Source organism: Bubalus bubalis, chromosome 18, assembly GCF_019923935.1.
Source record: "Bubalus bubalis isolate 160015118507 breed Murrah chromosome 18, NDDB_SH_1, whole genome shotgun sequence".
In the NCBI taxonomy this organism is placed as follows: domain Eukaryota; kingdom Metazoa; phylum Chordata; class Mammalia; order Artiodactyla; family Bovidae; genus Bubalus; species Bubalus bubalis.
This window is the reverse complement of record NC_059174.1, coordinates 53,366,927-53,645,613: the sequence shown is the minus strand read 5'-3', so window position 1 is coordinate 53,645,613 and position 278,687 is coordinate 53,366,927. Positions and strand designations below refer to the sequence as shown.

Here is a 278,687-nt window from a genome sequence, read left to right as displayed (position 1 = left end):
AGTGTACTTAATTCCATTGAATTGTACATTTGAAAATGACTTAAAAATAAAAAATGAGTAAAATGTTTAAAAATTAATAATGTAATATACCCAAAGAGACTGAATTGTACACTTTTTAAAAAAAAAAAAAGTATGTATTTGGCTGCATCAAGTCTTAGCTGTGGCATTGGGGATCTAGTTCCCTGATCAGGGATTGAACTCTGGCCTCTTGCATTGGGAGTGCAGAATCTTAGCCACTGGACCACCAGGGAAGTCCCTGAATTGTACACTTTAAATAAGTGAATTGCATAGTGTGTGAATATCTCTGTGAAGCCGTTTTTTAAAAAGGAAGTGGTCAACTTCCACTATCTGTTTCTTGGGACGCTTGTTCTTAACCCCAGCTTCCATGCTAGTAGAAGCCAAAACAGCCTATGGAGAAGTCGTACATGGAAAGGGACAAAAGCTTCTGACCCTCGTCCAGGCCGACAGCTCCAGCCAACAACCAGCACCATCTTTCTGGCAATGTGAGTGCGCCATCTTGGAAGGAGATCCTCTGGCAGAAAATCACCCCAGAGGGAGCAGAGAGAAGCTATTCTTGCCAAGCTCTACCCAAAGTACTGAGCTGTAAATACTCAGCTCTAAGGACTGTGAATTCCCTGGCTGTCTAGTGGTTAAGACTCAGCAGCTTGCAGTGCCAGGTAATGAGTTCAATTCCTGGTCCAGGAACTAAGAACCAGAAAGCCCTTTGGTACAAGTTTGCTGACACTTGCTACAGAGCATTAGAAAACCTGAATATTCTCCCCACTCAATTCTCTCCCTTCTTACACTCTCCCATATTGCCCAACCCCATTTCCTTTCTCTTTCTAACTCTAGTTCTTTTTCTCTGCTGAAAGTGGTATAAAAATAAATAGAAACTTTGAGAAGTGCTGTCAAGGGAAAGAAGAAGCAGCAACAATAGTGTCTAATTTAGTGTGGGAGTCAGGAAAGAGTATTCTGAGAATGCAAACTCACTCTCCATCTTTCTGAATTTAGTCTCTCTGATGTGTCCATTCATTTACATTTCCCTGGGGACATCTTCAATGCCTGCTTCCCTGGTGGCTCAGATGGTTAAAGAATCTACCTGCAGTGTTGGAGACCCAGGTTTGATTGCTGGGTGGGGAAGATGTCCTGGAGAAGGGCATGGCAACCCACTCCAGTATTCTTGCCTGGAGAATCCCATGGACAGAGGAGCCTGGAGGGCTACGGTCCATGGGGTTGCAAAGAGTAGGACACGACTGAGAGACTGACACTAAGCCGCTAACTCCTCAGTGCCCAGCCCCATGCTAGGCAATAGATAACCTGTAGGGGGAGTGTTTTGTACTGTGGGCTTAGGGAACATCTCTTAGAGGAAGTGATAACCAAGCAGACAGGAGACAAAGGAAGAGAAGTCAGGTGACTAAGCCATGGTGACCCCAGGGGACAAAGCATCAATCGAGAGGCAAAATAATGTTTTGTTTTATTTTTAACTGAGGTATAATTGACATGGGAGAAGGCAATGGCACCCCACTCCAGTACTGTTGCCTGGAAAATCCCATAGATGGAGGATCCTGGAAGGCTGCAATCCATGGGGTCGCTAAGAGTTGGACACGACTGAGCGACTTGACTTTCACTTTCCACTTACATGCATTGGAGAAGGAAATGGCAGCCCATTCCAGTGTTCTTGCCTGGAGAATCCCAGGGACGGGGGAGCCTGGTGGGCTGCCGTCTGTGGGGTCGCACAGAGTCGGACACAACTGAAGCGACTTAGTAGTAGTAGTATAATTGACATACAACATTGGATTAGTTTAAAGTGTATACTTTTTTTAAAGCCTGGAAATCTATTTGTTAATTGTAATATGTGATCATTGTGTGTGCTTAGTCGCTAGTACAGGGATTGAACCCAGGAGAACTCCGCATCGCAGGCGGAGACTCTTTAAGACTGAGTATATTCCATTGTGAGCACATACCACATTTTGCTTATCCATTCATCCATCAATAGACATTTGGTTTGTTTCTACCGTTTCGACTATAGTGAATAATGCAGCTGTGAACACTGGCATACAAATATCTCTTTGAGACACAGTTTTCATTTCTCTTGGGTAGATACCCATGGGGCAATTTGCTTTTTAGCAACACCTCATCAAAACAGCTGCCCAAACTGTGACAGAGTAACTTAAAGGGGGAGGAGAGTGGTTATTCAATACATCAGGCTCCTGGGTTTAAGGATTACATAATTACCTCCACCCAGATGACTGCTCACCATTCACCAAGGCAGTGGTTCTCAATCCCACCTGTACATTAGGATTGTCTAGAGAGCTTTTTAGCGAAGACAGTGCCCAAACCCCACCTTCAGAGACGGCTTAATTGGTTCAGGGTGGAGCTGAGACCTTGGGATTCTTACCAAATGCTCCCCAGATGATTCTAAAAGGCAGTCAGTGTGGAGAATTGTGGAACAAAGGTCTGTGTCTTGTTTCATTCTGGTCTGAATTCTTTTCCTCCTCTTCCTGTTAGAACCATGTAACTCTTATGGAGTATTTAAAAGACATGGGGGGGGGGGGCAGGTATGTGTATGGCTGAGTCTCTTCACTGTTCACCCAAAGCTATCACAGCATTGTTAATCGGCCATACCCCAATACAAAATAAAGTTTTTTAAAACTTAAATTAAAAAAAAAGTAGATAAAGGACATGGGGAAGGGGTGGAATTCCCTGGCCGTCCCGTGGTTAGGACTCTGCACTTCCACTGCAGGGGGGCACAAATTCAATCCCTGGCTAGGGAAGATCCCACATGCCTGGTGGTTCAGCCATAAATAAATAAAAGACAACAGATGGAGAGATAAATTAGGAGTTTGGGGTTAACACATACATGCTACTGAATATAAACTAGATAATCAACAAGGACTCCCTGTATAGTACAGGGAAGTATACTCAGTATCTTGTAATAATCTGTAGAAGAAAAGATTCTGAAGAATATGTAGGACCGAATCACTTTGCTGTACACCTGAAACTGACACAGCATTGTTAGCCAACTATACTTCAATTTTAAAAAATGACATCAGATTAAGCTCTGGGTATCTCTCATGGGTCTGTACATCTTTTAATCACACTCTCTAAGCCATCTGTAGACACAGTTTCTGCTGTTTAGAGTAGAAACTATGAGAGTCAAAGGATAAGTGGAGTCTTTAAAACAAATATGTTTTAATAAAAGTGTACTATAATAAGGGGCTTCCCAGGGGGCGCAGTGGTAAAGAATCCTATCCTATTTCCAAGTAAGCTCACATTCATAGGTAGTAGGGATTGAGATTTGAACATACCTTCTTGGAGACACAATTTGACCCGTAACACTTTGTACAGATGTAAATTCATCAGTCTGTATCACGTAATGTATGTACTGTATTATATTATGTGCACGCATGCTCACCTGCTCAATCGTGTCTGACTCTTTGTGACCCCATGGACTGTAACCTGCCAGGCTTCTCTGTCCGTGGGGTTCTCCAGGCAAGAATACCGGAATGGGTTGCCATTTCCTTCTTCAGGAGATCTTCCCGACCCAGAAGTCAAACCTGAGACTCTTGCGTCTCCAGCATCGGCAAACAGATTCTTTACCACAGTGTGTGTGTTAATCCAAAGCTCCTAATATAGCCCTCCTCGCCATTCCCTTTTGGTAACCATAAATTTGTTTTCTATGTGTGTATCTCTTTTTGTTCTGTAAATTAGTTCATTTGTATCACTTTTTACGTACACATAAACTATTTATTTCAGATTCTTTTCCCGTACAGGTTATTACAAAACGATGAGCATAGGTCTTCTGCTATATGGTAAATCCTTGTTGGTTATCTGGCCATGAGATTATAATTGTTTAATTTGGATGATGTATACATGACTTTCACATTATTCTTCCCTCTATTTTTGTGTATCTTTGAATTTTTCCAAAATAAAACTGTGGGTTTTTTCTTTTTTTAAACCTTGTTTTAAGTTCTAAATTCAAAGCTATTGCACTCTGCTGTGTTACTATTTTCCAATCAAAGGGGAAAATACCAAAGACAGGATCAAATAACCTCTGTGGGGAAAATGCCAAAGACAGGATCAAATAACCTCTGCGCAGGAAAGACGTTTAGAAGTCATGGAATGACTGGGCAGCAAAAGGCTATATCAAGTATTTTTGGATAAGCCTTTGGAAATAAACACTTTTGCTGAGTTGCCTTGTGTTATTAAAGTGAACAAAGAATCCATCTGCAATGCAGGACACCTGGGTTCGGTCCCTGGGTAGGGAAGATCCCTTGGAGGAGGGCATGGCAACCCATTCCAGTATCCTTGCCTGGAGAATCCCATGGACAGAAGAGCCTGGCGGGCTACAGTCCATGGGGTCGCAAAGATTCAGACAGGACTGAGTGACTAAACTCACACACACACATGGATCATAGGAAAATAAAGGAATCAAACTCTTTTTTAAAATTTATTGATTTTTGGTGGCACTATGTCTTCATTGCTCCATGCGGACTTTCTCCAGTTGAGGTGAGCAAGATCTCTTATCCTCTGTACCACCAGGAGAGTCTAAGTGAAACTTTTCTGAGTTGCAAAAACAGACCTAGAGCTTTGAATGATTTGTTAATATATTGATCTTGAAATTGACCTTAAAGATCCAGGGCATGTACTTATTTGCATTTGGTTAGGGAGTGTCCTGAGTGAAATTTTACTCATCTGAAATTCATATAACATAAAATATTTTGGACTGCCAAGGAATACCCAAATTAACCATTTTAAAGAGACCAATTTGGTGTGGGAGGGATAAATTGAAGGTTTGGGACTGAACATATATACACCACTATATTTAAAATAGAAAATCAACAAAGATCTATTATGTAGCACAAGGAATTCTGCTAAATACTCTGTAATAACCTAATTGGAAAAAGAATTTGAAAAAAATTTAAAATGTATATGTATAACTGAATATGACCAACCTAGATAGCATATTCAAAAGCAGAGACATTACTTTGCCAACAAAGGTCTGTCTAGTCAAGGCTATGGTTTTTCCTGTGGTCATGTATGGATGTGAGAGTTGGACTGTGAAGAAGGCTGAGCACCGAAAAATTGATGCTTTTGAAGTGTGGTGTTGGAGAAGACTCTTGAGAGTCCCTTGGACTGCAAGGAGATCCAACCAGTCCATTCTGAAGGAGATCAGCCCTGGGATTTCTTTGGAAGGAATGATGCTAAACGTGAAACTCCAATACTTTGGCCACCTCATGCGAAGAGTTGACTCATTGGAAAAGACTCTGATGCTGGGAGGGATTGGGGCAGGAGGAGAAGGGGACGCCAGAGGATGAGATGGCTGGATGGCATCACTGACTCGATGGACGTGAGTCTGGGTGAACTCTGGGAGTTGGTGATGGACAGGGAGGCCTGGAGTGCTGCGATTCAGGGGGTTGCAAAGAGTCCGACATGACTGAGCAACTGAACTGAACTGAACTGATAACTGAATAACTTTGTTGTATATCTGAAACCAACACAACATTGTAAATCAGCTATAGTTTAATCTAAAATACAAATTAAAAAAATAAATAAAGTGACCAATTCAGTGACATTTAGTACAGCCACCGCTGGAAACCACTTCTATTGAATTCCAAAACACTTCTCTTATTCCAAAAGTATTGGCATGCGTTTATCTCCAAGAGTCTACCATGACTTTGCTATGTACAAAATTGCTAAAGAACTGGAAAAGTTCAGCATGACAGCTTAAAATAACTTAGCATAAACAGTTTTTCCCATTATTCACAAACTAATGTTGCAGAATATTCTATCATCCCCACCTCTACCTTCTAAATCTGGTAACAGCCCCCTCATTATTGTGATGCCTCAAAAGTCCACGAAAATTTCCAAAACGTCCCCATGGGAGCAATATTGTCCCCTTGAGAACCAATTAACAAGCAAAAATAATTTCCCTCCATAATTTCCAAAATGTCCTCTAGGGGGCGACATCCTCTCCTTCAGTTCAGGTCAGTCGCTCAGTCGTGTAGGACTCTTGCGACCCCATGGACTGCAGCCAGGCTTCCCTGTCCATCACCAACTCCCGGAGTTTACTCAAAGTCATGTCCATTGTGTCCCATCTCATTCTCTGTTGTCCCCTTCTCCTCCCGTTTTCAATCTTTCCAAGCATCAGTGTCTTTTCCAATGAGTCGGCTCTTCGCATCAGGTGGCCAAAGTACTGGAGTTTCAGGTTCATCATCAGTCCTTCTAATGAATATTCAGGACTGATTTCCTTTAGGATTGACTGGTTTGATCTCCTTGCAGTCCAAGGGACTCTCAAGAGTCTTCTCCAACACCACAATTCAAAAGCATCAATTCTTTGGCACTCAGCTTTCTTTATAGTCCGATCCTCACATCAATACATGACTACTAGAAAAACCATAGCCTCGACTAGATGGACCTTTGTTGGTAAAGTAATATCTCTGCCTTTTAGTGTGCTGTCTCGGTTGGTCATAGCTTGGTCCAAGGAGCAAATATCTTTTAATTTCATTAAAAGGTGGCTGCAGTCACTATCTGCAGTGATTTTGGAGCCCAAAAAAATAAAGTCTGTTACTGTTTCCACTGTTTCCCCATCTATTTGCCATGAAGTGATGGCAACCGGATGCCATGGTCTTAGTTTTCTGAATGTTGAGTTTTAAGCCAACTTTTTCAGTCTTGTCTTTCACTTTCATCAAGAGGCTCTTTAATTCTTCTTCACTTTCTGCCATAAGGGCATACAGGCCCCTCCCTACCTGAAGGCAGAGAGGCAGGCTTGGCCAGCCAGAGCTGGAAGGCAAGGGGCTGCTACAATCTCAGCCCCAGAGGGGGCATCATCTCCTTAAGAACTAGTTAGACACAGGCTCACTTCATAAAATGAACTTCTTTACCTCCAGCCTTCCCAATAAATCCAAGATCAGATTAGCAAGAAAGAATGTGGGAATAATGATTGGGTTGGCAGTCAGTAGGATCCAATACACCATAATGTCTCTCTTTGACCAATAGTCTCCTTTCTTCCCCAGGGTTTCCAGAAGTTGAAGCTGGAATTGCATCCACACTCTGTGATGTCTCCTCTCTACAGGACTGCTCACCCGTGGCACAAAGAACCCACCCTAAAGCCATCCCAGGAACTAGAAAAATCACATCCTTTTCCAGAATTATGATTTTCCAAGAATAACTGGTGGCTCATTCAGTAATGAATCCACTTGCAATGCAGGAGACCCAGTTCAAGCCCTAGGTCAGGAAGATGCCCTGGAGAAGGAAATGGCAACCCACTCCAGTATTCTTGCCTGGGAAACCCCATGGACAGAGGAACCTGGTGGGCTACAGTCCATGGGGTTGCAAAGAATCGGACACAACTGAGCAACTAAACCACCAACACCAAATGGACAATGAAACAGGTGCTATGGATTCATTGATTATAGATTTATGCACATTATAGAAGGTTCTGTCTCAGGAAAATACGGGCACCTGCCTGGTCAAAGATGTTTTGGCGATCCAGAAGAAGAGATGTGTTGGAATGGATTCTTTTTTTTTTTTTTTTTTGTCCCCCCAAAAAGGGAAAGCTGCTAAAATTTGTATTTCTTCCCACCCCTACTACCAGAGAGCCAAAATGTTTGGGGGCCCTCTAGGAGTTTTGGCAGCAATTTGTATCATGTTTGGGAGACATCATCAAAGGAAATCCTAGGGCTTCTGGGCCCCATGCAAGAGGTGGTTCTCTAGATGCTCCAAGATATAGTGCGTTGTTCAGTCTCTCAGTCTTGTCTGACACTTTGTGACCCCATGGACTGCAGCACACCATGCTTCCCTTCCTTCACTGTCCCCTAGAGTTTGCTCAAACTCATGTCCATTGAGTTGGTGATGCCATAAGGGAGTGGGAAATTTCCCTTTTCACCCTTCTTGAATTCTTATGGCTAGATTCGTAATAAAATTGACATAAGACAGATTAACAGGAGAAAAAGAACTGAAACCTAAGAAGTGGCCAAAACAGGCAGTAGACAAAACTTGTCTCTTTTAGTGGGTTTCCCTGGTGGCTTAGTGGTAAAGAATCCGCCTGCCAATGCAGGAGACACAGGTTTGAGCCCTGATCTGGGAGGATCCCACGTGCCATAGAGCAACTAAGCCCATGCACCCCAACTATTGAGCCTGTGCTCTAGAGCCTGAGAGCTGCAACTGCTGAGCCGGTGCGCCCTAGAGCCTGTGCTCCACAACAAGAGAAGTTATAGCAATGAAAAGCCAGCTCACTACAACCAAAAGAAGCCTCCAGTCAGTTAAACTTGAGAGAAGCCCAAGCAGCAACAAAGACCCAGCACAGTCAAAAATAAATAAATTTTTTTTGTAAAAAACATATTTCTTGTAGGAAAAAAAGACACAATAATTTGGTGAGAAATTGACAAGATAAACTTAGATTTGAGTGCTTTCTTAGTAAGGAATTTAAACAAAGTTTGGTTTTGGGTAGTAAGTTAGAAAAAAAAAGTTTTTATATATATTTTTATAACTGTTTTGGCCACACCATTTTAAGATTTTTTTTTTTTGATGTGGACCATTTTTAAAGTCTTTATTGAATTTGTTACAATATTGCTTCTATTTTTGGTTTTGGTTTTTTAGCTCTGAGGCGTGTGCGATCTTTGCTTCCTGACCAGGGACCAATCCCTCATCACCTACTTACTATGCCCAATCTCCTTTGTGCCTTTATATGTACTTCTGGGATATATACTTGGGGGTTGTCAATAAAAAAATGAATTGATCAATCTAGGAAAGAAATGGAAAATTTTATTTGAGTCACATGGAGGATTATAACCTCAGAAAGTTCTGAGACTGTTCCACCTGTTAGAGGCCAAAGCACGGTTATTTAGGTTTTTGAGACAGAGGACTATACATTAAATGATGTAGAAAGTTTGCACAATTCAAATCTGGGGTACAGAGTGGTGGGTCACGTGGTCCCTTACAAAATCAAGAAGATGTTATCTTTTAAAGAGTTGTCTTTTGATGCTGAGAGAATGTTTCTCTTTACGGTTGAGCAGGTCTTTCTGTGGGCCGGGGGAGGTTTGGTCGACTTCTAATGCAGATACACAAAGCACAGTACAGGGGAGAGTTTAAATAGGTTTAAATTTTTCTGATCTTGCAATTAAACATGAATTTTAACTCAGGGGTTAGAACTGCTGTATTTTGGTGTAGGAGTACGTTCCTACACCAAATCAACTAGTCTGTATTTGATAACTGCTGGGCAATGCCAAAGAATGCTCAAACTACCGCACAATTGCAGTCATCTCACACGCTAGTAAAGTAATGCTCAAAATTCTCCAAGCCAGGCTTCAGCAATACGTGAACCGTGAACTTCCTGATGTTCAAGCTGGTTTTAGAAAAGGCAGAAGAACCAGAGATCAAATTGCCAACATGCACTGGATCATGGAAAAAGCAAGAGAGTTCCAGAAAAACATCTATTTCTGCTTTATTGACTATGCCAAAGCCTTTGACTGTGTGGATCACAATAAACTGTGGAAAATTCTGAAAGAGATGGGAATACCAGACCACCTGATCTGCCTCTTGAGAAATTTGTATGCAGGTCAGGAAGCAACAGTTAGAACTGGACATGGAACAACAGACTGATTCCAAATAGGAAAAGGAGTTCGTCCAGGCTGTATATTGTCACCCTGTTTATTTAACTTATATGCAGAGTACATCATGAGAAACGCTGGACTGGAAGAAACACAAGCTGGAATCAAGATTGCCGGGAGAAATATCAATAACCTCAGATATGCAGATGACACCACCCTTATGGCAGAAAGTGAAGAGGAACTCAAAAGCCTCTTGATGAAAGTGAAGGTGGAGAGTGAAAAAGTTGGCTTAAAGCTCAACATTCAGAAAACGAAGATCGTGGCATCTGGTCCCACCACTTCATGGGAAATAGATGGGGAAACAGTGGAAACAGTGTCAGACTTTGTTTTTCTGGGCTCCAAAATCACTACAGATGGTGACTGCAGCCATGAAATTAAAAGACGCTTACTCCTTGGAAGGAAAATTATGACCAACCTAGATAGCATATTGAAAAGCAGAGACATTACTTTGCCAACAAAGGTCTGTCTAGTCAAGGCTATGGTTTTTCCTGTGGTCATGTATGGATGTGAGAGTTGGACTGTGAAGCAGGCTGAGTGCTGAAGAATTGATGCTTTTGAAGTGTGGTGCTGGAGAAGACTCTTGAGAGTCCCTGGGACTGCAAGGAGATCCAACCAGTCCATTCTGAAGGAGATCAGCCCTGGGATTTCTTTGGAAGGAATGATGCTAAACGTGAAACTCCAGTACTTTGGCCATCTCATGCAAAGAGTTGACTCACTGGAAAAGACTCTGATACTGGGAGCGATTGGGGGCAGGAGGAGAAGAGGACGCCAGAGGATGAGATGGCTGGATGGCATCACTGACTCAATGGACGTGAGTCTGGGTGAACTCTGGGAGTTGGTGATGGACAGGGAGGCCTGGAGTGCTGCGATTCATGGGGTCGCAAAGAGTCGGATACGACTCAGTGACTGATCTGATCTGGGCTAGTTTTTAAAGTGCCTCGAGGGAACGCCTGTGTTTCTACTCTACTAGAAACAGGATTCTCTGTCCTCTACTATCTCCTGGAGTTCGGTCAAACTCAAGTCCATTGAGTTGGTGATGCTATTTAACCATCTCATCCTTTGCCATGATCTTCCAAACCCCACAGGCTAGGGATTTTTAGGAAGGTGTCGCTACGTAGGAGTGTGTGTGTTTGTGCGTGTATGTGCTCAGTCGCTAAGTTGTGTCTGACTCTTTGCAACCCCATGGACTGTTGCCCACCAGGCTCCTCTGTCCATGGGATTTTTCTAGGCAAGAATACTGGAGTGGGTTACCCTTTCCTACTCTAGGGGATCTTCCCTACCTGGGGATGGAAACCGAGTCTTCTGCATTGGCAGGTGAATTCTTTACTACCAAGCCACTTGGGAAGCCCCACTATGTAGGTATAATTGGTTAAATAATTGGCCATTGGTGATTAAGTTAATCTCCAGCCCCTATTCCTTCTTCTAGGGATTGGGGAATGGAGTAAAAAGTGCAATCTCCTGATTGGTTCCCCTGACAACTAGCGTGGTGGCTTTCCAAAAGTCACTTTATTAACATAAACTATGGGAAATAGATGGGGAAACACTGGAAACAGTGTCAGACTTTATTTTTTTGGGCTCCAAAATCACTGCAGATGGTGACTGCAGCCATGAAATTAAAAGACACTTACTCCTTGGAAGAAAAGTTATGACCAACCTAGATAGCATATTCAAAAGCAGAGACATTACTTTGCCAACAAAGGTCCGTCTAGTCAAGGCTATGGTTTTTCCTGTGGTCATGTATGGATGTGAGAGTTGGATTGTGAAGAAAGCTGAGCACCGAAGAATTGATGCTTTTGAAGTGTGGTGTTGGAGAAGACTCTTGAGAGTCCCTTGGACTGCAAGGAGATCCAACCAGTCCATTCTGAAGGAGATCAGCCCTGGGATTTCTTTGGAAGGAATGATGCTAAAGCTGAAACTCCAGTACTTTGGCCACCTCATGCGAAGTGTTGACTCATTGGAAAAGACTGATGCTGGGAGGGATTGGGGGCAGGAGGAGAAGGGGACGACAGAGGATGAGATGGCTGGATGGCATCACTGACTCGATGGACGTGAGTCTGAGTGAACTCTGGGAGTTGATTTTGGACAGGGAGGCCTGGAGTGCTGCGATTCAGGGGGTTGCAAAGAGTGGGACACGACTGAGCGACTGAACTCAATTGACTGAAGGTGTGATTAAAAGGGGCTTGTGTGAACCTTTATCTATAACTCTTATCACTTTGGACATTCCTAGGGTTTTAGGAGCTCAGTGCAAGGTACTAGGACAAAAACCAGATATGTATTTCTTGATATAAATCACAATATAGATGGTTAGACAATTCACAGTCCTATCAGCAGTTCCTGTGGCTCCACATTTGCACCAATACCTGGTTTAGTCACACACCACAATACTACACAGAAATGAGAATGAATGAACTTCAACAAAGGTCCATCTAGTCAAGGCTACAGTTTTTCCAGTAGTCATGTAAGGATGTTGTGACAGTTGGACCATAAAGAAGGCTGAACACGGAAGAATTGATGCTTTTGAACTGTGGTGTTGGAGAAGACTCTTGAGAATCCCTTGGACTGCAAGGAGATCCAACCAGAGGAGATCAGTCCTGGGTGTTCATTGGTAGGACTGATGTTGAAGCTGAAACTTCAATACTTTGGCCACCTGATGCAGAGAGCTGACTCATTTGAAAAGACCCTGATGTTGGGAAAGATTGAGGGCAGGAGAAGGGGACGACAGAGGATAAGATGGTTGGATGGCATCACCGACTCAATGGACATGGGTTTGGGTCGACTCTGGGAGTTGGTGATGGACAGGGAGGCCTGGCATGCTGCGGTTCATGGGGTCGCAGAGTTGGACATGACTGAGCGACTGAACTGAACTGACTGAACTTCAACTGCGTTTGTGTACTAAGTTGCTTCAGCCGTCTCCTGTTCTTTGCAATCCTATGGACTGTAGCCTACCAGGCTCCTCTGTCCTTTGGATTCTCCAGGCAAGAATACTGGAGTGGGTAACCATTCCCTTCTCCAGGGGATCTTCCTGACCCAGGGATAGAACCCACATCTCTGATATCTCCTGCATTGGCAGGCAGGTTCTTTACCACTAGTGCCACGTGGGACGCCCGGTTGTAACATACCAGTAAGCTAAATGACACACCCACAGGTGCTATGACAGTTCCAAAGCTGACTATAAAAGTTAAAAAGTGGGCATCTTGGGATTTCCCTGGTGGTCCAATAGTTAAAGACCTTGTTTCTAGCACAGGGGGCCCAGATTTGATCCCTGGTCAGGGACCTAAACTCCCACATGCTTCTCAGTTCAGTTTAGTTCAGTTCAGTCGCTCAGTCGTGTCCGACTCTTTGTGACCCCATGAATCGCAGCACGCCGGGCCTCCCTGTCCATCACCAACTCCCAGAGTTCACCCAGACTCACGTCCATCGAGTCAGTGATGCCATCCAGCCATCTCATCCTCTGTCGTCCCCTTCTCCTCCTGCCCCCAATCCCTCCCAGCATCAGTCTTTTCCAATGAGTCAACGCTTCGCATGAGATGGCCAAAGTACTGGAGTTTCAGCTTTAGTGTCATTCCTCCCAAAGAAATTCCAGGGCTGATCTCCTTTAGAATGGACTGGTTGGATCTCCTTGCAGTCCAAGGGACTCTCAGGAGTCTTCTCCAACACCACACTTCAAAAGCTTCAATCCTTCAGTGCTCAGCCTTCTTCACAGTCCAACTCTCACATCCATACATGACCACAGGAAAAACCATAGCCTTGACTAGACAGACCTTTGTTGGCAAAGTAATGTCTCTGCTTTTCAATATGCTATCTAGGTTCTTCTCAGCACAGCCCAAAAATAGAAAACAAAAGCAAGATAAAGAAAAAAGTGGGCACCTTCCCTAAAACAGTAGGAATACTCCTCTCATTCATTAGCCTACGAAATTACCCACCCCTGTAAAAACTGACAACTCCCTACCCTGGTGCTGGTGTCACCTTCTGAGATGGCCCACACTCTGTAGAGTGTGTTTCTATCAAAATCCACTTTTTCCTATCACTTTTTCTCTCACTGAATTCTTTCTGCAATGAGACATCAAGAACATGAGCTTTATCAAGTTCTGAGACCAGGTGAGTGATCTCAGTTAAAAGACCATGGGTACAAGTTTGAATCTGAGTTACATGCCTTCATAAAGACCCACTTCCGTATTTTTCCTTTCCATTCTCTCAGCCCTGATCTAACTCTCCATGTGTTAAACAAAATTTTTTGGACAACTTAGTCATGAGCACGTGCCAATATTTTATTACAATCATGCATGCAAGGGAAAAAGTTCTCTTGAAGGCCAATTGAAACATTTTCTCTTGTAGGAGCATTTTTTATAGAAGAGAATTGTTAAGTAACCTTCTTAGACTACCGATTAGATCCAGGAAGAAAAGATGATCTGGTTAAAGATCAGCAGATTCTTGGCTGGCAGTCAGCTGACTTTTAACTGGGTGGGCCACTGATTTCCCAGAAGTTTCATTCCAACAAAACTCAATAGAAAATGGCTTAATCCTGTCACTTTATCAGGAATGCTAATTTCTCCCCTGAAAGGGAAAGTGAAATCGTTCAGTCATGTCCCACTCTTTGCGACCCCATGGACTGTAGCCTACAGGGCTCCTCCGTCCATGGGATTTTCCGGCAGAGGTACTGGGGTGGGTTGCCATTTCCTTCTCCAGAGGATCTTCCTGACTCAGTGATCAAACCCAGGTCCACCTGCATTGCAGGCAGACGCTTTACCCTCTGAGCCACTAGAGACTGCAAATTACCCTCCTGAAGATCTTGTGGCCCAGACCTGGTTTGCAATATTTTAAAATTTTATAGTAAGATTAATATAGCAGGCGATCTGGCAGCCTCTGCCTCCAGATTCTCTCTTAATGCCACAAGGCTTTTCTTGTTCTTGGAATCTAACTGGTCCTTGCTTTGTCGGATTCTGAAAGAATCTATTTCCTCTGCCTAGAATTATCTCTTCTTGTCTCAGCTCAAACAACCTTGTCCGCCAATACAACAAGAGTCTTCATTTACTCTTTAACTTCCAGTTTCTTTCGCCTGTGGCATTATCGGCTTCTAAGCTCTATTAAGAACAAACTATGTTCCATTCACCCATCACAGGACTTCGACCTGTACAAGGTGCTCATAATAGCATCCAACGAAGCTCCTCTCTTGTAAATAGCACTGAAGAGAATTTTTGCAGGGGAGCAATGGAATGACAGCTGTGATTAAAAATTTGGTATGCTCCCTACGGCTAATCCTATAACCACGAGCCAATTAGCTAGATACTGAGGTTCAGTCTACATCCATCAAAGGGGCATAAGGGTAGCTCCCCTTATAAGAGTTGTGAGGGTCAAAAGATTTTACGTTTTTATACTGTTGGAACCCGCTCAGCATTCCCAAGTCTAGCTTTTGAGATCTTCTACCTACTAAGCTCAAGGTTCTTACATTCTCCCAAAGAATGACTAAGACCCGCCCTCCCGCACCGCCCAAGAATAACATTAGCGACAGAGGCCTCTAATGACGTCATCTCCGGGCCTGTTCAGCTTCATCCTCCGGAAACCTACAACTCCAGGCACCCGATCTCCAGCTTTCGGTTATTATTTTCTCTCCGTATCCCGAATTCCTTCTCTCCCATTCTCCCATCTAAGGCTTTCGACTCTTCCCGCCTCCCTTAAACCTAGCAATTTTAGGTTCTTCTCGCTTGCTCTCGGGCGAATTCCTCAAAGTCTTTACTCTCGTCATTAATCGCTTCACCAGCCCCACACTTCAGCTCTTTCGGTCTATAAACCTTATTACCGCCGCCGGGCATCACTCGGTTCTTTCCGCCCCCTGCCACTCACCCTCGACACTGCCTTCGGTTCTTTCCGGATCACCTCAGTTTCTTGTTATTTCCCAGTCCCGATTCGCTTCGGCTATTTCCGGCACCGAGGGTCTTCCCATTCTTTCCCTAGCCCCACCCCCATCGACAACTTCGGCTCTTCCCGCCTCTCGCGAATTTCAGCTCAGGTCCTTCCGGCTTTTTCCGCCTTGCCTCGGCCTTACTCTCTCCCTTCGGCTCTTTCCGCTGCTCATCGGAAGAGCTGTCTCTGCCTCTCTCCTCCACGTGACATGGCCTCCGCCTCCCAGTTCCCCCTCCCACCTCGCGTTTCCTCCCGCCTCAGTCTCCTGGCTCGTCCAGGCCGGGCCGCCATTTTGTGTGAATTTCTGACAGCGGCGGGGGCCGGGCAGCTGGGGCACCTAGGCGGGCTGACAGACAGACAGTCGGCCCGTCTCTGCGGCCCGTTTCCTCTCCTTAAAACCTTTTTTTTTTTTTTTAACCGCCCTCGCTCGCTCTCCTCTTCTCCCCTTTCCCCTCGCTTGCTCCATCGCGCGCGGCCCGCGCTAATTACACCGAACCACCCACCAGTGTCCGTGTCCCCCGGGTCTCCCACCCCCGGGCCCGCGGGGGTGCGTGTGTGTGTGTGTGTCGGGGCGCCTCTCGCCCCGATGAGGGCCCCGCGCCCATGAGCGAGTGACCCCGCGGCGGGCTGCGGAGTAAGCAGGCGGCGAGCGGCCCGCGGAGGCCTAGGCCGCACGGCCTACGCGGAGGTCGGCGCAGAGGTGATTCCGAAATTGAAAAAATATATACCCATTCCGATCAGGAGCCCTCAAGAGCTGAAGTGTGCCCCTCCCGCTACGCCCAAGCAGTCCTTTTTCGTGCATTAACATCCCCTCCCCCCCCCAAAGGAACTATGGAGGCCGCGCCCGGGACCCCCCCGCCGCCGCCATCAGAGTCGCCGCCGCCGCCATCGCCACCACCGCCATCAACGCCTTCGCCTCCTCTGTGTTCCCCCGACGCCTGCCTGGCTACCCCGCACCTCCTCCACCGCCTCCCGCTCCCTGACGACAGGTCAGGCCCCCGGCCCGGCTGGGGCGGCGTCCCCGGGGGGAGGTAGAGGAGGAGGAGGAGGAGGAAGGGGGGCGGCGGCCATGTTGGGCCGGGCCGCGGAGGAGGAGGAGGAGGAGGAGGAGGAGGAGAAGAAGGAAGGGCGGGGTCGGTGGGTGTCTCTCGCTCGCTCGCTCTTTCTCGCTTGCTTTCTCTCCTGGCCTCATGCGTTTCCCCCCCCTCGCGGCGCTCGCCCGCTCTCCCTCGCTCTCGCTCTGTCTTTTTTGGGCGCCATGCTGAGGGGAAGGTGAGGAGGCGCCCCCCGGACCCCCTGCGCCCGCCCTGGGGAGGGGGCGCCGGGGGGGTGCTTCGGAAGCCCACGGGGGTCCTGGCTGCCCCTGCGCCCGGAGCTGGCAGCCACGGGCCCGCCTGCCTGTCGCCTGGCTTCGGGGAAGGGAATGGGGGAGGGGCTCCCGGACCCTTTGGGGGGATCTGGAGCAAGAGCCCCGCTCTTAGGGAGTTGGCGGGGTCTCCCAGCCCCCGGCAGTATCCTTTCTCCTGGGGGAGGTGTGCCCTGCCCTACTTGGAGAGGTACCCTAGCTTTCGTGGGAGACAGAAAGTGGGGGTTCGTTCATTTCTTTCTCCATCCTAATGGGGGGGTCCTTTTGGTTGGGGCTCTTTCACACTTTTTGGCGGGAGTTGTTGCCTAGCTATTCCCTAGGGGGGCAAAAATTGCGGGGGGGGGTGTGATCCTTTGCCCCTTTGGAAGCCCCTGCCTCTTTTGGGGGCGAAGACCCTTCCCCAAGCTATTTTTAAAGGGAGGGGTCCTTCTGCTTTTCGTAGGTAGGTGATGGCGTTTATTGGCGCGCGGGGTTGGGGGGGTAAGCTGTTGAGGTTTGGTTTCCCTGCCTGGTAGAGGAGAGGAAGTTGGTCCCCTCTTTCTCATGGGGTTCCCTCCCTTTTCGGGCTATCACGGGGCGCCATCCCTTCCGGGAGGAAAAAAAAAAAACGAGGTTTCCTTGTGCTTTGCCAAGTGGTGAAAGGGAGCGCCCCCCTCCCCAGTATTAAGTGCGAAATGGGCTCGCCCCATGCCCTTCTTTGGAGGGTGATAAAGGGGCCAGCCCGGCGCGTTTCAGCGCGAGGTTGGGGCCCCATTTCCCCTGCGCCAGCAGAAGGTTGGGGTGCGGGGTTCGCCCACTCTTCCCTGGTAGGGCAGAGGAAGAGGTGGCTATAGAGAGCGGATTTGGAAATGGTAGCAGGGTTTCAGCCGACTGGAGAGTCTCGGAGGGAGTGGGGGTGGGGAGGGGAAGAGGGCGCTGGACAGATGGCTGCCTGGTTGCAGCCCGGGGCTGGGGATTCGCAGAGGACCCTCCCTTAGACTGGGGTCTTAGCTAGGGCTTTCCCCCGCCAGGCACCACGGCCCCTTCTCCCCACTCCCACCTCCCCTTTTCCCTTTCTCCTTCACAGACCATACTTTGCCTTTTAAAAGAAATGCCACCCACATTCAGAGACACAAGTGCAGCAGTTTGGTGAGCTTTTTACAAATTTTTTTTTTTATTTTATTCTGTTTTGTTCTAATTAAATGTATCGTCCTGGGAATCGCAGCCCATCGCAGCCTGACTCCAGTTCAAGGAAATAAACAGATTAGCAAAGGTCTGTTCGCTAAGCCCACGTTGGGTTTCCGGGCCCCCTCTTGGGGCAGGTGCTTTACTCAAAGGTGCTTACACGCTTTATTCGACCTCTAAGGAGTTCTCTTATGTCAGAAGTGTATGTCTTACAATGGGTTGGGCTGGTAAGTAGCCTCTTTTATTGAGTAATTCAATTATCTCCCTCTTTTTGTCCCTTTCCTGCCTGCCTTCCTCCTCGCCTTTAGACCAAAGTGATGCTTGAGTGAGTGAATTTATATGTTCAAATCGGGATTCTAACCCTGTTGAGCCCTTTTAGACTTGCACATCCTTTCGATGTTTAGTTTTTTAAATTTGATGTACACAGTTTTCTCAAAAAAAAAAAAAAAAAGGTGCATTACTGTAACATGTCAAAAACCTGCCTAAGAGGCCCATATGTTTCCAAGCCCTTGATCTCCCTCTTGCCATTTCAGTCCATTGCTTTGTCTCCAGCTTCATGTTTGAAGAAAGTGGATACTTCACATCCGTTTGTAGGAGACAAAGTTACTGAATTTGGTTTATGATACTTGTGTTCAAGTTAATGTTCTCCCTCCCCTTTTCCCAACCGACCCAAAAGATTGTGGTTCAAGTAGATCCTAGTTTCTCATATCTCTTATGGTGATGGACGTTTAAATTAAGCAAGTCATTTGTAAAGTACTGTTTAAGCACCAAATCTGTAACGTGTGTCAAGCTTCAGTCTCCTCTCCCCATCTCCACTGTTCTTTGTTCGAAAGCACATGCCTGACCGTGAAAAGTTGATGCAAACGTGTTACACGCCCAGCCATGGTGGAGAGAACACTTCCTCCAGCCCCCAGTCCCCTCTCTCCTACATGTACAAAGAAAAAGCAACAGAAATGACTTGCATAACCAAACACTCCTTCTGATATGTTTTACAAGCATAAGTTCTGTTAAAAGACAAAACACGGTGAAGTTCCATTTTCCCTCTTGCCCACTTTTGGTCCCTGACATACTACTCTGTTAGAGAAAACTTTTTAACACACAGCCCTCTTCCCCTCCCAAAGATCCTGTTTCCTTTTTTCCGTTCTTAGGGGAAAAAGTTGACTGACGTTTAGATGAGGAAACACGTAAGCTGCAGTTCAGTGGGCCACTTGTTTTGTTCTTTCTTTCGGTATGTTCACAACTAAAGTGCCGTGCCGATCTTAGGTATGTAAAAGCCTTTGTGGGAGGAAGAAAAGTCCACACAGTCCAGTATTCCTGCAAAAAAATGTCTGAAGCACAAACTGAACACACTTTCTAGTGCATAGGGTCAGCTGAAAATGAGCATTTATTTGAAGTTTCCCATTTGTGAAATTCCTCCTCCAGGAGTCAAGAGCAGAAACTGGATGCTAATAGATGACCCTACCAAGTGTCAAGGGCTACTCAAGTGTAGAAGGATGCTTTTTTTTAAATTTTACTTTTAAAATGAAATGTGAAGGAAATTGGATTTCTTTTTTAAGTGAAATTTTTTAGTGGTCATTAATGTTAAAATCGCCTCAAACAGTGTGAAACGCTCAGGCACATCAACACAAGGGTTTGTTGTTTTTTCCTTCTCAAAGAAATCCTATCAAATCCAAGAAGCCCCAGTCATTATGTCAAACTGTATCTCAGTAGTCTTCGTTTTTGAAATGTCACAGTACTACCTTTTCCCCCCAAACTGATGTACCAGTGTTAAAATTCAAATTAATGGATGTTGCAAAAAAGAAAAAAAAAAGGGTGTCACTCGGAATCTCTGATTTAACAGCAGCTCTTACACACTTGTAATCTTTAAAATTTTTATATTCTCTGGGGGAGAGGTTTAATCTGAAAGCAAATAAAAAATCTCCCAGTAGAAACAAAAATCATCTGTGACCATGGAAACATGGTTATTCTGGTCATAAACTCCTTTATTTTTTTTTTTTAACTCCTCTCAAATTTGCTCTTCAAAAGAAAAAAAAATGTGATTCCCCAAAAGGGCTTTCTAATTCACCTTCTACAACTGTCTCCCAGATAAGGTTTCAATTTGCTCTGAAGGTTTACATTTTTGAGTCTCAGACAAGCCAGAATTTTTTGAAAGTAGAGCTTGCTGTTTTAGAAAACCACCACTCTGAGTTATCCTCAGCCAGGAAGGCTGATCCCAAGGGGACCTTGTTCTGCACCTGCAGAAATGAAGGCTTTCCCAGCTGTTGACTGGCAGGTTAGAGATGGATGTTGATTGACTTTGGATGTTCCCATCCTGGTGAATGTGGAGAGTTTCCTATCGGGCTTGTTGAATAAGGCCTCCACCTCCACTCTTCTCTTTGATCTTTTCCCTTCCCTGATGGGAGAAAATTGGGTGTCTCAGGGTTGCCTTACTTGTTCACTTATGTTACGTTTTTGTGGTTGTCAGGTCCCTAGAACATCCCATCGTGTAGGCCAGATCCAGTTACAGTAAATAGCCTCTGTGGTGAAAATTGCTAATGAAACTATTACCACGCCTCTGTGGGTAGCTGCAGGTCAGACCATATTCCAGAGAATCTAGTTTTGGTCCCTGTGGACCATATCTTCTAGGACCAGAGCAGCTGATTGTAACCCAGCCTAAGGGGTTAGAAGAAAATAATTCAGCACAAACTGAAGTGGCTGTGTCTGAGCACAGTGCTCACCTGTTCCTTGGTAACGTAACTACTGACACAGTAGGAAGGGAAAAGGAAAAAAGGATGATTTCTGAGATTTCTGGCAGTTGGTATTTAATAAGCTGATTGAAAGACCTGTAGGAGCAGTCTGCTCACTGGTGGAGAGAATCCTGTTACATGGCTTGAGGTCCGTTTCAGAGTCAAAACCCCGTGAAAAGAGTGGAAAAGGCTTGGCTGTTTGGGTGGCATATAAGGTTAATTGGGGTAAGTTAAGGTGAAACTGGAAGTTGGGTGTCATGGATTTGACCTTCCAGATTTATGGGCCAGGTCTTTGCTGCAGACCGTTTACTTTTGTTAGTTCACGAAGATGTGGTGCTGAAGACATTGTGCAAAGCTTTTACCTTGCTTTAGTAACAGTGTGAGGTTACAAGGGCAGTTTTTTTTAATACATTTCTGACGCTGAATCAGTTGATGAGCTTTTGGATTGGTGTAGATGTAGTTAGGTCCCGTATTGGAATCGTTTTCAGTAGTATGTCGGCTCTCTGCTCAGAGTGTAGTTTGCGTCTGCTGTCCAAATGGCTGTAGGTTGAGGATCTTTCTCGTTTTTGTTACTTCTCATCTGTGTGAACTGGTGACTCAGCTCGCTGTTTGTAAGGCAAGTGGTGACATCTTCTGAACATTGGAGGTGGCGACAGGATGTGAAGGAACAGCGTGGGTTTGGAGACGGATAAGCTTGTGTGCAGTGGGCACTGAGGATAGTGCCCTCCCCTCAGGGGCATTGTGGTCAGATGGGCATATGTAGGACACCCACACAATGCCTGGCATTCAGAGAATCTTGGCTTCTTTATCTTCCTGCTGTCCCTGCTAGAGAAGAACTCTAAATAGAATATACCCTCTGGTGTGTAAACAGAAGTAGAGTAACGTCTGTGTCTTTGAAGGAAGTCAGTTTCTTACCTCTTAGGTTTCTTTATGGTCAGCTCATTAAAATTGCAAGGAGCCCATTAGGGTTGCACCCGGGTGGGAGCAATCTTAAAAAGCATTTCTTACTTGCTCAGTGTCATTATTATAAGATGCTAAAACAGACATGGGCTTCTCTGGTGACTTAGACAGTAAGGAATCTGCCTGCTACGCAAGAGATCTAGGTTTGATCCCTGGGTCAGGAAGATCCCCTGGAGAAGGGAATGGCTTCTCACCCCAGTATTCTTGAATTGAGCTCATACTGGCTACTTCCCCCTATTCATCTTTTGCAGTTCAGGTCTGAGTTAAGGCTACAACTTTGGCCAGCCTCCTGAGAGCAAGGGATCGAGAGGGCTCTGGCAGCTCACCCACTGCTAACTAGTCACATGCCCCTAAGCAAGTCCTTCACCCTCACCAGAGTCTCTGAGAAAAACAGGCAAGGCCTGCCCCAGCTCCAAGGTTCTCCCACCCCGGTGGGAGATTTGGCCGAGTCAGTTCAGGCTCTATTCATTTATCAGCCAGGCTTGTCCCGTGCTTTTCTTGGAGCAGAACAGTGTTCACTCGCAGTGTTCAAGGAGTCCGTCTCTCCTCAGGACTTTATTTAGAGTTGGGCAAAGGTTGACACTGCCTTTTTAGCAGGCCTCATGTTACCTTCTCGTGTCTGCCCTGCCTTCTGTGGCTTCTGGCCACGGTGAACCATGGCTGCTGCGACTGCAGCTCCTGGTACCGGCTGCAGAGTGGATGCCTTGGGAATGAATTGTCAGGTTAGGCTAAATGGCTAGATCCCAGGCAGAGCCATTAGAGAAACCTTGGCTCGGCAGCTAGCTGAATTTCAAGCTGGATCCTTTGTCCCTGTTGAGGGGTCCCAGAAACCCGACTCCGGAGCCATGAAGCTCCGTGGAGCCTGGATGCTGCCTACTCCCTCCACACCAGGCTGGCCCTGTTCTGGTGGAGACGGTGGGAAGTGGGGGCTGGCGGTGGCCGTGGGAGTCAGGCAGTCTGATTATACCTTGCAAATTGCTCAACTCCTAAGGCAGTTTCCTGGCCTTCCCAAAGGTTTGAGGATACCTCTTGGGCATTGTTATGTGAAGGTCAAAGGTTACCTGCCCCTGCCTGCTGAGTGCCTCTCCTACTTCAACCTTATGCTGAGAAACCGAAACACAGATGAAGCAGGCTTTTTCAAGGTCAGAGAGCTGTTGGGTGTGGAGGCAGTTAGAACCTGGGCAGCCTATACCGAGACCTGAGCTCTGTGCCCAGAGGCCAACCTGGACCTGGTACAGTATTTTTCAAACTGCAGCAGGCAGGCTTTAGTGGAATATGAAGTTCATTTATTGATTTGCCTCCTGTATTTGAGGGAAAAAAAATAAAGAGGATAGAAGAAGCAGAGTACTGCGAAGGTTAAATGTGGTTTTGTGCAAGTTTGTTGAGTTTTGTTGAAGCGTTCCTTTATCTCCGTGGTGGCTGCTTTTGCACTAAACAGCGGAGTAATTGGGACGTAGACTGTATGACTTGCAAAGCCTGAAGCGTTTACTCCTTTGCTCTGTAAGAAAAAGTTTGCTGGCCTCTGCACTGGTTGTGGGCCTAGTGCCTGGAGGGCTTGCACATCAGCCACTGTTGCTTATTTTTGAGTGGGGGTGGGGAGTGAGAAGGAACTTTAAAGTTGTTGAGGGAGTCCTCTGTACTCCTGCCCCTCTCTGACTTGCTGAGGGTTCCATCACTGCTGTGTTCCATACCCCGGCTTTTGAACCTTTTGAAGCAAAGGGATTTTCATTCATTAGGAGTAACTGGAGCCCTCTTGAAATCCAGCGTGAACGCGGATGGCAGCTAACCCATCCCTGCCGTGGCCCGACCCAAGGGAGCCTGGGCCCAGGCGCAAGTGTCATTTGGCTGAACGTCCGCTGCAGGTGGCTTGGATTATTGCCTTCTGCATTTTCCTAACAGACACTAGGGCTTAGGTTTCCTTGGGATTCCAGGCCCTGCCGTCGCTCAGGACACCAGAGCAGTCCCCCGGAAGCACAGCCTTTCCGCAGCCGAGGCGGGGCCCTGGCTGCAGCCCCGAGGCGACTGACTGGCAGCTGCTGTTATCTGCTGGGTTGATGTAGCAGTCACCTAGGGGCTCCTGTCCTTTACCCTCTGGCCTCTCTGGAAGCCCTCACCAAACACCTTGGTGAATGAGTTTGCAATCAGAGGTCACCCCTCAGTGACCTGTTGATTACAGAGTTTTAAGTGATCCAGGTTGCTTCCTGGGAAATAGTCCAATGACTGTGCTGATGAAATTGACAGAGGGTGTGGATGGCTGAGATGGATGCCTGTTTGTGTGGACGGAATCCCAAGCACCCACCCCATCTATACCTGGCCCTGTTCTGAGCCCTTGGAAACCCAGGGATGACTATTAGTCTCTTCTCTGCCCTCTCAGAGCCCACAGTTGACCAGAAGTTAACAAATAATTGTAAGCAGAGAATTGTGTATATGAACAAGAAATCTGGGCATCCTAAGCCAGATCTCTTGTAAGAGGAAAATATTAATATGTTGTCTTGGCTAAATGGAATCAAATTGATTCCTTTGAAAAAAATTATCAACAAGAAGTCTTAGTTCACAGGTATTGTGATTCAGCTTTCCTTTCTGGAATAACAGGAATCGGCTCTCTCTGGATGACAGCCAGCATCTTTCCAGCTTTAAGCAATCCAAAGCGTGGTTGGCCTGAGAAGGTGGCTAGAAAGAAGCATATTTCAGAGGTTCATCTGACAGGAAAAACTTGAATCAGAGAGATGCTTTTATCAAGAAGACTGTTTTCAGAGCGAGTGGGAGTAGGAGAATAGCTATTCAAGCCAAGAAAAGGATACTTTTGACTCAGATGCTTCCAGGAGGCTGGGTTTTTGCTTGCTCAGCTTGTTTTCAGCTCTAAAGCAATGTTCTGCTTCAGAGGTTTGTGGATGCCACACACTTGAGGATGAAGCAGTCCTTCTAGAGGACTTTGGAGTTTTCTTTCCTTGGATTAATGTTGCTTTCTGCCCCTGTTGGGATAAATCCTGTTTTTTTGCTAAGATTTCTTGGACCTTTCTGAGTACCTCTTATTCCCTAAACTATCCAGATTCTTTGGGTCATATTTTTGAATGTCCCAGTTCCGTTTGTTTGATGTGGGATGGCCTGGGGGGATGGGCTTATAGTGTCTTTTCATGTTGATAGATTTACTCCTGAGCCTGTATTTTGGGCCAGGTTGATGCTAAATCCTTGATTTACATAGTTTCGGGGGATTCTTCCCAGGAAGATGTATTAATACGTCCATCTCAGAGGTTCCTTTACTGCCTTCGCTTTGCAATTGAAACAGGGCAGAGTGTTGAAGGAGCTTGTTTGGTGTCTTAGGGCCTCCCTTTGGCATTTTTTGCAGTACTATTTGATTTGATCTGTTTTCTGCACCTATGTGTTATTTTTTTCCAACTCAAGTTTAAACTTCAGGGTGGCAGTTGTTTGGTTAGTTGGTCTGTATAGTAAATTACTCTCTTTTGGATAATTTCTAATTGTCTCAAGGGTTGAGGTTAAGAGCTGGCCATGGAGTCAGAAAGTCCTGAACTTGGATTCCCATTCTGCTTCTTCCTGCTGTGACCCTGTGGGCATATTTCTTCCCATCTCTGAGCCTCAGTTTACTTGTCTGTAAAATGGGGATACTGAGTCACTACTGCATATGTTTGTTCATGGGTTTCGGTGACAGGTTGCAGAGCTCAGCAGTGTGGTACTTGGCATGGAAATCACTGCTGCAGGATGTTAGTCATGAATAGTTCCTATGGCTCTTGGACTTTATGAGGCCCTGGGGTGCCCAGGGAGGTTTTGTAGTTGGGGAAACCACCGCCCAGAGGTGAGGGCTGATGGAGGCCCTCCCTTGAACTCCAGCTCTTTGCTGGGGGGAAAGAACGTCTTGAGGACCTTGATGAGCTCTGTTCACTTGACTGAGAGGTTGTCCTCACCCAGGGCATCTTTTTTAATCTGTTCATGTTTTCTTAGGGACATTTTCTAACAAACCAGTATTTAAGAGACAAGGAAATAATATCATAGACTGCCATGTACCTGTCACCAGTTTCAACAATTCTAAACATCATTTTGCCAGTTTTGGTTCATCTCACTACCTTCCCCGTCCCCCTTGAGTATTTTGAAGCACATCCCAGGTTTCATCTCATTTCACCCATACATTCTTCAGTATGAATCTTTAACTTAATTTTTTTTTTTAACATAACTACAAAACTTTAACCATGCCTAACAAAATTAACAGTAATTACGTAGTATCTCAGATACCCAGTCTGGACTCAAGAGTTCTCCAGTTTCCCCCACGTTGACTTGTTGGTGTGTTTCTGGCAGGGTCCTAGCACTGGGCAGGCTGTCTCACTTCTGTTGAGAAGTGAGGGGTTCAGGGTGTGGCTCGGGTTTCTCATCTCCCAGGGCTGGTTGGTGCTTCTGCTTGGGTGGGGTCTGTGATGTGGCCCTGTTGCCATGGAAATGCTGTGACATCACAGAGCCAGTTATGACCACTCCTGAGAATGTTGAGGGCCAGGCAAACCCAGTGCTTATTTGCTCCTGATTTGTGGTTGATGAACCTAGGTAGTAAGGACACTGAAAAACACGTGCAAGACCCAGAGGTTTATTTCCAGAATTTCCAGCCTCTGAAAATGCCTCAGTGAGGCTCCCCTCCCTGTAGCTGCTTCACCATGGCCTAAATCGAGGGAAGGTCTCTGGGGGCCTTCCTCAGGCAGGCGCCCTGAGTCAGTTTTGTAAAGGAAAAAGGCTCCATGCCTTTGCTCTTAGTAACCGACTGTCCCCCCGGGTCAGACTTGGGGATCCCGGACATCTGCATTTAGGCCTGTCGTTAAACATTTGAAGAGGCGGAGCCTCCTCGTAATTTTTGTAATTTTGTCCCTAGTTAATGGGTCATTCAGAGCCTACCCAGGCACTTTGTTGAGAGTTTGGGCAGTTAATGATCATGACCCTGACCTTCACATTAACCTAGCCGCCTCTTGTCAAGGGCTCTCATGATCTTCAGGTAATAGCCACTGCTCCCATGGGTTTTCATCTTTATTGTTCTGTGCCCGTCTCTTCCCCTGCCCCTCTCTCTCATAAATCAGGTCAATGCATAAACCCAGGCCCCTCTAAGCTTGCATCCAGCTTTCTCATCTAGAGGATGTCCGTGTTTCCAAACCTCATTTCTGTCGGGGACCTTTGTTCCCTTTTCCCGGGACTCAGCGCTGCCTCTTCCTCCTGGTCCTCCACTTGGTTACTTTGTTGGACCCCCAGATGAGAGCTGAGGAAGGGGAGGTGTCGACCTGTCCGTGTCATCGTCAGAGGATGGCGCATGCGTAGACATGCGCAGACCAAAGAAAGCAGGAGCTTGCTGGCCAGTGCTGTCCCTGAGGGGAGTTGGCTGTGGCTTCTGCAGAGAGAAAGTGCTTTCATATAAGGATTGGCAACTGTTTAGGATAGTTAGTCCCCATGGAGGTGCTCCTGCTGTGGTTCTTAATACCAATCGTTACTATGTGTCTAGTACTTACTCTTTGCCTGCCGGAGAGGGACATCAGGGGTTTCATACATGTTATCTCGTTTAATCCTCACAACCCCCTGAGGGGGGTGCTACACTTACTCCATTCTGCAGGTGAGAAAACCAAGGCTCAGATTCCATACCAGAGCACACTCTAGGGAAGACTCAGAGCTGGCCAAGTTACTTGATCTGCAGAAGGAAGCAGGATGCCCACTCTGTAGACTGGCGGGGGTGGGGGGGTGGGGGGGGGTGAGGCCAGCCTCCTTGGAAGCGTGAGGTTTCTTTACTGTTTTTGCCAAGCCCATGATGTGTGGTGAACCTGTGGAGTTGGCCTGGTAGGCATTCCTTAGAATGGGCACCCAGATCTCTTCTTTGACCCAAAAAGAGGAATTGGCCATCACCAGCTCTGCAAGGGGAAACCTAAATGTCCTGGATGCTCAGTCCAAGAGGCACCAGGCAGAACTGACCCTACGTGGGGATTTGGCCTGTTTTCCCCCCGGTGCCCATCCCAAGTTGGTCTCCCAGTGTGGTTGATTGCTGGTCCCCAGTGGCTCTGGCGGGCTGGCCGTTGTGCAGCCGTCCCAGCGTGTTGCCAGCCCAGGCCCTGGAAATCAAGCAGCCGCTGCCCAGGCCGATGCTTCAGGCTTTCTCCTGCGTGCTTGTCTCAAGAGGGTTTGGCACGTCTAGATTGAAATGATTAGCGCAGTGGGGCTCCCCCCACTCTGCTTGGGGGATTATGTCACAGTCTATTAAGCATGCTCCCTCGGTATTTAATGCCACTCTGACACGGATTTTGCTGGCAGTCTGTTAAGTGGCACCACTTAAACCGCGTTGCTGTTTTGTGGAGGCAGCCCTTGTGCGTGTCAGTGGCCCACAGAATTTCTGCCTCCATCCCAGTTGGTTTGATCCCCCCCCCTCTTTTTTTCCCTTCTGGTATAGAAGAAAATAGGCCCTGTATTCATGCAGGACATTTAGCTGGGAATCTCAGTGTTATCCAGGGCACCCCCTCAGGTGACCAGAGATGAGCCCAGTCCTTGGAAAAGCTGGAGAGCACAGTGTGGCCAGAGAGTGGAGAGAAAGAGTAGTGGGCAGTCAGGTGTCTGCATTCATTTCCACACCTCCTCTAGTATCCTGTTCCCCCTTCAGAAATGACCAGGAAATTTTTTTTTTTAATGTTATTTGTTTTGCATCAGCTCCCAGGGAACAGAGTTTCAAGTATTTACTCCCCAGTTTGTAAAAAGTTGTAGATCTGCCTGGGGCTGTTAATAGAGATGATACGGAGAAGCTGTCTTTGGCGAAAAGAAGTCTTTGTAGAGTGGATTTGAATGCTGGAATTCCCGGCCTTGGATAAAGCCTGTGGAATGAAAAGGCATTATTGTGGAGTCTCTCTTGAAGGTGGTTGAAGCTCTTGGAGTTGCTGGGCTGGTCTTTGCCCCCCGGCGAGTGTGAGGTGTGTGTGACAGCGGGATGCAGGTGGAGGTCTCAGCTGACCCCGGGCAGGACTTGGCGCCCGCTGTGCCTGGGCGTCCTTGTCCACGAGCGTAGGGGTGGAGGAGTATCTGCAGGGGCCAGCCCCTCCGGCTCAGCTGCTGGTCCTGTATCCCAGAGGGCTCAGCTCCCCTGCCCTATGGACTTGGCTTCTTGTCATTTGTACCTTTTCCTGCAAGGGCAGCATAGAACTGGGCTTGCTGAGACCCAGCACAGAGAAGATGCTCAGCGTGCGTGGCGTCGGAGGAGGCGGTCAGGGAGTTGCTCCTGCTTCCCTTTCTATCCTCACCAAACAAGGGAAGAGTGGGGAGCTAAGAACCAGTTTCTGACTTTTTCCATGTCACTTGTCTGTCTGGCCTCAACACGCCCTTTCACCTGCCATCCCTTCGGTTTGTTCCTTCGGTTTGAAAACGAGAGGGTTGACGATGTCCCACCGTCCCTTGCGCTCTGACAGGCCTTTCCTGGCTCCAGGAGGGCCTTTTGCTCTTTGCGACCTTTGACTTCTCATCCAGGCTTCTGGGCCCCCAGACAGTTCCCTGTCTTCCCAGGTTCCCTCCCTCCTGCCCTGTGGTTCTGGGTGCTTATTTAACTTTTCCCTTTCCTGACTAAAGTGTGGAGAGTGGTGCTTTTGCTTTCCTTTTAGCTTTTCTTCACAGAGCACCAACCCCTTCCTCTCCAGTCTGTCTGTGGGCCTTCCCTAGTCCCGTAGCGTCTGTCTGTCTAGTCCTGTCTGTCCCTGTTCTTTTCTGCTGAGGTTTGGTGACCTGGCCCGCCCAGCCAAGTTCTCAGCAGGGATGGGTTTGCTCTCTCCGTGTCCTGCAGGACTCCAGGTCTCTGCGGGAAGTTTGCCATGCCCCTGAATAACAGCTTCCCCCTCAGCTCAGAGCTCGCCAGAACCAGTTTCCCCAGTCAGGTGGCGCCTTTCCTGTGGGTGAGGCCATTCCAGCAGAGTCGCCTCTTCCCAGGAGAGCTTTGCTCCCATGGAGCAACTCTCGTGTGGGCCACACCCAAGCCAGGAGGTGGCTCACTTGTCAGGAATGCGGCCTTCTCCAGCCTTGACTCTTCCTGCACGGCTGGCCCAGGACCGCCGGGCGGGTTCCGGGGTCACCTCACTCTATTGTTGAAACATCAATAGGAATTTTTTGGTTCTGCATTCTGTGTTTGAGAACTACCTTCAGTCTCTGCTGACGGAGTAACTGTTGGCCTGGACCACTTGGGTTTTAAGCCGCCCCGACTCCTTTGAATTGAGAGTGAGAATTAATGGGAGGGTCCCCTTGATGGGTGGTGAGGCGGGCAGCACAGAGGTGCCCAAAGGGAGCCTTGCGTGTGAAAAAGCCCTGGAGGATCCTGAGAGGTCAGCCGTTGTTTCTCCACAAAGCCCCTTAGAACCTTTGAGGCTCCAGGGGCTGAGCCCCCTTGATGAGCTTGTTCCCACACTGAGCTGGTCCCTTCTGAACACCAGGGGCCTTTTCTGCCGAGATTAGTTCCTTTTGGGGTTAGCCTTTTAGGTCCTGGGCCTGTCATGCTACTCTTTTTTATCTTTTCATTCTCTCTGTGGGTCTTAGTTAATGGAGTATTATGTGCTCTCACACATACTTGGCAATAGTCATGCATGATGAACTTCGAGAGATTTGGACTTTTTTTTACACTTGTTTATTTTTTTTAAACCAGCTTCTGCATTTGTGAGAACTGTGTCTGTGGGTTTGGCTCCAAAAACTGGATTCTTTTTTCAGCTGCTCCTTTTCTTAACCTGATTTATCCCTTCACCCCCCCACCCCACCCCATAGATATTTAGATGTTCAGAAAGTCCTGTCGGCAGCATCTGTCCCAAGCGGAGGGTTGTTTCTTAAAGTGCTGGAGATTGGGGTGACATGTAGGGGATTCAACAGAAAGTCGTAGGACAGGGAGCCGGGGGCTGCTGTGGGTAAGGCGAGCCAGGTGGGAAACAAGGGGCCAGCGGCAGGCTGGGGGGCCCTTCTGTGGGCACTGCTGCCCCTGTCATGCGGGGACCCCAGGGAGGGGTCTGGGACCCTCTCCCCTGCCGCCCAGCTCTTCACCTCTGGCCCAGAGCCGAGCAGCCGATGGAGCAGGGCAGGCCTGAGACCCAGGGACCCAAGCCTGTTCTCCACGGGGCCCCCGTCCTCCGCCTCAACAGACAGTAGAGAACGGCGTCGGGGCGGGGGGCTACGGGGTGGGGCAGGAGGCAGGCCTCGTGCCCTCAGTCCTGGGCCCTGCTGGCCCACAGACCCCGGGCCCTCCTCAGACCCTGTGCTCACTCAGCCATGGGGTTGGTTCGCAGGGAAGATGGTGAGTTGGAAGAAGGCGAGCTGGAAGATGACGGAGCTGAGGAGACGCAGGACACCTCTGGAGGCCCCGAGAGGAGCCGGAAGGAGAAGGGGGAGAAGCACCACAGTGACTCGGACGAGGAGAAGTCTCACCGGAGGCTGAAGCGGAAGCGCAAGAAAGAGCGGGAGAAGGAGAAGAGGAGGTCCAAGAAGAGGAGGAAATCCAAGCATAAAGTAGGTGTCGGACGGTGCGCTGGGCCTGCTGGCGCCCAGCCTGGCCTAGTGCCCCGGGGCCCAAGCTCAGCTCGTCAGGCCAGAGGGCACTCTTAATCAGGCTGGTTTTCCTTTCCCCAAACTGTTTAAAGACCTTTTTTGAAGAGTGGTAGCTCATGCTCCATTGCTGCTAGATGCCCCTAGGTGAGGCCTTCCACGCGCAGCCTGGCTGGCACCCTGTAGCGGCCGGGCACGTGGCTTGCCCGCCGCCGCCGGAGCCCTGACCTTCTGCCCTGTCTCTGTAGCGCCACGCTTCCTCCAGCGATGACTTCTCGGACTTCTCCGACGACTCGGACTTCAGCCCCAGCGAGAAGGGGCACCGCAAATACCGAGAGTACAGCCCCCCCTACGCGCCGGTGAGTGCCCGCTGCCCCAGGGCCTGAGCTGGAGTCATGAGATCACCCACATTTCCTGAGCACCGGTGCTGTGCTGGGCACTCTTGCGTGGCCCTGTACACGGGTTTTAATTCCGCAGGATTAGGTGTTGGTTTTATCCCCCGCTTTCTAGGTGAGGACACTGAGACTTCGAGCACTTCAGCCAGGCTGAGGCTCCCGGGGCAGGAGCCAGGTTGAGTCCAGTCGGTGCTTCTCTAGGCCACCTCTGCAGTGGCCTTGGCAGGACTCATCGTGTCTGTCCCCTGTCCCTGAGAAAGATGTTGATTTGTCCCTGTCAGAGCTGACTTTAACTATTCTGAAATGACCTTTTGTAGAAAATGGGCAAGAGAGTGAAATGGTTATGGGAATAAATCACCTCAGATGTTGTGGGGTCTGAAGTTATATAGCACTGAGCTTAAGCATAAATTTAAATTATTTGCCCAGTTTGTGTATTGTTTTCCCCTGGCAAAACCAGTAAGAGATGAATCAGCATAGATATTTAAGGTTTTTATTGAAAAAAAAAAATTTAAATTCTTAAAAGTATCCGGTGTTCAGCATCACCCATCATAGCAGATATTGTAGATATTCGAACTGATGTTAATCTACTCACGTAGGTTCAGACTTTAAACTTGAGGGCGGCAGGGAATCCAGGGAACACCACAAGCTTTGATTGGGAACTAGGGGTTAAGGCATTTTTAAGATCCACTTTTAGAGCCGTTTTAGTTTTTAAAATTTTGCTGAATATGGTTGATTTACAGTGTGTTAATTTCTGCTGTGCAGCAGAGTGACTCAGTTACACACATATTAGATTCTTTTCGTATTCTTTTCCCTTATGGTTTGTCACAGGATGTTGAATAGAGTTTCCTGTGTTATACAGTAGGACCTTGTTGTTCTTAGAGCGGTTTTAGGTTTAGAGAAAATTGAGGAGTTGGCCAGTCCCCTCCCCTCCCCACCCCACCCGCCTCCCCTGGTTTTCATGTCTTAGATCAGCGTGGAGTTGGCCAGTCCCCTCGCCTCCCCTGGTTTTCATGTCTTAGATCAGCGTGGAGTTGGCCAGTCCCCTCCCCTCCCCACCCCACCCACCTCCCCTGGTTTTCATGTCTTAGATCAGCGTGGAGTTGGCCAGTCCCCTCCCCTTCCCACCCCACCCGCCTCCCCTGGTTTTCATGTCTTAGATCAGCGTGGTCCATTTGTCGTAATTGTTTAGCCACCACTGGGGTATCCTGTTACGTAGTCACCGTAGACTGTCATAAAGTAGTTTGAATGCCCTTGAAGTCCCTCTCTGCAGGCCCCTCACACTCACCAGTCTTTTTACTGTTGCTGTAGTTTTGCCAGTTCCAGAAAGTCATGTAATTGGACTCGTATGCAGCTTTTCCAGATTGACTTCTTTCACTTCACAGGATGCCTTTATGGTCCTTCCGTGTCTTTTCATTGTTGGATACTCCACTGGAGTTGGATACTCCATCTGAATGTACCACAGTTTGCTTACCTGTTTTACCTACTTAAGGACACCTTGGTGGCCTCCATTTGTGCTATGTTTTTAAACTTCATCCAGTATCTGTTGGAACTAGCACAGTCGGAAAGCATCATTTTAAATGGTTTTCTAGCCTGGGCCCCAAAAGTCAAAGTGAAAGTCGCTCAGCTGTGTTTGACTCTGTGACCACATGGACTATACCCTGCCAGGCTCCTCTGTCCATGGAATTCTCCAGGCAAGAATACTGGAGTGGGTAGCCATTCCCTTCTCCAGGGGATCTTCCCAACCCAGGGATCGAATCCAGGTCTCCTGCATTGCTGGCAGATTCTTTACCAACTGAGCTACCAGGGAAGTCACTAGTTTGGGTCCCAAGCAGTCATTAATTGAATTCCAAGGTCCCAGGAGATTTCTGACTAGAGAGTGTCCCTCTTGCCTAGCAAGCCCCCTCCCCAAATGAGATTATTCTAGATCCCTGGGAAATACGCCCTTCTTTTCCCACTCGTTCTTCACGGGTCATGGGGCCTCTGTTTCTCAGCTGTCTTTACAAATGTGGCTCTTTCTGAAGAGCAGAGGCACCTGGGCCCACAGCCCAGCTCTCATTCAGGTGGAAGCCAGGACCCAGCGTGGCTCGGGGTTGGCCTCACCCCAGGGCCAGCAGGGACGCCCACACAGACATGCCAGTTTGGGGGACAGTGGGGGTCTTGGCGGTCCGAACCGGAGGCCCCGGGACTCATGTCCTCTCCCCGTCAGTCCCACCAGCAGTACCCTCCGTCTCACACCACGCCCCTGCCCAAGAAGTCCTACTCCAAGATGGACAGCAAAGGCTACGGCATGTATGACGACTATGAGAACGAGCAGTACGGGGAGTATGAGGGGGACGAGGAGGAGGACATGGGCAAGGACGACTACGACGACTTCACCAAAGAGCTGAACCAGTACCGGCGCGCCAAGGAGGGCAGCAGCCGGGGCCGAGGTGAGACCTGCCGCTTCCCCTGGCCTGCTGGGCTGGACCCCGTGCCGCGCAGCCTCAGGTCTGGGACCAGAGGAGGACTGTTGTTCAGGGCTGAGATGAGCATAGCTGGGGCTGGGCGGGGAGCTGCCCGCGAGCACCAGAGACGGGCTCTGCCCCCAGAGTAGAGGGTCTGTGCTGAGGCTGTGGCTGGGAGGGAGCCAGGCCGGCATGAGGCAAGGAGAGGGCTCTTGTGGCTCAGGTTGCTTTTGGAGGGGGGCCTCCCCTCCCAGGGATCGAACCCAGGCCTGGCAGTGAAAGTGCTGAGTGCTAACCAACTACTGGACCCCTGGGGAATCCTCTGAAGCGTTGTTCTTTAAATTCATTTCCTGGTCAGTTCTGAAGAGATGGACAGCTTTTCACACAGCTTGGGAGGGTCACGGGCTGACGCCTGTCTCCCGTCACCTGACAAGGTGTGACTGCAGCCCACGGGACTGCCACACCTCTGAACCTTGAACTGTGGCAGTTAGGAGGATGGGGGAGGGCCGCGCACCAGAGACACAGCCTGACCTCTCAGAACCATCTGCCAGTCATATTTCCCAGCCCCAGAGGGCTTCTAGAACTTTCCAGTTCAGCGGTTCTTAGCGCTGCTTGTTTAAGTGGCTGGTCATTCAGCAGTCTTTCTTGCACTTCTTTGTAGATAGGCCCCGTTCTTTGGGGAGATGCTGAACTGGCCTGTCCAACAGAAATACAGTGCAAGCCACTGTTGAATTACAAATTTTCTAGTGGTCACATTAAAAACATAAAGCATACGAAATAATTTTAAGAACACATTTTATGATGCTTATATATTCTAAATCTTATTTCAACATGTAATCAAAATAGATGTGATTTTTTTATAAATATATATTATCTCTCTCTTGCTCTCTTTTAACTAAGTCTTTGAAATTCACTGTGCACTTTATAGTTCCAGCATTTTCTTTTTTTCTTTCATTTAAAACCGTAAACATTTCCTGAAAATCACTTCACGCAGGAGAGGGCAGGAGGTGTTGTGTCACAGCCTCGTAGTTTGGTCAGCCCCGTGTTGGGTGCTCGGTGGCCCCATGTGCCTGGTGCCCTCGTGTGGGAAAGTGCAGCAGTCAGGGTCGTGTGGGGAGCGTGCAGCAGCTGTGTGTCCATGGCGCTGAGCCAGCCCTGTCCAGAGGCCCAGGGACTGTGTCAGCCCAGAGCAGCTGGGAAGGCTTCTTGGAGGAGGAGGAGGAGGAAGTGATTGACCTCGGGCGGACGGGGGTTGACGTCTCCCTTGCTCACTGTCTCATCATCATGCAGGCAGCCGGGGCCGAGGCAGGGGCTACCGAGGCCGAGGCAGCCGCGGAGGCTCTCGAGGCCGAGGCATGGGCAGGGGTAGCCGAGGCAGGGGCAGAGGCTCCGTGGGAGGAGACCACCCGGAGGACGAAGAGGACTTCTACGAGGAGGAGATGGACGTAAGGCTTTCTCCAGCTCGGGGGCGGGGGGAGCGTGGCTGGTGGGCGCAGGCTGTGTTGAAGGCGGTCCCTGAGACTGCTGGGAAGAAGGCATCAGATGGCAGGTTTCTTTCTGTGTTTCCAAATGTTCCTTTGTTGTTTGAATAGAGAGAACCTTCCTGAGGTTCAGAACTGAAAAGGTTCCCAGGGCTGAGCTGTCAGAACATCCTCAGCCGCTCCTTTCTCTTGGCGCCTCCATTCCCCGTCCCTGAAGAAAGGGTTCCCCAGGGTGCTTTCGAAGCCTTTGTAGTCATCTGTTTACTCACCCCCTGCACACACAGGAGAGCTGCCATACTCACGTTCTGTCCCTGCCCGAGGTCTGGCCACGCTGCTGCTTGTTCCAGCTGCACCGCTGTCCCCTGGGAGCTGGGAGTGACAGGGGCTGGGAGTCCTGAGCGTACAGACCTCAGGGAAAGGACTAGGACCCAGACGCTGCCCAGGCTGGGGTGGGTGAAGAGGGGTGCAGGTGGGAGTCCCGGGGCCGCTCACTGGCCCTTCCCCAGCCTGGTGGTGTCCCAAGCGTACAAAAAGGCCGAAGGAGGTGGCATATATAGTTCAGGACACGGTTCCCTGTTCCCCGAATGATGCGTCCTTGCTTTCCTCCTCTCGGGCTCCAGTATGGAGAGAGTGAGGAGCCGATGGGAGACGAGGACTACGATGACTACTCCAAGGAGCTGAGCCAGTACCGCCGGTCCAAGGACGGCCGAGGGCGAGGTGGGCAGGCGCCCCGAGGGGTGAGGCGGCAGGGAGGGCAGGGGCTCCCGCGGCAGCTGCAGGACTCAGGTCCTGGGCAGAGGCTGCGGACGGACGCCGTCTCTCTCCTCTGCAGGGTTAAGTCGAGGCCGCGGCCGGGGTTCCCGAGGTCGAGGGAAAGGGATGGGCCGGGGCCGCGGTCGAGGAGGCAGCCGAGGTGGGATGAACAAGGGCGGGATGAACGACGACGAAGACTTCTATGACGACGACATGGGCGTAAGTTGGCCCTCCGTCCCCTTGTGATGCTCTTACTCAAGGCTCCTTCTTGAAATTTTTTTTTCTTTAAATGAGTTGTCTTCTGAGGCTGATCCCAACCCCTTGCTCCCATCAGCCGTTCCCAGGGGGGAGCCTCTCAGCACTAATCAGCTCTCCTGGGTGATGCTCTTCGGGGGAGACCCTCTGTTTTTAAAGCCACATCTTTGTAGCACCTGCAGTCACCTGCTCTCTGAGTTCTCCAGGAAGGCGCTGCCTCGGAGCAGATGTGTTCCTGCTGGTGTGTGGCATGTGCATCCTCAGCTCCGAGCAGCGGGGCTCTAACCCACCCACCTGGGCCCTGGATGGAACTGACTGGTCGGTGCCCCTGTCAGCCCTGCCAGTCAGCCCCTCTCACCCTCGGAGTCCACTCCACCTGGCCTGCACAGGCCCCTCCCCGCCCTTCCTTTTAATTCTCCTTTCCATTCCCACTCTGTGTTCCCAACAGGATGGTGGCGGGAGCTACCGGAGGAGTGACCACGACAAGCCCCACCAGCAGTCTGACAAGAAAGGCAAAGTCATCTGCAAATACTTCGTGGAAGGGCGGTGCACGTGGGTAAGGGCAGTCCCAGGGCCAGGGTGCCTGGAGCCGGGACACATGGGCCTCTCGGTCTCCTTTCATTCTGGAGGCCACACTCTCTGGGGCAGTGTTTGGGTGGGCTTGGAGTGGTTGAGAGATGCCTCGGGGGCCTGGAAATGATTCAAGAGCCAGGACGAGACTGGTGACACATATGTGTTATTTTGGTTGGGGGGATTTTTTGGCCAAAATTTTCACCCAATCCATGGAACCTCAAATGTTGGACCTGTTGGACCTGTCGCTAATGCAAAGGTGTAACATAGCCTGGTTGAGTTAGTGAACTTTAATGTTGGAGAGGGAGTCATCAAGGCAGAAGAGTGGGAGTGGGAAGGGATCAGGCCCTCCTCGACCTTCACAGCAGAATGTTACACCAAGAGATGTGCCAGTGACCTCAGGGTCCTGAAGGAAACAAGTATAATCCAGTGTCAGTTCAGCCAGCCAACTTTTTATTCAAATTCAGTCAGTGGGCAGATACTGGCCAACATGTTCCCAGGGAATACTGTATCTATGTATCTGTCAGGAAAAAAATGTTACTATGTTTTAAGCAAAGGTTTGTGTATGTGCGTGTGTGCATGCATAAAGTTTTCCTTGTTAAGAGTTGCAATTCATACTATTTTTAGAAACTTGAAATACATACAAACAAAAATGAATAGCTATTAGGAAGAGAAAGAGGGAGCAGGTATTCAACAGTTTCTTTCTTCTGTTCACCTGGATGTTGTTTTGTGTGGATTGTATGGTTTGCAAATAGCCGAAAGCTCAACTCCACTGGCTGAAACCCATAGACATTTTGTCTCTCAGAACAGAGTGTGGGAATTCCCAGGCCGTCCAGCCCTAACAGGACTCTGTGCCTCCACTGCAGCAGGCACGGGTTTGATGCCTGCTTGGGGAACTGAGATCCTGTGTGCCATGTCATGTGACCAAAAAATAAAAAGATCAAAGAGTCTGGGAGTGGGCACTACAGGGCAGGTACAGTGACCAGTGGCACCGTGGGAGACCCAGGTTCCTTCCTAGCTTTCACGCTGGCGTCGTCAAGCATGTGGCTTGCGTCCTCGTGGTTGCTTAGTGCTTGCTGTGCCATCACCACATCTAAGGGCTGGGAGGAAGAAAACTGTGTGAAGGAATTGTTGGGAAAAAAAATACCTTGGCAGTATTGTCTTCCTTGGGACTTTTATGTACATCTCATTGGGCAGAACTGCATAGGAAGCTGGGAAATAAGAGTATTTTTAACTGAGCACAAACCAACTTGGGGTTCTGTTAGGAAGAAAGAAGAGTGAAACTGAATACTGGCTGTTATACAGCAAGCAGAAAGCAGTAAGTGGGTAAGACAGGGGAAGGCAGGAAGAGGGTTTAGAAGCAGTGAAGGCAGCAGAATGGAGCAGGTGGGGGTGGGGGTAGCTGAGGACAAGGGGGAGGGGGCAGGGGCAGGAGAAAGGGGCACACACTTCGGCAGAAGTTTCAAGCTGGTGGGAAACTGCATTTATGGGTCGGAATAAATGCCAGGGGCTGTGTGGAGGGGACTGTTCATTTTTGTCATCGGTCCCTCTGTGCTTCCCCAGTGACAGAGCAGTACTTCCTTGGCGCACAGCTTACCTTTGACTGGTTCTTTTCCAGGGAGACCACTGTAATTTTAGCCACGACATCGAGCTACCAAAGAAGCGAGAACTGTGCAAGTTTTACATCACTGGGTTTTGTGCCAGAGCCGAGAACTGCCCCTACATGCATGATATCCTTTGGTGCCCACCTTCGAGTGCATGGTGGGTGTAGACCTTTTCTCCTTACTGGTGTTAACAGCTGGCCTTCATCACACTCCTGCTTTGTGCACCAATGAGGTGCCGAGAGCCCTCTGCCCGTCTCCATCTCTTTCAGCCCTCACCTTTGCCCTGCAACAGGTCTGCTCTAGCCATTCTGCAGATGAGTAAACTGAGGCGCGCATGTTATATGTTCCCCATACATATACAGTTGGCCCTTGAGCGGTGTGGGTTTGAACTCTGCAGGTCCACTCATACATGGAGTGTTTTTGGTAGGGTCTGCAGTTGGTTGGATCTTAAGACACAAAAATCTGAGTATAATTTATATATAATCTATCCTCCATACTCTTGGTACAGATGGAAAACCGAGGGTGTGGAGGACAGATTATAAATTATACTCCTATATTTGACTGGGCAGAAGGTTGGTGCCCCAACCCCCATGTCATTCAAGGGTCAAGTATATTCTCGAGACCGTGCCATTGCCCGCTGTCTTTCTGAGACTTTTCCAAATGGCTGTGTATCCGTGGGCAGATTATTGAACTTTCACCCTCTTCCTGTTGAGTGAGGATCTGAGGACAGGGCCTCAAGGCCTGCGTGGTGGAGCGGGCTGCACTCCAGATGGGCATCTCATCTTGACTCAGTTGCCAACCTGCTGTGCACAGCTGAACCAGTCACTGCACCTCTCTGGGCTTCAGTTTCCTCCTCTCTGAAACAGAGGGGCTTGGTTTCTGTCCTGGGGTGGGTTTCATGAGGTGAGGCATTCGCCTTAACTTGCCATGTACGTGATTTCCCGTGTAAGCTGTACCACACGACGGGGAACTGTATCAACGGCGACGACTGCATGTTCTCTCACGACCCCCTGACCGAGGAGACCCGAGAGCTCTTGGACAAGGTAATGCCTGGGCTGACGGGGACTGGGACAGCCAGGGGCTTGGCCTCCGTGCGGGACCAGGATGCCAGCTGCGTTGATCTGGAGCTGGGACGAGTTCAGGAGGGAGTGGGGACCGTATGCTCTGCAGGGAGGATGGGGGTGGTCACGTGTGTGTCTTCTGTCTGCCTGGGGCGGTGTTCACTGGGGAGTGGCTCCCTGAAAGGAATGTGGCCTGGTGTGTCTCCAAACATACCTTGTGATTTCCTAGCTGGCCTTCCAAGAGCCCAGGGAGCACGGAGAAGAAGTGAGGCTTCGGATGGCTTCTGTTTCGATGGAAAAGTCAGATGTTTTTTTCCAAGTCTTTTATGTAGTAGAAAAAGTACAGGGCATTGGGAGCTCTGAGGGCAGGGGACCCCCTCCAATGAGGTATCAGGGCTTCCTGATCAGCCAGAGGACGCCTGAAACTCATTCTCATGTCCTTTGTCTCCCTGGGGAGTCAGACTGAGGACTTTGGGGGCCCCGGTTCCTGTCCTTGGTTTCCTGACATCTATCATAGGATGATGGGTTTCCCTGGTGCTCAGCTGGTAAAGAATCCACCTGCAATGCGAGAGACCTGGGTTCAATCCCTGGGTTGGGAAGCTCCCCTGGAGAAGGAAACAGCTACCCACTCCAGTACTCTGGCCGGGAGAATCCCATGGACCGTAGGTTGCAAAGAGTAGAATCGACTTGCACTTCACTTTGTCATCGGGTGAATGGGTGTGAGTAGGGTGATTGGGTGTAAGAGAATGTGTCCTCCCAGGTGAAGGCTTTCCCACCTTCTGTCTGGTTCCCAGAAGGTTTGAGGAGATGGGCTATTTTTTGATAATGGGAAGAATCAGTGCCTTAGCCAGCTTCGAAGAATCCACCCATTGGTGACTTCACTGTTGAAATGGGGCCCAGGGCTGCCTGAGGGGCTGAGGGGAAGCCCTGAGCAAGCAGAGCAAGAGGACGTCTACTCCTCCCTGGGAGAGCGTCAGGGAGAAAGAAGGTCCTTGTCTTTGGCGCACCTTTTGGCCTGTGAGCCTAGGAATAGGGTTTTGTAACTGGTAGCTGTCTAGAATCTGTGAGTCCTCAGGGGAAGGAGTGGGAAAAGTAATGCTGGCTTCATTTCTCATTTGAAGAACTGAGTCATCTCTGACTGAGGGCTGCCCCCTCCTGGAGGTTCAGAGTTTGCGCTCTAGACCAATGCTGTCCAAGAAGAACACAGCAGAGCTACATACAAATTTTTCTAGTAGCCATGTTAGAAAACAGTAAAAAGTAACAGATGATATTTATGTTACCAGTGTATTTTTAATCCAGTATATCCATGTCCAGAGTACCATTTCAGCAAGTAATAAACATATGAAAAAAAAATTGCGATATTTTGTATTTTTTTTTTTAATATATATACTAAGTCTAAGGAATCTGGTGCTTATTTTTTACTTATAGCCCCATTTCAAGCACCTGGTAGCCACACGTGACCAGTGACCACCATATTGGACAGCACAGCTCGAGACACTCGAATGAAAACCCAAAGCAAATCAGGGTGGCACATTTCCATTTCTGGCCATAAACATTCTGAGAGCATCAGTACCGTGCCCTGCCTCAAGTCAAATCTCAGTAGGTTAACAGTGAATGTTGACCCCACAACTGGAGCATAGTCCCCGCTCACCACAATTAGAGAAAGCCCCATGTAGCAGTGACAACCCAGTGCAGCCAAAATGGATAATTTTTTTTTTTTCTTAATGAGTGTTGAACCTGGAAAAACCATTCCAGAATCGAATTTTGGTGGTCAGAAAGTAAAACTTCAACCTTTACGACGGGCCCAGGGTAATAACCCTGATAAAGGCGGGAGGTCAGCCGTCTCCTCTCCTGGACAGAGTTGTAGCCCAACCCCCAGGGGTGCGACCTGAGGCTCCTGGGCCACCCCTGGGGCCAGGCTGTGGTGCCACTGAGGCTGGGGCCTTCACCACCCTCTCCTCTGTGTTCTCTCTCCCTCCCTTCTCTGCAGCCTTGTTTTCTTACATCTCAGTGACATTTCTGTCTGTCCAGATACATCAGCGTCCAGCTGTGCACTCCAGGTTTGAGACACGCCTGCCTTTGGGGCTGTTGGTGATGGTTCTGTGAGAGCGAGTGGCAAGAATTCTTCCACCTGAGATCCCTTGACTGGCATTATTTTGCCCCATTTGTTTTATCAGTTGCTCTTCTTTGTTCCTTGAGCCGCTTGAAAGTAAGCGGCACGCTACGGTTCTTATATTAAACCTTTCCGGTATTGATTTACACACACGCTTTCATAGTCAGGTTTGTCAAGGTATAGTTTGTATCCAGCTTAAAAAAAAAACCTTTTCTTTGAGTTTTGATGGATACAGAGTCATGTGACTACCTCACAGTCTAGCTAGAGAAAAGTCACTTTCACCCTCAGGACTCACCCTTTTGTAGTCAGCACCTCTCCCATCTCCAGCCCCTGGTAACCGCGGATCCGTTTACTGTCCCTGTAGTTTTGGCTTTCCAAGGGAGTCATAGAAATAGATGTATATGGGATGCAGCTTCTAAATGTGTGCGTGGTTTTGAATCTGGCTTTTCATCCACGTTGTTGCAAGTATTGGTGGTTCATCGCTGTTAGTTCCTGAGTACTACCCCACTCTGTGGATGATGGGAGACACTGTTTATCTAGTCACCAGTTGAACGTTTGATTTGTTTCTAGTTTGGGGCAGAAGCTTAGAATTTTTGACAGACACGAGCTTATTCCTTTGGCCTGAAGAAATGGCCACATTATTGCCCCACACATGTGTGTGTGTGTGCCGGTGTGGCAGTCCTTTTCCACTGACAGCACGCCTCTGAACTTTGGGAACCCGAGGATCGTTCAGAATCAGTCCTGGCGGTGGGAGTGGGTTGTGGTGCCCAGGCAGGGCCTGGTGGTCTGGTATGAGGGCCTCTTTGCTGCACAGAGGCCCAGGAGTCTAGATGTACCGAGGGACAGCCTGCATGGTTTGGGTTCAGGGTTTTTCACAGGGAGGGACAGCATCTCTTATGTGTCAGTGTCCGGGGCTCCAATGTGGTTCAGCGCCTGCCCTCAGGCTGCACTCGGGACCCAGGGCGGGTGGTGGGGACAGGGGTGAGTGCAAGGGGCTGTCTGTGTCCCCAGGTGGAGTCCAGCAGGGTGTTGTGGGGTCTGCACGAGGGGTGAGGGGGGGAAGTCCTGTAGTGGAAGCCACGGCGAGGTAAGACTCCATCCCCAGCACAGGATGGGCACAGAAGCCCCAACTGCAGAGCGCAGTGGGGAAGCTAAAGGCACGGGGCCCCAGGAGGTGAGCATGGGAAAGGGGCCCACCACGCTGGGGATCAGCAGTACCTTCAGGAGGCTGTCCTGGGGGCCAGCACTGCAGTTCATTTAGTTGTTGAGTCCACTGTGTGGCCCTGTGTGCTGAGTACCGCGCTCCAGGCCGGGGGCAGCAGTGAAAAGATCTCCATGGCCTCGGTCCCCAGCAGAGTGTTCCTGCTGAGTGCTGGTGTTCTGGGCTGAGTGGTGAGGAGACACGCAACCTAGTCTTGGGGGCGAGGGGAGTGTGGCACATTCAGTGGCTGGCGGTGGTATCCCTCCCCGGGTCGAGAGGAAGCTCATCAAGTTTGTACCTGTTAAATGAAGCGTAACCTGGTTAGGTTTTGCCCACACCTGAGGGCACCGAGTTGCCCCTGGAGGATCTGGCAGCGCAGGGCCTAGCGGCACGTAAGCACAGGCCGCCCTGCCTGAGTGGGGAGGGGGCTGGGGCAGGGTCCTGTTTAGAGGTGCCGGGGCCCAGGCTCGAGGCCCCATTTGCACACTGGCCTTCCAAGAGACGCAGGCAGATCCGCGGTGTCAACTTCGGCACAGGATCCCAATCCGTGGGATGTTCCACTTGAATCCAGACTTTGAAACTGTCCCTCTGCCCTGTAATAGGCCTTAGGTGGATCCTGGGGGTCTTGCCCTTGTGGAATTGGTAGTCATCAGGCCAGGAATAAAGAGATGCAACTACATGTAAAATCTTTTTTTTTTTTTAATCTTAACAAAGCTTGGATAGTGCTTTGGAGGGATCTGATGGTGTTCCCATAGTGAATACAGGAGACCAGGCCTGTCACTCTGAACTGACCTTTTAATAAGAGACCTCAGCAATTGGGGGGCATGGAGCCATACATGGAGGGAAAAATGAATGCCCAGACAGAGGCCCGGTCCAGTGAGGGCCCTGTTGCGGGGGGAAATGCTTAGCTGTCCGCGGGGCTGAAACACAGTGTTGGGTACTTAGGCAGGAGGAGTCCGCGCACCGCGAAGCCCTCCATAGACACCAGCCCTGCTATCTGGCCCTGCGGGTCCTCGTAAGTGCTGGCGGTTTGATTGCAAGTGTGGTGAGGCGGTTAAAATCCAAACAGAACCATGAGCTATTAGCTGTGAAATAGATGACACAGCTGCACCGTGGGTGAACCTGGAAAACGTCACGATGCTCAGTGGAAGAAGCCAGCCACAAAAGGCCACATATTATAGGGCTTCGTCTATAAGAAATGTCCAGAATAGGCAAATACATAGACAGACAGGAGGTGGGTGGTTGCCAGGAGCTGGGGGAGGGGAAGTGGGGCGTGGCCTCTCGATGGGAGCGATGACTTCATGGGGGAGCGGCCTCTTGATGGGCGTGGCGTCTTCTGAAAAGGGAGTGGGGAGTGGCCGCTTGACAGGCGTGGCGTCTTCTGAGGGAGTGGCCGGTTGGTTGGCGTGGCATCTTCTGAGGGGAGAGTGGTAAGTGGCCGCTTGACAACATGGCGTCTTCTATGGGCGTGGTTTCTTGACGGGCGTGGCATCTTCTGTGGGAGTGGCCTCTTGACGGGCGTGGCATCTTCTGTGGGAGTGGCCTCTTGATGGGTGTGGCATCTTCTGGGGGTGTGGCCGCTTGGTGGGCGTGGTGTCTTCTGAGGCGGGGAGTGGGGGTGGCGTTTTCTCTGAGGTGACAGATCTTGATAATTGTGGCGATTGTACAACATTGAGAATGTTCTTGATGTCTGAATTGTCGACCTGGAAATGGTGAAATAGTGCATGGTATGTTGCATATATTTTACGGCAGAATAAGAATGGCTGCCCTATCAGCCGGTCACCGGGAGTGGATGCGTAGGTGGTACGGGGGCGATGATTTCTGTTCCCGAGAGGTTTCGGGGTTGGTGGCCTTATGCTATAAGGGTCTCGGGGGGCTGAAGCACTTTGCTTGGAGAATTCAGGTCTCACCTGAATTCTCACCCTGGAGGGGAGCATTACCACCTGCCCCTCCCCATCGTGACTCGCAGATGGCTTTGTTTTTCTCGCCTGCAGATGCTGGCGGACGATGCGGAGGCGGGCGCCGAGGATGAGAAGGAGGTGGAGGAGCTGAAGAAGCAGGGCATCAACCCCCTGCCCAAGCCGCCCCCCGGCGTGGGCCTCCTGCCCACCCCGCCCCGCCCGCCTGGCCCCCCGGCCCCCACATCTCCGAATGGCCGGCCCATGCAGGGTGGCCCCCCGCCCCCACCCCCACCCCCGCCCCCGCCCCCCGGACCCCCTCAGATGCCCCTGCCAGCGCACGAGCCGCTGTCCCCACAGCAGCTGCAGCAGCAGCAGGACATGTACAATAAGAAGATCCCCTCCTTGTTTGAGATCGTGGTGCGGCCCACAGGGCAGCTGGCTGAGAAGCTGGGCGTTAGGTGAGTGCCCAGCTGGCCAGCATGTGGTATCTCTGGAGCCTTCAGAGCCTGGTCAGAGCCCTCCTCAGGCTGCAGCTCCCGCCTTTCTCTGCAGCCTCTCTTACAGGCACCATTGTCTCCTTCCAGGTTCCCTGGACCCGGAGGACCCCCTGGGCCAATGGGCCCTGGGCCCAACATGGGACCCCCAGGGCCGATGGGGGGCCCGATGCATCCTGACATGCACCCCGACATGCACCCCGATATGCACCCTGACATGCACCCCGACATGCACCCAGATATGCCGATGGGCCCTGGCATGAACCCTGGCCCACCCATGGGCCCCGGCGGCCCTCCTATGATGCCCTACGGTCCCGGAGACTCCCCGCATTCTGGAATGATGCCCCCCATCCCACCAGCCCAGAACTTCTATGAAAACTTCTACCAGCAGCAGGAGGGCATGGAGATGGAGCCGGGACTCATTGGGGACGCAGGTATGCGGGGCTCAGGGTGGGGGCCGACTGGGGCCTGCACAATGGAATGTAGTCAGGAATATTGGGGTTTCCTTCCTTGGTCTGAGTCTTTGAAAACATAAATCCAACTCCATCTCTGTTCCATAAGTGGCTGAACCTTTTCAGTGATGTAGGATTCACCACCCTGTTGAGTCTGGGCGGGGTGTTATCATCACTATAACTTAGTTTCTTGTAAGTTTGCTGGGTGTGTGTGGACTGGGAGTGTGGGAAGTTAGGGGGTGGATGCCAAATGGTGTACACTTTATGGCTGAGGTGCCCTCCGCCAGTGGCCTGCTTCTGGTGGTTCTTGGCTTGGAGCTCCCTTTCGACTGTGCTCGTTCTATTGCCACACTGACCGTCTTCCTTCCTCCTTTCCTTCCTTTCTTGCTAAAATGAGAACACGTGTTGTTAACAACCTAAATGTCCGGCTGTCAGGGTGCTTGGATGACAGTGCTGCTTGACAGGAGACGGTGTGTAGCCTCTAGGAGGATGGGAGGTGTCCAGGGGGCCAGGCATGCTTCCAGGCCTGGGGTCAGAGCAGGCCTGGACTGCGTTTCAGTGGCGAGAAGCAGACAGGAAACATGTCAATAAGCGTGCCACTCATGTTGGCGTCGGTCATTGCTGGAAGTAAAGCGGGGTGACGGGTGACGGGTGGAGGTGGGCTGGGGGCGGCTGTCCTCTGGTGCGACACCGCCTGTCCGAGGCGTAAGTGAGAAGCAAATGGGAGAGGGATGTGAAGCGGGAGGAAGGCTTGGCTTGGGGGGAGCTGCAGCAGGTAGAGGTTCCAGCCAGTCACCTTGTTGGTGGACTCCCCAGGTGTTCGTGTGGCTTGGGACAGGACAGGGGAAAGAATCACACGAGACTCTGTGGGCCATGGTGAGGTGTGCTCGGCGGAAGAAGGATGGGGATAGCAGAGGAACACGGGGGCCATGGGTGCTTATAGCAGCTGGAGGGGAATCTGGGAAGCTTGCAGGCTGCCCTGGAGTCACCCTGGGCAGAGGTGAGGCGAGGGGCACCCAGGGTGACTGGGAGTCAGCAGGGCTGGGTGTGGAAGCACCATGAGGCCAAGGGGCCAAGGCGGCAGGGTCAGGTGGGGATGCCTGTGGGGGGCAGAGTCTATGGGCAGGTGCCCACGCTGTCCCTGGGGCTGGAGATGCTGCAGAGAGCCAGGTTGGGAGGAAGGAGGGCAGCACTTGCGCTTTGGCTGCCGAAAGCACGAAGTGCCCATTTAACACCACGTGGAGTCAACGACGGGCATCAGGGACCTGACCAGGCTGGAGGTCGGGGTAGAGTTTACGCTGGCGTCTAGTATGTGGAGACATAAAAACAGGTGTGTGGGCAGGGCTCCAGGACAGTGACACGCTCTCACATGAGAAAAGCAGGTGACCCTGACCGGAGGGGTCTCCTCCCCCTTTAAACAATGGATGTGAGATGCATGAAGGTCCAGGTGGGGAAGCAAAAAGTCTGTCCAGCTGGTGATATCTCTGGAGTAATTGGCTCAAATGCCCATATTGTGAAATCTACCCTTTTTGTGCCGTTCAGTTGCCTTTGATAGTATTCAGCGTTGTAAAACCATCAGCTGCAGGGGGGCCTGGGTGAGACTGTTGTTTAAGGAGTGAGGCTGTGGCCCAGAGCAGCCTGGCACACCGAGTTCCCATGTTCTGAAGTTCAGAGGCTGGAAGAAAGTGGCTTTTCCTGTTTTGCTTTATACGATTACATAGGAAGTATTTCGGAGAAGGCAATGGCACCCGACTCCAGTACTCTTGCCTGGAAACTCCCATGGGCAGAGGAGCCTGGTAGGCTGCAGTCCACGGGGTCGTGAAGAGTCGGACACGACTGAGCGACTTCACTTTCACTTTTCACTTTCCTGCATTGGAGAAGGCAATGGCAACCCACTCCAGTGTTCTTGCCTGGAGAATCCCAGGGACGGGGGAGCCTGGTGGGCTGCCGTCTTTGGGGTCACACAGAGTCGGACTCGACTGAAGCGACTTAGCAGCAGCAGCAGCAGGAAGTGTTTATCTTTCTAAAAAGATTTAAGTGTTTGACTCCTGGAACCTTAGCTTAAATTACGGACTCCCTTTCTTGGTAGAGCTGGCCGCATTTCAGCTGCTCAGTAGGGGCGCTGCACGCAAGGTGCAGATCGGGGCTATTTCATCATTGCAGAATGACCTGTGGGCAGTGCTCACTGGACTCTGTCTCCAACACACACACACACACACACAGTCTCTAGGCGCTTCGTCACAGACCTCCACATGCTGTTCCCCTCATCCTCGGCTCTATCCTTAGCATTTGCGAAGGGAGGCAGCTAGTGCCGGACGCTGCCCACCCTTCAGGAGAGATGGCAAGCCCTTCCGCCTGGTGCTTCCTAGATGCTGTGCTGGAGAAACACCCCCACCCATCCCATTCCCTTAAACATAGCAGCTGCCCAGAAACATTTGTGGAAGGAGAAGGAATCGCCCGGCAGCCTCTGGGTGGACTTGTAGCCATAGCAACGTTTTGGTGTATTTTTTTCTTTTCTTTATGGGTCTTTGTTTACTGTGATTGAACTCATATTATGAGCTTACTGTGAGATTGAGTGTTTTTCTTTATTTATTTAGAGACGATAAGATTAATGCTCATCAAAAGTATTTAAAACAGATGGGAAATATGTGGAGTAAAAAAGTGAACGATGCCTCAACCCCCTCCCCCAATCTCATTCCCGCCCCCCCCCCCCGCTCTCATTCCCAGAGGGCCTGTTCTCCGTCTGTCTTTTCAAAGCCTTTTCTTTGCGTTTTATAAACATTCATATGCCGTTCCGTCCTGTTCTCACCTCATGAGCATTTGCCCACGTCACTAAACCTCACCGTGAATCCCATTCTCAGTGGCTCCGTCCTAGTTGGGACCTCCCCCTCCCCCTTTGGCTGCTCCGTCCCCTACTGCTAGGGCCCCTCCCCAGAAGGGTAGGAGGGCGTGGGCTGTGCATTCTCACCCATCGCCATCAGGGGTGGTTTTCCAGCTGAGGGCACGGGTGGGTCGGAGTTGGTGCCGCACGGCCCTTCCCGACATGAACGCTCGGTTCTTCCCTGCCACAGAGGACTACGGGCACTACGAAGAGCTGCCGGGGGAGCCTGGGGAGCACCTCTTCCCCGAGCACCCTCTGGAGCCAGACAGCTTCTCTGAGGGAGGGCCCCCAGGCCGGCCGAAGCCGGGCGCCGGTGTCCCCGACTTCCTGCCCTCGGCCCAGAGGGCCCTGTACCTGAGGATCCAGCAGAAGCAGCAGGAGGAGGAGAGAGCGAGGAGGCTGGCTGAGAGCAGCAAGCAGGACCGGGAGAATGAGGAAGGCACGTGTCCTCCCCCGGGGCAGGGCTCTCCCCGATGGGCGCGGGCCGTGGCCACCCTGTGGGGAGCTGTGGGGCGTGCCTAGGTCCGGGGTCTGCATCAGTTAGGAGCCTGTGGCTGGGAGGACTCCTGCGGAGAAGGGCGAGACCCTGGTCCCGTGGAGGAGGGCAGTGGGCTGGTCCCTGGAGGAGACCGCACCCTCTCGGAGGAGGCTGGAGGGAGACGCTCAGCCCCTGCTCCCCAGACTGTGTCCTTGGGAAGCCCCGAGATGAAAGCCAGTCACTGACCAGACCAGTAACAGTCCCCGCCTCAGCTGTTGAGTCTTGTGGGGCCAAGTGGTGCCCTGGTGGCATCTGCCTTGGGGGGAATGGGGCAGACAGAAAAGGCATCTGGAGCGTGCAGCCAGGAGCCGGGGAGCAAGTGAGGCAGTGAGAATGGGACAGTCCCCTCCCCGGGGTCTCCAACTGCACCTGCCGAGGAGGCTGGACATGGGCCAGCTTCTGCGTCTGCTCACCTGGCCCCGCCTCTTAACAGCTGGTGACTGCCTGCCCTGGGATGCGGGAGCACTGTGAGGGGTCTGGGAGCCCAAGCTCACTGAGAGCCCAGGCGGCGGCTGCTGCTCACGGGCACTCAAAGCAGGGTCTGCCGTGGCAGGGTCTGAGTCTGCCCAGGTGAGAAGGCAGCGCCGGAGCCTGGGGCTCAGGAGTCTGAGCTCAGGCCTGGCTTTGTCCCCGATCTCGGGGTGCTGTGTCGGTGCCTCTGTTTTCTCATCTGTCCAATGGGCGTGGTGACAACGCTGTATCCTGGGTGGTTGTGGCAAATAAGGCAAAGTCCTTAGCTCGGTGCCGATACACAGGGAAGGGTCCGTCCACAATAGGCAGAGACCTGCCAGGCTCCGTGCTTGGCCTGAGCTCCCTGGCTCTTCATGCCATTCTGTGGTGATGGGGAGGGTGAGCAGCAGGTGTTTTAAGCGAGAGAAATAGAGGTTCTGAGAGATAAGAGGTGGGGAGCAGGCTACTGTGGGATCCAAGAGGGCTGGCGGCAGGTATGGTGGCCACTCACCGTCTCCCTGCGCCTGTGTCTCGCTCGCAGGTGACACTGGAAACTGGTACTCAAGCGACGAGGATGAAGGTGGGAGCAGCGTCACCTCCATCCTGAAGACGCTGAGGCAGCAGACGTCCAGCCGGCCCCAGGCTTCTGTTGGAGAGCTGAGCGGCAGTGGGCTGGGGGACCCCCGCCTCCAGAAGGGACACCCCACGGGAGGCCGACTGGCCGACCCCCGCCTCAGCCGGGACCCCAGGCTCTCTCGCCATGCCGAGGCTTCCAGTGGGTCAGGCCCAGGTGACACTGGACCCTCTGACCCGCGACTGGCTCGCTCCCTACCCAGCTCCAAGCCCGACGGCGGCTTGCATTCCAGCCCTGCCGGTCCCGGGGGCTCCAAGGGGTCTGGGCCATCCCCGGCGGAAGAAGAAGAAGGGGAGCGAGCCCTGCGGGAGAAGGCCGTCAACATTCCCCTGGAGCCGCTCCCTGGGCACCCGCTGCGGGACCCGCGGTCACAGCTGCAGCAGTTCAGCCACATCAAGAAGGACGTGACCCTGAGCCGGCCCAGCTTCGCCCGCACTGTGCTCTGGAGCCCTGAGGACCTGATCCCGCTGCCCCTGCCCAAGCAGGAGGCGGCGCCCCCCGTGCCTGCCGCCCTGCAGTCCCTGCCGGCGCTGGATCCCAGGCTACACCGCGCCGCCGCCTCGGGGCCCCCCAACTCCCGGCAGCGCGCGGGCAACTCTGCAGATGCTGGTGCGGCCGGCTCCAGCCTGCCTGACTTTGAGCTCCTCTCGCGCATCCTCAAGACTGTCAACGTCACCGGCCCCTTGGCCACCCCTGGCTCCGGCGACAAGCCCAGTGACCCCCGAGTGCGGAAGACGCCCACCGACCCCCGGCTGCAGAAACCCACAGACTCCTCCACTGCCTCCTCCCGGGCAGCCAAACCTGGCCCCGCCGAGGTGCCCTCTCCAACTGCCAGCCCCAGCGGGGAGTCCTCCCCTCCAGCCACCGCCCCCTACGACCCCCGTGTGCTGGCAGCTGGCGGCCTGGGCCAGGGCGGCGGGGGCGGCCAGAGCAGCGTGCTGAGCGGCATCAGCCTCTACGACCCCAGGACTCCCAACGCCGGGGGCAAAGCCGCGGAGCCGACCGCCGACGCGGGCGCCCAGCCCAAGGGCCCTGAAGGCAACGGCAGGAGCTCTGCTGCTGCCAAGGCCAAGGAGCCCCCATTTGTCCGCAAGTCCGCCCTGGAACAGCCCGAGTCCGGGAAGCCCGGGGCCGACGGGGCCACAGCCACGGACAGATACAACAGTTACAACCGGCCCCGGCCCAAGGCCGCCGCGGCCCCCGCTGCCGCTGTGGGTGCCCCATCAGCAGAGGGCAGCCTGCCCCAGCCCGGCGTGCACAACCTGCCCGTGCCCACCCTCTTCGGGACCGTGAAACCGGCACCCAAGACGGGCTCCGGAAGCCCATTTGCTGGCAACAGCCCAGCCCAAGAGGGTGAGCAGGACGCTGGGTCCCTGAAAGATGTGTTTAAAGGCTTCGACCCCACCGCCTCCCCTTTCTGCCAGTAGTGTTAAGCCGGAGTCCGGCGCTCCCTGCACCCCACCCTTCCCAGGGCAATATTTAAGGGCAGCGACCAGAGTTGGGGCTTGGGGGGAGGGGGGAGGGGGTTTGGGTGTTCTTTCTTTTCTTTCTTCCTATTCTGTTTTCTTTTTTCCTCTCTCTATCTTGTTTTTTTTTAAGTAGTATCTTCTTTAAAACATATGAATTGTATATAACCATCTTTAACTTCTGGTCAGTGCTGCGGGGCTGCTAGGTGCCCTCCAACAAAACCTCCACGTGCATGTGAGCAGTCGCGAGTCCCCTGGGCCTCAGCCCAGCTGGCACTCCGCCTGGCCTGGCCGGGCCCGATTTTCAGGGACTCCCTTAAAGGCTGGGGCCCCAGTCTGGTGGCTGGGGGTCTGGTGGGTTTTCTGGGCAAAGTTGGGCCCCTCCTCCTGCTGCCCCCCCCCACCCCACCCCCCAGGACGAAGGGAGCAGCAGGCGTCGAGAAGGCACGAAGTGTTGCATGAGCAAGAAGAGCTGGAGCCGAGACGGCGGGCAGGCCCCGCGGGGAAGCAGGTCTAGGCATTTCTGCGTCTCCTCTGCAGCGTGCAGGCCATGATGACCCGCTTCAGGGGCCAGTGGAAGCGAGGAAGTATCAAGAAAGAAGAGCCTTTGGAAGCTGCCTGGGCCAGGAGAAACAAAGTCCTTTCCCACTGCTGTCTCGTCTGGATTCACCCGCAGGGCCCCCCTGCCCCCGCCCCCCTCTGTCCAGAGTTCACCCGTGAACCCACGCCCGCCAGCCTGCGGCAGAAGACTCCGGGGTGAGAGATGGACCTGGAGTCGGCAGGGCTGGTGCGGGGCGGCGGCCCCGCAGACCGCGTGCTCTCCGTCAGTATTAGCCCCTGTCTTGTGGCCATACCTTTCTCCCCGCATGCCAGGCTCTGTCCTGGGCCCTGGAAGGCAGAGTCATGTGCCCAGTGTGCCGGCCCCGGCCCCTCTGGGGACAGCTCAAGGATCCGTGCGTGGCTGTGCCACCATGCTCCCGACGGAGGGAGCCGGGGTGGTGGTTGGCAAAGCATCGCCCTCTCTCCACACCTCCTCATAGTGTACCTTGAGGGCCCGTGGTTTTGGTGTGTTTGGTTTTCTTCCAAGCCAAAGGGGGCATGGGTTCAGAGGCATGTGCAGTGTTGGCGTTATGGCCACGTCCAGGAAGTGGGTGAGGACACGGTGGGAAGCTGGCCAGGGCCAGGAGGGTGACCGGACCCCAGCTGTGAGCGGGGCAAGGACCCCACAGCCCACGACCTGCTCTTCTCATCTATCCGGCTGAGCCGGGAAGGGAGCCTAAAGGGCTGCCCTGGGCTCCCCACTGCCCCCAGGACCCTGGCTGAGCTCCTGTCCTGTCCACAGAGCCCAGAAGAGGCCCACGCCGTGACCTGGGGAGCTGGACACGGCCTGTGTTCCCACACATGCCCGCCCACTCCTGCCTCGCTCCTCATCCTGCCATCTCGGCCACCTCGCTTAAGAGCGCTGACTTCCTGCTAATAATGAGGAAGCCTGGTGTCCCAGCCAGCCAGAGGGTTGCCCCTCCCACCTCCCTGGGGTGGGAGGTTAAAGAAGGTCCCACACCCCCTCCCCAGAAAAGGAACAGTCGTAGAGTCTGGTACCAGAAGCAAGGGCTGGGGAGGCACCCCCACAGGGTCAGAGCGCCATGATCAGGGGGGTTTGGTTTGTCTTTGTGTCTTTTTCTGTTTTTTTTTTTTTTTTTTAACAATCATTAATGAGATTTTTCTTCAGCCACCAGTGTTGGCCTCAAAGCAGAGGGCTGCAGCCCCTGGTGTTTGTAATATAAGAAAGAATACGCAGTGTGGCTGTGGTTGGGTGTTGGGTTGTTTGGTTTTTTTTTCCCCTCCTTTGAGAATTTTCTTTTGTAGAAGCGAAATGAAATACTTTTTTAAAACTGAAATCTGTGGATGAAATAGAAGCTGGAACCCTCCTCTTGGAACATTCAGCCTAAGAACCTCATGGGACTATGAATTCACCCAAAATTTTCATTTGCCATCAGGCCGAGCTTTTAAAGAAAAAAAATAAATTGTTCTCTAACCAGGATTGTAACAAAAGTGTAAATACTATTTCAGAGTTGAAAGTTGACGGTGCAAATATGTATATAACGTACTGTATTTTTACAATGATCGTCGCATGACTCTATTCCGCCCCCTTTTTGTACTCCATATCTGTCTTCCAGAAACACCACCTGTCCTTTCTCCTGTGGTCTCTTAATCCAATAATTGTATTACTGCCATTAAAGGATGCAGTTATTTTAAAAAAAAAAACAACTAATCTACGGATCTTGTCTCTCTCTGCTGCCCCCAGCACCCTTTGCCCCAGAGATGACAAGGGGGTGGGGGGCGCAGCCTTGCAACCAGGGTCTGTCCTCAGCGGCCAGACAGCCTCCGCTTCCCCCGGCTCCAGCTCTGGACACCGGCGACCCACGCGGATCACAGAAGAGGCCAGGGCTGACCTCAGGACCATGGGGCTGGCTTAAACAGGGGTCCTGACTGCTGTAGATTGAACATTTGTGTCGCCTCAAAATTCCCCTGTGGAAATCTGTTTGCCCAAGACAACAGGGTTTGGAGGTGGGGCCTTTGGGAGGTCAGGAGGATGAAGCCTTTGTGAAAGTTATTAGTGCCATTTTAAAGAAACGCCACAGAGTATCCTCACCCCTTCCATTGTGTGAAGGTGCGGCGTGAAGACAGCCATCCGGCAAGAGGGTGTTCGCCCAATACTGAGTCTGCTGCCACTTGACCTTGGACTTCCAGCCTCCACAGCTGTGGGTTTTAGTGGACTCACAGATTCCCCTCTTGCTAACCTGGGGTCATGCTCTGCGAGGGAGAGACGGGAGCAGGTCTTGGCCTGGAGGGTAGCCACGTCTTCTCGGGACTTAATTTGGTTTCTGTGTTTTGATGGGCCTCTCTCAGTTTTCCATGACTGCCATATAAATTATACAAGCCAAGTGGTTTAAATCAGAAACAGTGAAATAAAAAAAAAAAAAAACGAACTTGATACCTTACAGTGCTGGGAGTCAGAAATGTGACATGAGTCTCACTCAGCTAAAATCAAACTTGTGGGGCTTCCTGGAGGCTCAGTGGTAAAGACTCTGCTTGTCAACCCAGGAGATACCAGTTCCATCCCCAATCCAGGAAAATCCCACATGCCAAAGAGCAGCTAAGCCCATGCACCACAAATTATTAAGACTGTGCTTTAGAGCCCAGGAGTTGCAACTACTGAAGTCCAAGTGCCCTAGAGCCCCAGAACCTGTGCTCCACCACGAGAAAGGCCACTGCAATGAGAAGCCATGCACCGAAACTAGAGAGGAGTCCCTGCTCGCTGCAACTAGAGAAAAGCCTATACAGCAATGAAGAACCAGCACAGCCAAAAATAAATAAATCTGGGGTCCGATATTTGGAGTGTTTCTAATTCATCCACATTGAGTATGGCCGATTTCACCTGTAACTCAGGACTCCCCCTCAGCTACCTTCGACAGGCAGGAACCCATCATCCCAGGTAAGAGGGTTGGCAGGGCGGGTCCAGGCTTGGTAAAGTCCAGGTGAACTCTGAATTCACCCAGGTTCAGCCCCTCTTCCACACTGCTGGTCTGGGACGGCAGCACCCTTTGTGATGGCAAGACGGCTAGAGGGGCTTCCAGCCTTTACCTCCTCATGCAGCCAAGCAGAGAAGCAGAAAAGAACCTTCCCGTGTATCTATGAGCCAGGTTCACAATTGAGAAAGGAGTATGACAAAGCTGTATACTGATTGTCACCTCACTTATTTAAGTTACATGCAGAGCACATCATGCGAAATGCAGGGCAGGATGAATCACAAGCTGGACTCGATTTCCAGGAGATGTATATACAACCGCAGAAGGCAGATTTTACCACTCTCATGGCAGACAGCAAAGGAACTAAAGAGCCTCTTGATGAAGGTGGAAGAGGAGAAGTGAAAAAGCTGGCTTAAAACTCGACGAAAAGCAAAGATTGTGGCATCCAGTCCCATCACTTCATGACTAATAGATGGGGAAAAAGTGGAAAAAGTGACAGATGTTATTTTCTTGGGCTCCAAAATCACTACAGGTGGTGACTGCAGCCATGAAATTAAAAGACACTTACTCCTTGGAAGGAAAGCTATGACCAACCTAGACAGTGTATTAAAAAGCAGAGACATCACTTTGCTGACAAAGGTCCATCTAGTCAAACCTATGGTTTTTCCAGTAGTCATGTGTGGCTGTGAGAGTTGGACTATAAAGAAGGCTGTGTGCTGAAGAATTGATGCGTTCAAATTGTGATGCTAAAGGAGCCTCTTGAGTGTCCCTTAGACTGCAAGGTAATCAAACCAGTCAATCCTAAAGGAAATCAACCCAGAGTATTCAATGGAAGGACCGATGCTGAAGCTGAAGTTCCAGTATTTTGGCCACCTAATTCAAAGAGTTGACTCATTGGAAAAGACTCTGATGCTGGTAAGGGTTGAGGGCAGGAGGCGAGGGGGGCGGCAGAGGATGAGATAGTTGGATGGCATCATCGAATCACTGGACATGACTTTGAGCAAACTCCAGGAGATGGTGAAGGAGCGGGAAGTGGGATGTGCTGCAGTCCATGGGGTCGCAAAGAGCTGGACACGACTTACCGAGTGAGCAACAAGGGGCAAGGAACTGCTTCCCAGAAGCCCCTCAGGCTTCTGCCCAGTCACTTTGGCAGGCTCAGATTGTGTGCTCCTCCCTACCTTGGTCCACAGCAAGAGGGCAACAGAGGTCTCACGTCTGGTTCTTACACGTCAAAGATCCAGCATCCTTGGCCAAGCACGTGGCTACTTGGAAGGTGAACATGCTCGTGGGGCTCGTGCAGGGGGAAGACGGTGCAGGAGTTGTTGGAAGCCGCAGTGGTGATACAGGCATCATTCGTCTTTAACGCGTGGACCTTCTCCAGACCAGATCCTGTGGTCGGCACCAGGCTCTAACAGGGATGACCCATTGGCTGGAATGAAGTCTGCAAAGAGAAGGCAGATGGCACCTGGGGCTTGGAAGGTTAGCAGGCCCTGGAGAGCCTTGAAGGCTGTGTTCCAGATATGGGCAGAGAAGAGCTTGTATTCAAGTTTCTGTTTAGTTGCTCAGTCGTGTCCAACTTTTTGCAACCCCATGGACTGCAGCCCACCAGGCTCCTCTGCCCATGGGATTTCCCAAACAAGAATACTGGAGTGGGTAGCTGTTCCCTTCTCCAGGAGATCTTTCCAACCCAGAGATCGAACCCAGGTCCCTTGCATTGCAGGCAGATTCTTTACTGCTGAGCCAACCAGGTCTCCCAGGTGACTCCCAGGTCTCAGTGGCTCATCCACAGGTCAGCAGGGGGCTCTGCTCGTCACAGTCACCCAGGGACCCACATTGGCTGAAGCACCACCCCTGGGAAAACTTGGCAATGGTGGGGGAAGTGGAGAAGAACCCACCAGCTCTAAAGTGCTTCTTCCCCACAGTCAAGGACTTCAGTTCTGCTGTTTCCTTAGCTAAGCAAGTCTGGAAGCCAGCCTCACTTCAAGGGCATCAGTCAGTTCAGTTCAGTTGCTCTATCGTGTCCGACTCTTTGCGACCCCATGGACTGCAACACACCAGGCTTCCCTGTACATCACCAACTCCCGGAGCTTGCTCCAACTCATATCCATCCTGTTGGTGATGCCATCTAACCATCTCATCCTCTGCCTTCCCCTTCTCCTGTTTTCAATCTTTCCCAGGATCAGGGTCTTTTCCAATGAGTCAGTTCTTCGCATCAAGTGGCCAAAGTACTGGAGTTTCAGCTTCAGCATCACTCCTTCCAATGAATATTCAGGACTGATTTCCTTTAGGATTGACTGGTTTGATCCCCTTGCTGTCCAAGGGACACTCAAGAGTCTTCTCCAACACCACAGTTCAAAAGCATCAGTTCTTTGGTGCTCAGCTTTCTTTATGGTCCAACTCTCACATCCATACATGACTACTGGAAAAACCACAGCTTTGACTAGACAGACCTTTGTCAGCAAAGTAATGTCTCTGCTTTTTAATATGCTGTCTAGGTTGGTCATAGCTTTTCTGCCAAGGAGCAAGCGTCTTTTAATTTCATGGCTGCAGTTACCATCTGCAGTGATTTTTGGAGCCCAAGAAAATAAAGTCTGACACTGTTCCCAGTTTCCCCATCTATTTGCCGTGAAGTGATGGGACCATAATCTTAGTTTTCTGAATGTTGAGTTTTAAGGCAGCTTTTTCAAGGGCATCAGGAGGTGCATTTCCACTGTGTGTCCAGTAGGCGGCGAGTTGGAACTACTTGGAGACCCAGCACGCCTGTTTTCCACGTCAGCCCCAGCCCTCCAGCCCAAGTGCTCCCGGGCGTCCCTCATTGTTTGCAGGTGCCGTGCCACGGGCTACATCGCCAACTGCTGAGGTGTGGTGGCCTGGATCCCTCGCTGCAGGGAGCGTCGTTGTCTTAAAATGTGAGTTGCTGCGTCTGGAAATACGCCACCGGTTTGCGTGGAGGCCGCGCCTCTACTGCCTGCTCCAACCAATGAGTGAGCTGACAGGGGTGGAGGGTGGGATCCAGGGAATGAGGGTTGGTTGGGCGGAGAGAGGGAGAAAACTGGCATCTCATCTAAAGATCCTAATCCTATTGGATCAGGGCCCCACTTTATGGCTTTATTGAACCTTAATTACTTCCTTAAAAGTTAGGGCTTCAGCATATCAATATTTGGAAGACAATTCAGTTCATAGCACGCATTGTATCCCTTCTAGCATATCTCCAGTAGCTCAGTGAAAGGCAAAAACTTTCACATTCTTTATTTCTTCTGGTGGTTACTCTATTTCTCTCAAGATACGTCAACTTTAGGTACTTCTTGTCAACTTCCTCCTCCCTTCCCTCCCCCTTACTTTCAGGCTGCTCTTCGAATTTCAAATACCATGACATCTCATTCTCCGAGTCTTATTCTCTCAACCAGCACTGCCCCCTAGAATGTTCCACAGTGGTGAAAATGCTCTCTCTCCATGTAGTCCAATATGGCAGCCACTGGGCACATGTGGCCACTGAGCACTGAAACTGTGGCCAGTGAAACTGGGGCGCTAAATTTTCTTTTTTGGTTTATATAAGTTAAGTTTGGGGCTTTCCTGGTGGCTCAGTGGTAAAGAATCCACCTGCAATGCAGGAGACTCCAGTATTCTTGCCTGGAGAATTCCATGGACAGAGGAGCCTGGCAGGCTGCAGTCTGTGGGGTCACAAAAAGTCAGACACGACTGAGTGACTAACACATGCACACAGAACACGTGAGTCAGTGTTGGCTCTGTGCTGGGTGGCTTTGCATGCATTGAAAAATTTTCACAGCTCCATGAAGTTGGTCTTATTATGTTCCCATTTCACAGATAAGGAAACTGAGGCCCGGGAAGACTAAGCAACTTGTCCTAGATGGATAGCTGCTGCTGCTGCTACTAATAAGTCACTTCAGTCGTGTCCGACTCTGTGTGACCCCATAGACGGCAGCCCACCAGGCTCCCCCGTCCCTGGGATTCTCCAGGCAAGAACACTGGAGTGGGTTGTCATTTCCTTCTCCAGTGCATGAAAGTGAAAAGTGAAAGTGAAGTCACTCAGTCTTGTCCGACCCTCAGTGACCCCATGGACTGCAGCCCACCAGGCTCCTCCATCCATGGGATTTTCCAGGCAAGAGTACTGGAGTGGGAGATCAATAGCTACTGAGTGGCAAAGTCAGGCTCCAAATACAGACAGTCTAGCTCCAGAGTCATCTTGGGGAGAGAGCAGCTCCAAGGAAGAGATGCCAGGGTCATCAGAGAAATCCAGAGCAATGCTCTTCCTTTCCTCTTCATCAGTATCTGATCAGGAAAACTGAAACCACTCCAGGCATTTAAGCTAGGGGAAATATAATTAGGGAATTGGACACCAGGAGGCTGGAAAGGCTGGAGGGTAAAAGAGGCATAATCAGGTTACCACTGATTAGTAGCTGCAGGAAGCTGCTAGAATTCCTAGGGTCGGCGTTACAAGAAAATGATGGGGTAGGGAGTTCCCTGGCAGTCAAGTGGTTGGGACTCCATGCTCTCACTGCAGAGGGCCTGGGTTCAATCCCTGATCAAGGAACTAAGATCCTGTACTGTGGTGTCACCTAGAGACTGCCACTGCTCTGTTGCCAAAGTAGGAACCAGGCTGGACCCCTGAAGTCTCAGCTTGGCAGCTCTCTCTCAGGGCACTGCCAAAAGCAAGGGGGGAAAAGACTTCTGGGTGTGTGTGTGTGTGTGTGTGTGCCAAGTCACTTCAGTCACGTCCGTCTCCGTGTGACCCCACGGACTATAGCCCACCAGGCTCCTCTGTCCATGGAATTCTCCAGGCAAGAATACTGGAGTGGATTGTCCCATTACCTCCTCCAGTTTTTATTTTTTACTGCCTTCCAACTGCCAGAAACCAATAGGAAATCAGCTGGCCAAGAGACAGAGAAATCGTTTGCAGGCTTCTAGCCCCAGATGCAGAGAGGAAGGCATAGGAGCGAGCGTGGGTCTAAGACACACCGACTGTCTTCCTCATGTCCTGGGGCTGTCTTTGAGGGGCGCTGTGAAGACTTCTGCTGTGTGGGCTGCCACTCTTGCAGGGGACCCAGCCCTCACTTTGTTGTGTCCTCAGAGTCACAACCCAACTATCGAGGAGGCTCAGCAGTAAAGAGGAGATAGGACAAGCTGGTAGAGGAGAGGGGGAGATGACTCCTTCTCCCTAAGCCCTGCTTAACCCTCCCTTTCTTCCCGGCAGGTCCCAGGAATTATCAGAGCGGGCTCTGCGTCTTCCCTGGAAGGAACTCTACTTCACTCTTCCTGACACAGCTCACTTTATCCAGTCTTCTGTCTGTGCTCATACACCTCATGGAGACCTGATGTGTCTTCATGTAGGGCCTTGTTAAGACAAATAGCCAGTGCTCCATGCCAGCGGGCATCTAAGTGCCAAAAGCACAGACCATATGTTGTGGGAGGTGAGCCCCAAAGGAAAGCCTGGAGAGGGAGTGAGTGGAGGCATGGGTGTCCCGGAAGGACACAGCTCTCTGATCTCCCGGCAGGTGTACAGGACATAGGATTGCCTTGTACAGTCATGCAGGTTTCTCACTGAACAAGGACATCACAAGTAAAGGGGGCTCATTTACATGGAAATCATAGGTTTGTAAACTAATGACCATTTTCTAGCAAGTGGCAGAAAAGGTCTCTTGTTCTAACCAAATTAATGTAGCAGGACAATTTCTCAGGTGAGTGGAGATTCCCCCAGTGGCTCAGTGGTAAAGAATCCCCTTTCCAATGCAAGAGACACAGGTGACTTGAGTTCAATCCCTGAGTTGGGAATATCCCTGGAGAAGGAAACGGCAACCCACTCCAGTATTCTCGCCTGGAGAATCCCATGGACAGAGGAGCCTGGTGGGCTACAGTCCAAGGGGTTGCAAGGAGTCGGACATGACTGATCAACTGAGCGTGAGCATGGACACAGTAAAGGAGAGTCTTGATCCTTGGTGGGTTGGAGGCCAAGGAAGTGGGAGGGAAAGGAAGGGACTGTGTGAGGGAACCCCCAAGAATCCCAGAGGAAGACACCAAGGTGGAGGGAGGGGCAGTTTGCTGGCGTAGACATGAGGTCAGAAAGGGGAGTTGCTTCCAGCAGAAAGATGGATGTACAACTCAGCGGGGTCTGAGAGGCAGGGAGAACAGAGGTCCCATCCAGAGCCTTCAAACCCCTCCATCTCGTCTCCTCACATCTCTTACTCCAACAGCTGCTTCTCCAGAAGTGGACGGAAGGTCAGTGTCCACCCAGGGGCATCCAGGTTTGGAGAGGCATAGGACACTGAAGCTGTAGGGAACGGAAGAGCTCTGGGGACACTGGGAAGGGCCCAGCTGCTCCTGTGGCTTGGCCTGCTCTGACAGTTCTGCTTTCAGAATGACGTTTCTTGGGACACAGGTGAAGGTCCTCAACAGGCACAAACTTCCAGTTAGAAGATGAATGCATTCTGGGGACCCAATGCGTGGTGAGTCCGGGTAACAGCGCTGTATCGTACACCTGAAGATTGCTAGGACGGTAGATTTTTTCTTTTAATATCTACTTATTTGGCTGCACCAGGTCTTAGTTGTGGCACGCAGCATCTTTGATTTTTGTTGTGGCATGCGGGATCTTTAGTTTTGGCATGTGGGATCTAGTTCCCTGACCAGAGATTGAACCTCGGGCCCTTCTGCATTGGGAGTGAGGAATCTTAGCCACTGGACCACCAGGGGAGTCCCAGGACAGTAGATCTTAAATGGTCTCACCACACGTTAAAAAAAAACAGTGGTACCCATGTGAAGTGAAGGAGGTGTTCAGTTCAGTTCAGTTCAGTTGAGTCGCTCAGTCGTGTCCGACTCTTTGCGACCCCATGAATCGCAGCACGCCAGGCCTCCCTGTCCATCACCAACTCCCGGAGTTCACTCAGACTCACGTCCATCAAGTCGGTGATGCCATCCAGCCATCTTATCCTCTGTCGTCCCCTTCTCCTCCTGCCCCCAATCCCTCCCAGCATCAGAGTCTTTTCCAATGAGACAACTCTAGCTAACCTTATAATGAGGTACTCACTTCTTAATATATATTGCATATCAAATCATCACTTTGTGCATCTTAAACACAAACATATACTCTAATTATATCTCAATAAAGCTGGGGAAAAGAAACCCAAATGACACTTCTGCCCTTCCACTCAGCCACCCCAGCTTACAAAAGCAATCTTCACGGTAAAATCTTTTGAAAAATCCCCCCAAAATGGGAAGAAGAAAATAAGTATTATCCAGAATCTCATAGGGGCTTTCCTGGCAGTCCAGTGGTTAAGACGCTGCACTTCCACTGCAGGGGGAATGGGGTTTGATCCCTGGTTGGGGAGCTAAGATCCTCCATGGCCAAAAGATAGGGGAAAAAAAAAAAAAAAAGATTACCCAGAATCTCATAAACCAAGTTATTCGGATTGTCACAGGGAGACCTGATCCTTCATGTAGAAAACCCTCACAACCCACCACCTCCTCTTCTCTGGGTTCATCTCTTCACTTTCTGGAATACATCCTTGAAGTTATTTTTACAAGGAAGAGAATACCTAGGTGTGGGAGGATATAATGTGGAGAGGTGCATTTAGTCAAGAAGAATACTATATACAAGCAGTAACCAATCAGGAAATTAACAGAAAAATCAGATAAGCTTCCCAAGAGCAATTAAAAAACCAGGAAGTAGCCAAATGAAGAATGCCAGAGAACTTCATGGAGATGTCAAATAAAAACAACTCTGGACTGAGATAACTTTATTCAAAAAGCCCACTTGCAGTAAGGAGAATGCTCTGAGCTCAGAAATATGCAAGCTTCTCAGAATCAAACAGAAAAAGTCTTTACTTGTCTATGGTAAGAGGGGTTCCCCATAAAGGGGAAGTTGCTTAGTTGAGGAAAAGTAACCACCGTGGTTGGCAAAACACTCAGGAAGTGTGTCTTCTATGGGTCAGCGGTTCTCAGGAGAAGCTGACAAGGGGGCCCGTCCCACTTTTCAGTCCTCAGGAGGCGAGGGAAACTATATTTGAGGGCGAGTGGGGAGAAGAGAAGCCAGACTTAAGCTTGCTCAGAGCAAAACAGAGGGTGAGGAATGAGCCATGAACACCTCGTTGGACAAAATATTGAAATCTTGTTCAAGGACGACCTGAATAAATGGCTGATCTATGGGCTTCACAATATGCCGTTGTAATCCACCTCCATGTTCTGAAATGGCCTGCCACCAAAGCTGATTCTTTACCTCTTGTTTATCTCTTTGGTTCATTGAATTCACTATTGTGTCCAGAGATGTTGGAACAGTCCCTGACGTCTAATCAGTTCTTGATACAAATATATTCTTTTAAAACAAATTTTAGGGCTTCCCTGGTAGCTCGGGGGTAAAGAATCCACCTGCCAAGGCAGGGGACATGGGTTTGATCCCACATGCTGCGGAGCAACTAAGACCAGGAGCCACAACTACTGAGCCTGTGCTCTAGAGCCTGGGAGCTACAACTGCTGAGCCCACGTGCCCTAAGTTTGTGCTCAGCAACAAGAGAAGCCACCACAATGAGAAGCTTGAGCACCACAACTCAAGAAAAAGCCCGAGGAGCAGCAAAGACCCGGCACAGCCAAAAATAAATAAGTACAATTATTTTATTAAAAAATTTTAAGAGAATTCCTGGTGGTCCACTGGTTAGGACTCTGCCGAGGAGGGCCCAGGTTCAATCCCTGGTCCAGGAACTAAATTCCTATAAGCCAAGTGATGCAGCAAAAAGAAAAAAAAAAAAATTTATATATATATTTTTTAATGGAGCTATAATTGACATAGAATACTGTATGAGATTGTATTGTAACTATGATAATTTGACACACAATGATCTGTACATACAATTACACATTGCAGTATGATTACTACTGCTATCTTGGAGCACCTCCATCGCATTACGTAATTATCATTTCTTGTGGTGAATAAAAATATTAATATATTCACTGTAAAAGGCCACCATTGCCTGGTCCCACCCTCCAATCCACAGGTCCTGGTGGTGTGGCTCCAGAGTGCGGCTGGAGCATTAATGTTTGTCTTAACAAAGTTCCTGGATGATTCGTATTAGAACCACTGATCTAATCACAAGTGCAGAGGCCACTGGCCAGCTCTGTCTCTTTAAAAACGATTTGTTTTCTCTGCTCTGACCCTTTCTGGTATTTAATTTTTCCCCCTCTCACAATCTGCCTAAACCATCTCACCAGCCAAGAATGTGAATAATGTGTTTCAAATATTTTCAGTTCCCATTTAAGCCCATTTAATGCTTGTTCACTGCCAGCAGTCAGACTATCTTTTAGACTATCAGCCTATTTGAACTCCCTCCCCAAGTTTAACCCCCAATCTGCCTCTCCCTCCATAAAATCCAAGCTCTTCCCAGTGGGAGATGAAGGAGCAGAGGGCAAGAGGGGCCTGGCCCAGCAGGTCGTGTAGTCATGGTTTTGGTAGGAGGGCAATGGAAAGCTGTGGAAGGTCTTCCCCTTCATGGGAGGGTTTAAGCTGGGAGAGACATCACTAGATGCTCATTTAAAACATCTGAGGAATTTCCGGGTGGTCTAGCGGTTAAGACTCCCTGCTTCCAATGCAGCAGGCATGAGTTCAGTCCCTGATTGGGGAACTAAGATCCCACATGTGTGATGAGGGAAAAAAAAAGGAATCCTACAGAAGTGAGTTAACTGGGTCGTTCAGGCTCGGGGTCTCCCATGACCTTGGGCTGGGGCCGGGATCACCCAAAGATTTGATAGGGGCTGGAGGGTTCACTTCCAATTAAGTTCACTCGTGTGGCTGGCATGCTGTTGCTGAATGTTTGCAGGGAGCCTCAGTTCCTCTCCACGTGAGCCTCTCCGCAAAGCTGCTTGAGTATCCTCGAAATGCAGTAGCTGGTTTCCCACAGAAAAGGTGATTGGAGAGAACAAGGTGGAAGTCATAAAGGACCTAAAAGATCCAGTCTTGAAGTCACACTGTTACTTCCACAGCATTCAACTGGTCACACAGACCAGCCCTGATTTGATGTGGGGAGTGACTGTATACAAAATGTGAAGATCACTGGGGTCATCTATTCTTTTAAATTTACTTGGCTGCAAGAGGTCCTAATTGTGGCAGGTGGGATCTCAACCTAAGTTGAGGGATCGAACCTACGTCCCCTGCATTGCAACGCGGATTCTTAACCACTAGATCCCCACGGAGGTACTGTGTGTTTCTTTTCAGTAGATGCACTTTGTAACCTGCATCTTGTGTTCAAAATAAATAATATTTTTAAATTAAAAAAATTATGCCATGGGAAAATATTCAGTGCCACTGGTCAGTGTTCATTATTGACTGTTACATGAAAAAAATTAAGTTGTCTAACGGCAATCTTTTACACCCGTCTAGAAAAAAGACGGGATAGGAATACAACAAAATATTACCAGTAACCGCTCATTGGTGGGATCGGTGATGAGTTTTACTTTCTCCTTTGGAGTCTTCGAGATTTTGCAAACGTTCTACATTAAGTACCACGAGTTTTGATTTTTTGACCGTTAGAATTGTTATTAATAAAAACTACAAGTCCCGAAAGACATTGCGCCTCCAGCTTCTGAAGACAGGCCTTCCCTCGATGCAATGAACGCTGGGATTCGCAGTCCATCCCCGAAGCAAGGTGGGACGCACAATACCGGCACAGATGACAGAGGAGGGATCACCACCATTTCGACCAGTGGACAGTGCGCACTGGTCCTGAGTGGCGCGCGGATAACCAATAGATAGGCGGCTAAGCCTGAGTGACGTGTACTTCAGCCTACGGGCGGCCCATGGGGCGGGGCGGGGCTCGGCGGCCGTAGTGCGAACCATGGGAGGCGGCTGGTGGTGGGCTCGAGCCGCCCGCCTTGCCCGACTCCGCTTCCGGGGGGCGCTGCTGCCGCCTCCGCGGCCCCGGAGCGGGGGCGCCCGGGGGTCCTTTGCCCCTGGCCATGGCCCCCGCGCTGGGGCTTCGCCGCCGCCCGTGTCCGAGCTGGACCGCGCAGACGCCTGGCTCCTCCGGAAGGCGCATGAGACAGGTCTGGGGCTGGAGCTGGGGTCAGCCTGGATGGGAGAAGGGGTTCCGCCTAGCCAACCTGCCCGCGCGCACGAGTGGAGGATGGGGGTGGGATTTCTGCTGGAAACGGGGCCCGAGCTTAGAAGGGAGAAGGGCTTCCGTGTAAGCGAAGGGAAGCGGCTGGCAGTAGGAGCGCAGTCTGTGCGCACAGAAGGGCTTGCGGATGGGACGGTGGGTCTGGTTTATGGGTTGCAGTAGGAATTGGAGAGGTTGGTCGGGCCAGGACAGGGAGCCTTATCCAACTGCGCTGTCTAGATGGGAGAGGCTTCCAAAGAGGGCTACGGGCGGGGGAGTTGAATGCAAGAGGGGGCCTGGTTGGAGGGGCCAGTTCGGGTTAGGGGACCACTCTGCATAAGGCGGGAGCGTAGAGCCCCACAGAAGAGGAGGGAAGTTCCGGATTGGAAGAGGGAACAACCAATAGAAGAAAACCTCTCTACTGATTGGAGGGCGTGGTGCTCTTGGCTTAGGGGGCGGGGCTTCACGTGGGCCTTGGAGGTCCTGATTGGAGAGGAGGTCAAGATACAGGATGGGACAGGGGTTGGGGGGATTGTAACCCGACCAGTCCCGCTAGTGGCATACCAGGGACTTGAATGGATGTGAATGACATCGAGGAGGAGCATACCCACTAGCAGTGAGGTTTCAGAAAGCTGAAGGGGAGGCTGGAGAGAGGCCTGGGAAAGAGGGCGGGTAACAATTTGTTGGGATCTGAGAAAGAAGTGGGGCGGGGCGAGCCCATGGGGGTATCACGTGTGGCAACGACGTTGACCCACAAGACCTCTTGGGATCTTCCTGTCCTGATTTGTTGTTCAGTCCCTCAGTCATATCTGACTCTTTGCGACCCCATGGGACTGCCAGCGGGCCAGGCTTCCCTGTCCTTCATCATCTCGCCAAGCTTGCTCAAACTCATGTCCGTTGAGTCGGTGATACCATCCAACCATCTCATCCTCTGTTACCCCCTTCTCTTCCTGCCCTCAATGTTTTCCAGAATCAGGTCCTCAGATTCAGGTTCTGCAATTTTGATCCTAGATCCTCCTCAACTCATGTCTTGCATCTTTGGTGTTGCAAAGTTTGGGGTGGGAGGGACTCAGAGATGGAGACGTGAGAGGGTTTGGGGCAGATAGACTTTGGTAGGTGGGCCGTCCAGACAAGGTGGGGATTTAGGGCCACACAGGGTGGTCGGATGAAGAGGCACCCCTCGGTTGGACTATCCAGACTGGGGGGTTGAGGGCAGGGTTTGGGCTGACGCGGACTTTTCTGCCCTGCCGCCACCCCCAGCCTTCCTCTCGTGGTTCCGCAATGGCCTCCTGGCATCGGGCATCGGGGTCATCTCCTTCATGCAGAGCGACATGGGCCGGGAGGCTGCCTACGGTGAGTGTAGACCCCCTGCACCCCGCAAGTTAGACTCTGTCCTGCCCCACCCAGTCACCCCCCCATAGTAAATGAACCCCTCCTGCTTCCCCCACTAGAAGTGCGTCCTTCATTTGTGAGTGTCCTCCTTCTCCCCACCTCATCCCTACCTCATGGGCACCGGACCCACCAGATGGGGTGGCTCAGGGCAGGGCTGTGGGTCCGTGCCCTTTCCAATCTGACTTCTCAGCAAAGATGTGGATCCCTGTCTCAGCCCCTCATGCTGCCCCCACTCCCATCTTATCTTTGCTCTCAGACAGGCCTCCCCGCTCCAAGCCCTAGCCACCCCTTCTGATTCTCTCTCATGTCCCCAACCTTGGCTCTGTACTATCCCTCACCCTGCCCTTGAGTGCGCCCCATCCCCTTTCTAATGCCACCTCGGGGCCCCAACCCGCCTGGGTCCCCAGGATCGGGCTCTCTGACCCCGGTCCCCCTCTCTGTCCCACAGGCTTCTTCCTGCTGGGCGGCCTATGCGTGGTATGGGGCGGCGCCTCCTATGTGGTGGGCCTGGCGGCGCTGCGGGGGCCCATGCAGCTCTCGGTGGGGGGCGCGGCTGCGGGCGTGGGGGCCGTGCTGGCCGCCGGCCTGCTCTGGGCTTGTGCTGTCGGCCTCTACATGGGCCAGCTGGAGCTGGATGTAGAACTGGTACCCGAGGATGACGGAACCGCCACGGCCGAAGGGCCTGATGAGGCAGGCCGGCCTCCACCTGAGTGAGCCATGGGGAAACGGCCGGGCGCTGGCCAGCCTGGCCCGGAGGACCGGGAGATTAAAACCTGACCCTTCCCGCATTCCAGATTCCGAGTGGTGGTTTCTTTGGTGGGGATGCTGAGCCAAGGGGGAGGGGAGGGGAGGGGCAAGGGGGACACGTGGAGATAATTAAAGAGGAAGGAGAGAAGAGGAGCTCCGTGGCCACAGAGCGGGAGCAGGTGTTTAATTCACGGGGGCCGAGAGCCCAGCCCCCTGTCCCCTTGGGGTCCCCACCCGTCCTCCCTGTCCGGCCACGTGGAGGGCTGTCCGAGTCCTCAGTCCCCCTTCCGCTGCACCCTGGTGCCCAGGGCCCCCGGGTAGGGCAGGCCCAGGGCGGGGTAGAAGGCCTCTGGGAGGGCGGGGCCCGGGCCCAGCCTCTGCAGGTGTGGGTACGCCAGGCCCAGCTCGGCAGGGCCGTAGCGGATGGTGCCTGGTGTGCACAGGCCCCGCAGGACTGGGGGCAGGAAGCCGGTGTGCATGAGGGAAGGCGGGGGGTCCCCAGGAGGCGCCAGGCCCCACGGCCCCACCAAGTCCTGCTTCAGGGCCCCTGCCCGGATAACGGACGTGAACTCGGGCCTCGTTGGGGCCAGATGGCCCGACGGCTCCTCATCCTCACTGTCTTCTGGGTCTTCTTTCTCCCCGGGGGCGGGCTCCACTTTGATGGGTTTGCCCCGGGGCTGGGGGGCCTCGTCCTCCTCCGGGGGGGCGGCCTGCTTTCCTTCCACTGGAGGCTCTGGCTCTGCAAGAGGAAGATTTGGAAGGGTGCTGTCCTACTCATCCCCAGCCCTCAGCCTTCCCATCTGTAGAATGGGGCCATGCTCCATGGTCCTCTGCTGGGGCGGTTTTGTCCCTTCAGGGACAGTTGGCCAAGTCTGGAGGCATTTTTGGTCGTCACAACTGGGGAGGAGGATGCGCCTGGATCCGAGGGGGTGGATGTCAGGGATGCAGCCAAATACCGTACAGTGTGGCAGGCTGGCCCCCACCACAGAGTGTGACCAGGCCCCAGAGGTCAGAGGCTCCGGTCTAGACCCAGGCCATCCAACGGGACTTCCTGTGAGGATGAACGTGTTCCATATCTGCACTGGCCGCCTATGGCTACTGAGCTCTTCAAATGTGGGGAGTACGACTAAGGAAATGGAACTGAAACTATTTATGATTATTCTGTGCCACACCGTATGGCCTGTGGGGTTCACCAAGCGAGTATTAAACCCAGGCTCATGGCAGTGAGAGCTGAGAGTCCTAACTCCTGGATCTCCAGGGAACTCCTGAGTTTGAACTGTACTTTTATTGTAAATAGCCTCCACACTGGACAGCACAGGTCCCAGAGGCTGTTTAGGGCCTCCCAGGGGCTGGGCTGGGAGGTGGGTCTCACCTGTGGGCTCTGGCTCCGGGCTGGACACGTCCTCACGGGCCACACTGGCTGGAAGCTGGAAGGCATCCAGAGGTGTCTGCTCCCCCTCAGCTTGGCTGGGACAAGACATGAAATTGGGAGCTAGGGGCCCAGGCCACCCAGCCTCTGGGGAAGGGAGCCTTCCTCCTGCCCACCAGTCTTTTGAGTAGACTTCCTCTCCCCCTCTGACAGCAGGCACCTCCCCCCACTGCAGTGACTGGGGACAACCCCCCCCCACCCTAGGCACTTAGGCCTCATCATTGGATCCCAGACTCCAAGTTCGTGTCTAGACCAGCTTGGCCCTGTCTCCTGAGGCCAAACCTCTGCAGGATGTCACCCTAAGTATCCCCTTGGGCACCGCATGCTCATCTGACCTCAGCATCCTCCTTCCAAACCTGCTGCTCCTCCCAGAGACCCAGGCCCAGGCCCCGCAAAGCCAGAGATGGCCTGGTGGCTGCCACCCCCTTCACCCGTGCTGCATGGCATCTCCCTGTCCCTAGGCTCCCAGCCCGTCTTGTCCCACAGACAGACCTCCATCTTTATGGCAGCCAGAGGGTCCTTTCACAAAGCCGATTTGACTGTGACTGCCTCCAGCTCTAAACCCTCTCACAGCTCCCCAGTGCCCCACCACCATCCTCAGCTTCGTTTCTGGGGACTCTACTCCAGCCCAAAGCGCTCGCTCCCTTTGGTTCCTCAGCTGGGTCAGCCAGGACTCTGAGCTTTGTCTGTGCTCGGCCCGGAATGTCCTCCCCACCTCTAGTTTCTTTCCATCAGTTGTTCTGGCCCTCTCCTGGATATTGCCTGCCATGGCCCCCCAGTGCCCCAGAATCCACCTAGCCCTGAGGCCACTTGGCATCTGTGTTTCTCCCTAGAAGAGACCATCACTTCTTCTCTGCCTCCTGCAAGGAAGGTCTCTTCTCCTCCAGGCCTTTACTCTCACTGGACTCCATTCCCCTTCATGTTTTTACCACCTCACCCCCCTAGACTTGTCTAGCAACCCTCCCTGAGAGCTCCCACCCAAAGGTGGGAAGAGCTGGCAGAATCTTCTGGAAGGAGTTCTGAGCTCCTCATGGGGAGAGGGGGCGGGCAACCCTCACCTGAGCACATAGCTGACCCAGAGCACATGGCGCTCTCCAGGGCTCTTCCCACTCACAGCCACGGTGGCCACGGACTGCAGCCACACGAAGCCCCCGGCACGCTGCAGCCAACGGTAGTAACCGGTCATCACCTGGCCCTTGTCCAGCACTGGGCCCAGCCCAGGGACCAGGAGAGACCGGAAGGGATGGGGTGGGGTGGGAAGGACAGAGAGAGACAGGTGGACAGGGAGACAGGGGCAGAGAGGGGGCGGGTGATAGGGAAACAGGAAGGGTGAGATGGTGGGGAAAAGAGAAAGGCAGAGCACGGAGAGGGAGACAGAAAGAACCCAAGTCAGAAAGACTGAGAGGGAATCTGGCATCGAGGCCCCTGGAGTTTGAAGGCTGGGTCAGAGAGACCCCAGTCCCCATAAATCCCACCCCCCGCCCAATTCCTGAGACTTTGCTCAGGGACGACTCCCTTGCTGCTCGTCCTGTGATGAGCTGGCAGCAGGAGAGACCATGGTCAGCCTCAAAGAAGGACTTCCAGGAGCAGGGTGGTGGGGTGCTCAGGTCTAGGGTGAGGGGTTCTCACGGTCCAGGTGGCTTTGGCGGATCCTGGTTGCATCCTGTCCATGGACAAACTGGTAGCAGCTGCGGCCCACTAGCTCCGAGGGCCCCAGGTCCATGTGGTCACTGACCCTGAGGGCAGGGACCAACAGAGAGGTGGGGAGAAGGGGTCCGCGACCATGGGATAGGGAGAAGGGGGCAGGGTTGGTTCCGGAGTCACTCAACGCCCAAACCCTGGCTCTGGAGTACTCTGGGCTTCAGTTTTTCTCCCTTAAAATGGGGCGGGAAAATATTTAAAATACTAGTGTCCCCTTCTAGGGCGGCTATGGGCATTTGAGCAGATGGCATTCGTGGGTGTGGGGTGGCCCCGGGCACTCCGGAGACCCCTGAATTGTGGAAACGATTTCGCTATTTATTGATAATCCCCCCCCCCCCCACCTGTCTTGTGCGGGAAACAAAGTGGATAAGAGATGAGAGACCAGTGAGGCAGAAAGAAAGAGGATCAAGAACAGCTGAGCTCTGCAGGAGGGTTCCGTGAACGGAGGACCTGGCCTGGGAACAGGACACGGCCCCGCCTCCATCCCAGAAGCCCCGCCCCAAGGCCTCGCGTCGTCCCCGTAGGCCCCACCTCCATCCCCGTAGGCCCCGCCCCATCCCATAGGCCCCACCCCATCCCCGCAGGTCCCGCCTTCACTCCTCTTCTAGGCGGTCCTCCGCCGCTTTCTCGCCTCCCGCGTCTCCCCAGGGCCGCAGCCTCCTGACCCCTGGCCTCTTTGACTCCCCGCCCACCTCCCTCTCCCGTGCGCCCCCATCGGCCCACCTCTGACCCCAACCCCGGTACCTGCTCTCACAAGCAAGGATGGTGAGACCCAGGCTGAGGCGGAAGACAATCATGTGTCCGTGCAGCGGCAGCTCAGCCAGTGGAGCTGGCGGCAACGTGTGGCCGAGGGCCACGAGGCCCAGGGCACGGGCCCGAAGGCGGCCGGTCACGTGGATGACCTGTGTCGGAGGCGGGGGCAAGGCGGGGCCCTTGGCCGCGGGGACCACAACCTGGCCTCAGAGCCTGGCTCTGACCGTCGTCCCCAGCCCCTGGGGCCCCCGGGAAATAGCTGGCAGGAACACAGGGTTGGGGAGGGGACACGGGAGACAGACGCTGGGCTCGGAGAGCTCACACCCACCTTGTATCCCGAGGCCTTGACATGCAGCCCTCTCTTGGTGAGGGTGGATTTCATGCGGATGAAGAAGGAGCGCTCCTGGACCCGGGAGGACCGGGATACCTCGGTGGGGCTGGCCTCTGGGGCGGAAGGAAGGTTATGGGGTCCGGAGGCGGACACACACAGGCTTCCCCCGCCCTCTGCAGACAGAGGGTCATGACCACAATCACTCTGACACACCTGATGGTTCTACAAGCCTGCTGACACCTTATAGTAAGCTCCCCTCCTTCTCACCAGCACCTCTTTCTAAAGCTCAGATCTGACCCTATACCTCTGCTCTGAACCTGCCATGGCTCCCTAGTACCCTTGGGAGAAAGCCCAGCTCCTCACCATGGCCTAAGACTGGCAAGCACTGCCTTCTAATGACATCATTTCTAGCCACAACCTCCAGATCTCAGTTCAGACATCTCCGCCTCCAGGAAGTCCTCCCTGACCCCCAGGCTGGGTCAGCTGCCCCTCTGGGGTCTCTCCTACCCCAGCCCTGCCCACTCTGGGCCATCACTGCCTGGGGACAGTTCAGTCTCCTCCACTGGACTGTGAGCCTCGGGAGGGTGGGGCTGGGGCTCTAGCCACCGCTGTGTCTCCAGCCCTACACAACAAAGGGCTGAGCACAGAGTGGGGGCTCCGGCTATCGGAATAAATAAGCCTCACAAATACAGATTATTCTATAAACCCCGTGAAGCAGTCTTATAAATAGGCTTACACCCAAATAACCCTGTCTGGGTCTCAAACTCAGGTGTAAATATAATCACGCTTGCCAACAAGTCCCACACGTGTCACAAACATCTCCCAAGCTTGCAAACACTGCTGATAGTTCACGGGATTTTCCTTTAAAGCAAACCCCATACAAGAAAAGCCTATTTATGAGAAAGACAACCTCAGTTCCCCAATATCCTAGAGCTAAAAGGAACTTGCAGTGTAGTTTCCAACACCCTCCCTACCCAACACGGAGTGGAATTTTCCACTGGAGAGAAGGGTTAGAAGCGCAGACCCTGAAGTCAGACAAACCTGGGCCAGAGTCCAGCTCAACCACTTACATCTGTGTGACCTGGGACACTTAACCTCTCTGTGCCCAGGTTCCTCCTTGGTAACATGGAGATCATCAGTTTCTGCTTCGTGAGTTTGTGGTTGGGATTTAATAAAATTATGTCCTTAAGGGCAGGGCACGTGTAAATGTCCAATAAGCATGCGTTGTAAATAATAATAACCCACAGGCACCCGCCTCCACTCCGCAGTCAGAGGGGGTCTTTCTAAAGCTCCAGTCTTGGGGATTCAGGCATCTTTAGGGAGCTTAGGTAATTTTAGGGAGCCATGTCTCACTCCTTCAATTTAGATTCTGACTCATTCTACAAAAACTTGCTTTGCCACAACTCTTAACAAGAGTGTTTTTGTTTAAAGAAGACACATTTGGAGACATTGTACCCAGTGTCCCTCAGGCTTCTTTTTTTGGGGGGCCCTGGGAATTACCGATCTCAGGCGTATCCGTAAGCGAAGAGGAAGATGAGGAGGAGGAGGAAGAGGAGGGGACGGAAGGCGGGGTTGGGGGTCCGGGGGTCGGGGCCCGCAGCCCCAGTTGCTCCAGCACCTCGGAGTGGTCCCCAGGATGGATGTAGTCGAAGACGCTGCTGCCCGTCAGCTCCACCTGCCGGCGAAGGAGGGGGCGTGCAGGGGACCGGTGAGGGGAGCGCCGTCTCTAGCCCGCCTTATAAGCAGGTGTGTCTCATGCCGGTCTTGTGTTTTCATTAGAAAAATAAAAATTACTTAAACTTTGTAAAAGGAGAATATAAACTTAGGCTCTTCCCGTGCCCTCTCACTTCAAACCCAGAGATTATTAAGGATTTTCTGCCCCTACCTCCGGTATGAAGAAGCTGGGGGGAGGGGACTTCCCCTGTTGTCCAGTAGCTAAGACTGCGCTCCCAATGCGGGGACCCAGATTCATTCCCTGGTCAGGGAACTAGAGCCCACGTGCCACGACTAAGACCCAGTGCAACCAAATAAAATAAAAGAAGCTGAACGGGGGTGTCATAGCCTCTGTTTACCCAGTTCCTGCTTACTCACTCTCACCCCCATACAGCAAACAACTGCGCCCTGAAATGACTCACAGGATGTCCCAGCAGAAATGGAAATCAGGACACAAGCAGTGGAATGGCTGTCAAACTCTTTAAAGTGTTAGAACCTTTTAATTAGATTTTTACATTCAGTTCAACCCGCAGATTTCTCGCAGCGGTCCCCTCATCTCCACGCGGTCCCCGAGCCGGCAGCCATCTTCTCCCTGTGTGCTCCTCCCCAGAGTCCTCCCTGGCTTTCTTCCCCTCAGTCCTCGCACACATACCCTTCTATAAGGTACTCCTCGGACCATGGCCCTCCTCTGCTCAGAAACCTCCCATGCTCCCACTGCCCCTGGGTTTGGGGGTCCCATGCTTCCCTCTATTCTAATTAAGCACCCCCCACACCACACACACACGTTTCCAGCCTTCCCTCCACTCTTATCCTTCCCTTCCTCTTGTCCATATTCCCCGTTCAAGGTCTTCCTCTTCCAGGAACCTCCCTCCAACAACTCACTGAAGAGCTGCTCACAAAAGCCAAAAACCAATGCACTGAATTTTCTAAATTTGCCATTTGTCAAAATCTCCGTAAAAATGCTAAAAGTTGGCAGCAATTTGCATTGATTGGATTGGCAAGACCTGAGATGCCACAAGGAGCCAGGACTCCGGGGATGGGGCTTTGGGTTTCTCTTTGCCCTCCTTTCCCTCTCAGACACCAGCTTCAGGAGCTGGAGCAGAAACAGTGGGTTGAAATCAAGGCAAAATGCAAACCAGTCAACTCAGATGCCCCCCAAAATCCTCCAAGCTGGCAAAACCCGAGTCCTCCCAATACGAATGGCTGGAATCCTTTACAAGTGTCAAGAATAGGGCTTCCCTCATGGCTCAGTGGTAAAGAATCTGCCTGCCAATGCAGGAGACTCAGGTTCGATCCCTGGTCCAAGAAGATCCCACATGCTGCAGAACAGGTAAGCCTGTACATCACAATGTGTGCTATTCACCACAGGTTCACCACAACTATTGAGCCCAGGCTCTACAGCCTGAGGATCACAACAACTGAGCTCCACACGCCCTAGACCCTCTGCTCCACCACAAGGGAAGCAACTGCCATGAGAAGCCCGAGCAGCACGGCTAGAGTAAGCCCCGCTCTCCACAGCCAGAGGAAAGCCCAGACATGAAGACCTAGCACGGCCAAAAACAAATAAGTAAATAAAGTTATTTGTTAAAAGTGTTAAGAAGAAACACGTTTTGATAAATATCAGTACATTTGGTGACCACTCACAGGCAAACTTACCTTTCTGCTGATTTGCTTTCTTCAAATTGATTTATTACTTTAAAAACCCTCCTCTGCATTTGGTGTCATGTTTTGTCCCAAGGAACACACTTTGGGACCCTAGGAGCCCATCCTTTTTTTTTCATGCTGGTTTGGTGAGGCCAGGAGAGAGGAGGGCGGGCAAGGGAGACGGCAGCTGAGCCGGGCCAGGCAGCCTGCTGCGGGCCCCTTACCTGTGAGAGACCCAGATAAATGGAGACTGTCTCTGAGATGTAGAGGAACTTCCCTTCCTGGTTCAAGGCAAACACGAAGCCGTCCAGGGACTAGAGTGGGGAGAGAGGTGGGGGGGGGCGTGGGGAGAGGAGGACACGGCATCTATAAGAGGTTCTGAAATCTGGATCTCTGCTTGCGATGGGTTAATCCGGGGTAAAGAGTTTCAGTGGCCCTAGGGAGGAGGAGGAAGAAAGGGGAGCCCCAGCAGCCTGCCTCCCAGTTCTGGGGCTCCCCCCAGGCTGAGGCTGGAGAGAAGAGTGCCTTTCTCCCAAGTCCGCCACCAGGTGGCAGCAAGGAGCAGCAGTCTGGGGTGGGGCCTCACCTGCAGGATGTGTCCGCCCAGGTGCTGCTCAAAGACTTCGGAGACCAGCGCCACGGGACCCCTGCGGCCTGGGGCTGGGAGGAGAGTGAGGTGTAAGGCTAGAGTCTGCTGGTTTGACCCCTGACCTCTGGGAAGACCCCCAGGGAAGCAGGCTACATATTTCCCTCTCTCATCCCCAGTCGTGAGGCACTGGGGGGCCTTGTCAGGGAGAGACCCAGGGTGTGAGAAGGGACATTCTGAGACACACAGAGACAGAGAGACACCAGGAGATACAGAAAGGGATTCACTCATTCATCCATTCAGTCCTCCAGCAAATGCCCTGAGCATCTGCCCTTCACTGGGCAGTACTAGAGACAGAGTGGGTGGTGACCAGGACACCCACCCCTGCCCTCGCAGGGTACCCAAGTCAGGGCAGACATCAGTGAGCAGGAAACTAACAAATACAGAACTATCATTTGTGACCAGTGCTAGGGAGAACTGAATAGGTGGCATGAAATAAAGAAAAATGGGGTAGGGCCTGTTGAAGGAGGGGCCTTTGAGCTCAGACCTGAAGGATGAGAATGCAGCAGAAAGGAACCAGAGAAAAAGAGACAGAGAGATAGGGACATAGAGAGACACTGAGAGCCAAAGATACAAATATATGGACAGAGGTACAAAGGAATAGAGAAAGAGATAAGGACGTTAAAACTCAACAACAAAAGAATGAGGAGTCCAGTTAAAAAATGGGCCAAGTCAGGAAATGCAAACAGGGGCTCTGTATCAATCTAGAGGGGTGGGATGGGAAGGGAGATGGGAGGGAGGTTCAAAAGGGAGGGGATATATGTACACCTATGGCTGATTCATGTTGAGGTTTGACAGAAAACAACAAAATTCCGTAAAGCAATTATCCTTTAATAATAAAAATAAAATTTAAAAAATGGGCCAAAGAGGAATTCCCTGGTAGTCCAGTGGTTTGGACTCAGTGCTTTCACTGCTGAGGGTCTGGGTTTGATGCCTGGTCAGGGAACTAAGATCCTGCAAGCTGCACAGCACAGCCAAAATCAAAATCGGGCAAAGGATTTGAATAGACAGTCATCCAAAGACGATACACAAACGGCCGATAAGCACATGAAAAGATGTTAAACATCATTAGTCATTAGCAAAATGCAAATGAAAACCATAATGAGAGATCATTTCACACCCACTAGGATGGCTAGAATTTAAAAAAAGAAAAAGAAAAGAAGTGTTGGCGAGGATGTGGAGAAATCGGAAGCCCTGTGTGTTGCTGGTGGGAATGGGAAACGATACAGCCAGTCTGGAAAAATAGTTTGGCGATTCCTCAATAAGTTAAATATAGAATTACTATTTGTTGTTTAGTTGCTCAGTCGTTTCAGTCTTTTGCGACCCCGGACTGTAGCCCTCCAGGCTCCTCTGTTCATGGGAGTTCCCAGGCAAGAATATTGGAGCGGGTTGCCCTTTTCTTCCCCAAAGAATGACCGTATAACCCAGCGATTGCACTCCTAGGTACATATCCCAAAGAACGGAAAACAGGTGCTCTAACAAATACTTGGACGTGAATGTTCATAGCAGCATTATTCCTAATAGCCAAAAGGTGGAAACAGCGCAAATGTCTACTAATTGCTGAATGAATAAGTAAAACGTGCTAAATTCACACAGTGGAATGTCATTTGGCCATAAAAACAAATGGAGTCCCGATCCACGCTGTAACAGAAAGCAACTTTGAGAACCATTATGCTGAGTGAAAGCAACCAAACACATGAGGCTACATAGTGTAGGATTCCATTTATATGAAACACCCAGCACAGGCAAATCCAGGGACAAGAAGCAGATTAGTGGTCGCCAGGGGCTGGAGGAAGGGGCGGGAGAAGCTGGGAGAAACTGTGAAACCGCACAGGGCTTTAGGAGAGTGATGAGCATGAATCAGATAGACGCGCTGGCTGCACGCTGTACAATGGTGAATGTCATGTTACATACATTTTACCCCAATAAAATTTTTAAAAAGAGAGATAGAGCGATATATAGACACAGAAATTGAGATAGAGATAGACAAAGACAGAGAGACGTGATGAGATGGAAGGACAGGGACTTCCCCTGAGGTCTGGTGGATAAGACTTCCCATGTCCAATGCAGGCAGCATGGGTGTGATCCTTTGTTGGGGAGCTAGGATCCCGCAGGCCACCATCAGTACAGAACATTTTAAAAATAAAAATAAAGAGACGGAGGGACGGAGGGAAAGAAATGCACAGAGAGACATACGGGGAAAGTGGCAGGAAGATACAGATGGTGAAGGAGACGGAGGCAGAGACACAGGCCGTCCATCCCCCCAACAGTCAAGAGCAGAGGGCTCCAGACATCCAGGCTGGACCTTGCAGAGAACGACTCCCCAAGGGGCCTGTGCCCAGATCGGGGAGTCAGTGGCCTCGAGGGTCCCCAAGCACCCGGCTCCTGTTGGCCTGAGGATCCAGGTCTGGGGTCATCACTGTCGCTCCCTGGCTGTGTGCCCAGGGACCAGTGCCTTCACTTCTCTGGGCCTCAGTTTCTTCCTCTGTCAAATGGGTTTGCTAAGAGGACTGGCTGATCCGTTAGGGGATGTTGAGCATTCGTTCCGCCTAGGAAACAGAGAGGGCCTACCAGGGGCGGGCACGCAGCAGGTGCTCCTGAAACAACCTGGGATCAGTATTAATAGCCTGATTACTATTGTGATTTCCAGACCATCAAAACACCAGGCGGCGAAACGCCGCCCCCCTCACCCCCAATCAGGACGCAGCCCCCAAACTCCACCCCAGCTTGGCCACGCCTCCTCCCTCCAGGAGCGACCCCGACACCCTCACGGCTGTTCACACCCTTTTCCCACCGCCCGCACCCCCCGCCCCCGCCCGGAGTTCCAGGGACAATAACTGAGGGGTGGTGGTGGTGATGGGGACCCCTCCCCCGAGATGCAGCAGGAACCAGCCGGGTGACAGGCGGGAACAATGCTGGCTGCTAATTGTCGCAATTTTCCCCTGTCATTTTTGCTAATTCCTTCATTTTCCCTCTCACAGGATCAGCCCAGGTCAGACTGAACGGCTGCAATTAACAGCGTTAATGGGCACGTCGGGTTGGGGGTGCGTGTAATGGGGAGGGCTCAGCCACTCGCTCTTCCCCTATCCTGTCCCCTGGGTCTCTCCCCATCCCTGACTGAGGCGTCTTTGAGGGGTCTTATGGCTCCTAGCCCCATCCCGCCCCAAGCACACCGACTCCCCGCTTCCTTCTCCGCCCCCCTCCCCGTCTCTCCCAGAAATGCCTCAACCCCTGTCCCTCCCAGATCTGCTCCTTGTTCACGTCCAAACCCCAGCCATCATTCACTCTTTCAACAAACATTTGCTGCGTTTCCTATCAAGTCAGCCTCCCCAGGAATAAAACTGCCCCAGTTGTCATCTTCCCTCCAAACCAGAGGGGGCGCTGAGGGGCTGAGGGGAGAAGCTAAGGCCTCACCCAGGGGTCCCGCCCCCACCGCCCATCCTCAACTGTTCTGAGGGCTTTGCTGTCCTAGACTAGTGGGGATGAAGGGCTGGGACTTCAGGAACTTGTAGCAGTCTGGGAGAAGGAGCCCCCCTGCCTTCATCAGAGTGCCTTGCTCCCTGGAAGCAAGCCTGAGGGGCTGGAGCAGGTGCATTTCTGCCTGTACTTTCCTTGGCTGCATCTGTGAAATGGGTCTAGGGCTGGAGCTGGGTGGGCTCATGCATGCACACGGCACAGCCAGCTGCTGCTGCTGCTCACTCAGTCGTGTCCCACTCTTGACCTCATGGACTGTAGTCTGCCAGGCTCCTCTGTCCATGGGATTTTCCCAGAAAGAATACTGGAGTGTGTTGCCATTTGCTTCTTCAAGGGATCTTCCCAATCCAGGGATCGAACTCGTGTCTCTTGTGTCTCCTGTATTAGCAGGTAGATTCTTCACCGCTGCACCACATGGGAAGCCCCCACCCAGCTCCATAGCTGCCCAGCAAATATTTAGTGATCCCTCACTGTGTGCGGGGTCTATTCTAGGCTCAGCAAACAAGGTGTTGTAGGGGAGAAACACAATAAACAAGAGAAGGGACTCCCTGGTGGGCCAGTAACTAAGACCCTGAGCTCCCAATGCAGGGGGCCTGGGTTCTATCCCTGGTCAAGGAACTAGATCCCACATGCTGCAGCTAAAAACTGGCACAGCCAAATAAATTAACAAATATTTTTAAAAATTAAATAAAAAAGAAGAGAAATAAGAAATATGTAATAGCAGGTAACAATAAGTACTATGTAAAGAAAAAAGACAGGAAAGGGAGAAAGGGAGACAGGAAGTGCTGGGAGCAGGGGGTTGTTATTTTTTGTTTATTTGGCTTCATCGGGTCTTAGTTGTGGCATGTGGGCTTTTTATTGCAGCATGTGGGATCTAGTTCCTTGACCAGGGATTGAACCCAGGGCCCCTACAATGGGAGTGCAGACTCTTAGCCACTGGACCACTAAGGAAGTCCCTTTTATTTTTAATAGTGTGGTTGGGGAAAGCCTGACTGAAAAGCCCACATTCTAAGGGAATGCGGGTTCCTGGTGGAAGCATAGCAGGTGCAAAGGCCCTGGGGTGGGAGCAGGCTTCTCTGAACAGCAAGGCGGCCAACGTAGGGCAAGGGCTTGAAGTCATTAGAGAGGTAGAAAGGTGACATTAGGGAGGTAGAGGGCAGGGGACCAGGTTTGTAGCCCACCTCCCGGGGCAGGAACTTTGTCCTGTTCTCTGCGATGTCCCCAGGCCCTAGAACACTGCCTGGCACAGTTGAATCAGTGACAGTGAATGACTGATAGGAGATCAAAGCTGTCTTCTCTTCAGACTCAGAGCCCCTAGGCTAGACTTCAACATTAGTGATCCCATTTTACAGATGGTAGTGTGAGGCCCAGAGAGAGGCCAAGCCCAGCAACCCAGAACCCATCCCTGGAGACCCACACATATGCCAAATATGGTGATAGAGAAGGTGGGTGTCAGAGCCAGGCTACTTGAGTTTGAATTTCATCTGGGTCCCTTGTTGGCTGTGTGACCTTGGGCAAAGAGCATCACCTCTCTGGGTCTCAGTTTTCCAGTTCTATAAAATAGGGATCAAAACACTGCCTCCCTCTGAAGATTTCTGAGAGAATTAAGCAAGTGAATTTGGATTCAGTGCTCAACCCAGTGTCTGCGGCGTATATTATTACTAGTATTTTTGAGGAGAACGTGGGAGTCCCCCCTCCTTTAGAGAGCCTACATTGTGCTTTTCTCTGGCAACTAAGTCACTGGCCTCAGTTTCCCCATCTGAACTGTTGAAGCAGGTTCTTGGCCTCTTGCTGAAGACCCCGGGAGAACAGATGCCCCCATTTCTTAATTTTGGGGGGAGTCCACGCAGCTCCTCCCCGGCACACTGTCCTGCCCCACCTTCCCACCTACAGGCAAGGGGGTTGCTAAGGTCGGTGGTCTGCCCCCTCGAATGACCCATCCCGGCAAGCGGGGAGGGGGGAGTCCGGACGCCGGCGGGGCTCTCAGCGTCTCCCCCTCCCTTTCTCTCCCCGGGGCTTGGGGACAATAGACAAGATGTTTATCCCCCGCCGGCGCACATGTTGTTCGCGGTAATGACAGTAATCAGCGGCGCTAATGCCGCATTCTCTCCGCGCCAGTCAATTCGCCTAATTACCGCCTGGGAAGCCGGATTATTTAAATTTAAATGGTGATTTATTGCGAACTTAATCAATGCTATTTTCTCTCCCCACCCCCCCCCCCCAGACCAGGGCAGGAGGGGAATTGGAGCCCCTCCAACCCCACCCTAAGGACAATCCATCTTGGGGGGGGGGCGCAGTTGCCTAGGGTGCCCTGTCCCTGTTACCTGAGACCTCTGAAGAACACGATTCGCACACTTCTAGTAGTAAGAGTAAAGCAATAAAACATAAAATAGAAGTAATAACAATAAAGTAACACTCTGTGTAATGAAGTCTGAATAATAATGAAAGTAGATATCTATCTATATATATCTGTTTTACATGTTCTATATTTTAACATATTATAGATTGCATTTCCTTATCATGTCTTGGGGAGTAGGATGTCAGCCTGTCCAGGGCAGGGACTTTTATCCCGTTTGTTTCCGGCTGGGTCCAGAGGGCTCAGAACAGTAGCAGGCACACAGCAGATGCTCAATAAACCTGGAGGTACCCATTGATAAAGGCTTCCCTGGTGGCTCAGCGGTAAAAAAAAAAAAAAAAAAAATCCGCCTGCCAATGTAGGAGACGCGGTTCGATCTCTGTCTGGGTCGGGAATAGCCCCTGGAGAAGGAAATGGCAACCCACTCCAGTATTCTTGCCTGGAGAATTCTATGGACAGAGGGAGCCTGGTGGGCTACAGTCCATGGGGTCGCAAAGAGTCAGACGCGACTGAGCGACTAAACACCAGCCACTGATAACAGTAAGTGCTACACACTGGCTGTTTACTCTGAACCAGGTGTGTTTACGGTCTTTATTACCTGGTAGACCTTTTTCTCTTCTCAGCCCTGGGGAGGGGAGGAGCTTCATCATGATTTCCATTTCACAAATGAGGCACAGAGAGGTGAGGCGACCTGCCCGGGGGTCACAATGCTGGGAAATGGCCAAGCGGGGACAGGGACCTCTGTCTTACTGAAGCTCGCCATCTTACCTGCCGTGTTATCCCGTCCCCCTCCCGCATCCCAGGCTGGGAATACAGACGCCAGAGTCCTTGTGTTCCCCCTGGGGTCCCTCCGGTCTGAGTGTGGGGTGTTTCTTGCTCATTAGCGGATGGGAGGCCCGGGCTGGGTCCTCTCTGTCCCACTCATGCAGCTGCGGGTCTCCTTTGTGAGAATCATGAATCATTTCCTCTAACAAAAATAATAGCCCTTACTAGTGGCATGACCCCTGGTATGGCCAGGGCAGAATTCATGAAACCGTCCCTATCTGGTGAGCCCATTTTACAGATGAATAAACTGAGGCCTGGACAGCAGAAGCCGTCTGATAGCAACACACAAAAGGTCTGACTCCAAGTTCTGTACTCCTTTCCTTTAGGGTGGAGGAACCTGGCCACAGCTAGCACGCAGCTCAGACCCGGAGTCCCCTCTCCTGGGGGAGAGCGCCAGGACCCCGCCCCCGCGCATGCGCACTCACCTAGGCCCGCCGGCGGCCCCGAAGACCGCAGCCCCCAGGGCGGCGCCCCGAGCGCGGCAAAGCGGCGCAGGCGGAGGTAGGTGACGCTGAGGCGCACGATGGACGCCTTGTCCAGCTGGCTGGAGATGGCTCCGGGCAGAGGGAGTAGCTTGGCCAGCTCGAAGAACTCCAGGTTCTCCTTTCCGCGCCGCGAACGCGCAGCGTTACGGGACTTCTCCTTGCGCTGCGCCTGCAGGCTGGGCGGGCGGCGCGGAGGGAGCGTCAGCCGGGCCCGGGGACTCCGGGATCGGGGGCGGGGGCCTCGAGAACGGGGGGAACGGGATGTTGGAAGTGGGTTCAACACTCTGGAGGTCGGGACAGAGCCTGAGAGTAACTGCTCTGCCCAGCCGTGGGACAGGACTTGGGGGTGTAAATGCTGGGGGAGAGGAGGAAGGAGAGGGAAACGGTAAGAATGTTGGGTAGGAGTCCCGAAAAAGGGGGCTAGGAACAGAACGCCCAGTGTGCGGTGAGTTGCAGAACCTTGGTAGAGCAACTCCGGGTGAGAAAGTCTAGCCCGAGGGGGCGGGGCGGAAGGTGAGTGTGAATTCTCTTCGGATCCCGCCTTGGGGCGGGGCCACGGCCCGAGGGGCGGGGCGAAGGTGAATGTGAATCCTTGTCGGATCCCGCCTTGGGGCGGGGCCACGGCCCGAGGGGCAGGGCTTTGCTCACCAGGGTCCCGGCGGGGCCTTGACCACGAACCCCGGCAGAAAGTCCCAAGGGACGCTGCCGCCGCGACCTCCCCCGCCACCGCTGGGGTAGGGGGCCGCCATCTCCGCGGGGACCCGCTCAGGCGGGCTCAGAGCGGCCTGCAGGATTCGAGAGCCGCGTCTCCTGCAGCGGGAAGGAGCGGGAGGCAATGCTCAGCGCCGAGGGGGCTCGTGGGACACCTGGTAGGCAAACCAAGGTCCGCGGGGTGGGGTGCAGGGTCCCGGCGAGGAGCTGCCGCGGGAGGCGGCCTCAGTTTCTCACCCGGAGGCCAGGCTACACAGCCCGCAGCTCTCACCGTGCTGGGCTCCGGGCGAAGCTCACTCAGGGTGAGGACGTGCCCCGCCGCCGCCTCCCCCGCGCCGCCCGCCAGCGCGCCCGCCTCACGCCCGCGCCGGGCCGGCTCCCGCATACCAATAGGCGCACGCGGCGCGCATACGGATCCGACCGGCCCGCGCGCTGCGTGCCAAGCATGCCCAAGCCGGGCGTGGGGCGGGCGCCTCGCCGGGGCCCAGGCGAGACCGGCTCCAGCCCCCAGAGCCCTCTACCCCGGGGACCTGCTCCCACCATAAGCCCATCCCGGGAGTCTGGTTTTCGCATCTGCGGTACGCCTATTTCCCAGGCTCGGTTAAAGAGATAGGGGCGGGGGGGGGGCGCAGAAACTAGGGACCCCACCCGATGCTCTCCCCAGGGACCACTTCTCAACCCCTGGGGGTGATGCCACGTGTCTGGGCCGCCAAATCTCCGCAACCACAACTTCCTCCCTGAAGACCCCCGATGCAGCGGCCAGCTCCTCAGCCCCAGGTAGCCCTCAGGATGGATCCAGAATTCTGAGCCCAGGTGTCCTGATATTCAGATTCCCCAGAACCGGAAACATGTTCAATTAGGTCTTCATTCCTCCAGGGCTAGGCATTCAGGGTCCAGCCCCGCTCCCCACATCCACGCCACCCCCAAGCCTCCCCAGCCAGGTCCCCCAATGCCCTAGATCTTGGCGTTCAGATCCCCTAGCCCCCTATTTCTCCAGGACCCAATCTCCGTGCGCCCCTACTCTTAGCCCCGGGAGACAGGCATTCCGATGCCCTAGCCCCTAGGACACTGGAGTCCGGGTCCCCTTCACCTCCAGGACTCAGGAGTTCCTGTCCTCTCATACCTGCCCCCTGGCATCCCCTACCTGCAAGACCCACCGCCTCGTTACCTGACCGCGAGGGCAGGCTCCGGACGCGGCGTGGGGCCGGCCGGTCAGCGCAGAGGAGCGGCCCCATAGACCCCGGGGCGGGCCGGGCTCGGCGGGGGGCGAGGGCTGTGGCACTAGGCTTTCCGCGCCCGCCGAGGCCTCGCAGACTTGGATGCGTGGAGACAGCGCCGGCGGGCGGGGGCGGGGCCTGCTGGAGCCCCGCCCACGGAGTCTCCGCCCTTCGGTCCTGCCCCGCGTCAGCCACTCTGATCTTTTCCGAGGTTGTTGTTCAGTGGCTCCGTCGTGTCCGACTGTTTGCGACCCCATGGACCGCAGCACGCCAGGCCTCCCTGTCCCTCACCATCTCCTGGAGTTTGCTCAAACTCATGTCCATTGAGTCGATGAGGCCATCCAACCATCTGGTCTTCTGTCTTCCTCTTCAGCCTTCAATCTTTCCCAGCATCAGACTCTTTTCCAATGAGTCGGCTCTTCGCATCAGGTGGCCAAAGTATTGGAGCTTCAGCCTCAGCCTCAGTCCCTCCAATGAATATTCAGGTAGGGGGTTCCAAGCAAGGGAGTCCTGGGCTGCTCAGATGTCTGAGCCCCCTTAGCCCACCAGAATGGGAACCTCGAAGTCGGCTTCCCCACCCCAAGAGGGGAACACCGGAGTCCAGGCTCTATCTCTATATACCCCACTGGAAGGAACTATCACCCCATTTTCCCTAAAAGTACTCAGCATCCAGCAGCTCCTCAGGACAAGGAGGGCACCCTGCACCCATCTCCTGTAGGGGTGGAGACCCAGACGTCAACGTCCCCTCTAGGGACACAAATCCAGGTGTTAGAGACCCTTTTCCAGGAGAGAACTTAAGAATGTCAGCGAGGCCATCTGGACAAGAAGGGGACCTTGGGCTCAACAACCGTCCCCCCCCCACCCCCCACCTTATAAGACCAGGATTTGGCATCTAGATCTCCCAGGGACTGGGACACAGGTGTCTGAGGAACTTGAGATCAGGATCCTGGGGTCTTAGTTCCACCACTGCTCCCACGGGAACCTTAACTTTGGAGCTTCCCATTAGACCATAAATGGGAACTAAGAGCTTATAGTACCTCCCGTAGAGATCTGGAGACCCAGGTGACTGAGCCAGTTCTTTTCCACTCTGGTAGAAAATACAAAACCTCTCCCTCCCAAGCCCCTTCAGCAGCCTGGCGTGAGGGTTTCCAGGCGCTTAAGTGCTCCTAGGAGGCTTCCCAGGTGACTCAGTGGTAAAGAACCCGCCTGCCAATGCAGAAGACATGAGAGACGCAGGTTCAATCCTGGGGTTGGGAAGATCCTCTAGAGGAGAGTATGGCAACCCACTGCAGTATTCTTGCCTGGAGGATCCCATGGACAGAGGAGCCTGGCGGGCTGCAGTCCATGTGGTCGAGAAGAGTGGACACAACTGAACATGTGAGCATGAAGTACTCCTAGGAGACCACAGTGCAACTAACGAAGCTGGGCCGGGAGTCTCAGGAGAGGCGGGTGGGCAGGGCTGGCAGAGAGCTAGGGTCTTCCTCAGGTTGGACGGAGGAACCAAGGTACACCTCTGCACCCTCATGTGCACGGGCTGATAGGGACACTCTGTTTTTAAAAAATTATTTTTAATATTCCTTTAAAGAAGGCTGAGCACCAAAGAGTTAATGCTTTCGAACTGTGGTGCTACAGAAGACTCTTGAGAGTCCTTTGGACTGCAAGGGGATCAAACCAGTGAATCCTAAAGGAGATCAACCTTGAATAAGGTTGATCAATCTTGAATATTCACTGCAAGAACTGATGCTGAAGCTCCAATACTTTGGCCACCTGATGTAAAGAGCCAACTCATTGGAAAAGACCCTGATGCTGGGAAAGATTGAAGGCAGGAGGAGAAGGGGACGACAGAGAATGAGATGGTTGGATGGCATCATCAGCTCAAGGGACATGAATCTGGGCAAACTCCGAGAGATGGTGAAAGACGGGGAAGCCTGGCATGCTGCAGTCCTTGAAGTTGCAGAGTCAGACACGACTGAGTGCCTGGACAACTGAACAATACAAAATTTATTTATTTGTCTGTGCTGGGTCTTCATTGCTGCCCGCAGGCTTTCTCTAGTTGTGCTGAGCAGGGGCTACTCTCTCTCTAGTTGCAGTACACGGGCTTTTTGCGGTGGGTGGCTTCCCTTGTTGTGGAGCACGGGCTCTAGAGCACAGGCTCAGTAGTTGTGGGGCACAGGATTAGTTGCTCCAAGATATGTGGGAGGTGCTATAATCCCTTAGCACTCATTTATGGGCTAATGGGAAACTCTGATGTCGGGGTTCCAATTGAAGCAGTGGTGGAGCTAAGACGCCAGGATCCTGGTCACTGAAGTTCCTTGGATACCTGTATCCCAGTCCTTGGGAGGTCTGGATGTTCAATCAGGATAACCACACTGAACAATTTGAGAGCTAATCTTTTATGTGTGACATGGGCACTCGTTCCTGAGACCATTTCAGGGGGTCTATGAGGTCAAATTTTCATACCGAGACATTTTCTGCCTTTCCGCTTCCTTCTCCCATGCGTGTCCAGTGGTGGGGGAGGTTTCCAGAGGCTCCCTGGTCTGTGATATCACAGCAGACCCCAGGCATAGGCAACAGGAGTGTCCAGCTGTCTTCTGTGAGGCTGGACTTCAAGGAGCTTTGCAAAAGTGTAAAATAATGACACTCCTTTCACTAAAATTTTTCTTTTTTTTTGGTAAAATTTTTCTTAACATAGGTTATTTATGTTAGCCTGTAATGCATTTATTATTGCTATTTAAAAATGCCTTTTGAATCCTTTTCAAAATTTCCAGTTTTATTCTGATATGACTTATGAAACGGAAATAAAAGCTCTTTGGTCTTCCCTAAAAATGTAAGTGAAGTGAAGTGAAGTGAAGTTGCTCAGTGGTGTCCAACTCTTTGCGACCCCATGGACTGTAGCCTACCAGGCTTCTTAGTCCATAGGATTTTCCAGGCAAGAGTACTGGAGTGGGTTGCCATTTCCTTCTCCAAGAATGTAAAGAGACCAAAAAGTCTGAAAACTGCTGAGTTAAGCCACTTAAAGCTGAGAATGTGTTACTGAGTCGCTTCAGTCCTTTCTGACTCTTTGCAACCCAGGGACTGTAGCCCACCAGGTTCCTCTGTCCATGGGATCCTCCAGGCAAGAATACTGGAGTGGGTTGCTATGCTCTCCTCCTGCAAAGGATCTTCCCAACCCAAAAATTGAACCCGCATCTCTAATGTCTCCTGTATTGGCAGGCTGGTTCTTTACCACTAGCGTCACCTGGGAAGCCCCCAAACGGAGAATAGAGCCAGGCATTAAATCTGCAAGATATGACATGCCCATCCAAAGACACATTCACCCTCATGTGCCCTTGACTCCACTCAGAGTGACTGATAAACACAAACACCATTTGGGGTCTCAGTTTTCCCATCTGTGAAATGGGTGGGCTGTTTTGTGATGTCCATGCCCTTCGGCAGCTCTGGTCATAGAGCTGGGAAGAAACAGGATCTCTTCTGGGACAGAGTATGCATCAGGTGGGACCCTGGGGGGAGACAGCTGGGACCCTCTAACTGGGAACCGAGACAGCTTTCATAAAAGACTTTTTTTTTTTGAAGCAGTCAGGGGTCAGAGACTTTTCTGTGAATCTTCCAGGGTTTATTTTTTCATTTAAAAAATATTTATATTTATTTATTTGACTGAATGCAGTCCTAGTTGCTGCAAGCAGGATCTTCATGGCCATGTGTGGGCGTGGAGTGCAGGCATGTGGGATCTTAGTTCCCTGACCAGGGATCAAATCCATGTCCCCTGCATTGCAAGGTGAATTCTTAACCACTGTACCACCAAGAAAGTCCCTGAAAGGACTCTTGACAAAGGTTTGGGGAAAATCTAGGGCCGCTGTGCCACCCCCAGGGCAGGCAAAGCAGTGAGCCATGACCACCTGGGGCCTGTTAGAGAATCTAGAGACAGTGGCAGTTGAGACCCTCTTGGTCTCATCCCTGACACATCCTGCCCTAGCTTCTCAGTCTCCCAGCCACATTCAGTTCTTCTTGGCCTTCCTCAGCTTAGGAGATGTTTCTCACCAAAACATGGAGACCTCTTCTGGGGTGGAAGAGATGGGAAAGAATAGTATGTGTCCTTGAGAGGTGGTGAGGTCCCCGTAATCAGGGGAAATCAAGGAGAGGAGTGAGGGCCTGTGTGCCACAACTACTGAAGCCCGCACGCCTAGAGCCTGTGCTCCTCAACAAGAGAGGCTGTCGTGATGAGAAGCCCACGCACCATGATGAGGAGTATACCCCCGCTCACCACAGTTAGAGAAAGTTTGCATGCGGCAACGAAGCCCCAGTGCAGCCAAGAAACTAATAATAAATAAGTAAGTCTTAAAAAAAAAAAAAAGAGGCGCAAGGATTTTGGTAGGCTGTAAGAGCACGGGTGTGTGCATGTTTGTGTGTTTGGAGGGTTCCAGTGACTTCTCCTTAATCTCACTCTTCTCTACTAAGACAGCAGAGTTTTAGGAAGGGGACTCAATGGGCTCATTGTAATTCTGATGCGACTTGTGTGACCTTGAGCAGTTTCCTTCACCTCTCTGTGTCTCACTCCCCTCATCTGTAAGATGGGGAGAGTATAACAATACTCCCCAAATAAAGGAACTGCTCCCCGACATCCACAGGCATCCCCCATTTCACCTTTGTGAAAGAAATAAGTACTAGAGGGAACACAGAAAGAACCTCTTTTTTAAAAGTCTGAACACAGGCACAATACACAATCTATTACTTAGAGATGTGAGCCTGGGTGATGCAAGAATGATGAATAATAGATAACAAATCAAGAGAATGGTTAACCTGAGATTGAGGAGAGAGGTTGAGCCTGAGGGTGGAGGAGGAAGATGCTGTGGCCTGGAGAGGCGGGGGCCGAGGGGCAGCAGCAGAAGTCTTACTGTGGCTGGTGGGTACCCAGGTGACCACTTAATTATCGTTATTGTATACACTTGGCAGGTTGCTTTGTGTAGTCTTTTGTTTGTATGATCTAGTTCATAATATAAAATGATAGGAAATGGGGAAGGGAGGTGGTGTGGTTTGAACTGTGCTCCCCAATCCCCCCCCAACCCCCGCACAAAGCCAAATGACTCTGCAGTAGTAAAGATACTGTAAACAATGTTAAAAGATGAGTACCAGGATGGACAAAAAATTGAGATGATGGATTGACATACATCATAAATAAAGAGCTCCTACCAATCAATAAGAAAAAAGGCAGATGACCCAATACAGAGAACTCAATGGGGAAAATGGTCAAGATGCACAAAGGCAAACCACAAAAGAAATGTGTCTGACACATAAACATATGGGAAAGTGCTCAACTGTGATGATAATCAAGAAATTGAAATAAAAAACGCAACAAGCTGTCCTTTGCCTGTAGACAGACTTGAAAAACCAAAATAGTGGTGGTGGGACTTCCCTGATCATCCAGTAGTTAGGACTCAGCCCTTCAAATGTAGGGGCCCCAGGTTCAATCCCTGGTAAGGGTACTATGATCCCACATGCCCAGTACCACATAGCCAGAATATTAAAACGTAAATAAAAAAATAAATAAAACCACTGTAGGTCTCCAGATTTAGTGAAAATGTGAGGAAATGGGTCCTTTTATAAAAAAACGGCCAACTTGGTAAAGGGAGATTTAATTTGCATCTTATAGATTTAAGAATTATTTAATTTTAAACCGTGTTTACATTCAATGAGAATATTATATAAATAAACATGATGCAGTTCTTCGATCCTAAAAATTTTATGAATACCCACTGTGTGCCAGGGGCTGGGAGACATCAGTGAACAAAACAAACAAGGTCCTTATGTGTGCATGTGGGGGGCAAGCAAGTAAACAAGCACATAAAAAAGACGATTTCTGCTCATACTGAGAGCTGTGAAAGAAAGAAAAGAGTGAGGCAAGAGAAATAAAACTACCGGAGAGTGGTTATGGTGGCAGGAAGCCCTCTCAGGGGAAGTGACATTTGCTGAGGTATGTATGAGATGTATCTACGGGAAGAGTGCTCCAGGCAGGAGGAATGGCAAGTGCGAAGGCCCTGCCGTGGGATGGAGGAACTAGGGAGGAAAAGAAGAGCCTGAGTGTGTCTGGCAGGGAGTGGGCGGGGCCAGCTGCAGTGGGCGGGGCCTTGCGGGGAGGAGTTTGGCTTCCACGGGGCTTAGAGGGTGTTAGGTCGGGGAGGGGCCTGATCTGACTTTTTGTTTTTGGCGGCACCACAGGGCATGTACTCCCACCAGGAATCGACACCACGCACCCTGCAGTGGGAGCGTTGGGGAGTCTCAACCACTGGACCACCAAGGAAAGTGTTGAAAGTGAAAGTGTTAGTCGCGTCTGACTCTTTGTGAGCCCACGGACTGTAGCCCACCAGGCTCCTCTGTCCATGGCATTCTCCAGACAAGGATACTGGAGTGGGTTGCCATTTCTGTCTCCAGGAGATCTTCCCGACCCAGGGATCAAACCCAGGTCTCCTGCATTGCAGAGATATTCTTTACCATCTGAGCCACCGGGGAAGTTCCTCTAATACCTATTTCTGAAATTTGGACTGCTGGATGGAGAAGGAATTGTAAGGTGTGAAAGCAGAAGCCTGGAGCCCAGCTTAGGAAGCAACTGGAAAAGTTAGAGATGAGGTGATGGTGGTCCAACCAGGAGGCACAGGGGGTGAGGGAAAGTGGTGGGATTCTGGAGATATTTCAAAGGCCGGGCTGAGGGATTGGCTGGCGACCAGATGTGAGGGTGACAGAAAGGGAGGAGGAGTCCGAAAATGCAGAGGTTTTGGCTCCAGGGCCTGGAGGATGGAGCTGCCCTTGAACCAGATGAGGCAGAAATGGCTGGGGGAGCAGGTGCTGGGTCTAAACTCCCGGGGGGTTGGCATTTGTCCAGGAGATGGGTGAAACCCTGTCCTTGAGACCTCCTGGGACACACCTGTGACTCGTGGAGTTGCTAACATACCCCAGGCGTTCACTTTCTGAGTCCTTCGACATGTCTAATCTTCATCTTTTCTGCTTTGACTTCTGCACTTCACAAACTTACTGTAGGAGTCCCTGGACCAGGCCCTGTTCAAGGCCAGGGCTCCAATAGTCAGGTTCTCAAGGAGCTGATTCCTCTGACCACCAGGGAGTGCTAGTGGGGCACCGCACCCCCAAAGAATGTAATGTATTCCTTGAACAGACAGTTTTGTACTGAGTTCTGAGAGTAAAACTCTTCATTCAAAGCACATGCAGTGAACGATGAAGGGTCATTTGAGACCTGGGCAGCCCAACCTGGCCCCAGAGTTGTCTTGTTTTTGATTTTGAGCCAGCTGGCCAGCAAACATGTTTTGAGCACCTCCTGGGTGCCAGAAGCTCCAAGGATCTAGCAGGGAAGAAACAGGCAGAGATTCTTGTCACTGGAGCTCACATCCAGGTGGGATGTCACAATAGATAAAACAAGAAAATATACACATCAGATGGAGCTAAATGCCGGAAAGAAATAAAGCAAAGGTATGTGCTACAGAAGGAAATGGCAACCCACTCCAGTGTTCTTGCCTGGAGAATCCCAGGGATGGGGGAGCCTGGTGGGCTGCCGTCTATGGGGTCACACAGAGTCGGACACGACTGAGGCGACTTAGCAGCAGCAGTGTGTGTTAGCTACTCAGTCGTGTCCGATTCTTTTCGATTTCATGGACTGTAGCCTGCCAGGTTCCTCTGTCCACAGAATTCTCCAGGCAAGAATACTGAAGTGGGTAGCCATTCCCTTCTGCAGGGGATCTTCCTGTCCCAAGGATCAAACCTGGTTCTCCTGCACTGCAGTCTGATTCTTTACCCTCTGAGCTACCAGGGAAGCCCCAGGTAGCCTAGTAGACTACTGACAATTAATGGGAAGAATAAAGGAAGTGGGGAGGATTTCCCTGGTGGTCCACTGGCTAAGACTCCGGGCTTCCAATGCAGGGGGCCTGGGTTCGATCCCTGGTCAGGGAACTAGATCCCACATGTCACAATGAAAGGTCCCACATGCCACAACAAGGATTGAAGGTCCCGAGTGCCACAGCTAAGACCTGTTGTCATCAAATAAATTTTTAAAAATTTTCTTTTTAAAGTGGGGAATGAAAACACCACCCACCAACAGGATAAATGACTCCACATTAAATGTCACCCGGCCTGACACTTGGGTGTTCTCCTGGTTGCCTCCCATCTTCCAGTCCCCTCTTGTCCCCTTCAGGCCACGCAAGATGTCAGGGAAAGACTCTAGCCTCACAGAGGACATCCAGGCCTGACTGTCACCTGTCTATAGGTGCCGAAAGAAGACAGCAAGCCTCCGGGAACAGGGAGAGATGCTCGTTACAGCACGGCTCACAGCGGGAGGGTCAGCATCGCTGGGCTGGTCCCCTGTTCCCCCAAGTGACACCGGGTGAGACCATGGTCCTAGGTGGAGGCTACCGAACTAAATGAACAGCAAGCAGCAAACTAACCGGTATGCCCCCTGAGGGGGGCGGCCAGAGCCGGGACTGGTGAGCCTGTGGTCCTGCCCACCAGGGAGGGAGGTGTGGGAATGCTCACGGAGGTGGGCTGACTGCTCTTCCTGTCCAAGGGCTGCTCCTGCCAGAGACAAAGGGACTCCTCCCCACGACTGACCCTGCAGAGGGGGACTTAGCAAGAAGCCGAGCATCGGCTGTGGAGGCAGCAGGTGAAGGCAGGGCAGGGACAGGACAGCGCTGCAATCATTTTTGGCTGCACCAGGCAACATGTGGGACCTTACTTAGTTCTCTGACTAGGGATCGAACCCCTGCCCCACTCCCTGCAGGAGAAACGTGGAGTCTTAACCACTGAACTGCCAGGGAAGTCCCTCCAATTATTCAACATGCTCCCTCCTTGCTGTGCCTGACTTCCCCATCGCCCACTTGGCTAACTTTATTCCAGCCCCAAGCTGCCCTTCAAGTTCATACCATAATACCAATGACCGCAATGATAATAATAGGATCACGGGAAAGAGTTGTAGGGGGTTGAATATTGCCCCTTCTACGGCCCCAAGAGATATATGTCCGTGTCCTAACCCTGGGACTTGTGAATGTGACCTTACTTGGTGAAAGAGTCTTTGCAGGAGTAATTAAGGGCTCTGAGATGAGATCATCCTGGATTATTTGGACAGGTCCTAACTCCACTGACAAGTGTCTTTATAAGAGACAGAAGAGGAGGGAATTCCCTGGTGGTCCAGTGGTTTGGACTCCCTTGCTTTTCGTTGCCGAAGGCTGGCTTGGGTTCGATTCCTGGTTCAGGAACTAAGATCCTGAAAGCCACCATGCAGCCAAAAAAAGAAAAAAAAAAAATGACAGAAGAGGTGATGCACAGGAAAAATACAAGTACACAGGGAGAAAGAAGAGGAGGCCCTGTGAAGACAGAGGCCGAGACTGGAGGGATGCCAAGGAACATCTAAACGCTGGAAAACGAGAGGAACAGCTCTTCTCTAGAGACTTCAGAGGAGCAGGGCCCTGCTGACACCCTGATCTGGGTCTTCCGGCCAGTAGAACCGTGAAAGAATAAATTTCTGTTGCCAGCCCGTCTGCAGCCATTTGTTACAGCAGCCAGAAAAAGAGCCATGGGCTTTGGGGTTCAAACCCTGGCTCCCACTTACTAGCTTGTGCTGTTGGACATCCCTTTCATGCCTCAGTCTCCTCATCTGGAACGTGGGGATGATGCTAATACCTGCTTCATAGAATTTTCATGTGAAAATTGAGTTGGTACATGAAAGATTATTTAAAAAGGGCATGATACTTTGTTAAGTATCCAAAAATGGTTAGCTTTTTTTTTTCCTACACTGCAGGGCTTGCAGGATCTTAGTTCCCCGGTCAGGGATTGAACCCTGGTCCCCTGAAGTGAAAGCAAGGAGTCCTAACCACTGCACCATCAGGGAAGTCCCTGTAAGTGTTTATTAATTGCTTTGTCTTGCTGACATTTATGGCAACTGCGTGCTCTTTAATCCCCACCTTGGAGGCAGTGTTCCTGTGAGCGGTATCTCTGGAATCCCCAGTTGCTTCTCCCTCTTCCTCAGCTCCTGCAAATCGGACCCAGTGGCTCCCCCACTGACCTCAGGACAAACTTGGAGCATATCACCTCACCCCATGAGACTGTGTGGCCTGGCCCCCTGAGGGAATAAATGGAGGGATGGTTGGGTGAAATGCCAGGAAGAGTAGCTCACCCCTGAATCTCAGCCTGCTCCCGAGACACCTCCAGCCCCGTTCTCAGTTCAGTTCAGTCGGTCGTGTCTCACCCTCCTTTGAATAACGTCACCCCCTCGGCTTCCAACACTTCCCAGGCCAGACCACGGCTGGGCAGGGCGGCGCTCTGCTGACCCCTGGTGGCCGCAAGGAGTAACACTCCGCTTTCCCACTTCCGGGCGGTTGGCTTGGAGCTAGCGAGCGCCTAGTACGTGCTCCGTGCTGGCTGCAGCTTCTGGAACAGACGCTGTTTAGACTTTGTGTCAGCCCTGGAGTCCTCTCATCTCCAGGGGCAATCTTGAGCAGACTGTGCCATCTAGTCACCCTGACTTTTTAAGATATTCGGATCTCTTTCCACTTTCACTGTCTCATTCACCATCACTTTCGTCCCCACTCCAGGCTGTCTTACCGATTTCTCCTTTTGACTCAGGCTTCACAGTACTGTTACTGAATCTGCTTCTTTTTGCCTTAAGAAAGGGTTTTATTTTTGGCCGCACTGCCTGCGGAACTTTCCTAAAGAGGGATTGACCCTATGCCTCCTGCATTAGAAGGGCAGAATCTTAACCACTGGACTACCAGGTAAGTCCTTTTTTTTTTTTTTTACTTAAAATTTTGGTCATCATGGATTTTGGGAGGCTGACTTTGATTTTTAAAACATGAATTGAAATATTTTTTTATCTTGATCTCTCATTTCTTGTCCCTTTAGGTTTTGTATCTGAGGCAAACGCGTGACTCATCTCTTCCTGGTTTCTTGATGTCACGTCCCCAGGGAGGTCTTCCCGGCCATCTCAAATAACAGCTCTGCTCCCCCAAATTCACATCCTCCTTAATATCTTATCCGTGCCTGACATTAAGGCATACATTCATTTCTTGGACTGTTTTCTGTGTCTGTTCCACTAGGGGTCAGATCCCAGCTTTGTCCTTGGGGGACTGGCACGGAGTAAACGCTCAGGAAACGTGTGTTAAATGGGTGAATACAACGTAAAGGAGTAACACAGGTAAACGCTGTTGAAGAGGAGAACGCTTTTTTCTTTGAAAGCAAAGGAGTTCATCTTGGTCTGGGTGGGGGAGGGGTGACTTTCCCAAGGAAGAGTCCAGGGAACTGAAATCTAAAGGTTACGGAGGAAGTTAGCAAGGAAGGGTGCACAGTATGTCTAGAGGGAATAGCACCTGTGGTAGGCAAGCCCCTGAGGCGTCAGAAGGCTGGCCTGCAGCCTGCAGGGGGAGCCTCCCTGAGCTTTCGGTGAGGGCCCTCCCAGGACCTGCTGGAGAGTTGGCTTCTGACGGTGCTGGGGAGCCCCAGGTGTCAAGAGAAGGGTGGCAGGGACAGATATGTTTTGAAAAGCTCACTCTGGCTGCCACAGAGAGATGGAAGGGAGGGGGTTAAGCTGGAGGCTGGGAGACCAGTGAGGAGGTCAAGGAGGGGGCTGGTGAGATTCAACCAGGATGGCGGCAGGAAATGAGGAGGCAAGTGGTAGGGGTGAGAGCCACGTGGAAGGTGAAACAGAACTTGGGGCGGCTTGATGGGAGAGAGTAATACCCTGGGGAGGGCTCCAGGGTCTCTGGCTTGTGGGGGGAGCGGGGGCGGGGATGGATAGGTTTGGAGAAAGGGATTGGGAGTCTGGCTGTGGTTATGCACCGCAGAGTCAGCAAGCAGAGTGTCGCAGGCAAGTGGGCAGGAATGTGGTTCTCAGAGCAGAGATTTGCACTGCAGTTGGCTGAGCACCAAAGAATTGATGCTTTTAAACTGTGGTGTTGGAGAAGACTCTTGAGAGTCCCTTGGACTGCAAGGAGATTAAACCGGTCCATCATAAAGGAAATCAGTCCTGAATATTCATTGGAAGGACTGATGCCAAAGCTGAAGCTCCAATACGTTGGCCACCTGATGCGAAGAGCCAACTCATAGGAAAAGACCCTGATGTTGGCAAAGATTGAAGGCAGAAGGGGATGACAGAGGATGAGATGGTTGGATGGCATCACTGACTCGATGGACATGAGTTTGAGCAAGCTCCAGGAGATGGTGAAGGACAGGGAGGCCTGGTGTGTTGCAGTCCATGGGGTTACAGAGTTGGACACGACTGACCACCACCACCACGTGGGAGAGGCTGGCTTAGAGAGACCAAGGGCAAGGCTTCCCAGGTGGCACCAGTGGTAAAGAATCTGCCTGCCAATGCAGGAGACATGGGTTCTGTCCCTCGGTTTGGAACATACTGTGGAGGAGGAAATGGCAACCCACTCCAGTATTCTTGCCTGAAAAATCCCATGGACAGAGACTGGCAGGCTACATATAGTCCATCGGGTCACAGAGTCAGACACGACTGAGTGCGCACAAGCATAAGCAAAGGCAAGGTTGAAACTGACCATTGAGTTCTGCAGACGGAAGTCGTGTCATGTTCGAGGCACCTGCTCGATGCTGAGGCATATGGGGAAGCCACAGGCCCTGCCCCCCAAAGCTCTCCACTTTGGGTGGATGGTGGCTTCGAGGTGTTAAATATGCGAGTACATGGCACTTGAACATCAAAACCTAGAGACAAAGACGGGCTTATGACGTCAGTGCACATATTGAGTACTAACTGTATACTGTAGAAACTTTTTCTTTTTTTAAAGCAAATGCTGGGACCATGCTTCCACTGCAGGGGACACAGGTTCGATCCCCAGTGGGGGAGCTAAAATCTCGCCTGCTGTCTGGTGTGGCCAAAAAAACAAAGAACAAATGTTGAAGACTTTCTGGGAGTCACATAAATCGCCATAGCAAGTCAGTAGTTGTTGGGTCCATCAGTGGGTACAAAAGGGCCTGGGAAGAACTTGTAGAGGAGACTGGCTTTGAAGGACAGGTGAGGATGTGATGGGCAGCGCTGAGATTTGGGGGCGTGAGGTACAGAAGGCATTTCAGGCAGAGGAAACAGTGCAAACGAAGCCTTGGAAGTCAGAAGCAACCAAGTGCATTGGGAGAATGGGAATGACTCAGACAGAAGCTGGAGTCTGGAGAACACGGTGAGGAGGGTGGGCTGGGGCCAGAGGGAGGGGCCCCTGGCTGGCCTGTGCTCAGGTGCCTGCTGGCTCCTGCTGACTGGCAGCGTGGGGCCGGAGCACTGGGGCAGGAGCTGTGATCCAGGACCGTGCCTGCCTCAGGCAGGGGAGGAGAGAGGCATCGCTCAGGGTGACTAGTCCCCACTATTGCCATAGGTAAAGCAAAGCCAGGTCTTCTGGGATAACTTCTTGGTTTAAAGACTGAGGGCTGGGAGGCCATTAAGGAGTGGGAGTGTCCATCAGAGGCCAGGGGAGCCAGAATTAGGACCTGGGCCAGAACGGACGTGGTGGCTGAAGTGGTGGCATCTGGGAGGTGACCGAGGGGGCCGTGGAGGACGGGGCAAGGAGGGGACAGCATGGGGCAGAGCGAGCCTGAGTGGCTGAGGCATCTCTGAGGCACAGTCCTAAGAGGTTAACTTCCCTTGGTCACCTGGGAGTAAACCCTGGATCCCATCCCAGAGCCACCGGCGTGGCCTCGACTCAGAGAGGGAAAGGCATCTGCTGCAGACGCTGGTGCCTGGCCTGCTGGGCGCCCCCGTAGCCACAGGACTCTGTGGGTGGTGCTTGGCCTGATGACCTAGAATAAACTGTGGGAGCAACCAGGGGCAAGAAGACCTGGGGAAGGCAGATCCCTGAGCTTGCGCTCAAGTTGTGTCCAGCTCTTTATGAGCCCACAGATTGGGGCCCACCAGGCTCTTCTGTCCATGGATTCTCCTGGCAAGAATACTAGAGTAGGCTGCCATTCCCTCCTCCACGGAATCTTCACGACTCAGGGAAGGCGAGCTCTTTACCGCTGTGCCATGAGGGAAGCCTGGATCACTCTGCTGGAAAGGCAAGGCAAGGAGGCCAGAGCTGGCAGGGGCTCCTGGTGGCGGTCCTGGGGGTGGAGGGGGAAGGTGCCTGAAGCTCACATGGGCCTTGGCTCTGCTAGAGATGCCTTCTCCCCGGGGCGCTGGGGGAACCCTCTTGCCCCGAGGTCCAGAGGCCCCCGCGCTCCTCCTGATGGGCTGAGGCTGCAGCCAGTGTCCCCACGGGGCCTGCCTGGTGGGCGTGCGCCCAGGGGCCGGGGAAGGGGCCGCCTTCATCTCTCTCAGGTTTGGTTTTTTACAAGATTGATTTATTAACTATGATACATATCACGTAAGGCCTTTTCAGTTTTGTACACCATTCCCATTGAGACAAGTACAATACTTTGTAGCAAATACATGATTTTAAGAAACAAAGCCAGATGGAGAACACCTCAGTTGGAGATGCTCAGCCTCTGTTGACGGCTGACCATGCACTAATCAGGTTGGAGCCTCAAAAAACCCACGATGTGTTTAAAAAAAAAAGTCTGGAAATTAAGCAAACATTCCTAACGCCAACTAGAGGATGTCCTGGTTAAAGCCCCTAAAATACAGAGAAATAATTGTTATACTTTCTTTACATACAGTTCTCCACTTTTGCTGCGAAACAGAATTTGGGGCATACAGCCAGACTACTAACACATTTCAATACCATTAATGTTCCCCTCCCCACCCTCAAGAAACTCAAAATATTTGTTAATCCAACATATATAAAGATCATTTAACATGTGAAAATACAAGTACCAGAAAAATAAGCTGGCAGCAGCACTATTCCAAATTTTCAAACAAGTTTTATTCCCATACAATTCAGACTTTTTTTTTTAATGTACACAGGGAACATGATTCTTCTTAATGCAAACAATAATTTACGCCCTGTCTCGACTACACTGAGGTGTAACATCACTGCTGTTGGAGCTGGCCGAGGCAGGCTCTTGGGCAGGAGGCGCGGGCAGTCACCTCGGAGCCTCGAGGAGTCCGCAGCCAGCAGCCGGTGGAAAGACGGCTCTGGGAGATGACAGGACACGGTGCAGGCCCCTCCCCGCCCCAGGCCTTCTGCCATGGGACCACCAGCAGACGTGACCTAGGTTTCCAGCACACACGGGTCGTCCTTTTACCTAAGCATGAACGCGTGGCTTGAACCTGCCAAGCAACAGGAGGGCAAGACCTGCGTCCACCGTCTGCGGGAGCTGGAGGCCCTGGGGGTGAGTGCCATGGCTGTCCCCAGCGGCCAGCCCAAGTCCCTGGAGCCTCCTCCTCCTGGGAAGGCAGCCACTGGCCGAGCAGAAGAGAGCCGACACCTGAGACAGCCCCCAGGCGTGTGGATCTCCTTGCAGGAGGGGACGGGGGAGGGCGTGGGTGGAGGCGAGCTCGGGTCACAAGTGCTGCAGCGACCTGGCTTGACCTCCCGGCCTGGGGACAGGCAGCCCGCCAGGGCCGCCCCCTCCACAGGCAACTGAGGCATAGGGACGAGCCGAGGCGTGCTCTCCAGCCCCTTCTGGCCAGCGTGCTGGTCCGAGGAGGTCACCCTCTGCCCACCCTGGCCAAGATACAGCCTACTAGAAGAACCTCACCTGCAGCACGCGTTCAGCCTGGAGGAAAACCGGGGAATCAGCATTTTAGCATTCCTCCTTGAAAGGTCAAGTGTTGGGAAGAACTCACAGAATGCAGGGACGAATGCACTGTGATAACCACATGCGACACAGCCAAGAACTGACGGCAAACTCACAAGCCGCGGCCCAACCCTGGGTCACGTCCTTCTGTGAAGCCGCCCTCCAGAGCCAGCCGAACACTCAGTCAGGGTTGTTTACTTCTGGCCTCGGGGTCTGCACCTTCAGGATCTAAAGAACACTGGACGGGGAAGAGCTTCCAGGCGCCCCCACTGTTTCCCTGCGGGGCAGCGAACAAGTCCTGTAACTCCACCAACAGGCTTTCCCATTTTGGCCAAGGCTAATTAACATCCGCCCCTCCCTCAATTCCTAGAGTTGTGGTGCCACTCACATGAGAATGACCTGAGAGAGAACTTTCTAGAGCTTAGCACACTAGATAAATGGGTGGGGTGGGCAGAGTTCCAGTTAAGGTCGGCCTGCCCCCGGACACACCCACTCTCCTTCATGGGTCCCCCTCCGAGTGCCCATTTGGTCCAAATACCAACCACTCCCTGCCCCCCAACTAGCACTGCCGCTGGTGGGAATGCCAACTCGCAACGATCGAGAAATGTCCTCCAAGCCCAAGCCAGCCTGAGAAGCAGAAAATGAGAAGTTACCAAAGCAAACAGAGAGGAACCCCTGGAACTACCTGTTCAATTGTGGCTCTCTGGGGAACGAGCCACCAGTCCCCACCTGCGCTTAAAGCCCTGGCAGGATTCTGGGTGCAGGCCTGAGGGGCCCCTGCAGCCGCCCAGGCTGGCTAGCAGGGGGCGCTGTGGGACCAGAGGCAACCCCGTGGAGCCGTGGAAGCCTGGTCTCCACTACTCCCACAAGGGTTAAGGGTGCAAAGCACAGGTGTCCACCCTTACTGTGCCCTTTCTTCTTCCAGAAAAGTCACCTACCACTTAGAGAACTGCAGTCTCAGGGAGGGGGTGGTGTGGGAAGGCAGGACAGTTGGGGGTTTGTGAAGTTCCTGGTGCGGAGCCAAGGTTGCAGGTGGTGGTGTGGTCCAGGGTGCCAACACAGAGGTGGCAGCGTAGACTGGGCCGTGGGAGGGAAGCAGGCCTCTTCTGCTTTAGCTGACACACGGGACAGTGGTCCCAGGCCACTCTCAAGGCTTCCCTTCCACCCCCACCCAATACCTTGACGGGCTGCCTGGGAATAAGCGAGCATGACCTAGGAAAAGGCTGAGATTAGTCAATGGAGTAACGTGGACACCTGCCTGGGACTCAGCACTGGGGCAGCTGCAGGGCTAGAGAAGCAGGAGTCTGCTGACCTCAAGTCAAAACTAAGCAACGTCCCCCTCCAGCCAAGCCCCGAGCGAGAAAGCATCAGACACAGATCTGCCAGGAAGAGAAGATCTGGCATCCAACATTTACATAAGACGTTCATGTACCTTAGGTTTTCTGACTTGTGTCCTTAAGGAGGCGGTAAAACGCACAGGGGACATGTAGTTTTTCCAAGCACCTTATTTTGCCGTACAAGAACTAGAGACAGTGCGACATCCAGCTTATCCAGAGGAAGAGTCGGTGAGCACAGGGCCTGGCCCGCCCTCCAACAGCCAGTGGGAAGTGTCTGGGGCCAGGGGTGGCCAAGACTGTTCTGAGGCATCTCTCACTTTGTCAGGCGCCCTCGAACATACCACAGGTGCTGCTTCTTAAAGTGCAAAGAGACCCCCGGAGGACTGTGCGGCGGGCGGGCCTCCACCCTGCGCCCCCATGCCCAGGGTACCTTAGTCAGGCTTCTCCACTGTGGAGGCATGGCCCAGCCACAGGATGGGGGCAGCCGTATCTGTAGCAGCCTTAGCAGGGTCGCTGTTTTTGGGTGGGTTGGGGCAAAGGGGGGCACGATAAGGAAGCTTCTCCCAGGGGCCAGTGGAAAGGCCAGGAAGGGCGGGGGAGGCCATGGAGGATGGTGATGGGCAGGCACGCCGCCTCGTCCTGACTGACCGCCTCTGTACTGGCAGCTCCTCTGGGCGCTGACGGCCGGGGAGCAGGAAGGCCGGCCCTGCCTGCACCGGCAGCCGTCACACCCCCGGAGTCCCCTGACACGGCTCACTTCCCATGGACAGCCCTGCTGGCCCAGGAGGAAAATGATTCTACTTCAACACCAAACACACGGAACCAACCCCCACGTGCCTGCAGGCACCTCCCGCCACCCCACCCCCTCCTCGCGCACGCAGGGCAGTGTCCCCGCAGCACCGCAGGGCTCCAAGGCAGACAGGTGCCGGGCGGGCCCCCAGCTCTTTCTGCCAAGGGGCTCGAGCTGTACACCTGGGGCGGGGGAGGGGGGTCTAGTGACAGGACATAAGTGGGACCCCAACAGGCTCTCAGGCTGCCACCCCTGGGCACCCTGGTCTTGCTGTCACAGACAGGTTGCCCTCCACTGTGTGCCTCTTGGCAGAGGTGGGGAGAGAGCTTCATCTTGAGGTCTGTAGTTTTCTTCCTTTTTAAAAATTATTGGGGGAGGGATGTCTTTCCATTTTTCTTCCAGTGTTCCTTTGTTTTAAAGAGAATGGACCCCCGAAGCCTGTGAAGTGGGGCGGGGTGCATGGGGGCGGATGCTGCCCACGCTCCCTGGTCCAGGCGGAGCGGCCCTCCCTGTCCTGACCTGCCGGGCCAACGCCCTCAGATGGGACTGTACCTTAGGGTGGCAGAGCCAGCCTACATGTTCCCAAGGAGGCTGCCGGGCAGGCCGCACCCCCCAAGGGTGGGGAGCGCTGAGCGCAGCAGAGGGACATGTCCTCGTGAGGGGCTGCTGGCCCTGCCCTGGGGCAGCCGGACCTCAGGATCTTCTCCTCTCGGCCGGCGCCAGGCTCTGCCCAGCGGGCGGCGGCCCTGAGGCTGGTGTGCACAGATGGTGGGGAGGGTCCAGGGAGTAGTGAGGGTGTGGAGGGCCCCTGCCTGCCTCGTTCAGTCCACAAAAGGGTTCATGCCACAGGGCAGGGCTCCCGCCACGGCCTGCGGCCAACCTCAGGTCTGCAGTGCTGGGCTCAGGGCACCGGCCAGCCCAGCCTGCGCCTTCTGTTGACGGCTGCTAGTGCTGCGGGCTGGAGAAGGAGAGAGGAGAGGGGACCCTCCCCGCCCTGCCCCGCCCAGCAGGCCTGGTTCTGTTCAAGGCCCAGTGCCACCCCGTCAAGAGAGAAGACCTCGTCTCCTTCAGCCCGAGGCCTCGGGGGCTCACAGCGTGTGTTCAGCTTGAAGTTGGGAGGGGAGCAGCGGCTGCATTGGGGACTGGGGGGTGGGTGGAGGCGACTGGGGCGGCGATGGCTGACTTGTGACGGGCGTGGAGGTGAGGAAGGGCACGGTGGAGGCCAGGGCAGAGGGGGAGCTGGGCGTGGCACCAGGGGGCTCGCTGATGGGCCGGTTGTGGAAGAAGAAGGGGCACTGCTGGATGAAGAGCTCGATGATTGTCTGGTAGGTGCGCGTGGCTGTGAGGGCGTCCATGGTGCTGAAGTCCGGCCTCATCAGGGTGGGCCAGAAGCAGATGGACAGGTTCTCACTGGTCATGAGGTTCACCTTGTTGTTGTGGCTGACTCTGTGGGTGACACCAGACTGGAGGTCAGAGCTCCGGCGCGGGACTGGTCGAGGCTCCCGCCACCTGTGCTCTCGGTCTCCGCCTCCCCAGCTGCTCTCCTGCCTCCACCCCCGCCCTGCAAGCTGAGAACGGAAGAGGCCCCAGGCCTGGGACTCGAGGCCCGAGCTCCCCTGGCCCCATCCTCTGAGGCCCCCGAAGTGGGGGACACTGCTCTGGCTGTGCGGAAAGGCAGCCTATCTGTCCCACAGCAGGGTTCACGTAACAACACCCTGTCGGGAGAGGAACAGGTCTGGCTGGAAAACAACCCTACTCTGTGGGAGTAAAGGTGGGAACGGACCATAGCCACGTGCTTCCCTGGCTCCCGTTCACTTTTTCCCACAGGACACCTGTCTGGGCCCAGCACGTGGTCACACCGGTCAGGGAGCATGGATCCTGGAGAGTGAGCTTCGGGTGGGCTGGGGGCCGTACAGACCTCTCTCAGACGGAAGCAGGACAGAGCCTGAGGAGGAGGAGCCAGCACCCAACAAGCTGAGGACAGAGCCCCGCTCAGCTTCCTCTCGCAGCCGACTGGCCCTGATTGGACGGTTTCCAAGGAGGGGAAGACAAACAGCAAGCCCTGCAACGTACTTGTTCAGGTGAGAGATGACGTATTTGAAGACTTCATGGTTCTCTTTTGGAAACTTCTTGAGTACCTCCTTAAGGGCGTGTAACTTCTGCTCCCGGTCATTGATTTCTGAGGAAAGAGAAAACCAAGACCAAGGCTGGTGGGCCTGGGGCTCAGACTAGCTGCTGGTCCTGGGCAGTGGGGAAGGGCAGTGCTGCCTGCTCTGAAGACAGCCCAACCCCATCCTCGCCCCACAAGCCGTGCCCCAGGCGGGCACACCTGGCAGTGGCATGGGGCCAGCGCCAGCCCACCTCCGCGCCCCAGGCCCCTGCTCCTGAAGGGGGACACTGTACGCCCTGAGCTTCCTGGCCCCCACCATCCAGAGACTCTTCCATGAAGGGCATCATTCTTTGCTCATCTGGTTGCCCCTGGAGACGGGCATCCTGATGCAGAGCGCCTGCTGCCTCCTGAGCAGACGGGTGGGCGCCGCCGCCTACCCGCACCAACAGTCTCGGGAAGGGGGGAGTCACGAGACCAGGGCTCTGTCCTTTCCCTCGAGCCAGGGACCCTCCGCGCATCTGCCCTTTGGAAGAGCTGGTGGCAACGGTGGGGAATTCTTACAGAGTTTATCAAAAAGACTACGTGTCCCCTAGTGTCCTGAGACAGGGAAAAGCTGGCCCAAATGAAATGCTTCATTCAAGCCAGGCCTGCTTCAGCAAGTCCTCACGATCCTAGGAGGCTGGGGCTCTTATCACCTCGCTTCCAGAATAAGGAATCTGAGGCTCAGAGAGGTGGCAGCAATCAGCCTTTCGGTCTGGGAATCAGACCCTGCCCAAATGGCTGCAGAGTCTGGGTGGGGACCACCGTGCTTCCCGGGGTCCTGGCGCCCCCTTCCTGAGTGGACCTGGCCTAGCAAGACGAGAATGGTCTGGGGCCAACCGGGTCAAGATCTGAGTGTGGCCACTTGTTGGAGCTAAGGCTCATCTCTAGGACCCCAGGGCTCGTGAAGATCACAGGAGGACCCCGTGAAGAGATGGTGCAGGTGGGTGGGGGGACAAGGCGTTCATTAACAAATATAGTGGCGCCCAACTGCTTTGGGGCACAGGCTCCTGTGGGTGGATGAACGCTCCGGATCCTCTTCCACAGATAAACCGTGTACAGGGCTGCCTACATCCCTGGAGCTTCCCAGACTCTCCAAACCCATTTGCTCTTCAGGAAGCCTGTTAAGGACTCCGGTAGAAAGTGACATGCCCCAGAGGGTCACTGTCTAGGCAAGCGGGTATGAGGAGCCTCAAGCTAGACTAGGAAGGACAGACGGAACATCAGCGGTGGCGCGAGCAGCAGGGGGAAGGGTCATGCGGTCTGGGCCCTGTCTGCGACACCAGCCAGCTGTGAGACTCGGGGACATGACTCTGAGTGGCCGTCTCCTCGTCTCTAAGAGGCTCAGGACAGCTCCTCCTTCACTTGGCGACACCACACCCTGCAATGCAGCGCTCACAGCCAGACACACACTCAGCACCTGGGAGCAAGGCTGGGACTCAGGGAGCCAGTGGGAGAGGGGCTGCACAGACGGCCAGGACAGCCACTGAGAGCAGGAAACAGGCAAATGTTTAGACTTGAGTGTGGCTTGATAAAAACAGTGGGTAACCTAAAGCCCACAGGAACTAATTATGTGCTGCCATTATCAGCTTCATTTCTCTGAACCCAAGATTTATTTTAAGGGTTCAACGTCAAGGGCACACGTTTTTTGTCTGGCCTTGAGTTTCAAAATCCTTCACTGTTAAGTTTCAATAAAAAGGAAAGAAGTAAACTGCTCAGGGTCGGAGCGGGGCTGGGAGGATGAACAACTGTCCCGAGAACACGAGAAGTGTGCGGATGGCGCGGAGGCTCACTTAATAAACCGACTGTGCCCTCTTCCATATGCGAGCTTGGCACAGGCCTCTCCTAGGTGCTTGCACGACACACACACAGCTGTGTTTGTTTTAATCAAGCACTTGAGCAGCAGCACCTTCATGTAAGAGCCCGGCCTCACCCGTCCTTCCGGCTGGAAGCAGGAAACGGGGCTGATAATGTCACTGCCTGCCCAGGATGTCCCCTCTCCTTCCTATCCACTGGGCAACAGGACGGCCGCCCCTTCTTTCTCTTCCTTGCAGGGGTGGGGGAAGTGGATATCACAGCGCCTGCTCAGATGGAAATTCGAGGACCACCCTCAGGCATGCCAGCCTCCCTCCGCCTCCTGGCGCAGTGCCTCAGCAAGGTGCCTAAGCAGGACCCAGGCTGCACACCCTGGGAGCGTGGAGGGAGACAGACCGTCTTGCTCTCCCCGCTGGCCGCGCGGGGCAGGTGCTCTGAGAGCTGGGGAGCACTGAGACCCTGGCAGGAGGTGGGGAGGACGGCAAGGGGAGCAAGGGGGGCCTCCCAGAGCAGGGCCGGGCCCTGTGTCTGCCCCGCGGAACATGGCCCCCTTGAGGACAGCCTTCTGACCTGTCCTGACTTGCTTTCCGCGTGCAAGCAAAGCCCAGCAGTGCTGGGCACCCACTGTGGGCTCCACCTGGCAGTCTTTTCACAGCACCAGCGGCGTGTCGCCCGAGGGCTGGAATGTCGGTGGGGCAATGTTCCACGGGTGCTCTCTGGGCAGCCCCCACCCGAGGGGAGGTGGCGCCGGTGTGCCCCACACACCGCCTAAGCCTGCTCAAGGGGGAGGGGGGCACCCAGTTCTGTCTCCAAGTTCAGCACCCCTGCTCTGATCAGCTGCCTGCCCCCAGGCTCGGAGCCCCCGCCAACCTCAACAATCCTCTTTGAGAGGGGTGAGGGGCTCTGCAGGGCTCAGGCCTCCTCAGCTAACACATCGTAGTTCTGAAATTAGGTGTCTGTCAACTGAGACGGCATCAGGAGAGGCGTTCTGAGGTCAGCTGAATCAAGACAAAGTCTGGACAGAGACCAGGCAATGCGGAACTCAGGCCCCAATAACTCAGGAGGAGGAGGAGGGCAGAGCCAGGGGCCACACCCTTCGAGGTGTACAGACAAACCCAGGCTCCAAGAAATAAGAACAGTAGGTCCAAGGTCGCACGAACTGGTGTCGGGGGCCCAATCCCAGACACCATTGGCGCCTTGGCCGTGCCACCCCACTGCCACCTCTGGCTGTCAGCCAGGCTCCTGGTTGGAATCTCAGCTCAGTCCTCGAGGAAAACCCCCAATGGATTCTGACCACCTGGCACGTCCACACCATCAAGAAGGCAAACCACCGGCTTGGGACCCCCTCCGTGACACAAGCTGGCACCCGTGGCACCAAACCACTCAGGCCGAACTCTCACTCTGCTGGGCCCAGAATGGAAGCGTCAGGGTGCCCTTCTCCTGGAGGTTGACCCTGCCTGTCCAATAACCTGTCCACTGGTCTCTGACCCATCAGAAGAGGGCAGGGCACACGTGTCTGCCTGCTGCTGCCCGTCCCTGCCCCACACAGGGCCTGGCACACACTGGGGGTGAGAGTGCCCCAGGCTCTTAAGCCGCTATCTGCACAGACAAGCGGAAGCAGGACCCCGGCGTCAGCACGACCACAAGGCTGCACGTGAACACCGGCCCGACGAGCAGCCAGGCTGACCCGTCCAGCGACCGTGCAAGGCCGGTGTTTATGCATCTCCAGCCCTCAGCTGTCCGTCTGCAGCTGGAAAGAGTGAGACGGCACGCCGGCATCCGGAACCCTCTGGGGTCGTATATTTTGAGCATCTCTTTTTCATTTCCCTTGGTGGACTCTTAGTTCCCTGAGCAGGGATCACACCAGGGCCCTTGGCAGAGAAGGCGTGGAGTCCTAACCACTGGACCGCTAGAGAGCCCTTGTCCCTTGGACAATTGATGAAGAATACTGGTCTCTGTAGACTATAATGTGCACACAGAACTCACAAGTTATGCGGGATAATGAGGCTCGGAGGGCAAGGATCCTTAAGCTCAGAGCCTCTTGGCCTGAGACCGAGTCAGCACGAGGGTCTCTGCCAGCACAGAAGACAGAAGCCAGGGGTGTGGGGGTGGTCGTGAGATGAAAAGCAGACTGTGGGGCAGGAATAAATGATACCGTTTCTTGAAGGCTGGGCTGAACTGTGAGGATGAGATAGAACGGAGAATTCAAGGCCCCTCTCGCTGCCTCCTGAAATCTTGGTCCTCTCTGAAGCCAAGCTCAGCGGCCATCTCTTCCACTATGACCCAATTCCTTCCTCCCTCCTCTCTGCGCTTTCTGCCCTTCCAACTTGGCTTGCTTCTCGCCGTCTGGCAGAGAACTTAAATGAGCACTGGGGAGGCAGGAAAAATGTCTTGGCACAGAAGGTCACACCCGGCTTGCCACTCCCTGGCAGTGCGGGCTGTGGCTGCTAGTCACTTCTCAATCTCCCACATGGCATCTTGTATGTGGCAGGAAGATAACTGGTGAATAATTATAAAAGTCTCGTATTTGTAGCCACAATTCCAGTGATATTCACACTGCTGTGAAATTCTGGAGTGCACACAACAATGTGATAGTGACCCTGATATTTGCTGTGACAGGATCTGAAACCATCTCTAAGCCCTGAACGCACACGGACACGACAGCGCTGAGGCAGGAAGTGGAAAGAGCTGGTCAAGTTGATGTTGCCATGGATACCCAGCCAGGCTGAGCCGAGCTACTCTGGGGGCTGAGAATCTTTGTTCCCGCGTGTCCCTCACCACGATCTCTAGCACTGCCCCGTTGGTGTTAAGCTCTGATACACACAGCCCCACTGCTCACTCAACTCTGGCTGTGAGGTGCCATGTCAGTGAGAGACGCTCCTCTCCACCAGGTTCAAGATAACCGAGCTCCCGCTGACTAGTGTGAGGCACAGGAAACACACAATGGGAAGAGGAAGCGGAAAATCTCCACCCTCTTCCAGGCTGCAGGAGCAGCAAGCAGCGCCCTTCCTCAGAGTGGATGCCGGCGGAAGCTGCTGGAGGAAGGCAGCTGATTCCCCATCAGTGACACCTTCCTCTCCTGCCCCCTGCGACCCTCCAAAAACAAAAAGATGCCATGTCAGCAATTCCCGCACAAACAATGGAATTCTTTCTGCAGGGTGCTAGGATGCCACGAGCCTCTAGATGGCGCCAAGTCAAGACAAACGCTGCTGGCAACCTCCAGGCGCCCGGCAAGCTGGGTGCCAGCCTACACCTTCTCTTCCTACCTGCGGTCCAGGGAGGCTTGGCTGAGGGGCAAAGAAAGCTGGCTCTGGACAGAGGCCTCCCATGCACCTCACATCTGAACCAGCCTGGAGCCTGCTAGAGAAGTGAGTGCTGGGAGGACCTCCATCTCTGGAAGGCAAAACCAGGGCAGAAGCTGGCACTTGTCCCCACGCCCTAACTCATCTGGGAGACCCAGCCCCTGTGCTGAGTAGGCAGATGGGCGAGCAGGCCAGGGGACACCGTGACTGTTCTGCCAGGGCTTCTGCCCATCCCTGTGGGCCTGGGTAAGATGGTGGCTGTGGAGCACCTCAAGCAGCTAAGAATGGTGTGCGTAAACGACGACGAGACTGTGGAAACAAACAGCACGGGAAAGGCGGATCACAGCACAGAGACTCTGGGGCCCTCAGCCCTGCAGCAGCCAGATTCTGACAGGGACCCTCCCACCGTTCAGGGCTGGGCTTCTTTCAGCACCTGTATTTCCCAAAGCCGCCAAGAGTCTACGACCATGACTTGGAGCCCTGCACATCTGTGGCCTCCCCTCAGTTTTTGTCCACCCCATCAGCTTTGTGAGTAGACCGTGTGTGCTTAGAGCTCCGTCTTTGGAGTCGGGCATCGGCAGGGTAAGACTAAGGCCCTGGGGTCTGAGGGACACAGTTCCCTCCTGCAGCTGCACAGCAGCAGCTGCCTCTGGCTTAAAAAGTCTAGAATTGTCAGTCTGTGAAAAACTGAGAGGTCAGGCCCCGTGCAGCACCACATGAAGTCCAGGGAAGGACGCCCAAGGGCAGGGTTCCCACAGTGGGAGAGGCCCCCAGAGAGGAGCAGGCCAGGGCAGAGAAGAGTCCCTGGAGCGGGCAGGACCACTGAAAGCAGAGGCGCTCCTCTGCAGCCCCGAGAGTCCACTGCAGCTGTCCCCGTCCCTCCAGAGGCTCTCTGGCCCAGACCACGTGTGCACTTCCTTTCAGGAGAGCTGGGAGGAGCTAGAGTCAGGAGGGAGAGGCCAGTGCAGCCTTCCACCGAACAGGTCCGTGGCTCAGCCGTGCCTCCAGGCCTCTCCGAGTCTCGCTTCATACATGCAGGCAGGGATGGCAACCTAGGACACTCAGAGCCAGGAAGGTCCACTGCAAACAGGCAAAGGAGCGAGGCTCTGCCCTAAGTCTGGCATAAAAACCAGGCTCTCAACCATGGCGCTTAGGGGCAGCCTGCAATTTTCCTGACAGAACGAAGCACCTCTGGTCGACAAGGCCGGGGTCTAATTTGTGAGCCCCTCGGGTGTCATCTTGCTAGTTCTCTTTCCTATGTCCTTCAGTCTCAGTTCCAAGAGCAGGAGCGTCAGCTCCCTGAGGGCAGGACCCGTTCTCGTGTTGCTGCACCGCCACCCCCTGCCCCTGCCATTTGCCCAACAGAGTCAGCCTGGGGCGCCGCCAGGGGCCCACGAGCCAGGCGGGCTGCTGGTACTCACTGTGGGCCTCCACCAGGTCGATCTGCATGTTGTACGGGACCAGGGGGTCAGGCAGTTCTGAGAAAAAGCTCTTCATGGCCCCCGCCACGGTGTTCACCGTGAAGTCCTTCTCTGCCAAATCCAGGTTGTGATCTGAAAGGAAGTTGGGAGAGTGAGGCCAGGCCAATCGAGGCTGTGCCAAAGCAAGGAACACTTGGCACTGGGAACAAGCAAGAGAAACCTGGAGAACCAGGGGTGCTGCCGGGGGCTGGCCTGGAGCCTGGGCAGGGACTCAGGGGCATCACAGACTGGACAGAAGGTGGCACCCCTGGTACTGCTAAAAAAAAAAAAAAAAAAAAAGTTCTGAGACTCACAGACACGCTGACACCCAACCTGCCCAGATCAGCCTCTGAGCAGAGGAGCTGCGCCTCCATTCTGCGGCCGAAGCCCCCTCATCTGCCCTGGACATGCTGCTGCCTTTCCCCACACCCCCCACTCGGGGAGACGGGAGGAGGCCATGTCACTTTTCCTGGAAGGTTACAGAAATGGTACCAGCAACCCTGACTGCTGTCTCCACTCTGCTCCTTGTGGTGGTCAGGCAACCAGACTCACTTTCCTCCTGCTGGTCCTGTCCAGTTTATGATACCACCAACTCCTGTCTCTAATTTTTCTTTCCATACTTAACTACATTTCTGATTTGTAACAAATCATCTACCAATAGATCTCAACTGTTTCCGCTTGGGAGTATACCCTGGGCTGCAGATCCTGGCATATACACAAGTGTCTAACCTAGTGTGGGTCTGCCCTCATCCTGACCTTGTGCTTCCGATCCTTCGAGACTCACACGTTTCCCTTCCTGCTGCCAGCTAGTGGAGACTGTGGAGCTGGGTGCTGGGGGTGGGGGTGGTGTCTGCTCCCACCACGCACTGGGTAGTGGCTTGGGCCTGCAGGTTTGCACAGGCCGCTGGGCTGGATCTCCTGAGGCCCAGTCACATGCTAAGTCGGACCCCACTTTGATCTTCTGCTTACCTTCCTTTTTGGCCAGTGGCATCTGTCAAGTTTTACTCTTTGGCTCCTTTGCGTCTGACACTGGTGGGTGTGACCTCTCATCCCAGTGTGTGTAGCCCTAACTGAACTGCGTTAGGGTGGAAAGATGTGGCCATGTGGCCCTCGGCCTCTCAGATCTGACCTAGCTTAGCAGACAGAGCGTTCAGCTTGGGGAGCCCCGGGCCCAAGGCTCAGCACGTCACAAGATGCTCCCCCTTGCTTTTTTCTCTCCTGCAGGACTCTGAGAGGAGCGCAGTTATGGTTGAGAGGCCCTGCCAACACAGGACTGTCATCTCAACCCAAACTTGAGTCATGTGCCGCCATGACCTCTGCACGGCCCAGCCCGAGGGAAGCGAGGCCTGGTCTCGGCGCATGAGGCCCGTGCCGGGGCTGCGACAGTGCCTGTGGACGGTGGCGAGGGCAGCAGCCTGGCTGAAGCAGGTTTGCGGGGTGGATGCTTCTGTTTGCTGACGGGGGCCAAACACTCTCTCTTCCTCAGCCACCTAGCCAGAACCCTTGGCTTTGGGGCTGTGTGGCAGGAGCACCCCAGGGGGCTCCACCGGCAGTGGCATCTGCCTTGAATGGCTGTGGCCTTACCTTGATCAAACTGTCTCTGCAGACTCTCCATCTCTGACTTGTTCCCGCTGACCCGGTAGATACCTTCAGTGCTCAGCCCTGGGGAGAGACAGGCAGCAGCCTTAGGAGCACCAAGTGGAGAGCAGAGCAGGAGGGGGATGGGCTCGAGGGGAGAAGCAGGGGTCCATGAGGCCCCCCTGGCGCGAGGGCCCTCGTCTTGCCTCGGTGCCTCAGCCCACTCCTGCCCTTTTTCTTTCTCACTTTCAAGTTTACAAATACTTGTTTTTTTGTAAAAACTAAAATAATACAGAAACACATCAGACAAAGGTAACATCTGCCCACATTTTGATATATACCTTGGAATTTTAATAAAACGGAGATAATACTATGTTTTAACCCACCCTTTGCACTTACAAACTATATTGTGAACCTAACCATTAAATATTCTTTTATAACATAATTTTCTTACTTTGTGAATTTTCTATTCATGTTTTTGTTCACTTTCAAACGGAGTGGTTCTCCTCATTTTGTACTTAATATTAAGGAACTATGTTAATGTTATATAGCTTTACATTGTTTCCCTTTCATTATCTGTCTTCTAATTTTGTGTATTGAATTTTCTTTGATGTACACAATTCAAAAATGTTAGGTTTTCAAGACCAATCTGCTTCTTTATGATGTCTTCATTTGTTTTTATGGTTAGAGTGGGTTTTTCTGTTCCTTCTGGAACTTACTTGGTGCACAGTGTTAGGTAAGAGAAAAAAAAAAGGATCAGTAAAATTCAACTAAACAACAATGTAGGAGGAGATAAAGCTCCAAGGGAGAGCGGCCCCCTCCACCCTCTGCATAGGAAGCGCTGTGCAGCTTGCAGCGGACTCCAGGCGCTGTCGGTCAACCCGGCTCTCCCTCTCTCCAGGGAGGAAAGTCCACTCTGCACCCCTGAGACCGTGGTCTAAAGGACAATGGTCAAACCAGGCTGGGGTCCTTTCTGGAGCTCATGGCTTTGAGCGACCCTGACGAGCTGGCGGGGCACTGTGGAAGCATCCTAGAGCCAGGGCGGCACGCCAGCGGGCAGTACAGAGCAGACCAGGCCTCGAAGTCAGTTATCGCTGTGACTGATGCTGCTGGAGAGGCACCCGCTGGGCAAGATGAAAGCAGTCAGTCAGTTTCTGGGGCCCTAGATTGGTGGCAGGTGAACTCTGAAGATCATCGAAACAAAAGTCATCATTCCTTGGCCTAAAAGCTGTTAACTGCACATGGGCCCTTTCACCCCAGAGACAAGGGCATTAACGGACCAGCCTCAAGGACACCCTACCGTGCAACGACTTGCTACCAAGCAGCCGCATCACTGCACGCCCCTCTCTGAGAGTTAACATTTCCGGTGTGGTTGCCGTGCTGTGCACTGGGCTACATGCTCCCTGCACCCACCACCCATGTAATGATGGTGCCATCGAATCCTCAACCCTTTATCGTGGGAGCTACTGGATGAAGAGAGAACACAGGTGAGGGAAGTGGGGTTCGGAAAGGGGAAGTCCTGGCCCTAAACTGCACAGCTGGTAAGAGGTGGCAGTATGGTCTCAGTCCAGGGGCCCCACACTTTTCAGAAGGGGCTTGCCGTTTAAACCCCATCAGGCTGGTGTCCAGACCACAGCCCCCTCTGCCCCCACCCCTGGAGAAACACCACATCTCCGTGAAGCCCACAGGCCCTCAGTATTCTGGGCAGCTTTTGAGATGGTCCATGCCCTCCAGAAGTCAGAGGTCAGAGGTCAGCATGGCCCCTGCTCAGCATCCACAGTTAGTAATTCTACAGTAATTCTCTTTCCTCGGGGACTTTTCTACACTATTCTCAGATACTTAAACTTACTACCTATTGCACATCTCAGGTAATACATGTCACATGCTTCAACATGAAATCATCCACATTTTGAGAAGCCCTGGGTATGTGTCAACAGATTCAAATCTTCACCCTCCAGGTTGACAAGAAATCACTATACTTTTCCCTTTATCTGAATATCAGCCCCTCTCGAATACAAAGAAAACAACGGTACAAACGCGGGAGCCTCAAAAGTCCTGATGGACATGTCCACAGTGCCTGCGCCCCAGCGTGGAGAGGGGCTCTCTGAACGGCAGAGATAAGATCCTGACAGCCTCAGTCCACTTGCAATCTCTGGCAACCTGCGCACAGGAATCCTCGGCGCTGTCTCCTAATGGCCAGCTGCCTGGTATCACAGGGCTGGAAACACACTGCAAATTAGCCACTGGAGACCATCCGAGGGGCAGGCCCGCTGCAAGGCCACTGGATGGGTGATCAGAAAGATGGGAGCACCCGAAGCACGAGGCCAGCTCCTCAGCACCAGCTAGTCACCACCTTAGTATCTCCCGTCATCTGGACGTGTGCTTCTGTTACGAAACCCCCTTTAAAACAGCAATTCTGCCACTGACCTATACAACCACATGGCATAATTGAGGAAAGGTATCATTTGCTTGGCCAGAACAATTGTTCGCACCTATTCATTAGACATCAATAAAATAAAAACAGAAACCTTAGAGCAGATGGCCAACTGCCAGTGAAACAGGGCAAGCGACACGGGTCAGTGCCTGGAGGCTGGGTAGAGTGAGGCAGCTCACCGGGGACCCAAGGCCAGAGCAGGAGGAGGGCTAGGGCCTGGAGCAGACCCCCACAGAGATGCTGGATCCCGAGCAGGGTGCACCCGGGACCCAGAGACCCACTCAGAGACGCTCCGGGGCTGGCTCCGGCTCACGCCTGCTGGCAGAGAGCAGTGCCTCCTTGCCACAGGTCTGGTCCGTGGCCAGAGGTCCAACTCAGAAAGCTTCAGCCATAAGCTATGAGGCATCTCTACATACCAGGCATCTCCAAAGACCCAGTGTCTTGGGAACACGCCCTGCTTCCTTCTTCTTTTTTAACTGAGCTCCACTGGTTTCTTGGGGAATCTTTTAATCTTGTATGATTAAAACAAGAGAAAGTTCGGAACCACCGAGGTTGCTGTCTTCAAAAATCTAACAATTTCTATGAAGAACAGTCTTGCTCTAATGACTCTGAAGAACAGAGCTATGACTAGAATGGGAATGACAGGAAGGCAAACAGTCTCTCAACACATAATCTTAGCTACAGCTGCCATTCACTATGAAGGGCCAGAGCTTTTGAACTCCCTCATTGGACAGCCATCTGTTTGGGATGCTGCCTTTTTTTTAGAAAGATTAATACCTGGTCTAAGAAGACAGTCAATAATGACCGACCATTTACTCGTGCTTACTATATGTGAGGCACATAATGCCGAGTCCTTACCGTGCACTTCTACATGGGTTCTCACAACATCCCCTTCAGAGAGACTATTACTAATCTCATTTTACAGATGGCAATGCAGAGGCTAAGAGGTAAAGTCATACTCGCAAGGTTAGAGAGCTAGTGAATTGCAATCTGAAGCCCACCTGCTTCTGGAGCCTGAGTTCTTTTACTGCGGTGTTTTAAATCACGCACTTTCAAACTTGAGCATGCAGCAGAATCAGGGCTCGTTATAACCTAGATTACAAGGCTGCTGTACCTCTAGGGTTTTGGATTCTGTTGGTTGCGGGCAGGACCCAAGAATCTGCACTGCTGACATGTTCCCAGGTGATGCTGCTGCTGCTGCTGGTCAGGGAATCGTGCTCTAAGGACCCCTGTCACTCTAGAAGATGGGACAGGTCTCCAAGTCCCCCCGACTCTTAAAAAAAATCTATGATTCAAGAATATTTGGTTGGGGGGGGATACACAAGGAAAAATAAATACCAGAGACTTTAGGAATGAAGCATTTCCAAAAAGTATTAAAATTAGCGCCTTTTATTCGTAAGCAAGGTTTTTACACATTATTTAAACCATGGCCACGTGTGATTTTTCAAAAGAGTATTAAAAAAGTAAAGAAAAAAAAAGCAAAGAGGCCTTATTTTTTTCTTTCAATATTTACTGAGCACCCAATCTGGCAGATGAGCTCCTTTACAGAGCTGCAAGCCGTGGTCCTCCTCAAAAGTATTTCACTGACAAAAGGCTAGTTCAGTTCAGTCACTCAGTCGTGTCCGACTCTTTGTGACCCCGTGGACTGCTGCACACCAGGCTTCCCTGTCCATCACCAACTCCTGGATCCTACACAAACTCATGTCCGAGTCGGTGATGCCACACAACCTTCCAGAGGACCCACCAATGGCAGCCACGAGGTGTTCCCCACGGGCTAAAAACTGGCCTCTTCCACTCCTGACCTCCCCGTCCCAGTGGCTGAGGTGCCTGTGGCACGTGGCACACTAGGGGCACCAGGAAAGTGGACAAGGGACTTGCAAGAGCTTGGAGATGGCAGGGAGATTCCACCGTCTGCTCTGGTATGTGTCCCATTTTCTGAAATGGGCAAACAACTCTTCATTCCTGGATCCCAAGTACTTCTGCTCAGCACCGGCGCTCTGGGCCTCAGTCTTGCCATACTCCGCCCGGGCCAGGCTTTCAGCCCTGCTCACACACCCCAGGACTCAGTTCCTCCTGAGTTTCCTTTCTAGCAACAAATCAATACTTCCTCCAAGACAAACTCTGAGTTGTTTATTTTTCACTTTCTATATTTAGATATAAAACTCAGCACTTTAGTCCTTAAAAAAAAAAAAATTAATCGGTGTTGCCAATGCTCTAAAATACCCCACAGCAGACAGGCTTTAACTACTAGAGGACAAGTCGACTTTTAAGGAAATGCGGCTAATAGACCATTCTCCTTTTCTTCCACGTGTCCAAGAGGTAAGCCTCTGGCAGGCTACATTTCAAGGCCAGAGGGCTGCTGAGAACTCAGGGAGAGAAAGGAACCCTCCTTGAGCATCAAGTCCAAATTGTCTTGAAGAGGGCTGACCTCTCTAACAAGAGTAAGAAGCCCCCACTCTGGGTCAAATGCCAACAGCATCTCTACACAGCCTATCTCCTTTTGAGGCTCCCGCTGCAGCACCCCCACCACGATGGAGGGTGAAAGGGCTGCAGTGAGGCTGAGCATCTAGGTTGGAAGCCACTTACTAGCGGTGAGACCCTGGGTGACTATGCTTCCATCACCTTCTCTGAACCATACAGGTAAGTGTAATGAAGTCTTGGCACAGGGCTAAGGGAGGAGCTATGGTCCTAACGACCTAAGTGGAAAAGCAAGCTGGCAAGTGGCGGACACCTGAGTTGTGCCATCGGGGAGATCCCAGATGCCGACTCTTAACTCCTGCTCCTCTATGACAAATTAACCTCACCTTCGGAGACTACTGCAAGGAATAAATAAGATAACTTATTTAAAGCCCACTGTATAATGCTTGCTTTTTTTTTCCCTTTACGTTTTAACAAGCTGCAACAGCAGCACCTGTCTGTAGGCATGGCCTGCTCTAAGGACCCAGCTGGCAGACAAATAATAAAAACACGCATTGACTTCTTTTTTACTTCAAATATTTTTCGTTTAAATATTTAAACAGAATTTTTTTAATAGCACAAAGTTACACGTAGTTTCACTATATATTACAATTGTTTTTTAGTAGAGAAATTAAGATTTTTAGTTGAAGTTTCAATGTCTAGTATTTTTTATTAATCATCTGTTTTATACACAGTAGTTGTATGCATGTCAGTCCCCATCTCCCAGTTCATCTCAGTCGCTCCTCCCCCTTGGTATCCATACATTTGTTCTTTACATCTGTGTCTCTGTTTCTACTGTGCAAATAGGTTCATCCGTACCATTTTTCTAGATTCAATATATGCATTAATACATGACATTTGTTTTTGTCTTCCTGGTTTACTTCATTCTATGTAACAGTCTCTATGCATATGATCTCAGTTTTGATCCTGGCTCTCTCATAGCTGCTGGGTGACTGGGAAAAACCATTCGACCTCTCTAAGCCTCGGGTTCCTCATCAAAAATGGGGCTGTTTACAAATGACTATGCTTCACGGCAAATAGATGGGGAACCAGTGGAAACAGTGTCACATTTTATTTTTCTGGGCTCCAAAATCACTGCATATGGTGATTGCAGTCATGAAAGTAAAAGACGCTTATTCCTTGGAAGGAAAGTTATGACCAACCTAGATAGCATATTGAAAAGCAGAGACATTACTTTGTCAACAAAGGTCTGTCTAGTCAAGGCTATGGTTTTTCCAGTGGTCATGTATGGATGTGCGAGTTGGACTGTGAAGAAGGCTGAGCGCCGAAGAATTGATGCTTTTGAATTGTGGTGTTGGAGAAGACTCGAGAGTCCCTTGGACTGCAAGGAGATCCAACCAGTCCATTCTGAAGGATATCAGTCCTGGGTGTTCTTTGGAAGGACTGATGCTAAAGCTGAAACGCCAGTCCTTTGGCCACCTCATGAGAAGAGTTGACTCATTGGAAAAGACCCTGATGCTGAGAGGGATTGGGGGCAGGAGGAGAAGGGGATGACAGAGGATGAGATGGCTGGATGGCATCACAGACTCGATGGACCTGAGTTTGGGTGAACTCTGGGAGTTGGTGATGGACAGGGAGGCCTGGCGTGCTGCGATTCATGGGGTCATGAAGAGTCGGACACGAATGAGCGACTGAACTGAACTGAACTGAGATGTTGTGCATACTCAGTACACGTATGAAGAGCAAGTAATACAAATGGCTGGCATGCTGAAATAATGATGATGATAATAAAACAATATTTTTGCTGAGGGCTTACTATGTGCCAGGCACTTTCTTCAGCTCTTCACTAGAATCATCACGGTGAATCCACCCAGTAATTCTTTGAGGTAAATAGTATTATTTTTATCCCCATTTTACAGAGAGCAGAGAGCAGCTCAGAGAGGCCAAGTCCAAGGCCAGAGAGCTGGGTGTGTGGAGGGCGTCAGCTCCGCGCTGGCTCACTCCGTCTTGGCTGACTGTGCATTTAAATCCTGGGCTCCTCCCTCCCATGTTAACTCCCTAGTCCCTTATCCTTTAAATACCACATGTTGGCTTTATCCTGTAAGGGCTAGAAGGTTTTTCTGTTCCTCCCTTGTTTACTCCCGCTCATTCGTCTCCTCACTCACACCCACTCAGTGCTCTCATCTGTCAGCTGGAGAAGCAGGGAGAGCCAGAGAAGAAGCGCTGCCTCCTCTCTGCCCGATAGCAGTGTCCGCGCTTTCTTCCTACGATGAAGTTCTACTATTGATCACAGCAGAGCAGCCCCACGAGGTCCCCTGCTGCCTTCCTGTCTTGGATGTGCCTGGAATGATTCTCTGGCTCTTCTATTCCTTGAACACTAACGTCACTCTGGCCCCTCCAGTGCCCCTTTGTTAGCTGCCTTCCCTGGGTAATTCCCTCGTCAATCAAGATCTGTTTCTGGCAACGCCACCCCTCCTTTTTCCCCAACAGAATGCCACTAGCACTCTGTTATGACAGCCTGACCGGGTGTCAGCCCCACAACCGGGCACTGTGGCGTTATCAATTTCCAACGCCGTCGTATGTACACACAGCCGTGTCATTAATCTCGAGGCTGAGGAAGAAGGGAGAGAAGAGACCTGGAGGGGAAAAGATGAAAATATCACACCAGGTCTGGGGCATCATATGGCTCTAGCATCTGGCTGATCCTTTGTAAGCTGCCGGGCACTTACTGCCAGTCACTGTGAGGGAGGGCTTCTGGGCCCTGCTCTGAGCCCGCCAAGGGGCTCGGCCCCTGAGTTTCAAGAAGATGCACACCCCAATAGATGTGTTTCAGAAAACTACCGTGACGGGGTCAGCCTTAGGCCAGCCCAGAGTGGATACTGCTGGTTCTGGGCAGCCTAGGATGGAGGGGGAGAGGAATGTGACCTAAAATTGAGGGGAGCAGAGTAGACTCTGCAAGGCAGCTGCCGATATTCGAAGCCAGGAGCAGCTGGGAGCCCCAACTAAGAACGTGAGCCTCCTTCAGGCTGCAAGTGTGGCTCCGCCAGCACACTCAAGCCCAGTGGCGCGCGGGACGGCGTGTGACTCGGAGGCGAGCTAGTGCCACCACAGTGCAGAGCTGGGCTGAGGGTGAGGTGGGGGTCCTCACCGACTGAACACCGAGCTACCAGCAAAGAAACAGTTGCACTAACATACAGGCACACACAACACACCGCCACCACCACCCGCTCCCTGCAAACAGTGCCAGCGTCCACGCCACAGCAGGGCCCCGGCAGACTCCTCGCAAGCACCAACGAGGGCACAGGTGAACTTCTTTCGGGTTCCTGATTCTCACCAAGTCATGAAAGGTTCAAAGATGGCACCCATCACAGCCCAGCGGCCCTCCTTAGGTTAGAAGCCTATAACACTGGCAGAAAATCTGATCGCGGCCGCCGCCCTCCTACAATCCCTGCACTCTGTGTCCAGGATACAATACAAGGCTGTCCACACGCGGCCTGGGGGGCCCGCACCACACCTGACTCTGCTGCCCCCCCCAACTCCAATCATGCTGGCCTTTCAAGGCCTCCTAGTGTGATCCCCACCAACTGCCTTGGAGACTTCCTCACTTCTGCCTCCACTTTTTTGACTGGCTAAACCCTGTTCCCTCAGAGGCCTCCCCTGACCCCCAGATTAAATCAGTTAGGAGAATAAAACTGCTTATATTTATGCAACACACATACTAGGCCAGGCCCAGTGATCAGCATTTCACACGCATGATCTCCGCAACCCTCACGGTGGCCGTGTGGGCTCAGAGCCCGGGTCTAACCACTGCACCCACTACCCGAATACTTTCTCTATGCAGCACTGGGTACAACCTGAAAGTCACTGGACAGCTGTGTACATACAATGTACACAGTGCTGAAAGTCAGCCCCCTGAGGGGAGAAGGGGCATGTTTTTCAGTTACCCTTCTATGTACCTGGACTCGGCACAGGAACTCGTGCCTGGAGAAGGCATTCGGTAACTATCCAAAGAAAGGAGGGAAGGAGGGATACATGCCTGATAATAAAAGCTCAGTTTCTCTGGCTGAACAGAGGGAGGAAGTGGACTGAAGTTGTTTGTTCTCGACCAGACTCAAGCTTCAAGGCATCCTGGCAGGCCCTCATTGCTCATGGAATACAGGAAAGAGAAAGTCTGAGGCCTGGCCAGCACGGAGAAGGTGCGTCATAAACCAGGGCGCCCAGCTCCTGCCTGCCTTTGTGGACGGGCCCTCCTGCCTCTACCACTGCCTAGAGAAGCTGAGGGGCTGAGTGATTCCCGCGCTCTCCAGTGTAAGCCGTCGGCTGTTCTGGGTGTGGTCTCCCCATCTGGCCGCTCACTTTTACAGATCAGGTCAGTAGCATGGCTTTGGCTGGGACGCCCACAAGAGGGCTGCACCTCTTCCTGGAAGCTAGACAGAACCCCCCGCCCCCCGCCACGCACACACGCGCACCACTAGAGGGAGAAGGGGGAGCGAGAGAGCAGGTGCTGCTCCCAGGGCCGCCCTCGGCACGACCTGCTGGCACACAAGGCCTCGACTCGTCCCGTCGCCTCTTGGTGCAGGGCAGAGGGGCCTGTCCACCGAGGCGCAGCGCTGAATGGAGGGAAAGGCTGGTGGGAACAGCCAGGCAAGGCAGGCCTGCTGGAACTGTCTTGGGGAGCTGGGCTTCCACCCAGATCAATTCTGTCTTGGATGGAAGGGCAGGACTACTCTGTGAAACAGGCTTTGCTTCTCTTTGGCTGCTTGGCTCCCCAGGCAGCTTGCCAGGGCATGCTGTTCCGATCAGGGCACTGGGTCCCGAGGAAATCCGCAAGCACCGCCGAGTCACAGCCACGTGAACTCTGCTTATCTGGAAGAGCCCAAAGTGGAGCTGACTGCCTGCCTTTACGGCAAGGAGGCATTTTTGGAATGCAAATGACTTGTGTTTAACTTATAAGCAAGGAGAAAACAGGAGGGTGGTGAGACATGGGCACATGGGAAATAGTCAAAAAAGGTGGAGAAAGCTTTGTTTTAAAACTATCTGGATAATGAGAAAGCAGCTAGCTAACAAACCCGGAATTATCGGGGGAGGGAAGGGATTAAGTAACACAGAACCCCCATAAAATCACAGCCTATGAAACCACATACCTCATATTTTAGCACTTTATCATCGATTCAAAGCAGCATAAATATGGCAATTACTCACATAAAGCCTGCTGGTGTGTTCAAGCTGTAACTGCACCTATTAAACTGTTACAGCGATAGATGGGAGGCTCTCTACTGAGATTAGCTGCCTTTTCTCCAAGACAGAATTACAGAGATCCAGGCTGACTGCAGGGAAATAACTAGATTGAACAGCTCTAGACCCGCCAATTCTCTTCCACGAGAGCTGGAGAAAGTGTCTATGATAAATATGGAGGGAAATATGGAGGCTTTTTTAGGGCAGCTGTTTCCCAAGTGGGAAGGAACTTGGTAAAATGTGAATCTGTTTGGTCTGATGCTATAAAGCTCACAGCTTTACCCGCCCGAGCACAGACGGAAGGGCTGGAACGTGGGTCCTTTCCACTGACGGCTCTGGGTGGCCTCTGCCCAGAGGCCTCCAGGGTTTCTGTTTCCTCTCTTCTGTGAGACGAACACTGTCCTCTAAGTCACAGGAGAAAACCTGAGACAGTAAGGTGCCCTAGGGAGACAAAGAGCAGAGTGCTCCCCACCCAGACAAGAGGCGCTGGCCCGGGGCTGGCTCCTCCTCCTGCTCCTTCCCAGCCTGAGGTCACTGGCCAGGCCAGCCCTCAGCGTCCACAGAGGGCAGAGGAAACCCACCGGCAAGGTCTTAAACACAGGAACCCTGTGGGGAGGCGAGGGCAGCGGCGGTGTGGTATAAAACGAAATGCAACTTCCCTGGTGGTACAGTGGGTAAGAATCTGTCTGCCAGTGCAGAGAACACAGTTCAATTCCTGGTCTTGGAAGATCCCACATGCTGCGGAGCAACTAAGCCCGAGTGCCTAGAGCCTGTGCTCCGCAACTGAGCATTGCAACAAAGAGCAGCCCCTGCTCACCGCAGCCAGAGAAAGTGGAGCAAAAAGCAACAAAGACCCAGTGCAGCCCGAGAAACCCCACGAGAAGCACCTATTTGGTCTCTGTCCCCGGTTCCTGATAAAGAGCTCCTAAAACCCTTGGAATTTCCTGACAGGAGTGTTTTCTGCTCTCCATAACAAGCCCCTTGTTACCTGAAACCTGAGTTTATCATAATGAGGTGACTTTTGAGGGGGGGAACCTATATGGCTTCAGGATGGGGGCTAGTCACCAGAAAGACCAAACCTTGATTATAAGAGTTAGAACTTTCAGCCCCACCTCCCACCTCCAGCAGGGTACAGGGGCTGGAGATTGAACTCAATCACCAAAGGTCAATAAGGAATCAATCATGCCTATGTAACGGAACCTCTACATAAACCCTAAGCAGGGTTTGGAGAGCTTCCAGGCTGGTGAACACACCGAGGTGCTGGGGGGTGGCATGCCCACGCACAACAACTCTGCAAGGAAGCAATCTGCATCTTCATCTCACCGCCGCGGAAACGGAGACTCTGGGAGTGAAGGAAGGCGCTCAGGGCCGCACCTGCCCCGGGCCCACAGGTGCCGCTTTGGCCCCTCTCTGTGCACGGCTCTGTGCCAAAGGCCAGGGCTAAATAAAGACCATTTCCCAATTAGATTAAGCAACCTGGGAGTTCCCCAACAGCTGTAGGAAATCAGCTCCAGTAAGAGTTTGGCCTTTTGTCCTGCTGTCTCCTGTCAGGGCAGCACTGTAAGCTGCTCTGAGTTAGCTATAAAGCTGAAAATATATGCCCAGTACTTATCTCAAACACTTAGCAGCCATTTTCTGTTTACTGTTTGGTGGGGTTTTGGAGGCAGCTCCAGGGAAGCCCAGGTGGTGTCTTCTGAGGGACTGTGCTCCACCCAGGCAAATGCTCCCTGACACAGGCGTCTGGGCCTAGCGGGCACAGGGGGGACAGATGAGTGCTACGCCATCTTCCTGAGGGGACAGGCAAATCTGGGGGAGTTATTAAACTCTAGTACCCAGGAGGGTTGTCTACTTTCAATCCATAATATGGAGGTGAAACGCTGAAAACGTGATCACTCACCTAGAGCCAGACATCCTGGAATGTGAGGTCAAGTGGGCCTCAGGAAGCATCACTACGAACAAACTAGTTGAGGTGATGGAATTCCAACTGAGCCATTTCAAATTCTAAAAGATGATGCTGTGAAAGTGCTGCAATCAATATGCCAGCAAACTTGGAAAACTCAGCAGTGGCCACAGGACTGGAAAAGGTAAGTGTTCACTCCAATCCCAAGGAAAAGCAATGCCAAAGAATGCTCAAGCTACCTCACAACTGCACTCATCTCACACACTAGCAAAGTGATGCTTAAAATTCTCCAAGCCAGGCTTCAACAGTACATGAACTGTGAACTTCCAGATGTTCAAGCTGGGTTTAGAAAAGGCAGAGGAACCAAAGATCAAATTGCCAACATCCGTTGGATCATCAAAAAAGCAAGAGTGTTCCAGAAAAGCATCTACTTCTGCTTTATTGACTACGCCAAAGCCTTTGACTGTGTGGATCACAACAAACTGTGGAAAATTCTTAAACAGATGGGAATACCAGACCACCTAACCTGCCTCTTGAGAAATCTGTATGCAGGTCAAGAAGCAACAGTTAGAACTGGACATGGAACAACAGACTGGTTCCAAATCATGAAAAGAGGATGTCGAGGCTGTATACTGTCACCCTGCTGTTTAACTTATATGCAGAGTACATCATGAGAAATGCTGGACTGGATGAAGCACAAGCTGGAATCAAGACTGCCAGGAGAAATATCAATAACCTCAGATATGCAGATGACACCACCCTTATGGCAGAGAGTGAAGAAGAACTAAAGAGCCTCTTGATGAAAGTGAAAGAGGACAGTGAGAAAGTTGGCTTAAAACTCAACATGCAGAAAACAAAGATCATGACATCTGGTCCCATCACTTCATGGGAAATAGATGGGGAAACAGTGGCTGACTATTTTTTTGGGCTCCAAAATCACTGCAGATGGTGACTGCAGCCATGAAATTAAAAGATGCTTACTCCTTGGAAGAAAAGTTATGACCAACCTAGACAGCATATTAAAAAGCAGTGACATTACTTTGCCAACAAAGGTCCGTCTAGTCAAGGCTATGGTTGTTCTAGTGGTCATGTATGGATGTGAGAGTTGGACTACAGAGAAAGCTGAGTGCAGAAGAATTGGTGCTTTTGAACAGTGGTGTTGGAGAAGACTCTTGAGAGTCCCTTGGACTCCGAGGAGATCCAACCAGTCCATCCTAAAGGAAATCAGTCCTGAATATTCATTGGAAGGACTGATGCTAAAGCTGAAACTCCAATCCTTTGGCCACCTGATGCGAACAACTGACTCATTTGAAAAGACCCTGATGCAGGGAAAGATTGAAGGTGGGAGAAGGGGAAGACAGAGGATGATACGGTTGGATGACAACACCGACTCAATGGACGTGAGTTCGAGCAAGCGCTGGGAGTTGGTGATGGACAGAGAGGCCTGGTGCGCTGCAGTCAAAAGGGTGGCAAAGAGTGGGACACGACTGAGCAACTGAACTGAACTGAATATACTATGGCTGCTACGGAGGTATTCCACTGGGCTGCACAGCCTTTAACCTTTTGGGAGGAGGAGACGCCTCTCACTTTGATCACTTGATGAAGACTGTAGCTTATGGCCCAGCCCCACTGCACATGCACACACACACGTACAATCTCTACACTGAATTTCAGGGGTTCACAGACCTCCAAGAAGCCTACCCATAGTCTCCAGGTTATGTACCTCTAAGTAAAAATAAACCTGCACAGTCGTTCAGGTCATAGATTCCAGGGGTTTGAGAATCTGCTCTCCCCCAAGCTCCCTGCTCCAACTGTCTCTCAGACAACAAATGCTTAAGCAAACTCCAAAGATGGCTCCTGTGGCAGCAGCAAAACCTTATGCGTTTTGTTTCACCTGGGCAAAGAAAAAGAGCAGTGCAAAAAGCAGAAGTGTAGACACACTCACCAGTGAGAAATCTTTAAGGATCAAGCCTCAAGAATTCATCTTGTATCTATTGATTATTTCGTTATCTCCCCTAATCTAATCTATCACAGGACAAAAGATGTCACTTATTCCTTCAATAGACACCAGGTGCCACAGTACATCAGGTGCTATGCCAGGTGATGGCAAAGAAGAGACAGTCTCTGCTCTTGAGGTCCTCGGTGGAGAGCTGTGAAAACGACGTGAGCTGGTCTTGATCACTTCAGTGCTGCTCACCCTTTAAGTCCTAACAGGTCTACTTCCCCACCCTCTGATCTCAGCGTTGCAGGAAAGACGGTGACAAGCACGACGCAGAGTCGTGACAGCAGGCTGCGCGCCGGCGGCAGAGACCGACTGCTCTGCCAGCAGCCACACCGCCCTCCCTGGGGCAGCTGCGAGGGTGGGCATTCAGGGGAGGACTCCTGACAATGGAGGTAACCTCAGAAGCCTAACCCAACCCAACCCAAGAGGACGTGTAGCAAAGAGATCTAACAATGGCGTGAGCACATCTTTTTCAGAGGGCAAGGAGAGCAAATGGATTGCTTTTTTTGAGGCTGACAACACCCCACAGACAATTCATTCAGCTGTTAGTTAGGACAGGATGGTCAAGCTCTCTGTCCTGTCTTTCTTTACACCCTTGAAGGGAGTCTTCCCTAACCATCTGCCTGTTGCTGCTCAGATTAGCCTGGATGTAAATGTTCACTTAGTCATGGAGCCTCCGAGGCTGTCTCCGCCCTTGCTCCAGGTGGTTGGACACCACCTCCCAGAGAGCATCAGGGAGAAGAGACATCACCAGGGAATGGGAGTCTTTGTCAGAGCAGGTCTCTTCTCTAAGAACCTCTGAGTTCAGACAGACTGCAGGGGACTGAAAAATTTTAAGCACCAAATCACCTGGGATAAAACATCTATCCACCCAGCCTCCATTTATTACAATCAGCATTATTATTATAACAGCTTTTTTTGGGCGGGGGTAGGGGGGGACATGCCACATGGCTTGCAGGATCTTAAATTTCCTGGCCAGGGACCTGGTCACGGCAGTGAAAGCACTGAGCACTGAGCACTGGGCCGCCAGGGAGTTCCTACAACAAGCTTTACTGAATTATAATTCACACACCACATGCCGCCCACTGAAAGTATACAATTCAATGATTGTTTGTAAATTTTACAGAACTGTGTAACCATTATCCACAATCATTTTTAGAACATTTTCATCAACCCCAAAAGAAACTTCAGATTCTCCCACCTGTAAGCCCCTGGCAACCACTAATCTACTTTCTGTCTCTGTACATCTGTCTACCCTGGACATTTCATATAAATTGGATCCTAAAATATTTGGTATTTCGTGACTGGCTTCTTTCACGCAAGTATACTGTTTTCAAAGGTCATCCCTGTTGTAATACGCATAGGTACATCAGTCTTTTTTATGGTGGAATAACATTCTACTGTACGGACAGACCATAGTTTGTTTACCCACTCACCTGCTGGGCATTTGGGCTGTTACCACTCTCTTTGCCTATAATGAATAAAGCTGTGTCTCCACGTTATTATGGTTATTACTGCTGCTGTTATTACTATTCTGGCCACACTTGTGCGGCACGCAGGATTCCAGTTCCCAGACCAGAGACTGAACCCATGCCTCCTGCGTTGGGAGCATGGAGTCTTAACTGCTGGACTTCTAGGCTAGTCCCTTACTTTTGAACTCTAAATTCTAGTCATTTACACACATGTCCCCCAACTCAGGAAAGGTGCCCCTGAATCTTCATGGCGAGCTGCACCCTTGGGACACCATGTCTCCCACCAGCCCTGGCTGCTGGCGCACACCTCCGTTCCCTTGGAGCCCCTCTGTTTAAACATCCCACCTGAGGAGTTTCACAGGTTCCCGGACTGTTAGCAATACACGTCTACCCTTCACGCTAAGGGCGCAGGGAAACTAGTTCCCACTGAGAGGCTGCCACTGTGCACAAGACCTTACTATTTTATGCATCTTTTTATTTCTCCCTTTCTTTAGACACAATCCCATGTTTCCACTGAATGGCACTTTTGAGGAAAGAGGTCTTCTGAATGTCTCAACACTATTCATGCATTCAGAATCATTTATGAGAGCCCTGTGTCCTTGGTTTGGAGGATACAATGATGAAGACCCAGTCCACTGCCTCAAGGAACTTAGGCTCAATTGAGAAAGGAGGACAGTCAGGGTCCAGTGTGGACGTGCTCACAGAGCACTGCAGAGCACGGGGTGCTGGGCACTGGCTCAGAGGACAGGCCAGAGAAGGACTCCAGAGGGGACTCTTGGAAGCCACCAGCAAGTAAAGGCACTGCAGGTGAGAAACAGCACACCAGCTGAGGGCTGTTCCAACCTGTGCGGCTGAAGTTTATCACTGGGGATGAAAATGGCAAGAGGTGAGGCTAGATACCAGATTCTGCTGGCAATGGTATTCCATTTTACCCTGAAGGTAATGGAGAGCCACTGTAGAACTTGAGACAAGGGAGGTGGCGTGATCCCATTCATTTTAGGAAGATATTCGCAGCAGTGTGGATAAAGGGCTGAGCAGACCTGAGACCAGGAGAAAGCCCAATTACCAAGAGGCTATGATCATAAACCAGGAAGAGAATGAGACTAATAGCAGCAGCAGCAGCAGCAGAGGCCGGATTCAAGACCATTTAAGTGGGGACAACAACAGGGTCGATTGATTAGGCTGAGTGATGTGGGAGGTTACAAGGGAACGACCTCTCAGAGTTCCTGCAAATTCTTCAGATGAAAACCTCTGAACCCTGCCTTCCCACTGATGAGAACAAGGGCTAATAAACCTTCTCAGGGGCATCAAAATATTTTTTTCCCAATAAAATTTTAAACTGCACCTTACGAGTGAAGGACCCAGAAGTCCTAGTGGCCTGCCCTCTGGTTTCCACACAGAAGCACATCCTTAGAATCCCAGGGAACCAGGACAGCGCGTCTGAAAACCCCGGGCCAAGCCTGAACGCTGAGCCTGATGTTCAAAGCTTCTAGGCAACACAGCTATGCGGCCAATGGCACCTTCCCCCTCTACACCTGAATCTCCTTCAGGCCACCGTCCCTACCCGGAAGGTTCTTTCCCATCCTTTCTTTGTTACAGAATCCAACTTTCTTTCAGGCCAAGCCCCCAGCCTTGACACTAACAAGCCAGCTCAAGGGATTTTCTTCCAACCCGGACTCCACCTAAAGCTTAAGCATCACAGACTTGAGGCAAACTCATACCTTGAACATGAGTTCGATTCCTGGGTTGGGAAGATCCCCTGGAGAAGGAAACGGCACCCCACTGCAGTACTCTTGCCTGGAAAATGCCATGGACTGAGGAGCCCAGTAGGCTACAGTCCATGGGGTCGCAAAGAGTCAGACACGACCTAGCGACTTCACTTTCACGCCTTAAACTATTAACTATTAATTTCCTTTTCCATGTAGCTGTTTTCGATGGGACTTGGCCTCAGGCTCAGGATCTCCTCAGCACTGAAATTACTCATTCGGCCCAGATACAGGCTGACAAACTAATTTATTACACTCAAATCACCTCATCAACCTTAGAAAGTGAAGACAAACAAATACAAAGACTATGAGTAAAATGAAGAGAAAAAATACAGAGATATCATGATCTTGGATTCAAAGAGCATTTACTAGACAAAGATGTTCAACTGCATATCAAACATAAACCAAATTAAAATCTCAATGGAATGGCTAAATACACTAAAGAAAATTATTTCAAAAAATCACTTAAGACACTTTGCCAAAAGAAAAAAAAAACAGCAAAACTAACTTTAAAAGATCCAATAGAAAAATACCACATAGAGGCTGGTTGGAAGGTTGCCCTGTAGACCCTGGTGGTTGTCAGGCATGCAGAAGAAGCCAGGCACTGGGGCTGGAGAAAAATGGAAGCTTTGCCGCCAATGACTTTCTTTACTGAGACCCCCGTGAGGGCAACATCAACTGTCTTATAATCTCTGAACCTGCAGCACCTAAGGGGGAACTGGCACATAAAAAGTCTTTTAATTTTTAGGACAGTGTGAGGCTACAGAATATTCTGGTAAAGAGCTGAAAATGATGAATTCTACCAGTTATTAGAACACATGATAAAATAAGAATTTAGGACACACGATTCTGGTATAAAAACAAGAAAGTGAAATCTGTAAAAAACAAACAAACAAAAACTTAGAAAAGAACCAATTTTTAGGATTTCACAGTTGATAAAGTAACTGTCACAAGGTATAGGGGGAGGATTAAAAGGTAGTACTACGATAACCGAATAAAAATTTAGCTCAATGCTTCAGATTGGAACAGGCTACCAAAGACTTACCAGGACTACGCATTTCTGCAAAAAGTTTCTGAGTCTTTTAAAGTCTCACCTTGGGCTCATGTTGCTTATGCCTGCCTATTCATTCCTTTCAAAGAATTCACATATTGAATAAATATGGGTAAAATCTTCTTCCACTAAACTCCAACAAGCCATGTCAACTCTTGTGCTGAATGGAAACTGCCCTGACAGTCATATATTACCCTAAATCCAGAGGGTCAGTTAAGTCAGACAGAACTTGAAAATAATTCTGGCACACTTCTTCAACAGAGATTGACCGATGGTGCAAAGGAAGACAAAGAAAGATGCCACCCGTGCAAGTTCGCAAAATAAATTAGCAATTGAATCTTCTATTTATAGTAATCTCATCTCTGATGATATGACACACAGCAGCATCTGGGCAACAGGGTATCAGAGCAACAAATCACTATTTGAAATCACACCACCTGGGTGACAGTACACTAAATTCCATGTACAGTGGGGACAGAAAAATCACCAACACCGTCATATCCTTTCAGAAAGTAACAATCCAGGAAGACAAGGTAAAGATGTGAAAAGTGTAATCAAATTAAAGACACTACAAGATAAGCTATAAGGCAGATCTGAGGACAGTGACTGCAGCCATTAAATTAAAAGACGCCTGCTCCTTGGAAGAAAAGCTATGACGAACCTAGACAGCGTATTAAAAAGCAGAGACATTACTTTGCTGCCAAAGGTCCATACGGTCAAAGCTATGGTTTTTTCAGTAGTCATGTATGGATGTGAGCTGGACCACAAAGAAGGCTGAGCGCCAAAAATCGATGCTTTTGAACTGTGGTGTTGGAGAAGACTCTCGAGAGTCCCTTGGACTGCAAGGAGAGTAAACCAGTCAACCCTAAAGGAAACCAACCCTAAATATTCATTGGAAGGATTGACACTGAAGCGCCAATCCTTTGGGCACCTGATGCAAAGAGCCAACTCACCGGAAAAGACCCTGACGCAAGGAAAGATTGAAGGCAGGAGGGAAAGGGGATGGCAGAGGATGAGACGGTTGGATGGCATCACCAACTGAATGGACATGAGTTTGAGCAAACTCCGGGAGATGATGAAGGACAGGGAAGCCTGGCGTGCTGCAGTCCATGGGGTCACAAAGAGTCAGACACGACTGGGCGAGTGAGTAACAACAAATGAGGTGCAACACGGAGCCTGCGAGGCGGAGCACACAGACAACACCGGCAGAGAAGCCCGCAAGAGGGGGAGGGAGGCCAGCAGGACTCAGGATGACCAGTCAGTGAGGAGGCGTGATTCAAACTTCATCTCTGGTAACAGACTGACCTGCTGAGGCCAGAGTGGAGGAGGGCAGAGGGTGAAGGCAAACAAAAGGGCTGAAAGCAACGAGGTGGGCTAGAGGCCTGGAGTGAGGTCCCATGTGGGAATTTTCTACTGAGAGTGCCCACTTACAGAAGGCCCCCTCTGGTTTAAAATCAGGGCTTTTCAATTTGGCATCTCTTCAGTTTCATACCCAGAATGTCTTCCTGCAGCTCTGTATTTACCAGTGCCTCTTTAGAATAGATCAGGAACTGTCTTTAACACTTCCTCCATGTGTCACGGATGTTTAAGATTTAAGAGGCGGCCAGTCTGGACTTCGCTAAAGTTTGCACAAATCTCTTGGTATTGTCAGGACGTGGCCTAGACCATGATAAGGCTGTCTTATATTAGGAGGGCTGTGTAATTCAGCCACTATTTCTAACCCATGATCGAACGGGACGCCGACACAGAGGTACTGCCAGCACTAGCAAAGCCAGCAGGTGTGCTCACGCCAGCAAACGCTCAGAATGCATCTTAATCTCCGATCACTGTCTCGACCACAAGGAAAATTTCTGACCACAGGAAATGCTTGAATAACCAGCTATGCTTTGACTCACAGAAGGTTTCCAGATACAATCTCCATAGCAAAATAAAGGACTCCTGGATGCTGAAAATCACCCATCCTGGGAGTCACACGGCATGCAAACAATTCCTTGGAATCCACCACGCTCCTAAAGCAGGCCAGGAAGGATAATACAGAAATCTGTTTCCTTTTTACTCTGAACAAACAATTTTACTGAAAAAGATACAACTATCCGAAATAGGGACTGGCCCGAAAACAACCAAAAATAAGCAGTGGAAAGGGCAGAGTAGGATGCAGTGAGAGGCCTCAAGGAACAGATTAGGACGCAGGGAGAGGCGTCAAGGAAAAGAAATGAGGGGCCGGCGGGAGGACAGAGAACTACAGACCTTCTGAGCTTATCGACTGGGTGTGTGAGGCCTGCGCTAGGGTTTTCCCAAACAAAGCGATGTCAGCTGTAAGACGAGGAGCTCCCATCTGACACCTCCACTGGCTCTCAGGCACGCCATTACGCCTCAAGGGCCTGGAGGGGAGACGCTGTCACACATTCACAGCCTTCCTGAGCGCCAGCAGCATCACTAGTCCAATCCTGGCAAGACAGGCTGGGCTCCGGCTTCCAGGGAGAAGCTCTCAGAAGCCTCGGCTGCAGCTGGCAGGAGAGGCAGGAAACTCTTCAACTCTTGGGGTCTCTTTGGTTTATAAAACCAAAGAGTTGGGCCAGATGCCTAAAAAACCAAAAAACTCTCATTTATACATTAAAACTCTCATAATACACATTTGAAAATTTATAGAGAACTGTACAATGATAAATGTAAATGATAAAATGATTTTAAAAAAAATCATCTTGTTCAACTCCCTACAATGTTGGTGAAGTTCATGAACGTGTGGAACAGCATCCAGACCAAGACACAGAGCACTTCCAGTCTTCCAGAAGCCCCCTCATCGTCTCTATTCCTCACCAAGGATAACCACTGTGCTGCCTTACAAGAGCATAGGTAAGTTTCTCCTGTTTTTCTTCTTTGTATAAACAGAATCATAGAGTATGTATTCTTTTGTCTCTGGCGTCTTCTATTCCATATGCTCATGAAATTCACCAATATTGAGGAGAGCTGAATAAGATGATTTTTAAGGCATCTTGCAATTCTAATGTATTACCATTTTAAAGACACTGTGCTGCCCTTACACACTGAACAGTATTTTGGCAATACCCATCAAAACATAACACGTCCACTTAGCGGACGTTTTACTAAGTGTATTTCTCCTTCAAATGTATTTGTACACCTGTATGTGTCTGAATACACCTGCCTATAGACAGACATCCACTGCAGTGCTGTTTATAATAAAAGACTAGAAACAATGTCCCTCAACAGCAAATAAATTATGATACATCCACGCCAAGAAATCCTATGCAGTGAAAGGGAGAATAAGGAGGAAGCAGAAGTGGAAGAGGAAAAGTAAGTCATAGCAGTAATTTATACTCACCAATATGGGAAAATGTGCCCAATATATTTTTCAGGTGGAAAAAAATAAGTTACGGAACAGCACGTTGTGTGCTGCTGCAACTGTGTATACACACATTGTGCATGGGATGTTTGTTAAGTGTGTGTGTGTGTGTGTGTGTGTGCACAAAACAACTCTCTGCAAGACGACCTCTCAAACTCCTAATAGCAGGTAACTATGAGGAGTGAGAGGCAACTTTAACTTTTCCATTTCAAACAGTTTCTATACAGTTTAGTTTTTTAAAGTAATATACATGTGTTGTTTGGAGAAGGCAATGGCACCCCACTCCAGTGCTCTTGCCTGGAGAATCCCATGGATGGAGGAGCCTGGTAGGCTGCCATCCATGGGGTCGCTGAGGGTCAGACACGACTGAGCGACTTCACTTTCACTTTTCACTTTCCTGCATTGGAGAAGGAAATGGCCACCCACTCCAGTGTTCTTGCCTGGAGAATCCCAGGGACGGGGGGAGCCTGGTGGGCCACCGTCTATGGGGTCTCATAGAGTCGGACACGACTGAAGCAACTTAGCAGCAGCAGCAGCAGCACATGTGTTGTTTAACTTCTTTTCATACAATATAGCAATTACATACCGAAGTAAATAGATAAAAAGCCTTATTTTTCAGCACTACCCCTATTGAAAATCTCTCTCCTCACCTAGAGCTGTCTGGGAGGAACTCCTGAAACCGCTGCTATTTTCAGTTTCACATCAAGTCACAAGCATATACACATAGGTTCACTCTACCTGATCATGAGATCATACTGCACACTCTATTTTGCAACTTGCTTTTCCCACCTTACAATCAATCTTGGACACACAATCCCATACTGGTTAGATAAACCTCATCTTTTTAACATCTGCCTAGAGCTCCCCTGTACAGATGCGTTATTCTATTAACAGACATCCTTGTACACATCTTTGAGGACACATGCAACCATTTCCACAGGACAAATTCCCAGGAGGGCCCATGACTGGGATAAAGAAAGTAACAGTTCTAAAATTTTAACAGATGGTGCCAAATTATCTTTTTAAAAGGTTATGACTATTTATATTCCCACCAACAGCACACAAGTACACCAAATTCTAAACATTCTTCCTTTGATTATATTTTTAACAAGGAGTACCTATCTTAAAACAAGAACAACAAGTGCCATAATAAAAAGGAAAAGAAACCTTTAGGTTTAGGATCTAGCAAAAAAAAAAAAAAAAAAAATAAGTCTTAAGTGTAACCTGTTTTAAAAGCTGGTCTCCCACCTGCCAGATTTACTTAGAAGGCCAAAGAAAGCACCTGACTTACTGCTACGCATATATCCCCACCCACAAAGAATGCTGGCCCTGGACATTATGATCAGAAGCCATCAGGCCACCACACTTGCTGGCTGCTGAGGTCCATGCGACAATCAGACAAGAGAAGTACTGTTTGTGTTGCCATGAATTGTGTTTCTCTGCCCTGTCAAGACTTCCTTTTAAAATGATTTGGGTTTTGGCTCCCTGCTTCTAGGAAATGCCAAATGTTGTTAAGGGCTAGCATTTCAAAGCACAGACAACCAGGGCTGTTATGCTAGTTATAGGAAGGTAGGCAGATTTTTAAGTCAGCAAGGCCATCATCATACACAGGCTGGTCTAACAAGCCTTCCATTTAAAAGTTGGGGATACTCGGGTCTTAAGATATAAATAATGAAGATTAAGAGCTTGAGTTCTGGAGTTAGATAGATCTACATTTGAGCTGAATCTGCTACTTATAAGTTTAAGCTACTTTTAGGCAAATGACTTAATTTTTCTCAATACTAGCGCATCATTGCAATAGGAAACTAATAGCCTCTGCCTCATAAGAGTGCGTGGGGATTAAGTAAGACCATGCAGAAGAGAAAAGAGCTCAGAACTTTTCCTCTGTAAAACCACTCAGGAAGTTCTCTGCAGAGCTGGGCACAGACATTCCGATCCACTGGGATGCTAAAAGAAAAATGCACAAACACCAGGAATTCTAAACGGAATACTTGCCAACTCTGCTGACAACCGACAGGCAGCACGGGCGTCCTCATGCTTCTCCCGTGCCCCGCTCTCCTTTCCTGGGAGCAAGGAAGAGTAAGCTCCTTTGCTCTACTGTGGTTGGGTAAGGCCACGTGACCAGTTCTGACCAATGACTTCTGAGCACAAGTGAGGTGAGGCTGAAACATTTAATTGCTAGAATCAATCTCTCCAGAAGTTTCTTTCCCTTTGCACCTAGCATCATTCAAGAGGGTGCCTGCTCCATCGGCTGGGTCCTTGAGTGATGACAAGGCAAAGCACAGGAGCCAGAAAAAACATTATGAATGGGGGGGTGGGAATCTTTGCTCTTTTAAGGCATTGAAATTTTAATCTGGCCACATCTGAATGATATATTATGGCCAGCGGAAAAGAAAAATGTAGCTAAAGAAATTACAGTAATAATTAAGGTTGGGGTGAAAAATAAAATCTATTCTCTAGAAAGGATCTTTCTTTATGTAGATTAAAGAATGAAAACCTGTGAAATTCTCCATTGACCTAAGGAAGCCACGGGGGTCTGTGCAGCTCTTATCCACAGACTCACAAAAAGCTTCCTGTTTCGGTGATCGACTGGTCTGCATTTACTCCTGCCCCACACACTGTCGGATCATACAGGAGACATATCCTTCTTAAGTTTCCTGGCAGAGTGATAAACACACACACACACACACGGATAACTGTGGACAGAGACCTAACTGAAATGCTAATAAAATCAGAGGGAGACAGAAATGGGCAATGGAGAGAAGGCAGGAAAGGGTCTAAACACATCCCTCTCTCTAAACCCTCAAGCGGCTCCCTGAACAAGATCAGATTACCTTTAAGTGACAGAAGCGGCCACTTCCCTACCAATGCTAGTGGAAGTTCTCATCAGTAAGCAAAAACTAAGGACTGTAAAAAAATGAGTTTTTCAGAATGCTAAATTTACTAAAGTTAGAAGACTATACTTGGTTTTCAAATGGCAGAATAGAGACTTGACCCCTTTCTCCACTAAAGAACCACACAAAAGCAACTAGAAGAATGAGAAACAGAAATAGCACGTCTTTGACAAAACTAGAGACTCTGTGACCCCAAACCCCAATACACGAGTAAGAACCATCAAATGCTGTGAAGGTCAAATAAGGGTGTGGGAAACCGATGAGAGAGGACGCTTGTTGTTACAGATGTCGGACAAAGCGGGCAAGTCCTTTTCTAAAAAGTAAACGCTTCTTTCTAAGGCGGGCAAGACCAGCAAGCCATTGTTTCTAACAGTGGGAACTAGCTCAGGGATTGGTGACTGAGGCTTCCTCAGACCCAGTCCAGCACGAAGAATCACACACACAAGTCAAACCTCCAGGAAGCAGTCTGTCAGGGGGTAGGGTGACAAGAGTGAGACTGCCTGGGGCATTACAACTGCCATTTCCAGACGTCTGAGGGCAAGAAAGGCTGGTAGGATATTCAAGAAAACCCCCTGCTAGGCTAGCCCCTTCCCAAAGGAATTTTCTACAGATGGCTAGACTGGAAGGAATCACCCCATTCAAGGATGGAGGACAATTTTATAAAAGGATCTAGCACATACTGAACCATTTCAAAAATGGTTGATGGTAAACTTTGTTATGCATATTTTAATCACAATTTTAAAAAAAGGAACCAGCACAAGACTACTAGCAAAAATCAAACAAAACAAGAAAACTCGCAATAAAAAACAACTGCAAAGAACATTCATCCAAAAATGCTGCCATTAGTAAATAAAAACATATTCCCATGAAATAAAAGACAGAGAAACAATGCCATCTCCTCTGTGAAACAATGTGTAAAGCAGAGATATACTTAGAAAAGATATGAGACAACAAAAAGTAGATAAAACATTTAAGGACAGAGCTAGGGAAGTAGGAGAGAAAAATAAATCTTTTTCCATTATAGAAACCAAAATCACACGAAAAAGGAAGGACACTGCTGAAAAAGCTAGAAGGGATGCACAGAAGTCAGGACGGCTTCAATTTACAGATTAAAGTGGCTCACTCTGTTCCAGGAAAAACTGACTTAATTCAATTAACAAGATATGTCCTGGTAAAGTTATTAAACTTAAAAAAAAGAGTGTGAAGAAAGGCAATCTTCAAGGCACTGAGGCGAAACACAGGCTGACTTCAGACTGCTCCGCCACAGAGCCCACACTAGAAGATAGCAAAGCACGCCTAGAAAGGCCTCGAGGAAAGAAAGGCTAACCCCATTTTATACACAGCAAGACTTCCATTTAAATATAAAGACAATAAACATCTCTCAATGTTCAAGAGGAAAAACAAATCTCTACAGAATAACCGCATTTATGCACACTAATGTAAAAACTAGCAATCAGCAGCACATTTAAAAATAATACTCTATAATCAAGGCATCTGTTTTTACTCTCACTTCTGACACCAAACGTGTGTGGGTTTTTTCTCACACCGACTAATTCTCCAGCTCTCCGGAGACCAGCTGGATGTCCAAAACAACTGAGTTCTGACACTAACTATGTCTGGAGTCAGGGCAGATTGCCAGGTTAAGGGTTCAGTCCCACAGGACCAGCCCCCACTTTGGGCACCAGTCACAAGTCCCGGGCCTCCTGTACTTCTGGCCGACAGACTGCAAGTCAGGAGTTCCCATGATCCCCTTTTCAGGTTTGATAACTTGCCAAAACAGCTGGCAAATTCAAGAACATATTTTTGCTTAATAATATAGCTGGTTTATTACGAAGGATACAAGGAGTCCCAGGTGGCACCAATGGTAAAGAACTCGCCTGCCAATGCGGGAGACGGAAGAGATGTCAGTTTGATCCCTGGGTCAGGAAGGTCCCTGGAGTAGGACACGGCAACCCACTCCAGTATTCTTGCTTAGAGAATCCCATGGTCAGAGGAACCTGGTGGGCTACAGTTTGGGTGGCAAAGAGTTGGACACCACTGAAGTGACAGCATGTAAGGACATGAAGGAAACAACTGAGCAGCGGGCAAGTGGGAAAGATGCACAAGGCAAGGTGTGGGGAAAGAGGCACGGAGCCTCTATGCCCTCTCTGAGCACCCTCCCAACACCTCAACCAGAAAGCTCTTTGAACTGCATCATTTAGGGGTTTTTATAGAGGCTTCATTACATAGGTATGACGGCTTAAAGCACTGGCCACTGGTGAGTGAACTCAGTCTCCAGCCACTTGCCTCTCCCCAGAGGTTGGCGGGGGTGGTGGGGCTAAAACTTCCAACCTTCTAATCATGCCTTGGTCTTTCCGGTGACCAGTCCCATCCTGAAGCTCTCTAGGGGCCCTAAGTCACCAGTCATTTCATTAGCCGATAAAAGACACTCACCTGTCCAGAGATCCTGTAAGTCAGAACCTGAGAACAAAGACCAAATAATCTATTTCCCAGTATATCACACCAAGTATGATTCATTCTAGGACTGCTGGAGTGGGTCAACAGTAGAAAATTATTAATGTATTCCCAAATAGATCAAAAGTGAAAAATTATGACTGCATCTTTATAAAAACTAAAAATAAACAAAAACTCTTAGTGAAAAAGGATGGATGGTAAGTTTTTTGGGGAAAAAAAAAAGATTATTTCATCCCAAAGGCAACAAGGAAGAAGGCAAGAATATCCACTATTACTAACTGGCATTATGTGATATTGTCCTGGAGGTACTATTGGCCAATATAATTAGTTCAAAAGGGGGTAAAATCAGAGGAATAAACATGAGGAAAAGAAGTCAAATGATAATTATTTACAAGTGCTATTACTTATTTGCCTAAAAAAAAACCCAGGAAGTTCTATATCTTGACTGTGGTGAGCATACAAAACTATACACATTCATCAAAATTCATTGGGTGTAAACTTAAAATTGGTGAGTTTTATTATATGTAAATTATATCTCAATAAACTCGAACAAATCATTTGAAACACCATTAAGAGCAATAAAATATTCAGTAAAGAGTCTGAATACAAAGTTAATATGCAGAAATCAAAAGTCTTTATCTATATAAACACACATATTAGTCCCTTTTTATACGTGTGCTCCCCCGCAAGAAAAGTCAAGAGCTACATGAAGTTTAAAATACTACTGAGAGACAAAAAAACAACCATCATAAAAATAACATCATAAACATGTCAACAGTTAATGTATGATTTAATATGATCCCAGCAGGATTACAAAAGGGTTATTTTAAAAATTAAACAGATTCTGAAGTACATACAGAAAATTAAACAAGCAAAAAAAGCCAAGATAATTCCAAAGTGGCTACCTAGAAAACTCAGACACTAAAACAGTATAGCTCTGGGACAAAATGCATGTCTAGCTAGCTAGATCGGTGAGAAGAAAGGGTTCAAAAAGATACTCCAGGACTAGAATTCAGTAGTGTGTATGTAATATATACAAGTGGCTTTCAAATCAGTAGAAGACAGAAGATGCAATAAATAATGCTGTCACACGTGAAATAACGCTGCATCCTCCACAAAACACATTTCAGATAAAACCATAAAACAGTAGGGAAAAGCTACGGTGGACTGAAGCCAAAGCTGGCTGGCACCCCTGTCACCCCAGCACGCTGAGGGCAACAGCACCAGTCCACCAAATCAGAGTCTGGGCGCTGCGGCAGGAGCAGCCGCGACTAAACCGACCGCCTCTTAGCAGACACGGCTGAGCGGCTGGACTGGACTGGAAAAGCTGTCAGACCGAAGTTGTGGTGAGTCTGCTCCCTACCTTTGGAAGGCACAGCTGCCAATCATCTCTAACTTTTATGGCATTATCAGACGGTCCACCTCACATGGCTGCTGTAAAGATGAGATGAGATATGGCACCCAGCACATGCCTCTTCAAGAGGAACAGAAGGTCTTATTGCTACCCTTCAAATTGAGACCAACATGCCTCAAGGCAAGATAGTTGCCAAGTTTCATCATTTAAAACCATTTCTGTGTTTCTCTTCTTTGATCTTCCATCACACCGTGCAGCACAGGTAAGGCAGATACTACCTCCATTCTGCACCAGAGAAATGAAGGGAGAGAGAGAAGAGAGGACTCCAGCCTGGCTCTGGGGGCTCGTGGTCTTGAACGTGGGCGTACCCCTCATTTCCTAACTCATGTTCTGTTCATTGTCTTCTGGATTCCTGAAGATGCTCACCAAACACCCTCATGGCCTGAATGAGTGAGCAGCAGATCCGGAACCTGAGTCAGATGTTCTGATGCCCGCCATCTGTCACCTGTCATCATACCAAAATGGCCACCATGCCCGACTTCAGAAATCTGAAGTAATTGAGAAAGCCTACTTGGATGAATAAAACACCTAAGCTACAAATTAATAGTTTAAGTCAGACTTTGGGGCGGGGTGGGGGGGAAGATGAAGGATGGTACCATCTGAACAGCAGTATTAGAAGGCCTGTTTCCAGAATAACCAAAAGTCATCTGTGATTAGTATGTTGAGAGCTATAAGAAAGTACTTCTCAAATGCTCAGATGTAGTTGGTTAAATCCAAGAAAATGTTTGAATATATCAAAATAAGTGTTTTCATCAGCGCCTGCATTTAACAGATGAGGCAACTAGGGCTGGGCCTGGGGAAGTAACCCGCCCCAGACCACAGATCCAGCAAGGTGGCAGGACCAAGCCTGGCATCCAAGTGGGCAGACTCCAGGGGGTTGTTCTTAACCACTCTGCTGTGTTCTCTCTCCTGTTAAACGAGGATTATAAGTGGATGGCAGCATTAAGGCTCATTTATACTTTCTTCTTTAGATCCTTCGAGGATAAAATTATGACAGTAATAAAGCAATTTCCATTTTGTAAAAAGGACAACCGTTTTTTCCCTAAATGGTTTAAGGGGTTCCCCGATAATCTTGCTTATATTATTTAAATGCTGTGTCAGTCCTTCCCTTCAAAGATCACGCAAAAGATAGGGCTTCCTTACCCCGAACACAGGAAATATGAAATAGTGATGTTCAGATTAGGAAGATATTGTCAGCCTTACATAACTGCCGCCAAGAAGGCTGTTAAAGGTTAGCTGTGTGCGGGGAAAGGACAACTCTTCACAATAAGGATGGAGGGAAATGATGCTGATGAAGAGCCTAGGACTGGGCCTCCTCAATGTTAACTACCCTCATCACAACTGCTGTTAAAACAGCCACTACCACATGCCCTCCCTCGGCCCATTTTCACGTCTGCCACACGAGGCCACCTCACCACTAACACCCACACTTTCTGTACTGCCCCACAATCCTTCCCCCACCAGCTGTTACCACACAGATGGGGGCAGCTTAGAACTGAGGGGCTTCTTAGAACCCAAATCCTTATAATCAATTCAATTCAGATTGGCTGTTTTCACTTTGTTTTTCTTCCCGTAGTCTCAGACATTAAAACAACCACAACAACTACATGACCTACATTTTTCAAAGCTCAGAAGAATTCTGAATTTACTCAGATTTGGGGGTCCTTCACCCCCTTCATGGGTGATGAAGGAACACACGCTTTTCACAGAAAGCCCAGGATAGGAAGTGAAATACCTCATTACAGATTAAGTTTCCACAAAAACACTCTCTGGCTGCCACAACCCAAACGCCGGCTCCTGACAAGCGCAAAAGAAGAAAGAGTCTTGTCGTGGTTTTTGAAACACAAAACCGAAATACTGTAGGTGCAGCTAGCAGAAGCTACACGCTATGAATGTCTCGTTTCAAACAAACTGCAGCTCACCTGAAAAGATAGATTGTGTGAGTTTGTTTTTAAACTGCTGGGAGGCCACCGAATTTAAATAGACAAAGGAGTCCAGCCAAGAGGGAAAGAATGCAAACTGGGGTGAAATCACAAGGCCTTGTACCATCTCTGTTTGAAGAAGTGGATTCAATTGTCTGATACCCAAGTAATCTTACATTTCAAACAAACAAACCACCTGAGCACCTGATTCAACACAAAAGAGTGAACTGATCTTTTTAGACCAGGATTCTCAAGTGATGCTCTTCCATGTCTTCTTCCACCAGCTTTAGTCCTCCTGACTTTCTGTGGCCTCAGTTCCCACTCCTACTGACCCAATTGCTCTGCTCTGGTCAAGTGAACACAAAGATCCCTGCCCGTGGTCTCTGGAGAGCTAGGCCCCAAGGGGAGGCATAAATGAAGAAAGCCAGCCCTTAAGGACCTCAGGGGCCGTGACATCTGCATCAATCACCCTGCCACCTCTGGTCTTCTGCTTAGGCTACCACGACAAAATGTCTCAGCCTAGACAGTGCAAGACCAAGGTGCTGGCCAACCTGGTTTCTGGTGAGAGATCTCTCAAGCCTCCTCTTGTAAGGACACGAATCCTCTTAGGCCAGGGCCCCACCCAATGACTTCAATTAACCTCGATACAGGGAAAACCAGCCGTAGCAGAGGCATGTCTAGAGAGGGAAGCTTAAGAAAGACCGGGGATCTGTCATGTGGGAGGGGAGACAACATATGAGGCGGCAGAAACAGTGATGAGGGGAGGCCTGGAGGCATGGAATCGCACAGCAGGAAGAGAGATGAGGCTGGAATGGCCTGCCAGAACCAGCAAGTGACCCGTCTGCACACCATTTCTGACATTCTTCCAGTTCTGGCCTTAATCCAAGCTCCCTGCCCCGGCCCCCTCTACATGTTGAATTACATACACACCTCCACCCTTTCAGGTCTAAAGGTTTAGATGAACCCATCAGCATTATGAGAGACTGGGCACATATGCAGAGAAAGGAAGCCCAGAATGGAGGAAGATTTGCAGAAAGGCAGGTAGATCAACTGCAACTTTTTAAGATCAAGTGCTTTTAAGTCTTCAAGGGTCAGAACTGTTCTCCACACAGTACCCAAGGTTGTTTTATTAAACAAAGGCCAATTACTGTGCCTTCACTTAAAACCCTCCAATGGCTTCTTACCTCACTCAGAATAAAAGCCAAGGTCCTTAACCAGAAATGCTTCAGTCTCGGGAATTTTATACTTGATGTTCTGTCTGGAAGGTTCTTCCCTGGGTAACTGCATGTCTCCTTTCCTCACTGACTTCAGGCTCTCATCAAAAGGCACTCTCACCCAGCCCCCCTATCTAAAATTTTAATACTCACCCCAGACATTTCACATACCACTCTCCTGCTTCATTTTTTTCCTCTCAAGCACTAGTCACGAAGATTCTTTATATTTTGTCAGTCACTGTCTCCCCCACCAGAATGCACTGCATGTTGCACGAGGGCAAGGATCTCCTATCTCTTTTGCCCAATACTGTATCATCAGCATCTTCAACAGCACACTGCACACAGTACAGACGGTGCTCGGTATCAACGTGCTGAACGAACGAGAAAGGACAGGATCCTCACGCACTCCAGGCCTCTGGCTCTCTGGAACCAGGCAGAGCAATAAATGCACAGAGTTATCTAATGGGTGAGGTAATACAGAGCTGAAGACAGCTCTGCAGAAAAAAAGATCCCCAAGTACACGTAACAGACGTCCTGACTGTAAGGGGTGAACACTTACAGAGGGATTAAAAACCCATCCGAGAAACGACTGAAGGCCAAGCAAGAAGTCACTACTGAAAATTTCTCCACAAAATGACAAGGTCTCCCCTTTTGTTTAGGTTGTGCCAGGCCAAGTGCCTTACACACATGATCTCATTCAGTCCTTATGACCCTAATAAGGTGCATTAGCTGCATTTGACGGAGGAAGCACAGAGCTCAGAGATGTGAAGCGGTTTATTAACTAAGAAATGCAGCTGAGCTGGGCTTGCGAACCAGGTGTGACCAGTTCCAAAGTCCATGCTTGACCTGCTTGGCTCGTAAGCCCTTTGAAACTCAGAAAGGGGAGTGAATCAAGGGGCTGCTCTTCCTGGAGCGAGAGGCCTGGGCTGGACCCGGAACTGAGGTACCTCTGCAGCGGGGAGGGGAACAAAGCCCGGTGAAGGAGAGGGTTTGGCAAGCTGAGAGGCCCAGTGGGAGCAAAGACACACTGCAGCGTCAGAACTAAGAGCAGCAGCAACAAAAGCTATCTGACCACGTACAGCCTGCCAGGGACTGTTGTAAGGTTTTTTAACATACTGAATGGCCTCAGTGATTCAAAGTAATATCATTATCTTCATCTTACAGTCAAGGAAACTGAGTCACAGAGAGGTTAAACACTAGTTCACAAGCAGCAAAACAGAGATTTGGACCCAGGCAGCCCGGCTCCAGGTTCATACTGTACAGATTAGTCAGCCGCAAGAACAAAGGGGGGGAAAGGCCATCAAAGCATGCGCACCATGCACGTGCACATGCGCACAGTCCCCACAGGCACGTGGCGAAGTTGTCCGGCTTCTCCATGGCCCGCCCCCCAGTTACTAGTAACAGTTGCAATCTGTCCTCTCCCCAGCTCCACCCCCTGCCTTCATCTGCCCTGATGCGCTTGTTGCCAGGCTGTTTCCCAAAGGCCTCTGATCTAATGGCAAGCATTTCTCCCCAAAGATGCTCCCCTCAATTAGTGGTGAAATTTAAATCTGCCATGCAGACAGCACTCTGCTCATTTACCCAGGCAAACGAGCTCAATAAGGAGGAAGGTCACAGCTCTAAGTATTTGTCAAAGAGCATTTTACAGAGGGCTTCCATTTGCACAGAGGAGCCATGGACCACCTCTGACCTGCGAACAAAGCAGACAAGCTGATCTCCAGTCCCGGCTGCAGGGCTCCACGCTCACCCCCAGAGACCCTGGGGGAAGAGCCTCGCTTTCAGACTCTGCCTCACCCTTCCCCCCCTCACAAACTGCCCTCGGGGTTGAACCTTTCATCTCAGAGTCTCACTGGAAGGTGTCAACAAGAACACCTACTTATCTGTGCCACAAATGGCTAAAACTGAATCTGAGCAGTGCCCTGTGATGGCCTGTCAAGTAAAACCCACGGGGTTATCAGGATCTGGGCTAACCACAGTCTCAACTCAGAACCACAAGGAGAGCCCCAGCAAAGAGCTACACCACAAGGCACTGGAAGAATTCAAGATTCTTCCAGCCAGGCACACTCTGCAATAGGAGTGCTCTAGCTGCTAAAGCGATGTATGACACAGCTTTGTGTACCCACACCCACCCCTGCCAGAACTAACCCCTACCCCTTAGAAGATGGGAAACACAAAGCCATAAATAGGCAGCAGAGATCCCCTTACGGCTGTAGCTCTCAGCCTCATTGACTTATTGCCTCGTCAAGAACTGATATGTGTGCTTCAAGACAGATTTTAAACCAACGTGTTCAACATGCTAAAAGTAACGATTAAAAATGCCTCACCCCTCGGGATACAACTGCAGTACATGAGTGTACATACATGCACCAAATTTCACAGACAAGAATGTTCACAGCAGCACTATTCATAACAGCCCCAACTGGCAAGTGCCCAGATATCCATGGAGACCAGAATGAATAAATCAGCGGATGAGTCACATGATGGAACAGTATACAGCAATGAGAATGAGTGAGTCACGCAGTCATGAGTGAGTTTACAGATCCACCCACAGATAAATCGCAGACATGATGCTGAGTCAAAGAAGCTAGGCCACAGCGATGCATCTGGGATGAGGCCATCAGTAAAGTATAAAAGCAGGCAGAACGACTCTGTAACCGTCAGAAGCCAGGGTAGTGGTGACCCTGCTAAGTTTTGGAGGGAGTTGGTCATCTTCAGTACTGGGCACTGGTTATACGGGTGTATGCAGTTAGTGGGTATTCACTGAGCTGCACTTAGCATGAGTGCCCTTCTCTTAATGGGTACTATACCGCGCTGTTTGTTGCTGTTCAGTTGCTAAGTTGTATCCAACTCTTTGCAACCCCATGGACTGCCGCATGCCAGGCTTCCCTGTCCTTCACTATCTCCTCGAGTTTGCTCAAGCTCATGTCCATTGAGTCAGTGATATATACTTTAATGAAAAGTTTTTAAAAAACTGCTTATGGGGAATTCCCTGGTGGTTCGGTGATTAGGCCTCCATGCTGCTACTGCAGAGGGCAAGGGTTCAATCCCTGGTTTGGGAACTAAGATCCCACAAGTCTATGTGGCTAGTAAATAAATAAACAACTAAATAAAAACACTTGATTCTGCCACCTCCTCCTTTCCCATTAAAAAAAAAATTACAAATTAAAAACAAAAAAGAAAAAAACCACAACTGCATATAGCCACTGTCTAACCTCATCCATTACTGTTTTGGGGAAGTGTACTGTTGGGCTTTCCACAACCACAGGAACTCAGTAACAGGAGCCACAAAATGATGGCCAGCATGGACTGAGTACCGCGGACCAGGCACTACGCTAAGAACATCACAAACAGGAGTTCATTTCATTCTAAAAAATTCCCTTTCAAAGAGCTATTATTTTTACTCCCAATTTGAAGGAACTGGAATGAGGCTTAGACAGCTTAAGGTCAGCTACTGCTTGGGAAAGTCAGGACACCAGAGGTGACTCAAAAGCTCACGGACTTAACACTTGGCTACCTGAATGGGAAAGGGGTTCACTTTATAAACACAGAACTGCACTATGCCCCCATTTTTCTTTGTCATGACACTAACCTTTTTATTGAGTCCAGGCCAACTGTCTTGTAAAATGTATCACACTCAGATTTTGTCTGATTATTTCCTCATGTTAAGATTCAGACCAAGTGTTTCTGGCAAGGAGGCGTACGATGTTAGGATGAACTGCTACTGGGGGTGCCAGCCCTGACCACCTTTTGATTAAGTGGTAACCCCCCACATCTCTCCATTATAAAGGTACATTTTTCCTTCACAATTAGTAATGCATTGGGTGGTATTTTGAGACCATGCAAACATCAAGTTCCCTCTGTACTTTTTCTCAGTGATTAACCATTGAAGCATAATTTATATATAATAAATTGTATACATTAAAAGTGTACAGCTTAAGGGACTTCCCTGGTGGTACAGTGGCTAAGAATCTGCCTTCTGATGCAGGGGACACGGGTTCGATCCCTGGTTGGAGAACTAAGATTCCACGTGTGATAGGGCAACTAGACCCACACCACAGCTAGAGAGCCCGTGTGCTGCAATGAAGCGCCACAACCAGGACCCGATGCAGCCCAAAGCATACAGTTTGCTAATTCTGAAATTCACATACGTGAGTAAAATCAGCACCACAATCCAGATACGCAACGGTTCCGTCACCCCCAGGTTTCCCATGGCCCTTGGCAATCAGTTGTTCTTGTCACCCCCAGCTCCCAGGCAACCACGGATCCGCCTCCTGTCACTATAGATTAGCGTGCATTTTCCAGAGCCGTATAGAAATGGAACCATAATCTGTCATCTTTGGTCCGGCTTCCATCCCTCTCAGCATATAATGATCCTGAGGCCTGACAGTGTAGCCGGGTGTGGCAGTAATTCATCCCTTTTGGCCTTCGAGTAGTATTCCAGGGGAGGATGAACCGGTTTGTTCATCCGCCTGAACGGCAGCGGTGAGGGTTCGAGCTGCTCCCTGGCGTCACTTGGTCCTGTCAGTGTGTTCGTCTCCAGTGACTTTAAAACCCAATCATGTTCCTTGCCTGAATTAATTATTCATTCGTGTAATTATGCCTGTCTCCTCCACCCCTGGATATCATAAGGGCAACTTTAGTTCAACACAGTGCCTAGCATTAATTAATATAGTAATGGATTAATCCAATAAATATCTGCTGACTGAAGGGAATCTGCCATCCTCCACCACCACCACCACCACCACCACAAGATGGTAAGCTAAATATTTTTAAACCTATTAATGAATTATCAGGACATTTCTGTCTTTCTACAACCACTTGGGACTGTATCTGGATTTTTCCACTCCATCAGAAATGTCAAGCTTGACTATCAAGGAGTGCCCCTGGAAGTCAGACAGGAAAAAACCCTCTTGCATTACACAGCCTGCTACGTGCAGGAACTGAAACCCCAACGCAGGGTAGTGTGGCTCAATGCCAGAACTTCCCACAAAGAGCTTTTAAAAATAAATGTGAATTTCAGGGGCAATGTTGTGCCCAGGCAGGTGCTGCCTTTAAAGGCAGAGTCCCAGTGCTCTTACCAGATTTGGGGTAGGACTCCTCCCAGAGAGCAGGGGAAGAGAATATAAATGCTGCCGCCTTCTCTCCAGCCAAGCTAACCCTGCACTTTATTGACACTGAGGTCCTCCCTGCAATGATAAAACACCGTGCTGGCCCCTGACTGCACTTCCCAAGAGTCACCTTCCCTCATCTGGGTTCTTACAGCAAGAAAACAATCTCGAGTGAGATGAGATCACAGATGCCAAGTGCCCAGTACAGCACCTGGATCACGGCAAGCACTCAATGAATAAATGTGTCAGGAATAGAAGACGGGGAAGAGTTAACACGATGGCAGACCATCTTTGGCATTCTTATTTTACACAGCTGCAGGCTTCCTTGACTACATGGAGTTTCCCACTCCATACAGATCAAAAGAAATTAAGATGCACTAACCATACCAAGGCCTACCAATTATTTACATGGTTCAGTCTGAATACATTATAATTCAAGATGCAAAAGAGGGAGGGGCCTTCTGCCCAAATCAAACTGCTTCTCCCTCAGAACAATTCTTCTTCTCAGCTGCCTGTGGAACTTGCTACAGGTGCTGGACTGCTCACCTCTCAGTAAGCAAAGCGATGAAGAAAAGGACTGCTGGATGCCAAGAACTTTTTGCCACTGTCACCCTGTCCCCTTCTCCCACTGCCAAAAGAAAAAGACTAAAAGTCACAGACAGGGCAAGAAGATTTGATCTTACACATTATTCAAAGAACTCATTCCTAGAGAATGCTATTTTCAGTGAAACGGCCGACACATGAGGCTGAGGGCCTGGGGAGTCCGTGCCGCAGAGCACGGATGAGCAGGCACGCGGCTCTCAGTCTGCAGCGCACTAGCCCATCCGGGACAGGGAGGGGTGACCCCTGGAAGCTCCCTCGGGAAGCATCTGTGCTGTGCGACGGGGCTGTTTCCCCCAACTTGGGGAAGGGAGCCTTGACTCAAAACTGGCCCAGAGACTCGGGATTTAAAACCTCAGTTTTGTGACCACCGTGAGATATAAAGACAGCATCCTTATCCTCAGAAACTAGTCTCAGGATGGTGAGCAGGCTCTCCAAGTGAGTTCTCACCCCAACTCCTGGGAGATAAACTGTCCAGAAGTGAATATTCCCACTCCCTGCCCGGTACAGAGACCTGAGGTCAGCTGGGCCGACGCACCCCTGTACCGAGAAGTCACACTGCTATGGAAGGGAAGCGGGGACCCCACAGCCCTGACCAATTTCTCACATGGGTGAAAACTGGAAGAAAAAGTTCCCTACAAAAAAAAAAAAAAAGCCAGAAACAAAGTCAGTCCGACCCGCAGCTAGCGCCTCTGCCCACTGCCGGGCGGAGCCCAGAAAGGCTGCAGGAGGAGGCGCCTTTCCCAGCCCTCTATGCGACCAGAGCCGGGAGACAGAGCCTAACATCCCACGAGCATGGGCAGCACAGGGGCTGGCCCTGGGCTAAAGGCACCTGCAGGTCGATCTGAACACTCTTCTACCCGCTGGCCCTTTCTTGAACACGTTCCAATTTTAGAAAATATGGAACAAAGATAAATGAACTGGTCAGAAAGCTCAGGAAAAAAAACAGGTGCAAACCAGGACCAATCTCCACCCACATTACGAGCTGACCTAAGGATACGGAGGAGGCGCTCCAACAGAACCCTGGGAACGCAGGGGCAGCACACCTGGAGGCGAGAAGGCAGCAGCCCTTTCTTCCTGGTTCACATCTAGCAAGAGCAGCCAATTTTCTCACACAGTGCGGGATCGCGGCCCAGCAGTCCCAGGAAGATGGAACTGGCTGCAAAGCTCCTCTCCCCATATTCCCAGGGACCCGCGTGGGCCCAACTCTTGCCACCCTTTCTCAGGTCAAAGGTTAAAACACAGTCAGCTTGGAGATGAAATCTTAAAAGATGATGCACAAGAAACACAGTGTTAAAACAAAAAACAAGCTGTGGCACAGCAATGTGACCTCATGCTTTTAAACATTTTGGGGGACAGTATTAGCAGAAAATATAATCCAACTATTAATGCAGATTACTTCTGGAGAGCTGGGATTATAAGGGACTTTCTGTTACATACCTACACAGTATCTATGTTTATAATAATTTTTTTATAGTGAGCAAGTGTATTACTCTCATAATACTTTTTTTTTTTTTTAAATTTTGGCTGTGCTACACAGCTTGCAGGATCTTAGTTCCCTGACCAGGGAATGAACCCAAGCCCCCTGCCTTGGAAGTGTAGAATCTTAACCATTGAACCGCCAGGGAAGACCCAAAAAAACTACTGTTAAGGTGAAGTGGTCCCAACTCATAACGTTCACACCAGTTCCTCCAGTGCAGACCAGAGACTGAACCCATGCCTCCTGCGTTGGGAGCATGGAGTCTTAACTGCTGGACTTCTAGGCTAGTCCCTTACTTTTGAACTCTAAATTCTAGTCATTTACACACATGTCCCCCAACTCAGGAAAGGTGCCCCTGAATCTTCATGGCGAGCTGCACCCTTGGGACACCATGTCTCCCACCAGCCCTGGCTGCTGGCGCACACCTCCGTTCCCTCGGAGCCCTTCTGTTTAAACATCCCACCTGAGAAGTGCCTGGGTTCCCACTGTCACACTGGCTGCGAAGCAGCAAGCGAGTAGCAACAGAGACTCGGGTACGGAAGGCCGCCCTGTGGCTGGCGGAACACCAGCTCCCAGGCACTGCCCCTGAAAGTCACGATGCAGTATTTTATTTGCCTGGATGAGCACAGTGTCGAGACACAGGAGATGGACACAGAAACGGGACACAATGATGTCTGACTCTGAACCGCACGGGCCAGCCTGACAAACAAGCTTCATCTGGAATATCATCTGAATCGGCTGCAAGTGACTGCCTGGACTCCCATGTGGAAATGGGGTCGTATGGTAATAATATCTACCATGAGTAAGGCAGGGTGGGGGGGTGGTCAGGTGGCAGCACAGACCTCCCCTAAGAAAGTGCAAATTTAAGACTTACAGACATGGCTGCCAGGGGGAAGGATGGAGGAAGGGAAAGTTAGGGAGTTTGGGATGGACATTTACATAGTGCTGTATTTAAAATGGATAACCAACAAGGATCTACTGTACAGCACAGGGAACTCTGCTCCATGTTATATGGCAGCCTGGATGGGAGGGGAGTTTGTGGGAGAATGGATACATGTGCTATGTATGGCTGAGTCCCTTTGCTGTCCGGTTGAAGCTATCACAACATTGGTAATTAGCTATACTCTAATATAAAACAAAAAGTTAAAAAGAAAAAGTATAAGTTCAGTATAAATCAGTCCAAGCTGGGGGAAAAACCTGATCCATAATTTATTCATTCACCAAAATGTAAGCGAGTCCCTGCGCCCACTTTACAGCTGCGCCCTGTCCAGGGAGGGAGGGCAGTGCTGCTGCCCGCCACCCTGTCTGTGGTCTGGCCCTCGGCTCACGCAGGAGCCACGTGACGATGAGGCGGCGGCCCGTGGTGTCAGAAGGGGGCCGAGGACGCCGGAGAAGCACAGACAGCACACCACAGAAGGGGGCAGTCCACATGACAACTGTCTAGACTCTTCAGAAAGAGTCAGCATTAAAAAAGGAAGGCAGCGAGAACTGTTCTCAACTGGAAGGGACTAAGGAGGCAATCGCTAAATGCACTGTGAATACTGATAGGATTCTAGTACAAAGATTTCAGCTCTAAGAGGCAGTTTTAAGTTAACTGAGTACATCTGAGTCAACACAGACAGCGTAAGAAATGCTCTTGAATTAATGCTAATATTCTTAAAGAAGTCTAAGCGCCAAAGAAGTGATGCTTTTGAACTGTGGTATTGGAGAAGACTCTTGAGTCCCCTGGATTGCAAGGAAATCAAACCAGTCAATCCTAAAGAAAATCAATCCTGAATACTCATTGGAAGGACTAACGCTGAAGCTGAAGCTCCAATACTTTGGCCACCTGATGAGAAGAGCTCATTCATTGGAAAAGACCCTGATGCTGGGAAAGACTGAAGGCAGGAAGAGAAGGGGATGACAGAGGACGAGATGGTTGGATGGCATCACCGACTTGATGGACATGAGTTTGAGCAAGCTCTGGGAGTTGGTGACGGAGAGGGAAGCCTGGCGTGCTGCAGTCCATGGGGTCACAGAGTTGGACATGACTGACTGAACAATTCTTAAAATTGATAATATTATTGCAGTTATGGGGGAAAAAGTTCTTAAGCTTAGGGATATATCCTGAGATTTTCTGGGAGCAAAGTGACATGGTGTCTGCAGCTCACTTTCAAATGGCTTAACAACACACAAATTGTGGGGAGAAAGGGTAAAAGTGGCAAAATGGTAACCACTGGTGAATACTGGGAGATTACTGTACTATTCTTTCCATGGATTTTACCATTTTCAAATTTAAAAGTTAGGGAGAAAAGAGAAGAGTCATAACTTGGTACAGCTGACCAGCAACAGGAAGACCAAACACACTCCAGGTGAAGCTGAGCATGGCGAGCAGCCCGCACCGAGCACTCCCGTGGGCCGGCGCCACACACGCTGCCTGATGCACAAGGCCGCCTGAGCCCCGGCAGCCAGGGGGCCAGTCCCGCCATCACCTTCAGGTTAGAGATGAGTGGGCGGCAGAGCAGAGGTCTAAACGCGGTCTAACTGAAGATATGAAGCGATGTATCACTCTTCCCAAATGCCTCTCCTAGCGAATCTGTTTTAAGTACATCAGGAGAAAACGCTACAGGGGCCGGACAATAAAGGAATGGCTGAATTATCAGTGATAACAGCCATTTAACGGAACACTGTACAGCAATTAAAAGTCGTATTGTCACAGGGTGTTTAATGACAGGGGAACATGCTCACAAAACAATGTCTGGTTTAAAAAACAATGGATCTCAAAAAATGGTCCTTTGATATAACTCTTAGTTACTGAGTCCTTTTTTCTGCAGGAAAACAGGAGTAGGTAGGCTGGTAAACTCAGGCTGGTAGACTCTTTAGCGTCATCTGAGTTACACTACACAGTTTTTGGGAACTATAATACCACATAACCTGAATTATGTAAAATAAAAAACCTATACACATGCACACGTGATTCCCTGCTAGCTCAGCTGGTAAAGAATCCGCCTGCAATGTGGGAGGCCCTGGTTCAATTCCTGAGTTGGGAAGATCTCCTGGAGAAGGGATAGGCTACCCATTCCAGTATTCTTGGGCTTCTCTGGTAGCTGAGACGATAAAGAATTCGCCTGCGATGTGGGAGACCTGGGTTTGATCCCTGGGTTGAGACGATCCCCTGGACAGGGGCATGGCAACCCACTCCAACATTCTTGCCTGGAGAATCGACATGGACAGAGGAGCCTGGAGAGCTACAGGCCACAGGTCACAAAGAGTCAGAGACGCCTGAGAGACTAAGCACACACACCCGTGCGGAGAAACAAGACTATATGGTAATACATCAAAACACCTGCAGTGGTTTTCATTAAATGGAAGATCAATGAATCTTCAAATTCTTTTTCAGTTTCTGCCTTCTGTTGAATTTTTACAACAAACACGCTTAAATTTTAGGAAGTCAAAAACAAGTTCTTTTAGGAAACCGAGTACTCAAAAGACATCTGCTTCCAACACACATTAAGCTCACAGATACATCTAGATTTTTTCTTGAAATTCTATAAAAATAGAAATTAATGCCAATGAAGGGAAGCATGTGACTAGAATTTAAGGGGAGAAGGTAAGAAAGAAGAAAACAATGAAATTACGGTATTCTAGGCTGAAAACCAATCACTCCATCAACAACTAATGGACATTGTGTGCCGGGCTCTCGGGGTCCAGAGGAACAGAGAATCCTGTTCTCAGGACTGAAATATGCTGAGAAAAGCTACCAGGGAGGTTACACTCCAAGGGCTACTGGGGGTGGAAGAGTCTTGAGGAATGAGGACAAGTTCCAGAGGCAAGGAGGAATGTGGGACACATTTCAAACCACACAAAAGACATACGCAGGGCAGAGAAATGCAAAGAAATTCTGCTCTGGCCATACCCTTATAATACACTGTGTATTCTTGTAAAACAATTTTAAAATCAATGCCTGCAGTGGTATAAAACAAAGAAGGGGGAGGGAGGGAGGGAAAGAGGAAAGGACTGAGGGAAGAAGGCAGGCAGACAACCACGGCAGGACTGTGTACAGGAGGGAGGAGTCGGCATCTGGGAGGCAATGAGGAAGCAAGAAGAGGTTTACAGGAGGGGGACTGTCACAGAACTGGGATGGGCCGAGGAGGGTGATGGTGGGGCAGGAGAAATGAAGTGGAGGAGACAAAGCCAAGAGGTGACGGAGGGGGAGCGACATACTTGGGAACTGATGCAATGAGTCCGAGAGGACACTGAAGTTCCAAGCTCTGGGGTGTCAGGGTGAGCAATGGGGCATCTAATGGAGCTTTAAGAGAAGCAGAGGCTCAGTGGGGGCTGCTGGTGACCTGGGGGCAGGGCCGAAGAGGTCACACCTGAAAGGACTCTCGGGTAAGAAAGAGTACTGATGGTGGATGGAAGAAAAGCTAAGCCCAGTCTAAGAGTCGGGAGAAGCAAGATGGGAATGACAGATCAAGCCCACTGAGGTGCTGAGCTAGGGGGTGCTACCCTAGCAGATGACTACAAGCGTTTGTTGCTACCACAGGCGAGCCAGTCAAGGAGCCCAGTCCTAAGAGGCTCCCCTGAAAAGGGAAGCTCACCCTGACAGGAGAATCCTAACCAATAAGAGAAGAAGGAATTAGAGCGATCGTTGTCTCAGGGAAGAAGCATCAATGGACGCTAAAACCATGTGCATGTGTTAATCGCTCAGTCATGTCTGACTCTTTGCGACCCCATGGACTGCAGAGGACCCCAGGCTCCTCTGTCCACAGGATTCTCCAGGCGAGAATATTGGAGTGCATTGCCATGCCCTCCTCCAGAGGATCTTCCTGACTCAGGGACTGAACCCGGGTCTCCTGCATTGGCAGGCGGATTCTTTACCATCTGAGCCACCAAGAAAGGTGAAAACAGGAGGAGAAAACAGTCTCAAAGCATCTCCCTGCTGCTGCTGCTGCTGCTAAGTCGCTTCAGCCGTGTCCGACTCTGTGCGACCCCATAGACGGCAGCCCACCAGGCTTCCCTGTCCCTGGGATTCTCCAGGCAAGAACACTGGAGTGGGTTGCCATTTCCTTCTCCAATGCATGAAAGTGAAAACTGAAAGTGAAGTCGCTCAGTCGTGTCCAACTCTAGCGACCCCATGGACTGCAGCCTACCAGGCTCCTCCGTCCATGGGATTTTCCAGGCAGGAGTACTGGAGTGGGGTGCCATTGCCTTCTCCGAAGCATCTCCCTACAAAGTACTTATTCAGGTAACAGGAGAAAGAGTAGCGTTACAGTGGAGAAGCTCAGCAGATACCACCACCTTAACCAAGGGATCAAAGAGAAGATCTCCAGTGACGGGACACGCTGACAGCACAGGCCACTTGGTATGAGGCCCCGAGAGGGACACAGCCTCGCTTCTCTGATGTTTCTTCCAAAAGGGCAACCATGAACCTAATCATAAGGAAACATCCAAAAAAAAAAAAAATCCAAGTTGAGGAAGCTCCTCCAAATGACCGATCTGTGTTTTTTAAAATCATCAAGACCATGAAACAGAGAAGGCAATGGCACCCCACTCCAGTACTCTTGCCTAGAAAATCCCATAGACAGAGAAGCCTGGTGGGCTGCAGTCCATGGGGTCGCTGAGGGTCGGGCATGACTGAGCGACTTCACTTTCACGCATTAGAGAAGGAAATGGCAACCCACTCCAGTGTTCTTGCCAGGAGAATCCCAGGGATGGGGGAGCCTGGTGGGCTGCCGTCTATGGGGTCGCACCGAGTTGGACACGACTGAAGTGACTTAGTTGTAGTAGTAGTAGTAAGACCATGAAAAACAGATCAACTGAACTGTTCTAGATTAAAGAAGACTAAAGAGACTCCATAATTAAATGTACCATGTGGTCTGAGATTAGCTTTTGGACCAAAAAACGTTTTATCTTTTGCTATTAAAGAATGTTAATGTGGCAACTAATGAAATGAAACATTTATAGATTAGATAGGTTAGTACTGGGTATTACTGTCATAGTTTTGATAACTGTAGTACATAAAGAGAATGCTTTTAGGAAACACCCACTGAAGTGTTTAGTGTAAAGGTGTATCATGTCTGTAGCTTTCAACCATTTCAGGAAAAAGATACACAGACATGCAGGGCAGGGACCTATGATACAGGCAGTGTGGTAAAATGTTAACATTTAAGGAACCTGGAATTGTAACTTTCAAACTTCTTACAGCTTAAATTTTGGTAACTTCCTTATAAATCTGAAATTACTTCAAATAAAGTCAGGGAACAACCCCTCTAAATGATACAAACTACCTCTCTCAAGTGTTGGGTCAACAAGGAAAGGCTTGAATTACCCAAACCTGCTTCCTGCACACGTCCTCCTGCCTAAGGCAGACGTGCAGGAAGAAGCTGATGTAAAACCAAGGTCAAGAAGAGAGACCCTGACAAAAGGCTCTGGGTACAGAAGGACGAAACTGCAGATCTGTCATAATTATGCAAGGTCAATCCTGGGGTGACTGAGGAAACCCTGGTAACAACTCAAAGTCTACAGAGCACTTAATTTGAAATCCAGTTCCCCTGATTTGGCACAACCTGAGTAAATATTAACACCATCGTTCAGCTTAACATGCTACTGAAATTATCCATAGGCTGTCCATACCACAATACTTAATATCATTACAGGTAATATCGAAATTAGAAAGAACACATAGGGAGATAATAATCCCTACCTTGGTTTCAAATTAGTATAAGCCTATAATATTCTTGAGCTCAACTCCTAAAGCTCGAGAATCCAGATAACCATGTACCCACTATACTTCCTCCTCAAAGCTCATCAGCTTTCATAGTATCCAGGAGAAAATCAAGGGAAACAAGGAAGCTCCAGGGGTTACAAAAGAAATGCCAAGGATGGGAGCTCCCTGGAGGTCCAATGGTTAGGGCTCTGTGCTTTCACTGCTGGGGACCGTGTTCAATCCCTGGTCAGGGAACTAAGATCTCATAAGTCATGCCACATGGCCAAAAAGAAAAAAAAAGTGTGTGGGGGGAGGAAGGGAGAAACGCCAAGGAGACACGTTATGTTAGAGGAGCTCTAAATGAACAAAATAAATGTTTTTTAACACAGGTAAAATTTTATCACTTCAAGAGCAACGCAGAAAATCTTAAGACAGCCAGCATTTGTGATAACACCAAGGTGTCAATGGAATTGGAAATGCAGCTGCTTGATAAGATGGTATCTAAGGACTCATTTTTTTACTTCCGGAAAAAAACTCTATGAATATATGAATTTCAGGCACCTGACTGATAGCCAACTACACATTCCTTTTGTTCAACCAAAATGTGTTAGTATTTGTGTCCAGAACAGCGTCGAGGTCACTGATAAATGAGCCCCTTTCCCTGCTGAGAGACCTAGAGGGACAGACAGGCCGCACGCCATGACAGGGGGCACAGAGAGGGTATTCTAACCAGCTTCAACGGCGGTCCTGACGCCACGGCCGCTCTCCTCCCATGCACCCAAAGACCTCACAGCTACACGAAGACGGAGGAGCCACAAGTCCGACAGCTGTCGGGATTACTCAGCACCTTCTCAGAAAGCGTCTCTCGGAAACGAGACATGATTCCAGAATCTCCAGATGGCTTACCCTCTAGAAAGCAGCCTGCAGACAGTGAAAACTGTAGCTTCTCTGAGGTGACACTTACCTGTGGCTTCAATGTACTCGATACATCGCTCGATAAACACAGGAATCGGCTTCTCCGGAGTCACCACGGTTGTCAAGGGCACCCCAAAATAGTTACTCTCCCAGGTTGCCTTTGTGATCGATGGCCGGGGTTTGGGCTTTGGTTTCTGTCCAGGGAAGAGGGGAAAAAACACACAAAAGCAAAGTGAGTCTCAACACACAACCCAAACACCAGTAAGGCTTCCAGAGGGGAACTCACAGTGGTACGGAAACGGTTAGAAGTAAGACTTCAAGCGAGATAAAGAGACTCACCTATTCATCTCATTCCTCCAAGTATCACACAAGACGCTGGCAAGCCGCCAGGTAGTCACACCTTGAGTGCAAAACTGCATTATCAGAACAAAGGTGTTTATAAGAAGCAGGCCGTGTTTATTTAATAACAATGAGAGGACTGGCCAACATCCTTTATCAGGCGTGCAATGGAGTAAACAGGAAATATTCCAAACATTCCACACAGATAATAGATACTATACACTCAAAAGATGGCTAAAATCTTTTTAAAAGATTAAAAAGTGGAATTGAAAACTATTAATTTCCTCCTTCCAGACAAGAGCACATACATTCTGCTGCAAGTTCCCAGGAAGAACCCGCTCTGATGCATCCATCTGGGGTTACCTACCAATGGCTTCTGCACTGGGAGAGGGTAAAACCAACTAATCAGATATGACGAATAAGATAACTCTTCGTTCCTTTCTAGAAGTCACCTCCCTCGTGTAGGAGGAGTAGCAGAAGCAGCGACAGCTACTGGAGAGCTTACTATGTACCAAGGAAGTTCTGGATACCGTTGCTCTTCAACCTTACGGCACTGCATTTTGCCAAGGAAAATGTCTCACAGACACAGCGCATAACTAACAGTGCGAGGATTCAAACTCAGGAGGCTGTCTGCAGTCTGTGCTCACAAACGTTACTGAGGTATTTTGCTCCAAAATTATTCAAACCTTTTACTTTGAAGATCACACGAGGAAAAAATAAATGTTCTAGACCAATGCTCAGTTTTCTAAAGCTACAGAAATCCACCTGAAATTTTGGCCTGTTGTTAAGTGGCTGCTGCTATCTCCCTGTAGAGACTGCCTGAGGCAATCAGGCCCTGACTTCACACTTTTTATCAAAGAAGTATGGAAAAGAAAGTGACTTACAATTTATCTTCACATGAAATAATTTAACCAACCTAGCCTCTCTCCAGCATCTTCTACTTACATGAAGTACAACATAACATAAAGGATTTAAGCTTCCAAATCTAACAGAATTTGGGTTTGAATCCCAAGTGACAGGTTCTATGTGGTCAAGTTGCTTAGCACCCGGGGGCCAGTACCCTCCTCACAAGGTGGTCCTGAGGGTGACGTGATATGATGCACTGGAAGTGGCTCGGTGCCCAGAGGACACAGTCGCCCAAGAGTGTGAGCTGTTACTGAAAGAGAAGGACTGAGCATTTTCCATCATTACAAAAGGCAGCAACCGGACAACAAGGAGTCAACTGAGGCTCTCTCTTAAGGCCGCAGCATTTAAACTATAAGCTGCAGAATGTGACACACCAGGAAGACCTCTGGATTTAAGTGGCATTCTTTCGGCCAACCCCAATCAGGCAGAACCTGCCAGTCAAAACTACCATAACAATACCATTGTTCTTTAGTAAAACCTTGAGGCTTCCAAATAAACTGTTGTTATGGAATGGAAAAAAAAAAAAAAACAACTTTAAGAGAGCTGCCAGGAAGCTATTTCTAATCACTGCACCGCCTCTGAGCACAGCTCTAGTAAACGGACAGTGAATGTCGACGGCACACTTCCTCCACCCTCTCAATGCTCCAGCTCGTGAGGTGTGTTCTCACAGTTGAAGTTAGCTAAGAAATTTAACTTCCATCACCTGAACACTTACTAAGTACCAGACTCTGGCTTAAATTCTTTATATGTATATTTCATTCCAGATTCACAATAGATCTGTGGGTATAGGTGTTTAAAACTCCACTTCACAGATGAAGAAGCTGAATCCCAGAAAAATTCAGTTATTTGCCCCAGTCAGTTCTGACTACAAAACCTGCACTCTTAACCACTGTGGTTCATTGCCTTCCCCGGAAAGTTCTTGGGATATGGAGAACACACAGATGATTAAATAAATGACTGAGGGTACACTGACAATCTGAACTTCTAAAGGTAATAAAGTCTCACATAAAATATACCAGGGATGTTTAAGATGCTCAAAGAAAGAATGGGGCATGATGACAGCTATTTCAAACAGCTACCAGGACTATTTCATGGAAAGAGAGCAGACTATCTTGTACAGTCATGTTGGGAGAGATGAGACAAAGACAAAGAGGCAATTCTGGCCAGAGGAATTTAAAAAACAAACAACCCCCCTGCCCCAGCTGTTTAAAAAGGACAGGACTGCTCTGTCAATGTTCAAAGCAGAGGCCGCAACCGACCGGCAACACTCACTGTTGAGGAGACCCTGCCGTCAGATGGAAGGCTAGAGCTGCTCATACCCTCTCACCTCAGAGTCTAATGAGATCTAATCAAGCTCAGTGCTCAGCTTACAAATGGAGCGTGAGCTCTGGCCACAGCGTCAGCTCCCCTTGTTGAATGACCCGGATGTTCACTCTCATTCTAAGATTTAAACAAACTCTGCTTTACAGAACGCCAAAACAGTCCCTTGAAATAACTGAAGGCTCTCTAGGGTGTCACAAAATCAGGCAGGGATTCTTGCGCAACTAATTCCAAACCTTCTGAGGAAGGAAATCAAGACTGCGGTCCAGGCCAAGAGTCGGGCAGGACCGTTGCTATGGCAGGCAACACCGCAGGCATCTGAAGGGTTACTGGGCACATGTCGAGATGGAAATGCCATTCTTCTGAGTGGCCTGCCAGATGTCTCAGTCCCAGGTCAGACATGTGTCACTCATTAGGGCGTCGGCAGAGTGCTCTCAGCAGCAGGTCCTTGGAGAGAAGAAAATAACGCCATCCCAACAGCTATCTTCCTCTGGGCTCGCTCATTAGTGGGCTGGACTGAAAAAAGCAGCCAGCTAGAGGAAACCAAGCCCTGAGAATAAGCTACACATCTGCGTGTCTAAGTTTAGAGTCTGACTGGGTGCAAAATGGAAAAATAAGAGGAATTTATCAGGAGTGGCCGTGTGTTAGACACTCTGTGTTAGGTGCTCTGCACTTATCTGAAAGCTTACAACCACCCTTCAAGGTAAGGGTTATTAGCCCCTTTCTACAGATGTGAAATCAGAGGCTCAGAGAGCAGCCGCATTGAGACAGCCAGGGTTCAGAGGCCAGTGACCTGCGAACGTCAAAGCCGCCTGTCCTGTCTCCTTCGTGACCTAGCTCCATGATGAAACGCCACGGATATAAACAAGGGACTGGGTCAGCTCAAAACCTCTTCACTTTGTCCTATGGACAAGCACTTTTTGAATAAATAACACAGTCCATTGTTCTTCATTTCACAGTTTCCTTAAAAAAACCTGTGAAGTTTTTTTTTTTAAAGGAAAAAACGTTTTTCCTTAAGTTACCTTAATGCCTGATTCTTAGGCCTGATACTAACCAAGTAGCAAAGAAAGAAATAAACCAACAGTTTCTGCCAGTGTCGCAGTGGGGAGAAACAGTGGTTGGAATCTGCCCCCGGCTTCTGGCCTTTCCGAAGCAAGAGCATAAAGGGGAAACTCCTGCTTATGGGACACTAAGCCCAGCCCACAGCTCCTCCAAGTTCACAGGGCAAGAAGATTAGAATGCCCGCCACACAGCAAGGAAAAGCCAAGAGAAGGGGCCTTCTATCTGTCTGTACGATGCTAGGTTCTAGAGCCACGTGCGCAGCTGACACTTGAATAAAAACCGTGTCCAATGAAGTGCAAGGCCAGTGTTTCTTCATAGCTTTTCAGTTTAGCTAAGATGAGGACCCTCTCCGTGGGCAGAATATTTTTCTTCTTCTTCTGACATCGTGCTGCTCTTCCTAGGATGTGAGGAACTGAGGTTCAGAGCGTCTTGTTCATACTGACAGGACTGCATCACAGACTCCCTTTCAAGAAACACATGAGGGAATCAATTCCCTGCGTCACCCTGTGGGCACCGGACAAGGAACAGGCACCCATATGCACACAGGGCCGGCTTCCTAACGGGCTAAGTTCCCAGTACACAGGAATCCACGCGATTCTCCTTTTCTCAAAGAAACTTATTTAGTTTCTCTTCAGCTGTGCTGGGCCTTCGCTGCTGCACTGGGGCTCTCTGGCTGCGGGCACAGGGGCTGCCCTTCGTTGCGGTGCACGATCTCCTCTCACTGTAGCGGCCTCTCGTGCTGCAGAGCACGGGCTCAGCAGCTGCGGCGCGTGGTTTAGTTGCTCCACAGCACGTGGTATCTTCCCAGACGAGGGATCAAGCCCGTGTCTCCTGCACTGGCAGGCAGATTCTTATCCACTGCACCACCAGGGAAGCCCCTGTCTTTCCTTCTAAATGAATTATACCCAACGTCACTAGCAGCACAGCTAACACTAAGACCAAAGTCCTCTCTCACCCTCGATGAATTTATAATCTAATTGGTATCAGAGAAGATATGTATCCCGAGCAAGCAGAGGTGCAGGAACAGCTATGTAGTGATCCGAAACTGTCAACTTCAAATATTCTCTCCTGGTCTCCATAAATACCCTTGCTGCTGCTGCTGCTGCTAAGTCGTTTCAGTCGTGTCCGACTCTGTGCGACCCCAGAGACGGCAGCCCAACAGGCTTCCCCATCCCTGGGATTCTCCAGGCAAGAATATTGGAGTGGGCTGCCATTTCCTTCTCCAATAAATATCCTTATCCATGTCAAATTACTCATCCAGATTTTAAGGTCAGAAAATATGGTCACTGGAGTTGTAACACCTAACACAGCCTTCTAAATGCTTGGTAACCTACCTAAGAAAGTAAATAAAAAACAGAATCCAGCCTGTGTTTTTTATTTTTGAGGAGGAATGTCATATACAGAACATAGCCTGGAACGGGGACAGTGTCCTCTGAATGGAGCAATTCTCCCCCTTGAGAGTGAAAGTGATACAATAAGCAAAGCCCGAGAGGATCACCCATATGGTTTGCCAAGCTGTACAATGGCCCACCCTGAACTGACAGTAAAGCGGGCAAATCTTAGAAAAACCTAGAGATGCTGTAAACTACATTACTCCAGGTTTTCCCAAGTGTTCTCTTGCATTCCATATCCAACATTACAGCTTTCTGACTGGTGATGATTCTTGCATATTTCCAACACAGCTTCCAAAGGACTTTTTCAATTAAGTTATTCGTTCATGCCCCAAATGTATTTTTGGCTCTGCTGCTCCCGCTTCTGGCTCTGAAAAAAATCTAAGCCCAAGTTTAACAGAAAACCCAAGGATGGAATTGTTCTTACTGGCAAACCCTATTATGAAAGCCCAAATGCTTAGCCTTGTCTCCTTCAAACTTGGAGCACCTTCACTTAGGGATGAACCACAGAGCAGCATGAAGTCTCCCAGCAGCCCCAGCCCTCCCTCTTGCAAGATGGGGAAGGAAAGAAAGGCACGCCATCCCCTCAAAGGCCCCAGACAAACTTATAGACCATAGCTTTTTGCTCTACATGGGCATGCCCCAGACAAACTTATAGACCATAGCTTTTTGCTCTACATGGGCATGAATCTGGGTCAATCCCTGCTGAATGGCCAATGCAACAGGAGGCTAAGCAGAGAGGAGGGTCCACTAGTTTCAGGAAATGTTCATAAACATTCCTGCCCACTTCACCACTCACTGAATCTAGACTTTTCAGAGTTGTGGGGCTCAGTTTTTACCTGCTAGCCTCCTCTCAAATACTGGATAAAAAGTATTTAGAAGGCCTTTCGCTATGGAAGTAGAGGTGATTCCCTGCCTCGAGCTGAAACAACCTGAATCTCTACAAAGATGTATCAGTATCGCTAGGCAGTAGAGGAGAACAAGTTGGCTCAGTGAAAATCAGAGCAATCTTCTGTTCTTTGAAAAATAGATTGAGGTTTCCTATTGTCATTTTTTTTTTTTTTTTTAAAGAACAGGTGTGCTAAGCTAAAGCAGATAGTTAAAGATAGCCTATTTTTGTCACCAAAAACAAACTACAGCAGTTCTTTGGGCTTAAAATAAACGGAGAACCGAGTGACACCAGTTCAAAACAATTTCTCAAAGTTCCAGTTGCTATTTCAGCGTCTCCATGCCTTTTTTGTCCTCTATTCAAGCAGACACTGAAGCTAGAAACAAACCATCATGCTGTTCTTAGGGGGCAGTGTGGGGAAATAGATGTTTCTAGATAATAACCAGAGTCCTTTGTCTGAAATGAACAAGTTGACTGGGCTGACTGAGTGCTCCAAGTGTGTGCCTGGCTACTGAATATTACCATCTTTCTCGGAGGCTGGACTCTAAAAACCCACAGAAAACAGAAGTCAGAAGACTGGGGTTCCCAAATCTCAACTCCTCCACTTAGTAACCATACTAACTTGGGGGCACCAAATGAGCCTCAGTGTCCTCATCTCTAACACCTGGATTTTAAAAAAATCACTTCCTTAAGACTGGCAAGAGAAACAGATGATGAAGACGTACCCCAATGTTCACCGCAGCACTGTTTATAATAGCCAGGACATGGAAGCAACCTAGATGTCCATCAGCAGATGAATGGATAAGAAAGCTGTGGTACATATACACAATGGAGTATTACTCAGCCATTAAAAAGAATACACTGGAATCAGTTCTAATGAGGTGGATGAAACTGGAGCCTATTATACAGAGTGAAGTAAGCCAGAAAGAAAAACACCAATACAGTATACTAACGCATATATATGGAATTTAGAAAGATGGTAACAATAACCGTGTATACGAGACAGCAAAAGAGACACTGATGTATAGAACAGTCTTTTGGACTCTGTGGGAGAGGGAGAGGGTGGGATGATTTGGGGGAATGGCAATGAAACATGTATAATATCATATATGAAATGCGTCGCCAGTCCAGGTTCAATGCATGATACTGAATGCTTGGGGCTGGTGCACTGGGACTACCCAGAGGGATGGTATGGGGAGGGAGGAGGGAGGAGGGTTCAGGATGGGGAACACAGGTATACCTGTGGCAGATTCATGTTGATATATGGCAAAACCAATACAATATTGTAAAGTTAAAAAATAAAATAAAATTAAACAAACGAACAAAAAATTGGTGTGAGAATGCCTGGCACTGGGCCTGGCACACAGGCGGTGTCCAGCGAGTGTGGGGAAGTGCCTGCAGAGCCTGTCACAGGGATCCACAGCCTCTGATATTCTGCCTGCTTCTCCCTCACTCTCTGCACATGCCACGTTTTCTCAGCTCCAAGTCCCACACCTTTTTCTCAAAACTTTACCCCAAGAAGCCTCCATGTTCACTGACTTCTGCCTGCTTTACCCCTTAAATCTCAGTTTTAGGACTCCCCAGGTGGTCCAGTGGTTAAGAATCTGCCTGCCAGTGCAGGGGACACAGGTTTGATCCCCGGTCCGCGAAGATTCCCCATGCCTGGGAGCCACTAAGCCTGTGCAACACAGCTACTGAGCCCACGCACCTGGAGCCTGTGCTCCGCAACAAGAGAAGCCACCACCACGAGAAGCCCACACACCACAATGAAGAGGAGCCCCCTCTTGCTGCAACTAGAAAAAGCCCTGCATGCGCCAAGCAAGACCCAGTATAGCCAAAAATAAATTATAAAAAAAAAAAGTCTCAGCTTTATGTATCGTTTCCTCAGGGAGCTTTCCTGGATAGCTTACCCTAGTTGAGGGTAAAACTCCTTGCTATACAATTCCTTAGCACCCTGTACCTTCACTCTGGGCCACATTCAAAATGTATGTAAACACATGGATAAAAATCTATCTTTCTGTGTTATGGTAAACTAGATGAACACAAGCACAACTACCACCCGTGTGATACTCAGCACAATGCCAGGCATATAAGTGCTCAGGGAACGCCCATGCATGGAGCTGAATGTTTCTTTCCTAAAAGAATGAATGGACGTGTGCTTTGGAGCAAGTGTGCAAGAGTGCTAAGTCGCTTCAGTCATGTCCAACTCTTTGCAACCCTGTGGACTACAGCCCATCAGGCCCCTCTGTCCATGGAATTCTCTAGGCAAGAATACTGGAGTGGGTTGCTATGCCCTTCTCCAGGGGATCTTCCTGACCCAGCAATCAAATCTGCATCGCTTATATCTCATGCATTGGCAGGTGGGTTTTTTTTTTACCACTAGCGGCATCTGGGAGGCCCTTTGAGCAAGAGCATTTCTTTTCAAAGAAAAAATTCTTTCAGGAATCAGAAAATCCAAGGTCCAGTCGGCATCCCAACACCATTTTTAAGATCAAGGTATTCATCTGGCCTTAGAGAGCTCAGATAGGGCCAGCCTCTTCTGGGGCGCACACTGGGAGTCCTTCCCGGGTAGGTTACAAAGAGCTCATGTTTCACACCATTCAGCCTGTCAAAATGCAGCATCCCTCCCGGTAAGGGAGCAGTCCAACTCCCCAGCTGGTTTTTATTCACACTAGAAACTTTAACTCCGTTCTAGGCCTCACAAAATGAGAGCTGTGTCCACACAAAGCCACAACAACCAGCCAATTCACTGAATCCGATGAAATAAGCCAATTCACCGGGGGGGACACAAACTGTCAAACTGGTTACTTGGTGCCTTATAGACCAAACAATGCGTGATTGAATTGGTTTGCTTTTCAATAGGTTGTCTTGTCATGTGGTAGCTAGAGTGACTCAAAGATTTTCTTTATGATTCTGTTTTGTCTATTTTTTTTAAACACAAAATAAGAGCACACCAGATAGAAGGGTAAACAGCCAATAACGTCTTCTCTTTAAATCCGTGGTCAAGCACACTGAATTCAGCAATGTGAGCTTGCCCAAACAGTACATTTTGTGGACCAAGGCGCTCCAGCCTGTTTTTTGGCTTTAAAATAAGACCCTGCTGCTCCTGATCTCATCTTTGCAAACGCACGGTGCTGGGAGACAGAGACCATGTGCAACGACAACTCTCTACGGACAAAGCATCTATTCATGGACCCCACTGAAGTGCAATCGTAGATTTTCAATTTCATTCAGCTGAGTGCGGAAGGCTCCCACTATGAGGGTGGGTTGCTAAATGGTTCAGCTGGGAAAAGGACCCGGAATGAGAGTGAGCTTCACAGTCTGCACTTTCATTATTAGAAACGAAAGCCATTCCCTGAACTCCAACTCCAGTTTTACAGTGAAGAGCTAATCCAGCATATCAGCCAAGGGCACTGAGCAATTTTTCTTTCTCCACATGACACAGGTACCCGGAGCATAGCTTTTTTGGCTGTTGTTAGGCTTGTTGCTAGGTAAGGGGCTGAGAAAGCAGCTAAGTGACATACAGGGTTAAAACTTACAGAAAAGGGAGGGACAGTGTTGGGTCCCTAAAGCTCTCAGCTAGACCAGACCAGTGTTCTCCTGCCCTTGAATTCAACATGCGCATTTTCACCGTTAAGTCTTTCCTTTCCTCACAGAACTTCTTCAATTCTACTCCTTCTTCAAGGTCAAGGTAAATAACAACGACGGACGCTCACCCAGCACGCGGCTCGCTGCTTTACATGCGGTCTCCTTCCATTTCTCGCACTATGAGACAAGAGCTGCCGCACTGGCTCCTCTTGCTGAAGGGACGCGGACGGTGAATCTCGTCCCCAAAGGCTCAGCAGGACGAGGAGGAGCTGCAGGCACTGGCGTCTGAGGTGGGGCCCCCGGCGCCCCATCACCGCACACTCCACGACCTTAACCAGCCCCAGCACAGGATGCCTGCTCCCTCGCCCTCCGAGGCAGACCACCTATTTTCAGAAGCTGTGCGCGTCTCGCTGCCTCCCAGGGGTGCTGCGGCGTGGGTGAGAGCGACCTGTGCCATTTCCCCAGTGGTGTCTGGCGAGCGGGAGGGACTAAGTGTGTTGTTTCCCACTACCACCTGGCTCTCCCCTCACTTCAAATAAATACTGTACTGCTTTGTCATGCCAATAAAAGTCAGAGACCAGATGCCCCCGTGTAGGGGGATTTGGCACTCTCTGCCCCACGCGATCTTGCTTTTCCAGTAGAACAAGTGTCAGTCTGACTCCTTAACAACAGCAGATTTTAATAGAAGGTTTGTGTCCATCAGGAACAGAATCAAGACTCCACTTCTCTCTGCATTAGGATGACAAAGCAGCGAGGCTCCTTTTAAGGCACCATTTTCCAAGGCAGGAAAAGACATTTTCACCTTTTACTCACTCTTTCCAAAGGATACTCCTAAATGACTTCTGGCACGCTATTGCTCTGGGGCCAGAGGTAATCGTTTCTGTTTGACTTGAAGAGGTGGGGCCCAGATAACCAGGAGGGACGGGAAGCTGGTCACTCCTTGCACGCTGACCCAGCAACCCCATATGAGGCAATTCTAGGTGAGGAGATGCGCGTGACCAGCATGGAGGCGGCTATCTCAGAGGTCCCTGTAGCCAGCGGTTCTCTGCAGAGCCTACTCTTTAGAGCACAGCTTGTTTGGGGATGCGTTTTACAAGCATTATTTTCAACAGTATTATAAATGTAGCTAGAAGTCAGAAAAACAGTTCTGATTCACAGTGTGGTATTATGCCACCTTCCTAATTCCCAGGTGTGCAAACACCCCCACAATTAGAAGACTGTCAGCATTCGATAAGCTGTGCCTGCAACAGTCTTCACTGGGAGGAGGAGAGGAAAGTCACAGCATTCAAAATGTTTGGATTCCAGGATCATCAAACAGGAGAGCTCCGGGGAAACACTGGCAGGCTGGTCAGGCTACTTTCTGGCTTCTGAAATAAGAACTGCTTTCCACTGGCCTGCCCACTACTAGCTTTTAGAGAACAAAATACTGATGGCAGATGAAGGCTGACAAAAGTAAAACCAAACCATGGGGAGAGCAAAGAGAAGACTGTCCACGCTGTTTATCAACACTGAGCTCAGAATGGGAGGGGAACAGAACACGCAGCGATACTGCCCTGGCCCTTCTGACACGCCACAGGTCAGAGCTCTGGACGCTCTGGCCATGGCGGCAGAGGGGCAGGCTGTATGCCGTCCGAGGACAGGCAGGGTGTGAACAGGCTTTCCCTGTGAGGGCCACGGCACAAGGTCCTCCATCTCCAAGGGCCCTCTCAGCCAATATGAGCCACAGAACTGGCCTCCAGATAGCATTCTACATCAGAATTGTCAGCTCTCAAAACAGCCTTGACTCAAGAGCCCTCTGGTTTGGTATATCTTGCAATGATGAAAGCTTGGGACAACTTTTCTTCCAAAGTTCCCTGAAACACTTTCAGATACGTGACTTTGTTCTCTGCCATTTCACAGCAGGAAAAAGAGCAGAAGCTTTCAATGAAGAGAAACCATCCTGTACACCAGCGGTCCCCAACCTTTTTGGCACCAGGGAGCGATACTGGGAAGGAGGCGGGGTGGTTTCCAGATGATTCACGCACATTACAGTCAGGACGCACTTTGCTTCTAATCTAATGTCGCCGCAGATCTGACAGGAGGTACCAGCTGGCAGCCTGGACCCTGGGGCCCCCTGCATACACAATGCTAGGGGAGGGCCTGTGTCTAAGCGTTCTGTTGTGCTGTCTCACTGACATGGCCTGCTCTGAGAAATAAAGGGTGTTTCCCCTACTCTAACTAGGGGGAAAAAAAAAGTTGGGAAATGTCTTTTAGATCTCAAGGTCTAAGTCCACAAGGACAGAGCGCACTGCCCCTTACGCTGCACTCCGCCTGCCGCTGCGCTGGGCTGTGTCCCCTGAGTCTGGCAGCAGGCCTGGCATTCCTACACACAGTCGGCCTTTCCCCCTTCCCACCCCACCTGTGGTCCCTGAATCAAATCTGCAAGCAGTAGCAACTCACTTAAAGAGCCGGAGGGCACTTCCATTTTACAGACATGGGGCAGCTTTATAACCTGCAGAGGCAAGATTACTTTTCATTTACGTAACTGAAGACCTTTCAATGATTTACGTGTTCAAGTAAAATAATCATCCAATTTTTCCCTACCTAAAATGCAGCAACCTTTACAGATCATCAAGGGGGAAAAGGAGTATTTAAGAGATGTATGGATGAAACATTCCTTTCTCAGTCAAAGACTAAGGACCATGATGCTGGATTCTGGTGTTTCAGTGAAGAAAGGCCAAGCACGTTGTCACCTGCTTGCTGCTTGTCCGGATACTGACAAGTTCTACGTGATCTGCTCATTTCAGTAATTACCTAACTACTGTTTTGGACAAAGACTTCTCAGGTTATCCCTCCAAAAGTCCTTACCACTTGAGAGCTACCAGTAGTAGCTTTCTGAGACGCTGTTTACTTTTTTCCAACTTTTTATTTTGTATTAGGGTATAGCCAATTAGCAACGTTGCAACAGTTTCAGGTGAACAAGGAAGAAACTCAGCCACACATACACATGCAGCCATTCTCCCCCAAACTCCCCTTCCATCCAGGCTGCCACACGACCTTGAGCGGAGTTCCACGCGCTGCACCAGAGCCCTTGTTGGTGATCCGTGTTAAATACAGCCGTGTGCATGTGTAGATCCCAAACTCCCTAAATATCCCTTCTATTCTCCAACCGTAAGTTCCTTCCCTAAGTCTGTCTCTTTCTGTTTTGTAAGTTCATTTGTATCATTTCAACACTGCTTACTTTTTAAGGCAAGTCAAGGAGGAAACACACACACAGCGGTTTTTAGCCAGGGTAAGCTGTCCTTGAAAATCTCTGTCATCATCAATGAATTCTCCCCAAGATGCTGTACAAGTCACTCCAAGAGCTCTCAAGTCGTGTCTTACCTTAGTGTTTCTTCTTAGACTGCGAAGAATATTCCTCCTCCTCGGGTCTTCGTCGGTCTCATATGGAATGACGGCGTTGTCTCCTTTATAACCCTGGGATGCCTGATCCTCCTCTTTCTTTCGGGTGGGCCCCAGCTCGTCGTCGCTCCCCACGCTGAAGCTGGTTCGGTAGCTGGCAAACCTCCCCAGCCGGCTGCACCTCGCCCTGTACAGCACTGGCTTGCTCACCGTGGGTGCCTTGCGGCCCCGCTCCAAGGAGCTGGTGTCCATTTCGCTGTCAGAACCGTTCCCGCTGCCGTTGGACTGGGCTTTGTTGATGTTCCGAATGGTGATGATCTTGCCCTGTGTGCTGTCGTGGGGCACCGAGTATATGTTTTCTTCTTCATTCCTTGGCTTGACCACAGCGTCCATGGGTTCAGCATAATCAGAAGGATCGAACCCATCTGGAGGTAGCCAGGTGCTCGACGAGACGGACTTCCTCTGTGCATCTCTGTGGCCCTGGTCCAGGTAAGACAGGTCCCCCTTGGTGATCTCAAAATGCACAGGAGGCTTTGGTCTGACTGGCGGAGGCACCTTGTTGTTCAGTTTACTCTCAAAGTTGCTCATGATGAAGGACAGCCCATCATTTCCCTCCAGTTCCATAGAGAGCTTGGAATGGTCTTTGGATAGAGAGGGCAATGGTGTGTCTTCTCGAAACATGCTGTACGACGGGGTCTCGATGTCCTCCTCTGAGTCCTGCAGGTTGGAGTTGCAGAGCGGGGAGCCTGCCCGGGGGGAGTTAAACACCTCTTCGGTGGTGCTGCAGGCCTCGGCAGCATTGTCGTACATATGCGTAGCCTCAATGATGTTCTTTTTGTCCACCACATCTTTAAAAAAGGGGTGGAAGATCTCCAGTTTATGCTGGGGTTGGCTACAGGGGATACTCGTGAACCTCCCATCAATTTCTTGAGCGATCTCCTCCCCCTCGGTCAGCTGCTCCCGACTTAAGTCATTATCCAGGACATCTATAGCGCCGTCAGTGAGTGCAACCAGCTGAACAGGGATAATATCCTGCACTTCACAGAGAAAGGCACGTAACATAGCCAAGGAGGCCTTACGTTTGGCTGAGTAAAAAACAATGTACCCATGGACCAATCGGCTTTTTCGGATGCTAAATGAGGAATGGTATGAAAGAATAGACAGTTCAATGCGCTTCTTGTGTAGTCCGATTGGGAGTTCAAGTAAAACAGAGTTGTTGCTTCCACAGTGGGAAGACTTACAGGTTTGGGACTGAAGGACAGGAAAGAGTATGTCGTCTGCACTAAAAGGATCCCCACACATCAGACACATGACGATCCGCAGGTCGACGTCAGCCAGGTCTTTGATGCTAGCGGTAGAACTGACCAGGTTTAAGTTGCGCTTGGAGTCCAGGAGACCTTTCAAAACCTGACTGATCTGCTTCTCGTTGATGTTGCGCCCATAACCGATGCCGGCGGAAGCAGGGTCAAGAAAGACGCACTGCAGTTTGCTAGCAATCTGCTGACCCTGCTGTATTAAGCTGTGCAGGGTCTCTCCACTGGTGTCTCCTCTTTTGTTAACCAAAATTAAAGTGAGGGGGAGATGGGCTAAATGATTATCTCGCCGGCCAAGTGTGGACTCTCTGCTCTTCTCTATACTTTCTACCACATACGACAGAGACTCCTTTGAATTGTAAAGGCAGAGACAGCCATGGGGCTGAAACGTTGGTGTTTGGAAAGAGTTCACGGGAAGCCTGACGTTCCCTTCTATTGGCCTCAGGGAGAGCTCATACATTTTTCCGTCTATTACATACTTGTCATCATTTGTACAAAGAGCTCGAATCTCATTGGCCAGCTCTCGGGCAAGGCCGTCCTTGCCCAAGATCACCAAGTTGATTCTATCAATGTTGGGGTCAGAGAGTGAATTCTTCTGATTCCGGTCAGATGGTCGGATAAACCGAGAACTAACCAAGTGCTCAATCTTAGCATCCACACAGGAGGGGCAGCTAGGACACGTCTCCTTGGTTGGGTGGTACACGAAATGAATGTGCTTCAGAATGAGGGCATCCCGCTCTGCTTGGAGCTTCTGCAACGCTTTAAACCGCTGTTCCTCCCCAAGCACATCCTGGATGACACCCATCTTCTCCTTGCTGGGCTTAGCATCCAGCTCCAGCTCATAAAACAACTCTGAATATTCCAGCAGCAGCTCCTGAAACTCTTCCTTCGCTTTGTCTATAATCTGCTTTTGGTGTTTGCCATAAATATCCATGTATACAGATTCCTCTAGCCACTGGTAGAAATCTTCGTTCATAATAAAACTGCGGGCCTCTTCCCAAGGCTTGCCAGGAGTGATGAAAGGAGAGGTCTCCAGGTTTTCTTTAAAAGCCCTTCTCATCTCAGCTCGTTTCCTCTCGTTCCGTAGCTTCTCTAAGTGGGCCTCGTACAGCTGCTCTGCGGGGACGGTGTCCATTAAGTCAAAGGGAATCCGCTCATTCTCCATGTTGTCAATGTGGCTGGTGGCATCCCACGGCGTCTCCTCAAGCACAACAAACCACTTCAAGAATTCTGGCTTGGTCTCCAGCAGCTTTTTGGCTTTTATGCAGCTTAGGTGGTCTATTTCATCTAGGTTGGGGATAAGAGCTTCAAAAGCTAAGGGCAGGGCTGCCAGGTACAGCTTCCTCCTGCGCTCAATGTGCTCATGCTTGAGGCGATGGATGTGCTGGAGAAACAGCTTCTTGGCTTTCTGAGTCCCTTCCAGGTAGACATAGTCCTGGTACTCGGGAGAGGCCTGCATCTTTCGGCTGACGCTCAACCAGTTCTCGTTGTGGTTTTTCACAATGCGACTCACCAGCCACTCATATTTGTCTTTTGCTGTAGCTATCTGTTGGCTCTGCTGCTTGAGAGCTTCAAAGTACGGAATGATTTTTGTCTTTCCCCGACTCTTGTCAATGAGTTGCACTAAGGTGCTGAAAGCTAAGTCCACATTTACATTGGATCTTGCTGAGGTTTCCACAACCTGGAGGTTCTTTTTGCTTAAGGCAAAAGTATGCGCATCTCTAATGTACCGCTCAACACCCTCATCACACTTTGTCAGGACAACCACTATGGGCTTTTTTGTTTTTGCGAGCTGATTGTAGAGATTAGAGACGAACTTGAGCTGGTCATCAAAGTTCCTATTCATGCCCCTGCTAACATCAATACCAAGAAGAAAACCATCAATCAGCAGCTTTCCATCTGGCATTTGCTTCTGCTCAAAGTCCTGCTCCAGCCCCAGCTGGTCAGTGCAAAAGTACATGAGTTTTTCAGCTGATGCAAGCTTGGTTGCAGCGGCTCTCTTGATATACGGCTGCAGGGTCGTGCTCCGATGAGGCTGAAAAGTCTGATCATCAATGAATTCGGTCTGCTCCACAACGTGCATCTTACATTCCACACAATCCTCCAGGGAACGGCCAACTTCTCCCCAGTACAGAAAGTGGTCATTATTGACCACTCGCCCACCAAAGTCACTGGTGCTAAGGACAGAGGTATGGTCCAAATGAAACTCGTCTGCGCTCGGGCGCACGAAGCGGTTGCACAAACAGGACTTCCCAATGCCGCACTGGCCCTTCTCCTTCTCCGTCCCAGACAATCCCACCACGCTGATGTTGTAGGTGGGAATGCGGACATCTTGCTTTCTTGCCATCATCATCGTCGACACATCCTGCCACAATCTGCCACTTCCAAGATCAGATTAGTGTTTTCCCGTGGACCCAAAGGCTTCCCCACATTATCAGTGGGGGCTGGCTGCCCACGAAGCAAAAGTGTCAGATCTCATAGTGTTTGTATACCAGTACGAGGTCAGTTTTTGCCACTTCTCATCGCCGAATAACCAACATTTCTTCCTAGATGGGGGGAGAGAAAAAAAGAAAACCAATCAGTGTCATAATTTTGAACCCAATTTTAATCAACAAACGAGCAAAATCCAATTTTGTTCTTCAACAAATAAATAATTATAGTAAACATCAAGTATACCAGGCCTTAAGCTAGGTAAAGCCATAAGAGCAAGTAAAGACTGACATCTGTGTGCCTTCGAGAGGTACAGTATCATCTACTGGAGGAAGATGCCTCAGGAAGCAGTGTGCTGAGGAGTAAAACAAGGGCCTGCATGCTCCGTGGAGGGACAGCTGACTCCGGGGCTAGGGCAGGAGTGGCACAGCATGAGCCTGGAACAACGTGTTATAACAGAAGGGAAGGAGTGCTTGAAAGGATGGCAGGGCACCTCATGAGGACGCAGGAACTGGTCTGAAGGGGTACCGACTGGTCAAATCTGGGACACTCTGGACACCAAAATGATTAAGTACAAAAATGAATTACAATCCACTGCAAAAAACAGCAACCTGGGTTCATACTACTGCATCAGACAATTATCACTTAACGCTAATCTAGGGGGGAAATTTTGATTAGGAGCAGGATTTTGTACAGAAGTGAGGTTTCTCCTGACAGACTATTTAATAGACGCAAAGGGAAGAAGAAAAACAAATGCTAATTATACAGTGGAGATACTGGACAACACTCTAAAAGAGTAATGAAAATGACCACTATCAAAGAGGCCAGAAGGACACCAGGGGCCTCCAGATGTGACGCCCCTGGAGGACACAACATCCCTGCGCAGTGCGGTGGCCTGGAGTGCCTTACACCTCAGCCTAACCACAGGAAACGCCAAACACAAAATGAGCAAGATTCCATTAAGGTGATGGTGGTGGGGTCAGGGGGGAGTCCTGTTTAAAAAAAATAATTCAGTGTCATACTAGACAAAGAATGGCTTTGTAAAGAAATATTCCAGACAACAGGAGGCTACAGAGACATTATAAGTAGGTGCGATTATCAGATCCTAGACTGAATTCTATACGGGGTGGGGGTGGAGGGGCTGGAGGAGGAAGGCTACATGGCACATCATTAGATCAATTGATGACACTATACTATGACTGGATATGATTAAAAGTATTTTATCAGTGTCAATTTATGAAGTTTATAACTATCACGTGAGAGAAGAGCCCTTTTCTTAGGAAATGCACACTTAAGTATTAAGAGGGAAAAGACCATAATGGACATGACTGGTTCAAAAAAAAATTACATCTATATATTGAGAAAGAATAATGCAAATGAAGTAAAATATTAACAATGGGTGAACCTGGGTAAAATGCACAGGATATTCCTTTGTATTGTTTTCATTTTTTAAAGTTTGTAATTACTTCCAAATAAAAAGCTTTTTAAAAAAACAAATGGGGGGGAATGTGAATATGGGGTTTGTCTCCCTGACAAGAACATAAACTCTGTGAGGACGGAGCCCGTCACCCCACCTGCTCACTTCTTTGTCTTCAGGCTATGATGCCACGTTTGACACAAATATTTACTAAAGGAATGAATTAATAAATGACTCTTAGAGCATATTAAAGAGTCCCCAAACTCAGCCTTTTAGCTTTAGGAAAGCCTTGCTGTAGGAAGTTCCACCTCAGATGAGATGTAGAGGGGATGAGATGTGCAAAGACTCCTCTCTCCCCAGAAAAGGGTGCAGGCCATGGGAGGATCAACTGAAACAGAGCATGTGCGGGGAGACAGGTGAGATGCATTAGCAGGTAAGAGCAGGGACCAGATGAAGCCACTTTCAAAGAGCTCCGATTCCTCCCCAAAGGCTACAGGGAGCCACAGAGCGTGGCTGAGAAGTGGCACCTTAAAGGACCTGAAGTCTTAAGAGCTGAAGTCATGAAAAGTTATGATAATGTCTTACGAAGTCTTCAGCAACCTTCCAGCTCAAATAAGGAAACCACGTAATCTCTGGCCGCCTCTACATAAATGGTCTTCTGGCTGCTACAGTTTACACTGCACCGCAGTCTACTTACACAGGTAAATATGACCTTGTAACTGCTGAACCTGTAGCCAAAGAAACAGGCTCCTGAGACATTCCCAAAGAGAATATCTTATAATAAACAGAGCAATTTTCTTTTGAATCTCATTTATGCTTGGTAGAAACCCAGCATTTCTAGAACCTTAATATACTTCTGTGAACCAGTCTCACAAGAAATGCCACAGAAGTCAGACCACCACATGTTACTCTGACTGATACAAGGGGGTAACAAATGGGACAGCACCCCTGTGATGATAACTTTGAAAGGTCAAAGACCTTTCCCAAACATCCATGTCTTCCTTTGATAAACCAGAAAGTCAAGCCCTCTATTGGAGACAAAATGTTGCTAGATGGCATGTAAAAACTGACCATTTTCAAAAGGGAAATCTCAGACCCTGCAAGCAACAGCCTCCAGATAACCTAATGGCCTGCTCCTATAAAAGCTAAGCTCCAGACTTCAGCAGGAACAAGCACAGTATCTTTGGGAAAGAGAAAAACCCAGGCTCCCCACCCTCCACTTCCCTAGGTGATTGTTTACATAAGTAAAATTATAAGATGCTTATGAATATCTAACGCGTGTTTACATACATCTCTGAAATACCTGAAAAGGAAAGATTTGTACAAAATCAAACTGCTTTTTGCACATTACTCAGTAGCACACATAATGAGGAGACTCAGGTTCAACAGAGCCTCAGGTAGGAATGCTGATGGAAGTTTAAAGAAGTCAAGGGTGCTCCCCTACCAGAGCCTTTCTCTATAATCCCTCATCTCAGGGTCTGGCAGGACTCAAGGTCACCCACTTGACCAGTCTTGAAATGCAACTTGGCGACACGGGTCCTACTTCAAGCAAATGCTACATGCAGCTGGCCAGTCATCCCACTTACGCTCTGGAAAGTGGGCTGAATAATCACAGGAAAACAAACCACAACCTGCTTGTAAACCTCAAGAAATAAAGACAGTGGCTCAGTCCTGAACTAAATTAAAAACTATAGTCCATTCAATGCCCTGTCACTTAACCATTTTTTAATGGCAGGATTTCTATTTAGCCCATTCAAGTCAAAGTCTCAGTTATCTGAATGATGCTAAAGAAAAGAAAACACTCTCAACTCTCAAGAATGTAGCAACTGCTATTTTAAACCCAGAATACTGCTGGCTACACCAAAAAAGCTGTAAGAAGTGAGAATTAGCTGGCACAGGAGTGGTTAATTTTTGGACATCTGGTAACTTTCCACTTGTTAGAAACCTAATAGTTTCCCTGGTCCAAGTATACTCTTCTTACACGTCTGTCTTTGATGTCTGGATAATACAGTTTTACTAGTTCCTCAATTGGACTGAATTACACGGTAAACAAAGACTGTTATAAATCTAAAAACGTCTCAACACTTGGTTTAAAGGAAATAACCTTAAGTGCCTGGTCACAAACACGTTCAACTTTTCTAAGAGGTGGGTAAAAAGAATGAGCTGAGTCACTAAATTTAATGATCTGAAGGCCACAAAGAAAGAGAAAGTAGAAGACAGGGTATGCTCAAGACTTCACAATGTCTTCAGAGTTTAAATCTGGGAACCAGTGTTCTTTGTGGGCAACTAAGCTACTCAAACAGCACAATCTGAACACCCATTGTAATAATTTGCCAATACTAATCCTTTCAAAACTGAAGAGTTAATGGCAGAGGAAGAAAAAAATATTCCTTTAAACAGTAACTCCTTTTATCTTTAAGCTTTACTGAGCTACTTGTATTGGAAAGATAAAAACACAGAACCTGACATTTAGCTTCACATAGGTCAACTACTTCAGAAAGGAAAACACTCCAAAGTATTCCCAATTCTTTGTCACGAATATATGCTGAACTAAAACAGAATGCCAACTCCTAAGAACTCTTAGAGCCTGCCACCAAGCTTCCGGCGCTGTTTATGCGACTTGTTTAACCAAGACACTAGCTCCTCAAAGAGCACCTCAACTGGAAGGTAAGAGGAGGGTGTTCTCGTTTTTAACATCTCTACAAAACACCCAGGGCAAGAAGTGGTAACATTCCCAAGATACCACACATTTCACAGGACACAGAAATGCCAGTGATCCAGCATTACCGTGACTGCTCCAGTTCACACCGTCAGCAGCTCCGTCAGCGTGCGCTTCACCCTCCCATCCCCGACCTCACGCTCCCTACCCCCCCCCACCCCAGAGGAAACGCTTCTTGTTCTGTAATCTGGAATGCCCTGTAAAACACAGATCTACCACCACTATTCATAACCCAAACTACTCTCTCTACTTATGAAAAGAATAGAGGCATTTCGTTTCAAACAACCATATACTGAACACCACCAAAACTAATAATACAACACTGTATAATAATTATACGTTATATGATAATATAAGGAAATAATTTCATAGTGAGCCACTAGCAAAGTGGCTTGTTACCATAAGTCTTCTTAGTTCCAATAGGAGAAAGGATTAGAAATACACACTGTAATCTAACAGAAAGCAGAGCATTTTCTAAATGTCCTCAATACCTCATACTTCTCACCACGTTAAATTTCTGAATGGATTTTCAAAGCTATGAATTAGCATCAGCCGCTGGTTAAAATGTCTGTATTAAGGAGATACATGGTGAAACTCATTGCTCCACAGAGGGGAGACGGAGAACAAAAAGAGGGGATCTAACCAGGAAGCATTTTCCCCATAAGAGAAATTCCTCAAGGAGAATTTTTCAGAGGAATTTACTTTCCAATCAGGCCAGAAAGGATGCGCTATAAAAGCTCCAGTAACAAGAAAACACTACTCTGGTTCACTGAGCCACTGAATTGAAACAAAGTAGTCTAAAAACCCAGTGTTTCTATTTTCATATTATTAAATGTTAAAGTAAAATTTCTTAATGTTTTAGTTGGGTTTTTCTTTACAAAAAGAAACTACAAGAGTCCACGGTCCTCCTTTATTCAATTCATTCATCTGTGAAATCCAGATAAATTTACAGAACCTTAAAGCTAGTGAAGTGCACAAATAATGTATTAGAGTATTTAACTATAAACAGGAATTATCATCCTATGAACCTGACAACAAAATGCAGACCACCAGAGTGAATCTTCACTTCCTCTGTGTGATTTCTGTCAACACCTGAAGTAATGCCCTTTTCTTTACTGCAGAAGTGTCTTTTGAAATGACTTCATCAAACTCAATAAGCACAACACAGTCTTTAAGGCTGAGTGCAAGAGAAAGGTAGGCCACTTGATGGCCCGTTACAGAGCAGCTGAATTCTCTCCTTCCTTCATAATATTTAGAGACCGTCACCATTTTTTATTACTCTAGTCTCTAGTTCTTAGAATTGAGAACCTAACTGTCTACCAATCAAATCAAATACATACTTGCATCTAAGAAACGTGATGGAGCAAAGTAGAAAGAGGGCACTGCACCTGCTGGTGGGGATCTAATAATTTATTAGAGACACAGTATTTTAAACTTAAAAAATAACTAGACCACAGACAATAAATGGCATAGAGCACTTCTGCGGCTCCAGAGAAAGAAGAAGAGATCATTCAGATCTGGGGTAGACTGGGAATGGTGTCAGAACAGAAGTAAAATCTGAACTGGTAGACAAAAGACTGGCAGGGCTTGGAGAGACGGCCCAGGTGTTCTAAAGATGTGAAAGGCATGAATGATGGGGACCAAAATGGACATACCGTCTGGCACAGCGGTCTCCAAGCACGAAGGTAGAAGAGGGCAGCAGGGCTCAGACAACGGACAGACTGTATTTTCACCTGTGAGCAGCTAACGTGAAAATAATCTTTTATTCCACCAGTGTGATTTATTGTTGGTAATACTGCTACCTCGACTCGTCACCCAACAAATCAACACAGTCTAAGGAACTGATCATCTTATCAATACATGAAAGAAAACATCATTTGAATTCGGCAATTATATTTCTACCGTTCAGGCCAATGTAAATTAAAATAGTATGATGGGGAAGGGACAGAAAGCCAGATTTACAAAGGAAGCAGAGAGCACACGTTAGCCCAGAACAGCTCAGTGGCGCTCCCACCCTACAGTGCTCCACAGGCCTCGGGCCGCACTGGCGACAGGCGCTGCGCCTGGTCAGTGAGGGGAGGGTTTCCTCACGGCCACCACAACCCACCGACCCCAGGCTCCGGGTACAGGCAATCTCTGAAATGGGTCATCTGCGTCTTTGGAAAGACTAAGTGTCCCAACAATCTGGTCTTGAAACATGTCATCTCATACAACAGATGGGCTATTCTTGGACACTGGGTATGCACACGCGCGTAGCTCTTACTATGCCCCCCGCAAACGCAGCAGACAGCACCCTCCAGAGAGCACAATGCAGAAAACAAAGGGATCAAAAACATTTTTCAAGGACTGATGATTCAGATGTCTGTTTTGAAAATAATCTGGCCCAAAGTTAATTTTTTAAAAGAACAGCTATGAAAGATTCTCTGATGTTACATATATAATTTTTTACCAATGTCCCTTAATGCTCCTCTTGACTCATTTCCCCCCGCAAACCCTGGTAAAGATACCTCCACGTTCCAGGGTAGAAAAACACAGCTATGCTATCTTAACATCAGAGCCGGCCCACACAGAATAAAGCAAATAGCCCATTTTCCACCATGACACAGTTCTCATGCAGAACTCTACAAGCTGGTCCCCAAAGAAACAAAATTTCTAAGCCAAGTTATTCACAGGATGAAATCAAATTCCCCTGATGAATGAAGGGAGTTGCTTTCAGCAAAAGCACTTCCTTAAACTTTATCCTCAGCAGCTTTCTCTCAGGTAATTCTGGAGTTCTGATCAGGCTCTGATCAAAGCCACTATAAACAAAGACAAAACCAAAGGGTGAGAAACCCTTCTCTCTGATGCAGCACAGTTTCTCCCAGTTACCTACACAAACAACAACAACAACAACATACAACTTCTAATAACCTGCAAATATACTCCATGCCGAAGGAAATGTAACACCGAGACCAAATGGAAACTGAGGTCACTCAAATCTGCCTTGGTATGACAGCCTATCTACCATAATAGAGTGAGCTGAGATTCTTACCAAACCAAGACACAAAAACACAGCCATATCTTACCTTCGAATCCCCTGGCATTCAGGTCAATTTTACATTTAGATTTTGAAACGGTAAAGCTATAAATTTATCTCAGCAGTTGCTTCTGATCTATTCAGTTAAAAAAAAAAAAAAACTCAGCAGGAAAAAAGAAAAGTTTTTTGAAGGAACATTCTCCATAAAAACTTTTCTGAATATACAAGAGTGGGGGCACCGTCCAGCCAAATGTGTCTTGCTGAGGGAGAAACAGGCATTTCTTCATTTGGGGAAATCAGGTCGAATTATCCAAGCCCAACAGTAAGCCTCACTATTCAATACCCCTGGTGGCAGTTTAAGATGACAGGAGGATTTCAGTCCATTATTCCTAATTATTCCTCGCTACTTACTTGCATGCCTCTATAAACTGCCAGTCCTAAAACAGACCACTGCTAGTAATAAGTTATGCACATGTATAAACTTTTTAAATAAGAACAGTTGGTTTTATCATTGTTATTTATTTTTATCTTCTGTACTGAAGAACAATGGTCATACAGAAACAGAAAAGAACTTCTAAATCCACTAAATTTTAGTAGAGAACAATCAGAATTCACAGCTTAAAAAAACTTATTTAGGACTCACACTAACAAAACCAGTACTTATATTTCTTCTTCCCATTTTCTAGAAGCTTCGGTTACTTCTATACTTGCCTTGTTTCAAAACACAGTTAAAAGCAGAGGTCTGAGAGAAATGGAAAATGAATAGTTACAAGACAGAACATGGGAAGGAGCCTGGAATTAGCACAAAAACCATGCCTTAGGCTTAAATTCATCATTTTTGAAAATCTTCTAAATTGAGGTGTTTATCCCAATCTTCTAGAGGTGATGGACTTATGAATTAATATAACACAAAATGATTTTTTGAATGAAAAAATGTTACATGTAGGCACTATTAACAAACAGGCATTATGAAAAACATTATTTCTTATTTGAATATTTTTCACCTCACTATTTGAGGCTAGGAAAGGAGGTGTGAGAGAAAAAGGACACGAATGGAACCTCTATTTCCTGACCTGGGTTGGTTGCATGGGTAGGGCATTCACTTCATAATTGTTCAAAGTGCACATGCTTTATATAGTTTTCTTTACAGTTTTTTTTTTTTTTTTTTACAAAAGGATATAGTTTGGAGAAATGAAGAAACAGGTTCACAGAGCTAGCAAGTAGAGCTGGAATGTGAACCCGGCCCTCTCTCCACCACCAGGATGCATCCTCCCCTTTCTGTACTAGGCCTCTCCTGGGGTCCTGTCAAACAGGTGACTCTAATCCTCACGCATCAGTGAGAAGGGTTGAGGAGCAGTGCCCTGGAGGGCCCCAGATGCAACTGGCAGTTCTTCAGGGCCATGGAGAAGGCTGAACAGGTGGAACATCAGACCTCCCAGCATTTAAGCAGAGCAGCTCAATTTGATCTACTTTATATGCTAATGTTAGGTAGGTGGAATAGGGAAAAGGAGTCCAAAATGGCGGTGGCTAAAAGACAAGGAAGGTCAAAGGAAGGTCCGAGGACCAGAGTGAAGACTTCAGGCAGAACAAACAGCACTCCTGGCTAAGCCCAATTTGCATAGGGCAGGCCCAGGTGGAGTAAAAAAACATAAAAGGAGGAGCCAAAGCGCTTTCTCTCGGACTCTCTCTTCCGCGTGCGTGCACTCTTTTCTTTCTCTCTCTCTCTCTCACTCTCTTGCTATCTTCTAAATAAAATAGAGGTGTAACACTGATTTGCCTATGAGCTGTAGCACGGTTTGTCCAAGACCCGAGAGCTGTGATGCGCAGAGGGCTTTAATGTCCATCGCTCCAAATCTTTGTTGTGACGAGACAAAGAACCGAGGAACATACGCTCGCGTGACACTAAGATTCCACATAAAAAGAGAAAAAATTTTCAACTTCTATAGTTATTTTTAAAAAAAAGTTCAAAAAAAACATTTTTAAAGCTCAAAAAACTTCATGGTTCAAAAACCAATCTAATGATCAGACATTTGGTAGTCTAATTCCCAAGATTCTACCAAAGAAACAAGGGTCAAAAAGAGTCTCTTGCCTGTCCCCAAAGGCTCCTCTTGTGAAACTCATTCAGGAAACTTGGGCAGAGGAGTGACTACCGACACACAGAGAAAGGAAATAACGTGGCTAGTAAGGGATGCAGCCTCATCTGACAGGCCCAGGTCTGCCACCTCCCCCACCCCTAAATCCCTACGCCCAGGCCTGTCTCCCCACTCCACCACACTGTCCTGGCTGAAGAACTGGAACGGAGAGCATAAGGCATGGATGGTGGGAGAGGTGGGGGGCAAACCTGTGTGGTAGGCCCTCTCACAATAAGGAGAGTCTGGACTTCATCCGCTGAGGAAGCCCCAGGATTCTGAGCAAGAATGGCACAGTCAGTGCAGGTTGAAAGAGGGAATTCTGAAAGCAATCTTGGTACTCTCCGCCTCCCTCCATATCTCCCTCTGCTATTTTACCGTCACTCACCCTACTGGGTAAATGCTTTCCGTGTAAAGGCCACTTCAAACCTGGTCGTAATAAGCACCATGAAAAACAACTGCTTACGATGGAATTGCTGACACAGTGGCGGTGTAAGACGCCCCTTTGAAAAACCTTGTCAGGGCCCAGTCTTTGTAATTTAGTGGTGGCTCACAGGAAGTGCCTGAGAGCCAGATTCTTTCTGACTGCTCAAGGCCATAATTTCCTTCCCATACTTAAGCCGATGACCCCGTGTCTCACTGTCAAGGAAGCTGGCCAAGGGGAAAGGGCAGATAAATAAGAAGCAAAATCTGAAGAAAACTGGCCAAAAAAAATTCCTAGGATTCTTCGGATTAACAACTAAGAGTTCGTCTAGATGAACTGATCTGCGCAGAGCTGCGGACAGCTGGCAGCCGGCTCCTTCAGGTAACAGACGCGGAAGCTGAAGAAGAAAAGGGAAGCCGCCAAGGCTGCGGTCAGCCCAGCTCCAGGCGAGGCCTCCCTGACCTCACCCCCAGCCCAGGGCTGTTTCTACACTCCACTCTCTGCCAAGGGCGGGTTAATCAAATCCTAGAATCAAGATGATCAGGAAGGGGACAAAAAGGAGCGTCCTCTAGTCAGCACCGCTTATCGCAGCTACAACCTCTATCCCTCACCGTAGCTCTATTTTCATGTGCTTCTGCTGGACGTTCCACACGGCACCTATTACTTCAAGATAAACGTCAAACTCTCAAAGTAACATGTCCTGTGGGGAGTTCAAAAATAACTAAGAAAACACTGTGGTCATGTGAGGAATTTAATAAACGGCATTTTCTATAAAATGCTAGCTTCATGAGTTCCCGTTAGATAACACACCAGAAGAGTACCTAGTTCCTCCTTATCAACCACCATTCCTTGAAAGCCCTTGGCCAGTAACTTTCATGAGAGCCAATGAGTCATCCCTAACCAGCGCTGCAGCCTTCGGACTTCAGAAGGAAAACAGGTCCTGCCTACTCTTCCATGACGGCTGTCCTACCTACAAGAGGAAATCACCTGCTACTCAGAAAACCGTGTCTCCGAGTTCAAATTATCAAAACTACACTCACATTAGGTGACACTACACCCTTCTCAGTTGCCTGTGCACAGAAGGCTCACATTGCTCCATCCCAATGTAAACCTGCTGAGTGCCCCTCTCCCTGACTTCACCTCCCACTCCCCAGGTTACACGTGGCCCTGGGAACACAGCACAGCTACTTTCTCTGGAAAAGTCTTAAAATCGATGTACAACAAATAGTTACTGATTTTTAACTCACACTTGAAAAAACGAAATAGAAAAATATAGCAACATTTCACAATCCTATCAGTAGACTGACTTTAACTACCTACAGCACCAGCTATGTTTAAATGAAAACGTTTACGACATGGCTATGTGACTACTACAATCCGTAGAAAGAAGAAGGTGTGGTGGTGAATAGATGAGACTCAGCTCAGCTCCTTCGCTTTCAGCATTCAGCGGGCTTTCTTCCCAAATCCTCAAGACCACTCACTTGCTCCTGCAATCCAACTGGTATTACGACTTTCTGCTCAGAAAACCCACCATTAAAAGAGCCTATCAAAGGCTTAATTTTGTTGTCCACAACAGGATGATCCCTCTGGCTACCAACTCCCCTAAAGAGCACAGGAATCAGTAGGTAAACTTATATACAGCTTGTTTATACCAAAATGCTCTGCCAATTACACCGACCGGTCAGTTTTCCTCATTAAGGGCCATCCTGAGTTACACTCGGATGAAGCGATGATACACACTTTTCTGAGTCCCTTTTGTCCAGTGAAGAATCTTACACAAGAGTATGGTGGGACTTCTCTTGCTGTTGTCTCTCTTTTTTTTTTTGGGGGGGGGGGCGCTGGCGGTGGGAAGGGGGTTGTAATAACTTAGTCCTTGAATTTATATATTTCTCCACTGTCTTATTTAAAACATAAGAGCAGACCATTTCAAAGATGATGATTCAAATCTATGCATCATGGTTTGTCAAGTCTTATAGTAACATGAGTTTAAAAAAAAATTTTTTTAAGCTACTGAATGCCATTTTCCATAGTATTAACAAAGGCTCAACTCAACCAGCTGAATCATGAGTGCTAACAGTCTAGTCAGAAGCAATCAAAAGGCAATTGAGCTATAAAGGCATATGTTCCACATTCCACAGTCAAGGCTGTAGTGAGCTGATGGCCTGGACAGGGCTAGGATGTGTTCAATATAGCCTTCTCACACCCCTTCTGATTCCTCCTCCAAAGCCCGTATTTCTACAGGCGCAAACCTCACTCTATAAGCTAATACAGTAAAGCCAGTGTTGTCTGGAGTCACAAAGTTTTATATGTGCTTGCTTCTAATTAAAGATCATTCAATTTTAAGAACTTAATAAAAAGGCCATAAACCTATATCATTCCACAAGAATGCCAGGAATGCTAAGTACCTAAATAATACTCTTCCAAAGTGACCTTTATAAAGAGCTGCCTCTCCTACTTTGCCAACTACCATGTCAGGAGGCAGAAACATTCCTACCTATCACGGGCTACTCAACTTCATTCTAGACAGCAGAGGCAAGTGAAAAGGCTTTCTTCCAGTAACCAAAGAAACTCAAATTCCTACAGTGAGAAGTACTAGTACACACAGTCTTTAAAGTGGCAAAATCAGTTTAGAAAACCACTTACCATGCCTGCAAATGATTCAGAAGAATTCTGAGAAAGGTAATATCAACATTTTAGTGGTAGAACACTTGGAGAGTAGCCAAGAGGCCTGGACTTTCTCCCCAACTAGGTCATTAAATCTCACAGAAGGGAGGGGAGGCGCACGCAGATACAAACTAGTTAAATGGCATTTTCCAACCAAGCTATCTTGACAGCTTTCGTCCATCAGTAGGCTCACTGGACAATGATGTTCTTCAAGGAGACAGGTAGGTCTCTTGGGGCAAATGATAACCTGAGTGCACGCAATTATAATCAGACTGATAACAATCAATCCCTACCCTAGGAACAGACACTCAAATTCAACAGCTGAGAAAGAAAACATACCCGCGGGCAGGGAAGCTAGATCCCCACAGCCTCAAGTGCCCTTCCCACTCTGCTCTATGTGACCCAGTACTCTGTAGAGGGGCAGATTACCTTTTTAAGAGTACAGATCTGTCCCTGCTGACCTCCTGCTTACAACCCCTCAGAACATCCCTCCCCTCTTCTAATAAAACCCCAGTCTTACCCATCCCTGTGGGATCTCATCCCCGCCATTCTAGTTCTTTCTCACTAGACTCTTAACTACTGTGGCCTTTATTTAGTTCCCGAGATGCCCCTATTCACTTCTTCAACCACTCAACAAAAAATACTAAGCCTTGTCCAGGTATGATGCATGAGACAGGGCGCTCAGGGCTGGTGTACTGGGATGACCCTGAGGGATGGGATGGGAAAGGAGGTGGGAGGGGGGTTCAGGATGGGGAACACATGTACACCCATGGCTGATTCATGTGAATGTATGGCAAAAACCACCACAATATTGTAAAGTAATTAGCCTCCAATTAAAATAAATAAAAAAAAATACTGAGCCTTTGTCAATTACTTACTATTGTGCCAGGCACTACACTAGGCACTAGGGATATAGCAATGAACAAAAGAGCCAAAGATCCTTGCCCTCATGGAATTCATATTCTAACAAAGGGAAAAAAGATCAGAGAACAAAAAAGTGAGAGAGTTAATAAGGTGGGAGGCTAAGAGGAGAGGGCTCCAGGCAGAGTGAACAGGAAATGCAAAGGCTCTAAGGCTGAGCAATATTTTCCCTTTAAAGTGTGTGTTAAAATTGTTAACTCCAAGAAGAGGGGGACCAGCGTCCTATCCATCCCACTCCTCATTCAATTTCAGCACTGCATATAGTAGAGGGCTCAATAATTACTGGCTAAACGGGATAAGTGAATTCCTGTCTAAAGAAAAGGCCAAAAAGGTGTCCCCAAGTAATAAAAGTGTCACCTCAAGTTATCCAGGCCCCTGCAGAGGTTACAAAGGTTGCAGATTTACTAATACAGTTTTTGATCATGATTAATGAAGTGCCACTTTGACAGAGATCCAGACCAACCTAGATAGCATATTGAAAAGCAGAGACATTACTTTGCCAACAAAGGTCCGTCTAGTCAAGGATATGGTTTTTCCAGTGGTCATGTATGGATGTGAGAGTTGGACTGTGAAGAAGGCTGAGCGCCGAAGAATTGATGCTTTTGAAGTGTGGTGTTGGAGAAGACTCTTGAGAGTCCCTTGGACTGCAAGGAGATCCAACCAGTCCATTCTGAAGGAGATCAGCCCTGGGATTTCTTTGGAGGGACTGATGTTGAAGCTGAAACTCCAGTACTTTGGCCACCTCATGTGAAGAGTTGACTCACTGGAAAAGACTCTGATGCTGGGAGGGATTGGGGGCAGGAGGAGAAGGGGACCACAGAGGATGAGATGGCTGGATGGCATCACTGACTCGATGGACGTGAGTTTGGGTGAATTCCGGGAGTTGGTGATGGACAGGGAGGCCTGGTGTGCTTCGATTCATGGGGTCGCAAAGAGTCGGACACGACTGAGTGACTGAACTGAACTGAACTGACACAAGTTATGGAGAACCTTACTCACTAAAGGATCATCCCAGAGGGAAAAGCATATAAAGTAGAGAACAGAGACCTTCAATGATCATGAAGTAATTAAGACCGTCAATTTTTGTGGAAAAACTAAGAGACAATCAGAATTCATTTTTTACTCCCATGGCTGACTCCAACCCCCTGATATATATACCAGTTAAAAGTTTACCTACCTTGGACTGCATTTTCCTCTCCAACACCACTACTGTGGCCTTAGTTGTATCCTTTTCATCACAAAGCTTGGAACTATCCCATGGGTTTCCTCAGTGGTCTCTCCGAGGCTAAATCATTGCTCCATGTTAATTTTAAGACAGTTCTGTCACAATACTTCCTCCCCAATTTGACTCTAACCTACCTTTCCAACCTTGTTTCCAACTCTCCTTCAATAAGAATTTCAAGCTCCAGAGAAACTGTTCCCTGAACATGTCGTATGCATTCCCGCTTTCACACCTCTACCCAGGCTATACCCGTTAAATGGAATGCCATTCCACTTCTCCACCTGTCTGAATGTTATCAGTTTATTAAAATAATGCCTTCTCCGCTCAGGCCCACATGACATTCATCATCCCCAAGCAGTGCATCCCTACTCACTGGCCACACCTGGCACTTACTATACTGTTCTCTGTATCACCAGAACTGAAAGCCTGCAAAATACATTTCCCAGACTCCTTTGCTAGCTAGCTTCCAGGTAAGATTCTGCCGGAGGCTGGACTGCTGGAAGAGGGATGCAACATTGTTTTTCCTGCTTCTGGCATATCTGCAGCAGCTGTCAGCAACTGCGGAGGACTGCAGGCAACTGCACACGCCACAGGCCCTGGCGGCACTGGTGGAGCACAGCCTCCAGGTTCCTGCTGAACTGTGGCAACTGAACTGTGGCTCCCAGCGCATCTGTGAGTGCAGACGCCTGGACTCAGCCCCAAGGCAGCTTTCTGATCTCTGGCTAGGAACTCCCTGCTCCCTTGTGCTCCTCCACACATAGCTCCTTTCCTCTTTTTGCTCCTTCAGCCCTCCTACCACCTCTATAACACATCCCTTGCATTTTTTTAATTTTTTAAAAAATTTTATTGGCATATAGTTGCTTTACAATGTTGTGTTAGTTTCAACCGCTCAGCAAAGTGAAGTATATGTATTAGCTCTACATATACATCGGAGAAGGCAATGGCACCCCACTCCTGTACTAGTGCCTGGAAAATTCCATGGACGGAGGAGCCTGGTAGGCTGCAGTCCGTGAGGTCGCTAAGAGTCGGACACGACTGAGCGAATTCACTTTCACTTTCCACTTTCATGCATTGGAGAAGGAAATGGCAACCCACTCCTGTGTTCTTGCCTGGAGAATCCCAGGGACGGGGGAGCCTGGTGGGCTGCAGTCCATGGGGTCGCACAGAGTCGGACACGACTGAAGCGACTTAGCAGCAGTAGCAGCAGCATACATATACATACATCCCCTCTTTTTTGGATCTCCTTCCTATTTAGGTCACCACAGAGAACCGAGAACCACAGAATTTCCCGTGCTATACGATAGGCTCTCATTAATTATCTATTTTATACACAGTATCAATAGTGTATATATGTCAATCCCAATCTTCCAATTCCTTCCACCCCTCCTTTTCCCCTTGGTATCCATACGTTTGTCTGTGTCTCTATTTCTGCACAAATCTCTTGCATTTAAATCCCTCTCTCCTTGAAGTATCTAGAGTGGTTTCTGCTTGGACCACCAATTATTGTGCACCTGACTGGACAATAGCTGATACAACAGCAGATAATGAGGAAATAATAACAGTAATAGCAACTAAACAAAAATGAAAGTATAAAACAGCAAAAGAATGAAGACCACCATTTTTTTTTAATTTCATAAAATGAAATCCTAGAAAATGTGTCCTAAGGTGTATTACACAATATCATTTTTGAGTTCTCAAGATTAACATGCTAGTTTATTCAGGTGTATATGTATAGTGTAGTTTAGCTGTGCTTTTTTTTTTTTTTAAAGGAAGCCAGTATTGCTTCTCTTTGACTCATTGAGTTTCTAGGGAATAGAATTATTCTGTGTGTTTGCTTCTGTTTTCCCAGAACCTCGCACACAGGAGGTACTTATTAGGTATCTGGTGTCTAAAACTGATGTCTGTTATGTAGCGTTGGAATTCAGAGACTGGGGATGAAGGCCAAGCAAACAGTCAGCCTAGTTCTAAGAAGCAACTTGAATGCAAATCTCATCTGAAGCACTCAACAAAGGATTCCAAAGCTCTTTCAAGTCCTGAAATGTAGCCACTAAGGAGGGGAGGTGAGGAATTCAACTAGCAGATGAGGCAGGATTTTTCACCTCTTCCTTGCTGAAGCCACCCTTAAACCTGTATTTCTGATGAGGGTCTCTATTTTTTTTGGGTTAAACATCTATCCTGAAAATACCTTTCTTAGAAAGAAGAAGAACTGAATCAATCTAGAACAGATGCAAATCTCTGGCTCCTGTAAGTGTGTGTGTTTCCAACCTGCTCAGAGACCACTTAAACATCTCTAAGTCTTCTCTTAAATTCAAATTCAGGTATTATTTTAAACCTAAATAAGGGTAAGAAGGGCTGGAGAGTATAAACTTTTTAAAAGGCTAAAGAAAAACCCAGTAACTCCAGAGGTTAACAATTATGAAAATCATACCTATGGCGCTTCGTCACATCATCTGGGGACCCAGATTTCCATTAACAGCAACAAAAAAATGTTCCATGGAATGGAAACCTTAGAGAAGATACAACCTCCAACCAGAGCACAAAGAAGCTTGATTCTCACTGATTTCCAGGCTGACTAATGAAACTGGGCCATCCAGCTGTTGTCATTTTCATTCACCTGCCAATATACCTCACAGATAAGTGCTTGAACACTGTTAGCTAGTCCATTACTACTTCTAACAACCCTACCACAGGAAACCATGCTGTACAACCCAAGAGAAGCATTTCCAAGTGTCAGGCACAATAAATTCAGAGACTGCAGAATGAAAAGGTCTGATAAGATGGGGTTTGCTGAATGCTTCATAGATAATCAACTCTCAACAAACTGGAATAAACAAAAATATATCTAGCACTTAGCATAGAAAACCACACCTTTCTCTGATAAATAAGCCAGCACTTTTCAATGAAGGGCTTCAAGTATATCCCTTATTTAACATTTACTGAAGGCCTTCTTGGGGCCAGATGAGAAATGAGAGGACCATCAGAGCAGGAGTTCCATGCCAACGTAAAGTCTTCCCACTGCACAGTAAGTAAATGACCGAACAGAAGATGCCCTAGAACTGGCTTTAAACACACACACACACGCCTACACTAGCTGTTTTCCCATTTAGTCATCTCTTTTATGTAAGTAATAATAGCAAATATTCATGAGTCAGGCACGGTACCAAATAAACAATATGCATATGTGATTTCATTTCATTTTTCACAATAACCCAAGTCAGGTATTATTATAATCCTCATTTTACAGATAAGGAAAAAAACAGGCTCTGAGAGGTCAAGTGACTCATTCTAGATCACCCAAGCTTCATGTGGCCTTAGCTGCCTGCTTCTAAAACCTAAGCCCATGGCTTAACCCCAATTCTGCCCTCAGCAAAGACAGAATGAACAAAACCAGTGGTGCAGCATGGGTTTTCTGGAGAAAACAGAAGCGACTCGCCCTATAATCCCATGGCCTCTTTCAGCAGAGCTCGCCATTGTAAGGGGGGCAGTCACTTATTTACCTAGAGGCAAAACTTTAATAATACACTCCCCATAAAAATGTGTGTGTGCCTTATGCTGCTCAAAGTACTATTACATATCTTGTCTTGAAGCTTTTCAAACCCACCTGGGAAGGGGAGATAGGTCAGGATTCAATATGCTGTCTCCTTAAAGGGCACACAGATGTCACCCAAGACACAGCAGAAACTGAGTGTCTCCTTTGGTTTTAACCACAAAGACCATTTCCAAAATGAAATTTGATGGAAAATGGTTGTCTTTAAAACTTAAGTAATTTGCAATTAAGAATTACTATGACTTCAGTAAACTGAGTATTAAATTGTGAAAAAACACAAACTTGTATCAGTTCTCAAACAATGGAAGGAAGAAGATACTTTAAGTTTCTGCCCTTAAATTTAACCTCATTTTTTCCCTCAACCCACTGCAAAAATTCAATTCTACTCATACAGAAAATACACCTGAAAAGTCACCCAAAAAAGTAATATTGTGACTCCACTATTACAGAAATACTCCTTCAAGACTCTGGAAAGAGTATCTCTTACTGATCAGAGGAGTGTTCATATGGATCCTGAGGGGTTTGGCCCCAAATAGAGACAAATCATCAAATTAAATTCTATGGAAAGAAAGTCAGTCTCAAATTTAAAGAAATTAAAATACCTGTACTAAAAATCAGTGGGTAGGTAAAAATTCATCTTTTATCTCAATCCCAAGAACTCACAGAACAGCAGAGTACACCTAACACAGGAGACAGCGGGAAGGGAGCGAAGTCTTCGCTTTTAACGAAAATGAAAAACACCAGAATACAGTGTGAACAAAGTCAATTCCATTTATAGTTTCAAGGAAAAAAGAATAAAAATAATTCAAAGAAGGAATCAGAAGTGACACTTTATTCATAAATCAAAGCTACCTTAGAAACTTCACAGCACTGCTTAACACTCAAAGACTCTAACCTCAAGGTAGGAATCTCACCTTATCAGGTCAGTTTTGACAAAACTCACCAGATCTAAAAGGAAGTGTGACTTTACCCATGAGCTTCCAAGTTATGTAGAAAAATAATTTCCCTTGAAATCCACAGGCAATGGATTGCATCCTAATTGCATCATTTGCTCTTTGTTATAAGGGTTCTGGGGACAAGGGAGGTGTATTTTAAAATTTTCATCCTAATCACAAAATGGAAGCAGAATAACTGTATCTCCCATTTATGGTCAAAAAAAGCCCCAAATCAGTAAAGAAGTTTGGTTTTCCCCAACATGCAGCCTTCACCAGCATGAAACTGCATTTAAGAATTTAATAGACAGTCAAAAACATTCATAAATAAATGTACTCCTCAGAGCTGGGGGAAGATGGTATTACAAATCTATGCCCCAATCCTGTTAAGGGATTCACTTATAACGGAAAGAATTAAGTGCCTGAATCTACTTAAACCCTGGGATCATCAGTTCATACTCCTACTGGTGCAAGAAGCTTCTACCAATCTTCCTATGCTAATGTGCTTACAATATGGCATGAAAACCTCACTGGGGATTGGCGAATGCAAAAATGCTGCCAGTGACCTTCATACACATTTTAAACATTTTTAATCTGTTTAAGTTATAGCTCAAAGATGGGGGGGGTGGAGGGTACTCAAAATAAATAAGAGCACTTTATATAATCTTCAAAGCACTTTCTCGTTTAATCCTCACAACAATCCCAAACAGGGGCTGGTGCCCCATTCTCCAGATCACAGAATTTAAAGGCTGATGAAGGAATAGCCTACCCAATATCCCCTACTGGAATAGAAGCAGGGGTCTTGCCTGGTTGTTCCCTATGACACTCTCAAAGCACGTGGCACACAGCAGATGCTCATCAATACCATCGCTATTACATACTCAAAAAGTCCAACCCACCTTCCAGGAAGATAACCCCAGTACAAAAATACCACCTGGCCAAGCTATAATGCTGGCTACTAGTTCCCCACACTCCTGCTTCCTAATTCAAGGTAGCCAGACTGTCACTGAAACTATAAAAAGGTTCCCCAAACTCTCTCCCAGAACTTAGAACTCACACTGGCGTCTGATCATTTTTTGTTTGTTTGTTTTCAATCATTTTAACCTATGGGCTTCCCTGGTGGCTCAGATGGTAAAGAATCTGCAGGAGACCCGGGTTTGATCCCTGTGTCGGGAAGATCCCCTGGAGAAAGAAGTGGCAACCCACTCCAGTATTTCTGCCTGGAGAATCCCATGGACAGAGGAGCCTATCACGCTACAGGCGTGGAGTCACAAACTTAGTTGCATCTTGGGCATCATTCTTCATTTTAGTTCCACAACCTTTTATTAAGTGCCTAACTCTAGGCAAAGAACTGTGCCTTGGATGGACAAAAGATGAGTGAGTGAGTGCTTTTAAGGGATTTATAAGCTGATGACAATTAAGAAAGGCAGCATCAGAAAGAGGCTCTGAGGCACAGAGAACTGGACCAGCGAATTATAGGAGAAGGGAGAGTCTAGACAGAGGGACCAGCATGAAATAATAAAACTTTAAAGCCTGTTCAGAAGAAAACAAGTGATCCAGTCTGATCGGAAGTTAGAGTACAGGGAGAGGAGGCTGAGCGATAACCTAGAATCAATCTGGGGAATATGCGGGCAAGAAGCTGGCATTTAATTATTCAGGGGGTTCCTTACTACTCCCTCTGACACCTCTCTTCCCTCCCTACTTGTCCCACTTCCTCCCAGCCTAAAAAATAAAAAAGAGCAGCACATAAAAGCTTTTGCATATTCACTATATAGCCTCATTACATTCTTTTTATGTGGAAAAGTTCTCAGTTCTTACTTAAATGGATAATTTCAGATCAAGGGTATTAACTGTGACTTAGGTCAATTAACTAATTCTTAATCATTTGACAATTAAGGATCTCTTTGACAATCTGATGAAAATATGGACCCTCTCTCAGAAAATTGCACTTAACACAAAAAAATTCAGGAACCCAAATCCAGAACCTTTCCCTAGTAAAAATAACGGAATAAACAAGGCCAACCAAAAAAAAAAAAAAAAAAAAAAGGACATCACCACTGTTTCTAATACTAATCAGGAGTATCCAGTTCTCCCTATTCACATATGCAGAATCTTTCTTTCGAATGACATAGTAATTTTCCTTACTGACTAAATAAAATGAGAGAATTTCTCCAGTTTTACAATGCCCATCAGCCAACAATATATCTTCCACTTACTGGGCCCAGATATATGACAGGTCCTCTGTATAACAGTTGATATGCAGTATATAATAAAAAAAATCCTATATAATAGTTATCTCTGTATACACATGAGGAAACAGAAGTTCAGAGGGGTCAACTGACCTGATTCAAGGCTACTTAACTGAAAAATGGCAAAGTTAGGCTTAGAACTCTGGCATTTTGACTTCCAAAGTCCATCTATATTGCTTCCCAGCAAAAAGGACCTTGTCACCATATTGATTATGGGGAGCAACCAGAAGACACTGCCATCTCCTAGTAAGTAAACAGCCCAGTCCAAGGTTCCAGTCCAGTATTACACGCCCTATGGCTGGCCAATAAACACCTGCTGAGTGACTAAGGGCAATGAGAACCCTGTCCACAGAAGGGGGAAATGGTGTCAACAGTCTTTAAGAGTCCCACATGAATGCGTGTGTTACAGCATGGACCTCAGTCACTGTTTTATTTCCAGCTGGGCCTCTTCGGCTTGTCAATGACCCTATGCACCTCAGCTATGTTACAGCCTCGCATGCAAAGGTTTGCAAAATACCAGTGAGGTAATGAAATAAATCAACAGTGAAATTTCAATGAAACAAAGTCAAGATAACCTTTCCCGCATGTTCCTATTCTACCCTGCACATCTTCCAAGACTGTGGCCATGACACTGCGTGATAGTTGTTCCCTTGAGACTCTCAGCTCCCATTTCAGAGCACTTACACTGTGTATCTCTGAAAGCCTAGTTAAGGTCAGAGCCTAATCATTTTCATCTTTATATGACCACTGCTCAGCTACTCAGACCCGGGAAAGTAGTGCTCATATTTCAAATACAAAGCCATTTTTACTAAACAATGAGAGAACAGATGAAGGCTTAAGAGCCATAAGCCAAGCCTCCAAAAAGAAAATTTACACACGCCTCCCTTAGATGTTCAACAGTTGACTCCTCCAAATAACTATCAGGGAAAAACAAAATGCAGTGCTCCAACTAAAATGGTCAAACAAAAGAGAGACAAAATGAGGTCATGGGTCTCAGTGTTACTCTAAACCAGTGAGGGTTTTAATCTTTTTTGGGTCATGGATTCCTTTGAGAATTAAATGAAAGCTACAGATCCTCTCTCCACAGAAAATAAACAGAACCAAATTCAGCACATACTCTTGACATTATCATGGCCACTCCCCCATTTCAATCACTTAAGGGTCCACAGACCCTTGAGTTCATAACTTTTCCTTAGAATCTGCATGTCTAATCCCTGTTGTGCTAGAAAATTGAAGTTGCTCAGTCGTGTCTGACTCTTTGTGACCCCATGGACTGTAGCCTACCAGACTCCTCCATCCAAGGGATTTTCCAGGCAAGAGTGCTGGAGTGGGTTGCCATTTCCTCCTCCAGGGGATCTTCCCAACCCAAGGATCAAACCCAGGTCTCCAGAATTGCAGGCAGACGCTTCACTGTCTGAGGCACCAGGGAAGTTGTGCTAGAGGCAACCCAAATTCATCAACCTTCTTGTTCGTTAGAGGTCATACCAACATAAAGGCAACTGAAGACAGAGGCAACAGCTTACACTGGCACTGTCTCGCTGCCCATCACGACGGAGGGCCCTGCTCATCTCACCACCCGAGTCACGCTATTACGCCACAGCAATAAACTGTGAGATAAGCACGCTATTCTCCTTCAAACAGAATGTAAGAAATTCAAGAGCAGGGTCCATATCTGACAGTCTTAACTATCTAGATAATGGTTTACTTAAAGAACAAATTTAAAATAACCTACACATTATTTATCATAAACTGAGATATAAATTAATGTACTACAGGAAAAGATAACTTGGTACATAACTAGCAGATTTTAGAACAAAATATTTTCCTAAATTGGACTCCTGGGAGCTTGAAATAAAAGGCTAAGTTTAAGTTTGTTAAACAAGGACTTTCTCATCTCCATAGTCCTGATTTCTCTTTCTGGCAGGGATCTAGCCATCTATGGCATACATGCCAGCATACAGCCAACTATAGCCACCATTCCCTAAGGGAGCGAGGGAAACTGCCTCACTGAAGAGGTCTGAGGGGGTGTGAGCAGGTGTCTTGCTTCTCACTGTAAAGATATTTATTCAAGAAATATTTCCTGAACATCAATGATGCCTATATTCCTGGGTCATACCAGCCCCTGTCTTTTTAAGGTGTTTAAAATGTAGCTGGATAAAGAGAAAAGAAAAGAGGCAATTAGAATACAGAATGGTAAGTACCACATTAGGAATAAATTCAGGCAAGAGGCTGACCACTGCAGGTCAGGGGCAGCTTTCTGAGAAAAGTAAAATCTAAGGCAGACCTAAAGAATTAACAGGAATTAGTTAAATGGGTTGTTTTGGGGGTTTTTTTGTTTTTAGGAGTTGTTTTTATTATTTTATTTTTGGTTGGGTTGGGGGTAGCAGGAAAACATACCATAAAAGAGAAAACAGTACATAAAGCGTGAGAAGCAAGGATCTCTGGGAGAGCTGCAGTCATCCAACATGGCTGCAACACTGAGTTTAAGGAGGGAAGCGGGAGAGAAGCAGAGCTCCCAGAGGGCCCTGATATCATCTAAATTTATACAGACCCCACCCCCTTAATGAAGTCACAGCCCTAAATGCTCATGCTCTTCCGGGCTTCCTAAAAAAATAAAAAAAACTTAGTCTGGAATAATTTTAGACTTACAGAAAAGCTTCAGATATTACAGAGTTCTCATATGCCCTTGCCCAGTTTCCCCTAATGTTAATATAACCAAGGTACACGTGTCAAAACAAAGAAATCATCTTTGGTACAAAAAAATTAAACTGCAGACTTTATTTGGATTTCAGTTTTCCATTAATTCTCTTTTCTGTTCCAGGATTCAATGCCATATTCCATTAATTCAAAGACTTTTGTAAAATTCCTTCCTTTCCTTCTGAGCACCACAGTTTGCCATTTTTCATCACTCTCTTTTATTTATGCCTCGCTATGCCAGAACATCACCAGCCCACTTAGAATGTAAATACAACATCATTTCAGAACAGAAGTTCTCAAAAACAAATGATTTAGAGAAAACTATTAGGGGTTCAAAGAAATGTAATAAAAACTAAATCAGTGACAGCTTTACACGGGCAAGAAGCACATCCCATCCTCGCCTTTATAAACAGAACTTGGCCTACGGTGCTGCTTCCACTATGAAAGACCAAAGAAATTCTAGCAGATCCACTTCTGCTGCTTTAGTCTTCTACCAAGTCATGAATCCTTTAACCTCTCTCTCTAAAGAGCCCAACCACCCCAAGCAGTCAAGCCAAAACACCTAAACATCCAATTTATTCTTAAAACAAAATGGCAGCAAAATCATGTGGAAAGTGGAAGTGGAAAGATGAATGATGATTTACCCTCTTATGACTTTCACTAAGGACCTGAATCACAGAATCTGAGGACAGAATTCCACTATGTCACAATAATCTTCATAAAGCTACCTGAACAACATTAGTCATACTTCTATTAAACTTATGACCCATTCTATTACATTTATTCTAAGCCTCCATCTCTGAAAATTCCTAAACCTACAACAACCCTGATTAATGTCAATTCCTAGAAGGATGAATCCTGTGCAAAAATCACTGAAATGTCAATGAAAACTGGCAATTTTTTATACAACTAAAACACAATTTGTAAAAATGGCGATCCCTAGGAAGTAGAATTTAAGGAATATTTTAACTTCCCTTGTGTATTTCAGCCACTGAGGGCTATTGATCAAACGTTCGTCAAACACATAAGCATGGATGGCCCTGTGTCAGAATTAAAAGTAGAAAAAGAAAACCCTCTCCCTTGTGGAGGATACTGTCTACATCTGCACTCCCCGATACTTTGTCTATTTAAAGTTTAATCAAAATTAAGTAAAATTAAAAATTCAGTTTCTTGGTCCCCGTGGTTACACGTCAAGTAGACACATGGGGCTAGTAGCTGTTGTAAAGGACAGACCTGGCTAGACGGGGCTGATCTAAACGAGGGCTGATCTAAACGACGACCTGACGCGAATTCAGACCTTGGAAGCAGAGGAAGGACCGGGGAAGGCTTCTGGGGAGACAGGCATCTGACGTGGCTACTGAAGTGAGCACTCCAGGCTGGCTGATGACACACAACACTTGCCACTGGCCCTGCCCTTGAGCATCACGCAGTATCAGCATCTCCAGGGCTATTCCCCCAAAACCAAAAGCAAAGTGTTTCAAGACGGCATTATGGAAAGAACTGAGTAATAACAAGCTTTGGCTGTAGTTTGCTAAGATAAGCTTTGGTGAAAAAAACTGGATTATAAAGTCCAATTAGGACCTCACTAAAAAGGAGTGGGAAACAGAAGTGAAATTAACTGCTAGATCATTCTGGAAATCTTTAACAGGTAAGCTAAACTAGGGATCAAGGGGACAAACAAAAGAACGCACTATGCTCATCCAAATACCCTTCAGTGGGAGAAACATTTCCCAATAATCAAGGTCAACAATTAAGGTGAAACTGCAGAGACAGAGGAAACAGCACACACACAAAACCAGTCCAGCAAAACTGAAGTGCAACTGGGCACTTTCTAAAAGGCAGGCATTTTCCTATTCTCTTCTCTCTGAATCTACCTACATTACCTAAACACAAGATGCCTCAGTTCCCTCATCTGTAAAACGGGCACAGGGATAGTACCAGCACCTATTTCTGAGAGTTGTTAGGTGGATTCCTTGAGTTAACACATGTAAAATGAATAAGACAGTGCTTAGGATACAGAAGACTAAGGAAGTACGGCTATTATTACTGCAGGAGTCTCCGAGGACCTAGTTCACTTGGTGAAGGGTATAAGGATTTCCCCAGGAGTGAGCTCACAGGGGAAAGGAATTTTGTACTGACTGTCATGTCAGGAGGGGGCTTTTGAAAAGTCCAATCTGTCCCAAGCTGAGTGAGCTACACAGACATCTTCCAACCATGTCCTACGGGCCATCAAAATACCCAAAGCCATGGGGGACTGCTACCAGAACTTCAGCAAGCTTTAGGATCTAGCCACGGATCCCCAATATCAGGACTCAGGGTATCAAAATGTTTTTCAAAAATCCATCTTGGCTTACCAGCAACTACCCTAGAGACCGTGCTGCACAACAAGAGAAGCAACCGTAACAAGAAGCCCCCCACTCACCACGACTAGAGAAAAGCCCGCGCAGCAACAGCAACGAAGACCCGACACAGCCGAAAATAGATCTTTTTAAAAAAAGAAGAAGTAGGAGACGGGAATTCCCTGGCGGTCTAGTGTTTAAGACTCAGCGCTTTCACTGCGGTGGCCCGGGTTCAATCACTGGTCAGGGAACTAAGATCCCACAAGCCATTCAGCCAAAAAAGAAGAACTTTTCTACTTCTAGGAATTTCACCTCCAGGAATAATCTCACTTGTGCAAATTATTTGCAACTTTCCCCTACGGCACTGATTGCAAAACAAAGAACTGGAAACAAATCCAATGTCCATCTCTAGGAGATTAGCTAATTACAGTGTATCTGTATGGTGGAGTTTCATGAGCTGTTGAAAAAGAACAAGGAAGCTTCCTTTGTGTTAACACTGACCATCTCCCAAAATATTAAGTGGAAAAAAGGAAGACGCAGAACAGTAATCACAGTACGCTTCTGTTGGAATGCATATATCATTTCTATTTGCTTGTTTATGTGTGCAAAAAGCAACTCTGGAAGGAAAAAAAAACCCTGGTAGAAAACTGATGTCTCCAAAGAGAACAACTGTATGGCTGGGCTGGGGGTGGCGCAGGGATAAGGAAACAGAGGTGTTCTGTGGCTGCTGACTCAGAACTGCACAAACATCACAACACGAAGCAAGGCATGTGTCTAACGTCACCAGCAAAGTGCTAAAGGAACAGAGCTGAGGAAAACCCCTGGAAGAAAGGCCTCTATTTGAATAGTGGACACTTGAGAGGATGTGGAAGGGTGAGCAGGAAATTCACCAATCAGAGGAAAGGTAAAGGAACACTCAAGAGGAACCAGCTTCACCAAAATCAGAGGCAGAGAAAGAACAGAGCGTGTTCTGGAAACCAGGAGTGACCAGGCTGGGAAGGCAGGATGGGCCAAACCGTAGAGGAATACACAAGACCACACCAGTGATCTGGACTTAACCTTACAGGCCATGGAAAAGCACTCGGGTTTTAAAGAGAGGGAGCGATAGTCAGGTTCTGCTTAGTGTCTCCAGAGGCGTGCTGAGAATAAACGAGGGAAGAATGGAGAGACGGACACCTCCATAGGACATTTTTGCAATCGAGCCTGACACCCTACTTCTTGGAATTCCCAGTGGCACAAAGCACAAGGGATTTCGCTTACCTGGCTTAATACTTAACCAACCATCTGAGAGTGACGGTCTCTATCAACTGAACACTTACTACATGCCAAACATTTTTCCTAAGTTCCCCTGGTTTCTCACAACCCTATGAGACAGCAATTAGCATCTTTATTTTACACAAGAAAAAGAAGGCTCAGAAAAGTCAAAGAGCTTATTTAAGGTGACAATAAATGGACGAACCAGAACAGGAATCTACTCAATGCCTGTCTACATACAACTGGTGCTGGCCTGTGGCAGTTTTCCCCAGTCTGTGTAAAAATGAGAATTAGAAACATACACTTATGTATGTCCGTGTAAAGCTGCCAACTTCCTTGAAAAAGGCTACCTTTTGGGAATTCTTGGTGGTCCAGTGGATAGAGGTCCACGCTTCCACTGCAGTGGGACCAGGGTTTGATCCCTGGTCGGGGAACTAAGATCCTGCAAGCCAGAAGTGTGCCTCCCGCCCCTCCCGCCAAAAAAGGAAAATGGCAATCTTTTACTCTGACAGTGGATCTTTTTCTTTTAACAAAATATAGTGAGTAGTTCCCCTCTGCCCCGTTTTTAAAACGTCCTCCTTGGCGAAACTAAAAATTGGTAAATTAACACTTTTTCTGCCCCACCACCATATTGTCAACTGACCTGTGAAAGTCAAGAGCACGGCACAAATAACGACATTACAAGCATCTACCGTGGCCAGGAGCTGTTTCACTGGCACAGTGAGCCTGTGAGCAGACACTGCTCCCCCTTCTTACCGACGATGCGCCCGAAGGCAACAACGTGAGGGGGCAGAGCTGCCAGGGGGCAGGACTGGGGTGCAGGGGCGGGACTGGGGTGCAGCCGGCGCCACGCGTCAGCACGGGAGGAGCAACTGCGGCTTCAGTCCTAATGCTGCTCTGCGGCCTGTGACCTACAGCACCGAGATGGGTGAGACCCTGGGAAGACCCAAAAACTGGCTGCTGCCGTCGTGACGACAAGATGCCCCATCAACAGCACTGCTGCTCCACGGATCCAAAAACATCTCCAGGCTCTCGTGAGGCATCTAACGTGCTGGCTTACCTAAGCAGCTTCATTCATCACACTGCTCCTTTTCATCCTCCCAGAAAACTGAAAGGCTGTCCAACGTGACAGAATGTCCACATCCACTGCTGGCATTTAGCACTCAAAAAAAAAAAAAGAAAAAATCTGGACACAAAAAGTCTCTGCAGCAGGCAGAATAGTACTGAGGCCCATTTTACACATAAGAACTCAAGATAAACGACGTCCAAGGTCAAAAGCTGCTAAGAAGCAAAATGCAAAGAAAGGGTTCTTTACGTCACTAGAGGAAACCCAAGAGTCTAAGGACTGAAAGACTTCAGAGGCTTTATTTTTCCTGGTTTCTCTCGAAAGTCCTATCTTTAATTCAACAAATGCCGTGCTTCTATTGACGTGTTTGTTCTAGGATAAAAGCGATGGTTTCACAGGATAAATGGGAGAACAAAACGAAAAGTCCTGTGGAGCTTCCGAGCCGTTTTCCAATTTCTTCCTGGTATCTGTCAACCCCCCACTACAAACGCACATCAGGTCTTCACCGCTCTCCCCGGTGAAACAAAGAAGGGCAAGTAAAAGAACAGGTACACATGTGTGCAAATGTCTTGTTGGTAACAACAATACAAAGAAGGTGAAAACTTAAATTTCCAAATTATTCCTTATTCAAAACATGAACTTAGACCACTTTCTTTCCCATAATAAGATGACATCTACCTCCCTGGTCAACGCATTCTTGTGTTTCAATGTTCAGTCACACTTTAATTCCTTAAGATCAAAAAAAAAAATCAGGCCACTGGTCTTCTAAATTTTTTACTTTCTGGTACAGAAACAGGGTGTTCCTTGTGTTACCTATAAGGGAAAAACTGCTTTTGTTTTATAAACGGTGTGTCAACTCTCAGAGAGAAGGCTTGTTCTGTACAACTGGTACTCTACATGGCATAGATCCTCCCCGAACGCTGGCTGAACGTGGAGGGAAAAGGAAAAACACTTCTCTCCCTACACCTCTATCCTCTGGAGCTACAGAATTAGTGCGTTCCCTCTTCTGCTCTACAGCCCTTAATTTAAATAGTAAAATTAATCAAATGTGAAATAATTTAACTCAAAGATTTTTGGCCCATAAAAGGGAGGACATAACTAGCTCCATGTCCATTCCTGATTGTGACCGAGAAAAGAAAAAAGTGATACACTAATGGTCCTTTAAAATAAGCACGGTCGAGGGCAGGGGGATATCATGCTGAAGAGAACAGAGCTTCCCTGGTGGCTCAGATGGTCAAGAGTCTGCCTGCAATGCAGGAGACCTGGATTAGCTCCTTGGGTCCAGAAGATCCCCTGGAGGATGAAACGGCAACGCACTCCAGTATTTTTACCTGGGGAATTGCATGGACAGAGGAGCCTGGCAGGCTATAGTTCATGGGGTTGCAAAAAGGTGGACACGACTGAGTGACTAGGGTACAGCTATCAGTAAGGAAGTAAGACTTTTATTCTTCTCACCTCTGGGGTGAAATCAGTTCTGTAAAGTATATAGCACACCAGAGAAAGTGCTAGAATGTAAAGGCTCCAAGCAAAGGCTCTGAACCAAACTGCTGACCTGTCAGCCTGGTGGCCTTAAGTGCCCTTAGGGAGCCTCAGTCCCCACAATGTTGTACCACCCACCTCAGGGCAGAGGATTATGGTGAGGAGGATGTGAGGGAACACACCGGAATCTCCTGGCACTCAAGAAGCAACTGCTGCTATTGCGTGGTAATACTGCCATGCATGCATGTGTGCTGAGTTGCTTCAGTCATGTCCAACTCTTTGTGACCCTATGGACCGTAGTCCGCCAGGCTCCTCTGTTCACAGGATTTCCCAGGCAAGAATACTGGAGTGGGTTGCCATTTCCTCCTCCAGGGGATCTTCCTGACCCGGGGATCAAACCCGTATCTCTTGCATTGGCAGGTGGGTTCTTCAACACTAGCGCCACCCAGGGAGGCTACACTGCTATCGTTAATTCAATTACTGCTCTAGAAGTGTAACTGCCTTTACCTTCAAAGGTACTAAACTCCAACAGATCTGATTACGAAATTCCTGCTTTTCAGCTCAATTTTTCGTTCATGTTTTCAAGAAAAACCAAACATAATAAAACCACACTGCAAAAAAATATTTTTAATCTTTTTTCTCTGAATCAAAAATAGCAAATCATTTTAGAAAAGTTGGGAAAACTCAGAAAAAATCAATCACTCAAATTTCTGCAACACAGAGACAAATACTAATAGCATGTAGGCATATTTCTTCCACTTTTTCCCATATATATTTTAAAATAACTGGAATCATACTGTTTATAGTTCTATATCCTGCTTTTTTCTCATACTTAACTTCATTTTGTGTGTACTTTCCCACGTCAAGAATTCTCAAAAATCATCTTTTTTTATGACTCCAGACTTTTCCATAAAGTGACCATTCCCATAAAGTTAAAACATTTAGATTGTTTCTTTTTTCCCCAATACACACCACTATAATTAACATATTCATATCAAATTCTAGACCTCATCTCCAGTTCTTGGTCCATACAGATACCTATAACCAGACCAAGGACTGTATCTCTTGCCAAACTGTTTTCCAGAAAGTTTGCCCCAGTCTGCCTGACAGTCCCATCATGAAGTCAGAGCAGTGACCATACCTATTTTAATTCCAAGTAAACAGAGATCCCAAAAATCTGCAATTATAACACAAATAGAAAATATCTGTAAGTACAAGATGCTTCTGACACTTGTAATTTGTATGAGATCACTATTAACCCATTCATCATCAGGTATGTGACTTTGAACAAACTTGTAAAAGTTAAAAATATGATCCCACACATTCATATTTGTGAAATCCTGATAAGTACCTTATAGACAGAGACTCTCAAATTTATTACCAGTTTTCAATTTATTAAGAACTGTGTGGGAGAAAATAAAATTAAAAAAGAAGAAGTGAATGGGGGGGGAAAAATATGTGAAAAAGAAAATTATGCCCCAGCATATGAAAAAGGAATCTGTACAACATGTATGTAAGAAAATACACCTTCCTTGTATACACATCAAACTATAACTACTTTAGCTAAAGTGGCCACTTTTAAGCCTTTGTGGCTACTGACACCAGGCAGACGCCAGCAGCCCACTCCCGCAGCGCTCAGAGGCCCTTTTCCTCACTTACCAAAGGTTTTATCTGCATTCTTCAACTGACTGACCAAAGTGGAATAAATTCCCTATATGTCAGCAGCATTAAAGTATTCAATGATATCAGTCCATTTAAAATAGTATTACAAAAGAGGCACCCACCAGTCTTCCACCTACAAACTTAATAAGCATTTTTGAAAACTAAAGACCTAGTGATACTTTTAATCACCAAGCATTTAGGTACACTATTCCCAGTGAAACAATTCCCTTGAAGTGAAAGCCATTCTGGCTGAAGATGCTGATATCAAGAATCTAATAATCTTGTATTAATGCAGTGCTGACTTTCATTTGTACACAATCAATTTGGTACTGAACAAAGAATCCTTTTTAATTGCCCGTGGCAATTAACAGTAAATCATTTTCCTTTATCTTACTCTTAAGTAGAGCAGGCCGAAATACAGAAGCCTTGGTTTTGACCTTTCTATCTCTAAATGGAGATAGGAAGAAGTACCACACAACAATAGTATTTTACACTTCAGGAGGCTACTAGCTGTAGCTGGGAAACATTCTTGCACCCCAACATTGTTTAAGAACTTTTTGAACTGCAATTTTTAAAAAAATATATTATAGGGAGCTCCATACAAGTAAGTCAAGAGGCAAAGCATATTTTTATTTATACATTTCTAGCTGCACAGAGAGTTTTCTCAGAATAAAATCTCTCAATTAGGAGCTATTCAGACACTTTTCTACTTGCCAAAGAAAAGACAGATTTAAGGCCACTCCATAACCAACATTTCTACCTTATTTCTGTTAGATAAATTTACTTATAGTTTTGCTACCTCAGGTTTGAATCCAGGTCAGAAATAAAATGCTCAACTTCTTCAATACTGACTACAAAGATAAGCTGGTACACGTGGCTGTGGATTCCTTTTAAAATATTGGAATATGGAACCTGATGTGTGCTGAGTCTCTGAATATGAGAATCTTTCAGATTACTATGGGACCGCCTCCGGAACAGCAGAAATTAGTAAGAATAGTCTATTCAACATTTACTTCCCTCACCACACCCCATATTACATATATAGTTAATTGTTTATAACTGACTACAATTCCTCAAGGAATTGAACTACAGCTTATTCTTATAGCCGAGAGAGGCAAGGCAGTCTAATAAAATAAAGACAGATTTTACAGTCAGACAGATATGGATTCGTAACATGAGCTAACCATACATTAGCTCATATATTAGTTGCATAGCCCTGGTCAAGACATTTATGATATGTGTGCATGTGTGTGGCTGTGTGTGTGTGTGTGTGTGTGTGTGTGTGTGTGTGTGTGTAGGGATTAAATGCTGAGCAGGAGGGCATGTCAAAAACGTCGGGGAGATGTGTACACTAACCATAACGGCCACTTTTAGGCTTGAAACTCTTAAGCGGCAGGCATGCCCCCCAAAAAAGGAAGAAGTCTTTGGCACCAGCGTGGTTTCAGTTAGCAGTAGTGAGGGCCTACTACACGTAAGGTATTTACATATGACTGGAAATAATGGAAACCAACTGGTATAATCCCTTCATTTTTCTCATGAAGAAACTGCAGCCCAGAAGTGAAATGACTTGGCCACAATCACACAGCTGGTAAGCGGCAGAGCCAGGGCTAGGACCCAGGTTTCTTCATGATCAAGTCAACATTCTTTACCATAGGAAGCTGTCTCTCAATTATTCAAGTTTGATTACCAAGCACAAGTATTACAATAGTGACCAGCAAGAGAACAGTTTCCAAAAAAGAACGCAGACACTAAGAAAGCAGAAACAGTCTGAAGTACCTATAGATGCAGATGCAACATCACAGCTGCTGCAAATTTCATAAGATGACAATGTGTCCATTTCAACAAAGGAAGATAAAGCAGACAGGCAAGTCTGGCCACTTTTGACTAAAACAAATATTACTTTCCTGTGAGGATGCTTCATGGCTGGTTCTCTGCTAGTACATCAAAGTAATGGTGTCTCTTAACATTAGCAAAGCAAAGCAATGAAGATGAAACTGACAGATGCCAAATACTATTTTCAAGAACTCTTCATAGATGAAGTCTGATAAAGCGTTGTATCAAAAATTAAATAGAAATAAATTTGGGGGAAGATGAACATGAAAGATTTGTTTGCATTTCTTAATACCAGCAATTCAAGTGCTATTCAAACCACTGCTATTTGAGAGCCTAGGTCAACAATGACTCAGCTTGAAAAATTTCATACTGTTTTTTAGGAGGTATATGGTTTTAGTTATGTAGTTAATACAATCTGGATGCTCCTTTCTCCCCAAATTATAAACTATCTTCATGTGAGTGGCTGAAAAAGAGGCAAGTGTTTATTTTATATTTGAAAAAACATACAACAGGGGACTTCCCTGGTGGTCCAGTGGCTAAGATTCCAAGCTCTGAATGCAGGGGGCCAGAGGTTCAATTCCTGATCAGGGAACTAGATCCCACATGTCGTGACTAAGACCCAATGCACCCAAATAAATAAACAAAAACAAATAAATATTTTAAAAAAAAAGAAAAGAAAAAGCATACAACAGAGGTAATGCAATTCATTTTACTGCATGCCCTGGGGAAAGAGGCCCCTGCCCCACCACTGCCTGGCCCATTCTGCGTCACAGGATTTGATGGGGGGAGGACGGGGTGGGTGGTGGTGGGGTTAAGAGTAGTACCAAGAGGCCAATCTCAAGTGTCCTGTCGTCTGTGATCCAGAACAAGAATCTACAATTAAAGCTTGATGGCACACAAGACTTCAGGCTGGGAATGAGAAGCCCAGAGAGGTAAAGCATTTTGTCCAAGAGTCCACCTAATTAGGTTGGAGCCTAGACCAGGTCTCCTACCTGTATGTCCAACACTCTTTCAGCTACGACAGGAAGCCTTGTCATTATGCCCCTTGCAAGCTTTCCATTCCCCCAACTATAACGGAGGAGGCTAGACTAGGCACTGATCTTCAAACTGCTGTTTCAAAGCCAAGGGATTTCTGCTGGTCACTTTCCCTCTTCAAACGGAGACTCTCCAAGTTTATTTCATATAGTGTGAAAAAGAAATTTTCAGTGACTGAAATAGATGGTCAATGAACTGTCACAGGGACTGGGTATATTAACACACTGTTTAGACTGTCAGTGGGTGAATGACAATAGTTAGAGCACATTACCACCAAAAGGCCCTACAAGAGGCCCAACACCTCTCAGAACAGCACAGCAGATGGAGGAGGGGAAAGCAGGCAAGACTAGAGGGAAACAACCAAGCTCACCTTTTCGATCTCCAACTGTACTGGCCCAATGCATTTCCTCCTTATATACAGACTGACCACACCTATGAGGCTGTAGGTCACAGTCACCCATACAACCCTCACTCTCCCCAGACTGTCCTTTGTCAGAAAGTCACCTTCAGGTCCATGGATATGCACATGGACAACTCCTTCCATGTGTCCAGTATCAAGAAAAATGACTATTTTTTGGTATGTGGCCACATGCCTTACAGCATATGAAATCTTAATTCCCCAACCAGGGGTCTGCACCCCTCTGCAGTGGAAGTGTGGAATCCCAACCCCTGGACTGCCAGGGAATCCCAGGAATGACTATTTTCTGATCCTTTTATTGTCCTAAATCTTTGGCCTTCATCATGGCAAGAAAAAAGGGGCAACATATAAGGGAGGGCGGACGTAGCCAAAAGTAAAGGCTAGTATAAAAAATGAAGACAGAATTCTAATCAGGCCAGTAATAAAGATTTTCTAACCAGGGCAAGAACCCTTGAAGACACATTACTAGGTTGAAAACAGTCATCTACTGCCTTCCCCTACTCCACACCCCACCCCCAACTGGCACATTAAATGCTCCAGAAGGCCAAGGCTATCACCTCAGATTTCTGCAGCACCCAATTCCATCATGAAAACAAATGCTGATACAGGGGTTGGAGCCTCTGTCACCATCAGAGAAATCTGACAATCTCTGGAACATCAGTTCCCAGTCTCAGAAGAAAAACAGCTCTTTGTTCTTCTGTCTCCTCTCCTCCTATTATGTAAACTTAGGCTTTGGGCACGCAGAAACTTCCTATGCTGCCAGTGATGTGAAAAACCTGGAACACAAATTTAAGCAGTACTGAATACACAGTTGTTTTTATTCTTAATTAGCTGTCACTTGCACATTAGGAATAAAAACCAAAACAACTATTTATACCAACATAGGCAACATAAACGTAGAAGGCAATGGCACCCCACTCCAGTACTCTTGCCTGGAAAATCCCATGGACGGAGAAGCCTGGTGGGCTGCCATCTATGGGGTTGCACAGAGTCGGACACGACTGAGTAACTTCACTTTCACTTTTCACTTTCCTGCATTGGAGAAGGAAATGGCAACCCACTCCAGTGTTCTTGCCTGGAGAATCCCAGGGATGGGGGAGCCTGGTGGGCTGCTCTCTATGGGGTCGCACACAGTCGGACACGACTGAAGCGACTTACCAGCAGCAGCAGCAGGCAACATAAAAACTCAAATAAATTCAGAGAATTCATCAGAATTCTTTTCATCAAATGAACAGAAATGAACAAAAATGAACCAAAACCTTAAAGTCAATAATGCTGAAAACAAATGTCAAAGATAATTTACCAGATTCTGCTTGTCACAAAATTTAAAGTCCTGAGAACTTAGGCGAAAGGAGCCATAAGGATCTACTATTCATTCCCTCTCACTGTCTCATATACAAATGCCCTAATGTTCGATGAGTCAGTGGTCTAATTCTGTAGATGACAACGAATGGTTTTTATTTCACATGTATTCATACAGAACTATTTCTAAATTTAAGTGGTGAAGTAAACAAAGTTTGATCATAGCTCAGTTAAGAAAGTCCTTCCAGTAAATGCTCCTTCACAGCTGGATGGCTGCTTTAATATGCAATTGCCCTAGGCCATGGGGGGGGGGGGGCGGGAATCAGGCTTTTGATCTACTTAAGAAATAAAATAAATAAACCTAGAACATGCAAAAGGTTCCCTCTCCCAAGTTAAGGAAGGAGAATGCTTGGACGGTTTTGTGTGAAACCACCTCTTCCTCTGGATGAATTTCCTATATTCCACCTCCAACAGAAGATCACTGGAGAAAACAGCTCAGGGAAAGGCAGCAAAGGTACATTTTTCAGGTAATAAACCAAAAACCCAATCATATCAGCCCGTTCCTGGCACTCATTTCTCTACCAAATCAGGGCGGTCAAAAGGCCTGGGAGAGTCAGGGCCCACCCACATACTCCTGGTTCACCAATGACTTCCCTCCTTCTCCCAAGCATGGAGCTACCTAGAGGAATTCAGCTTCTGCAGCTGGAAGCGCCTGCAATACCAGAGGGCAGAAATCTGAGTGACACTTGGCACTCTTTGTTTCAACAAACAACCGCAAAGAGCTTTCCAAAGCCAGGCCCTCACCATTTTGAAGACCAGGAAGCTGAATCCTTCCTGGGGCAGAGGTGAAAAAGAAACAAGCCCACCTTCCTTCAACCCTTCCCAAAGGTCACACAGCAAACCAAAGGCCATCAAGGAAGCCAAGCAAGACTGGCAGCTTCTGCAGACCCAGAACAGTAAACACCAAGTGTGGCCATAACCCCTGTGGGGCTGGGGAGAAGTTGAGAACTGCCATTTCTCCAGTTAGAGGCGAAACAAAAATAGGACTTGTCAGCTGGAAAACACAAACAAAAAAACACACTCCTAATTTCTCCCCAAAGATGCTAGCTTGGAGGTGAAAGGGGGAGAGGGTACAACTGCCTCTTTATGATAGCTGAGAGAAGGAGGGAGGGAAAGTGAGAGAGAGAAGACAGACCTGTGAGCAGCTGCATTCTCCTCTTCCAAAGGACACAAAACTGCAAAGCCTCAGGACTCAAAGGGGCGGGGAAGCAAAATGGGAGCGGGAAAGAAAAGCGGGGCAATGGAAAGAGAACTACCTCCACCATCACTATGCTTGGTAAAAGTGGGGGAAACAGGGGCGACACTCCGCGACTCGAGAGAGCAGTAGTTAATCAACCAACCCCAGCTATTTACCCAGATCTTACAGGATCCCTGGAGATAAAACCCTCAGAGTGCAGAGCGAATCTTAAGTCTAAATGTGAACATAAGCATCCTAGGCCCAACCCAGTCCCTTCTTCCCCAAAGCTGTGAGATGGAGACTAGAGAAAGGCATACCTGAAGAAGTGAAGTAACCCAGTGGGGAATAGGCAGGTCAAGAGGGGAGCTGGGAGAAGCAAATCTGATAGGAACTACAAGGGAAGAGAAGCAGTCTAGCAAGATACAACAGGAAAGAAAAGATGAGGGAGAAAACCAGGTAATGAAGACCAGAACTGCGAGAGGGATCACAAAAGGGACAGAGACTCTAGCCAAGAACTGAGACAGCTTCAAGAGGAAGCTGGGCTGGGGGTAGTGACAGGTAGGAAGGCTTGGGGAAACATCTCTGTACTGAGCAGGCCCAGAGGAAGGAGACTCAAAAAAGGAGGTAAGAGGCAGGACAAAAGGGGGAGGACCCATTCAAGAAAGGAGAGCAGTGATTGAGGGTTGAATCAAAATGGGGTGGGGGGAGAAGATCAGGGGGAAAACTTAGAATTGAGAGGCAACAGAGAGGCGAGGCAGTCACAAGATGATCAGAGTTAAAGAGGACCACTCCAAGAGGAGACAGCAGTAGGAAAATTAAAATGGGTCCAAAACATAGGTGGACAACTCTGGACAGCTCCCAAAGGGGCAGAGCTGGGAGGAAAACATTAGAGAGGATGGGGTGGAATTGAACAAGTGCCAAGAGCAGGTGCAAAAAGGATCTGGGGCAGGTCTGGGGTGCAGAATGGGAAGGGAAGGGGGGTGATGGATCAGAGAGAAATTCCCAGTCTTCCAGTAAGGGCCAAAATGGAAAGGACCGGCCTTGGAGAAACAGGCTGCAAGCAGGTCTTCAGCAAAGAAGAAATAAAGGGGAGACAGGGCAAAGGAAGCGGCAACAAATGAATGCAACGGCTCAGAAGAGGGCCAATAAGGCGGTGGAGGAGAGAAGAAACCTCAACCGGGGACTGCAGGGCGTCAGGCTGCGGCGAGGCTGAGTTAGGGAGAAAGGTCAGAGAACTGAACGGCAGGAACGAGAGAGCTGCAGGGTCAGAGAAGGGGGTGGAGACTGCTTCAATCAAGGCCAAGTCAGAAAGCAAGCAGGCTGGAGGGCACCGCAAGATCGGAGACTGGACGAGGGGCAGAGTGGGGAGGCAAAAGGGTCTGGAAGAGAGGCAAGGATCTGAATGGCAAAAAATGGAGTAAGATCGGAGGGGAGGAGGCGAGCATGGTGCGTCGGAGTCCAAGAGGGGGCAGGGGACTGCATCGAGATCGGCAGGGGTCAGAGTCCAGGGGTATCCCGTGGGGAGCGGGGCCGGGGGGAGGCGGCAGGTTTTGTCAATGGGCAGTAGGGCCCAAGAGGGACGTGGAATTAAGCCCAAAGAGAAGACCTGGGGGCAGTAGTGCCAAGACGAACAGGGTCTCGGATGAATCACCGAGGAGGTGGAACCGCAGGTCCTAGACGGACAGCTCCTGGGGGTGCAGCAGCGGAAGGGAACAGGACATGGTCAAAGAAGGGGACGGACCCAGGGTGGTGAGAGCGGAATCGGAGAAGGCAGAAGGGTCACGAATCTGAACGTGGGGGTCCAGAATTCAGGGATGCGGAAGGGTCCCAAGAGCACTGCAGAGTCTAGGGGTGGGGGGGGAGGCAAAGGGCATTACTGAGCGGCGGAAGAGAGAAGGCGGAGGCGCAGAATTGGGAGCAGAGTGGCTTGAAGTCGGGAGGTGGGGGGGGAGCCGAGGCAGACACGGAGATCTCAATGGATTGGAGGGTGGGGGCAGACGCGGCGACAGCAGGGCTGCGGCCGGCAGGGGCAAGTCCGAAGGGCAGGCGGGCCCCGGCGGGCCGGGCCGCAGCGCGAGGCGGCGGGGCCGGCGGAGCCCGGGGGGCTGGGGGGCCGCTCCCTCCCCTCCCCCTCCGGCTCCTCCATTGTTCGCGGGCTCCGGGCCCCGCCGTCCCCGCCTCCCCCTGGACCCCGCAGCGGGGCGGCGCCCGGCCTCGCCGCCCGGGCCCGCGAGCTCGCGCACTCACCAGCTGGGCGCCCTCAGCGCGGCCCTGGCCTTCGGGATCCCGGCAGCGGAGACGGCGGCCCCGGCGCCATGTTCTGCTGCTCCTCGTCCAGCGGCGGCTGAGGCGGCGGCGGCGGCGGCGGCAGCTCCGGCGGCGGGGGGCCGGGCGGACCCTCCCTCGCGGGCTCCCTCCTCCGCCTCCTCCACCTCCTCCTCCCGCCGCTCCGCTGCTCTCCCTCGGGGCGGGGGGGCGGGGAGGGGAAGGGGGGAGGGGCGGGAACCAGGGGGAGGGCGGACCAGCCTCTCTCGCTCGCTCTCTCCCTCCCTCCCTCGCAATGGCGGCGGCGGCGCCTCCTTCCTGCGGCCGCCGCTCCCGCGCGCGCTCACCCTCGCTACCGCGCGTGCGTGGCGCGGGGACCGTTGCAGGGGGATAACGGCCCCTGAAGCGCGCGCCGCGAGGGGATAACCGGCGCGTGGCGGGGGGAAGCGAGAGCGCGTGCGCGCCCGAGGGACTCACTGCCTCCGCAGCGGCCGCGTCCAGGGAACGGGCGCGGAGGGCGCAGTGCGCGTGCGCCCTCCCCCCAGCCTCCCCCCACACACACACAGAAACACACACACGCACACACACACAAAATGCCGTTACTGCGGTGGCTGCAGCGCCAGACAGAGCGCGAGGAGACCTGCGAATGGGCAGAGGGCTGGGGTGGACAAGAGCGCGTGCGCGGGAAGGGCTGCCAGCCTCTGCGGCTACTCGCGCGAGGCGGAGGGAGTGGTCCTCGAGAGGCGCGCGCACCCTTGCGCGCACAAGAAGCAACTAAAACCCTTCTCGCGTCGGCTCTGGGAGAAAGCGGGAGGGGAGAGGCATGGCTGGGCTTTGGGGGCGGGGGCGAAGGGCGCGATCCCGCTCGCGCGGGACCTGACCAGCCAATAAGAGGCAAGGGGAGGTGGGTTTGCCGCGCGAGCGCAGCCCCCGGGAAAACGGAGGAGGAGAGAAGGATCGACGTAACGTGGGGCGGTGGGGCGGGGCTGAGGAGGAGGGAGTGCACCCAGTGGGGAGTTGATTGGGGGACACGGGGAGGCGTGGCCCGCCCCAGCCCAATAGGAGCCTCGAAATTCGTCGTTCCGGAAGAAGGGGCGGGGCTGCGAAGCGCGTGCTCTATTCCCTGGCAGCGAAGAAAATTTGCAGGCAACGCGCGCATTATTACAAATTGCTTTGGGTTCCGTGATCGCCAAATCTCGGGAGACGGGAGCGGGCCTGGTCCCGCATACATCCCTGGCCTCCAAGTCAGCATTGTGCCAATGACTGCCTATCAAGTGTCAGTTTGGGCGCCCAGAGGGGAAATAGTAGTGATGGGAAGGGGCACCGCTGTAACCCCTGAGTTCCTTCCTCTGAACTGAACAGGGGTTCCTCTGGGAGCCCTCCGGAAGTACGGATCGTGGAAGATGAGTGTTCTGGGAACCCAGTCAATATTTAAGGAATGCATGAAGAAAAGCTATGTTTCTTATTGCATTTTTCGTTTTCTTTGCTCAGTCTCTTCATCTTAAAAGTAGAATGATAATCTTATCTCTTAGTAAGATTTGTTGGGAGAATTAAATGAATTCTACTTGTAAAGCGCTGAAAATCATGCCTTGCTCTATAAACATTGATAAAATTACATGCGCTCAAATTTTCTTTTTTGGTGGGTTGTTTTTTTTTTTTTTTTGGAGGTCTTATTGCTTTTTAAAAATTTAAGTATAGTTAATTTACAATGTGCTAGATTCGCTCAAATTTTAAAGCATCCCACTAAAGAAAGATTTTCTGATTATTGGAAGTTTGTTTTTTAGCATTGTGGGCGAAACAAATCCAGTGCCTGGGCCAGATTTTCTCTACATGTCACTGCAAGCCCTAATTTGTAAGCGATTTTGAAATCTATCACTTGAGAAAACCAGAAAAACCTGGGGAGAAGGGACATCGGATTCCCCTACCTCAAATTAATATGTGCTTATAACTCCAATGCAGTGTTCTAGGTCCTTTGAATATTGGGAAATTTTTGAACTGGCAGCACCTAGAGAAGAGAAAAGCCTGGGCTCACTCTGGATCCAGATGCCCCTCTCCCCTTCTTTTTGGAGCCTATCAACTCTGCCTTATTCAAGTCTTGTTTGAGGTCACTTCCTCTGGGTGGCCTCCCAGATTTGACCTGACCCCTCATACTTTATAAAAATGGGCACTTTATGCTAGGCAACATTCCAAAGCACTTCAAACATATTAACTCACTTAATCCTCACACCTTACAAGTAGGTTGGGGTTGTTATTATTCTACTAAACTAAGGCACAGAGAGGTTACACAGCTAGTGAATGGCAAATGTGAGATTTAAACTCAGACAACAGGGGTCAGATAGTCACACACTGTGTTCTTTTTCATAGCACTCCATCAGGGGTTGAAGTTCTGTATTGGCATCACCATATTATGTGGGAACCCTTCGAAGCCAGGAACTCTGGCTAGATCCTCAGTCTGAAAGATGACCCACACTAAATACTTGCTAATGAATAAATGAATTAATCCAATGGTGAACAAAGGGAGTGATGGCTGGCACTGAGGGCATGGTAGCCAAGACACAATCCTTGTTTTATAACTAACTCTAATCCTCTTTCAGATACTAGTTCAGATGTCCCCTCTTCCAAGAGGCCCTCCCACAGACTGTTTCCAAATTGGGAAAGGAGTAGTCAAGGTTGTATATTGTCACCCTGCTTATTTAACTTATATGCAGACTACATCATGCAAAATGCTGGCTGGATGAAGCACAAGCTGGAATTAGGATTGGCAGGAGAAATATCAATAACCTCAGATATTCAGATGATACCACCCTTATGGCAGAAAGCGAAGAGGAACTGAAGAGTCTCTTGATGAAAGTGAAAAAGAGGAGAGTGGAAAAAGCTGGCTTGAAACTCAACATTCAAAAAACTCAGATCATGGCATCAGGTCACATCACTTCATGGCAAATAGATGGGGAAACACTGAAAGAGAGAGACTTTATTTTCTTGGGCTCTGAATTCACTGCAGATGGTGACTGCAGCCATTAAATTAAAAGATGCTTTCTCCTTGGAAGAAAAGCTATGACAAACCTGGACAGCATATTAAAAAGCAGAGACATTGGAGAAGGATATGGCAACCCACTCCAGTACTCTTGGCTGGAGAATCCCTTGGACAGAGGAGCCTAGTGGGCTACACTCCATGGAGTCACAGAGTCAGACACAACTGAGTGACTGACACATACACAAAGTTGAGATGCTTGATGATGCAAGGGTACACTTTATCTACTCTCCCATCTCCTGTAGGAAGCAGGATGGGGCAGGCAGCACTGGGGAGGCAGGATGGCCCGCCCCCTCCCCCATCCCTCCTGGAAGTCTTGGGGCCTCAGTGCCTGCAACAACTGGCCTTGGGCAAATAAAAGACTAAGTTGTTTACTGAAAAAAAAAAAAGAGATATTACTTTGCCAACAAAGGTCCATCTAGTCAAAGCTATGGTTTTTCCAGTAGTCGTGTATGGATGTGCAAGTTGGATCATAAAGAAAGCCGAGCGCCGAAGAATGATGCTTTTGAACTGTGGTGTTGGAGAAGTCTCTCTTTTTTTTCTTTTTTTAAAAAAATAAATTTATTTATTTTAATTGGAGGCTAATTACTTTACAATATTGTATTGGTTTTGCCATACATCAACATGAATCCACCACGGGTGTACATGTCTTCCCCATCCTGAACCGCCTCCCACCTCCCTCCCCGTACCTTCCCTCTGGGTCATCCTAGTGCACCAGCCCCAAGCATCCTGTATCCTGCATCGAACATGGACTGGTGATTCGTTTCTTATATGATATTATACATGTTTCAATGCTATCATCCCACCCTCTCCCTCTCCCACAGAGTCCAAGAGACTGTTCTATACATCTGTGTCTCTTTTGCTGTCTCGCACACCAGGTTATCATTACCATCTTTCTAAATTCCATATATATGCGTTAGTATACTGTATTGGTGTTTTTCTTTCTGGCTTACTTCACTCTGTATAATAGGCTCTAGTTTGAGAAGTCTCTTGAGAGTCCCTTGGACTGCAAGGAGATCAAACCAGTCAATCCTAGAGGAAATCAGTCTTGAATATTCATTGGAAGGACTGATGCTGAAGCTGAAGCTCCAATACTTTGGCCCCTTGGATGTGAAGAACTGACTCATTAGAAAAGACCCTGATGCTGGGAAATATTGAAGGCAGGAGAAGGGGATGACAGAGGATGAGATGGTTGGGTGGCTGCGTTTGAGCAATCTCTGGGAGTTGGTGATGGACAGGGTAAACCGGCATGCTATATGTAGTCCATGGGGTCGCAAAGAGTCAGACACGACTGAGCAACTGAACTAGGCTTCCACAACACCTTTGGGTCCTCCAACCAAGCCCTGACCACCCTGGGTTTCCCATGTACTGATAGGTCTTTCCCACCAAACTGTGAGCCCCATGAGGACGGGACTCAATTGAGGCTGTATCAATTGATGCTAATGTTCCTAGCACCTGTCCAGGCACAAGGCAGGGGCTCAGGCAGTGTTTCCCTGGATGAACGAAGGGAACCATCAAGGAGGGCCTTCCCAGCTCTGCATTTCTTTCCAATGTACAAGAGAGCGGGTGTTAGCTGAGCAAGCCAACCACCGGAAGCAGGTTTCCCTGGGGGCAGCCGCCTCCCGCGCACCCAGCTAACCTCCACTGCGGGATAAATAGGTAAGCGAGAAAACAGTTAGCTGACAGAGGTGCCGACTGTTAACGCAGGCCGTTGTCAAGTTGTCAAAATTTCCCCAGCATGGCCCTAGAGGCCCAAATAGCTGGGACTGGATTTCCCACTAATCGTGGAGCTGGAGTAGGTCAGAAGAGGTACCCGAGAATCTAGATCCGCATTCAAGAGATGCACAGATAGAAAAGTCTGCAAAAGAGTTTTGCGCAGAGGGTGTAAATGCCAGGGCATATTCTCTCTCCATTCCTCCGAGTCTGAAAGAACCAAAGGGTGTGGACCAGGTCTCAGATTCACCAGAGTCAGTGAGCTCACAGCGCCGCCTACAAACCGAACTGGGGAAGCTGCAGCTAGCTGATGCTTCTGGGGATGTCCGAGAGGGGTGAACTCTTCTGCCATTGGCCGGAAGAGCAGCCAATAACGAGGAAGGATCGGGAAGCGGGGAGGCATGGGTTCATTGCAAAATCCCAGCATGGTGGGTACAAGATAAACGTCTGAAAGATCGATGATGAACCTCCCAATTTCTATCAGCTTTACAATGGAGGGAATTCCCTGGCGCTCTCAATCCCTAATAAGGGAACTAAGATCCCACAAGCCATTCCGCTGGACCAAAAAAATAAAATAAAATAAATTTTTAAAACTTAAAAAATAAATTTAAAAAGAGACAGATCCTGGACTTAAGACTCCACGCTTCCACTACAGGGGGCGCTGGTTCGATCTCTGGTCAGAGAACTAAGATACCACATGCCACACAGCGTGGCCAAAAATTAGAAAGAAAAGATTGATCTATTTTTTTCTTTTTAAAAAGTCTTTCTCTTTTAATTAATTAATTTATTTATTTTAGTCCTGAGGTGTAGCATGTTCCAGACCAGCGCACCCTGCAGGGAAAATCCTGATAGCTCTACCAGGAAAGTCCTGATGGATCCTGTATTTTAAAGTGGAAATATAACAGGCATGGAACAACAGACTGGTTCCAAATAGGAAAGGGAGTACGTCAAGGCTGTATATTGTCACCCTGCTTATTTAACTTCTACTCAGAGTACATCATGAGAAATGCTGGGCTGGATGAAGCACAACCTGGAATCAAGATTGCCCCGGGAGACTATCAATAACCTCAGATATGCAGATGACACCACCCTTATGGCAGAAAGTGAAGAAGAACTGAAGAGCCTCTCGATGAAAGTGAAAGAGGAGAGTGAAAAAGTTGGCTTAAAGCTCAACATTCAGAAAACGAAGATCATGGCATCTGGTCCCATCACTTCATGGCAAATAGAGGGGGAAACAGTGGAAACAGTGGCTGACTTTATTTTGGGGGGCTCCAAAATCATTGCAGATGGTGACTGCAGCCATGAAATTAAAAGACGCTTACTCCTTGGAAGGAAATTTATGACCAACCTAGATAGCATATTAAAAAGCAGAGACATTACTTTGCCAACAAAAGTCCTTCTAGTCAAGACTATGGTTTTTCCAGTAGTCATGTACGCATGTGAGAGTTGGACTATAAAGAAAGCTGAGCACAGAAGAATTGATGCTTTTGAACTGTGGTGTTGCAGAAGACTCTTGAGAGTCCCTTGGACTGCAAGGAGATCCAACCAGTCGATCCTAAAGGAAATCAGTCCTGGGTGTTCATCAGAAGGACTGATGTTGAAGCTAAAACTCCAATACTTTGGCCACCTGATGCAGAGAGCTGACTCATTTGAAAAGACCCTGATATTGGGAAAGATTGAAGGCAGGAGGAGAAGGGGACAACAAAGGATGAGATGGTTGAATGGCACCACCAACTCAATGGACATGAGTTTGGGTGGACTCTGGGAGTTAGTGATGGACAGGGAGTCCTGGCATGCTGTAGTTCATGGGGTTGCAGAGTCGGACACGACTGAGCAACTGAACTGAACTGATAACACGCATACTAAGAAGAACACAAATCACAAGTGCACAGTTCAATGAATATTCCAAAAGAACACACCCCTGTAACCAGCAACCAGGTAAAAAGAAACAGAATATGACCAATCTCTGAGAAGACCTCCCTCCGTGTCCCTCTCCAGTCATTGATTTCTATGTCTTTTTTTAGTTTCGCCTGTTTTAATATTTTACATAAAGTGAATTAAGTGACCTCTTTTGATCAACATAGTTTGTTGGGTTTACCCATACTATTTTAAATAAATGGAGATTGTTCGTTCTTGGTGCTGTGTAGTATTCCACAGAATGAAGGCTCCAGTATGTATTTGCTTCCCTGGTAGCTCAGCTCGTAAAGAATCCACCTGCCAATGCAGGAGACACAAGAGACATGGGTTCAAACCCTGGGTCAGGAAGATCTCCTGGAGAAGGAAATGGCAATCTACTCCAGTATCCTTGACTGGAAAATTCCATGGGCAGAGGTGCCTGGCGGGCCATACAGTCCATGGGGTCGCAGAGTCAGACATGACTGAGTGCGAGCACATGTGCATGTGCGCGTGCATGCGCGCGCGCGCACACACACACACACACACACACACACACAAAATGTACTTACTCATTCTACTGTTGGTGAGTAGTTTCCACTTTTTGGCTATTATGAATAGTGCTACTATGGACAGTCTAGAACATATCTTTTGGTAAATATGTGTACTCATTCCTGCTAGGTATGTACCAAAGAGTGGAATTGCGAGTCACAAGGTGTACATGAGTACTCCAACCAGTTTCCCAAAGTGGATGTTATTTATATTCCTAGAGACATTTAGAAAAACTTCAGCTGCTCCATGTTTTCCCAAACACTTGATCCTGTCCAATCTTTTTAATGTTGGCCATTCTAATGGCTGTGTAGTGGTACGTTGTTGTGATCTTAATTTGTCTTTCCCCAGTGATTAATGAACATCATTTCATATATACATGAACCTTCTGAATAGCAGCTTTTGTGAAATGCTATTCAAATCGTTGTCCGTTTTACTGTTGCTGTATACTCTTAATTATTTTTAATACCTAATAATACATGAATTTCTCATCCTTGAAAAAAATACTCCAGCTAAGATGGAAGCTCCTTGGACAACCCAACCCCATCCTCTTGCCTCTCCCGAAATGTGTTTTCTTCTCGACTTCTCTCTATATTTGCCTGAATGCAAGTACTTTGTTTTGACTACATATGCACTAGTTGATTCTCCCCCTATCAATGTCCATTTTGTCTCTTTCCAATTTTTCTCTATGACAAGCATGTTGTAATGGAATCGAAAGGAGAGGATCCTTCTAGGTTCTAAAGAGGAAGTGCTGGGGCTGGCCCTTTCTGTCTATAGGTATAGAAAATAGATAGGGACTTCCCAGGCGGCCCAGTGGTTAAGACTGCATGCTTCCACTGCAGGGGGTGCTGGTTCAACCCTTGGTTGGGGAACTAGGATGTCAGATGCTGTGAGGTGCAGTCAAAAAAAAAAGATTAAAAAAATAGAATATAGATATATATTCTAGATAGATTTCTGTCTCTATTTATAGAATACATAGATATATTGTTAGATATATGTTATATATATTGTAATATATACATATATATATATTGTTATGTGCTTGTGATTAGTCATTCAGTTGTGTCCGGCTCTTTGCAACCCCATCGACTGTAGCCCACCAGGCCCCTCTGTCCATGGGATTTTCCAGGCAAGAATAATGGAGCAGGTTACCATTTCCTTCTCCAGGGGGTCTTCCTGACCCAGGGATCGAACCCAAGTCTCCAGTGTCTTCTGCATTGCAGGTGGATTCTTTACCGACTGAGCCATCAGGGAAGCCCCCATATATTGTTATATTGTTATATATAAATGTATACATATGTATACGTATGTGTGTATATATATATATACACACATACACACATATTATATAGATATAGACAGACTCACATGCCAAACCACCCAAGCCATGAGATTCTTGAGAGCAGAGACAAAGTCTGTTCCCTGCTTGCACACTCTACCTGGCTGTCCCTAACGCCTCATCTGGGCCAGGTGCTTCTACTTGAAGCAATTGTGGTAGCCGGGCCTCTGAGACGGACCCCACTGATTCTCACTGGTATTCAGGTCCCCTTTTACTTTGGATAGGGCAGTTCCGTGTACTGATAAGATATTGTGGAAATTACAGGGTGTGACTTTGAGGCCAGGTCATAAAAAATAGGGCAGCTATTGACCTGCCCCTTCTTGGCTCATTCACTCTGGGGGAAAACCACTGTAACGTGAGGACACTTACGTGTCCTAATAGAGAGGGCCACCTGGCAAGGAACTGAGGCCTCCTGCCAACAGCCAGCATCAATCAGCCAATGCTGTTAGGGAGACCCTGGGAGGGAGATCCTTCAGTGCCAGTCGAGTCTTCAAATGACTGCAAACCCAGCTGACATCGTGAATGCAACCTTGGGAGAGACACCGCCCGGAATCACCTAGGTAAGCAGCTTCCAAATTCCCAATCCATGGAAGATAAGAAATATTTATCGTTGTTTGCTAAGCAACTTGTTATTTGCATATGTCATTTAAGTCTATATGCATAAGTCTATTGCGTATGTCTATTTCCTCTGCTAGACCATGAATGCTGTTGGGGTGGGGACAGTGTCTGTTTTCTTTTCTTTTCTTTTTTTTATTATGGCAATATCCAAGCATAAAGTTTGAAAGCCTTACACAGTTCAGTTCAGTTGCTCAGTTGCGTCCGACTCTTTGCGACCCCATGAACCGCAGCACGCCAGGCCTCCCCGTCCATCACCACCTTCCGGAGTTCATCCAAACCCATGTCCATTGTGTCGGTGATGCCATCCAACCATCTCCTCCTCTGTCGTCCCCTTTTCCTCCTGCCCTCAATCTTTCCCAGCATCAGGGTCTTTTCAAATGAGTCAGCTCTCTGCATCAGGTGGCCAAAGTATTGGAGTTTCAGTTTCAACATCAGTCCTTCCAATGAACACCCAGGACTGATCTCTTTTAGGATGGACTGGTTGGATCTCTTTGCAGTCCAAGGGACTCTCAAGAGTCTTCTCCAACACCACAGTTCAAAAGCATCAATTCTTCTGCGCTCAGCTTTCTTTATAGTCCAACTCTCACATCCATACATGACTACTGGAAAAACCATAGCCTTGACTAGGTGGACCTCTGTTGACAAAGTAATGTCTCTGCTTTTTAATATGCTGTCTAGGTTGGTCATAACTTTCCTTCCAAGGAGCTTTACACAGTGTACACCCATATACTCAGCGTCTAGAGTCTATAATTTTGGTTATTTTTCACCTCTCTATCCTTTAATCTCTCTATCCACTAATCTAACTTCTTTTTCTGATGTATTTTAAGGTTAATCTCAGAGACTTTCCTGGCGGTCCAGTGGTTAAGAATCTGCGCTTGCACTGTGGGGGTCTACAGTCCCCATTCCTGGTCTGAGAACTAAGATCCCGCATGCTGTGCAGCACAGCCAAAATACAAAAAACAAAACAGTATGCATATCATCAACTAGGGTTCAATATTTTTGACTTTTGTTGTTCAGTTAAAAAACATTTTGGGGTGGGGTCGCAGTCCATGGAAACCCCTTAGGTAAATTTTATGTAATATGAAAGGCACAAATCCTGTGTATTGTTTGTTGATTTTTGGTGTGAATCTACATCTATGTAACTAAAACCTCTTTCAAGATATAGAATATTACTACGCCAAATCCAGCATAACCCTTGCCTCCTAGCCCCCGTCCACAGAGATAATCACTGCTCCTGGTTTTACATCATGGATCAGTTTTACCAACTTTAGTCTTCATGGTCATTCAAACAAATTACATACTAACTACTCATTCCTGTAAAACTTCTTTTACTTAGCCTTAAGGGTGTCTGTTTCCTTGATTCCTATTCATTCATTCAGGAAACTTATCAAACACCAGACTTGTGCCGGGCACTTAGCTGAGTGCTAGAGATCAGGGCCGGAACTAAGGGGAGGCAAGCCAGCTGCTCACTTTCAGGCTCTTGCAAGGACGGGGTCAACATCTAAGACTGAGTGCCTTTTAAAATTTTGTACTCTGGGCACATTGCTTACTTTATCCTGGTCCCAACCCTGTAAGTGATAGAGGAGTGCAAGAACTGAAAATGATCTCTTACCTCTTTTTGCCCCTACAGTTACTCAACACCTATGTGTTAGTTCTTCTGCTAAAACCACACTTTTAATTTACATCCAGGGTATGTTTTGGTTTTATTATGGCAAGTCTGCCCTCAGTAGCAATACCTTTATCGAGTGCTTACTATGTGCCACCGTGTTCTAGTAAGGGGTTCCCAACAGCCGGGCCGTATAAGAAGACAGGTGTACCTGTGAATAGGAAGCAAGAAGATCCCTATTATCTGATATAAACAGTGAACATTCATGATTTTAACTCATATTTATTGAGTACTTACCACGTGTCGAGCACTGTGCTAAGTACTTGGGAAACTGGCCGAAGCTTTAAAACCACCCCACTGAGGTGACCCCTTGATCACTTTCTCTTTAACAGATGAAGAAATTGAGTTAAGAGGTGAAATTGCTCACCCAAAGTCACAGAGCTAGGGAATGCGACGGCAGGATTTGCACACAGTTCTGACCTCCAAATTGATGCTATTAAACCACTGTCTGTCTCCCAGAGAAAACACTCAACACATTTTAAACAGAGCACTAGGTAAGCACGAAAACATAATTACATTTCCCAACGCTGTTTTATTTAAAACAGTTATTCCCATCATGTCCTTCTCGCCTAGGCTGCGAGGTGGAGGGAGGGCTGACGGAACTACTTTTCCCAGGATGCAACTCTCGTCTCACAAGCTGTCAAGCATGTCGGGAACTGTAGTCCTCCGAGAAGATAATAATCCATGGCTCCCAACATGCTTTTGGAGTCTGAACCTTGCCGTAGGAAAAGCCCAGTCGCGCTGCATGCTGGGAAGCGGGACCGGCTCCTTTCCCGGCTTGCCTCCCGGACGAGCGAGCCTATTTTTTTTTTCAGGACTACAATTCCCAGCGGGCTGTGCGCGAGAGGGCGGGCGAGTTCTTCTGACGGAAGTCCGCTCTACCCTTGGGTCCCCCAACAGCTGCCGGAGCCGGAGCCACCCAGAAGCCGCGGGACCGGGGCCGCTGGGGTCCGGACGGGGGTCGCCATGGTAACGAGGGCGCGCCTACGCTGGGGACGGGCGAAGGGTGGGTCCACGTGCAGGTACTCCAGGCTCGGTGGGATACTGACAAGCCGCCCCTGCTGCAGTGCGATGGTCTGGGCCGGGCGCGGGCTCTCGGGATTGGGGTCGATTCAAAGGCCGGCGAAGGAGGCAACTGGGGGTGGTTCTGGGCGCGAGTGTGTACTGGGGTTATCGAGGCTAGGGGGAGCTTTTGAAGACCAGGTGCCAGGGGATAGGGCTGTGCGGGAGGGAGACATTCGAGATGGTTGGAGGGTTTTGAAACAGGGAAACAGCTCACGAGGCAGGATCTCAGAAGCGGGGAGAAGGAATTGGAGGTGGGGAGGGGGCGTCCCAAGCGGAGGGCTTTCGGGAGTGCGTCAGGAGAGCTGGAGAAGAATGGGAGACGTTGGGAGAGGGGGGTCTCTTGGGGCAGGAAGCTGATGTTGCAGGCGGAGAGGGGGTGTTGGAACTGGGTGGGATACTGCTGGTGAGAGAGAGTCTCAAGGGTAAGAGACTGGACCCTGGAGACAGGAAGTACTGTAGGGAAGGGGGCTTTAGAGTTAGGAAAAGTGTGCTGTAAGAGGGAAGAAGGCTTGGAGTAGGCAGTGAATACTACACATGAATGGGGAGCAATAGAACAGGTCTCTGCAAGAGGAGGGGTCTCAGAGGGTAGGGAGTAAGCATGGAAGTGAGAGGTGGGGAGGGGGTTTGGGGAACAAGGACTGGGCATTAGAGCTGGCACCAATCCCCAGGGATGGGGCACCCTGACAGAGAGCCCTGAAACTGGGAAAGCAGGAGTCAAAAGAGAGCAACTCCAGGGGGACTGGGGGAACTTGGAGGTAGAGAAGGCTGAGGGTGGGGGGGCGGGCACTGAGAGGGGACATCAGAGGGGACATCAGAGGGGTGAGGATACAGAAAGGATGGGACTTCTCAGTGTGGATTCCCTGAGATGGAAAGACTCTAGTTGGGAGGAGAAACAGGAAGAGGTGTATGAGGTAATTCAGGAGTCAGAGACAGAGCTCTCCCTTAGTTCTGTAGCCCTGCTCCCGTCTCTCCTCCCTATCTCCTCCATCTATCTCTGGCTCTGGCCCCCAGGCTGTGGCTGCCTGGTGTGGGTCCCACCCCCATCCCCCACCCCATGCCCTTTGCCTGCCTGCCAGGACCCCTGCCTTGCTAGGAAGTGGTTTTCCCTGGCTCAGCAGAAGGGGTTCTTGGAAGGAGTGTAATATCCTGTTCCCGTCCAGCTCAGATGAGTTGGGGGAGGAGGGATGGACTGTGTGGAGAATGAGGCTTACGAAAGAGAGCAGCCTCTCATGACCCGGTGGAGGCTTCCACAAGTCAGGATAAGGGGATTCAGAGCAAAGCCTTTGGATTCCCAGCTCTGCTTTCTGTCTGTGAGCCTTCCATTCTCTGAGCCTCGATTTCTTCATCTATAAACCGGACATGAGCACACAGAACTGGGCTCAAAGACAGGCTTCCTAGCTGCATGCACTTGGCCCATGATTTTCTTAAAGTCAAATGACAGTGAATTATATCACTAAGAACTGATATTTGTATAATGCTTAGTATGTGCTAGTCACTGTTTTATCCCTGTTGTGCTCATGAACTCGTGCAGTGGTCTCATGAGGGAGGTACTCGCATTATGCCCATTGCGTGGACAGTGAAACTGAGGTCCAGAGAGGTCAAGTAACTTGCCTACAGACTCACAGCCAACAGTGCCAGGATTCATTCGGGCTCTAGAGTCTGTGTTTTTAGCCACTTGGTCAAATGCATCAGTCATAATAGTTAATTTTATTGAACACTCAGTATGTAAATGGAACTTTACAAAACGCTTCCGAGATCAACTTATTCAATGTTCACAGTAGCCCTGTGACAGTTGAGTTGGCTTTTCAAAATCTTAAAAACACCTCCGGTCTCCCAGGCATCACTGATGGTAATTGTAGCCGACACCTGGCTTGCCTGTTAGTGCCAGCCACCGACTAAATTTATAAACTTATTTAACCTTCAAAACACCCTGACAAGATGAGTCTTCTAAGGAAAACTGGTTTCACCATGGGGAAACTGAGGCGTAGAAGGGCGGATCTTTTGTTCAAGGTCAGGGAGACAAGACTTGCTGGAGCTTGGGACTCAGCGCCCCAGAAATGACTGCAGAGTTGGCCAGTGGACGAGAGATCACTCCACGGGGTGTTGGAGGGACCTAGGACCGGAGCATGTGGCCAGGTCAGCCTGGCTGGGCTCAGGGGAGTGGCCGAGACCCTTGGAAGGCAGGCAGCTGGGACACGTGGACCCTATCTTCCCCGTGGGGCAGGGTGGGGCTGTTGGGCAGGGCCGCCCTGCACTGGCTCGCCCACCGCACCTCTCTCCCTGCCTCCTCCTCTTGCCATCCCCAGATCCGCTTCATCCTCATCCAGAACCGAGCAGGCAAGACGCGCCTGGCCAAGTGGTACATGCAGTTCGATGATGACGAGAAACAGAAGCTGATCGAGGAGGTGCACGCCGTGGTCACTGTCCGAGACGCCAAACACACCAACTTTGTGGAGGTGACAGCTACGCCCCCCCCCCCCGCCAGTGCCTCCCACACTCCCCTGCTTTCTTCTGATGGCCCCCTTCCCAGCCTCAGATGGTCATAACCCCTCAGACTCTCCTTCCTCCCCCCTCATTCATTTATCAACTTGCCTGCCATCTTCTTTCCTTTGAGGAGGGTGGGTTACTTTTCAGGGTGAACATTTTCAGACATACAGGTTAGTACAATGAGAAGTCAACTGAAAATTCCCCCAGATTTCATCAGTATTAAGAGTTTGCATTTTTTTTCTCTTTTTCTCTCTTCCTATTTTTTGGCCAAATAAGCTTTTTTTTTTTTTCCCCCGTGCCTTTTGAAAACTTACTACAAAAATGCTCAAACACATAAGCGTAGAGAATGGTATAACAAACCATCCCTGGCTGTCATGTTTTCAATTAAGTTAGAGAGATCATGGGGGATCTCTAGGGTCTGTAGGGTAGGATTGCATGCTGTCATTGCCGAAGGTGCGGGTTCAGTCCCTGGTTGAGGAACTAAGATTGTGTAAGCCATGTATTGCAGTCAAAAAAAAGGTATAGAGATAATGACATTTCATCTCTAAATATTACAGGGTACATCTCAGAAAATAAAGACACTGCCTTCCATGACCACAGTATCATCAGGCCTGATAAAAGGAGTCATACTTCCTTACTAATATTAGTCTAAACCCAATCAATATTTAAATTTCCCCCAGGTCATCAGAGGGCTTCCCAGGTGGCCCTAGTGGTAAAGAACCCACCTGCCAATGCAGGAGACATCAGAGATGCAAGTTCAATCCATAGGTCAGGAAGATCCCCTGGAGGAGGGTATGGCAACCTGCTCCAGCATTCTTGCCTGAAGAATCCCATGGACTGAGGAGCCTGGCAGGCTACGGTCCATGGGGTCACAAAGAGTCAAACATGACTGAAGCAACTTAGCATCAAAACTGATTGTCCAGAGCCAGTCAAGGATCTTGGCATTGGTTTTGGTCTCTTTATTGAGATGCTTCTAGCTTTAATTCCCACGGTATTAGCCTGTTAAGAGACCAGGGTGATTGTCCTGTCTGTGTGTATTTATGCGCGCTTAGTCGTGTCTAACTCTCTGTGGCCCTGTTGACTGTGGCCTGCCAGGCTCCTCTGTCCATGTAGAGTTCAACAGATGTTTATTGGCAGCTCACTATGTGCCGAGTACTGTTCTAGGCACTGGTGATACAGCAGGAAATGAAACAGACCCAGTCCCTTCTCTCAGAGAGCTGACCGCGGAAGTTTTTAGTTTTAGTCAATGGGAGGTTGTTATTATAATGAAGATATAGTGTATCAGGTATGATAGATGCTAGGGAGAAAAAGGAAGCAGCTGTGGGGGATGGAATGGCTAGGATGTATACGGTGGGGGGTGGGGAGTGGAACGTAGGTTTAAATGGTTGGATCAGGAAGTCTTCATTGAACAGGGGACATTTGAACCCAGACCTGAAGGAATGGAGAAGTGGAAGGAGATGATATCTGAGAAAGGAACGTTCCAAGCCCAGGGAACAATAAGTGCAAAGACCCTGAGGCAGCAGGGCGTACAAGGGCATTCCTGGAATAGCAAGAAAGCCAGTGTATCTGAGGTGGGGTAAGCCAGGGAGGAAGGTGGGAGCAGATGAGATTGAAGATGTAACAGAAGCAGGAGGTTCGGGGCCTTGTGACCAGTCATGAGGACTTGGGCCCTTACAGGAGGCTTTTGAGCTGAGGAGGGAGGTAGGCTAGCTTAGGCTTTAGGGATCCCTCTCTAAGGGGCAGGAGCAGAACCAGGGGACTGCTCAGGAGATGACCGCTGCAGCCCAGGTGAGAGATGCTGGTGACTTTCACAGTCATGGAAGCAGTGGGGGTGGCGAGAAGCATTTTGAAAGGAGAGCCAACTGAAGGGCCGAGGATTGGAGGAGGTGTGGGAAAGGGAATGGAGCCACCAGTAGGGGGTGCTGTCATTTCCCCAGATGGGCTGACTTAGCAAAGAACAGGTGGAGGGGAAGATCAGCAGTGGGGTGTCCATTCCCAACCCAGTGGAGATGTGGGGGGCGGGATGATGAAGGGAGGGGAGCCGGAGCATAAGGCAAGGCTCTCCCGGGGCACCATGCTGCCGGCGCAGGGCCGGCCCCATGCTGAGTGCTGGAAACGACAGCAGCTGAGGGACCCGGAGTGGGCAGGGAGGCGGATTAGGAGGAGCCAGAAAGGTTTGATGCCAGGTGAGAATGTCACAGGGCGGCCGGACCATCTTAGGTCCCTCCCGACCCAGGCCCACTCCAGACTGGAGCCCTATGCAGGGCATCACTGGTGACGCAGCGGTGACAGGAAGGAGCCAGGCAGACGACAGCAGGAAAGAAAAGAAGAGCGCCATTCAGGGTCAGAGCCTTCCAAGGCCACACCGCCAGTGACGGTCGGTGGGTAACTTCTCCAGCTCAAGTCTTCCTGCCCTCGTGGCTTCTTGTCTCGATCCCGCCCCTCCAAAGCAGGGACCTTCAATCATTTGATCGTGTATCTTTTATTTTTTTTTTAAGTAGAGTTAACATCCTGATATATTCTTACTAATCCATGGATTATGTGCAGGAGCTACTGTAATAATATTGGGCTTCCCTGGTGACTCAGCGGTAAAGAATCTGCCTGCCAATGTAGGAGATGTGGGTTCGAACACTGGGCGGAGAAGATCCCCTGGAAAAGGAAATGGCAACCTGCTCCAGTATTCTTGCCTGGGAAATCCCATGGACAGAGGAGCCCGGCGGGCTGCAGTCCCTGGGGTCTCAAAAGAATCAGACACACATAGGGACTAAAGGACTAAACAACAACAGCTCAAAAGTATGCTTCTCCTGCTGCTAAGTCACTTCAGTCGTATCTGACTCTGTGCAACCCCATAGACGGCAGCCCACTAGGCTCCTCTGTCCCTGGGATTCTCCAGGCAAGAATACTGGAGTGGGTTGCCATTTCCTTCTCCAGTGCATGAAAGTGAAAAGTGAAAGTGAAGTCGCTCAGTTGTGCCCGACTCTTCGAGACCCCATGGACTGCAGCCTACCAGGCTCCTCCGTTCATGGGATTTTCCAGTCAAGAGTATTGGAGTGGGTTGCCATTGCCTTCTCTGAAAAAGTATGCTGCTGCTGCTGCTACTGCTAAGTCGCTTCAGTCATGTCTGACTCTGTGCGACCCCATAGATGGAAGCTCACCAGGCTTCCTCGTCCTCGGGATTCTCCAGGCAAGAACACTGGAGGGGGTTGCCATTTCCTTCTCCAATGCATGAAAGTGAAAAGTGAAAGGGAAGTCACTCAGTCGTGTCCGACTCTTCCCGCCCCCATGGACTGCAGCCTACCAGGCTCCTCCGCCTATGGGATTTTCCAGGCAAGAGTACTGCAGTGGGTTGCTATTGCCTTCTCCACAAAAGTATCAGTTCAGTCAGTTCAGTTCAGTCGGTCAGTCGTGTCCAACTCTTTGCGACTCCATGAATCGCAGCACACCAGGCCTCCCTGTCCATCACCAACTCCTGGAGTTCACTCAAACTCATGTCCATCGAGTCGGTAATGCCATCTAGCCATCTCATCCTCTGTCCCCTTCTCCTACCTCCAATCCCTTCCAGCATCAGAGTCTTTTCCAGTGAGTCAACTCTTCGCATGAGGTAGCCAAAGTATTGGAGTTTCAGCTTTAGCATCAGTCCTTCCAATGATCACCCAGAACTGATCTCCTTTAGAATGGACTGGTTTGATCTTGCAGTCCAAGGGACTCTCAAGAGTCTTCTCCAACACCACAGTTCAAAAGCATCAATTCTTCGGCGCTCAGCTTTCTTCACAGTCCAACTCACATCCATACATGACCACTAGAAAAACCATAGCCTTGACTAGACGGACCTTTGTTGGCAAAGTAATAGCTCTACTTTTTAGTATGCTATCTAGGTTGGTCATAACTTTCCTTCTAAGGAGTAAGCGTCTTTCAATTTCATGGCTGCAGTTACCATCTGCAGTGATTTTGGAGCCCAAAAAAATAAAGTCTGACACTGTTTCCACTGTTTCCCCATCTATTTCCCATGAAGTGATGGGACCAAATGCCATGATCTTAAGTTTTCTGAATGTTGAGCTTTAAGCCAACTTTTTCACTGTCCTCTTTCACTTGCATCAAGAGGCTTTTGAGTTCCTCTTCACTTTCTGCCATAAGGGTGGTGTCATCTGCACATCTGAGGTTATTGATATTTCTCCCGGCAATCTTGATTCCAGCTTGTACTTCTTCCAGCCCAGCGTTTCTCATGATGTACTCTGCGTAGAAGTTAAATAAGCAGGGTGACAATATACAGCCTTGACGTACTCCTTTTCCTATTTGGAACCAGTCTGTTGTTCCATGTCCAGTTCTAACTGTTGCTTCCTGACCTGCATACAGGTTTCTCAAGAGGCAGGTCAGGTGGTCTGGTATTCCCATCTCTTTCAGAATTTTCCACAGTTTATTGTGATCCACACAGTCAAAGGCTTTGGCATAGTCCATAAAGCAGAAATAGATGTTTTTCTGGAACTCTCTTGCTTTTTCCATGATCCAGCGGATGTTGGCAATTTGATCTCTGGTTTCTCTGCCTTTTCTAAAACCAGCTTGAACATCTGGAAGTTCATGGTTCACGTATTGCTGAAGCCTGGCTTGGAGAATTTTGAGCATTACTTTACTAGCGTGTGAGATGAATGCAATTGTGCTGTAGTTTGAGCATTCTTTGGCATTGCCTTTTTTTGGGATTGGAATGAAAACTGCCCTTTTCCAGTCCTGTGGCCACTGCTGAGTTTTCCAAATTTGCTGGCATATTGAGTGCAGCACTTTCACAGCATCATCTTTCAGGATTTGAAATAGCTCAACTGGAATTCCATCACCTCCACTAGCTTTGTTGATAGTGATGCTTTCTAAGGCCCACTTGACTTCACATTCCAGGATGTCTGGCTCTAGGTGAGTGATCACACCATTGTGATTATCTTGAAGATCAAAAGTATAGGCATTCACCAAGATAAGCTAGGGGGAAAAAAATGAAGAAAAATCAGGGGCTTGAGTTGGCTTTTGAAGTTGCCAGCAGATGGCGCCACACACACACACGCTGGCCTGGATTTTTCAGATGCTTTGCCAGCTAAGTACATCATGGATCTCTGTCTATGGCTTTATCTACTTACACATGGTATAAAATTAGAGTCTGCGTCCCTGGCTCATGAATATTTATTCCTGGGTTGTATTTATGTGTTATGGTAGGAATATTTATATTACGGTTCAGTTAAGGGCAGGAGTAGGATTGTCTTGGTTACAGGAGGCAGTGAGCCTGTACTGCTCAGCACAAAGCCTGCCACACAGCATGTACTCAGGCAGTGTTTGTGGAAGAATTTGCTAGCTTAGTTCCAGGCTGAGGAGTTTGACTCCTTCCAGAGGCAACAGCAAGTCACAGAAAGGGGGATATGGATACCCTAGAGCACCCCCACCTCTCGGCTCTGGGCTTTTGCCTGATACTATTCCCTCTGCCTAAAGCACTCCTGCCTGATCACTCCTGCTCATCCTCCAGATTTCAGTGCAGATGCCCCCTCTTCCAGGAAGCCCTCCCGGACTGCAAGGGTGGGTCAGCCTCTTGTCCCTTCTGAGCACCCACAGCCCCTCTCTGCCCACTCAGGGGGTGACTAAGGATGACGCTCCATTGGACTGTGAGCCTGAGGCAGGGAGAGCCAGGCCACTCCTCTGTCTGCAGCGCAGAGTCAGACAACAGAGCAGGGCCTCCGGGACCACGTGTGGAACGCAGGACTGCACGTGTTGGTGCCATCCTGCTCAGTATGCGGGGTCCTGGGCATGCCCTGTCGCTGACTGCCCGCCTCTCTGCCCCACAGTTCCGGAACTTCAAGATCATTTACCGACGCTATGCTGGCCTCTACTTCTGCATCTGCGTGGACGTCAACGACAACAACCTGGCCTACCTGGAGGCCATCCACAACTTTGTGGAGGTGCGCGCGCCGGGGGCCAGGGGGCGGCGGGCGCCGTCCGGATGCCTCTGTTAGGGTGTGGGCCCTCAGCCTGCGGGAGGGGACACTGTCTTTCTCTGCCCACCTTGATGTTTCCTCCGGTCTCTGTTTCCCTTCAGTTTCTCTCTGCCTTGTTTCTTTATTTACTTATTTATTTTGCCTGCACTGGGTCCTAGTTGCAGTGCTTGGGATCTTTGCTCTTCATTGCAGCATGCAGGATCCCTAGTTGTGGCGTGTGGCCGCTGATTCCCTGACCAGGGATCGAACCCGGGCCCCCTGCCTTGGGAGCACGGCGTCTTAGCCACGGGAGCAGGGAAGTCCCCTCTGTCTTGATTTTGTGCCACCTCTTTCTGACGCCTCTGCTCCTGTCTGTGTGTGTGTGTGTCTCTCCTTGCCCATCTCGCACCACCTCTGTCTTCTTCTCCTAGGTCTTAAATGAATATTTCCACAACGTCTGTGAACTGGACCTGGTATTCAACTTCTACAAGGTGGGCTCCTGGGGAAGATGAGGAGGAGGGAGCCAGAGGAGGGAGTCGGTGGTGGGCCAGAAGCCCGCAGCCACCCCGGTGCCTCCGCTGGGGTCTGTTTGCTGGTTCTTGGGCATCAGAACTCCCCAGCTGCCTGGGGTCCCCCCCGCACTGCTCACCTCAGGGTCTCCCCTTGCCCTCCCTTCCCTCAGGTTTACACGGTCGTGGATGAGATGTTCCTGGCCGGCGAGATCCGTGAGACCAGCCAGACGAAGGTGCTCAAACAGTTGCTGATGTTGCAGTCCCTGGAGTGAGGGCGGCCGGCCCCTCCCGCCCTGGCCCCTTCCCGGACTAGCCTGCTCGCTTCCCCTTTCCGGGCCCGGGGTCCACCCCAGCGGCCCCCTCCCTCAGCTGCCCAGGAGGAAGGCACCCAGCTGGGTCTGGGCTGCCAGGGAGGAGGCCACACCCCACGGCCTCGGGGCCCCAGCTGTGGGCGGAGGCCACCTCGCGTGTACCGAGTAACCGTGCTGTCCTCATGTGATGCCGTGAGCGTGTGCGTGGAGCCCCCAATAAACCTGTGGTCCCCGCCTGGCCTCGTCTCCTTGCGCCTCTGCCTGTCCTCCCTGGGAACCACGGGCAGCTCCAGGGGCCCTGCTGTTGGTGCATCGGGTAGTCGGTCAACAAGCACACTTCGGGCTGAGTGAGGGAGTGATGGGGGGGCAGGGGCATTCATACCTGCTGCTGCCCGCAGACGGCCCTGGGGGACTGGGAAGGGTGACAGATTTAGACACTGAGCTCTCGCTCCTAAAATAATGACACTCAGAGCCAATGCCAACATCTCTCAGGCCGTTCTAAGCCACGACATGTACCTTTGTTAACCCTCACGAGAGGTTGCAGAAGGGATGGTTAGAGGGGCTCACTCAGCTCAGACAGTCACAGAGTGAGTCTGCAGCTGAACCAGATTTTTTTTTTTTTTTTAATTTTACTTGTTTATTTTTGGTTGTGCTGGGTCTTCATGGCTACGCAGGGACTTGCAGCGAGTGGGGGGGCACCGGCTTCTCACTGCAGTGGCTTCTCTTGCTGTGGGGCTCAGGCTCAGTCGTCATGATACAGCGTTAGTTGCCCCGTGGCACATGGGATCTTCCCAGACCAGGGATCGAACCTGTGTCCCCTGCGTTGGCAGGTGGATTCTTAACCACTAGACCACCAGGGAAGTCCTGAACCAGGGTGGTTTTGAGCCCAGGCAGGGGGCTCCAGAGTCCTAGTTCTCAGACACGAGGCCCGAGGTGCAGGCTCGGGCCCCGCGTTCAGTGGTTCCCAGCCACGGCACTGCCGGCCCTCATGTCTTCACTGGTGAGGCTGTCCTGGGCGTGGCCGGCCTGCCCGCCACCGTCTGCCAGGTGCCAGCACCAAGTGGCCCTCAGCCCTTCTGGCAACAGGAAACACTCCTGCGTGTTTTCTTTGTTTTTGGCCACCTCTCTCAGTTTGCAGGATCCTAGTTCCCCGACCAGGAATTAAACCCAGGACCGTGACAGTGAAAGCGCCAAGTCCTAACCACCGGATCACCAGGGAATCCCCCGCGCATGTTTCTAGTGCCCTCTGGAGTGGCTGTACCCCCTCCCCCCATGCCCATTGAGAACAGAGTGATGGCTGCCAGCTGCAGCCCTGGCCGGCACCCTTGGCAGAGCTGAGAACGCCAGGCATGCGGCATCCGCTCCTACTAATGTGATCCAGCTTCGTGTCATCCTCCCATCTGCAGGGGACGGGCATATCCCAGCGCAGTCATGGGCACACTGTGCAACCTCAGGGTCAGTCACTTAACCCCTCTTGCCTCTGTTTCTTCATCTGGCAAGTGGGTCGACTATAGTTTTTACTCTCATGGAGTGTCCCTGAGGAGTAAATGAATTAATGCTGGGTAGTACCTAGCATTGGTCGGCACGCATTCACTGCACAGACATTAAGTGCCTTCTGTGTGCACAGCCCTATGAGAGACAAGATGCCTATAGACGTGGACGGTGAGCACATAATCATCCTCATTTCACTTGGGACACTGAGGCTTGGGGAGGTGAATTCTTTTTATAGATAAATTGTTCCAACAGTGTATTTGTTTCTTGTTGCTGCTGTAATGTTATCATGAGCTGAGTGGCTTAAACCAACAGGACTCTGATCACTCGTGAGGAGTGAGACCATGGGTGGGGGCCAGCCAGCTGAGGCTTGGATCTGCAGCTGGGTGATACAGGGTGGGAGGTGAGGTCATTTCCACATGTCACAACGGAAGCCCAGCACAGCCTAAATAAATGAATAATAAAAATATTTTCCAGAACATTTCATCACCCCCAAAAGAAACCTGTACCCTTAGCTATCACCCCTCAATCCCTCCATCCCCTCCTCCCCTCACCCCAGCCCTGAGTCAACCTGCCGCTGCTGCTGGTAAGTCACTTCAGTCATGTCCGACTCTGTGCGACCCCATAGATGGCAGCCCACCAGGCTCCCCTGTCCCTGGGATTCTCAAGGCAAGAATACTGGAGTGGGTTGCCATTTCCTTCTCCAAAGCATGAGAGTGAAAAGTGAAAGTGAAGTCGCTCAGTCGTGTCCGACTCTTAGCAACCTCATGGACTGCAGCACCCTGGAATCAGAGAAAAAAGCGTGCTCAGGGAAAGAGAGTATTCACACGTTAAATGCTGTTGAGATCACCACAGCTCTATGAGAATGGCTCATTAAATACACCAAGGGCAAAGGAACTTACCTGGTGGTGCAGTGGTTAAGACTCCAAGCTCCCAATGCAGGGGGCCCAGATTCGATCCCTAGTCAGGAAACTAGATCCCATATGCCACCACGAAGTGTTTGCATGCCACAACGAAGACCTGGCATAGTTAAATAAAAAATAAATATTTAAAAAGAACTCAGAGTGTGCCAGGCAAGCTTGCAGAGCTCTTGTACATTGCTGCTTGGAATGGAGAACAGGGCGGGTTCTCTGGAAGGATCTGGCAGGTTCTTATAAAGTTAAACATTACATTTACTTTATGACTCAGCAATCCCACTCCTATTTGTTTACCCAAGGGAAATAAAAACTGATGTACAAAATTTCTACATGAACCCAAGTTAAATGAAGACATAGATTCATGCAGAAACTAGTCCATGAATGTTCAAAGCAGCATTACTCACCTTAGCCAAAAGATGGAGACAACCCAGAGACTTGTCAACGGATGAAGGGATAAATAAGATACTCTGTGTCTACATGGATTATTATTGTGTAAAAAGAATGAAACATTGGTACGTACTGCAATATGGACGAACTCTGAAAATGTATGATGACTGAGAGAAGACTGGTAAAAGACCACATATCACATGATTCTGTATCATACGAAATTTCCAAAACAGTCTGTGTTTTGTTTTGTTTTGAAACTCCTGTGTGTGTTTATTTATTTATTTTTGGCTGCACCGGCTCTTCGTAGCTATGTGCGGGCTTTTCCAGTTGCAGTGAGCAGGGTCCACCCTCTGGTTGTGGTACAGGGGCTTCTCATCGCGATGGCTTCTCTTGTTGCGGAGCACAGGCTCTAGAGTGAGGGCTTGGCAGTTGTGGCTCACGGGTTTAGTTGCCCTGTGGCATGTGGGATCTTCCTCGACTAGGGGTCAAACCTGTATCCCCTGCATTGGCAGGTGGATTTTCATCCACTGGACCACCAGGGAAGTCCTAAGCCAATCCATGTAGACAAGAGCAGATTAATGATTGAGAATGATTGAGGTATTGGTATTTGGGGGTTGATAGCTAGAACGTCTTGCCTGGAAAATCCCATGGGCGGAGGAGCCTGGTAGGCTGCAGTCCATGGGGTCGCGAAGAGTCAGACACGACCGAGCGAATTCCCTTTCACTTTTCACTGTCATGCATTGGAGAAGGCAATGGCACCCCACTCCAGTACTCTTGCCTGGAAAATCCAATGGACAGAGGAGCCTGGTAGGCTGTGGTCCATGGGGTTGCTAAGAGTCGGACATGACTGAGCAACTTCACTTTCACTTCACTTTCCTGCATTGGAGAAGGAAATGGCAAGCCACTCCAATGTTCTTGCCTGGAGAATCCCAGGGATGGAGAAGCCTGATGGGCTGCTGTCTATGGGGTTGCACAGAGTCGGACACGACTGAAGCGACTTAGCAGCAGCAGCAGCAGCAATGCTGCTAATGACTGAATAAATAAATTTCAGCTTGCAGTGGCAAACAGAAAAACAAAACCCCAACCCCACCCCCAGGTGTTATTGTTACACTGGCTTTATTCTTAACCACCCAAAACTGGAAACAATCCAAACGTCCTCCAACAAGTACATAGATAAGCTGTGGTCCCTCCAGGCGATGGATGGATATTCTTCAGCATGGGCAAAGAACAAGCAGCTGATACAACTCCACAAGGTGGATAAATCTCAAATCTCACATCTTTTTGCTGAGGAAGAGAACCCAAACCCAGAAGGGTACACGCCACTGTAAAATTATTATTTTTGGTTTTGTTTTTTTGGCAGAGCCACACAACAGGAAGGATCCTCGTTCCCGACCAGGGATTGAACCCATGCCCCCTGCATTGGAGCATGGAATCTCAACCACCGGACTGCCAGGGAAGTTTTTTTTTTTTTTTTTTTAAACAGCACTGCAAGGCTAATGTGATCTCAGTTCCCCGGGGAGGGATTGAACCCAGGCCACAGCAATGAAAGCCCGGAATCCTAACCATTAGGGTAACTAGGGAACTCCCACAATGTTGTTATAAGAATAAAGTGACTGAGGACAGACAGATCAGGGATTGCCAGGGGCTGGTAGGTGAGCTGGGGACTAAACCACAGAGGAGCACCAGAGGAATTCTGAGGGCGATGGAATTCTTTCATGTCTCCATTGTGACCGTGGGCTGTCTGACCTTCTGCCTTGATCAAAGCTAATGGACCTGTCTATTAAAAAGGATGAGTTTTAGAGACGTCCCTGGCGGAAGCAACAGTTAGAACTGGACATGGAACAACAGACTGGTTCCAAATAAGAAAAGGAGGACGTGAAGGCTGTATATTGTCACCCTGCTTATTTAACTTATATGCAGAGTACATCATGAGAAACGCTGGGCTGAAAGAAGCACAAGCTGGAATCAAGATTGCCGGGAGAAATATCAAGAACCTCAGATATGCAGATGACACCACCCTTATGGCAGAAAGTGAAGAGGAACTCAAAAGCCTCTTGATGAAAGTGAAAGAGGAGAGTGAAAAAGTTGGCTTAAAGCTCAACATTCAGAAAACGAAGATCATGGCATCTGGTCCCATCACTTCATGGGAAATAGATGGGGAAACAGTGGAAACAGTGTCAGACTTTATTTTTGGGGGGCTCCAAAATCACTGCAGATGATGATTGCAGCCATGAAATTAAAAGACGCTTACTCCTTGGAAGAAAAGTTATGACCAACCTAGATAGCATATTGAAAAACAGAGACATTACTTTGCCAACAAAGGTCTGTCTAGTCAAGGCTATGGTTTTTCCAGTGGTCGTGTATGGATGTGAAAGTTGGACTGTGAATAAGGCTGAGCCGAAGAATTGATGCTTTTGAACTGTGGTGTTGGAGAAGACTCGAGAGTCCCTTGGACTGCAAGGAGATCCAACCAGTCCATTCTGAAGGAGATCAGCCCTGGGATTTCTTTGGAGGGAATGATGCTGAAGCTGAAACTCCAGTACTTTGGCCACCTCATGCGAAGAGTTGACTCTTTGGAAAAGACTGATGCTGGGAGGGATTGGGGGCAGGAGGAGAAGAGGACGACAGAGGATGAGATGGCTGGATGGCATCACCGACTCGATGGACGTGAGTCTGAGTGAACTCCGGGAGTTGGTGATGGACAGGGAGGCCTGGCGTGCTGCGATTCATGGGGTCGCAAAGAGTCGGACACGACTGAGCGACTGAACTGAACTGAACTGAACTGGCGGTCTGGTGGCTAAGAGCGCACTCCCAATGCAGGGGGCCCGGATTCCATCCCTGATCAGGGAACTAGATACACGTGTCACAACTAAAGATCGCTCATGCCGCAACCACGACCTGGCTGCTGCTGCTGCTGCTAAGTCGCTTCAGTCGTGTCTGACTCTGTGCGACCCCATAGACGGCAGCCCACCAGGCTCCCCCGTCCCTGGGATTCTCCAGGCAAGAATACTGGAGTGGGTTGCCATTTCCTTCTCCAATGCATGAAAGTGAAAAGTGAAAGTGAAGACGGTCAGTCACGTCCGACTCTTAGCAACCCCATGGACCGCAACCTACCAGGCTCCTCCATCCATGGGATTCTCCTGGCAAGAGAACTGGAGTGGGTTGTCATTGCCTTCTCCCAAGACCTGGCACAGCCAAATAAATATATTTTTAAAAAGAGTGAATTTTTTATGCACGTTATACCCCCATCATCCAACAAAATTGCCTTTTTTTTTTTGAGAAAAGCCAGCATAAAGCACTTTTATTGCAATAATAAAACTTGAAACTCATGTGTGGTGCAGGGAGTGGGGGTAGGCTGGGAGAGTAGGCAGCAATTTCTCTCACCAAATCACTACACAGGACAGCAAAGGGGTGAGAGGGGGCAAGGAGAAGTCAGGAAACTCCGAGATCAGCAGGGGGAGCTGAGCATCAAAAAACAGGAGATGTTGAAGCTGTAATGATCAGCATCATTTTCTTAAGACAACACTCAAGGATTTGTCATGATGGCTGGGCTTTCATGGGTGTTAAGCGTCTGCAAACAGCACCTTCAATTTAACTTTCGATTAAAGTTCTTAAAATTTAGGAAGTAGAGCTTGGATAGCTATGCGATTACAAAAATCCTGGATATCCATTAGAAAAACCACAGGATGAAAAAAAAAAAGGCCAGGCCATGAAGGTTTCAGAGGTCCCTGCTGGCCTGGGGAACAGACATCTGCAATGTCCAACATCTCAGTGAAAATGATCTGCTTTCAAAAGCCAGAGGGTCTACGAGGAGGGTGAGGGTGGGGCAGTGGAGGCAAAGGCTCTCCCCCTTCCCACTGCAGTTTTGGGTAGGGCTTTCAATTCAACCCGAGGACATCTCTCAACTTGGAGAATAATTAGGCCCTCAAAAGTGCCTCAAATCTGCTATGGGTTTGCAGCGCAGCAGCAAGAACGTTTAATATATAATAGATAAAACTTTTATCCAAAAAAATAAAATAAAATAAAGATTCTTGCACCCCCCACCCCAACACCAATTCCTAGTCTAAAGTTAACCCATTACTTGTGCTGTTAATACTTGACTAATACTTAATTGGAGACCTAGATCCAAAGGACTGAAACTCAATCTTCACCCCAAAACAAAAACAGAGTAATTTGAGGTTTATGGCATATAGTTCAGGTCAACACACATACGAGGAGAAAGGGGAAGAGCAAAACCGGTGGCAGAACACATTCAGTCTGGGAAGATGTATATACAAAGAGTGTAGTGGAACATCAGGAAAAGCTCCATACAGACTCGCTGTGTGCGTCTGGAGGCGCCAGATCCTTCTGTGGCACATCCAAGAATGGGGAGCTCAGGGAGGAGGCCACTCCTGTCATTCCAGTTTTAGAAGTTCCACGTCAAAGATGAGAGTGGCATTTGGTGGGATGATGCCTGGGTGCCCAGTGGCACCATACGCATAGTCTGGGGAGATAGTCAGCTTGGCTCTCTGACCCACGCTCATCTGGGCAACCCCTTCTTCCCAGCCTTGGATCACCTCCTGCTTGCCCAGCACAAACTTAAAGGGCTTGTTTCTGTCCCGGGAGGAATCGAATTTCTTTCCATCTTCAAGCATCCCCGTGTAGTGCACCACGCAGGTCTGGCCACGCTTCGGGAAGGTGCGCCCGTCTCCGGGAGAGATGGTCTCCACCTGCACTCCCATGGCTGCGGTAGCGGCGGACGCTGGGTTGGCCGACTGGCTGTGCGACAGGCAGCGTGGACCGAGACCGGATCTCACGGCGATTCCTCGGCTCTGCCTGGACCCTCCGCGCTACGGCTGCGCACGCGCGCGCCCCCGCACGCCCCGCCCTCCAAAATTGCTTCTGAAGTCTAAATGTTGATCAACTGAAGAATAGATAAACAAGACCTGGAATTTCCCTACAAAGGAATATTAATTAGCCAGCCATTGAAAGGAAGTGCCGGTGCATGCTTACAGCACGGATGAACCTTGAAAGCGTAATGCCAACTGAAAAAGCCAGACGCAAGAGGCTGGTTGTTGCCATGTGGAAATGTGGGCCTAGTGTGGCTGCATCTGATTTTTCAAGGGACATTGACAGTCTAGAGGGTTTTGTGTTTCGTTTGTTGGTCTTGTTTTTTGGAGGTGGGAGGCCATGCCACTTGGCGGGTGGGATCTTAGTTCCCCGACCAGGGATCAAACCTGTGCCCCCTGCATTGGCACTGTGGGGTCTTAACCACCAGACTGCCAAGGAAGTCCCTACAGGTGTTTTTTTTTTTTAATTAAAAAAATTTTAACTGAAGTATAATTGATTTACAACAACCTAGAGTTTTTTAATTTGAATGTGACGTCGTCTCTGTTTTACCGTTTGCGTAAAAAAATATTTTTTTTTTAATGCACTAGGTCAAAGAAAACACGTCCTGCGGTCAGACTGGTCAGAGCCACATGTTTGCTGTCCCTGGTGCGAGTGGGCTAAAGCAGAAGCCAGACTCAGCCCTGAGCTTTTGAGGAAGTCTAGTGTTTAACTGGAAGACAAAGAGGAACTTGAGAAAAGTCATCAAAGCAAGCTGCTGAAATGTTATTGGGCGGCCTGCTCCTGACCCCCGTAGGTTCCAGGATTTTTAGACATCCTACCACTTAATCATTAGAACAAGGCTGCCCAGTAGCTGTTAGTGTTATCATTGCTGTTGCCAGGAAGAGCTTCTCTATGCAGATAAGGAAATTCTGGTTCCCAGAGGGAAGACCACTTGCCCAAAGACACACAATGAGATGAGACTGGAATGCTGGAGGCAGGATGCTTCTGTTCTTTTTAAGGGGACAGATGTTTGCGAGGGATCCCCCCAAAAGGTAAGAAAGGAAGTGGGAAACAATTTATGAGGTGCAGTGAGAATGAAATTCCACTCAGTAGCCACCCCACCCCTCGCAAAAAAAAAAACAAAACACAACTTTCCATACTTATGAAACTGATTATCAAGTTTATGTAGTGTTATGGTGCAAGGAGATCCAACCAGTCCATTCTGAAGGAGATCATATTTCTTTGGAAGGAATGATGCTAAAGCTGAAACTCCAGTACTTTGGCCACCTCATGCGAAGAGTTGACTCATTGGAAAAGACTGATGCTGGGAGGGATTGGGGGCAGGAGGAGAAGGGGACGACAGAGGATGAGATGGCTGGATGGCATCACCAACTTGATGGACATGAGTCTGAGTGAACTCCGGGAGTAGGTGATGGACAGGGAGGCCTGGCGTGCTGCGATTCATGGGGTCGCAAAGAGTCGGACACGACTGAGGGACTGAACTGAACTGAACTGATGGGTTGGATTGTGTCCCCCCTTCAAAAACTAAGTCCTCCCCACCAACACTTCAGAATATAACTTCATTTTTAGATTTTGGGGGCTTTTGGTTTCTTTTCTCTTGTTTTTTTCCCAACTGAGGGGAAGGGGACAATAGAGGATGAGATGGTTGGATGGCATCACCGACACAATAGACATGAGTTTGAGCAAACTCTGGGAGATAGTGAAGGACAGGGAAGCCTAGGGTGCTGCAGTCCATGGGGTCTCAAAGATTTGGACACAACTGAGTGACTGAACCACCACGACAGTGGCAGGCAGGGTCTTCATTACCTAACCAGAGATGGAACCCATGCCCTCTTGCAGTGGAAGAAGAATTCTTAACCACTGGACCACCACAGAAGTCCTGGACATCAGGTCTTTACAGAGGTGATTAAGTTAAGATGAGGCCATTCGGGTGGGCCCTGATCCAACAGGACAGGTGTCCTTTAAGAAGGGAAGATTTGGGGAGTTCCCTGGCGGTCCAGTGGTTAGGACTCAGCACTTTCACTGCTGTGACCCGGTTCAGGGAACTAAGATCCTGCAAGCCCTGTGTACGGCTGAAAAAAAAAGAAAGGGAGATAGGCTGAGAGGAAAGATGAAGTGAAGAGAAGCAAGGGAAAGATGGCCGTCTACAAGCCAAGGAGAAAGGCTTGAAACAGATTCTCCCTTCTAGCCCTCATAGGAATTACTATTACTATTAATATTATTTTTGCCACATTGCACAGTTTGTTGAAATTCCCCAACCAGGGATCACATTAGGCATCCCTGTCCATCACCAGCTCCCAGCGCTTGCTCAAACTCCTGTCCATGGTGTCGGTGATGCCATCCAATCATCTCATTCTCTGTCGACCCCTTCTTCTCCTGCCCTCAATCTTTCCCAGCATCAGGGTCTTTTCCAATGAGTCAGTTCTTCGCATCAGGTGGCCAAAGTGCCCCCTGCAGTGGAAGTGTGGAGTCTCAACCACTGGACCACCAGAGACATCTGATCCTGCTTCATCTTGATCTTAAACTTCTAACCTCCAGAACCATGAGTCAACACATTTCTGTTGTGTAAGCTCCCAGTTTGTGGGCCTTCCCTCAAGCAGCCCTAGGTAACGAATTCATGTTGGGAAACATAGAGACAAGAAAAGGCAAAACGATCTTGAAGAGGAAGGAATACAAGAGGGCTGGCCTCAGCAGTCATCCAGATAAGTATTATTCAACCTTAGCAACTAAGGGATCATGGTATTTACATAGGATTAGATGAGCAGATTAAACAAAACATACAGAGAGCCCAGAAACAGACCCACGCATCTGGAGAGATTTGATACAGAAAAGAGGTTGCCTTGCAGGTCATGGGGGCAGGGTGTGGCTTATCCACATGGGACGGGAGATCCAATCTCTACCTTGCATCATACACAAAAGTCATCCCCAGTAGGTTGCAAGACAAAATGCTTAGAGGAAAACATGGGAGAATGGTTTTATGACCTTGAGGTTAAGAAGGATTGCTGCATTTAGCCTAGTTGTAATTATGGGACTTCCCAGACAATCCAGCGGTTAGGGCTCTGTGCTTCGCCTGGAGGGGGCACGGGTTCCAACCCTGGTCAGGGAACTAATATTCCACATGCCATGTGGTCCAAAAAATTGTAATTGGTTCAGTTTTTAAAGAATGCTTTCCTATATTTCAAAATTTATGCCTTCTCGATCTTGATTCCCCCAACTACCTTGTTCCCTTCCTTGGAGTCAACTGGTATAACTAATTACTTGTTATCTTGCTGATATACCTTATGCCTGGAGAAGCAATATAAACACACACACACACACACACACCCTCTCCCTCTCTCTTAATGCAAACAATGGCATGTTGATCACACGGTTTCTTCACCTTGGAGACGATTCCCAAGGAGTATGTAAAAAATCTTTGTTACTCCTTTTTATGGCAGTGAGTGAGGTAGAGAAAGATTTCTTAGGATACAAAAAGTACTAACCGTTGATTTTACATTAAAAGTAAAATCTCTGGGCATCAAAAGATCCCATCAACAAAATGGAAAGATGAGCTGCAAGTTGTGAGAAGATGTTTGCGACACATATAACTGACGAAGGGTGTCATATCCAGTGTGTAAAGAACTCCTACAAATCAGCAAGAAAAACGCAAATAAGGACTTCCCTGGTGCTCCAGAGGTTACGGCTCTGCCTGGCAGTGCAAGGAACTCTGGTTCAATCCCCGATCTGGGAAGATCCCACATGCCTGGGAGCAACTAAGACCGTGTGTCACAGGTACTAAGCCGGAGCTCTAGAGGGAGGCAACCGAGCCCATACGCTGCAGTGACTGAAGCCCGAGTACCTAGAACCCGGGCTCTGCAGCAAGAGAAGCCACACCAATGAGAAGCCTATGCACTGCAAATAAAGAGCAGCCCCGACTCCCTGCAACTAGAGAAACGCCATGTGCAGCGGCGAAGACCCCCCACAGCCAAAAATCAATCAATCAGTCTTTTAAGCAGTAGATTAGTATAAAAGGAAAGAGAAAAAGACAAAGAGAGATTTCCCTGAAGGGGACCAGTGCTTCCAGTGCAGGGGATGTGGGTTTGATCCCAGGTCAGGGAACTAAGGGAACTAAGATCCCACTTGCTGCGGAGAGTGGTCAAAAAATAAGAAGAAATCGGAAGGGGAAAATGTGCAAAAGAGGGAGGAGAAAACAGTTTCAGAAGTCCTGAAAGAGGAGGAAGGGGGCAGGTCATGTGCATGGGGTGGGAGACTGGATCTCTGTCTCTAGCTACACACACACACACACACACACACAAACGCGTGCACACGCACACACACGCACACGCACGCGCACACGCACACACACACACGCAGACACACAAAACAGCTGCAGTGTGGGCCATTAGTAGTAGCTATCAGTGACCTGAGTGAAGACAGGCCTGGCAGAAAGAAGAAGGAGTCTCAGTAACCTGGCTGAGAGTGAATTCAAGGTGGAGATTGGAGAGCTTATTTCTCTCTGGCCCAGGGAAGGGAGAGGCTGGCCCAGCCCAGAGGGAGAGGGTTAGGGTGGAAAATTGGCTCCGTGCCTGACACCTGCCCGAGGAGTCTTGTCAAGGTTGGGTCAGCCTTGCCTTGCCTTCCCTGTGATGCAATCCAACACTTGGCTGACAACATCCTCTTAAACTGACTTAATTCAGGTCAGGCACGTTCCCAGGGGCGGCTGTGTGCTAGGTGCTCTGAGTACCCTATTTCCTTCCACAACATAGAAACTACCATCTTCCCAGCTGCTCCAGCTGGAGGGACTTTGAAGGGATTCATGCCCCTTCTCTGCTTCTCACGGCCCACATCTCAGCCAGCAGGAAGTCCCGTTGGGTTGACCTTCAATGCGTATCCAAAGTCTGACTGGCAAACTGCACGCTGGCCCAGCTGCCAGCATCTCCCACCTGGACGGTTGCATTCACTTCCTCATTGTTTCTGCCTTTGCCTCCAACAGAAAGGTCTTTCCTTGCCTGCTAGCTGAATCCTTTTACAGGAAGTGAATGTTGTCACTTCCCTCTTCAAATTCCTCCTGTGGCTTCTGCCTCACTCAGCTGGACCCACGAGGCCCTCATCCCATTTCTAAGCTCATTTCTCTCCTTCTCCCCTTTGCTCTCTCTATCCCAGACACTGGCGTCATTGCTCTGCTCTGACCTTCCCAGGCCCAGTCCTGCCTCAGGGCCTTTGCACTTGCTGTTTCTCTGCCTGGGACCCCCTCTTCCCCAGACTTCCGTGTGGCTCATTTCCTCACCTCCTTCAGGTCTCTGCTCAGACATCATCTCCTCAGTTGGGCCTTCCTGTCCTCACCAAAGAAAATAGCTATCTTTCTCTTCCTCCATGGTATCACTATTTATCTCAGAACCTATTTTATTTCTTGATTTCGTCCTAGTACATTTATTATTAATACCACTTAACATAACAGATAGATAGATAGACAGGTCATCACTAGAGTGTCAGTTCCATAAGGCAAGGATAGTTTTTTTCGGGTCTTAGTTGTAGTATGCAGAATGTCTTCAGTTGGGGCATATGGGATCTAGTTCCTTGACCAGAGATTGAACCTGGGTCCCCTGCATTGAGAGCATGGAGTCTTAGCCACTGGACCACCAAGGAAGCCCCAGGATAGGTATTGTGTTCACTGTTCTACTCCAAGCCTAGATATTCAGTAATTATGCTTAATAGCTGCTCAATAAATAGTAAGTAAATGAATAAACAGACCAGTGTAAAAGGTGGGTACTCTGACTATGTCATTTTGCTGATGAGAAGACTGAAGGTGAAGTCATCCACCCATGAACTTCCCACTTGTTGAATGATTGTGGCAGGTCAGCCCTGGACGTTCAGGCTCTCAAAGAAAGTCAGGATTGTCTCCTTGGCAGGTGAGGGGCCCCAGGTTCAGAGACATGAAATCACTTAGCTGGAGCCACACAGCCAAGAAGTTCCGAGATGGAAGGAGTTCTGTATGCAGCCAGGGCCATCCTCTCACCTTTATAGGCTGGAGAGTCTCCGTGCCAAAGCCTTTATCAAAAGATCAAGCACCCTTGGGACTTCCCCAATGGTTCAGTGGTTTAGACTTTGCACTTCCCATGCTGGGGGCGTGGGTTCAATCCCTGGTAGGGGAACGAAGATCCCATGTGCTGCATGGTGTGGCCATAATATTACAAAATAAAATAAAACAGATTCACACAGCAGGACTTCCCTAGTGGTCCAGTGGTTAAGAATCTGCCTGCCAGTGCAGGGGACACGGGTTTGATCCCTGGCCTGGGAAGATTCCACACTCTGAGGGGCAACTAAGATCATACTCCCCAACTACTGAAGCCCACATGCTCTAGAGCCTGTACTTCACAACAAGAGAAGCCACCACAATGAAAAGCCCTCACACCGCAACCAGAGAAAGCCCTCATGGCAACAAAAGTCCAGTGCAGCCAAAAATAAAATGAAATGCATAAGTAAAATTTTAAAAAGAATCACACAGCTCAAAAAATAAAGGAAAAAAAAAAAAAGATCAAGTGTCCTCATGTCACCATCTATTGTTTTGAGTGTTTGCTTTTCATCATCAAGTCCTTGGCTCACCCTGGGCCCTCTCTATGCTATCCAGTACCCACCCTTGTGTTTATTTTTGAAGCAAATCCCAGAAGCTATATCATCTATGGCACATTCCTTGAGTCCAGGCCACCTTAGAATTCCCAAATCTTCCAGCACAAGAATCCTGAAATGACAGACTGATCAGCCTCCAGACATGATACCATGAGCTCCTCTCTGCTGACTGACTTTGTGGAACTGAGGAGAGTTGTGACCAACGCTGAGGCCACTGAAGCCAGATGGCCCAGGTTCAAAGCCAGCTTCCCCACTCCCTGGCTGCAGCAGCCCTGGGGACCGCACCTCAGTTTTCTCAACTGTCAAGTGGGGGCACAATAATAACAGTCCCTACTATACAGGGCTGTTGCAGGGGTTAAACGAGTGAACATGCACCAACACTTAGAACTGGCACTTGGGTCAAATATTTGTCTTTGAAGCTTCAAATGCTTGAGCTATAAAACTCCCAGCAATCATCCAAAACAAACACCACAGCACAATTTCCTGTGACTAAACCAGTATTTTGGTACATGTTTTGAAAAACGCCAAAATGCTATTAGTAACACAGATACTTAAGTTTGGGGAAAAAAAGAAAAAAGATACTTGAGCTCCAACTTCTTTGCTTTCACACCAAAGAGTCAAGACCGATCCATCAACTGATGAATGGATAAACAAAATGTTGTGGATCCATACAATGCAGTAGTATTCAGCCTTGAAAAAAGGATGAAGTTCTAATCTGTTCTACCACATTGAAAAAGTAACTCTAAGTGAAAGACGCCGTGGGTTTCCCTGGTGGCTCAGTGGTAAAGGATCTGCCTGGAAATGGAGGAGACACGGGTTCGATCCCTGGTCTGGGAAGATCCCACATGCCACCGAGCAGCTAAGCCCATGCACCACAACTATTGAGCCTGTGCTCTAGAGCCCAGGAGCTGAAGCTACTGAGCCCAGGTGCCCACAACCACAGAAGCCCACTCGCCCTAGAGCCCGAGTGCCACAACTGGAGAGTGGTCCCTGCTCTCGGCAACTAGAGAAAAGCCTTTGCAGCAACAAAGACCTAGCACAGCCAAAAAATTAAAAATAAATAATTTTTTTTAAAAGAAGCCATTCACAAAGACCATATAGCACATAGCCTATGATTCCTTTCTTTCTGTTTTCTTTTTTTTGGTGGCTGTGTCTTGTGTCTTGTGGGATCTTATTTCCCCCAATTAGGGATTGAACCCTCAGCCTCGGCAGTCAAAGTGCAGGCTTCTAACCACTGGACTCCAGGGAATACCCCATGACTCCACTGTAGGCGAATCCATAGAGACAGGAATTTGATTGATTGGTGGTTACTAAGGGCTGAGAAGGATGGAGGGAAAGGGACTTGATGGCCAAGGAGTGTGAGGTTTCTTTGGCGGGTAAAGAAATGTTCTAAAATGGATTGTGGTGATGATTGTGTAACTCTGTGAGTATAATAAAAATCATTCAACTGTACACTTGAAAAGGATCCCCCAATGATATAGGCTACGTGATTCCACGTATATAACATTCTTGATGTCACTGCGGCTGCTAAGTCGCTTCAGTCGTGTTCGACTCTGTGCGACCCCATAGATGGCAGCCCACCAAGTTCTGCTGTCCCTGGGATTCTCCAGGCAAGAACACTGGAGTGGGTTGCCATTTCCTCCTCCAATGCATGAAAGTGAAAAGTAAAAGTGAAGTCGCTCAGTCGTGTCCGACTCTTAGCAACCCCATGGACTGCAGCCTACCAGGCTCCTCCGTCCATGGGATTTTCCAGGCAAGAGCACTGGAGTGGGGTGCCGTTGCCTTCTCCATGAAATGGACAACAGATCAGTGTTCCCCAGCGGTTAAGGGGGATGGGTGGGTGGGGAGGGTGGGCGTGAGAGTAGAGAAAGTGGGCGTAGCCGTAAGAGAGCACCAGGCGTGAGCTGGGGCGGGAAACGTCGACCACATCAGTGTCAACATTCGGGATGTCTTACTGAACAGCCAGTCCTCATTGTCTGCGGATTTCCTATTTGTGAAAGCAAATACAGAAAAACCCTAAAATCAGTAGGATCGCGAGGTCGCTTCCAGGCATGCGCAGAGCGGCCCAAGAACTTGAGTCGCCCGACACGCGCATTCCCAGGCGAGGTCGAACGAGGCGAGCCTCACTCTGCCCGCTCGGTTCAGCTCTCGGACTGTAAACAAGGGTCCCTTTCACGGTCTGTTTGGTGCCACGTTTTTCACATTTTTCTGCTTTTTGTTGGGGATGTTGCTGTTTAAAATGGCTCCCAAACCCTAGGGCTGAAGTGTTGCACAGTGTTCCCCTACAAGCCAGAAAGCTGTGATGTGTCTTGCGGAGAAAATGCAAAAGAGTTTTAGAATGTATCTGTTCTATAAGCTTCCTTTGTAGTGCTGTTGGTCTGAGCTCGGTGTGAGCGAATCAACAGTGTACATTACAGAAAGTATCTTTAAACAGGAAGACGCATAAAACCAAGTTATATATTGACGGGTTCAGAAAGTGTCGTCACCAGAAACTTCTGGGGACTCTAACCCCGTGTTCCCGTAGGAGCGGTGGTTCAGTATTCGTGAATTCAGTGTTTGTGGTCACATTATAGAACATAACTGCCTTCAGTAAGGGGCTTCTCTGATGGCTCTTTGGGTCAAGAGTGCGCTTGCAATACAGGAGACACAGAAGATGTGGGTTCCATCCCTGGGTGGGGGATATCCTCTGGAGGAGGAAATGGCAACCCACTCCAGTATTCTTGCCTGAAAAATCCCATGGACAGCAGAGCCTGGTAGGCTATAGTCATGTCTAAAGGGTCATGAAGCATCAGACATGACTGAGCACCCGGCTTCAGTAAGGAGAATCAGCTGGAATGTAGTTTTATAAAATGGGGGAAAATGGGTAAAAGGCACACAAGGATCTCTTTGTATTATTATTGCTTCAAACTTCACGGGAATTTACAATTATCTCAAAAGAAAAAGTTTAATTTAAAAAAGAGAGAGAATGTAATGCTTGGCCCCTCTGATGAGCCAGGGCTAGTGACCTTTATTAGTAAGATACTTGTAAGACCTTTGACAGTAAGGCATGTGGTCAGAAAGCTTTCTTACTCAGTGAACTCGGTTCCTCTGAAATTATGAAATAGTCTGCAATTCTCTGGGTTGCAAATGTCTGATTACCAAGAAATTCCAAAGCCCAAAACACCGCTATTTTGGTGATTAAAAATAGCATGCTATGGGACTTCACTGGTGGTCCAATAGTTAAGACTCTGCGCTTCCACTGTAGGGGGTGTGGATTTATTCCTTGTAGGGCATCTGGTCCCATCACTTCATGGGAAATAGATGGGGAAACAGTGGAAACAGTGTCAGATTTTAATTTTTTGGGTTCCAAAATCACTGCAGATGGTGACTGCAGTCATGAAATTAAGACGCTTACTCCTTGGAAGGAAAGTTATGACCAACCTAGATAGCGTATTGAAAAACAGAGACATTACTTTGCCAACAAAGGTCCGTCTAGTCAAGGCTATGGTTTTTCCTGTGGTCATGCATGGATGTGAGAGTTGGACTGTGAAGAAAGCTGAGCATCGAAGGATTGATGATTTTGAACTGTGGTGTTGGAGAAGACTCTTGAGAGTCCCTTGGACTGCAAGGAGATCCAACCAGTCCATTCTGAAGGAGATCAGCCCTGGGATTTCTTTGGAAGGGATGATGCTAAAGCTGAAACTCCAGTACTTTGGCCACCTCATGTGACGAGTTGACTCATTGGAAAAGACTCTGATGCTGGGAGGGATTGGGGGCAGGAGGAAAAGGGGATGACAGAGGATGAAATGGCTGGATGGCATCACTGACTCGATGGATGTGAGTTTGAGTGAACTCCGGGAGTTGGTGATGGACAGGGAGGCCTGGCGTGCTGCGATTCATGGGGTCGCAAAGAGTCGGACACGACTGAGCGACTGAACTGAACTGAACTGAGGGGAACTAAGATCCCACATTCTGTGCAGCTGGGCCCCCCAAAAAAGCATGCTAGCCTGTAATACTGAAAGCAGCTTTTGTAATCACTACATCACATACATACAAACACACCCTGGTTGACTTTGGAGATTTACTTATCTTTTCACTGAGTGCTTCCTGCGTGTCCACCCTGTGCTAGGCAATGATGGGGACCCAGCAGTGACCAAGGTATTCCCAGTCCTGCCTTCATGTGACTGACGATCCAGTGGTGGAAACAAACCCTTCCCAGACTGGGCAGGACTGGGAGAGGGGAGCTCAGGATCCACTGAGGGATCCCAGAGTGGGTATTGCATCTAAGGAGGAAGGAAAAATCAAAGAGGGCTTCCTGGAGGATGGGGGACATTTGAGCCGTACTAGCAAGGATTACAATGGCACCCCACTCCAGTACTCTTACCTGGAAGATCCCATGGACGGAAGAGCCTGGTAGGCTGCAGTCCATGGGGTTGCTAAGAGTCGGACACGACCGAGCGACTTCACTTTCACTTTTCACTTTCATGCATTGGAGGAGGAAATGGCAACCCACTCCAGTGTTCTTGCCTGGAGAATCCCAGGGACAGCAGAACTTGGTGGGCTGCCGTCTATGCGGTCGCAGAGTCGGACACGACTGAAGCGACTTAGCAGCAGCAAGGATTACACACGCTAGTAAAGTAATGCTCACAATTCTCCAAGCCAGACTTTAGCAATATGTGAAGCATAAACTTCCAGATGTTCAAGCTGGTTTTAGAAAAGGCAGAGGAACCGGAGATCAAATTGCCAACATCCACTGGATCATCAAAAAAGCAAGAAAATTCCAGAAAAACATCTATTTCTGCTTTATGGACTATGCCAAAGCCTTTGACTGTGTGGATCACAATAAACTGTGGAAAATTCTGAAAGAGATGGGAATACCAGACCACCTGACCTGCCTCTTGAGAAACCTATATGCAGGTCAGGAAGCAACAGTTAGAACTGGACATGGAACAACAGACTGGTTCCAAATAGGAAAAGGAGTACGTCAAGGCTATATATTGTCATCCTGCTTATTTAACTTATATGCAGAGTACATCATGAGAAACGCTGGGCTGGAAGAAGCACAAGCTGAATCAAGATTTCCGGGAGAAATATCAATCACCTCAGATATGCAGATGACACCACCCTTATGGCAGAAAGTGAAGAGGAACTAAAGAGCCTCATGATGAAAGTGAAAGAGGAGAGGGAAAAAGTTGACTTAAAGCTCAACATTCAGAAAACTAACATCATAGCATCCGGTCCCATCACTTCATGGAAAATAGATGGGGAAACAGTGGAAACAGTGTCAGACTTTATTTGGGGGGGGCTCCAAAATCACTGCAGATGGTGATTGCAGCCATGAAATTAAAAGACGCTTACTCCTTGGAAGGAAAGTTATGACCAACCTAGATAGCATATTCAAAAGCAAAGACTTTACTTTGCCAACAAAGGTCTGTCTGGTCAAGGCTATGGTTTTTCCAGTGGTCATGTATGGATGTGAGAGTTGGACTGTGAAGAAAGCTGAGCGCTGAAGAATTGATGCTTTTGAACTGTGGTGTTGCCGAAGACTCTTGAGAGTCCCTTGGACTGCAAGGAGATCCAACCAGTCCATTCTAAAGGAGATCAGTCCTGGGTGTTCATTGGAAGGACTGATGCTAAAGCTGAAACTCCAATACTTTGACCACTTCATGTGAAGAGTTGACTCATTGGAAAAGACTCTGATGCTGGGAAGGATTGGGGGCAGGAGGAGAAGGGGACAACAGAGGATGAGATGGCTGGATGGCATCACCGACTCGATGGACATGGGTTTGGGTGAACTCCGGGAGTTGGTGATGGACAGGGAGGTCTGGTGTGCTGCAATTCATGGGCTTGCAAAGAGTCGGACACGACTGAGTGACTGAACTGAACTGAGCAAGGATTAAAAAAAAAAAGACCAACCAAAAGGAAGCAGTGTAAGGAAGGAGTTTCAGGAGTGGGATGCAAGTGTGCAACGGCCAGGAAGAAAAAGGCACATGGCATATGGGACTTCCCTAGTGGTCCAGTGGTGAAGACACTGTGCTTCCAATGCAAGGGGTCCGAGTTTGATCCCTAGTCAGGGAACTAGAACCTGCCTACCGAAAGAAAGATCCCGAGTGCTTCAACTAAGATTCTGCACAGCTGGGAAGAAAAAAAAAGGCACATGGCATAATCTGGGGGAAATGACTGTATTTCTTTGTGGCTGCAACATTATGAAAATAATAATAGCAAAAACTTTTAAAAGCACCTACTAATTTCTAAGCTTGGTTCTAAGTACTTTGCGTGAGCTAATTCATTCACGCCTCACCATCACACTATGAGCAGGGCCAGATTTATAGCTGCAACAGAGGCACAGGGAAGGGTAAGCCATCTGTGGCTTCGGGTTCCTTAAGAGCCTGTGGTCACGGTGTTTGCTAGATCTTAGTCCCTCGAAGACTCAAGTGGGGCTGGAGATTGGCAGGAGACCTCACTGGCTGTCGGCTGGACCTGTGGGCTTCTCCTGAGAGTCCTTATGACTTGTGTTAAATTAATTAACAAGGAAGACTTTAGACTGCTACTGCTGCTGCTGCTAAGTCGCTTCAGTCGTGTCCAACTCTGTGCGACCCCATAGACGGCAGCCCACCAGGCTCCCCTGACCCTGGGATTCTCCAGGCAAGAACGCTGGAGTGGGTTGCCATTTCGTTCTCCAATGCGTGAAAGTGAAAAGTGAAAGCGAAGTCGCTCAGTTGTGTCCGACTCTTCAGGACCCCATGGACCGCAGCCCACCAGGCTCCTCCATCCATGGGATTCTCCAGGCAAGAGTACTGGAGTGGGGTGCCATTGCCTTCTAGGGTGGCTCAAACACCTTAGCAGCCTATGTATGTGAACCCAAACATAAGCCCATAAATACCTCAAGGTAACGTCAACTGAAGAAAAACACACAACATAAAAATTGTGACTTAGGTTTTATTGGGGGGCCTTACTGAATGAAGACTAAGCCCAAGAGACAGCCTCTCAGACAGCTCTGATGAACTGCTCTGAAGAGGTCAGGGAGGAGCCAGAATATATAAGAATTTTTGCTAGAAAAAGGAAACCTAACATGTACCCAAAAGATTACTGCTAGTGACAAAAACCAGACATGTCAAGTTAAAGATTTTATTGCTTTTCTAACTATGGGAAGATGCAAGAGTTTGGGATCATTGAAATTATTCCTCAGATGCGAATCTTAACTATCTAGGGCCAATATTTTGTTTTTCTCCATCCTGAATTCCCCTCAGAGCTCATGGGGGTGGCGACAGTGGTTGATGGCTTGATGGTAGGCAACATTCATTATTTATTGAAATGGCAGGCAATATCTTTTGCCGGAAGTAAGAATCAAAATACAAGGACAACCAATTACAACCGATGAATCTTTCCCAAATAAAGCAAATGCTTAAGCTACAGCCAATCAAATAATTTTCTTGCTTTGTTTCCGGATCTTCTCCACAGAAGTCTTTCCCGAGCTCCTGACAGTGTAGTGCTCCTCAGTTCAGTGCAGTTCAGTTCAGTCGCTCAGTCGTGTCCGACTCTTTGCGACCCCATGAATCACAGCACGCCAGGCCTCCCTGTCCATCACCAACTCCCGGAGTTCACTCAGACTCACGTCCATTGAGTCAGTGATGCCGTCCAGCCATCTCATCTTCTGTGGTCCCCTTCTCCTCCTGCCCCCAATCCTTCCCAGCATCAGAGTCTTTTCCAATGAGTCAACTCGTCACATGAGGTGACCAAAGTACTGGAGTTTCAGCTTTAGCATCATTCCTTCCAAAGAACACCCAGGACTGATCTCCTTCAGAATGGACTGGTTGGATCTCCTTGCAGTCCAAGGGACTCTCAAGAGTCTTCTCCAACACCACAGTTCAAAAGCATCAATTCTTCAGCGCTCAGCTTTCTTCACAGTCCAACTCTCACATGCATACATGACCACAGGAAAAACCATAGCCTTGACCAGATGGACCTTTGTTGGCAAAGTAAAGTCTCTGCTTTTTGATATGCTATCTAGGTTGGTCATAACTTTCCTTCCAAGGAGTAAGCGTCTTTTAATTTCATGACTGCAATCACCATCTGCAGTGATTTTGGAGCCCAAAAAATAAAGTCTGACACTGTTTCCACTGTTTCCCCATCTATTTCCCATGAAGTGATGGGACCGGATGCCATGATGTTAGTTTTCTGAATGTTGAGGTTTAAGCCAACTTTTTCACTCTCTTCTTTCACTTTCATCAACTGCTTCCAATTTGGTACTGCCTGCTTGGAATTAATTTTTGCTCGATTAAACTGTTAAAAAAATTTATATGCCTCAGTTTATCTCTTAACACACGGCAGCTGGATTCCTCCAGGGCAAGTGATGAGAGAGAACCCAATATGGAAACCACAATCTTTTTATAATCCAATCCAGGAAGTGACACGCCTTTGGTTCTGCTATATTCTATTCATGGCAAGTTGAGTTACTAAATTCAACTCTCACTCAAAGAGAGGGCAATTGAGCTCCTTGACTTGAAGGGAGGATATTATGCTATAATAAGACATGTATTTGATCTTTGTCCCTGATTCTGGCACAGAGACCCTAAATCCCTTGGAATTTCCTGAGCAATAGAAGTGTCTTTTATATCCATAAGGAGCCCCTTTGATCATCCCTGAGTTTATGCTAATGTGGTAACATCATGAGTCACCTCATAGTCTACGGATGGAGCTGCTCACCAGAAAAATCAACTGATTAGGGTCTTGGAACTTTCAGCCCCACTTGCCCACGTCTGGAAAGTTGGAGGGAAAGTGGATTGGAGATGAAAGTTTTATAAAAATTATTCCCCCTAGACTACTTTCCATTTTATTTATTTATTTATATTTTTAAACTCTTTGGCCACACTAGGATCTTAATTCTTTGACCAGGAATCGAACCCATGTCCCCTACAGTGGAAGTCTGAAGTTTGAACCACTGGACCACCAGGGAAGTCCTCTCCATTTTAATTTAAGTGAATTTTCTATCAGTTCTTTTTTTTTTTTCTTTTTAATCACAAATACCATCATTTACAGTTTTACATTAGGTTAGTACTTCTAATTCCCAAGGAGTTATGAAATGGTCACAGAGACAGAAAAGTTTGACCGAGAAAGGAGAGTTGGGTCCACACGCTTTGCCCATTTCTGGTCGGTTCCTGAAGGAGACATTGGGTGCCTCTTGGCATTGGCAGGTCGCTATAACGCCCCGACAGGTTTCTGCCATAAGCCGTATGAGATCACCGTGGAACCGCAGAGCAGGGCTCCTTACTTGCTTCACACAGGGCATGCCATTCATTAACACAAGCACACGGTAGAGTTAGTAAAGCACAGCAGAAAACATGTTCGCTAAGAGAACAAAGAACTAAAGCTCCAAGCGTCCTTACCTTGTCCTGAAGGATCCTGGACAAGCCCCCAAGATGAAAGGTTGTTGTTGAATCACACGAAGACACCGGGATTCTTGGCCCCTGGAGGAGAAGAATTCAATCCAGGGCCAGAGACGAGGCTTGATCGCTCAGAGCTTTTGTGTAATAAAGTTTTATTAAAGTATAAAGGAGATAGAGAAAGCTTCTGACATAGGCGTCAGAAGGGGGCAGAAAGAGTACCCCCAGTTTTTGTTTTTAAATGTATGTGTTTTTAATTGAAGAATGATTGCTTTACAATATTGTGGTGGTTTCTGCCATGTATCACCATGAATCAGCCATAGGTATACAAACAAATGTCCCCTCCCTCTTGAACCTCCCTCCCACCTTATCCCAGCCGCCTGGGTTGTCACAGAGCCCCATGTGGGTGCCCTGAGTCACACAGCATGGTCCCACTGGCCATCTATTTTACATATGGCAGTGCGTATGTGTCCATGCTACCCTCTCCATCCATCTGTCCTGCCCTCTCCTTCCCCCAACTTGTGTCCACAATTCTGTTCTCTGTGTCTGCGTCTCCATACTTTAAGGTCTTGTTTGCTTTCCTTTAATTTTTTTTTTTAAATTTGTTTCACTGTGCAGGGTCTTAGTTGCAGCATATGCCTCTTCAGTTTCACCGTCTAGGAGAAGTGAGTAGTAGTAATCTTAGTGGGGCATTGTATGGAGCTTAAAACAGTAAGGAAGTTCTCTGTGATTTCAGTTATTGGTTCGGTTTTAATCATTTTATCTGTGTCTCTGTGGATGTACCTTCTGAAAGATTTTGTTTGCATCATGACCAGAGACTGTACTTGAAGGTGAATTTCAATGGTTAATTTCACTTCCAAGGTTGGTGGGTAGGATTTTTCACGGGAGAGCAGAAAAAAATAGTTGCCGTTCCTTTTATTTCACACTGTTCTTCCTCCAAGAACCATGTGATAAATGGCATCTCGCTTTTAGATTCTGAAAGTCTCAGCAGGGATTTTCGCTTGTGAAAACAAAATTTTGTTGAACAGGGACAGATGTATAACCTTGAATATGTGACTTTTCTGTCACAAACATTTACTAACTGTAGCAGTTTATTCACTTCAGGGATATGTTGATATCCTCCCATAAAGCTCCTCTGAAATGTTCTATTTTCTTCATTGCACATCAGTCCTCGTTTCCATAAAAACTCATTTTAAAATTATTTGTTTAGGGCTTTCCTGGTGGCTCAGATGGTAAAGAATCTGTCTGCAAAGCAGGAGATCCAGGTTCCATCCCTGGGTCTGGAAGATCCCCTGGAGAAGGGAATGGCAACCCACTCCAGTATTCTTACTTAGAAAATCCCATGGACAGAGGAGGCTGGCGGGCTACAGTCCATGGAATCACAAAGAGCTGGACACGACTTAGGGACTAAACAACAACAACAATTTATTTATTTATCTTTATTTTGGCTGTGCTGGGTCTTCATTGCTGTGTGGGGTTTTCTCTAGCTGTGGAGAACAGGGGCTACCCTCTAGCTGAGGTGAGCAGGCTTCTCACTGTGGTGGTTTCTCTTGTTGTGGAGCACAGACTCTAGGGCACGCAGGCATCAGTAGTTGGGGCTCCCGGCTTCTAGAGCACAGGCTCAATAGTTGTGGTGCACGGGCTTAGTTGCTTCTTGAAACGTGGGATCCTTCTCAGATCCGGGGTCGAACCCGTGTCTCCTACATTGGCAGGTGGATTCTTTACCACTGAGCCAGCAGGGAAACCCCCTAAAAACTCTTGAACAACAAGATCGGATGAGCTTCCAGGTTGGTAACAACACCCACGTGCTTAGAAATGGCATATTCCAGTTCTGTGGGGCCACAAGCACCTGTGCTTGAAACTGTTCAGGACCTCGCCCTGTTCATCTCTTCACCTGGCTGTCCTTCTGTATCCTTTATAATATTCTTTGTAATAAACTGGTGAAAAGTGAAAGAGTCGCTCAGTCGTGTCTGACTCTTTGCAACTCCATGGACTCTAGTCCACCAGGCTCCTCTGTCCATGAGATTTCCCAGGCAAGAATACTGGAATGGTTTGCCATTCTCTTCTCCAGGGGATCTTCCCGACCCAGGGATGGAACCCGGGTCTCCTTCATTGCAGGCAGATTCTTTACCATCTGAAACACCAAACTGGCCCATGCGAGTAAATGTTTCCCTGAGCTTCACGAGTCATGCTAACAAATGAGCCAACAGAGGAAGGAGTTGATTTATAGCTGTTTGGTCAGAAGCACCAATGACCACCTGGACTTGTGACTGGGTACAGTCTAGTGGGACTGAGCCCTTAACCTGTGGGATTAGAGGTTATCTCCAACTAAATAAAGGACCTGTCTACCTAGTACCTCTTTAGAAAACCTTCAGGTAGTCAGAATTGAGCAGGATTGGTGGTGGTGGTTGGTTTAGTCACTCAGTCGTGTCCAACTCTTGCGGCACCATGGACTTTAGTCCTCCAGGCTCCTCTGTTCGTGGGATTCTCCAGGCAAGAATACTGGAGTGGGTTGCCATGCCCTCCTCCAGGGGATCTTTCCTACCCAGGGATCAAACCCAGGTCTCCTGCACTGCAGGCAGATTCTTTACTGTCTGTGCCACCAGAGAAGTTAAATTTTTAGAACACAGTATAAAAAGATGAGAAAGAAAGAGGGGAAGGCCTGGAAGCTCTTCAGTCCAAAGAGAGAAGCAGACCCAGGATGGGGTGACTTGGGAGGGATTATATATATAATATATATAAATATTACTTAAGTAGAAGTATAGTATAGAGAAATACAAAAACATACTGTATATAGGATTATTGTGTATATGAATATTATGTATATGTGAATATATTTAGAAATGTTCTACATATGGAAATATTTATATAGGAATTTTATATAGAGAAACATATGAAGGGATATATTAATATAAATATATTTATGAATGATATGTGGGAATAGCATATATATAAGCAAGTATAAATATTATATTTAAGAATATTTTATGTACCATCACCTTATATAGGTAGTTACAGCTAAAGAATATACATGGGGAAAAAAAGAATATACATGGTAATATGATATATAGAAAACTTTTATTAATATGCACAAATACTATATATATTTACTATTATATGTAAAAATACATGTATTACATATAAATACTACATATAGAAATATATATAGGAGTATTATATATATATAGGAAGATTAGAGTTATTTAGGAATATTAATACATGAAAGTATGAATATATATTTGTATATAAGTCTTCCCAGGTGGCTCAGCAGTAAAGAATCCATCTGCCAATCCTAGAGATGCAGGAGATTCGGGTTTGATCCTTGGGTTGGGAAAATCCCCTGGAGTGGGAAATGGCAACCCATCCCAGTACTCTTGCCTGGAAAATTCCAGGAACAAAGGAGCCTGGTGGGCCACAGTCTGCAGGGTCACAAAGAGTCAGATACCACTAAGCGACTATGCACACGTACACACATACGAATAGAAAGTTTAGCAATTAAGAGCCCAGCGAAGTTTTAGGAGCCAGATGACCTGGGTTCAACTCCCAACTCCATCACTTAATAGCCCATAACTTTGGGCAAGTGCTTGAACCATTCTGAGACTCAGTTTTCCCATCTGTAAAATGGGGATGGTGACAGTCGCACATCGTAGAGTTTCTGAGGAGTCAATGCTTAGAAGAGAGCCTGGCACACACTTGATAAACCAATCCACAGGGAACTGTTGTTTTCTCACAGAGATGTTGCTCACATCTCTGCAGCTACCTTTTCTTGCTTTATGCCACAAGAAATCCCTCCAAGTCAGTGGTTTTCACTCTGGCTATCACTTGGAGAAGCTTTTACAAAATACTGATGCCCTGGCCCCCAGGGACTCTGATTTGGCTGTTTTGCAGTGTGGTCTGAAGATCATGGTTTTTAAACAACTGGTGGACCCCTGGACCAAGTCCGCCAGAATGGGTTCTTTGGAATGATTGTATAAGAATTCACAGAGTGGTCCTCCCTAGTTGTCCAGTGGTTAAGAATCCGCCTGCCAATGCAGGGGACACAGGTTCAGTTCCTGGCCTGGGAAGATGCCACGGAGCAACTAAGGCCCTGAACCACATCTACTGAAACCTGTGTTCTGGAGCCTGGGAGCCACAATTAGCCAGCCCATGCTCCGCAACGAAAGAAGCCACTACAATGAGAAACCGATGCACCGCAATGCAAAGAATAGCCCTCGCTTGCTGCAACTAGAGAAAGCCGGCAGGCAACAATGAAGATAAATAAAAATAAATAATAAACAAAAATTTTTTCAAAAGATTTCACAGAGTGAGGAGACTATCATTTATTCACCCCCAGAATAGGTTTCATCTTTGATTCTCAGTTTCTAACTACTGTGTTGTTGTCTATTAGTCAATCAGTCATGTCTGATTGTTTGCGACCCCATGGACTGCAGCACACCAGGCTTCCCTGTCCTTCACTGTCTCCTGGAATTTGCTCAAACTCATGTCCATTGAGTAGGTGATGCCATCCAACCATTTCATCCTCTGTCACCCCCTTCTCCTCCTGCCCTCAATCTTTCCCAACATCAGGGTCTTTTCCAACGAGTCAGCTCTTCGCATCAGGTGGCCAGAGTATTGGAGCTTCAGCTTCTGCATCAGTCCTTCCAATGAATATTCAGTGGTGATTTCCTTTAGGATTGACTGGTTTGTCCTTGATGTCCAAGGGACTCTCAAAAGTCTTCTCCAGCACCACAGTTTGAAAGCATCAATTCTTTGGTGCTCAGCCTTCTTTATGGTCCAGCTCTCACATCCTGCAGTGAGCACCCAGCATATAAGCCCTTACCTCCTGGAGGTTTGATTTCTATGGCATGCTTTCTCAGCAGTAGGGTTGTTAGGTCAAGGGTAAAATGCATTTCTTTTAAGAACTTTTTTATTGATATGGACAATATTAAAAGTCTTTATTGAATTTGTTACGATATCGCTTCTATTTTATGCTTTGTTTTTTTTGGCTGCAAGGCATCTGGGAGCCTGATCTCTGATCCGGCATGTTGGATCTCAGTTCCATGACCAGGGATCAAATCTGTATCCCCAAATCCATGTGTCCCTGCACTGGAACCACAGAGTCTTAAACACTGGGCTGCCGAGGAAGTCCCAGGAAGACACAATGAAAAAAAAAATTTTTTATTGGGAATTCTTTGGTGATTCAGTGGTTATAGGACCCAGCAATTTCTCTTCTGGGGCCCAGGTTCAATGGCTAGGGGGAGAACTAGGATCCAAAGAGTCATGCAGTAGATCCAAGGTAGAAACCAGATTGCATGGGGAGGGGGTGAGGTGGGGAAGGGAGATTTGGAAGAATACTGGAAGGCTTCTTAGAGGAAGAACTAAGGCTGGTAAACGAAGGAATCCCAGGCCAGTAAAGTTCTTCCAGATAATAACATTCCCCAGGATGTGAGCCTGGCTGTTTCCTTGGAGGTGGAAGCCAGATCCCATCCTCTGGCCCAAAGGGATGGAGACATTGTCACCATGACAACCCCGCATCCTCAGGACAGCAAGGTCTGTTCCAGCCAGATGCCCTTTGGGTAGAATTAGAGTGATAGGGGATAAAAATAGCAGCTTTCAGTTCAGTTCAGTCGCTCAGTTGTGTCCGACTCTTTGCGACTCATGGACTGCACACCACGCCTCCCTGTCCATCACCAACCCCCAAAGTTTACTCAAACTCATGTCCATCGAGTTGGTGATTCCATCCAGCCATCTCATCCTCTGTCGTCCCCTTCTCCTCCTGCCCTCAACCTTTCCCAGCATCAGGGTTTTTTCAAATGAGTCAGCTCTTCGCATCAGGTGGCCAAAGTATTGGAGTTTCACCTTCAACATCAGTCCTTCCAATGAACACCCAGGACTGATCTCCTTTAGGATGGACTGGTTGGATCACCTAGCAGTCCAAGGGACTCTTAAGAGTCTTCTCCAACACCACAGCTCACATTTCATTTTGAAGCTCAGCAGTCACTCTACCACCTGCTGTGCTGGCTAGTTGCAACCAACGGTGGACCCCAAGCTGTCCGGCCCTCAGTCCGCTAGCTTCTGTCACTCTTTCCTGTCCTAATTCTTGGGCTTTTCCAAATGCCCAGAGATGACTGTTTCAGCATACTTGCTCTTCAGTGCTTTGGCCTCTTCTCCCCCAAAGATCTTCCCTTCCACTCTCTCTCAGCTCCTCCCTCCCTCTTCGGATCAGAGAAGACAACTTGTTACAACCAAGAACCTCGTTTGCTCCCTCCACAGTCTCAGCTTCAAACATCCTGCACTGGCCCCACCACGTGGAACTTTCCTGCTCACCCATCTGTTATTGTTTTAGTCACTGAGTTGCAGCCAACTCTTTTGCAATCCCATGGACTGTAGCCCGCCAGGCTCCTCTGTCCATCGGATTTCCCCAGGCAAGAATATTGGAGTGGACTGCCATTTCCTTCTCCAGAGGATCTTCCTAACCCAGGGATCGAACCTGAGTCTCCTACATTGGCAGGCAGATTCTTTACCACTGAGCCACCAGGGAAGCCCTACCCAACTCCGAAATTCCTTCAACTTCCCCAGGACCTCCATTCCATTAATCTGATCCTTTTCAGCTGTCTCTGTTCCCTTTATGACTACTCTGCCCTCACCCAGCGTAGAGCCTGTGGCTGGTCATTGCAGATTCTCTCGACCGCCCTCAACCCTTGCTTCCTCTGACTCATCAGTCTCAAGGAGAAGAGCCCCACCCCCACCCCACCCCCGCACACCCGGCAGCTCTCCCCCTATGGTGGGCTGTCCCTGTAAGCATCTTAGTGGGTCTACACTTACTTCAGGACCATGAACCTCTAGGGGGCGCTCATGTTGTCCAGCAACTCTTAGATCCCTACGTCACTGGCTTTTCCAGTACCTTTAAGTACTTTTTAAAAAATTGTTGTTAAAAATACATAAAATAAAATTTTACCATTTTATGCTGGACAGGGTGTGGAGAAAAGAGAATCCTCCTATACTGTTGGTATAAATGTAAACCGATGCAGCCATTATCGGAGAAGGCAATGGCACCCCACTCCAGTACTCTTGCCTGGAAGATCCCATGGGTGGAGCAGCCTGGTGGGCTGCAGTCCATGGGGTCGCTAAGAATCGGACACGACTGAGCGACTTCACTTTCACTTTTCACTTTTATGCATTGGAGAAGGAAACGGCAACCTACTCCAGTGTTCTTGCCTGGAGAATCCCAGGGACGGGGGAGCCCGGTGGGCTGCCATCTATGGGGTCGCACAAAGTTGGACACGACTGAAGCGACTTAGCAGCAGCAGCCACTATGGAAAACAGTATGGAGGTTCTAAAAATAGGGTTACCATTTGATCCAGTATTCCCATTCCTGGGCACATATCTGGAGAAATGAAAACTCTAGTTTGAAAAGATACATGCACACCAGTGTTCATAGCAGCACTGTTTACAATAGCCAGGACATGTAAGCAGATGAATGGATAAAGAAAATGTGATATATATATAAATATATGTGTGTGTATAGAATAGAATACTACTCAGCCATAAAAAAGAATGAATAATGCCATTTGCAGCAACATGGATGGACCTAGAGATTATCATACTAAGTGAAGTAAGTCAGACAGAGAAAGACAAATATATCACTTCTACATGGAATCTAAAAAATAATACAAATGAACTTATTTTTGAAACAAATGGACTCACATAGAAAACTAAATTTTGGTTACCAAAGGAGAAAATTAGGAATTTGGGATTAACAGATACACACTACTTGATGTAAAATAGATAACGACAAGAATTTTTACTGAGTACCACAGGGAAACTATGTTCAATATCTTTAATAACCTATAAAGGAAAAGAATCTGAAAAAAAATCTGTATGTATATCTGAGTCACTTTGCTGTACACTTGAAACCAATGCAATATTGTAAATCGATCACTTGTTGTTGTTGTTTATTAAGTCGTGTCTGACTCTTTACAATCCAATGGACTGCAGTACACCAGGCTTCCCTATCCGTCACTATCTCCTAGAGTTTATTCAAATTCATATGCATTGAGTCCGTGATGCTATGTAACCATCTCATCCTCTGCTGCTCTCTTTACCTTTTGCCTTCAATCTTTCTCAGCATCAGGGTCTTTTCCGATGAGTTGGCTCTTTGCATCAGGTGGCCAAAGTATTGGAGCTTCAGCTTCAGCTTCAGCATCAGTCCTTCAATGAATATTCAGGATTGATTTCCTTTAGGATTGACTGGTTTTATCTCCTTGCAGTCCAAGGGACTCTCAAGAGTCTTCTTCAGCATCAATTCTTTGGTGCTCAGCTTTCTTTATAGTCCAACTCTTATATCCGTACATGACTACTGGGAAAACCAGCTGAGCTGTTTTTAAATCGTAAAAGATGATGCTGTTAAAGCACTGCACTCAATATGTCAGCAAGTTTGGAAAACTCAGCAGTGGCCACAGACTGGAAAAGGTCAGTTTTCATTCCAATCCCAAAGAAGGGTAGTGTCAAATAATGTTTGAACTCCTGAACAATTGCATTCATTTTGCATGCTAGTAAGGTTATGCACGAAATCAATCATACCTCAGGTTTTTTAAAAAATTACCATTTTAGCATGTACAATTTGGTATCATTAAGCATGTTCATAATGTAATGCTACCATCACCACTATCCATTTCCACAGCTTTTTCATCATCCCAAACAGACGCCCTGTACCCATTAAGCAATAACTCCCCACTCCCTCCTCCTAGCTCCTGATAACCTTTCTTCTCCTTTCTCTGTGAATGTACCTATTCTAGGTACTTCGTGTAAGTGAACCAGTACAATATTTGTCCTTTTGTGTCTGGCTTATTCCATTTAGCAAAAGATTTTCGAGGCTCATCTGTGTTGTAACATGTGTCCGAATTTCACTTCATTTTCTTCCCATTGAGGTATTTTATCTGTATGTTTTTGTTATAGCTCTAGAAAAAAGAATCTGAGGACTGTCCCTCCTGTGTGTTTCTGTCTCGCTTCCTCTTGGTCCCAGATGCCAGGTGTGGTGATCAGAACAATGAAACTAAACTAACGGGACAGGCTTGTGAGGTTCACAGCAAGTCACCCTGCTCTGTGATCATCAATGGTTTCAAATTTGCCAATGTAATCATGCTTCATCATCACTATTAAAAGCTGGAAAATGACTTTGGAACATAGCCTAACAAGAACTTGGCATCTGCCTCTCATTTTGGCCTTGTTGATGCTCTCGAGAACTTTATCCTGGTCATTCATGCCAGCACAAAGGTGGCCTACAAAGATGGCAGCTTAATAATATTCCATTGTGTAGACATACTGTGTTTTGTTCATCCCTTCATTTTTTGATGTCAATTGGTTTGCTTCCTAGACTTCACAATTTTTTTAATTGACTAATCAGTTTTCTTTTTTGGCTGCACTGTGTCTTTGTCGCTGCGCTCAGGCTTTCTCCAGCAGCAGCAGGTAGGGGCTACTCTCTAGTTGCGGTGTATGGGCTTCTCATGGCAGTGGCCTCTCTCATGGAACACGAGCCCTAGGGACCACAGTCTTCAGCAGTTGTGGCTCCTGGGCTCCAGAGCACAGTCTCAATAGTTGTGGTGCATGGGCTTCGTTGCTCCGAGGCGTGTGGGATCCTCCTGGAACCAGGGAGCAAACCCTTGTCTCTTGCATTGGCAGGCAGATTCTTTACCCCTGAGCCCCCAGGGAAGCACCCTCCAACAGGCCTTTCGAGTCTTTTGAATTCAGCACCCCAATCAGATCTTATCTATTTAAATTAATAAATGACAATATTTTAAAAATTAGCCCAGCACCTGGCATGAAATGAGTCAACAACTAGAAGTTATGTGTTTATAACCATGGGGAAACAAATGGGCCCTTTGGCTGGCTCCACGTGCTCCTTCCTCCTCAACCCCCACCCCCCCCCACCCCCATTCTCCATTCTGGAATACTCCTGCCTGGGAAACTGCATTGCCTTTGAGCCTCCCCGATGCTGGCCCAGCCCAAGGCCAGCTCTAGAGATGTTTGATCTGACCACTTCAGAGCCTTCATCTTGGGCCTGCAGCCCATCAGAGGTGGCTAGAACTGGGAATCCTCCCCACATGGGCCTTTGAGGATAAGATGAAAGAGGCTGGGGATCCTCCCCAGAGGATCCTTTGAGGATGGGATGAAAGAGGCTGGGCTGAGTCAGGAAGAGGCGTAAGCAGAAGGGAGGCCAGGAGGCAGAGAAGGCAGGCCTTCCTGGTGATGACCAGGGCATTACCTGAGCACCTGCTGTGTACTCAGGCTTGCGCTGGATAGTGCTGGAGAGACAGCTGTGACTGGCTTTACTTCACAGGGCAGAGAGGGAGACAGGTCTGTGACCAGGGAACTACAACCTAGAGTAAACAGGATTAGGGTGAAGGAGCCTGATGCAGTCAAGGAGGGCTTCCTGGAGGAGGGGACACCCAGCTCCTTGCAGAGTCTCTGACATCCCTCATGGAAACCTACCTTTCCAGCTGCCTCTGATGACACTTTCCCTCACTCCCTCGAATCTAGCCACACTGGCCTTCTTTCTGATTCCACAACTCTCTGAGCTCATTCTTATCCTCTGAGCCATCACACTTGCTGTTCCCTCCTCCTGATTCTCTCTTCCCAGTTCTTCACCAGGTGAACTCCTCCTCATTCAGACTGCAGACCACTTACTCTTGCAGTTTTTAGTTCTTTTAAAGAATTCTCTTGTTTCTGGTTCCTACTGACTCCTTTGTTTCCTGCCCTTCCCAGCTAGGATGTGGCCTCTCCTTAGCGCTTGCTCCCTGACCCCTGGCAGGGTGCCTGACAAACCCTTGATGCCTGGTAAATCTCTGTGACATGAAGGAAGGAAGCTAAGACCTCCGGGCTAAACCAGGGTCCAGGGAAGAGGCAGGGGAAAGGAGTTCCAGGAGGAGGGAACAGAAGGGACAAAGGCACTGAGCCTTTGGAGAGGCAGTTGGTGTTTCAGAGGCGCTGGGGAGGTGGTGTGTGGCTGGAGGGAGGCTCCAGACAAGGGAAGCAGGGAAGCGGGAGGAAGAGGCGGGGAGAGGAGCAGGGAGCGGGAGGAGAGAGGAGGAGGTCGGAGGATAACTGGGAAGGCAGAGGGAGAGCAAGAGAGAGGAGCTTGTATCCGCTGACGCTGACCGGCTGGGGAAAGTGGACTCTTACGCGGATCTTTTTATGTAGAGGCGGAGCTGCCTTTTTTTGGGAGACCCGCCTGTCTGGCTTGCAAAAACCCCAGGCTTGAGGGACAGGCCTGGCCTCCCAGAGCCTTCTAAGGGCTTCGTGGAGAACATTCCACAGGCGGACCTTCTGGAACAGGCCATGAAGGCTTGGCAGCCGCATCCGGCCCCCGCTCCCGGGTCACTGCCCTGGCCTCCTCCTGGCTCAGGCTCACTCTCCTCGGTGTCCCAGCTCACACAGCAGCCTGCGGCAGTACTTTTAATAGAACACTTGAAAAAAAAAAATTAATAGGTAATTAAAGGCACATGGCACAGATTTCCAAAGGTACACAAGGGATACAGCGAAGCCTTTCTCGTCTCTGTTCCCCTGGAGCGCTTCCTGCGAGGCTCTGGGGCCGGCAGTCTCTTGGATTTTCTCCCAGAGACTGTCTGTCATATGTAAGTACAGCTAGGGGAATATTATTAAGGTTATTTACACCATTCTGCAGCTTATTTAAAAAAAATTTTTTTATTCATTTTTAAAAAACTGACCTAGAGTTGATTTACAATGCTGTGTTAGTTTCTGGTAAACAAAGTGATTTAGATATATATGTGTGTGTGTATTTTCACATCGTTTTTCATTTTAGGTTATTGTTGCTGTTATTGTTCGGTTGCCAAGTCGTGTCTGACTCTGCACGACCCCGTGGACTGCAGTACACCAGGCTTTCCTGTCCTTCACCATCTCCCAGCGTTTGCCCAGGTTATAGGTTATTACAAGAGATTGAACAGAGTTCCCTGTGCTATATACAATAGGTCCTAGCTTATCTAGTTTATATATGGTGGCTTGTACCTGTTAATCCCAAACTCCTAATTCATCCCTCCCCCCTTTCCCCTTTGGTAAGCATCAATTTGTTTGCTGTGTCTGACTCTGTTTTTTAAATAAGTTAATCTGTATATATATATTTTTTTTTTTTTTTTTTTTTTTTTTGGCCACAGTGAGGCTTGTGGGATCTTAGTTCCCCAAGCAGGGATCCAACCAAGACCTCAGCAGTGAAACTACTGAGTCCTGCCCAGTGGTTGTTAGTCTTGTTGTCCAGTTGCTAACTCGTGTCCACTGGACCACAGGGAATTCCCCATCTGTATGATTATTTTTAGATTCCACATATAAGTGATATCCTATGATATTTTTCTTTCTCTGTCTGACTTACTTCACTTCGTATGATACTCTCTAGATCCATCCACGTTGCTGCAGATAGCGTTACTTCATTCTTTTTTTATGGCTGAGTAGTATTCTATTCTGTCTATGTACCACATCTTCTTTACCCATTCATCTGTTGATGGATACTTAGGTGGCTTCCATGTCTTGGCCATCGTAAATAGTCTATGCTTCATTTTTTTACCTAAGTGTATACTCATTTATTCAATAAATATTTATTGAGCACCCTATATGCCAGGCACTCTTCTAGGCACTGGAGTTAAAGCAGAGAAGAAAACAGACAGAACCCTCTGCCTTCAAGGAGCTAATATTCTAGTGGGGGAGACAGACAGTCCATGAATGAAATGACAAGAACTTTTTTTTTTGGCTGCAGGGTCATGTGGGGTCTTAGCACTGCATGTGTGATCTTAATTCCCAGACCAGGGATCCAAGACACGCCCCCTTCATTGGAAGTGTGGCGTCTTAACCATTGGATCATAGGGAAGCCCTGGCAGGTATTAATACATTTTGACGTTACATAGTAGGTCAGCTGGCACAGTCAGTGCTGTTGCTAGAACATAAGGCAAGCAAAGAAGGTGGAGTGTTGAGGAGGCTGGAAGGTTTCTATTTTTTTAACAGGGTGGTCAGAAAAGGCCTTGATAAAGGTGGCATTTGAGTAAAGGCCTGGAGGAGGTGAGGAAGCGAGTCATGTGTATTATGTGAGTGGGAGAAGGGTAACAGCAAGTGCAAAGGCCCTGAGGTAGGTGTGAGCCGGAAGTGTTCCAGATCCATCCTGGAAAGAAGTAACAGGGAGGGCATGTGTATATGTGGGGGGTGAGATAGAATCCTGCAGAGCCTTGTCTGTAAATCGACTTTGCTGTTCCATCTTGGAACTGTTCCGTGGTGTGTGGGTGCCAACTTGTAACAGTTTGTGAGGGCTGATTGCTAAACTTCCGGGAATTGTGCAAGCCTGTCATTAAGGATAGCTTTTACCAAAACTTAAATTATAAAAATTTACAACTCAATAAGTTTGTACATTGCCTGGGAAATCCACTGGACAGAGGAGAAAGGCGGGCTACAGTCCATGGGGTGGCAAAGAGTCGAACATGACCTAACAACTAAACAACTCAAAAAATTCTATTATGCACAATGATAAGTAGGCACAATTTATCACTTCTTAACTGTTATCCTAAAGGAAATCAATCCTGAATATTCATTGGAAGGACTGATGCTGAAGCTGAAGCTCCAGTACTTTGGCCACCTGATGCAAAGAGCCGACTCATTAGAAAAGACCCTGATGCCGAGAAAGATTGAAGGCAGGAGGACAAGGGGATGACAGAGGACGAGATGGGTGGATGGCATCACCGACTCAATGGACGTGAGTTTGAGAAAGCTCCGGGAGATGGTGAAGGACAGGGAAGCCTGGCGTGCTTCTGACTATGGGGTCACCAAGTATGAAAATCTCATATCATGGTGAGCTATTGAGGAGATCTTCCAAGTTCTGCCTTCAGTGAGGCCATGTTGGTAGCTTACAATCAGCTGTGATGGAAGTATTAACACTTCCGTGCATGCCTGTGTGCCAAGTCACTTCGGTCGTGTCTGACTCTGCAACCCAATGGACTGTAGCCCGCCAGGCTCTTCTGTCCATGGGGATTCTCTGGGCAAGAAAAATGGAGTGGGTTGCCATGCCCTCCTCCAGGGGATCTTCCCGACCCAAGGATCAAACCCACGTCTCTTATGTCTCCTGCCTTGGCAGACAGGTTCTTTACCACTAGTGCCACAGACACTGGCAAACGCTACATGTCAGGACTGTTTCTTCCCCCAGAGACCTGGCAGTTAAACATTTACCAGCCCACCAACCTAATGCATAGAGATGTGGCTCATTCTTTTGTAAACTGCATAGTACTCCAATGCACAGATGGGCCATGGCGTAGCTTGCTGCTACCTTCCTGACGGTTGTTTGACTAGCATCCAGTCTCTTACGCACACAAACAGTGTTGATTTCCCGCCTGAGTGCCTGTAACGGTAGGATCAACTCCTTGAGGAACTGCTGTGTCAGAGGCCATGGGACCTTCTAATGTGAATGCCTCTTGCCTAATACATCTCCATGGAGGCTGTACCAATATCCACAGCCTCCAGCAAATGGGTCAGAGTGCAGAGGCTTCTTCTAAGGACACAGATTTGATTGTGTCACTCTGCTGTTTAAATCCTTAGGTGACTTCTGCTGCTCCCAGGACAAAGCCTTCAGGTTTTTACCAAGGTCTAGGCCCCTCATCATCAGGCCTTGTCCTTTTCTTTCTGCAAGTGGAGGGTGGCCCATGACCCCCCTGTGACCGCTCGTAAATTCCACATTGCAGTCACCTTGATCATCTGCTGTTTGTCCCTGGAAATGGGCCATGTTCCCACCCACTGTTGTTTGTTCATGCCTGTACCTTCCCTGGGAATTACTTCCCAGCATCTTAATCACCTGGCTAACTCCCACTCCATCGTTCTGTCCCTTTAAAAAAAAAAAAGTCATTTATTTTAGTTTTGGCCATGCTGCACAGCGTGCGAAATCTTACTTCCCCAACCAGGGACTGAACTTATGCCCCCTGCAGTGGAAGCTCAAAGTCCTAACCACTGGACCGCCAGGGAAGTCCCAATTATGTCCCTTTTTGTTTCAAGAGGCTGAAAACCCCAAGGTAACTGTCTTCTGCAAAATCGGGAATTGATCAGCTCATCTGAGTAAAGACATCACCGAGTCGATTGGTTTCAGGCATAGCTGGTTTCAGGAGTTTCGATGATTCCATGAAGCCAGTCTTGGCCTGTCAGCTCTGTTCTCTTCAACATCAGGACTTTTTGGCACCCCTGCCTTCAGAAAGGTGGCTCAGCAGCTAGAGAATCCACTTGCAGTGAGGGAGATGCAGGAAATGTGGATTCGATCTCTGAGTCAGGAAGATTCCCTGGAAGAGGGTATGGCAGCCCACTCCAGTATTCTTGCCTGGAGAATCCCATGAACAGGAGTCTGGCGGGCTACAGTCCATGGGGTCACAAGAGTCGGACATAACTGAACTGATTGAGCACATATGCACGCACGCCTTTAGAAAACTCCCTCATGGTCAGAGGAGGCAAAGAGTTAGAGGTGGAAAAGAAGGTTCTAGGCAGAGAAAACAGCCCAGAACCGGTGTTCGTAAAGCCAGATCCTGACTGGGTGTGGTGGATAACCTGATAGGTTCATAACATCCTGCAGGGTGAACTCCAAGGAGAAGACAAATTCTTGCCCCCATGCTAAATTCTTCAACTGAGGGGACTTCTCTGCTGATCTAGGGGCTAAGACTTCACATTACCAGTGCAGGGGGCCTGGGTTCAATCCCTCATCAGGGAGCTAGACCTCGAATGCTGCAACTAAAGATCCCAGATGCGTGTGTGCTCAGTCGCTTCAGTCGTGTCCGACTTTTTACCACCCTATGAACTGGAGCCCGCCAAGCTCCTCTGTCCATGGGGATTCTCCAGGCAGGAATACTGGAGTGGGTTGCCAAGCCCTCCTCCAGGGGATCTTCCCGACCCAGGGATCGAACCCCAGTCTCTTACATCTCCTGCATTGTCAGGCGGGTTCTTCACCACTAGCGCCACCTGGGAAGCCCCAACTGAGACCCAGCACAGCCAAATAAAGAAATAAATGTTTTGAGAAAAATAAATAAATTCTTCAACGGAGAGGCAGGGTAGGAAGAGCTGCTTGGGTTCCGGAGGTAGAAAACCTGGGTTCAAATCCTGGGGTGATGAAAAATATTCAGAACCAGGTCGGGGTGATGGTTACACACCACTGGGAGTGTGCTCAAGGTCACAGGGTCACTGCCACGTTATGTCTCCTTCACCACAGTATAAAAGTAATGAGGCTGACGATGCGAAAAAAAAAAAATAGAATAAAAACACAAAGAGGAAAAAAAGCCTGACTTACCACTTATCAGCCATACGCCTTCTCTGCTGTTCAGTCGCTCAGTCGTGTCCAGCTCCTTTTGACCCCATACACTGGAGCACACCATACTTCTCTGTACTCTTGTTCATTGGACTATAAAATGAAGACAATAATAGCCCCCCCCACACACCTGCTTAGTTAGAGCCTCAGGTAGATTAACACATGTACAGTCTTTGGGGGTAGTATCTGGGATCTAGTTAAATGTTCAACAAAAATTAGTTTTGATGGTTAAATCAAAATATTGGGTGGATGGCCCTACGAAATAGGCCAGATGCAAAAGGTTACTGCTTTAGCTTGTTCGGGCTGCTACTCTAACAAAAAGCACAGATGGGGTGGCTTATGAACAACATAGATGTATTTCTCAGGACTTCCCTGGCAGTCCAGTGGTTAAGACTCTGCTCTTTCAATGCAAGGGGCATGCGTTTGAACTCCCCTACTTCCTGGCAAGGTCCAGGAACTAAGATCCCACAAGCTGAGTGGCGTGGCCAAGAAAATTTATTTTTTGAAAGTGTATTTCTCACAGTTCTGGAGGCTGCAAGTCCTCGATTAGGGTAAATGGTTGGCTGAGGCTCTTCTAGGTTATATAGACTTCTCACTGTATCCTCCTCATATGGGCAGAAGGGCTGAGGCATCTCTCTGAGCCTCTTTTATAAGGGCGATGATCCCAACCTTAGGGCACCAGGAAGTCAGGACCTAATGATCTCCCAAAGGCCTTACCTCCTAACACTGTCATCTTGGGGGTTACAGTTTTTTTCTTTACATGCATATATATCTATAATTTTAGCTTCTTTTCCTTTATGG

The 278,687-nt window shown here is 48.9% G+C and overlaps 6 protein-coding genes and 1 long non-coding RNA gene across 17 annotated transcripts; 4 read left to right on the top strand and 3 right to left on the bottom strand.

The window, feature by feature from the left end:
* Positions 1 to 15,127: 15,127 nt before the first annotated feature.
* Positions 15,128 to 54,215, top strand: ZC3H4 (zinc finger CCCH-type containing 4). Of its 9 annotated transcripts, XM_025269381.2 has the most exons (16): positions 15,128 to 15,205; positions 16,339 to 16,501; positions 30,995 to 31,214; positions 31,499 to 31,609; positions 33,852 to 34,074; positions 35,380 to 35,534; positions 36,191 to 36,287; positions 36,403 to 36,542; positions 37,027 to 37,134; positions 38,767 to 38,878; positions 39,686 to 39,795; positions 45,122 to 45,486; positions 45,613 to 45,956; positions 49,046 to 49,294; positions 50,385 to 51,830; positions 52,484 to 54,215. In XM_025269381.2, exons 1-16 carry the CDS (start codon positions 15,130 to 15,132, stop codon positions 52,495 to 52,497), a joined length of 3,933 nt encoding a protein of 1,310 aa, XP_025125166.1. In that variant the 5' UTR covers positions 15,128 to 15,129; the 3' UTR covers positions 52,498 to 54,215. The 9 variants fall into 9 exon arrangements, with proteins under 9 accessions (XP_025125166.1, XP_025125164.1, XP_025125171.1 ...); XM_025269379.2 differs by having other exon boundaries at positions 50,385 to 54,215; XM_025269382.2 differs by lacking the exon at positions 15,128 to 15,205 and adding an exon at positions 15,607 to 16,212 and having other exon boundaries at positions 50,385 to 54,215.
* Positions 54,216 to 66,269: 12,054 nt separating this feature from the next.
* Positions 66,270 to 68,746, top strand: TMEM160 (transmembrane protein 160). Its single transcript, XM_006067458.3, has 3 exons — positions 66,270 to 66,513; positions 67,827 to 67,919; positions 68,407 to 68,746. Exons 1-3 carry the CDS (start codon positions 66,306 to 66,308, stop codon positions 68,670 to 68,672), a joined length of 567 nt encoding a protein of 188 aa, XP_006067520.1. The 5' UTR covers positions 66,270 to 66,305; the 3' UTR covers positions 68,673 to 68,746.
* Positions 68,747 to 68,860: 114 nt separating this feature from the next.
* NPAS1 (neuronal PAS domain protein 1) lies at positions 68,861 to 86,189 on the bottom strand. Of its 2 annotated transcripts, none has more exons than XM_025269378.2 (12): positions 85,918 to 86,189; positions 84,711 to 84,872; positions 84,003 to 84,238; positions 76,863 to 76,936; positions 76,501 to 76,590; positions 74,420 to 74,594; positions 72,917 to 73,032; positions 72,580 to 72,737; positions 71,764 to 71,870; positions 71,193 to 71,340; positions 70,078 to 70,172; positions 68,861 to 69,444 (listed from the first exon to the last, which is right to left on the bottom strand). In XM_025269378.2, the coding sequence occupies exons 2-12, from the start codon at positions 84,809 to 84,811 to the stop codon at positions 68,981 to 68,983; spliced, it is 1,764 nt and encodes a 587-aa protein (XP_025125163.2). In that variant the 5' UTR covers positions 84,812 to 84,872; positions 85,918 to 86,189; the 3' UTR covers positions 68,861 to 68,980. The 2 variants fall into 2 exon arrangements, with proteins under 2 accessions (XP_025125163.2, XP_044786717.1); XM_044930782.1 differs by having other exon boundaries at positions 85,942 to 86,189.
* Positions 86,190 to 94,525: 8,336 nt separating this feature from the next.
* LOC123330152 lies at positions 94,526 to 97,037 on the top strand. The gene is made up of 3 exons (XR_006545854.1): positions 94,526 to 95,877; positions 96,648 to 96,753; positions 96,881 to 97,037. It is a non-coding gene; the product is annotated as an uncharacterized LOC123330152 (long non-coding RNA).
* A 3,262-nt stretch (positions 97,038 to 100,299) lies between these two features.
* On the bottom strand, positions 100,300 to 216,978 carry ARHGAP35 (Rho GTPase activating protein 35). 2 transcript variants are annotated; one of them, XM_025269375.2, is made up of 7 exons: positions 216,847 to 216,978; positions 173,277 to 177,153; positions 160,468 to 160,612; positions 114,097 to 114,174; positions 112,474 to 112,605; positions 105,860 to 105,965; positions 100,300 to 105,232 (listed from the first exon to the last, which is right to left on the bottom strand). In XM_025269375.2, exons 2-7 carry the CDS (start codon positions 176,958 to 176,960, stop codon positions 104,875 to 104,877), a joined length of 4,503 nt encoding a protein of 1,500 aa, XP_025125160.1. In that variant the 5' UTR covers positions 176,961 to 177,153; positions 216,847 to 216,978; the 3' UTR covers positions 100,300 to 104,874. The 2 variants fall into 2 exon arrangements, with proteins under 2 accessions (XP_025125160.1, XP_025125161.1); XM_025269376.2 differs by lacking the exons at positions 100,300 to 105,232; positions 105,860 to 105,965; positions 112,474 to 112,605; positions 114,097 to 114,174 and adding an exon at positions 158,024 to 158,226.
* Positions 216,979 to 228,354: 11,376 nt separating this feature from the next.
* AP2S1 (adaptor related protein complex 2 subunit sigma 1) lies at positions 228,355 to 238,225 on the top strand. Its single transcript, XM_025269374.2, has 5 exons — positions 228,355 to 228,642; positions 231,045 to 231,194; positions 237,039 to 237,152; positions 237,599 to 237,658; positions 237,850 to 238,225. The coding sequence occupies exons 1-5, from the start codon at positions 228,358 to 228,360 to the stop codon at positions 237,949 to 237,951; spliced, it is 711 nt and encodes a 236-aa protein (XP_025125159.2). The 5' UTR covers positions 228,355 to 228,357; the 3' UTR covers positions 237,952 to 238,225.
* Positions 238,226 to 244,069: 5,844 nt separating this feature from the next.
* On the bottom strand, positions 244,070 to 245,639 carry LOC102404358 (peptidyl-prolyl cis-trans isomerase FKBP1A). Its single transcript, XM_044930781.1, has one exon. It carries the CDS (start codon positions 245,504 to 245,506, stop codon positions 245,180 to 245,182), a length of 327 nt encoding a protein of 108 aa, XP_044786716.1. The 5' UTR covers positions 245,507 to 245,639; the 3' UTR covers positions 244,070 to 245,179.
* Between the last annotated feature and the right edge of the window lie 33,048 nt (positions 245,640 to 278,687).

Bases quoted from the DNA above. Each gene is read 5' to 3' on its own strand.
- ZC3H4 (XM_025269379.2), top strand. From the start codon at position 15,130: ATGACGTCATCTCCGGGCCTGTTCAGCTTCATCCTCCGGAAACCTACA. The intron at 39,796-45,121 runs GTAATGCCTGGG...TCTCGCCTGCAG, and splicing joins CCCGAGAGCTCTTGGACAAG to ATGCTGGCGGACGATGCGGA. The intron at 45,487-45,612 runs GTGAGTGCCCAG...GTCTCCTTCCAG, and splicing joins GCTGAGAAGCTGGGCGTTAG to GTTCCCTGGACCCGGAGGAC.
- NPAS1 (XM_025269378.2), bottom strand. From the start codon at position 84,811: ATGGCGGCCCCCTACCCCAGCGGTGGCGGGGGAGGTCGCGGCGGCAGC. The intron at 72,738-72,916 runs GTGGGTGTGAGC...CCTCCGACACAG, and splicing joins TCAAGGCCTCGGGATACAAG to GTCATCCACGTGACCGGCCG. The intron at 70,173-71,192 runs GTGAGGGTTGCC...GTCTTGTCCCAG, and splicing joins TGGGTCAGCTATGTGCTCAG to CCAAGCTGAGGGGGAGCAGA.
- AP2S1 (XM_025269374.2), top strand. From the start codon at position 228,358: ATGGCTCCCAACATGCTTTTGGAGTCTGAACCTTGCCGTAGGAAAAGC. The intron at 228,643-231,044 runs GTAACGAGGGCG...TGCCATCCCCAG, and splicing joins TCCGGACGGGGGTCGCCATG to ATCCGCTTCATCCTCATCCA. The intron at 237,153-237,598 runs GTGCGCGCGCCG...TTCTTCTCCTAG, and splicing joins CCATCCACAACTTTGTGGAG to GTCTTAAATGAATATTTCCA.
- LOC102404358 (XM_044930781.1), bottom strand. From the start codon at position 245,506: ATGGGAGTGCAGGTGGAGACCATCTCTCCCGGAGACGGGCGCACCTTC.
- TMEM160 (XM_006067458.3), top strand. From the start codon at position 66,306: ATGGGAGGCGGCTGGTGGTGGGCTCGAGCCGCCCGCCTTGCCCGACTC. The intron at 66,514-67,826 runs GTCTGGGGCTGG...CGCCACCCCCAG, and splicing joins CCGGAAGGCGCATGAGACAG to CCTTCCTCTCGTGGTTCCGC. The intron at 67,920-68,406 runs GTGAGTGTAGAC...TCTGTCCCACAG, and splicing joins GGGCCGGGAGGCTGCCTACG to GCTTCTTCCTGCTGGGCGGC.
- ARHGAP35 (XM_025269375.2), bottom strand. From the start codon at position 176,960: ATGATGATGGCAAGAAAGCAAGATGTCCGCATTCCCACCTACAACATC. The intron at 114,175-160,467 runs GTAAGTGTCACC...GTCTCTCCCCAG, and splicing joins CGAGTACATTGAAGCCACAG to GGCTGAGCACTGAAGGTATC. The intron at 105,966-112,473 runs GTGAGTACCAGC...CTCTTTCCTCAG, and splicing joins CGACCTGGTGGAGGCCCACA to AAATCAATGACCGGGAGCAG.